Source organism: Rhineura floridana, chromosome 7 (assembly GCF_030035675.1).
Source record: "Rhineura floridana isolate rRhiFlo1 chromosome 7, rRhiFlo1.hap2, whole genome shotgun sequence".
NCBI lineage: Eukaryota > Metazoa > Chordata > Lepidosauria > Squamata > Rhineuridae > Rhineura > Rhineura floridana.
The window spans coordinates 97,725,570-97,984,645 of record NC_084486.1 but is presented as its reverse complement, the minus strand read 5'-3'; the positions used below and the strand labels follow the sequence as shown (position 1 = coordinate 97,984,645).

Here is a 259,076-nt window from a genome sequence, read left to right as displayed (position 1 = left end):
GAATGAGCAGATTCGTCAAAAAGAAAAAAAAAAGTAGATCAAGAAAAATAGTCCCAGTCTTATCTCTGGGCACATGCATTCCTATTGTGATTGCTGGTGTTGATTGAATGAGAGTCACAGTTACCAGTTTGCTATAATAATTACAGATGGCAACTTACTCCTCCTCACCCGGAACCCCTGCCATCCCATCACTTCATCATGAACTTTGTCTTCTTTCCTTTTGTATAATGTTGGCAGTGGCTATTATACACTTCCTCAGCCAGCAACTACACTACTCATTTATTTATTATTTGTTAGATTTATATCCCACCCTTTCTCCCAATAGGAGCCCAGGGTGGCATCCAGTGCCATCATCCAGTGCTCCCTACCCCCAGTTCGAAAATAACAAGACTCCATCTTCCTTGGTGATGATCAGTAAATGTCAGAAAGAATTGTGTCACATGGCTTGCGTTAGGAAAAGGCAAAACTGTCAATTTCAGTTTTTCTCAGTTTCTCATTTTTTCCAATCTTAAATTAAATTCTCCACATTTCTACAGTTTGGGCTTTTAAAAATTATTATTTAAAAGTCCTCATGAAAATTCACCAGCATTTTAGTATCAGTTTCACCTTTATGTGTTTGTATGCAATTTTGCCTGACAGATACACTTTTGCGAGAAATTTTCCCTATTATAATGTGTTTTAATCTGTTATTTTCTCTAATATGTGCATTTTTTATCCACATTTTCTCCCAATATACACATTTTGGCACACATTATTTGGTTGGAGAACTGCATCACAATTTTTGGAGCTAACGTAGATTTTGAAGGATAGCGATGTTTCTGTTTGTATATCATTTGGAAAGTGTGCATTAGGAAGGTTCACATTAAAATCCAAACTGAATTTCTACCCCATCCCTATACACATAGTACAGCATCCTGTGGAAATGTCAAAAGGAACCCAAGCAACCTTCTGCTTCCAGCATTCAAGTGGGTATAATCCCCATTGCTCTGAAAACAGGATGCCCTGCTGTTAACAACCTAATATGGGTTTTTAAGTGTCAGCAGCACTCACAGAGCAGATTTTTACTTTTAGGGTGAATAGGATAAAAGAAAGAAGGAAAGCAGAAAGCAGAAGCCCATGGGTTTTCTCCAAAATTTATCTCGGACATTCATTTAATCTCCAGTTCTCTTATTGCTGCTGCTACCTTGGTTTCAGACAATGAAACATGTGAAGTAGAGAAAGTGACCTATTGTGCAGACCAACTTCTCGTATTGGCTTTTGGGGGGGGAGAGGGAGTGGGGAATCCCCCCCCCGGTGACAATGGATGCAAATGCCAGCTTCAGAGGACGAATTACCCTCACGAGTGCAGCAGGGGAAGAAAGTGTTAAACTCCCCCCCAATCTGCTCTGGTTCTGATAATTATCAGTGCCCTCTCCCCAGCTAATGCTTTATTTTAAAACCTACACGTTAGATACAAAGACATATTAACCTCACATCTACTGTGGGCCTGGTGAGGAGAGAGTGAAAGCCATCAATTTCATAAGAGGTCTTCCTGAGCAGTCATGACATGGCTAGTTTGCACCCGCCACCTGCTGGCCAATGATTGATCATCGATTCTAGCAGAAAATTCACACTGAAGAAAATGAAAAGTTGGGTTACAATGCCAGGTCCTATGGGCCCCTCCAAACTGGTGCTTTATTGTGGATGTATTCTGCAACATGTTCTTAACATAATCATAGTGTATTCATGATGGATTTATTCTGTTTTATTAGTTATCGTGCAATGTTTTCCCCAATGCTACCACATTATTGCTGTCCGGAGGGGTTATAGTGCAACCAAAGCATGACAAAAATAAACCAGAACATTTGTGGAACAAAAAGGCCCAATCTGCACTATACATTTAAAGCAGCGTCATTCCTAGAATGGTTTAGCAATCAATTCCTCTTCCCAGGGAACTCTGGGACTTGTAGCTCTGTGAAGGGGATAGGGGTCTCCCAACAACTCTCAGCACCCTTCACAAACTACAGCTCCCAGGAGTCTTTGGGGGAAGCCATGACTGTTTACAGTGGTATGATACTACTTTAAATGTATAGTGCAGAAGGGCTACAGTTACAGCAAGAACTTATGGGATATGCCCTGATTGCAAATGAAGCATTATGACTGTCCCAAAATGTTTGCATGTGCAAACAGTATTGAACGCAGGATCACATGGGACCGCCCAGAAGTATAATGAGCAGAAATAATCATGGATCCACAATAAAAAGGATGTTGGGAGGGGCCGAACTTTCCTATCGAACTTTCAAATAATGTGGGTGGGTGGGTGGGTGAGGACACCCACTGACTGCATGTACCTGTCTGCACAAGTGTGCATATGTGCATGTGCAGATGTGAGGTGTTTTTTTTTAAAGCCTTTTGAATGTCACATAGAACCTTCCACTTTTATTGTGCTTCCCAGTGGCATGCAGTATGAACCCGCATGATAAAAAAGGGATGTATAGTGGTATTCCATACATTGTGCCCCCATGAGTAACAATTTTGTTTGTGAACAATTCCGGTACAATGCTGCCTCACAAACATAAGAGGCTGCAATGTGGATCTGACCTAGAGATGTGGAGGCCTAGACAAAAAGGGGGGTAAGGTGGTTTTTTTCTGAACTTTTCCTGGTTTTTCCCCCCAGGCCTTCACATCTCTAATCTGTCCTGACAAAATAAAATCACAGGGTCCAATCCACATTAAGTTTTTCCAGTACTGCCGTTCTTGCTTGCTCTTGAGACACATAACACATGCCCCAGCCTGCAGTAATTCCAGCACCCTTGCCCTTTTATTCTGTGATTTTTCAGAACATTTTTATGATGGCTTTTTTTTTTACTTATTGCATTGTTCTTTCACTAGAAAGTGTGGAATAACAATTGCTTGATGCAATGTGATATAATCTCCCTACAAAAAATACCAGGATGAATGCTCGTTAAACAGCTGATGTCGTGTAACCTCCCTGAAAACAAGTCAGGATGAATGTTCAGTAAAAATGTCATCTGGAAGTAGGGATGGGAGAGAAATTCAATTCACTTTGCATTTAAAGCTGAATCATCAAATCCGCACTTTCTGGAACAGTATGAGAACTGAAACAAAGCCATCCAAAATTTGGACTTATCCAAATTTTGCAATGCAGTTCTCCAACCAAAAACATGCATATATTAGGGGAAAGTGTGCATAAAAATGAATATTTTAGTGATAATAACATACAATAATGCATTACCTTAGGAGAAAATTGTTTGCAACGATTTGTATATTAGTCAAAACTGCACACAAAAATGTGTTTATTAGGAGAAGTTCGCACTAAAATGCTGAAGAATTTTTATGAGGATTTTTTTATTTAAAAATTTGCAGATTGCTACAGAAATGTGGATTATTGAATTTAAGATTGGAAAAATGAGAAACTGAGAAAGAACCTAAATTGACATATCCTTCTATTCCTCTCTGGAAGCAACTTTTAAGTGCTTCCAGACAGATGTTTATTGTGGGACTGGTTCTTCTCGTGCATGCAAGTCTTTTGCAGTGTCTACACAACACCATTGGCATCAAAATGCCAGCTCATACCCCCCAATCCAGATTTGCCTTTGGGGGGGTGAACCATTGCCAATTTCAGGTATCTTTCTCAATAGTATACTGTGATGCCCCTGTATTTATAATACTGCAAATATGGTAAGAGCAGGTTTCTTAGAATATATATGGTAAGTAGACTGAGAGGGGGGAGTACATGGACTGGAATGCTGGCGAATGTTGTATTATGATTGGCTGAGCGTTTGAGTGTCTGAAGGTATAAATGAGAGGATGACAGTTGAGAGAGGGGTTGATGAGGCAGTTGGTTGATGAGGGAGGTTGGAGTTGGTTTTGTGGGTTGGATTGGATTTAGACGGGTAGTGAGGCAGGTTATTGACGGCTAGAAACATAAAGAGTAATGCATCTGATGAAACCATACGCTTGTTAAACTATACCTTTAAGTAATCTTGTTATTCCTGTATATATAAATAAATATTTCTTGGTTTACCAGAACGCCTGGTCCTTGGCTGGGTTACACAGACAAGAAGGGTGGGCAGGGCATATACCAACGTGGGGAAACAGTATCAATGGTGGTAGCGGTGAAGAGATAGTGTAACATCATCAGGTATCCAGAGCAACCCAGGGCTGTAATCTTTATAGGCATAAAGATACAGGGGGGTTGTGGCCTGCAAGTGCACCCAGACACAAAGTAGCAATAAGCCAAGAGAAGACTAAGGCACAGTCTCAAGGCAATATTGTTTTACAGGAAGGTCTGGTGGTGCTGCCTAGCAGTGGGATCTTGAGAGATCTTTGCTAGAGCCGGTGAGAGAACCATTTTGAGAGCAGGACCCTGAGGTGGGACCGTGACAAGGCGGTAGCCACAAGCGGGATTCTAGCAGGTGGTGGCCTGAGGTGGGATCCTGACAGGTAGGAGCCTGATGTGAAATTATATACAATCCCCAAACTACTTCTCCACCTGAGGTGAGACGAGAGTGCTACAGTCAATTTACGTCTGAAAGGACTCTGTTGCAACAGTAGAAGTTTAAAAATATTATGAAAAATCAACACATGAGAGAATGGGATGACAATGGGGGAAACAAGAGAATGCAGTGATTTAGTATGAATTTATCTGACTTCTCAGGAATAAAAGAGTGAGTGAATGGTATCAATACTGAACACAAATCTGTTTTGGCCACTGTGAGGACAGGATACTGGACTAGATGGGCCACTGGCCTGATTGAACAGGCTCTTCTTATGTTCTGAAAACACGTTCTTAAAACTGTGGAAGTATCTGGTAGCCTCGAAATATATTGTAATAGGCATCATTGACTGAGAGGAATTTTTTTAAAAAAGGAATGTATAAAAAAATAAGTATCTTTATTTATTTTGACACAGGTTTTCAGCAGTTTCCATCAATACTATGGTGGCAATTAACACAAAACAAGGTCTGAGCATAATATGGCTAGGCAAATGCTTTCTGACATGCTTTGAAAGACATGGAGGAAGAAATACAGGTCATGCCACTCAAAAGTATTCTTTCTCTCTTGAAAATAATAGGGTACTTCTGAGTCTCCCAGACATATTCTTGTAACAGAAGGTACAAAACATAAGCCTGAAAACACAGCTCCCCTTTCCAGCCCTTCCCAATAGCATTCATCTTTCCCACCTTTATAGGAAAATACCACAATTCATGAAAAAGGAGCTGTATATTTGTCAAATGCTCTATATTTTCCTTAAGGAGTCACATTTTAAACTCATTAAATATCATTGTTAATAAGAATATATAAAAGTATTGTGTGAGTCTCTGGGTTCTAGCTGGGCAACTCTATATGTTCCTTTACTCCAGGGGTGGGGAACTCATGGCCCTCCAGATGTTGTTGGATGCCAACTCTAATCAGCCCCAGCCGGCATGGCCAATGTTCAGGAATGATGGAATGGCTGTAGGTTCCCCATTCCTGGAGTAAAGGAATGGGTTGGGGAAGAGAGTTAAAGAAGGCAGGTCCCTTTTCCAGACCCCTGAAGGGCCTCTGAGGTGGGCAAAACAGATCAGGGATATCTCCTTGGTGTTACTCTGCTTTGTATCTGACCAATTCTTGCCTTTTGCTTGAGAAGAAGTTACATATTTCTGGCACTGGACTGGGTCTAAATTTTAGAGTCTGAAGAATGCAACACTGATCCTTTCTCAACCTCTTTCCACTTGCCAACCATGCCATGATACGAACCTGTGCATTGATAATACAGTATGAACTAAAAAAGGTACTGCTCATCTGATTTGGCCTTCTAACTTGAGGGCCCTGTGTAAGTGAGGTAGAAGGTGGAGCTCCAAAATCAGGGGACTTGATACAACCAGAACCTGGGTGCAAAAACGTTCCATTCATGTCTCCTGTAGCTCTTTTTTCCCTAGAAAAAATGAAAGTGCTTTCTGCCTTGATGTCAGAGCTTGGAAGTAACTAGTTACAAGTAACGAATTACTTGTAATTTATTACTTTTTTGAGTAACGAGTGGGTAACTTCATTACATTTTGCTGGCAATAGAACGAGAAGTAACTTCATTACTTTTGAGGAGTAATTGTAATGTTTCCAGCATTACTTTTGCGCATTACTTGTGGAGGAGCAGGGGAAGTCTTCTGCTCCTCTGATTTGTGAATACAGTAGGGCCTCGCTTACCAGCGTTCCGTTTTCCGGCATTCCGCTGATGCTGTGGCTTTCAATTAGGGGAAATTCCCCATTTTAAGGCCGCTTTTGCGACATTTTGCAACATTTTAGCATCATTTTCACATGACGCGCCCCATTATCTTCATTGGGTCCGCTTAATGGTGATTTCTGCTTTACGGCGGCAGTCCGGAATGGAACCTGCCATATAAACGGGGCCCGCCTGTAAAAATCATGTGCTTCAAATTGGGCTTCTGTACAGCGTTGTTCTTTCTTCATGCTCTATGGGTGCTTAGGAGGCAACGAGGGAGGAGGTGGAGAGCGAGACAGGGTGGAGAAAACAATTGTTTTAAAATTGACAGGAGTGGAAAGAAAAAAGCTGGAGGCAATATATATATATACACATACAAAAATATGTGTGTTGGGATATCATCATTGCTGGGGGTGAGGGGAGGGGATATGAGATTCTGTTATGCCATTCTGTTAATCTTATGGATAAAAAAATTATTCTACTATCCTCTCTGTGTGTGTGCTTTTTTAATGTTGTTTTAGGCTACTCAGATGTGCAGCAGCCAAGGCCAGCACCTTGTAGGCAATTTTTTTAAAAAAAGTTACTAAAATGTAATTGTAGCAATTACTTTTGAGTAAACATAAAGTAATCAATTACTTTCAGAGCAACTGTAATTGTAACAATAATTACTACTTTTGGGGGGCCATGTAACTGTAACTTATTACTTTTTAAAAGTAATCTTCCAAGCTCTGCTCATGCCAGCAAGAGTGCTTGGGTTTCAGAAATAACAGGAACATGTCCTCTTTTAATATAAGAATCAAGGGTTTGGGGAGATATGAAGTATAAATAATTAATAAATAAACATGAGAGCATTACTAATTATTAAAGAAATCTGGTCAATAATTCCAGGTCGACTTCCTAACTCTGTGACACAGTAAGCATTCTCTTAGCGGCAGCAATTCCTGACAGTAGTTGACGAAGATTTCTATGGGGGGGAAATAAGTTGCTTCAGATGGTGCCTGAGTATGCTGGCTTTGGAGTTTCATAGAAATCTTCATCAGAGTTTGACTAAGACTCGTAAGTATGCATTCTGCCATTCAAAAGTATGCATACTGCCGAGCCAACTTAAACTGGTCCAATAAAAGATATAATGAAACTGTGTAACCTGAGACTTGATTGGCACCTGGTGGACTGGAGACAAATCCAATTATGCCTGCAGCCTCCTCCTTACTCCATCTTGGGATATGGTCTTGATGCAGGACCCCTATGGCTATAACACTGAGCGGTTATTTTGGTTATTTTGGGGGCTCCCCTCTCTCTTTCCCCTTCCTGCTGCTTTGAGTAACATCCTGCCTAAGAAGTCTGTTTCTTTTCTGTTACCTATTTCTTTTCACATAAGCCACAGACACATCCAAAAAAGCCATTGATGATCTGGAGAGCCGCAAGGACCATCTCAACTGTGCTGATGATTAAGAGGGCAGAGAAGAAATAGACATTCCAACTCACAACATTCTGTGGCTCGATGCAAACAGAGTTCCATACGGAAGGATCATACAAGTAATTCTGAGTCCTTAAAGAAACATATTTTGAATTAGAAAGTTGCAGGGAGGAGACACAAAAAGGAAAGATAGGGAAAGCTGTTCCAAAGGGAGATGTTCTTGTATGTTTTTCAAATATTATATAAAGATTACTGGATTGACTGAGTTATTGAGTATACTGTTTTTCTTTGAATGCTTTTACTCTTACTTACAGTATAATACTAAATCTGGCCTTCCCTAGTTGTATTCTCTCAAGGTCAGAGATACACAGAAGCCCTTACAATAATATCATTGTTGCACCAGCAGCAGCAGTAATTCACTGCAGTGGAAGACCTTTCTGCCTTAGGATTCCTTGTGCTCACAAGTGTTACTGCTTTGTTGACATCTCAGTTCCACTGATCTTCCACCACCATAGAGTTCCTCAGTAGGTGGTCCACAGGCCACACGGAGACTCCCTCATTCTTCCCAGTTGCCATGTGTGTTTGTGTTTTACTGAGTAAGACAAGTAACATTCCCTTCAGAAGTAGATCAAGCTAGGCTGACAATATAATTAAGCAGGTATAGTCTCCTGAGATGCATGGCCCATGTTTAATGGGAGAGTCAGTAATGGAGAGCTTGTTTGAAAATGTAAAATTGTTCTGTCTCTAGGAGCAACTATATTCAGGAGGCATTGGGCCCCCTCCAGATGTCCTTTTTATTGTGCACTCATGACGATTAGCGCTCACGATGGCATCAGAGTGGTTATACGTGATCCTGCTTTCGATACTGTTTGTGCCTGCAAAAGTTTCAGGTTGGACATACTGTTCGTTTCCAATCAGTGCCTGCCCAGTAGATTCCTGTGGAAATTTTCATACCACAAATGTTCTGGGATGGTTGTTGGGGTTTTTTTGTCTTGCTTTCATTGCACTATGGCATAAGAGTGCCATTCTGGGCAGCAACAATACAGTATCATTTGGGAAGCATCACAGAACTAATAAAGGGGAATTATATTCAGACAGTGCAGTATAAGTCCACTCTTAATGCACTATTATTGCATCAGTGATATGTTGCACAATACATCCGGCCCAAACAGAACAAAACTCCACTCTGGAGGGCCCATCATCAACTCATTGTTTGTAACTCATTTTTTTCTGCCATGACTGAGCTCATTGGAAGATAGTTCACTAAGCAAAACTAACCCAGTTCTCAGAACATGTTGTTCAACTTTTTTCTCTATAAGGTGGCCCATACCCCAAGTCTCCTTACTTGATATTTGAGGCCTGATTGTCTACTTTAAGGAATGGATAACCCCACTGCTTCATCTTAAACTCATTGTGGGTGGAAATATGGAGGCAGAGAGGTCCCTCTGTCAAGCCCACACCAGACAGAATAAAGCAAGCAGCTGATCCCAGCAATGCCAGTCCTGATAACACAATGGAGAGAAACATCTGTGGGCAAAAGAAGCATAAAGATTAATGGTGATTCCAGATTACCTGCTCATTATTGCCTTTGTCCTATTATTGCCTTTTTCCTGAGCATTTGTTTGCAGGAAGATTAGATTATGTTGGCTATTTAATAAGCATTCACTCACTCATTTCCTGGAATATCTTTGATATATGAGTTCAGCCTGGATATGGTGATGCTTGATTGGAGAGTCCTGCTATACAATGACAGGAGTTCAGGACATACTTTGAGTGTCTGGGGCAGAGCTTGGAAAAGTTACTTTTTTGAACTACAACTCCCATCAGCTCCAGCCAGCATGGCCACTGGATTGGGCTGATGGGAGTTGTAGTTCAAAAAAGTAACTTTTCCAAGCTCTGGTCTGGGGTCATCCTTAACCATGATCACATCCACACCATATATTTAAAGTACATTTACAGTTCTTTAACCATCATGGCTTCCAACAAAGAATCCTGGGAACTGTAGTTTGCCTCTCACAGAGCTACAATCCCCAACACTCTTAACAAACAACAGTTCCCAGGATTCTTTGAGGGAAGCCATGTCCTTTAAATGTATGGTGTGGATGTGACCAAAGAACAGAGTGCCATGTAAAGACTGCCTTTCCTCACTGATGATGTAACCACAACCCGCGTACACAATTAGAGAGAAGGCCAAAGGGTGTGACCCTTATGTAGGGATGGAATCCTCCTTTTTTACATTTTGTTTTTAAGTGTGGCCCCCTAGTGGTCATTAATGATTTGACACCTTTTTCCTGTAATATCTTTTCATTTTTCCAATCTCCTCCGATATATAGATCTTTATTCTGAACTCTGTAATTATTGCCAGTTTACATTTCTTTTCAAGTGCATTGCAGAATAGATTAAGGCACCACAATATCTGTCGGAACGCCTCTCCCGATATGAACCGGCCCGTACACTACGGTCTACTACGAAGGCCCTCCTCCGGGTTCCGACCCATAGGGAAGCCCGGAGGGTGGTGACAAGATCTAGGGCCTTCTCAGTGGTGGCCCCCGAACTATGGAATAGTCTCCCTGAGGAGGTGCACTTGGCGCCGACACTATCATCTTTTTGGCGCCAAGTTAAAACCTTTCTCTTCTCTGAGGCATTTTAATTCATTTTAATTTTAAACTATTATAATCTGATTTTAGACTGTACAGTTTTTTGTACAGTTTTTATATACTTTGTTATACTATATTGTGTTATTTCTTATTGTATTTTTAATGTTCACCACCCAGAGAGCTGTTGCTAGTCGGGCGGTGTATAAGCTTAATTAAATAAATAAAATAAAATAAAATAAAATAATCAAGTCAGTGTCTTCCCCCCTGCTGCTTACAATCAACACCTCATTCTCCCCTGCTGCTTTCTGTCTGTGAGTTACAATCAACACATCATTTACATCAGTGATAGGGAACATATCTGAAGAGCTCACACATAGAAAGTTGATCGATAAAAGTATCACTCATACTATTAATGATTTCAAAGCAAATTTAAAAAAATGAATCAGAAAAAAAGAAGAAGAATGAATAGGAAACCAGGCCCGGAGAGTTGCTACTTCAAAATTCTCTCCACAAAGATAGAGAATATTAGAAAAAATAAACAATCTGATGACAAATCCAATTATTGCAGAAATGGAGCTCATCAGTACCCTGATGCAGTTTCGATCCTGACACATTCCAAGAAATTAAGCAACCTCATCTAAACCATTTGCCTTTCAAGGAACCAGAAAAGAGGAGAGCTGAATGTACATCCACCTGTGGGGAGCTGGAGATTTGTGGTGCAGTAGTGGATAAAGTGTTAGTCCAAAAAGAATTGGGGGGGGGGATTCAATGCTGCAGCTCTGCTGGTGCAACAAACTTCCATGTGCACAATGGAACTTCCTTTTCTTCTCCTGTCCCCTTCAGCCTTCTGTGCACCTTCAAAATCAGCTCCAGAGCATTGGGGGAACATCTGGAACAGATTTTGGGGACACACTGCAGAAGGAAAGGAATGGAAGGTCCATTGTGCAAGTGGAACTAAGCACACAGAACATTCAATACAACCTCTGGATTCCAATTTCTCACTCAGCCGACTGGGTGACCTTGGGCCACTCATGCTTTCTCAGCCTAACCTACCATATAGGGTTGTTGTGAGAATAAAATGTATGCCACCTTTAGCTACTAATTAGCTACAAATGTGACTAATAACAATCTCTCATTGAGTGCATGTACACATAATTACTCGTCAGTCCCATGAGAGGAAACTGTTAGCACTGTGTCTTGAGATTCTATCACAAGCCATGGAGTAAACAAGAGCCATTTTCTGAAAATTATAGCATTATTCATAGACTGTTTCTTCTGTTTGGATCTCAAGCTGGTTTCTTTCCTTCTTTCCTTCTTGAGTGCTCCATCAACTGCCTGGTATATGAGTCTGCTATAGCACAGATTTGAAAATTCCTTAAAAATCTGTCTATTAAGCCCTGCCATTAAAATTGGAACCTTTTCATCAATGGAAGGAATGAGCCGCCACCACCTTACCTTTTGGCAAGTTCCAGAGCTGCAAGAGTTCTTCCCCTTCCAACCAACGGCTGTGATCTGAACTGCAGCAGGAATGACCTGTGGAAGATAGGAGTGATTCAGAATGAACAGCCTTCTCCAGTAGGGTTTTGAACCTTAATGAGAAACTACCTAATTTGCACTTCTCAAACCAATACACAAACCGAAACATAATTCTCCTTCAAAATTCGTACTTCTCCACATTTTGCAATGTAGTTCTCCTACCAACTAATGTTTACAAAAATGCATACGTCAAGGGGAAGTGTGCATAAAAATGCATATGTTCATGAAAATAACATACAAATAAGTATTATAAGGGATATTTGCTTGAAAACATGGATATTAGTCAAGACTGCATGCAAAAATGTATATCTTAGGAAAAACTTGCACAAAAATGCTGATGAATTTTCATGAGAAACTTTTTTCCCCTTCAGCTTTATTAGTTGTTCTGTGATGCTTCTTAAATGTTACCACATTATTGCTGTCTAGAGGTGCACTCTTGTGCTATAATGCAACAAAAGGAGGGGGGAAAGTGGGACAAAAAACCCCACTGTGGAACATTTGTGGTATGAAAAGTTGCAGGATTTTAGCAGAATATGCATCTGTTGCAAACAAAGCAGTATGATCACCCCTGAAACTTTCACAGGCACAAATGGTATAGAAAGCGCAATCATGTATAGTTGCCCTGATGACATCATGAACGCAAATAATGATGAATGATAAAAAGGATGTCTGGAGGGGCCCTTGGAGAAGGTAGGTGAACAGGCCACAACAGGAAAGAAGAACAACAGGACTAGAGAGCTCTGGAGATCAGCAATAGGTTCCCCACCAGAGTACAGGTGGCAGCAGGTGTCCAACAGCGCTGACTCCTTTAGTTGGCTCTATGTCTGTCCCTGCCAAAACCGCATGTCATTGATTGTTCAGCCGTATTGTTCACAACTCATGTGTTCAAGTGTGCACTCAGCAGGATGTTTTTTTATAGAGACAGAGATGTTTCCCCCTAATCCAGAGATAGCAAACGTGGTATGGTTGTTGGGACTCTATCTCCCATCAGGCTCAGGTAGTATGGCCAGTGATCAGGGATGATGGGAGTTGCAATCCAATATTTGGAGAGCACCATATTGGCTACCCCTGCCCTAATCCCTCCTCCAAAAAGGTACCGCCCCCCCAAACATGGGGTGCCAGCTTTCAATGCCCATTTTTAAACTGCTACAATTTAGCCATTCTTTCTGAGAATTTTGCTGAAATCTTGTCAGTTTATACCCCTCAGAAGATAAGATGTTCCATGCCAAACTTCCATTAGATTGGACAAATTGTCTTGATTGTATTATGAATGGAATTTTCAGACTTTACCATTCTATTTCTGATGTTCAGATGGAAGTGCTTTTGCTTATGTAGCTGAAACTGCACGAACCATGCACAAGAGGGAGATATCAGCAGACTTGGGAGAACATCATAGTTTGCATAAGTAAAAAAAACACTATAGAAAGACCTCAGCGGGGGAGGGGAGACCCCTGAACAGCCCAATGAGGACTAAGTGTGTTCAGTTGCTAGAGAATGCTGACTGGCCATTAGGGATGGAAGGATCTGCCAATTTTGGTTCTCTCAGTTCTCAGTTTTCCAATCTGAAATTCAGTTCTCCACATTTCTGCAGCATTTTTGCAATTTTTTAAAAAAGTCCTCATAAAAATTCTTCAGCATTTTAGTGTGAATTTCTCCTAATAAATATATTTTTGCATGCAGTTTTGACTAATGTACATATAATGCATTTTGTATGTTATTTTCACTCATGTATTCATTTCCCCCATATATTAATTTTCCCCTAATATATGCATTTTTGTAAAAATTGGTTGGTTGGCAAATGGCATTGCAAAATTTGGATAAGTCGAATTTTGAAAGATGGCTGTGTTTCGGTTCTCATATTATTTCAGAAAGGGCAAATTTGATAAATTCAGCTTTAAATGCAAACTGAATCAAATTTCTCCACCATCCCTACTGATCATTGGGGGCAGCAGAGGGAAGAAAGATGGAAAAACAGGTGAGAAGGAAAGTGGAATGGAGTATTATGGAGGAAAGCATGGATGGCAGGAATAGCGAACAGGAGCACTCCACAATGCAACATTTTGTTGCAGGCCCTGCTTGTAATGATAGAATGCTGAAAGAACAAACTACTCACCTTAACTATAGAGCCACTTCTGCAATTCTATAATAGTGTAAAATGCAGAATGTGCAGGAAGGAGCTTTAAACCCCACAGGAGGCCTAGTAATTGTAAAGCTTTAGGCATTGGGATCTAGGGCAGAATACTAATAATGTCGTTCTTATGAGACCATGTGCAGTGTAAAGGTGTGTTGTATTAGAAATGGAGTATCTTGCATTTTACTGTTACGTTCTTGTTACTTCACTGTTATGTTCTTCTTGTTCAAAGGACATCTATGTTTGCTATATCGGTTTCTCTTTCTTTACAAGAGCTTTATTCCTAGTTCAGTGTGATGTTGCAAACAGTTATTGTATGTTGTGTAGTGTGGCAAGACACACAATGATTAGAAGAAACTAACATTAACAAACACGAAATACAATGTCTCCTTGATCTATGGGTGGACCATTTCATCAAGCTGTCACTGTTCTTTAGGAGGGGAGGGGTTTAGCAAGCTCCAGCCACTCCAGCGTTGAGAAACATGCATTCCTCATGTAATCTCCCAAAGTTTGTAAACCATAAGCAGGATCTTTCTAAGACTATTAGAGACCCCAATACTTTTGAGTATTGGGGGGGGAGGTGAGTAGTATAAATCTCCTCCTTGTAGCAACAGCTGAGTAGTCTTGTTCTGTATCTCCCATCCCCACAAGACTTGATTGGTTATAAAAAGCACAAGACAAAAAGGGCTAACTGTTCCCTCCTACTCAAGTCCTTGACAAAGGTCCCATCTGCACTACACATTTAGAGCAGTATGATACCACTTTAAACAGTCATAGCTTCTCCAAAAGCATCCCAGGAACTGCAATTTGTTATGGGTGCTAAGATTGTTAGAAGACCCCCTATCCCCCTGACAGAATTACAATTCCCAGAGCAGTTTAACAAACAATCCCACTTTGCAGCAAACTGGGAATAATGGCTCTTTGAGGGGAACAGGGGCCTCCCAGCAACTCTCAGCACCCTTAACAAATACAGTCCCCAGGATTTCTTGGGGGAAACTATGACTTTTGAAGTGATATAATACTGCTCTAAACGTATAGTGCAGATGAGACAAAATATATGTCAGAGAAATATTCACTTACCAGCAGACCTCCTCCCCACACTCCTGGCACCAGCATAGCTTTCTTTGTGATGTGGCCCATCTTCAGATAATGCCATTCCCAGCTGGGAAAGAGTAGGAGAATGTTGGCAACAATGGAAAGCAGGCCCAGGGTCAAGAGGCATAGGCCTAGGATCCGAGAACAAGTCCCCACACACATTGCCGACGGAGAGCCCTTCAAAGAGGAAGAAGAAAGGGTCACAGTGTTCTGTCTCTAAATGGACAGTGTGGTTAATGTTAGAAAAAAAGCACCAATTTATTTCGAATGGGCTGTGCATGCCCCACTGGCACCAATAGGCCGTTCCTTTTCAGCACTGCGGGATCCAGACCATCCCCCGCCTCCTGCCAATATTTCTAGCCTGTCTTAAGGAGAAGCAACGTGAAGTACCAGGATGGGCAACTATGCCTCACCAAAAGAAGGAGAGCAAAGATTTGCATAAATGTAACATATGCTAATTTATAAAGAGAAATGCAAATTTAGAAATAATTACTATAATTTAAATAGAAATACAATAACTCTCACCACAGTGGGGAAGACCATGACCAGGTGAGCTGTGTGCCTGCCTGTTCAGTTTGCTGTCCAGGTGCCAACTGCTAATGGACAACTTCAAGGCTCCTGAACTCCCCCTTCCTCAGGTTCTTTATCGTGAAGCCACACTTGGATGGAGAGCTTCAAATAGAGGCCTGACCTCTGAGAAGCCTTCAACTAGAAGACTGTCCTCTATAAAGTAGGACATATGGCCACCCTACAAAGCCATCTGTTCGGGCTTCAGGTTACAAAGTGGCACCATTTTCCTTTCCCCAGTCTCCCTCTCTGTGTGTCATCATCAGATGATCATGATGTGATATTCTACTTTTAAAACAGTTTACAGCAGGAACAAGGGAAGAGGTGTGGAGAGGGCTTCTATGCTTTGCTACCCTGGGCTCCTTAGGAAGGAAGGGGCATTGGGCAGAATGAGGTGGCTGCCTCAGGCAGAAGCAGCTGTGAGGTGCTGAAAGACACAGCTGTGTGTGTTGCTGCCATATGACCTGCCCTGCACCCCTAAGCTAGCCTGCTGCCCTCAGGTATTCTGCGATGTTGTCACTGTTGAAGTAAGTTTCACCTGCCAGTCTGTCCATACCATGAGGAGCATCATGTTGTCCTTTGCCCAGCCTCCAAGAGGTCTTCTGTATCTTTAAAAGTTGTGCAGGGGGAGGGGAGAATTTCACCTTGTGGTTTTTCCCATTACAATGTTGCAAGAAAACCTGCACTTGGCTGAATTTTCTCTTCTCTTAAAGATACAGAATCATTCTCAGGCTCTGAGCCTGGCAATCCTACTCAGGCAGCAAAGTGTCTTGGGCTGGCTGAACCTCAATGCTCCAAGCTGTGTATGCACCATGCATTTAAAGCACATCCAGCCCCCCCCAAGAATCCTGGGAGCTGTAGTTCAGGGGTTCCCAACCTTTATGAGTATGGGACCCCCTTTGTAAGCTCAAAAAAGTTCATGACACCCCACACACACTAACTGTAATTTTAGTCTCTGTTAATTGAAAAAATTGTGTGTGGCACAGTCACATCTCCAAATATCCCTTTCCATTAAAAGCTCCTTGCAGTTGCTTTCTTTTCTTAATGCAAAGTCCCCCTCCCCCCCCACAGTCTGAAGATGTAGAGTCTTGTCTCCCAACACCAGTGCGTTACAGTGTTCGACTAAGATCCAGGATCAAATCCCCACCCAGCCATGAAGCCCACTGGGTGACCTTGGGCAAGATACAGTCTCTCAGCCTGACCAATCTCACAGGGTTGGTGTAAGGATAAAATGGAAAAGGAGGGAGAACCATGTGCACCACCTTCAGCAACCTGGAGGAAAGGTGGGATATAAAGGCAATAATATATAAATAAATAAATACATTTCAGCTGCAGTATGTGGACCCCAGCCTCAGTCAACCTGCTGAGCTTTTTTTTTTAAAAAAAAATAATAATTAAGAAGCAACAACATGGTAGCAATGTGGGAATGCTAGATTGTGAGGGCAAAAGGGTGGATAGATTGAGGAGGGGAGTTAGTGCTTTTAGGCCTTGGGATGATCACCAGAACTGATGACTTGGTTAACTTGCACTTGGGGAATGAGAGTGGAGCGGCAGGCAGATCAGCACATGAACATGCAGAAACACACCTGCCCCTCCTGCAAGCATCTGCAGGCATGCATGCATTTGGGCACATGGCAGGAGGGAAGACTTCAACTGCCGCAGCACCTTGGAGAGAGAGATGGGGGGGGCAGAGTGTAGATGGAAGAAAGGGGGGATGCTGGCACACATACTTAGCCTCAGAGATGGGGGGGGAGACCAAGTCCTGAGCTTCCTCACTGCTCCTTGGCTCTGTCGGGGCCAAAGGCAAGATCTGGTCAGCCTTGCAAGACTAATTTTTGAAAGGAGGTGGCAGTGAAGCAGGAACCAAAAAAGGCAAGAGGGAATGCAGCTTTCCCTTGTGGCCTTGCTTCTTTTTGTTTCATGAACAGTCCTCTCCTCTCATTCTGAATAAGGGCATCAGCAGCAGCGTAGGTGGGAGTCGGCAATAGTAATCCCCTCTTCTTCCTGGTAGCTCCACCCTCAGCCTCCTTTGGCATCTGCCAGTTGTTTTATAGGCAGATGCCTGCCCTCAGTGTGCCTGAAAGATGCTCTGCCATTTCAGCAAAAGTCTTCCCTTCTCGTTTGGAGCAAGAGGGAGGTGTAGTCTGCAGTGGCAGTGGGGAGCAGACAGCATCCAGGGATGAAGACTTTTTAAAAAATAATAATAAATAATTCATTTCTTTACTGTTTGCGGCCTCCTCTGGATTACTTTGTGGCACCCGGGCTGGGAATCAAGAGATCAGTCTGACACCTCAACACTAGAAACATGCAGTGTAATCAGTGACCACACACTCACAGCCACCAGAAAACATAAAGCCTCATCATGTAAAACTCCAAACACTGTTGTAAAGTTGTGCTGAGGATGCTGCAGAGCTGTTGAAGGGCAATGGACAGATTAGTCAGAGACTCAAGAACTCACAGATTACTGGAAGCTACACTGAAGGATTGTTAAATGCAGACCAGGAAGGTGTTCATAAGGTATCTTGACATCCCTCATTGGGGCAGAGGAGTTGAGTGGAAGAGTTGCAAATTCCTTAATGTAAAAATATCATTTCCTCTATTTCTAATGATTAGACTGTGAATGCTATTGCTTAAGTAGACAAAAATGACACCGCCCATGCATAAGAGGGAAGTTTTCAGAAGGACAAAAATATCTTTAGGGGGGGAAAGCCTAAACCTGGGGGGGGGCAGAGAATCCCCAAAACAGCTGAATGATGCCTGAATATACTGAGTGCCATGGAATGCCACCTGGCAGTTGGGGAGCAGTGGGGTGGGGAATGGAATAGAGTTTCCTCAGCAGGGGCATTTCACACCACAACATTTTCTTGCAGTTCTCACTTGTTTGCTTTTACCCAAGATGTGTCTGAGATGGCCAGGCTGACAACAGGGAGATGTAGAGAGTATTTCTGCAGTGTATCTTCTGGCCACCTCTAAAGAGACCCTGAGCTCATCCTGATTACTTTTTTATTGTATGTATATGCAGCATGAAGAGTGCATTTGAAGTAGATTTGTTCGGGATTGTCCACACATCACTCTACTTTATCAGTTGTTCTGTGGAGTTTCCCCAATGCTCCCATATTATTGCACTCACACTTTAACGCCACCCATCCCATTGTCTGTGTTTCCTTCTCCCAGCAGTAAGTTGCACTATAACATCGTGGGACCATAGTTTCATTTGCACTCCTTTAGTTTGTATGTTTAGGCTGTGATTACTGTGCTAAAGCATGCTTGCTTGTAGAAAAACCTACAGGAATGCCAGCATATGGTATCAACTGGAAGTATGTGGGTGTGGCATAACAATGCATTCCCCCCACCACACGCACAAAAGCGTAAGTTATTTGCATCATGCCACCATAGTTTTGTGTTTACACTTTTAAAGTTTTTATGTTCAGGCTGCAATTGCCGTGCTAAATCTTAGCTTGTTTCCATAAAAAACCTCACAGGAATGCTGGTAGCCACCACCAACAGGAAATATGTAGGAGCAGGTATATCATGAAGAAATTTTTATTATTATTATTAAATTTATATCCCGCCCTTCATCCCAGTAAATTTAATTTCAATTTATAGTCCTGAATCTATCTGTCTCAGCAGGGAAATGCAAAACACATCACTCCTTAATTCCAATTCCAATTTCCTATAGATGAGATTCATTGACTCCTTGTCACCCCAACAAACCCACTACTAGTTGGTCCTCAAAGAATTAATTCTTCACAGGTCTTTTACTTACCTTTGAGAAATAGAACGCTTTGATGCAGATCAAAGGAACTGGTGGCATGAGCTAGCACTAGGCTACAAAGGCACCGTTCCCACCAATGGCTGCTGACAATGTTGCAACAATCCACACAAGAGAAGCATCCCTAGAAAAGGCAGCAACCTTTGACAACTATTTATAATGTTCTGGCTACTGTGTGCCTCCACTTATTTTCTCCCTAGATGGTCAGGCCTGATGACCATCCGTTTTTTACACAACAATCACATGCCCCATCTCCCTATGTCGGCAACTCCGACAACTCAGTTTGAAAGGAAAAAATTGCCCATAGAGGGAAATGAGTAATTAAAGAAGAAAACTGTTTCTGTGAGGAAGTAGGCTTATGGACAGTCATTGTACATGGACCAAGCTTGGAACAGACCACATGCTTAAACAAAACAATTATAGAGGGGCAGTTGTGTCACTCTGATGCAACAAAAACAACAAAGGGTGCTTCCAGATGCGTGCTTATTGATGGGTGCTGCCCATGCATGCAAGTTTTTCATGGAGTCCACATGATGTCATCAGCATCAAAATACCAGCCTCCGCCCCCCCCATTAAATGCAGATTTACCCTTTTGGAGGGAAACTCAATACTTTTTTTTAATTGCTAACTCTGCATCTGCAATGTCTGAATAAACTGATTGCAATATTAAGTCCCCATCTGGAAGCACCTAGAGAGTCTGGTGGCATCTTAACTAAGGGCTGGTTCACATGGAGATTTAATGTGAGATGGGTGACACCTGTACCCCCATTTAATTTGCACAGTTTACATGACATTTCAGGCAAAGGGAAGGTGTGTTGCTGCTTTCCCCTTTAAATCCGAATCAAAGCAACCAGCTGACAACGTAATAAGTGAAGGAAAAACTGTCTCCACTTTGCAGCTCTCCTCCCATGTAGGCTCTTTCCTCCGATGTTTTGCATGACACTATCTGTCCGGAGGAACTTCTCTATGGTTATCGGTGATGGCTGTTCCCTCCTTGTCAATTGCACGCCCCCACACTCTCCCAGCTTCAGCAACTGACAAGGAACAATGAAACAAAAAAACCCTCTCCTTCTCCATTGGCAATACTCTGGAGGGAGTAAACATGTAAATTTGGAGGTGGGGCCACAAGGAAACAGTGATACTAAATGTGAATGGAAAACAGCAGATTGGAAGGTAGCATGAACGCTGCAACTGATGGGAAAAGCTTCATCTTCAATATGAATCTTAGCTCCCGTGTGAATCAGCCCTAAGAGTCTTCATTGGTTATTATTTATTTATTATATTTCTTATCCACTCTTTACCATAAGGTCCCAGGGTGCATTACAACAATAAAATATACTATTATAAATGATCAAATAAAATAGTTACAGCCATAAAATAAGAAAACTGTGAAAACAATCCCACATATAAAAACAATATAAACATCTAAAATCAATGGGTGGTATTCAATGCTAAATCTACTCTGAGTAGACCTGTTGACTTTAATATACATTATTAACAGGTTCATTAGTTTCAATAGATCTACTCTGAGTAGGACTTAGTTGATGATAATTCAATTCAACCTATAAAAATAATTAAAAATAGTTCCAATACAGATGCAGACTGGGATAAGATCTCCACTTAAAAGGCTTGTTGAAAGAGGAAGATCTTTAGCAGGTGCCAAAAAGATAACAGAGATGCCACCTATCTAATATGTAATGTGAGGGAATTCCAAAGAGTAGGGTCCAACACACTAAAGGCCCAATTCCTATATTGTACAGAATGGACCTCCTGATAAGATGGTATCTTCAAGAGGACCCACACTTCTGTAATATCCTCTCCAGGTAGATATATATCACCCCTTTGTTGGTTGAGATCCATAAAAATGTTCTTATTTTGGGATGTATTTGGACGTTTTATGGATCTCTGCCTGGAACTTTGAAAAACTGAGAACCATCAGACCATGCAGCCCTTGACTAGATGGACTAAAGGTCTGATTCAATATAATGCAGTTCCTTATAATCTTGAAACTCTAATGGCTCTTTTAACTCTGCCTACTGAAGGCTGCAGATGCAAGCATCTGGCTGTAGGCTCAGGTAAGAATTGAACTTTGAACTGGAGGAGTTTCTGTTATGTGGGCCAAAGGTCCATTTCAAGTAAAACAGTGAGCAATTGAAATTCTGTAACAGGGTCCAGTCTCCTGGGGGCAACATAAAGCCTGTTGGCTTTTAAACTCTTTAAAGGAACCGGGGGGGGGGAATGACCAGAAGCCACCACCACCATCGTGATAGTCACCCTTTTCCCCAAAAACAGTCCCCTCCTGAAACATTTTGGCTCCCAAAGCTGTGGCCCCTGTTTAGTCTTAGCAAAACTGGCCTTTGAGAAATAGAGGAAAACAAGCAAGTGTTTGTGCTAGTGTCATTCCCGTTATACTCCGGTGGTGGTGAAAGTTCCATTCCTGCTGCTATTGCTGCTGCATCTGTCAGCAGAGCCGCAGCTTTGAAACTGTTATAGAGCAGGGCTGGGGAACCTGTGACTCAGCAGATGTTGTTGGACTCCAATTCCCATCATTCCCAACCTGTGTGGACAGTGGTCAGAGACAAAGGAGGTTGCCCAGCATTCATTGCAGTGCTGCAGCTGCTGGTCTCTGCTGCCACCAAGTAAGTGCACCAGTGGACCACTGACACTACGCGGAACCCAACAGGTTTCACCTATCTGGCAGGGGAAAGCTCCACCAGTGCCCCAGCCAATGCTGCTGTCCTTCCCCCTACAATTCACAAGTGATATTGCAAGAATACACATGTGTTCTAGAAAGGAAGCCAGGGCAAGCAAAAAATTATGGCTCGATTCAGAACCCTCAAACTAAAGTACTCTCATAATTGCCAACCCAGTTCCAAATTAAGCTGGGAGGAGTTTGGCTGCCATTACATATGTCACCTCCACAGTCTACAGACAAATGTATATCTATGGTAGGCCACTGCAGTCTGTAAAGCTCAGCTTTAGATGTGTGTGGTTGGTGCGTGTTCCATGTAAAGATGTACTTGCTGAACTAAGCGCATGGAAAGCTTCCAAGTGGATGCACCCTAGATGTCAGGGAAGGCATCTATGGGAAAATCTCACAGGGAAAACATGACGAGCACAACTCAAGAAAAGGTAATGTGCTACTATAAGTGCACCATATTTTTCATTCCATCTGATTGTATCATTAAATAGGCTAACCGTTCTTGGAATAGACTGATCTAGTAAAGGCAGGTGGTTCCACTAAGAAAAAAAAATTCACACACTCTTACACATGCAACTCACTGCACTAGAACACAGTAGTTAGGGGAAGAGGACATTGTGGGCTTTGGCATCACTGGAGAAATGTTGCAACTCAGTCTTATGTTCTAGCTACGTCACATCAGCCAAGGCTGCCTGTTCTGATCAGCTGTTTCTTTGAAAGCAAGTCTGTTGTGTATCAGGTCCTAGTCTCCTTCCCAGGGGAAACTTGGTCTTTTATACGTTCACATGCCAGGCACTTCATATGATGCTGCACTCCTACGTAGTTCATGAGTGCTAACAACAAGCAACAAACCACATGCAGATGTATCATGAGCAGCTAGACTAATGCCACTTATAAAACCACCCTTGCAACTAGTAAGCCCGGCAGAGCTCAGAGCACTAGGGATGACAATGAATTTTCCTGAACTACCCCAGAGACATCAAAGCCACCAAGATACGTTTTATTTGTAGTGACCACTAGCCTAGTCTTATGTCTTACTTTACAGCCCACTACTTGAAGGGTTTTCCAGTCCACAACTAGTTTAAACACAAAGACCTTTAAGGAGGGAAAACCTTCTGGGGGCCAAATGCCAGTGGAGGGCATAGCCAGAGGCAATAGTAGATAGGGCCACAGGGGGAAATGAGCAGAGCAACCAATGTGACTCTTACCTTTTTACATTAAGCTACATTCCAGCCATGCCAATGTCAGAGGTTTTCAGGGGGCCCTTACCAGGGCCAGATTAAGGCCAACTGATGCCCTAAGCACAGCCCAACAATCAGGGCTGGTTCTAAAGGGCGGCCTTGTTGGGCATTGGCCTGAGGGCCCTGGAGCTACAGGAGCCCCTGAGGGGCCTTCCACGATCCGTGCCCCCCCACGCCCCCCACTTACCTGTCAACCGGCTTTTTAGCATTGCCCTTAATGAAGATGGCGGCCGCAGCTTCCCTAAGGTACTGAAGCTGCTGCCGCCATCTTAGTTGTTGGCAGAGATATGCGTGCGTAACATGCACGTGTGCTATCAACAAAGATGGCGGCAGAGGCTTCATTCCCCTTAGGGAAACCGCGGCCGCCATCTTCATTAAGGGCAATGGTAAAGACTAGACAGGTAAGGGGGCCATGGGGGCATGTGGGGGGGCCGCGCTCACACCCACCCACTGGGGGGCCAGGGCAAGCTGATGCCCATGGGCCCCCACATGCCTGGAGCTGGCCCTCTCAACAATGGTGCCCCTCTCGGCCCTTCCATTGCTTAACTGACAAGACATTAAGACTCAATAAGTGCTGAAGGTGAAATAAGAGATTGAAAATTCAGTTTTCTTCCAGGCCAGACCCCACAACTATATTAAATAAAAACGGGTTTTTTTATTTAACACTAAATATCAGTAACCAATATAAGCAAATTATTTACTTATAACAGAAAAAATACAAATTTTCAACACTGTTTTATGCATTTCTTAATAAAATTGTTATAAGGGAAAAAATGCAAATATAAAAATTTACTGGAAAAGATTTTTAATCACCCTCCCAAAGATTATAAGGCAAAATAAGATCTGATATTATCTCTACTGAAATTACATGATCTCGAGAGCATACTTTTCAATTTTGAAAATCCTCTTTCTACAGAAATCGATGTTGGTGGACAATTTTTAAAAAAGATATCCTAATGGAGAAATATCATTATTTGTACGAAACAAAACATCTTTTATTCCATTGGTTTCTAATTGAACACGTTTCATCTTGGGGTCTGAAAATACAGAAGCAAAAATTTAAAAAGCCACAAAAGAATATGGATCATATATATTTATAATTAGAAAAACACTGAAATTCATGCAGAAAAACATTGGTAAGACAGTCAAACATACTGAACTCTAGGTCTATGTCTGACACCTTCAAACTTTTAAACTTTAGTCACTCACCATACCAAAGAAAACATTTTTTTTTAACAATTCAGATTAATGTCGAACACGGCAGATAAGGAGAATTACAAAAATTTTGACTAAAGTAGAGTGTGGCAGTGAAAGAGTTGAGAGTTAAGGGCATGATAGCTAGGGGGAAAAACTCTGTGGTGCCCCCCTTCCCTTGGTGCCCTATTTTGCTTAATGGTTAAATCCAGTGCTGCCCCTTACACACCTCTCCATTCTCCATCTAGGCAATCATGAGACATGATCATAGATCAAGAACACATTCCAGCCAAGCAAAAGCACTTGAGGAGCGGGTAGAGCAGGGCTGATGAGAGGTGTGGCCCAAGGAGGTTCTGAGGACCAAACAGAGGGTCTGGAGAGCCACATTTAGTCCATGGGCCTGAGGTCCCCCCACTCCCAGCATAGGCATATTGTGCAAATCCATATCCTCTTTTTAGTGGTGGATTTTTTTTCCTGGGTGATGCATAAGTGGCCAACCTTTTAGGGCAGGTCCACACCATACACATATAGCATATCCAATCACATTTAAAGCACATGACTTCCCTTAAAGAACCATGGGAACTATAGTTTGTTAAGGGTGATAGGAATTTGTAGTTCTGTGAGGGGAAAACCACAATACCCGGGATTCTTGGAGGGAAATCATGTGCTTTAAATGTGTGTTGGATGTGCTTTAAATGTATGAAAGGGATCAGTGGCTAATGATCACACATGAAAAAGCTGAAGGGGGCATGGATGGAAAGCCACATACCAATTCAGTAATAGGTCAGTCACCGGGGCCAGCCTGACCATGCTGGACATTATGCTGGAGCTGACCATACTTGACATGAGAGAGGTGTATAAAATTATGCATCATGTGGAGAAAGTGGACAGACAAAAGTCATTCTCCTTTCTCATAACCAGAGGTGTACTTGTCCAGGGACACAGGGAGGATGTCTTAGACCCCTTACTTTTTTGGGAGCAGGGTCCCAGCAGGGTCCCTATGTACAAGCCAATCAGCATGAAAGGGGAATGCGTTAGCCACAGAGAAGAATCTTCTCACTTGGCTAACACATTGCTTCCTTGTCCTTTTATGCTGTTTGGAGCCAATCAGAATTAAAGGAGGTAAGTCAAGCATTGAGAAGACTCTTCTCAGTAGCTAACATACGTATTTTTCATGCTGATTGGTTCCTAGGGTAAGTGAGAAGTTAGAAGTGAGCTTCATGGCAAAGTACCTTGGTCTCGCAAATCCTAGTCCAGACTTGGCTTCATTTCAGAATTCTTAAGATCAAAACATTACTGGCAACATTTAGCTCTCAGAGAGACAGACAGAGAGAGAGAGAGATATTGAAGTGATGGGGAAGCCTATGAATTCAGTAGTTTTATTCTGGTTCTATAATTCTGTAATTGCAGAAGAGACGGTGAATCCTGGGGGCATGGCTGTGAGGGGGCATGGTGTGACTATCATGAAGGGATTTTGCACTTCTGAATTTGCCGCTACACTAATGCTCATAACACTAGAACTTGGGGAAATCCAATGAAGTTGAATGGTGGAAGATTTCAGGACAGACAAAAGAAAGTATTCACAGGGTGTATAGTTAAACTATGGAATTTGCTCCGACAAGAAGCAGCGATGGCCACTAACTTGGATGGCTTTAAAAGAGGATTAGGCAAATTCATGGAGGATAAGGCTGTCAATGGTTATTAGCCACAGTGGCTACGCTTTTCCTCCACTGTCAGTGGTGATATGCCTCTGAATACCAGTTGCTGGCAATCACAAATGGGTGGAGTGCTGTTGTGCTTAGGTCCTGCTTTTGAGCTCTCCATAGGTATCTGGTTGGCTACTGTGAGAACAAGATGCTGGATTAGATGGGTCATTGGCCTGATCCAGCACACTGTTCTTATGTTCTTGTGCAACAGGGTGAGGCAATATTATGGGAGGGAATAGATGAAGTTCAGAACTGGTATCTGAATGGTACAACCAGAATTGGTAAAGTCTTCGCCTAGCACAGTGGGAAAATTTGTACTCAGACAGGACAAGCCAAAGACATTTTGCTGCCTGAGGTAGAACTTCAAGTGGTCCCCCCTCCCGCACAAGTCAAGGAACATAGTACCAAAACTACAACAAAAATGAATACACTAACAATTTGTTGGCCTTGCATGACATTCAAAGTCGGCTGCCTCACTCTGCCTAATGGTAGAACCAGCCTGTTCCACTTCAGGCAGCAAAAAGTCTTTGGACAGCACTGTCAGTTACCAAAGCAAGATTATAGCAAAGCAAACCTGAACATACACCAAAAGGGGATAAAAACCTGATGTTGTTGCATCTTTAGAACCAGGACTAGTTCCATTGCCGTGCTTTATTCCTGGATTTGAACTTCTCTGGAAAATTGCTGCATCATCCTTGCAGAGGACATGTACCCATTGGCAAGCCTCTCTTTGGAGCTATCTAGATGAGGGATAGGGAACCTGTGGCCCTCTAGATGTTGCTGGACTAAAACACCCATAATTCTTGACAGTGACCGTGTTGGCTGGTGCTAACTGGAGTTGGAGTGTAAGAACATGTGGAGAGCCACAAGCTTCCCATCCCTGCTCTGGACACTCCCTTTCACCCTGGGAAATATAATTCATGTCCCTCTCTAAACATTATTTTAGCATTAGTGAGCAGCCACGTATTCCCCATCTCTATGCCCTAGGAGGGGGAGGAGCTAGCTTAGCAGTAGGGGAAGAGCCTTGCTCAGGGGAAATGCTTGTGTGAAAAACGTAACAGGGCATGTATTCAATCAGTGGAAGGGTGATCACAGTGGGAAATAGCTAAATCAATAAGAGAGAGGCATTTCAAACTAGCATTGGTGGGTGGGAGTAGAATTAGTGTGTGATGTCATGCACATAGTCCAATATTCTTGTTGGGGCTGTGTTATCTGGATGCATTTGTGATGTTGGCAAAGCCCAGCAGAGGGAAGATGAGTACCTACCCCAAAAAGCATTTTTAATTGGTGTCATGGCAGTTCATAGCATGTAGGGGCAGTGGGCTAAATGTGGCCCTCAAAGCTCTTTTGTCTTGGCCCCAGCAGCCCTAAACAAATTTCAATCAAGGTATGGTGAAAATGTGGCTTAGCAGTCTATTAAGAAGGTAATTTGAAACTGAAATGAAAGACCTAAATGGTTTAGGCTCTAAACATCTGAAAGACCACCTCCTACCCTCAGACCCTCTTGGGTTTTAAGATTAGCAGAGGGGACCTCTTGGTAGTTCCACCACTCGCGAATGTTTGTGGGTAGGAGCTCAGGAGAGGCCATTCTCTGTGGCAGCCCCTAAGCTTTGGAATTCCCTCATCACAGAAGTGTGTGTGGCACCTTCATTGGATAGCTCACTCATTGTAAAGACATTTACCTTAACCTTTGACAACAGAGATATGTTTTAATTAGGACCCACCCTATTCTTCTGATTAAAACAATATAAAAATCAGTTTAACTGATTTTAATATTGTACTTTTACACTGTTATAACCCACTCTGGAACTTTATGATGAAAAGCGGGTAAGAAATCTAATAATAATAATACTTTTGATACACACCATGCTTTAATATTACCCCTTTATTTGGGTTTAAATGCCTCCCCAGGCTCCTTTTGGAGGAAGGGCAGAATATACATTTAAACAAACAAGCAAACAAAGTATTGTTATTGTTAATGATGATGATGATGATGATATAGCCCTTGACTAATAGCTATTCTGAGGTTATTTGTAATCACAGCAGACAACCTGTGAATGGATTGAGGTGAACACATTTCCAGCATCTGGACCGCTAGGAATAGGTCTCTCCGCCAACATCCCCAATAAGATAGTGCTAACCCTTTCTTTCAACATATTTGTCCATCTAATAATTTAAGCACTCCTGTATTAGAAGTTCATTTGTATCACACGTGATAGTCTTGTGCAACTGAACTGCTGCCTGAAGAGAGAGTTCTTCTCATTCCCCTCCAGTTTGTCAGCTTTAAAAAGGAAATCTTGCAAGAGTTGCATAAGAACTGCCATCCGGCAGCCTTGAATCAGCATTTCTTGCATTTTTCATGTTGTTTCCCAGCATGGTGACTATTTAAAATCTCATTCAAAATGTACAGATTTACAGGGCTGTGGAAAATATGAGCAGGCAGCTTTTGGACCACAATGACTGAACAGTCTCCACTTCTGCACTGTATTGCTTTTTGAAACACAGCATTCTCACGCACATTTTGAAGCATAGCATGTTGAAGAAAAAAACCTTGCCCCTATTTAAAATGGGTACAATTTTGTTGCACAACACCTGTACAAATTTCCAGATATTTATAAGGCGGGTCTGGGAGATGTCATATGTGTCAAAGAGCATTTGACTCCAGTTCAGGACATTTATTCCTATTTCTGTGCAGAAGAGTCATAAATATAGTGCTGATATACAGTAACTACTTTCCTTGCTCTGATTATGCAGAATCATTACCACATGCTGCCGCCGATCATTCCCCTAGAACCAAGGGCCAAACCAGACCTGGCTTTAAACATTACTTTGCATTTAACATGCAGGTTTTAAAAAATGCAAACAGCATCCCTTTGAGTGAGGGGCTGATAATTATGACTGTAGCAGGCAAAGAGAATTTAACTTTTCTCCCCTGCTGTAAGCTGAATGAAAATCTGGAGATGGTATTTACATTTTGGGGTAAACTGACCATTGCAAATATCAACTCAGACCCTTGTGAGAGAAAACACTCCCCATGACAACAGCTGGCTCCAACAGAAATATGCAAAACCGAAATCAAACAAAAATACCACACACATTAATAAAACACACGACGGCTGCAATGGTGCTTAGAAACTAGAAAACATCTCATACTTTCCATGCAAAAAAAAAAGTTCACATGATTGCAGCATATTATTTTCTCACCTCAGATGTAAGAAGAGCTGGAGCATGCTCAGCTTGGCTCAGGCAAATATATCTGATAACATGTTATCTCTCTTTCCTGTGGCAGAGCTACATCACTGGTTGATCCAAGATACGAAGTTATAGGATTGTTGGAAATGGCAAGTGATGATATGCATCTTACAATCTTTTAGGTAGTTTCAGTCACACATACACAAGGAAATTCCATACATGGTATATAAACTGCTTGGGAACCCTTGGAATGGGAATATAATTCTTTGCTAGTGGTGTTATATCAAATAAGTACTTTCTGTTCCAGATGTGAAAGAACTCTTATCCATCACAGAGGTGAAATGAATACACACAAGCCCAGCTAGTCTGGTGGCATTGCATCCCACATTGTCAGGTGAGGAGAAAGCTGGATGAATCTTGGACAAGACATGAAATTTATGGTTTGGGGGTGCTTAGCACACTGTCCCCAGCATTCACAGTTTGAAATATTTATTGTGCTAAGGTAGTTATCCAGTAGAGTTTGGTTGCCCAGCTCACTCACCCAAGTCCATCAGTAATTGAAAGTAGTGGCCAGAAGCAGCACACTGATCCAGCAATGAGAACAGGTTGGTTTGGGTCCTGTGTTGGATTTGCATGGCAAGTGAAGAAAGGATGAGCTCTGGATTGGCTGGCATAGAGCCATATAATGCATATTTGACTTGTATAGTTTGTGGTGTGGCTTACTTGAGCAATCTGTTCTGATTGCATTTTGGGTTGTGTACATTGATTCACTGAATCCCTCCAACTAGTCACAATCTCAGGTTCCCCATCTGTTAAATGGATAAATGTTCTGTAGCATGTTTTAAATATTTAATTCCTTTACATCATGCTGCATAATATGTCTCCAGGGCCATAGTTTGGTGGTTCAGTATATGCTTTGCGTGCAGAAAGTTGAAGGTAGGGACAGAAAAGCCCCTTGTTTATAAATCTTTGAGAGCCATTGCCAATCAATATAGGCAATACTGAACTAGGACCAATGATCTAGGCATGTGATAAAGATGGCTTGATGTGTAATATATGCTCCCCAATTATATGCTTTGCATGTACTTTTGATTCTTGCTCTGCGTTTGTGACAATTATGATTGGATTCTATTGTACTGATTTGTGGTGGCCTGATACCAAGTGCAGATGGTATTGGCTTGGTGGTAGGGGACTTGTAACCACATGCAATATATGAAAATCTATGATGAACAGAGTTAATTATAGGCTCTGCTTCTAGAACTCACTAGGACCTATTTCAGACCTATCTCTGAGAACCAGAAATTTTTATTACAAGTTACCACCACCAGCAGAAGCTAATGTGCTTGGGGGTGAGGAGCTTGGACGCCCAAGAAGCAGCTGTTCCAGCCCCTTGAGGACTTTAAAAGACGTTTTATGGATCAAACTACAGAACCTAGCTCCTTCAGATTGTTTCTGACACGACATGAAGGGCTGTTTTGTTTGTTAATTGGTACCTCCTTTATGCCTTCTTATAGAATCCTCATCCCAAGCTACTGAAACAGTCAGACGAGGCTCTGCTCATATTTAACAGGAGCTCTGAGTGCCCCCTTCCTCTCAACCTACTACAAATGTATCTATTTCCCCACAACTTTTAACCTAGGTAACTACTGTTAACAACACTGGTGCTTCAGTCCATAAATTCTTCAGCAACAGGAACTATCACAATTGGTATGCCATCTGCTGTCAGAATGGTTGCCTTTCTAAATCCTTCATCTACCAATGAGCAATTTGTGCATTAGAAAAAGTACTCCATTAGCACAATGTAAAAAGAGATGCAAGGATGAGATTCATTCACGGAGGAACCATATGATGAAGAACCAGAAATGCTAGAATGTGAGATGGAAGCTGCTCTTATACTTGGAAGAAACAAATCACCAGGAACAGATGGCATACCAATGGAGTTGCTACAAGCTACTGAGACTCAGTCTGTCCAAAATTTGACAAAAATTTGTCAACAAATATGGAAAATAAAACAATGGCCCACAGACTAGAAGCGTTCCATATACATCCCAATTCCAAAGAAAGGGGATCCCAGGGAATGCAATAATTATCCAACTATTGCCTTAATATCCCATGCAAGTAAAGTAATGCTCAAGATTCTACAACAAAGGCTCTTACCATATATGGAGCAAGAAATGCCAGATGTCGAAGCTGGATTTAGAAAGGGAAGAGGTACCAGAGATCATATTGCAGACATACGTTGGAGAATGGAACAGACCAAGGAATTTCAGAAGGAAATCACCCTGTGCTTTATAGCTTACAGCAAAGCCTTTGATTGTGTAGATCATGAAAAACTATGGAATGCTTTAAAAGAAATGGGGGTGCCACAACATCTAATTGTTCTGATGTGCAACCTATACTCTGTACAAGAGTCTACTGTAATGACAGAATATGGAGAAACCGATTGGTTCCCAATCGGAAAGGGTGTAAGACAGGGGTGTATTTTATCACACGATTTATTTAATCTATATGCAGAACATATCATATGGAAAGCAGGACTGGACCAAGAGGAAGGTGTGAAAATTGGAAGGAGAAATATCAAATATTTAAGATATGCAGACAATACCATACTACTAGCAGAAACCAGTAATGATTTGAAACGAATGCTGATGAAAGTTAAAGAGGAAAGCACAAAAGCAGGACTACAGCTGAATGTCAAGAAGTCTAAAGTAATGACAACAGAAGATTTATTTAATGTTAAAATTGACAATGAGGACATTGAACTTGTCAAGGATTATCAATACCTTGGCACAGTCATTAACCAACATGGAGACAATAGTCAAGAAATCAGAAGAAGGCTAGGACTGGGGAGGATAGCTAGGAGAGAACTAGGAAAGGTCCTCAAATGCAAAGATGTATCAATGAACACAAAATGTGGTGTTGGAGAAGAGCTTTGCGGATACCATGGACTGCGAAAAAGACAAATAATTGGGTGTTAGAACAAATTAAACCAGAACTGTCACTAGAAGCTAAAATGATGAAACTGAGGTTATCATACATTGGACACATAATGAGAAGACATGATTCCCTAGAAAAGACAATAATGCTTGGAAAAACAGAAGGGAGTAGAAAAAGAGGAAGACCAAACAAGAGATGGATTGATTCCATAAAGGAAGCCACAGACCTGAACTTAGATCCCAACATGGTGGTTTATAACAAATGCTATTGGAGGTCGATGATTCATAGGGTGGCCATAAGTCGTAATCAAGCTGAAGGCACACAACACACACATACCACAAATTTTAATTTTTGATATAAAAGGCCTACTGGAAAGGAACTGGGTGGAGACAATAATCATATTGGAATAATTCTTTGATATCATGTACACCAATCAGGAATTGTTAAAAAAAGATGGGAAGGCATCTTTAAAAAGCAATGCTCAAGTGGACTCATCACCACTGTTTAATACAGTTCACAGAAGACCATGAGCAGATACCCTAGAGTTTAACTCTATTTGTGTCTACCTTTTAAACTGTAATCTGAGGCACCGTTCAATATTTACCCACTCCTGCTCAAAATCACTGTCTGCCACTTGTAGGCTATGAGGAAACAATATGCCACATCACAAACTTCTTTTACCAGCAGTTGGCAGGCAGACACATATAGTTAGGTCCGATCTTCACAATTTTGCCTCCATAGGAAACACATTTCTCCGCTTATGGCCCAGGAGACCTCACTCCTTTTAAAAAAACAACAGGCTAGGAATTAGTGAAAAGGTCTGCTTTATTTCCAGGATCAAAATATTACAATAGGAAGGGCATTTACACATATTTATAAAAATGCAGCAATTGTATATATAGTTCAGAGGTTGTCTTGAGTTTGGTCCTTCCCATCACAGCAAGCTGAAGTCTTCTCTTCTCCCCACCCATCTTAGAATTCTCATAATTACAAGGGAAATGGCTTCTACTGAAAATGTAGCAGATGAGGTTTATACAGCTCTAGCTATAAAGTTTTAAGATCACAATCCAACATTAAAAAGTCAACTTAATGTTTTGAAGGGTACCATAACCTTGATTATAACAGTATCCAAACCATATGCTCCCAGTTTAAATTGTTTGTAACTTAACACCTTAACTCCATCCCCAGAACCAATTTTTTGATTTCAGAATTCCTTTTGGAATTTGCCTTTCAATAGTATTCCTGTAACTATATTAGACCCTTAAAATTGAACCTTTGTTTTTAAGGTCATCTATACTTTTGAACATTTCTAGTTGCTATGCTTGCTACTAAAAAAACTAGCTTCATAATCGTTGTTTGCATGTGCTGCATCAGAGACCCCTCCCTAAAATCCAAGTTTCAGGAAGGACTTGACAGTTGGTCTAGGGGGATATCAAATGCTTCCAAACAGCCCTTTGTTCCATAGTCATAAGCCTCCATAGTAAAACCAAAGCAACTGGAATATGAATCTAGGGTCGGTATGACCTACAGCACAAAGTCTTGCAAAAATTGCAACATAGGAAAAGCTATCCTAGTTAACAAGAGGATGATCTTGATAAATCTGCAGGCACCTGAATGCAAGAAAAATTAGGCATGAATGCACACCACATCTTAAACAATTTGGGTTCATGTATCTTCTTGAACACTAGATGCTGAAATACAAATCCTGTAAAAGCACACTATTAAGAACAGCATGATTTGAAGTGTCAAATAGTAATCTTTTTATTTATATTTATATGCTACTTTTCTGCTTTCCAGGCACTTTTTACAGGAATATTGGTGTCAAGACCTTCTCACCCCAATACATTGCATAACTTAGAACAATCCTGTATCAAATGCCTATTAAGCTTCTGAACTGTTTTAAGGATGGGATAAAATTTAGTAGAAGGGACGAGGCTTATGTAAATGACAAAAAACCTATTTGTCAGAATAGTAGCTAGAAAAGGCATTTCAGACTGAATAACTTGCCTAAATAGCACTTCAGAAAATCAAGCCAAATAGTTTCTGTAAGTGACCTTCTTTCTGAATTCTCCACCCATTTGCAGTCTCCCAAAGAGTCTGATACATGGAATAAGCACAGCAGAGTTTGTTCAAATACTCTTTCGTTCTTATACTCCATTCTGGAGCACTGATCATTCAGAAGCCATGAACATAACGTATGTACTTTGGAAGATTCTGCATATGAAGCAAATTGCCAAAAAATCGCTATTTTAGTGACTAAGAGTGACTAATCAAAAGGATTAGTCAAGACCTAACCCATTTCAAAGCATTTTGTTAAACTCTTCTAAAAACAGTGGCTTAGCAGAAAGTGCTTTTGCTTGCTCAAGTCTGGATACCCAAATTTCCATCAATTCTTTACCTACTACAGGCCCCAATGTTGTGCCTCATTCTGTTCTGGAGGGTTCACTCAGTGCTCAGAAGCGTTTTGGGGGGGCTTAAGCAGGTAGGGTACATGAGCAAAAAACAGATGCCCTAACTTGCACAAGTACATCTGCTAAGGCAAAGTCACCACTGGATACAACCCAGTTTTGAATACAAATATTCTGTACTGCTAGTGAAAAGGGATGGTGGGAAATGCAGATAAGACTCCTCATATTTAGTGTACTTAGAATTAATGCAACAGTGCTCATTAAGCAGCAATAGGCTTGCACTAACCAATGCCTACAAAGATTAGCTGGGGGAGAAATAAGTTGTTGTAGACTATAGAACTGAGAAAAATTAATACAACCTGAACTTAAGAGGGTTGTATTCAACTAAGTCACACTCAGGAGTAGACCCAATGAAATCAATGGACAGTCAGTTAAGTCCACTGATTTCAATGGGGCTATTGTAAGTATGTCTTAGTCAGACACAACCCAGAGACTCTTTTAAAAAAATTAACAGTTAATAATGATGCTTCAAAATAGGTTATGTATTTTGTAGTTGCTATTCCTCACAGCCAAAGTAATAGTTCATTTTGTAGTCAGCCCTTCATAAGTGACCAATAGATTCAGTTCTTTTTCCCTAATTGGATTTTGCAATCTAACTAGAGTAGCAGTGTGCAAACAACTGCTCCTCAGAGTAACAAGCTCCGTAAAATATGGAGGGGGTTATGTGTGTGTGTATGTCTCAATTTCACAAACTGATAACTAATCAGAAAATTATTTGGCTTCATTTAGTTTAGTCTTAACAGGGAATGTTTGCCTTCATCCTTCAGGATGTTCCTTAGCTTATGTAAATCTAATGTTTGCTGGCTTCAGTTCCTAAAAAATAAGTTTCAGGGCTTTGTCAAAAGCTAGATTTCTTAACCAATACATTAGTTTGACTTCATCAGCATGCTTTAATTGTGAATTCACACATTGCCAGTTGTGTGGTTTTTAACCTAAGGTCAGTTATAGCCTTGGTGTTCAAACATCCATCACCTTCAATTTGTCATTAATTTCTGTAAAGGAAGAGAAGCAAGAGGTTAATTTTTTTCCACTCTACAATGTAGTAACAGGTATTTTTAATCCACAAGAACCATCTTATTAGGACCTTGTACATGTGGATATATCAAGTGTGTGGTGACAGTATAACCATCCCACACTGTGTTTGGGGTTCACAGCATACCTACCATAATTCACCAGTAACCTTGTAGACAATTAGAATAGTGGCAAGCAGCTGTCTGAATGGTAGAGTTTCAAAAACACCAATATTACTGCCTGAAATCATCTTTCTTTATGTTGTTAATGTGTTAGTTAAAGTAAAAATAGCACAAGAGAATAGCTTTTCTTAGAACCCAGTACCTATACGAATATACTGAAGCCCAGTGCTCACAGCATTCCAGTCAGGTTTGGTGAATCAAAACAGCTTTTAAGTTATGACAGAAGAGGTTTAATAAATTTTACATTCATAGTCAGTACCTTGCCATATTCCACTGTTGATAAAATCCTGATAGAAAATGAGAAATCAATCACCTATTCCCAGTTTTAATTGTGTCGAGGAAAGGAGAAGCCCTGCAGCTCTAGACCAAGCATGGAGGGTTAGGAGCACAATGGTTAGATTATACTAAATCTACTGACTACATCACTTTCCTTTCAAAGCAACTCATCCTATCTGTAATAAGAGGAACACATACAACTCAACTCCAAATCTGTTCTAATGTTGCTCATTCTGTGCCTTTCCTGGAACTGTTCTCAAAGGGCTATATGGGCAAAGGATCTACAGCTCTGTTTCCATTTTTTCCCCACATGTAAGCAAGACTTTTCACACAAGCATCTGCACATGTGCTAACTGCTTTAAAAGCCTCTGTGCCCGCCAATCCATGGCATGTCAGTTCTGTGCACTTACCACCACCATCCAGGATTCAGCTTTCAGCACAAGTTGGCACCCCAGGAAAATCCATGTTTGTCACTGCATGCTGAGAACAAAATCCTGCATATGGCAGTGGGAACAAAAACTGCCTCCATGCAGCCAACACATGCTCAGATGGTTGTCTAAAGAAACCCTTAATGTCTGGTCATGTGATCTGTTGAAAAATAAAATATATTAAAGAAAATATTTTTTTCTGAAGGGAAAGAGAAACATTTCTTGTTCTTGCTACTCAGTGTCCCCAGCATTCTGGACGTGCAGGTGGCCTTTCCAATTATGAACCAGCAAACATGCCTTCCTCCAGCATCAAAGCCAAGTAAATCTACCCTGTTGTTTCCACATGGTTCATTTGCTAAGAGCAGCACAAAGGAGGGAAGGAAAGAAGCCAGCAAATTGCTGTTTTGATTTCAGCTCTGTGATCTCATGGAGCCAATTGCACACTGGGGAATTAATTTTGTATGCAAAGATGACATTTGGGGGTGGGGGGTGGGAAGCAGGGAGAACTAATTCCTTTCCTGCACAAATACAGTCTCTTGAGGACAAAGACCAGCCTCCTGTAATGTGATGTCATAGTCCAGATGGGAAAGTTTCCTCCGGGGAAAGTTGGTGAGGAGTTCAAAACGTTCATTGGGGTATCCTTTTGACTGTACATGTTTGATGAGAGCCTGCAGAGAAAGGAGAAACCTGTATTTTAATAATGCAGCACCAAAATACCACAGGGTAGTATCCAATAAAGTTCTTTTAGCACGAGGACTTCTGGCAATGCAATGAAAACTTCACCTCTCTTACCTCATCCCACACACTCCCTAAATTTGTTCTGAAGGTTTCCCTAACTCTTTAGAGCAGGTTTGGGGAGGGTGAGGAGAGGGAAGGGAAGTTCCGATATGCAAATGGAAATCCTTGCACCAAGGGAAGTACTTCTTTCGATACCACCTGTAGTTTTTAATGTGATGGATGACAACTTATTACTGAAGGCTTAATACTTTTTAAAACTACCACTAGCTAAAGGTAGTATGAACAATTAACCTTCTACTACAAAGAGCTCAATTTGTATGGAGCAGAACATTTATAAGGTACAAAATCTAGATAAAAATTTGGGATACAGTGTTGGATAGAGACCTGGCAGAGGACTTGACTGTTAAGAAGTAATCAGAAGTACATATTTTGTACTGTAAGAAGTGCAAGTGAAAAAACAGATAAACAAAAGCATCAACATCTGAAACACCCACTAAGTCTGGAAAGAATGAACATTAAGACCAAAGAAGCAGTGGCACTGATTCTCTACACAGAATCTTCAATCACTTCTACTTACCAGAAGCTTAGCTTGTTCAGGCAGTGAAATTTGTTCCCTCTTCCCATCTGGATACCTTAACATTAGCTGTGCCTTTGGTCCTAAAAGATGAAAATTACAAGTTAAGCAGAATACATGAATTTAGGTTTAGCCATCAGACTACTAAGTAATTTAGTACATACCAATGTACACGTTTCAAAAAGTTTCAAGTTCATGTGAGGGCTCATAGCTGAGTGATAAGGTACTTACTTTGCATGGAGAAGTTCCCAGGTTCAATCCCTGGTACCTTCACTTAGCAGAGTTGGGAAAGGCCTCTGGCTGAAACTCTGGAGAGTCACTGCCAGTCAGAGTGGACAATACTGGTATATATGGACCAATGGTCTGGCTCAACATAAGGCAGCTTCATATTTTATCGTAATTCCTTCACCACCAGAAGCCCCATAATTGATGGATTGAGTGGGTTGAACAAAGGTCTATTCTCCTAATATCCTGCTAAATTGACTGCAATCTCATTTAAACAGACTATTGTTTGTCCTATTCCTAAAACATCTTCACTTGATCCATCTTCTTTGTTTAATTATCATCCCTTTTCTATGCCTCTTGAAGCGGCCATAACAAAATGAATTTTATTGCTGGTTTTTATTTTTAACTTTGCAAAAAGTCTTTCTTTTCCTTCAGTTTGTTTCACAGAACACCACTTTACAGCTTGTTTCTCATTTATACTATTTTGTTTCCAGATCTTCATCTCTCCCACCTTAAACCCTTCTCTCTTCAGAACTGTGCTTCTCTCAATTATCCACCACACACTTTAATCATGTCTCTTTTCCAGCTCTCTCCCTTTGGCATGTTAAAATTATGGCTTCATACTTTTAAAGGCCCTAAGTAGTCTGAATCTTCTGTTCTTACTATCTTTGAACTTCTACTACATTCAATTTTCTCACTTCCTCCTTTTGTTAGGCCTCCAATTTATTGCTATTCATCTCCATTAAAAATGCCAATATTCACCATGTTCTCTCACATTCTTCTTATAATAAGTTTTACACTTTTTTCCTTTGGCTTTTCCTCATGTGTTTTATTTTAATTTTGAAAGAGAAAGAAAAAGTGGTCTTAGAGTGGTGATTTACACTACTCTAAAGGGTGTTCCGTTGTTTAATATACACATTCTCCCCCACACCCAATTTTTATTTGTCTATCTAGATAAGGTTCCTGCTTTTTATAGTTTCTAATGAAGCAGTTATATCTTAAGACTCTGTACAAAACAACAGTGCTAATAAAAACAGCACTTTATCTCCAGTCTGCTTTCTGTAATATGCCTCTGGCTAAAGTAATTTTGTCGTTTGCAAAGATGCAATTGCAGATATATGGCACTAAATAACAGAAGTATATATGCTACTCCAACATCCCAATTCTGCAAATACTTGTCTACTTTTATGGTTCCATGAATTGATAAAAAGTTGGGAAGTCTTTACAGCTCTGGAATGTTGGAGGAGAATACATTGCATGGCAGTAAATCATGGTATGACATTGGCAAAGACTTAAAACAATATTTATGCCAGGGAAATATGATGTGACCAAGAGGAAAGGATAAACCTTTGTAGGCTCATGATATTGGAAGAGTATACATTGTGTGGTATCAAAGAATGGGCTGATACCTGCAAACACTTAGGTAACAGTTTTGTTTGAGTAAGTCTATGACTATGCAAGGAATGGAAAGAAACTCAGATAGTTAATGGTTGTAAATAGCTACATGTAATAAAATGAAAAAATAAACCTGGGGGGAGCAGCTTTCAACCCACAGGTATCTTAAATAGCTGGTTCACTTAGTAGCACTGATCTCTGAGAACACACCCCCTTTGACGAGTTAGTAATTCTCAATCTCAGTATGTGATTATTAACTTCAAGGAATAATTTAGATTTAGGAAGAAAAGTATAAGGTAATTACTTTTTAAAAAATTAGATAAACTAAAATACAGAATTTTTTAATGCTGCAGACTGAATGGCTAAGAATTATACACACCACATTCTTATGTGAGGATTCTTACGTGAGGAGCAAAAAAGTTATTGAAAAGGAGGAAAATTTGCCTCATGTTGAAATTCTGAACTGAAGTTGTTTTGGATACTTTCCCCCTTCATAGATACACATACTGAAGAGGAAATATACTGTCAATACCATCCAGAGACTAATGAGAACAGCTTCCAAGACAGACTTTGGTCAAACACATTTGGAGCTTAATGCTATTCCAATTTGAAAATTTTAATGACATTTTTATTTACTACAATGGACTAGTTTAGATTTTTTCCTTGAGATCTTACATGATTATGACACCCTGTTTTCCAATTTTATGGAACATATTGTGAGTTATATTAAATGTATCTTGCTTTTAATATTATTAATACAGACAGCCACCAACAGACCAACTTTGTTAAGGCCAACATCAGAGCTTTAGAAAAATTGCAAGATACATTTCACCACCACACTTACCATTCACATTAAGCTCCTTCACTGCAGCTTCTGGCTTAGGCCCAATCTCTTCTAGTACCCCAGAATCCATGCAAGACAGTCCTCGATGGTTTGTTACCATCTCTGGTTCAGTCCTTGCTGTGGGCTCAGGCTGGGGCCTTCTGCCTTCCTCTTTCCTACAGCCCAAGTCCTTGTGCGGAGACTTCCTAGACTTGGCTGGATTGTCTGGCTCATCATCATCAGAACCACAAACAGAAATAAATTCTTCACTTCCAGAGAAAAGCTCTGATTCAGACTCTTCATCTGATCTGTTGTCCTGCCTGACTTGGTGAGAGTCAAAATGGGTCTCCTGTAGGGATGCTCTGATGGCAGCTTCCAACTGGCTATCTTCACTTGCGTCAATGAGACTCTCCTAGTCAAAATGACCATAGAGCAAAAAAGAAAAAGATAAGTTACGTTACATATGTGTATTGTGAAGAGGAACAGAGAGAACAGAAAAGTAGGAAAATATTCCTCCTTTCTAATTATACTTTTACATATAAAGCAAAGTATTACCTATTTTTGGATGTTAATCTGGATCATGTCATTAGGATATGATATATTGCTTTTATAGTACTGACACAAACTGTATTCAATATACCTCTCTCGTCAGTCATGTAAAGATTATACTTACAGACCGAGAACGTTTCTGGGGAGGGCTGGTGGAATGTCCATCCAGTTGTCCATGCTCACCGAGGAACCCAGTCACTTGGTCCAAAAAAGAAGTTACATCTAGCTGATGCCACTCAACTAGCTTCTGCCCTGTTTAAAATAGTAATAAAAAATACTACAAAAACTGGATTTTCAAAATATCACCAAAGTAGCAGACAGAATAAAAAAAAAGAAAGAACCAATAACTTAGAGTAAACTTTTGCCCTGCAAGATGCTGGAAATGTTTAGTCACATGCATTATTTTAAGAGGACTCCTACCATACTTGCAAAACAGTTCTGCAAAGGCAACAAACAAGATCATTATAAACAAGTGGCTGGAAAGGAATAAAAACTAAACTCTCTCTTAAACCCAAGTATCAAATAGCCAACTGTCACATAATGGACTTACATGGATGGGCAAAGCAAGAGCGAACACTGAGAACTGCCCAGCTAGATCAGACCCAGGGTCCATTCTAAAAGGAGCTGGCCAGATGCTTCTGGGAAGCTCACACGCTAGACATGAAGGCAACATCATTCCCCTACTTAAACTGTATGGAAAGCTTTATCTTGCAGATCAGAAGCTGTTTGCAAAATAATAAGCTGCCAGCTAACAATCACTTCAAAAGGAAGCAGAGCTAAGGCTTAAGTATTAATTCTATTGTAGCCATGGGTGTTTTATCAGTGTTTGTTTCACCTCTTACCTGTCCTAGGGTCCAGGATAGAAACATAAGGAAAGTCTGCTAGTTTGTAGAACTGTATGTATCTTTGTCCTTCCTCACTGTCATGGTACACCTATGGAACAGTCAAGAATTTTGTTAAATGCTTAAAAATGGACTTTAGCATTTCACAATGCAAGTTCACTACTGATTTTAATTGTCTTTAAATGTTTCAACTACTTGCTTTTATTGATAGTTTAATATTTCTTGTAAACCACTTAGAGGTTTTGTTACAATCAAGAGGCATATAAATTTTGTTAAATAAAAAATAAACAAACAAACCCAACTTGAAGCCACTACATAGGTGAGGGTGCATAATCCTTCTACTCCCTCAAACGTAATTTAGATGAGATTATTCAAGTAAAAATAAATATCAAGCAAATATTGGCTCTGTTACTAATCTTTCAGTCATTCAGGAAAACAGTCTTCCCACCTGCCAGAAAATGAAGTGCTCTCGAATAATGTTTTTCACAGCCTCATTGCTCCAAACATCACGGTTGAGACACTGACAGGCAAAATCCTGCACATTCTGTATGTTAATCATGAGCCATTTGTTCTGCATCTGACCACACTCCTTGGCCTGAAGATAAACAAGAACAGTAAGAACGTTAAGCCAGCAATGAAAATCTTGCAAGAAATAACGCCAGCAATGACGGCTTCCTGTTATTGTGCCACGCTTCACTAAACCTCGTCACACTGGAAAGTATGCTCAGGAGTCAGAAAGGTAATCTGCAAATAAGCCTGACAAGCAGTGTGCAGAGTTATAGAATTCTGCCAGTCACCTTGATTTAAAAGACCACACTTTGGTAATCCCAAACTGATGAGTGTCAACATGCCGAGCACAAAAGAGTTGGGGAGAAATCTTTTTTTAAAAAAATCCAAAACTGAGAGTAGAAAATAAAACCTGAATAAAACATTATATAATGAAGACACTGAAGTGGGTTTTATTGATCTGACTGCAAGACAGACTAGCTGATTAAAGATTCAAAGTTATGGTGGATTAGCATTATTGATAAACTTGCAGTTTCTTGTTCCACTATTTTCTCTTCATATATGCTACATTATTATATTATGTAGAACCAAGAGCCACTTTCTGATGACAATTCAGATGAAAGTGGGGAAAGTGGGAGGGTTTGAAGTTGCAGGAAGAGATCTTACTGGTTTGAGTCACAAAGCTGGCATTGCCTGATTGGTTGGTTGCAAGTTAATGTAGGAGTTTGATCAAGAATGTAATTCTGATCGCTGAATTGTCATACCTGTTGAAAAAAAGAGTGCTATATCAAAAATTGGAATGCTTATATTTCCTGAATAAATAGGGAAAAAGTGGATGGACTTCCTTAAAGGAGATTTACTCGTGAGTTTGCACCAACTGAATTATTCACAAAAAGGAAACAATTCATGAGTATTCCTGCTGATTTTGCTTTTTGGAAAATAAGATTTCACTTTTTAAAAGGGAAGTATCTCATCTACTGACCACTGAATGATCAATAGAACAGAAGCAGCTGCATTCACCTACTTTGGAAAAAAACAATATTGAAAACAGCTAGCTCTTTACCAGAATCTTACATCAAAATAGCTTTCTCAAGTGAACCACTAGAACAGTGTTCTAGTAAAGACACTGGGCGGTATTCAACTAGTGCAAGGATGAGTGCTAGCACAAGAGGATTTCCCCCTACTCCTATGAGCCGTTCCTGAACCTGCTGTGGAGGGTGGGGGAAAACCCCAGAACAAATTTGGAGGGAGTGCAACAAAGTTCATTCCATTGCGCAAGGAGAAATCCTTGGGCTGACGGAACAATCTGCTTAGTGCTGTGCACTTTAATGTCAAAATACACACTTTTACATAAAAGATAATCTGAACATTCAGTTTAACTCTAGAAGGGAAGTCTTACAATAGCCCTAGCTCTCCAACAATTATTTCTCCTGGGAAGGAGTTAAAAGTAAAATGGTGTGGATTGTGGACCCACTCCCAATTCAAACTTACAGCTATGCTCTGCAATACTTTTGCAAGGCCCAGCAAAAAACATTGAAATCATTTATTTCAATCACAGAAAAAAGGAAATAACATGTGAAAAAGGTCTGGAATTTTAAAAGTTACTATGAAGTTTTTGAAGATGAACATTTGGTACTGTATGTTCAAAAATAGGTGTATATTAAATACTTTTTTCATATTTTGTGAAAAGTATTTTAACTATTTGATAGATGACCCATGTGATACACATAGCCTAAGGACTGAATCCAAAGTAACACAAGTGGAGTTCCACTTACACAATGGGACTTGCCCTTCCTTTTCTCCTCCCAGTATGTCTGGAGGGTCCCCAGATTGGGGGGGTAGGACACAGTGAGGTTTGAGGGGGGAGGAGAGGAAGAAGTCCTTTTGCATGAGTCGAAATCTGTTCTACTCGCATGCAGAAACTAGTGGATACAATCCTATGTTTTTTAGCTTTTGTTGGCAGACAGTAGGCATTCAAGGTTGATATATTCCATGCCTTTCTTGAAACAGAATTGGTGCTTACAGCTAAACAAAGATGGTCAGGACTGAGGATGCTAGAGGCCTACATTTTGCAAGTGCTGATCAGGCTACAGTGACACTGAGTTAAAATGCATGCTTGCAAGAAAGCAGTTGAACATTTGCTCTGTGGCTTGTATAAGTACTTTAAGAAAATTGCATCAGAATTAAGATCAGGACCCATGGGTCCAGACTGCAATCCAGCCAAGAAATGTCTGGAGTAAACTGACACCAGCACCTAAACAGTGAAGTGTGGACCTCTCCCTTCAATTGTTATTAAATATTATTATAATCTTATTGTTGCCACACACAGCAATTTTCAAAGCTAGCCAATCTCAGAAATTCACATGGTGCAAACTCAAAAACCTCTTTAAATGTGTAAACTTTGTGTTCAAATTGTATTCAACTTGTAAATTTGCCAATTCATGATTTCAGGGTAAATCATCTTGCTTATGTAACCTGCAGTGGACTGATATATGTCTTATGCCACAATAACAGATGCAAAACATCTGCTTCAATTTAGGCAAAGTGGCTGTAGCAAGTTATTCAAAGATCTTAAACGTTATAGGCTTTACTGAAAGTATTTACCAAAGAGAATGGATGCTTGACTTTCATTTTAAATGAATTTCTATATTTTGCTCTGCACTGCAACATCATTTGAATATTTTCAATTTTTTGTTTTTTCTACATACATGAAGCTAAGTTTATAGGTGTGAGACCCTTCAACAGAGAGAGAGAGAAACACAAATGTAATGAAAGAACGACTGCAGGCCTTAAAAAATAGTAATTAAGATGACGCAATTACAGAACTATACTGTATACCCATTTCAAGCCACACTTGTAGAAGAGATAAAACACTGGCTCCACATTTGTTCTGAAAACGTAGCTCAAAGAAAAGGGGGGAAAATAAAAGCACAGGGCTATACATCATATAGGAATTTATGGTGGGCTGAGGGGAGTTAGGGCAAGTTAAGGTGGCGTAAATCCCAAAAAAGGAGCGTTCCAGGGTACAGCAGTGGCGGGACCGAGGGGAGAGGGACTTGCACCATATTCTTCATCTGTTCAGCTCGGTCATGTGACCTCCAATCCTGGCATAAATTATGCCAGGAAAAAGGGTAGTCTAAATAAAAAAATAGCTCTGGTTTTTGCTCCTTTTATTTTCTTTCCACTGGGCTCTGCTGGCTGAACCAGCATTCTCCTCTCCCAAGAGCTCCTGAATGGAGTTAGGATCTGGTGTACTTTAAGCCAGCACTACAGCGGCTTCCTCAATGCAGGATTGCTCTGTAATTATGCTAATCTTTTCTATAAAGACCTCACACCTGGAGTCAAGGGTTGCTGATTAAGGTCTTAACTGTACAGAAAAGGCAAAGGGAAGTTACAACATATCAAGTTGTGGGGGGAAATGCCTTATCATCAATCATTTCTATAGCACTGCAGTGTACAGAATGCTTTTTAATTTATTTCAAATGTAACTGAACAACTATGTTATCAAGTAGGTTAGTCTGACTATTACTGACATTATCCAAAGCTACTCAGCTCATAAATGAGCAAGGATTTGAAGCTTTTTTCTCATGTGTGAATGCTAGCCATTGACCACACAGGCTGAAAATAAAAGACACTGGTTTCTTTTTGCTTTAACTGACATACTTCTACTCCTGTCTAGATCTGGAACAAGATGGAAGGAAAGCAACTCAAAATAATTCATGTGATAGAATCTATAAAATTCATAAGGATTTATCAATCCCAACAAAACAGCACCATCCATGCACTAGACTATCTTTGTATTCACAGTTTTAACATTTGCAGCTGGAGTTAGGATAACAATAGTGATCACAGGATTAAGTGTTAGGAATCTCCATCTGCTCCCCCCCCCCAAAGGAACACATGGATTCTTGACAATTTTCACAAATTGCAGCTGGGCAACCAGACTTTAGTTAAATACAACATCAGTGAAGTGAGAGTTAACTGATCTCCACTATCCAAGTCAGACTGCAACCTAGAAGCTCACAGGATCTTTATGGTAAATCTGTGAATCGACAGCATCCCAGGACTGATTCATACATTCCAATATGTGGAAAAACCAGCTCATGCCAGTGGTTTAGCTGCATGAGCAGTTTATGTAAAGAAGGAAATGCTTGTGTAAATGTGGCTCTTCTTATGCAACAAGAAAATTATTTGTCTAATCGCAGAGAGGGTGTGCATCTCATGCCAAGTTTCTTCTTCTAATATTTATCATAAACAAAATGATTAAACGTACTGCTTAGGATCAGCAAAACATTTTACTCTCAGTTGCCTAAAGTTATTTAACTGTTTAAAAGGTTCAGATTTAAACAGTGCTGTGAATACTATACTATGAAGCTCCAATACATAAGCTACAAGGAATTGATTGAAAAAATGTGCTTATATGAATTAAGAGTTTCTATGAAGTAGAAACCCCATTAGCAGCTTGTATTGCAAGTCTGCATAGTGATATACTCAGCCAGGGCTGGTTCTAAAGGGTGGCCAGGTGGGGCACTGGCCCGAGGGCCCCTGGAGCTACAGGGGGCCCTCCGCTCCCCTTCCACAATCTGCGGCAACAGCTGCGGATCGCAGGGCAGGAGCTTCCACCTGCCCTCCATTCCCTTGCCCCACCTACCTGTCTCCTGCCTTTTAGCATTGCCCTTAATGAAGATGGCGGCTGAGGTTTCCCTAAGGTGCTGAAGCCCCTGCCGCCATCTTGGTTGATGGCAGAGATGTGCGCGTGTAGCACACACGGGTGCTATCAACCAAGATGGCGGCGGAGGCTTCATCCCCTTAGGGAAACCGTGTCTGCCATCTTGGTTAATGGCAATGCTAAAAGACAGGAGACAGGTAGGTGGGGCGATGGAAATGGTGGGCAGGCGGAAGCTCCTGCCCTGTGATCTGCAGCTGTTGCCGTGGGATTGTGGAAGGGCCCCTGTAGCTCAAGGGGAAGCGGAGACAGGTAGGTGTGGCGCGCATGCACACACATGTGCACGTGCCGGGGCAAGCTGATGCCCAAGGGCCCCGGCATGCCTGGGGCCAGCCCTGTACTTAGCAAAGGAAAAAATGGACTCAGTCTTAAAAAACTGTAAAACAAGTAAAACAAGAAAGTATTTTAATGTAAAAGGCAATGCCAGATACAAAAAAGTGATGGAAAACCAATCAGATGCAGTTATATGAAGTCTGAAGAGGAGTGATTCTATTAAAGACACAGACAGTGGAGGCAAACGTTTACTCAGAGAACAAAGAGGGGACCTGACTTAGAATATGACTACCAAGTTAAGAAAAAGTGTGTTAGAAAAAACTGGGGGAGGGGGACAGACTCTGAACTTTTCTGACTAAAATGTATATTGAAAAATGCAGTTGTATGCACAAGACTGAACAAAAACAGGCCAGAAGCCAGCTACTCCACTGACCTAAGAGGAGCTTATACACAAATGGTACTCTACTTCTTGGTGAGTTTCAGGAGGACAAAGGAAGGACAAAGAGCATGACTAATGTTGACAGAGAAAATAATTTTTGAAATTGGTTAGAAAAGCAAGCCTGATGTTACACATAAAAATATAGATGTTGCACAGCTGTTAACGCTTGATGTGACAAACAGATTGATGTCCTTTCCCGACTACTACGGCTGCTTGCAACTAGAGATGTACATATTGCTTAATTATTGACATAATGTTGAATGCCACTTAAGAAAGGGGTGGGTGATAAAAAGATGGACAGAGGAACACAACCACAAAAGGGCACTTTTTAAAAAATGACTTTGCAAAATGTAGGAGTCATCTTCTCTGTCCACGAAATACAAATACATCTAGTTGCAATCAAATTTAAGCAAATTCTTTATAAACAACATATTGAATTATCATGCTACAAGTGTACACACACACAGGGCCCAAGCCACCACAAAGTATCTATACCAAAGCTTAGCAACCTACCGTTTCAAAACTTCCTTTGTGCATCAGATCAATTGGAGGCCTGAAGAGATCTGCAAGGGTGGTGAGTTTCTTGTCTATTGCTCCTCCATTCCTCAACTCTTGCTCCTGCCGAACTGTAGAGTCCCAGAAGAAACAAATGGGAGTTAAACAGCATTTTCACTCTAACATGCTCAGTCGCTTTCAGGAATTATATATATATTAATGAAGAGCTGTAGGGAACTTGAAAGCTTGCACACTATTTTATGACATTTTGGTTGGGCTAATAAGGGTACTGCCCTAATATGGACTTTGGCTCTTATGGGCCAACACAGCTATCTTTACTCTTTGCCTAAAATAACTTTTGATTTTCCTAAATATCTTCCCACTAGGTAGTGTCTCTTGATGACCTCTATGTACTTTTAAGCTTTGTTATTATTATTAGATTTACTATCAGCCCTTCACTACAAGGTCCCAGGGCTGGTCACACCAATGTAAAACAAAACATTAAAAACAGTTTAAGACAAATCATAACTTTAGAGCAAATGTCAAATAAATAAGAGTCTTACAGTGCAATTATATATATTTGTACTAAAAGGCAAGCCTCACTGGCCTTCTAGGCAAGTGTGTACAGGATTACTGCTTAAGTATTACAAAAATATAGCTTTTAGCCTACAGACAAATATACTCTTTTTTATTTCCCTCACTTTAGGGTTAGAATAGCATTGTTAAATTTCACATTAATGAAGAATTTTCAGTTTAAGGGTAACTTATTTTCAAAATAAGGTTATAAAATTGTAAATACACATGGACATGTGATTTCATGCACACCAGCCTTTTCCATGGATCATAATCATTCCTCCAATACTGAGAAGGCCCTGTTGTGGGCCGACAACCCTCAGCAGCAGCAACAGCTAAAGGGCCTCACCTACTGATTGCAAGGCTCAAGATGGCTGAGCTGGGGAATGTGATGTTTTAGGTACTTGGGTCCTAAGCCACTCAGGCTTTGTATGCTAGTCCCAACAGCTTGAATTGGGGGCAGTAGTGCACTGGCAGCCAATGCAGTGCTTTCAGGACCACTGAACAATCAGGCTGTCCCACTCGCCAACCTGACAGCCATGTCCTGAACTAGCTACAGTTTCCAGACAGTCTTCAAGGGCAGCCCTAAGTAGAGCACAGTGCAGTAGTTCAGATGGAAGGTCACTAGAGCATAGAATACCAAGGTCATTCTATCCTGGTTCACAGCTGGTGAGCCAGCCTAAGCTGGGCATAAGCACTCCAAACCACAGAAGCTACTTGGGACTCCAGTGACTGATTGGAATCCTGAAGTACTCCCAGACCTTCAGAGAAAGTGCAATCCCTCTCAGCACGTAACATCCGTTTAATTCCTAGACATGAAAATTGCCCACCCATAGCAACTTTGTCTTGTCAGGACTCAGCTTACTATACCCCCTGCAATCGAGCCCATTACTGCTTCCAGACACTGGTCCAATACCTTCACAGCCTTTCCTGAATCAGACAGAATGGAGAGAGAGAGAGCTGTGTGTCATCAGCATACTGATGGTACCATACTCCAAATTCCTGGATGGCAGCTCCCCACAGGTTCATATAGATGGTCAACAGCATAGGAGACAGAGTAGACTCCTATAAGACCCCACAGCACAAAAGCCACGGGGCTGAGCAACAATCCTCTAGTGTTATTTTCTGATAACAACCCTGCAAACAGGAGTGGAACCACTGTAATACAGTGGCATCATCTCCTAAACCTGAGTTGTTATACTGTGTAGGATGTAATTACTACAATCAATTTGCGGGTATTTTATCTCTAAAAATATTAAATAGGGCTTTCCTACTTTAATGGTTGTTGGAGTTTTCTCAGCTCTCTCCTAGGTACTATATTTTTGGATGTATCAAGAGTTAGGATTATGTAAGACAATTTAAATAAAATAACTGCAGTTTGAAGAGTTATACAGCCACAAGAGTGGCTGTACGCTATAGCCAGCATGATTTTTTTGCATTTCACCATGTTAAATTGAAAATACCCCCATCCCGTTCTGCTGCTTCCCAAAAGCTCATTTCAAAACAAAATTTTACAAAACTTATAGTCCTGAACTCAGAGATGCTTTCTTAACAACCCTGTAAGTTTTCATGATGATACACAAAACACTCAGAGAGAATTGTTAGTTTAAAGTCCAAAACAAGAGTAAAAAAATCCAGACCCTGTTGGACTTTTTTTTGTCAGTGGTCTCATAATTTGTGGTAATTAATTAAAAATCAGCCATGTTCACAGAGTACCTGTAATCCTATTACTGACCTTGCCCCATACTCTGACCTTCACATGTTACCAAATTCTTTCAAGCTACACAGCAAGTGGATTGGACTGTGAAAGACCAACCCACATTGTGATTGCATTTTGACAAATTTGTAGGGCAGTCCATTGCTGGGGGCAATCATCAGGAGATTTGGGCTGCAGTGTCACCAATATGCGGATGACACTCAGCTCTATCTCTCATTTAAATCTTCACCAGAGTTGGCTGTGGAGACCGTGTCCAAGTGCCTGGAGTCCGTGAGTGGATGGATGGGAAGGAATAGGCTGAAACTGAACCCCGACAAGACCGAGGTACTGCTCGTGGGGGACAAGAGAAGGTTGGGAACCATTGACCTGAAGTTCAATGGGGTGAGTTTACCCCTAAAGGACCAGGTCCGCAGCCTCAGGGTTGTACTTGATTCCAAGCTGTCCATGGAGGCTCAGATTTCAGCTGTGAGCCGGGCAGCTTGGTACCAACTACACCTTATACGTAGGCTGCAACCCTACCTTCCTGTTCATCAGCTTATTCAAAATGCGGCGGCTCGATTACTCACAAACAGTCGTCGCCGGGACCACATCACGCCAGTGTTGTCCGATCTACACTGGCTTCCAGTTGTTTTCCGGGCCCAATTCAAGGTGTTGGTTTTAACCTTTAAATCCCTACACGGTCTCAGCCCAGTTTATCTAAAGGAGCGCCTACAACGCCACCAATCATGCCGCCTGACAAGATCGGCCACACAAGGCCTTCTCTCAGTCCCGCCAACCAAAGCAGCTAGGTTGGTGGGCACTAGAGAGAAGGCCTTTTCAGTGGCGGCCCCCACCCTCTGGAACTCCCTCCCACAAGATCTTCGGCACATCTCTTCCCTGAATATGTTCCGCAAGGCCTTAAAGACCTGGCTTTTTCAGCAGGCTTTCGGGACTTCTGGGGAGGCTTAATATTCTTCTGTTTTAAATGCCTCCTATTATGTATTGTTTGCTCTTATAATTTATATATTTCACTGTATTTTTATATTGTATTCTCCCATATTTATTGTATGTACGTCGCCTAGAGTTGCCATTGGCCAGATAGGCGACACATAAATTAAATTTATTATTATTATTTATTATTATTATTATTATTATTATATCTCAGAGAGGAGTTCAGGTCTCCTGCTCCCCTGGTGCATTCACTATAGCTGCCCAATTTCCCTGCTTTTTAAAGTTTGACAGAAATATCTGTTGGCTATAGGTACGTTCTTAAACCACATGGTTGTATTTTTGGCCTTTTAGTGAATTTGCTTCTAAGTAGACTAAAGTAACATTAAAGCAAAGACCTGAATTAAGAGAATCCTGATAGCAGCAGTGTTAAACTCTGGGCAATACTCAAAACTAACTGAACCTTAAATGCCTGAACATGCAGCCTCCAAAGAAAAACAAAGTAATTTTATTTTGTCCAAAAGTTTGGAATTAATCTTTTGGCTGGGAAAGATTTTTTTTCTTTTATTTACATGCATACATGATAATCACTAACACAAGCTTTCTTATGACAATATACATTTTAGAATAGGAAAGGTTTAATTCTGGTACTAAAGCAGAAAAGTATTATGAGGCCTGGATCTTGTTTCACTTTGTATGAAGCAATGTGAAGCAGGAAAAGCCCATCCAAAAAGAGTATAACTGCAAGTCATGGAGAACTCAAGGGACAGGCAGTTGTTGGGATGGTGGTGGCTGTCACCCCTGGCAAAAGAATATGCAGCAACTGGATTTAGTAAGTCATGTTACAAATGAAAGTCAGTTGCTGCAATTAACTGGGTCTCAAATCTCAACCCTACTGCATCATATTTAATGACTGCAGCCAAATACTGAGCAATTTGGCTGGCTTCCTAGACTGCACATGCACCTTCCTGTGCTGATGCAGGGGGCTCTTTTTACTTTAAAATTACAAACCTCATGGAACTTTATGCTGTGCATATATGGCAAGAGTAGTCAGCAGTGTAATTATGGGGAAGGGGGTTGTGTGTGCCTACACAATGCAAGCCTTATCCAGTCCCATATAAATATGCAACTGATAGGTGAGGGTCCACAAAGCAGCCAATAGCATAAGCTCTAAAGGGTCGGCGTTGTAAACCTCATATATAGCAAATAAACAAAGAAAACAGCATGTTAAGATAATGATTTACTGATACCTACTTGTTTCTGTCTGGAAATCCCGAAAACCATCAAATATTGAACGAGCGGGTCTGCGTCTTTTTGGAGCTTAACAAGAACAGAATTTAAAACACAGATTAATCATTAGAAACCTTTTAATGTAACCAATATGTGGTAGAAAAAAGTGAAGCTTCAAAACAGATTTGAACGCAGAGGTGACTAGGTCACCTTAGACTATCAATAATGTATTATGCAAATTTGTTACACATGTGTACCCATCAGTACATGATTTCCATGTTCCCAGTCCTTAGATGCTTGTATATGTTGGTGTAAAATTATTTTAAGTTTATAGGCTGCTTTTCTGCCTGAAGGCTTTCAAAGCAAGTAAAAACAGGTAAAATAAAATACAAAGTACCACAGAAATAATAAAACCTAGGACAGCAAGATATATCAGCAAAATGCAACACAGCAATAGAAACCAAAACAAAGATCCAGGGAGTAAAAAAATCACTCAAGGCTGAAGGCACAACAGAGTAAAAAGTCTTACAGCTCAGTGAAAATACTGCAATATAGGGGCCACATGACCCTAAGTGCAGGGTCACATTCCCTTCTGGGTGCCTCATGACAGTAGAGGGTGGAGGCAGAGGTAAAACTGAATGGATGCGACTCTTGCCATGTTCAGTAGGCTACGTATCAGCCATATAAAAGTCAGAGGTTTCTACATACGCCTCTCCATTCAAACAAGGAAGAGGTATTATCACACTTCAAGGACACATTCGAGGGGGCCACGGAGCAGGGTCAGGAAGCTTGTGGCCTGTGGAAGGGTTGTAGCCCAGGGAAAGTCCCAAGGGCCATACAGAGAGGCATGAAGGGCTGCTTTCAGCCTCTGGACCTGAAGTTCCTCACCCCTGCTCTAGGCATATAGTGTTCCACAATCTGGTTGCTACCACTGAAAAGGCTCTGTTCCAAGTAACCCCCCAAATGCACCTATGATAATGGCAAGACATAGCATATGCTGCCTGACCTGCTCTCACTATACTTACTAGAGGAGGAATGCCCAGAAAAAACTAAAAGCATGGATTGTTTCCATTTTGGTAAGTTATTTTTTGTCCAACGCCTTTAAGCAAGTATGAGCACCTGCTATTCTGCAATGTAATTTCTCAATGTGGATGGAATCAGAAGTTAGGCTACACTTGAAATATTACAACTTTTAAAGTAGATTGCAATGCACAGCATACCTGTAACCAAATAAATGAATTTACAGCAACCATGAAATGTGTCAAAAGTGGCAGAAAACAGCTTTAAGCATATTCAGCCTAGTTCTAATAGCAATTTAATTGCCTAAGACACAGATTTCCAAACTGAAGAAACTGGGTGCGCGTGCATGCACGCACACAGAGCGACCAAGCCCACATCATGATCTGTTCTATTGGCTATAATATAACACTTATTTCAAACCTAATTTTAGTGGGGGGACACTACAGAAGGTCTCTGCAAGCACATGTGTGCCTGTGGGCGCTATGACAGTGACCTTTAGCCTAAGACGTTTCGTTAAATTATTTGTAACATTTAGTAATATTGACTGTCCCATCCAGTGAACAGCATACATTAGGCAGATGGTAAGCCTGAAAGAAAGTTCTACTTTTTAACTATTGTACTTAATTTCGCTACTTCAGATGCTTTATAAAGAAACACATCAAAACCTATATGTTTATTACGGTATAAGCTTTTGTGAACTATAGCACATCTGTTGTTACTTGCAGCAGACTAACATGGCTACCCTTCTGAAATGTAAACAATACATTATTACAAAAAAATTATTTAGGGCACTTACATTTCACCTTAAAATTGTGGTACATCTTATGTAACCCACTGTCAAGGGCTTGTTACCACCCCCAAGTCATTCTCTGCTGATTTCCTACAATTGAGTAAGCAACTCCACATATCTCTAGGGGCCATTCACCAGATCTCAAGTCGGCTTATTACTTCAATGACACTTTTCAGTTTGTAACTTACAATTGTCATATCTAGTTATCAAACCCAACTGATCTCTGGAAATTGCATTTCTCAATATATTCCAAAGCAGCAAGCTTTCCTTAAAACAGTCAGCTAGGATGTCCTCTTCACTATTCTCACCCTATTTTAAAAATAAAGCTAAAGTTACTATAATAATGAAAATCTATTTGAACAGAACCTTGGAAACTGTATTTAACCAGAAGCTGAACTATAATGGAATTACTATCTTGGACTTTAGTTCTAAAAACTCTCAACAGCAAAATATTCAGTTGTACACATTCTACAGCTACAATTGCCTAAGAACAAATTGTAACATTATAAATTGCTATTAACATGCAGCTCTTCAGAAAGAATATTTTATTATGGATATTTTATGAGAATATTTTATTACAAAAAAAATATTACAAATTACTGAGTAGGAGCATTGCCATTTTGTGTCAGTTCTCCATCCAGAAAATGAGAATAGTAATGGACATTACTGACTATTTGAAATATCATATTCCCTCGAGTGCCAATTAAGTATTAAAGTTCATTTTTTAAATGTTTAATTGGCAGTATTGGGAATATGACTGTAGTACTGCATAATCACATACTTCAACTATATAGAGGGCAATGGATATGAGCAACCTAAATCAGAAGGGATTCTGGTAAAGTTTTTCCTTACTACCACATTTGAAAGGGAAAACATTAAAATGAAGCTCACTTACCACCAAATAAAGGCTCAGGTTCTACCAGAATTTCCTGCTTTTGAGGAATAGGTGCTCTTACTTCATCTCTATAAAGATTAGAAACACATAACCTTGTGAACATGACAAGTATTGCATTGTATGCCAGCAATTGAGGAATAACTGCTCAATAACTCTTCACTAACTCCTACTCATAGTAGCACTCTGCTAATAGCACTGAGAAACATTCTGCCTTTTCTTATATAAAAATTCAAGATAATTCACAACAAGAATATGATAAAAACAAGAGATTGACAGTACATACATAGATAACACGGATAACCTGCCAGTTGCTTTTTCATCTTTTCCACACTAGTAAGAAACCCAGTGATCCAAATGGGCATGGGAACTAGAACTTTTTTTAAAAAAAAATTGAAACATTTTACTACTAGCCTAGTTTATACATGTAATTAATGAATCAGTGAGAAATGTTTCAAATGTTACTCAACCCTTTACTTCCCAAGTCAGGCAACAGCCTTTGATGAAACCACATTAATTTAAAACCAAGTAATTTGTTAAAGGCAAAATCTGGTTTAATTATCTTTAGATCCCATATCCAAGAATCTGCTAGTTACATGGGCATGACCAGTGTAAATGCTCAGAACTGTTACAAAGGGGGAGTACTAATGTCAGGAAGTTGCATTTGTAATCACACCTCTAGGAAAAGTGTAAAGACATTTTTTGTTGGGCCTAGACCTTAACTCCACCCCCTTTGTTTGGGAATATTAATATAGGAATAATATAGGAGATATCCTCTAATTTCTGTTATTTGCCTCTGTCTGGATAAGATTTATTTCTAAAAGAAAATAAGCTTTTTTTCTCTTGCCATACAATGACAAACATTTACCTCCATTTATTTATTTAGGATTTCATCCAACCTTAGTCCAAGCAGACCTATAAAATTAATGGACATGACTCTTAGGCCCATTAATTCCAGTGGATCTATTTCGAGTAGTAGCTGTATTTATTTATATGTATTAGTCACTCCATAAGACATGCTACTTAGGCGATGGGCAATACTTTAAATAAAAACAACTTTAAATTATAAAGTCACAAAGATGAAAAATCTCTACCAAGTTACAGGGGTGGGGGGAGTGATTAAAGGTGACACCAAATGTAGCACTCTATGAAGTGTCTCCTGCCTGCACATCTGCCTCTTTCTGACATGCACAAAATACTTCTTAAACCAAACGGTTAGGTTTCCAGAGCAATAGTAAAATGGAAGGAGTTTAGTAAGTGAAACCAAGAATGTCTATGGAAAAAATATCTTGATATCTGCCCTTTCTGTATTTCAAACCTAATTAGCCGTTCTTTGGATATTCACAAAGTTACATACTCTGTATGTGGTCGTAGGTTTGATACACTCGCAGAACTGGTGCTAGGCTCCTCTGCTATCCCTCCACCATCGAGGAACATAGTGACAGCCATTTCCAGATTATTGTTGCATGCTTCGAGCATATGCTTGCCCACACTTTCAGTAGCACCTGTGATACAATGAAAAAACAACACCAGTGCTCAGAGCTTCAAAATAAATTGAACAGATGAGATCACTTAAAAAGGCAAGTTTTTTGTTTTCTTAAAGTTAATAAAATGGTAGTTCAATACATTTGTATTTTGAAAACCCAATTGAAACAGGACCCCATAAATGAACCAGACAGAATCAGATTGCCCATTCCTCCTCTGTATGATACTGGCACTGTTGCATTCCTGCCCTGGCCAGGCCATATAACAGCACACATATATACAGATCTCCTCCCCCATATTCTCTGGGATTTAAAGAAAACTCAGGGGAGTTCTTTGTTGAACTGAGCTTCTGCCTACTCCAAAGCTGAACACAACATGAAATCTTGCCTTCTTCTAAAATCTCTGGCCCATGTGAAAGACTTAAGAGGGAGGAGTGGAAGGGTCCTATATTGTGCAGAACTCTTGAGCAGGTATAGGTAGCATGTGAGATTGTGTGGATTCACTCTCTTTGAAGCTCAGCATTGACTTGAAACCTCTGGCATGCACGGGGGTGGATCTCAAGTGAAGAGTCGGTAGCAACCACAAATAAATGCTTGACTACTAAACCATATTTTGTAGATTCCTGATTATGATTTCAGTTGCCTTTACTAATATACTATAGTAGTATCAAAACAAACAGGAAATCCTGTTTAAACATGCCCTCCCCACTTTCTTGACAAAATCCTGATAAAAGGCAGAAAAATCAGAAGTAACTGGGATGGAGAGTTTGACTTCACCCCCATGTACTCCAGATAATAAAAAGGGTGAATGAATATGGCGCCTCACATATGTAAGATGCCTCTTTACTGGGGTGAGAAGGGCTCTTAGATCTATATTAAAAGTATCCCACAACCATCAAAAGCTCAGCGCACCATTTCTGCCCTTTTCATGAACTTTATATATAAGTTAAAGTTAAACCCAACCCTAGAATGTTTTGCCCAGAAATAAGGCCTATTGATTTAACAGGAATGCAGCCATATTCTCTAGTTTGTCCTATCTCAAATTTAGGCATATCACAGACATGCATATCTGGTTTGGAGGTGCAAAACCATTTCAGCTCACACATCAATGGAAAACAGATATAATGCAGGATTTGTATTTATATCTACAGTCTTTCATGTTACACCTCAGTACTGCGGATCATATATGATGAATAACCATTTAAATGAGGCCAAATTAAGCTAATCAAGAATTCATCATTAGCCCTGAATCAAATAAAACCATATTTGTGTACTTTTTAAAATGGAACTCTCAATAACCACTAGATAATGGATAGGCATACGTATACATCTCAGTTGAGAACTCTTCTCAAGATAGGTTTTCCTTGACAGATTGAGAACAAATATTTTCTCAATAGATACGCACATATGTTTACCTTCTTGTAATCCTTGACATATGCTTCCTAATGCTGAAAGGAAGTTTGTTAAATAGTCTACTTGACCACTTTCCTTTCTTTACTAAATAAAGTGGCATGACTCCACTTTCTTCTCTTTACTAATTCTGCATCTTCATAAAGCATTCATTCAGATGCAGAATTTAAACGAATGCTGATAAAAGTTAAAGAGGAAAGCACAAAAGCAGGACTACAGGTGAACGTCAAAAAGACTAAAATAATGACAACAGAAGATTTATGTAACTTTACAGTTGACAATGAGGACACTGAACTTGTCAAGGATTATCAATACCTCGGCACAGTCATTAACCAAAATGGAGACAATAGTCCAGAAATTAGAAGAAGGCTAGGACGGGGAGGGCAGCTGTGACAGAACTAGAAAAGGTCCTCAAATGCAAAGATGTATCAATGAACACCAAAGTCAAGATCATTCAGACCATGGTATTCCCAATCTCTATGTATGGATGTGAAAGTTGGACAGTGAAAAAGGCGGATAAGAGAAGAATCAACTCATTTGAAATGTGGTGCTGGAGGAGAGCTTTGCGCATACCATGGACTGCAAAAAAGACAAATAATTGGGTGTTAGAACAAATTAAACCAGAACTAACACCAGAAGCTAAAATGCTGAAACTGAGGTTATCATACTTTGGACACATCATAAGACATGATTCACTAGAAAAGACAATAATGCAGGGAAAAACGGAAGGGAGTAGAAGAAGAGGAAGGCCAAACAAGAGATGGATTGATTCCATAAAGAAAGCCACAGACCTGAACTTACAAGATCTGAACAGGGTGGTTCATGACAGATGCTATTGGAGGTCGCTGATTCATAGGGTTGCCATAAGTCGTAATCGACTTGAAGGCACATAACAACAAAAGATGCAGAATTTAGAAATAGAATTGTTCTCTGTCCCAATACTTGATGTAGGCCTGCCAATTATTAACCAAAGTATGACATAAGGTAGCCTAACTGGTCAAAACGAATGCCAGTTTCAAGTCTTTATGAAGCTAGGAAAGCAGTAGCTCTTAAAAGTTTTTTTGTGTGGACCACTTGAAAATTGCTGGGAGTCTTGCTGGACCACTTAAATTTTTCTTCCAGTGCTGGCACCATTGAAACTAGGACTGGATTATGAAAATCACAAGTCCTAGACCAAGACCTTGTTAACCTGTTGGATAAATCTGATCCTAGTCAAAACAGCCATGATCACTGTTGACAGGGGACAGAGGAAAGAATCAATTGTAGGGTACTCCAAGTACAGATATTCTTGATTGTTGCAATCTTTTTGGCAGACCATCTGTGGTTTGGGCCCAGGGCTGGTCTAAAGGGCGGCCAGGTTGGGCACTGGCCCGAGGGCCTCTGGAGCTGCAGAGGGCCTCAGCGGAAGCATCCGCGGACCGCCATCCCCCCGCTATCCCTCCGCTTCACCTACCTTTCTGTTGTTTTTTGCAACATGCAGATTTGCCATCAGTCAAGAAGTTAGAGAAAGAAGTTAGAGAAAATACAGTCAACTATATTTTTGTATTCAACACACTTTTAGTGATATTAGTCCCCCCTGCCCCCCAAAAAGAGGCAAACAGAAAGTTCTGATTACACCAGCTGAGCCAGTGAAAGAAACTAACATACAATACCTTGCTGGGATAAAAGGAATACCCAATACTATTACAGTCACTTAGGAGTTCTAACACCACATTTCAAAGGTACATTGGCTTCCCTGGGGTAAAGTTACGTTGATGTTAAGGATTCAATAGCACAGAACAATTAAAGCAAGGTGATTAAACTTGGTGAAACACATTATTAAAACAAAAAACAATGATATGCCTCTTGCAACACCAATTTAAACTGTCCATTCAGTCTAACAAAGTTTTACAGTGCAATCCTATGCATATCTACTTAGAATCAGTCCTACTGTGTTTCATGAGACTTATTCTCTTATAAGTGTGCATAGCATTGTAGCCTTTATTAGTCAGTCAGTGCTAGAAAACAAAAAGTGGGGGGAACCCTTCATCACAAGTAAAGGCTTTCAAGTTGTGGGGATGGGAGATTAAGTGGCGAACTAGCAAAATTTTATAAAGTTATGAACAATATCGACAGTGTTAATAGAAGTTGTGCTCCCTCAAGATTAGCATTCAAAATCATTCAACAAAAGGATTGGTAATAAGTTCCGGACAGAAGGATTACTTCTTTGCACAGTACATAATTAAGGTTGCAATCCAATACACACTTACCACTGAACCCAATGGAGCTTACTTCTGAGTAGACATGTATTGGATTGCTGCCCAAGTTATGAAATTCCTTGCCAGAAGCCTGTCACTAAGCTTAGGCACAATTCTTGTGTCACCACTAGCTACCAAACAAATAAATAAATAAGTAAATCTCCATTGCCAGGGTCCATGTTGCATCAGTAACATTTGGTTGTCTTTGTTATGTGCGATGACCAATTCATGCAGTGACAAATTTTCTCCTCAGGTACCCAGATATAGGTACAGTTGGAACAATGTTTAGTAAATGTTTAGTGATAATGTATACCTCAGTAACATCTTCTTCCTCTCATGTCAGTACAGCCTATAACCAGAGTAATTGCTTTGTTGTCTAATTATCAAACTATTAAAATGGGGTTTTGCTTAACGTATTCCTTATGTCAATAATGACTCAACAGAGCAGTTAATTTGCATTACATAAAGCAAAAAGGGGGTTGGGGGGTTGGAGAGAGCTTTTATCTCACACAATTTGGAAATTAAATGGATGGCGTTTTCTAGTGACAGATTTCGTTCACCATTCCACCACAGACAACAATCAAGGCTCAACTCCTTCCTTAAAATGTCACACTGCGGTCTCTTTAACGCCCTCGTTTTCCCTGTCTCCGTGAAATGCGTACTCGATCCAAGTTGACTGCCCCCCCTTTCTCCACAAAGAAATTTCTCCTCAACTCCCCCTGTACATCACACCTCCCCTTACCAGGTGCAAAGCGCAGCCCCAGCCTCCATTCCCTCTATTTAGACTCCCTCTATGGCCCCTTATTTTCTGCACAAGTATCATCGCCCACCCGCTCGCCCGCCTTCTGCGGTCTTTCCTTTCGGTCTCCCGCCAACCCCCTCACACACATTGCGCTCCTCTCCTGCCCCAACTAACTCTTTTCTCCTCCCCAACCTTACATCCCTCCCCATAGCTGAAACGGCCTCAACCCTCCTAAGCTTATTCCGGGTTTTCGCGCGCCTCACCCGTGATGGCGGTGAATTGCTGGATTAACCCCTTCAACGCTGAGGCGGCAGCGGAGCCCCCGGACGCCGCCATCTTGCCGCCACTACCACCGAACAACACCCGCCACCTGCCGGCTTCAGTACGCAGGCGCAGAACCACCGCGCCCCAGTTCCCCTTGCTCACTTTCAATTTCAATATCAAGCTTTATTGAGAGCACAACGAAAAAAGGACAAGAGAAGAGGAAAAGAGGCGTGTCTGTATCTGTGTCTCTTGTCATCCATCCTCTCTAGGCATCACGACAAGCATCCGGGTTGCCGATCGACGCCCTCTAGCGGCCGGCAGATTACTTCCCCTAAACATGCGACAGGAGAAAGCCACTGGAGCATCCTGTCATAAGCAGGAAGTCGAGGAAGTGGCAGCGCACTTCTTCCTCAGCATTCAGGTAGGAAGAAGGCACTTTCACAGCAATTTACGCCTGTTCTAATTCTTGGCAGTACCTGCCGCTGGAAAAGAAACGGTGTACCAGCGGAGCCTTACTTCTCAGGGGTTGATCTTGGAAACACTACTCCAGTGCGCTGATAAAACCAGTACAGGATACTAACCGAAATGGGCTAATACCAACAGGTTCATGAAACGTAATACAACTGGCACAGCGACTGAAAGCAGTGGGAGCGAAAGGAAACGCCTCCGCGTGTGCACCTGTGATACGCTTCGGAGAGTCAGGTCTATTCTCTGCCTGTGGACCACACAAGAACAGCCGCTTTTAGCTGAGCTAAAAGATCTAGAATGGAAATAATTTTTTGTATGTAGTTTTCATACATTAACGATTCTAGCAACTGTAGTACAGCGGATCACTTGGGTAAGTTTAGACTGAACTTTTGTTCTTTCTGTTGATTTGGGCTCTGGACCTCTGCCCCAAAGTGGATCACTATTGCAATATTTACAGGTATTCTATAAGCCAGGAATAGCCAACATGGTGCCCTGGAGGTTATTAAACAACTCCATCATCCCTGACCATTGGCTGTCTTGGCTGGGACTGATGGGAATTGTTGTCCAACAACTTCTGGAGGGCACCATGGTGGTGACCCTGCTATAAGCAATAAGTGTTATCTCCCATATTGCAGATTGGGAGACTGAGGCTGAGAGAAGTGGTGGGGCTTGATGGAGCAGTGTAGCCAGCACTATACGCACAACCAGCAACCAGATGACTGGAGGGCTAATGTTCCTATCTTCAAAAAGGAGAAACCTGGGAACTACAGCCCTGTCAGTCTGTCATCAATCCCTGGGGAAATGCTGGAGATCATAAAACAGTCAGTCAGTAAGCACCTTGAAAACAATGCAGTAATTACTGGAAGCTGACATGGATATGTCAAGAACAAACCCTGCCAGACTAATCTTTGCTCATTTTTTTATTAGGTAACTTCCCTGGTAGACTGTGGGAATGCTGTGGACATAACATATCTTGACTTCAGCAAAGCTTTTGACAAAGTGCCCCATGATATTCCAATTAGCAAGCTAGTTAAATGGGCTAGATGGAACAACTATCTGGTAGATCCATAGCTGGCTACAGAATCATAGAATGCTTATCAATGGTTCCTTCTCAAACTGGGGGGAGGTAGTGAGCGGGTAATGAGCAGGGTACCACAGTGCTCGGTCCTGGGCCCAGTGCTCTTTAACATTTTTATTAATGACTTGGATGAGGTACAGGGAGTGCTTAACAAATCTGCAGATACAAAATTGGGAGATTGTCTTGCTACTACCCTGGAAGACAAACAAAATTCAAAATGATCTTGATAGGCTGCAGCACTAAAAATACCAGAATGAAATTTAACAGGGTTAAGTGCAAATTTGAACTCCTAGGAAAAAGAAACCAAATGCAGTTATAGGATGGGGGATATTTGGCTCAGCAATACCATATGCAATAAAGATCTTGGAACTGTTGATCACAAGCTGAATATGAGCCAACAGTGTGATGTTGCTGCAAAAAAGCAAACACTATTTTAGACTGCATTAACGGAAGTATAGTTTCCAAATTGCGTGAAGTACTAGTTCACCTCTATTCAGTACTAGTTAGGCCTCATCTTGAATAGTCCAGTGAGGATTGAGCATTCTTTTTTACTACAGAAAACTGATTGACTATTGAGGAAAAATTGAAAACTGGATGTGAAGGGGTATCAGATTGAGTATAATGAAACAAACTACATTTATGAAGATGGAGTATCATGGAAGAGGGCATGGTTGACTGCAACAGTGAGCAGGAGCACTCCACATTACTAATTCAAGGAGATAACAAGACAAATTCAAATGTTAAAAAATGGCAGGCAGGCTGTCATGAAAATCTCTCTGAAATGATGTGGAAATCTGTTTTTTATTGTATTTATTCCATTACAACTAAGATAAAATTATTTCAAAGTTATCTATAAATTGTAAACCCAGCTGAATACAGTGTCTTGCAAAAGTAATCAGACCCCTGGCCAATGCTCTCATATTACTGAATTACAAATGGTAATTTTGTTCTGTATATTTCCTTTTGAAACACTGAAACTCAAGATCAATTATATAAGGTGACATTGGTTTTATGCTGGGAAATGTTTGTAAGACACATAAAAACAAACATGTTGCTTACATAAGTATTCAACCCCTGTGCTATGGAAGCTCCCAGTGTACACAGATGAAAGAAATTGCCCTGTTGAAGACACAATTATCTGTGAACCATTAAAGTTGCTGTCACAGTGTCAGGATAAAACCCCCACTGTTGAAGGATCATTGGTCAGGCTGTGGATCTGAAGAAAAACGAAGACCAAAGAGCATTCTACAGAAGTGAGACATAATGAAATACACATGCATAGATTAGGAAAAGGGTACAAAATAATATCCAAATGTTTGGATATCCCACAGTGAGCACAGTTGGATCAATAATCAGGAAGTGGAAGCTGCATCACACCACCCAGGCACTGCCAAGAAAAGGCTGTCCCTCAAAACTCAGTGCTCGAACAAGACTTGTGAGAGAAGCCACAGAGAGGCCAACAATCACTTTGAAGGAGCTACAGAGTTCAGTGCACCAGTGCACCATATCAAGAGCTCTGCATAACACTGGCCTACATGGGAGGGTGGCAAGAAAGAAGCCGTTACTCAACAAGTATGATCTCAAAGAATGTCTGGAGTTTGCCAGAAAGCATGAGTGTCCCAGCTGCGATGTGGGAAAAGGTTTTGTGGTCAGATGAGACCAAGATAGAGCTTTTTGGCCAAAACTCAAAGCGCTATGTGTGGTGCAAACCTAACACTGCCCATGTCTCAAGACACACCATCCCTACAGTGAAGTATGGCGGTGGCAGCATCATGTTGTGGGGATGCTTCTCATCAGCCGGGACTAGGCTTCTCGTTAAAATTGAAGGAATAATGGATGGAGCCAAATACAGGGAAATACTGCAAGAGAACCTGCTTCAGTCTACTAAAAAACTGAAGCTTGGGAGGATTCCCTTTTCAGCAGGACAATGATCCCAAGCACAAGGCCAAAGCAACACTGGAGTGGCTCAAGAACAAAAAGGTGAATGTCCTACAGTGGCCCAAAGTCCTGATCTCAATCCCATTGAGAATCTGTGGTACTTTGAAAATTGCCGTCTGCAAGCAATGTCCAACCAACCTGAAGCGAATCTGCCAAGAAGAATGGGCCAAAATCCCTCCAACACTGTGCAAAGCTTACGTCCAAAAGACTTAAAGCTGTTATTACAGCTAAAGGTGGCTCTACTAAACATTAATGTGTGGGGGCTGAATACTTATGCAAGCAACATGTTTCAATTTTTTATGTTTCTTGCAAACATTTCCCAACAGAAAACCAATGTCACCTCACAATAATTGATCTTGAGTTTCAGTGTTTCAAAATAAAATATCATACAGAACAAAATTACAATGTATTTGTAATTTAGTAATATGAGAGCACTGGTCAGGGGTGTGATTATTTATTTATTTATTGCATTTGTATACCGCCCCATAGTCTAAGCTCTGTGGGCGGTTTACAACAATTAAAAACATTACAAACAAATATACTTTTGCAAGGCACTGTATGTTGACATTGCTCCAACTGTACGTGGTGGAGTTGCTGCACTATTCAGTCTGGAAGTGTTGGTGGAAGCAGGGCTGTGGAGTCAGAGTCGGAGTCATGGAGTCGGAAGCAATTTTGGGTGGAGTCGGAGTCAGTAGAAATGTACTGACTCCGACTTAAAAATAAAATCAATATTTTAATATTAATATTTTAATATTAATATATTAATATACATTTGCCATTTATGAAGGAGTCAGAGTCGGAGTCAGACAGTAGAAAAATTAATATACATTTGCCATTTATGAAGGAGTCAGAGTCGGACAGTAGAAAAATAGAGGAGTCGGACAGTAGAAAAATAGAGGAGTCGGAGTTGAAGGTTTGACATACCGACTCCACAGCCCTGGGTGGAAGTATGGAGATTGTCTCATTATTTACTCCCATATCTTAGACTGCTTTTGCACTTTCGGTGTGAGTTAAGTTCCAGCAAATTGACAGGAACTTCTGATTAATGTAATAATCACAGCAAATATTGCAAAAAAGTAGAAAACAAATTAGGAATCTTCCAAAGAATATCAGCTAGAAATTAGGAATCTTCCAAAGAATATCAGCTAGGAAAAAAACTGGAGTAGGTAATCTTTATCTGGTCAAATTGACTTGTGAAGTTCAGCAAAGATTCCATTTTTATCAGAGCTGGGGCTAATTTACTGATTGTAGGATGTTATCAAAATATTACTCAGGAGATGGTTATGAAATTCAAGAGACTGTTATGAAGTTTAGAATATCTAATGCAATACTCATTTACTATATATTGTAGAGATATAACGGCACCATGTTTTCCTGGGAAATGTATTAATTTCTGTAAAATTATGAATAATGAAAACAAAAAAAATGCATAGGCTCTGTCTTCTACGTGCGTCTACAGACATTATTTCAAGATGTATTTAATTTTCCTATAGAACTGCAGAAAGTCAATCAAGATAGGTTGATTCTCACATGAGACTGGAAAGCCATTTTAATGGATTATGTTCTAAACAAATGCACACTTATAATTCCAAGAAATAGAAAACACAATTTAGGTAGTCTTAATAATTCATGGCAAATATAGGGGAGGTGTGAAGGATGACATTTGGGAAGTTTACCATGTGTTCCCGCAATGAAAATATAATGTTTCAGGACACTTGAATCAAAAAGGGCAACAGTGTCAAAGTTATACTAATCCATCAAGTAGAGTGATGTCTTAGTCCAACTCAGTTACATATAATCTTCTCACAATTTCTTACTCCTGTTGTGGTAAGGAACTGGGAGGGGATAACTGGAAGCTACTTTGATTACACATTTGAACACTAAGTGAGCTATAATACATGGTGGTTTTAAGCCAACATCTCTCTACAGATTCAGAGCAACCTGTTACCATACATGTGTTAAAGAACTTAAATGAAACAAGTAAAAGCAAATAGGCATACAGCAGGCACTATTGATTCCCAATTAAGGAACAAATTAACGTTGAGAGCACTTGACCCCTGAACAAATAATGGTGTAACCCAGTTAGCTTTTCAACAATGTCCTTTCATTAACTGCAACCAATGTCACATAAGTACTGCTGGTCATCTAGCTTGCAGCAGACCTCTTAAACATCTGAAGAATTGTTTTTTGCTTGTTTGACAGCAATTCTGCATCCTTTAAGTCAGAGGTGTTGACACAATTCAAAACATTTCCTCCTCTTACAGCAGGAGAGTTTGTCTGGAGTTTCTTAGAGGGCTTCCAGTTCTCATTGTGGGAGCCTCTGTGTAGTTTTCGTTGACCTGTTTCAGTCTGGCTGTTTGAAGGCTTTGGGTTCTTTGAAAGTCTGGTATGTTTCCTTATAGCTGGAGATTCTTTTACTGACTGAGATGTTGTAGGGCGCAAATGGTACTCATCTGGAGAGCCTTTTTTGCGATTTAGGGTTTTCTGCTCTTTGTCCATTTCTTTCTGAAGCTTTAGAGCCAAACGTCTGTCCTCTTCTTCTTGCTTATATCTTTCATAAAACTGCTGCTCCAAACTTATCTGCTTTTGTATATCATTCATCTCTTCTTCATCAGTTTCTGAGAAAGTTCTTTTCCTTTTATCAGTCAAGCATGAATCCACTGCTGCTTCAGGGAGAGATTCTTGAGATTTTCTCTTTGAAATCTCTTTAGCAATTAGAGAACCATCGTGGTTTTTGTTTTCTCCTGGACTGCTTCCCATCATGTTTGCTAGGTCACAGGTGGCAATGCTGCTGTCTTGCTGGTTACCAGATGGCACCAAAATACGTTTTTCCTGAAGAGCGGTTATTTTTGCATGCTTTGTCAAGGGTGTATTTTTTGTAAAACTGTCATTTTTAAAGTCATAACCAGCTGCACCTCTGTTTGAGAAGGAACACTCTGTCTCATAGTCTTCCCTTTGTGTAACCCTTGATAGTTCATCTGCTACTTCATTTACCTGAGATCTTGAAAAACACAGACCAACAGGATTGGACTCAATTGTAGTGCATACATTTAAGTGAGGAATAGACTCTAATGAGGAATCCTTAGTATTTCTTGCCTGACTGATTGCCTGTAGAGACAGTGTGGGCACTTCATTTCCTCTTCCTTCTTCTGTTGATGTAAAGCTGTTTTTAGTGTTGCTGTTTTCCTGGAAGAAATAAAACAGAGTGCAAATTGTAGATGTCAAATTGGCATTCCTATAGGCAATATAGACTGTGAAAATGTATGGGACATTAACATTCAGATACACATTCCCAACAACTTAAAGATAAAAATGATAGTTTTGAAAGTTTTTCTAATCAGAGAAGATATCACATACATGAGAACACTAAACTCTTCCCTCCTTTACACTATATAGGAAACTAATTTGTATACATTACCTCTGAAAAGGAGTCAGTGCTTTCTTGCTCTACTTTTTTTAAGTGCAACTTTGGAGGCAAAGAATTAGAGGACTTTGGAGACAAATACCTTAAGAAAAAAAGGAACATAAGCATATTTTTACAGTCTGAGGAGAGCAAAGCCTTAAGGCAAAGCCAATATAATTTTTAACTCAAGTGCAATCCTAACCACGCTTACACAGAAGTTGTACCTGTTGAATTCCATGGGGCTTACTCCCAGGTAAGTAGGGTTAGGACTGCGGTTTTACATCTCTTACTTCTAAGAGCAGAGAGTGTACTAAAATGCTATAAAACTCAAGTTTCTTTTATCTTGAGCTACTGCAAAAGTTGCATACACAATAGAGAAAACGAGATATGAGGCTAGATGCAGACTAGTCACACTTAGGTGACACTAAAATATATGTGAGAGTTTAGTCATGGCTAAATTAAGTCCCAATGATATGAGTACACTACGCTCAACATCCAAGGCCCTCCTCCGAGGGAAGCTGACGAGGTGACACAGTGTTTGGAGTGACAAGGATTCCATTTGTGGTAGATTTCCATCCATCTCCTAACTATCACCGAGCAATCAGGAAGAGCTACCCATTGCTGGCAAACTCTGAACATCTTGCTAGAGCCATCAGCAGGCCTCCTAATTTGCCATCCTCCTAATTTGCGCAGACTGTTAGTGAGAGCTGTGCTTAAGCCACAGTTCCTGGGTCTCATCCTTGTCAGCTGTGTGTACCTCAGGGAGACAGCTACTTTTACAAGCACTAGGACAGGCAGGACATATTACATCAAACAGAACATCACCTGCAGGTCCTGCAATATAATTTATGTCATCGAATGCAAAAGACCAGGATGTCATATCCAATACGTAGGAAAAACCACAACTGACCTACGCACACACTTCAGAAACCACAAATCAGCAATCTTAACAAAAGAAGTGAAGCAACCAGTTGCAAAACATTTCAACACTGAGGGTCACAGCCTGTTGGACTTTTCTATAACAGCGATAGAGATGCCAACAGATCCAGCAGCATTGACTAAAAGGGAGAACTTTTGGATTTACTCTCTGGACACATTGGCACCACATGGCCTGAACCTGGAGGACAGTACCACCACTACTTAGCTTCTGCAAATGAAGCCCCTCTGAGCATTCCATCCTCAAAGCTCTATAACTGCCATCTTGGTAACAGCATTTATATGTTAGCAGCTGATGAAGGCGGAAGTTGAAATGTTTTGTTAATACAATAAAAACCTCTGTTTTGTTAATCTTTAAAAAATATTTAAAAGCAATTCCAACACAGACGCAGACTGGGATAAAGTCTCTACTTAAAAGATTTGTTGAAAGAGGAAGATCTCCAGTAGGCACTGAAAAGATAACAGAGATAGCTCCTGTCTAATATTTAAGGTGGTTCATGACAGATGCTATTGGAGGTCACTGATTCATAGGGTCGCCATAAGTCGTAATCGACTTGAAGGCACATAACAACAAAATATTTAAGGGGAGTGAATTCCAAAGGATGCCACAACACTAAAGGTCTTCTTCCTATGTTGTGCAGAATGGACCTCCTGATACGATGGTATCTGCAGGAGGCCCTCACCTGCAGAACGCAAAGATCAACTGGGTATATAAGGGGTAAGACAATCTTTCATAGATCATATCATAAAGCTTCTATCATCAAACTGGGAAACTCCCTCCACATAAGAGTATACAATGAATTATGAACCAACAAACCATGGGAACAAATGACTAGATCCAACTTACTTTTTAATGTCCTCAGAACTGCACAATTTGTTTTTTGATGTTTTGCAAGAATCAGAGGGGGATGGGCGAGGTGACAGACTGCTGCATATATGCTCCTCAGTAGAGCTATTCTTCAATGACAAAAAAGCACACAAATGAAAACCATGTTTTTATACAGCTATTGTAACTGCATTAATCCCTTTTTGGTAAAATTTAACACAATGCTAATGTACACAAATGATTTTTTATTTTTATTATTATTTATTAAGTTTATATCCCGCCCTTCTTCCCAGAAGGAGCCCAGAACGCTAAAACACTATAAAACATCATAAAAACAGACATTAAAACATATTAAAACATAATAAAAATATTAAAAACACATTAAAACATCTTTACAGCGTATTTTTTTAAAAAGCTTTAAAAACATCTTTAAAAAGCAGTTCCAACACAGATGCAGACTGGGATACAGTCTCTACTTAAAAAGGCTTGTTGAAAGAAGAAGGACTTCAGTAGGCACCAAAAAGATAACAGAGATGTCACCTGTCTAATATTTAAGGGGTGGGAATTCCAAAGCGTATAATTTAGCCCATTACAAACAAGTTCTGTAATATCCACACTGTTCCCAACAAAGGAAATATTAGGGCCCTTGTTGGTATTGTATACAGTTTTCCCTGAGCGCTTGAACAAAGTGCTATCAAAGTGACACCACCCACCAGATCTCCATAATAAGAAGCGGAAGAAAAGAGGAGAGATTGCGTGATAGACGAGGACTGTAAGTTCTTTTCCCTGCTCATATGTCTGATTCAAGAGTTCAAGGACAGAGCCTCTGAGGGGGCTCTGATGTAAAACACTAATGCAAGAAAGCACTGCTAATGAGACCAAGCTTAGGTGGGACTGTGTTTGGCCTAGGTTTTCATTGCCGCCGCCCCCCTGCAATCGCAAAAGAAAATGGATTTTGGCCTTTAACTGGTTTAACATAAGTGCCTATTTAGCTAGGAACACTTCTAGGTTTAAATTAGGGATTAATTCATAGCCATCATTCTGAACTAGAAGTAGGAATATTAAGAAAAAGTATTCACAAATTAAGCCCACTAATCATACATTTGTAACAGAACTGTGTTAATCTGCAGTAATTTCAGAAGTTAGAATTCTGCCAAGATTCATTTTTTAAATTTTAACACTGTTTTCAACTTCAGTTTGAACAAAATATACAAAGTAGGTAGACATTGTGAAACTCAGGGGAAATGCTATGTTGAGATAGTGAACTTCAAGAACAATTTTTAAATATGTTAAGAGTATTTGTCCCCTATTTTCATGTATATGAATATTAGGCAGGTGCCATCTCTGCTATCTTTTTGGCACCTTTTGAAGACTTTCCTCTTTCAAGTTGAGACCTATCCCAGTGTGCGTCTGTGTTAGAATTGCTTGTTAATATGTTTTTTTAAATAATGTTTTTAACCCTTTAAAATGTTTTTAAAGTTGTTTTGTTTTAATGTATTTTATGATGTTTTAAAGTGTTTTTAGCGCTTCTGTTTGCCGCTCTGGGCTCCTGCTGGGAGGGAGGACGGGATATAAATCAAATAATAAATAAATAAAAATAAATAAATGTACAAAGCTGATATGGGCTCTTTAGATAAATTATACTGAAATATTGGTAAGTACCCTCTTCAAATTTTAAGATTCAAAGTACCATTTAGGAAAATAAGCTGAGAATTTAATTGTACTGAGATGTCTACCATCAAGTTCAAGATACTACTTAAAATCTCATCTTGATCAAGTTTACCAGATTGAAATTTAGTTCCCGTGCTAACATTTCGTCTTGTAATAATTGTTCTTCCATCTGTTTTTTCCTTTCTTCTGCTAGCCTCTGCTCTTCTTCCTCTTCTGCCAACAGTCTTTGAATATACTCTTCACTTGCTTTGCTTTCTTCTTGTTCATGAGCCAGTCGTTCTGCTTCTACCTGAAGTAAGAGTTTATTATAATTTATTTCTAACTTTTTCTCAGTTTTCAGTTTACCGTATATTCCGGCGTATAAGACGACTTTTTAACCCAGGAAAATCTTCTCAAAAGTTGGGGGTCGTCTTATACGCCGGGTGCTGAAAAAGAGCGGGAAAATTAAGTCAAAAAATGGCAGACAATAACGAAGCGGCAATGGCAGGCGGGGGTAGAGCCGCTTGTGCTGCAGCCGCGGGGCCGATAAGCAAGGTCGCGGCGCAGAAAATCAATAAAGGAACGGCTAGGTAAAAAAGGCAAAAAACCCGCCGCCGCTAAGGAAGCAGGAGGAGGCAGCCGCAGCCACCGTATGCAGGGACCGTTGCGGCACGAAACTGTCAGACAGCGAGGCTCAAGGCAGTCCGAGATAAAAGCCGCAAAGGGAGAGAGAGAGCCGCAGCCGCAGACTCTCAATGAAATATTCCCGGGACGGGGGAGACTCAAACGGCCAGGAACGGGAGGGAAATAACGACGGGAGCTGCAGCCGCAAGCTCCCGCTGGGAATAGAGAGAACCGCAGCCGCGGTCCCTCTGATGGCCGTTGGATGAAAGGCTGGGAAAATCAACGGCCCGAGCAACAGGGAACCCCCCCCAAGGGAACTCCCCAGGAATGGAAAACACGATGTTAGATACAAGACAGAGGGAAGGGAACACTTGGTAAACACACAGTCACAAAACCTCCACACTCTGTCAAACAAATACAGCAACAAAAAACACAGAAAACTTAGCTAAGCTACGCTATAGGATCTCAATCTTGTTCGTACGAAGGCAAGAATGAACTGGAGAGTGGGAGGGGCCTGACGCCCCTAGTCTTGACTTCAAAGACATTCTTGCCTTCGCACGATAGGCTTTGTATACAACAACCAGCCAATCGCCGGTAAGGTACATCGCTTGCATGTCATAAGCAGGGGTAGACTTATACGGCGAGTATATCCCAAACTCTATATTTTAACTGGAAAAGTTGGGGGTCGTCTTATACGCCCAGTCGTCTTATACGCCGGAATATATGGTATTTTTTATGTAATTCACACACACACAACCTGGTGCCCTCCGAATGCTTGGTATGGTAACTCCCATCTCTGATCGTTGGCCATACTGACTGAGGCAGATGGGAGTTGTCATCCAAAATATCTGGAAGACACCAGGTTGGGGAATTGTGATGTAACGGATGCGTTTCTCAGGGAAGAGTCCATCCACATTTTGGCTTGGCTTAGTAACTAGCCGTTTTGTGGTTGCCACTAACTCTTGCTTTCCCTGAATTCAGGAAAGGTTTTTATTTTGACTGCAAGTTTTTGTAGATCTTTTTGGATACCGATTAGTGGACCCCACACAGCTTTCTAGATTTACCTTGGTTATCTCTGCTTCATACTCCTGCCTTAATTCTCCAGGTTTACTTAAACAGTGCACTGGCTGAGGTATGCATGCTATCCAGAAAAAAAAAGAAAAATGGGGAAGATATTGTTATTAAAGAACCAATTAAAGACTGCAGTATTCATATGAAGACGTATAAAGTTGCAATTTAAATATTTTAAGTCATATCCAATGCAGTTAATCATTTAAGTGCTATTCTCTCATCATTGAAATAGTTTCTGACTTCCCTGACACAGAAGGATTAAGTAAACCTCCAATATAAAGAAGAAAAAGGAGGTTACAAACTTTTTCAAGAGAAATTGCAATTGTTTGTTTCACCTTTTGCTGGGATTAGCACCCTTTAATTTGGCATTGCTAGTAATGGACAAATTCTTGGGCCAAGATCCAAAGAACTATGCCACTAGTTCTATGAACCCAAAAGGGCTTTAACAGCTACTGAGAGGGAATATTCAAAAGGAATTTATGATATGGCATAGAGACATAATGTTCAAAGGAAACAAAAAATTTAAATTCCACTGGGCAAGCTCCTTGTATAAACCTAAGCTTTGGCCCCGCTGTTTTCTAACCCACTCAGCAAAACAAAAGCGCTCAAACTTAAAAGAGTTCACTTTCAGCAATGGTTACTCTTCCATAAAGTACTGTATTACTTCAAACTTGCAAGTAAGTCAGAAAATGTTGGTACCCACAAATGTTTTACTATCCACCTGTTCACATTCAAGATTGACAGCACACCAAATGGCTTGAAAAACATCCCTCAACAAAGTAGTCCTCTTTGAGCTTTCAAATGTGTCCTTGTCTGGTCACCTAGATATTTTTACTTTCTACAGACCACAAAGTGGGTGGCTAGATACAAGCTTATTTCACTATTTTCCCCAAAATATTATTCCAACTTGTTAAACATTGATGACATAATTATACATGCCAGGCCATATGTGCCAATTTTACTCACTATCTTCTACATCCTGTCCACTAATTCTGTGTTGACATTCTTCTGGAAAATATTTCTGAATCTTCTCCCATAATTCCAAATTTATAAGAGTGTTCTTGCGGGCATTATATCGTGCCCAAGAAGAGACTCGCCGACGACAAAAAGGGCAGCACAGACTGGCCTTTTCCACTGTAAGCTGGAAACAGGAATTGCATAGAGTATGGTGGCATGGCAATGTGACTGGTTCCAGGAAAATTTCCATGCAAATATTACAGCGACAGTCAGATAAGGAGAGTGGAACCTCTGATTCCTTTGGCATGTTCAGTCCAGCATGGGAAGGTGTGACTAATGAAGCATCAGCATCTGAAACCATGACACAGCATCTGCTTAGAACCATCAAAAATGCAGTAAGTTTTCACTACTGAGTCAACTATTTGGTTCTCTTTGCCCTGTAAGCGTTCTCATCCTCCTCCTCTAATTTAACCTTTTCTCACACCGTTCCCATGGTATATGCATGTATGTTGCTTGCTGTGTAAGCTGTTTCGCTACTGTATAGATCAGCCCTATTAATTGTGAGCGAGCATCAACGGATTCAGTATTCATTACAGCTCACTCTTGCTTTTATTTTATATCTGTTTCCAACCTACAACTTGAAATTTCAGAGGCGTCAGGCTTGTGTGTTCCCCCCTCTCTTCCCAATTATGTGGAAGGAGGAGTTTTACCAAGTTTAGTTTTGCTGTTAAAGAATCTTAGCTTAATGTATGAACCAAGGATCCTAGTTTAGAACAAACTGTAGTCAGTGTCATAATAACCATGGATTATGAAGCTGGCTCATTAAACTAACAGTTGTTTGTTTTGAACTAGGATCCCTTGGTTTATACGTAATACTAAGCCAAGGTTCTTGAACATGCAAGCCCATTCATGTTTGTGGACACGTAGTATTGAACCATGGTTTAGGACTGGAGTGGGGAACCTCTGGCCTGTGGGACCAAACTTCACCTCCCAGGCCAATGGAGACTGCTTCTCCTCCCAGTGCTGCTTTTCGAACCTCTGTAACAGGAGGTTCAAAGAGCAGCATAGGACTGTTTGAAAGCTCTTTCCCCAACAGCCCCTTGTGGTTCTTTAAACCTCAGATTTGCTGAAGTTTAAGGAGCAGCATGGAGCTGCTTACAAAGGGCTTTCAAACAGCCCCATGCTGTGCTTTTTAAGTCCCAACAATCAAGGAGACAAAGCACATCACCTGATGTCATGCTCATCTGTTAAATTTGGCCTGCAAGGCCAATCCTGATGAGGACATGTCCTGTGGAGTCAAAATGAACCCCTGGTTCAGCATTACCAGACCAGAAGGTAGCCCAGCAAAAACAAACAAACAAACAAACAGTAAATAAATTGTGGATACCGTCTTGCAGTGGAAACTTACGTAGGCATGGTTCAGATTGGGATGTATAGCAGCAGTTTTTTTGAGGGGCCAGGGTAGTTTTAATTTATGTTGTATATAATTATATTACTAGTAAAGGAGAAGAAAGCTAGAGCACAAATTCGGAATTTATCAGTATGGTGTAGTGGTTAAGGCTTAGCCATGAGCTCACTGGGTGATCCTGGGCCAGTCAACACTAGTCCTACTCAGAACTTTGGTGTACAAAGCCCTATACAGCTTGGGACCAGGATACCTGAAAGACCGTCTTATCCCTTATATACCCAGCTGATCACTGCACTCTGCAGGTGAGGGCCTCCTGCAGATACCATCTTATCAGGAGGTCCATTTTGCACAACATAGGAAAGGGACTTTTAGTGTGGTGGCACCTGTCAGACCTCCACTCTTGCGCTAGCCCCGGCACGGATCTCTCACAATCCCACCACTAGGCGTCACTATCTGACACACTGGAAAGCAATGCTGCCTTTAACAGATTGTTATTAAGTGTCTAGGTAGACTTTCAGGCCACAACCCCCCCTGTATCTTTCTGTCTTTAAAGACTTCAGCCCTGGCTTGCCTTTGGATACGTGCTGCTGATACACTAATCATTCACTGCTGCTACCATAGATACTGGTTCCAGCTTTGGTTTTTGCTCTGCCCACCCTTCTCCTCTGTATGAACCCAGCCAAGGATCAGGCATGTTGTTAAACCCAAACAGATTTATTAAATAACACTGGGAATAAACAAGATTACTTTGAATTCAGTTGTCATGCGTGTGGTTACATATAAAATGATCTTCAACATATTATAGTTTATCTTACTTCATATACTTCAGTCTTAAACCTGCCTCACTACCTGTCTAAATACACATCCACCCCTCACTCTCTTCAACCCAAAACCAAAACCGAATCCCTGACCAACTGTCATTCTCCCATATATACACTCAACCACCCAGATGCTCAGCCAATCACAACACAGCATTCCTCAACATTCCATGTGTACTCCCCCCTCCCAAGTCACTCTAAAAAAGCACAAAAAAGGAGCATGTTAGCCAATAAGAAGAGTCCTTGTCCTTTTGTGCTGATTGGAGCCAGTCAGTGAAAGGGAGTGAGTCAGGCACTGAGAAGACTCTTCTCAGCAGCTAACACACAACCTCCTTGTTCATTCTGTTTTGATCCTAGGGACGTCTGTTTAGTGCAGTGCAAGCTTGCAAGATGACAGGAAAAGCAAGGGAGATGAGGGAAAGTGGAAAAAGGGGTATGGCTGTGAGGGTGTGTGGCATGACTGTCATGAAGGGACCCTGCACTTCTGAACTAGCCCCTACTATACTGTAATGAGCCTGTTACCAGCTCTCACGTTTTACTGATTCAAAGTGGCTGAAGTGGCCTAAAATACTGCTTCCTAACCCTAAAATACACAAGGAGAATGACCAAACAGAAACCTGCAACTTTTCCCCCCATGTGCCTCTGGAGCTCCTACTTTTAGTATTATAGATCACCACTTAATATTTACATGGCATAGACAAGTATTTTCATTACACTTTGGCATTACACTGTTTAAAAGTACTCAGTTTTTTAAAAGCAGCTTGCCAGTTTAGCCACTAACGTGGCTTTACAAAATAACATCCATAGGTACAGCATACTAGTGCTTGAACAACAGAATGTCAATTCAAAGTACTAATAATTTGTAAACAGAAAAAAGGGGGGGAGAAACAGTTCCCATAAACAGACGCAGGCTGCATCCAATACACACTTACCTGGACGTAAACCCCATTGAAAATGGAGCTTACTTCTGAGTAGACATGCATTGGATTGCGGCCCAACTCGTATCTAGGCAAACCAGGAAGAATCATCAGCCATATTCCATTTGCCTCTAATGCGAAACTCACCGACATTCGATCACATCGTTTTCTGGTTTAAGCTTGTTTTAATAAGATTTTTGCTAAAAGACTCTACAGATACGTGCGTGCAAACAAGAAGTTTAGGTCAAAAGTATTCTCAATTCCCATTCACGAACTTTTCACCCCAGGTGCGACTCCAACTGTTACTCGTTTCTTTTTCCCATTTTCTCCAAGCGAGAAAGGTTTTCGGTATCCCCCGTTAGGAACAAAGGCCAAGAAGCCACTCGACTTCTACATCACAAGCGAAAACAGGGCAGGCAACAGCTAGAGATGTGAAGACCCGGGGGAAAAACAAGATCCCCCTCGGTTGGTTTGTTTTCTCGGGCCTTTACATTTCTAGGTCAGACACTTAGGAAACATCCGTTTCAGGGGACAGACTGACAACAGAGAAATGGTGTAAATCAGTTCTACTCCATCGGACAAACTAAGGGACACCTGCCGTGGGCCTTCCAGAACTACTTACCGTTCCGTTACTTGAGCTCTCGTTGCTAGGCGCCAAATAGAGACCCCGGAAAAGGAAAACGCGCACAGGGCCAACGGTGACCTCTCGCGGGGCTTCCAAGGTGCCGCCTCGCGCGCAAGCCCAACGGCTTGTTTTCAACTCCTATAGGGATTTCTATGCCGCCCCTTCACGCACGAGCGAGAACAGACTACAGCCAATCACACAACGGCGTAGAGGACTTCCCTGCCTCCTTCTACTTCTGTGGTCCTGCAGCATTTTAGGACCCCTGAAGGGTCAAGCCTTAGATCCTTATGATTTTTACACAGCCTTCCAAAATGACTGTCGAACACATATCTGTCTCACAGACTTAAATAACATTCACGGATCCCATATTTCAAAGTGCCGCGATGGCAGAAAAGCATGGATCTAACACGGCTCTTTAGTATGCTTAATGTAAATTAAATATTTTTTAAAAATTCCATTAGCTGAACACATGGTGATGGTAGAACAGGGAAAGAAGAAACATGAGGGAAATTGTTATTAATAACTTCCAACTTGAAATTATAAAAATGATAATTCTGTACAAAGTTTGGAACAGAGAAATGAAAGCCTATTTTCTCCACAATCAGCTCATGAAAAGAAAGATGTATTTGATCAAGAACCTATTGATGCAGCAGTTGGACAACAGCATTGTGCAAAAGTGGCTGGTGGACATGCTTAGTCGCCTAAAGCAAACTGTTTCCATTAGCCATACCTGGATGGGAATGGGTTGATTCTGCCAATCAGTTGTGAAGTCTTTTTGAAGCTGAATTTTAAAAAAAACATTCAAGCTGACCCCACCAGGTTTTACAGTAAAACGGGGTGGGGTCTGCCTCGCTTCATGTGCCCCCATTTTCAGAAGAGAGGTGGAGACGCACTGGAACTAGCAGAACAGTGTGTTTCTACCCATAGACTAGGGAGATCAGAGTTCATATCCCCACTTGGGCATGAAGCTCACTGGGTGACCTTGGGTCATTCACTATCACTTAGTCTAACCTACATCACAGAGTTACTGTGAGGATAAACAGAGGAGAGGGAAATCACGATACCTTGAAGAAAACATGGGATATAAATGTAATAATAAAATAAAAGGATTGGGACCAGGTTATCTGAAAGAGCGCCTTCTCTGATGTATACTTACATAGATCTTGATCCTTGTTGAAGGCATACTGTGGGTGCCTTTGCCAATTGAAATGAGGGAGGTAACCTCCAGTGAGAGGGTCTTTTCAGTAGTGGTACCTAGTTGTGGAACAGCTGTCTCAGGGAGGGTTGCCTGGTGCCATCTTTGTGGTCTTTTCGGCATGAGATGAAGACTTTTCTGTTCACCCAGACCTTTTAAACAATTATGTAGTCTGACTAAAGATATAAAGGCTAGGGAAAAATTGGGGGAAGGGGAACACCATTTTTTGTATTCTTTTAAAAAAGCAGGGGGACATTTCTCTCCCCCCCCCATTATTCCTGGTTTCCCCCCCCAGGCCTTCAAAAGTGTGTTGGACTACGACCTGGGAGACCAGGGTTCGAATCCCCCCACAGCCATGAAACTCACTGGGTGACCTTGGGCCAGTCACTGCCTCTCAGCCTCAGGGGAAGGCAATGGTAAACCCCCTCTGAATACCACTTACCATGAAAACCCTATTCATAGGGTCGCCATAAATCAGAATTGACATGAAGGCAGTCAATTTCCAATTTCAAATCTCTAAATCTGGCCTCAGTTTTAACATCACAATCTAGGATGTGTTTCATGGCTTACCCCCCTCCCAGTTTTATGCTCCAAATAATGCTGAAGTAGTTTGTGGAGAGACCACACACACTGAAAATGGCAATAAGTGTTGCAGCCCTGTCATTAGACATGAATGTGAACAATATTTTCCTTAAACTATTAATCACTTTACTGAGTAGTTTCTTTGTGATTACAGCAGTTTTCATCAGGAGCAAACAGTACATCTTAGAAATAGAGTGTGCTCTTTTGATCATTTTTTTAAGGAAGGGGCCAAAGAGGTGATAGTGACTTAGACTCAATAGTAACATAGAGCAGAAGCTGATAACGTGCAGCTGCATACCTAATGGTAAAACAAAGCTTAAGAAATGTGAGGATACATATAATGAACAAAAGTGAGGCTAATCATAGGCACAATAGATGGCTTAGCACACTTGAGGTTGCACATAAAGGGTGCATTAAAAGAATTGCCTGAGGAGGGCTTCCTCCACATAACCCCCCTTTTTTTTACCTTGGTAAGATTAATGAGAGCTGAGAAACAAATGGGAACAAATACTCCCTAACATATGCAGGAGGACCCAGTAATTTGATACAACACACTGGCACCAATTAGAGTTACTAGGTCTCCGGTTTTTGGGGGGGCCCTCTGGCTCTCCGGCTAGCACCCCTTAATCTCCGGACTCTCAGCTTCAATTAAAAAAAAAAGTTTCTAGGTGGTCTGGTTCCCGAGATATACTGTTTAATCTATTTGATACGACGCTGAAGTTGGTTCCTAGTTTCCAGTTCCTTATTTGCTTGAAAGTTCAACACACTAAAAAAGAAGAGTTGACAACTACAGCAACTTCAAACCAAATTTAACATGTCTCTGAACCCCAAAATATATGTTGGGTTATCCTGTATGATATATCACTGTCATCGGGGGACTCTCCCCATCAAGAATAACAATACATTTATGCAATCAAAATAATCAGGCTTCTGATATTATCATAAATACATAATGACGTCATAAAATCATAAAAAAATAAGTAACTGGGGGTGCCCACCCCAAACTCTGCTCTGGGACAGGACAAATCATATACCCCAGGAAAGGGGAGGGTGTCCTCTACGAGATGCCACTGCATCCCGCCTGGCCCAGAGCTTCTGCTGGGCGCAGGGCACAGAGTGAGGCATCTATGCAATATCAAAGCAGACCAAAACATACAGGAAAAAATAAGTAACTGGGGGTGCCCACCCCAAAATCTGCTCTGGGACAGGACAAATCATATACCCCAGGAAAGGGGAGAGTGTCCTCTATGAGATGCCAGTGCATCCTGTCAGCCCAGAGCTTCTGCTGGGCACCGGGCACGCACGGGTGCATCAATGCAAAATCAAAATGGACAAAAACACATAGAAAAAAATAAGTAACTGGGGGTACCCACCCCGAAATCTGCTCTGGAACAGCACAAATCATATACCCCAGGAAAGGGGAGGGTGTCCTCTATGAGATGCCACTGCATCCCACCTGGCCTAGAGCTTCTGCTGGGCGCAGGGCACAGAAGAGGGCATCTATACAAAATCAAAGCAGAAAAAGACATACAGGAAAAATAAGTAATTGGGGGTGCCCACCCCAAAATCTGCTCTGGGACAGGACAAATCATATACCCCAGGAAAGGGGAGGGTGTCCTCTACGAGATGCCACTGCATCCCACCTGGCCCAGAGCTTCTGCTGGGCACAGGGCATGGAGGAGGGCATCTATGCAATATCAAAGCAGACCAAAACATACAGGAAAAAATAAGTAACTGGGGGTGCCCACCCCAAAATCTGCTCTGGGACAGGACAAATCATACACCCCATGAAAGGGGACGGTGTCCTCTATGAGATGCCACTGTGTCCCGCCTGGCCCAGAGCTTTTGCTGGGCACAGGGGAAGGATGAGGGCATCTATGCAGACAGAAAGGGTAGAGAATCTTCTTACTCTTACTCATTTCTCAGACCTCTGTCTGAAGTTAAGGGTCAAATCTGTAAAGAAATTTGGAGCAGCCACATTAAATGATAAGGGCAGGGCATTCCAGGCAGGGGGTTGCCAACCCTGCTTGGATATGGATGTCTTTGCAGAGGATCCCTAGTCAAGGTTTACCAACAGCACAATCCAAACTATATCTACTCAGAAGTAAGTCTTGTTGAGTTCTATGGGAGCTTAGTCCCTTAGTACGTGTGTTTAGAATTGCAGACTTTGGGGGCATCCATCTTTACTCCCAAATGCTCCCATCTAACATCTTCACAATACTAGGCTCCTTACTTCCTTGAGTGACCTTCTGGTGACTGGCCTGGCCTGAAGGCACTTAAACACTTCTTGCCGAAAGCAAGTAGGCTAGATTAAATGTTCCCTACCTAGGCTCCATCTTTTAGCTAAGATGTCTAGCTTAATTTCCAGTCAGATTTTTTTTAATTGTACGCTCCAAGCAACTGTGATTGTTGCTGAATGTATCATGCTTAATGACATCACTCGGGCCCACCCCTAAAATCTCAGGTTTTGGGATGCTTCTGACCTGGCAACCCTATCACCAATACATATTCACCAATAGGCAAAAAAACCCCTTGCAATTTAAGAACATACCTATAGCCAACAGATATTTCTATCAAACTTTAAAAAGCAGGGAAATTGGGCAGTTCTAGTGAATGCACCAAGGGTGCAAGAGACCTGTCCTCCTCTCTGAGATTTTGTACTGCCCCACAAATTTGTAAAAATACAATCACAATTTGGGTTGGTCTTTCACAGTCCAATCTACTTCCTGTGTAGCTTGGAAGAATTTGGTAACGTGCCTCTGAGTATATGGTGAGTGGTGGCAACACCTGCCATCTCCAAGATGAAGAATTACATTTTGTATGTTTGTTGGTGTTCTTCTTACTTTGCTTCTTTCCTGTGTTACTACTGTTTCTGCAGAGGATCTAACCTAGAAAATTATATTTCATTATTCATCCTAGAAATCTGTGTCAAATTTATTATTAATTTCAAAGCCTTTTTATTGGTTAATGTCATATGATGGTGAAGACAGCCATTTGTGTGTCAAACTGGAGGTTGACTTATACTTCTATTTTGGGTGCATTAACATTTGAATCTGAAACTATAGTTTGATGTGAAATCTGATTAGAATACGTTGCTACGTAAGCAATGAATCTAGCTATTGGAAAAAACAAGCTTGGCCTGCCCACGATGCATGTTTTCAACCTGCTATCCTTAAACCACTCCACTTAAGGAAGGGTGGGCATGGTCAACTAAAAACATTGAGCACACCTAGAATTTTGCTAGAATATATTTTAACTCCACTGTTTTATCTTGGGCAAACTGAGACACTACTCATGTTCATTGGAAACTATTCTGTAGAATAGTCAGTGCCATTATTCCGCAATTGTTCTTGGAGTTTTTTTTAGTGTTGCAAAGTGTTGCTGTACTTCACATATTCACAGAAACAGAAGCAAAAGAAAATGATTTACTATAGGAAACTTCTAAAATTGCAAAGTAAATCAAAGTGACTTTCTGAACTTTATCAACTGTCTTAATTTGTTGCTTCCTCCCTGCCAAAGCAAGATCAGCAAAGAACATGCCTTGTTTCTGTTATTTTGGCTGATTACAGGCGTTGCCACCACTCACAATATGCTCAGAGGCACGTTACCAAATTCTTCCAAGCTACACAGCAAGTGGATTGGACTGTGAAAGACCAACAAAAATTGTGTTTCCATTTTGACAAATTTGTAGGGCAGTCCAATATCTCAGAGAGGTCAGGTCTCCTGCTCCCCTGGTGAATTCACTATAGCTGTCCAATTTCCCTGCTTTTTAAAGTCTGATAGAAATAGCTGTGGGCTATAGGTACGTTCTTAAACTGCAAGGTTTTTTTTGCATATGAGTGAATTTCTCTGCTTTTTAATCCGGGAGGTAAGAAATAGGATCCTGTCCAAGTTTGCTGAAAATGGATTGATCATTTGCATGCTTATTGATAGGATTTACTCCACTGCAATCATGCTTAGGATAGGTGAAACTGACCACAGGGGATGGGGAGAGGAGAAGGAGGAAGGGCAGGGGTAGGGGAAGAAGGACAGAGGAGAGGAGGCAGGAGGGGGAGGAGGGAAGGTTTGATCATTTGCATGCTTATTGAATTCAGTGGGATTTACTCCCATGCAATCATGCTTAGCAAATATAAAACTGACCATGGGGGTGGGGGGAGAGGAGAGGGGGGGAGGGCTGGAGTACACAGGGGAGGAGGAAGGAAGATGGGAGGGGAGGAGGAAAGGAGAGGGGAGGAGGAAAGGAGAGGAGAGGAGGAAAGGAGAGGAGAGGAAGGAGGGGAAAGGCAGGTCTGATCATTTGCATGCTTATTGAGTTCAGTGGGATTTACTCCTGTGCAATCATGGTTAGGAATAGTAAAACTGGTGGCAGAAGGAGGAGGAGGGAGGGCATTGGAAGGGGAGGGGAAGGGGAGTGAAGTAAAAGGGAGGGAAGGGGCATAAGGAAGGTGATGGGAAGGAGGAGGGGGAAGGGCAGGTTTGATCATTTGCATGGTTTTTTTAGTTCAGTGGGATTTACGCCTGTGCAATCATGCTTATGATGAAACTGACCTGGAGGAGGGCAGAGAGGGGAGATTGGGTGGGTGGATAGGTGGACAGGCACTGGGCAGAGGGGAAGCCCCTTTCCTTTCCAAAAGGAAAACATTGTGAACAGTATCATTCTTTTTCAGCATTTCCCCCACCTTTTTATTCTATAGAAGGCACATGTATTCTCCCACCTAAATTTAAACCAAAGCTGTCACTGACCACATCTACACCAGACCTTTATTTCATTTTAGACAGCCATGGCTTCTCCCAAAGAATCCTGGGAAGTGTAATTAGTGAAGAGTGCTGACAGTTGCTCCGAGAGGCCCTGTTCCACTCACAGAGCTTCAATCAGAGTGTCTGACTGTTAAACCACTCTGGCCAATGGAGCTCTGTAAGAGAATAGGAGTTTCCTCTCAGCCTCTTCACAAACTACACTTCCCAGGATTCTCTGGAGGAAGCCATGACTATCTCATGTGAAATCAAAGTCTGGCATGGGTGTGGCCCCAATTGGGCAAGCCCAGCAGCTGTGTGTCTGGCTTTTAGAACACTGACAGTGGATTCTGACTGAGCATGCCTGACCTTCTCATTGAGTTCAAGTCAAAATTTCTTTAATTAAAAATCAGGCAGGCATTTTTTTAACTTTTAAACTACAGAAGATGAAGGTCAGAGTATGGGGCAAGGTGAGTAAAAGGATTACAGGTACTCTGTGAACATGGCTGAGTTTTAATGAATTTCCACAGATCATGAGGACAGAAAAAAGTCCAAAAGGGGTCTGGTTTCTCTCTCACTCTTTTTACACTTTGAACTCTCGATTCTCTCTGACTGTTTTGTGTATCATCATGAAAATTGAGAGGGTTGTTAAGCAAGCATTTCTGAGTTCAGGAGTGTAAGAATCCTGGGAAGTGTAGTTAGTGAAGGGTGCTGACAGTTGCTAGGAGACACCCTGTTCCACTCACAGAGCTTCAATCAGACCGGCTGACTGTTAAACCACACTGGCCACTGGAGCTCTGTCAGGGGAATAGGAATCTCCTCTCAGCACCCTTCACAAACTATACTTCCCAGGATTCTGTGAGGGAAGGCATGACTGTCTAAATTGAAATCAAGGTCTGGTGTGGGTGTGGCCACCTGATTTGCCAAGCCAAACAGCTGTGAGTCTGGCTTTTAGAACAGACAGTTGGTTCTTACTGAGCATGCCGGGGTTATCATTGACTTCAATGTTAAATTTCTTTAATTAAAAATCAGATAGGCATTTTTAAAACTTTTAAACTGCAGAAGATGAAGGTCAGAGTATGGGGCAAGGTCAGTATTGGGATTATAGGTACTCTGAACATGGCTGATTTTTATTTAATTTCAACAAATTATGACACTGACAGAAAAAGTCTAACACGGGTCTGTTTTTCTCTCTCTTACACTTTGAACTCTCAATTCTTTCTGACTGTTTTGGGTATCACCATGTAAACTTAGAAGGTTGTTAAACAATGCGAAAAATCCATGCTGACTACAACTACACTCTCATGGCTGTATAATGTTCGTGATATTTGTAAGTATGCCTGCCACTCAAGAATTGGGCCTGTGTTTCATGTGGGAAACCACAAAACTAGGGGCTAGAGATTATAATTGCTGTATATTCAACTATTGTAGCAATTGGGTGATGGATTTAAAAGGTATTATGGGCAAAATGGGAGGTATTATTCTCTTCCCTAGCAATAGTCATGCTTTAAGTTTCAAAAGCTTCACATCAGATCTTCCTATCTCTACAACAGCTCTGTAAGGAAGGCCAGTACAATGCTACTTTCCCCAGTTACAGATGGGGTGAAGACTGAGAGGAAGTCTTGTATAAAGCCACCAAGTAAAGACTTTCCAGTTATAAGTAGTTTTGTAGACAATTTGTTTCTGAAGGGAAGTTATTCTTCCATTTTCTTTGCAAACACCTTCAGGTTTTTCTGTTTTGCACAACATGAATAGCAGAAAGCAGGCTGCGCTGAAGGAGCTGGTTCTTCACCACTTTGTTTATGAGAGAGCTGATGTCATTGGTGTACTCTTGCCTTTGATTAGCAGGATAGTAACAGGCCTCATAGCTATGTGTAATGAAAAATGCACAGAAGACTTTAACATCTCCTTCTTGCAGTCCCAATTTCTTCAGCACTGATTCCCACGCCAATGTAATTCTTTGGTTTCTGTCTTTCCGCCTAAGAATAGATGACAGAGTAGGAAGGGCTCTTGCCAGATCTGGTAGTATTTCTATCACTTGGGAACGTAAGCAGCAAATAGTTTCACAGATGTAGCTGTAGAAAAGATTTACTTCCACCGAAGTGAATCTGCAAAAAGATATGGAAGTATAATCACTTCTCAAATGATGACTACAAACCACTTTTGTTAACACAAAGGTGTAGAAACGATTGCTAACCACTTCCTGTAATATAGTTTTCAGGCAATCATTACAGCTAAGATAATATTATCGACCTTTTTATAGAGGTCTTTGCACTTGATTTATCTTTCTCACCTGTCTTCTAGCAGTGATGCCCACATTTCATCCTGGTCCATTTGATGCTCCATTGCTGTATTCCGAAACACAAACTTCTCTGATAATTTCTGAATGCTGGAATCTAGCAATGTAAATTGAGCCTCTATTGTTTGCAGTTTGTTTTCCACTCTGTTAAGATTTAAAAGCTAGAACATGTTATTAAAAGCCAGGACAAGTTAGAGTCCTGAGACTCTTATATCCACTTGTATAGCATATCCTAAAAAGACATCATATCTATAAGAGAATTGTAATTACTTGATGAATTTAATAGGCATGTGGCTTTGGATATGTGTTTTAGCTTCTATGTCTGTGCTGTATGTGCCTTGTATCTGGTGTACCACTTCTCTTTATAAGCCTTACCCTCTTTTAATCTTGTATTTTAGATAGCAGAACTAGAAAAGGGAAATGTAACAAAAAGCTTCGACAGCTGAAGAAACACTTTGTTGACACATATAACAGTGCGCAACTTTTTCAAAAATGTGGGAGTAAAGGCCAGTTCTATATATATTTACCTTGGAGTATGGATGGAAGGATATGTTAATTTCAGTTCTCCCAGATTCTAATTTTTCCAATCTTAAATTCATTTCTGCATCAATTTGCAGTGTTTTTTTAAATCCTCATGAAAAGTTATTAGCATTTTAGTGCAAATTTCTCATAAGAAACACTTTTTGTATGCAATTTTGATTAATGTCCACATTTTTCAATCAATTTTCCCTAAAACAATGCATTTTATGTTATTTTCACTACTATATAATTTTTTTATGCAGTTTCCCCTAATGTATGTATTTTTGTAAACATTGTTTGACTGGAGAATTGCATTGCAAAATTTGGATAAGTGTGAATTTCAAAGGATGGCTGTGTTTCAGTTCTTACATTGTTTTGGAAAGTGTGAATTTGGTAGATTTGCCTTTAAATGCAAACAGAAGCAAATTTATCCCCCCCACCGTATTGGGAGTAACCCTATTGAATAGAGTGGAAGATATGTCCAAGTAATTTGTTTTCTATCACTCTCAGGAAGTATTGTTCCTTTTTAAAGGTAACTTGAAGTTACATGTTGAGCTTTGCCAAGTAACATAGGCTGCAGTCCTAACCCCATTTACTTGGGAGCAGCCCCACTGAATTAAATAGGATATGTCTGAGTAGGTATGCTTGGAATTGCACTGTCAACCAGTTAATACCACATTGTTGTTATTTTGTATATTTTTGATTTATCAGTTCATTTTGTTCATAATGAACAATTATACTAGCAATGTTAGGTTTTGTTTTTTAAATATATCTGCTGTCCTATATAAATGGAGACCTGGTTTAACATGTTTGGCTTATATTTAATAAACAAAACCCAAAATGGCATGTTAAATTGACATATTATACATAACTTGATATAACAAATAGAGGTATACAAAATATTTTGTTTTTTCAGTATGAATGACTGCTCATTGGAATAGTTCACAAAAGTCTAGAATATACCAGACATGCTGGTCACAATTCAACACTAAGCAAGTCCATTTAATCCCATTGGGTTATATGTATCCAAAGAACAGTGTTATAGAGGTAGATTCTGTAGCAATTCTTATGACTTCACTTGTGCAGGAGCTTCCACTGGTGGAAGAACATCATTAGATTTTGTTTCACTCTTCTTGGCCAATGCTCTAGTGAAAGGTGTATTCCATGCGCACAATATGCATTTTGCATCTGGAACCATGCTTAATTCTGTGGATTGTGGCTGCTGTCAGTTCAGCAGAACTGAACTTAAGACATAGCAAGATACAGATGTCAAAGTATATTAAATATGCAATACTATGCACATTACCCAGGAGCAAATCATGCTGGAGGGCACTTAATTCCAAGCAAATATGTACAAATATGTACAGCAGCAAATTGCGAAAAAAATTTATTCACTCCCTTTTATATACAGAATTTAATGTAGAACTACAGGGGAATAAAGGACACACTCTTCAATCTCCAATGATCAATTGTTTCATAGGTATCTTAACATTAGAAGATCCCTTTTAAACAGATTTATTGTTTTCTGCATATCTACTGTTTTGAGTCATGTACCCAGACTCTTTTAGAACTAGGCTTTTATTTGTTGTTTCGGGTACAACAAATAAAAATAAAAATTCACATGGTAGTGCAATAGGCGTATACCAGAGATGTGGGTCCAAAGCTTACAAAAGCCTATGCACAAAACAGAGAGCATACCAGTATGCTCTTCCAACTGAATTTGATCATACAGCCAGGACATGTTTGAGACTTGATCACAGACTAATCACTTTTCTCTCAGCATTCACCTTCCACTTGTAATATGGAAACAATTCCCTAATGTTGCTTCTTAGCAAAAATGAGACATGCATATTGTAACACATTGTGCATATAGAATCTTCAGTCCTCAGTACATTTGTCTAAAAGTTAGCCCATGGACATTTATGTCCAAATACATGTGCAAAGGATCATAGCCAAAAAATGTGGCTATAAAAAATAATTGCATACCTGGTGGGTATTTTTAAAGAGTAAAGAAAAAAATAAACACCATAAACTCTGCAACCCAAGTGGTTAATATTTTCTTTTGTATAATTTCTATAGAAACAAAATAAGGCATAACAGCAGGAAGGTTCAACAGCTAAGGCTTAGACAGTAGAGATTTTCCATCATAATCCCTCAGACATTTTATGTCACTACTACCTTTCAAAATAATTTATTATGTATCACTTTTCATTTATTCTAAACTGGAGATTTGTTGTCAGGCAAAAAACAGGACATCAATATTCTAGATAAATATCTAACTTAACAAGGCATTCAACTCTCAAGATGATTTTTGCTCTTTCCCACAACCCGTCCCTAACAAAGCAAATGTTTCCCCTTTGTAACCTGTTTAATGTCTTGTTCAGAGCACACAGAGATATAGCCTGTCTGGCCATCTTCAGGGAGAGAAAAGGGTATGTTTAAATGCTGGCTAGCTTCTTTTTTGCAGCAGCCGTATACACAGGAGATCCAACTTGTACTAAAGGTCAATTTTCACTTATATCTTTTTATAGCCAGGACATCCAAGTTTAGCTTATTAACACATGCCCACAAGCACAGATGAGCTGTGACAGTTTCTCCTGCTCACATGAGGATATATGAATTACTTTCATGCAAAATACACTAACATCTTAAAATGTTAATGTTCCATTATGTATATTTAAACTCATATTAGGTCACTCTGTGCGATGTATAGTAGCTTACTGCTTCAACCTTTCTGTATTAAAATATTAATGTTACCAAGTATGTTAAATACATCTCTACTTATTTAAACAGTTTAGTATTAAGTTTGCACTTGGGTCCCAAAACTCATCCCTAACAATATACACAGGTCTCATGAGATAACAGTGTACATGCATGAAGAAACTGCCATGCCCCACTAGAAATATATATAAGCAACAAGTGGAAAAGGAACACATCTATTTTAAAGAGACAAAAACTAGCTATTTATAGATGCATGCATTCTTTGAATATATATAATTTGCCCTCTGCTCCCAATAGCAGAATACTTCTGTATTCTAGTATCAGAACCAGATGATAAAATATGTCCCAAGAAACAGGTACGTAACCTAGAAGACTTTCATTCAGATGGCAGGCAGAGCAGGATTTTTATGTAAAGGCTTCTAAACTGTGCAGCAATTTGCTCAGAATGTATTTTTCTGTAACAGATTTGTTTACTTCCGCATTTGTTTAGGATGACCTTGATTCCATCTTTGTAAATGTTTTAACTATAAATTCATTTAAAGCAGGACATATTTAAAATAATACAAGGAACTGGAATCTTACTCATTGGGACATTTATTATATCCATTGAGAATGTCATCTAAACAAGATAAAAAACCTTCAACATAAATGAAACTTAGTGGAAATAAGTGCACTTTATTTACACATTACTTTAAACGATTGACAGTTCAGGGACATATAAAAATAGTTTTGAGACTTCACTTCTCTTGACTAAGTGTAAAACTTTTACAAAACAATTATTTAGTAGCAATTGTGCATCCTTTCTCTGAATGTAGATCAGTTTATAAATCCTGAAATAAATAATATTTTGGGTACTGGTAGTGTTTGCTATATATTTCAATGGCTCAGTTCAGCCAATCCCTCAAACCACTGTTTGGAGGTTTAGAAATGAATTGCAGGCCTGTGTGCTCCCTCTTCCCTTCTAGCACACAGCTTCATTTTCTGTCTGCCATTCCAGATTTGCTATAAAGTCCATATCAGCAAACTATGGTGAGCTCTTGAATGCCAAACTTGAAATGTATGGCATTCAATTATAGTTAGCAGTCACCCTCTGAAGTAATTGGCTGATATGGATATCATGCTCAATGTCTACTACCATTTTAAGATACCAGTACAATTGCATATCTATGACTTTTGCTTTTGTCAAAGTATCAGACTTGACACTTTTGTTTATAGTTTTAATTATCCAAAACTTTCTACATTACAGAAAATGACCAGATACATGATGAAACTCTTTTTAAATGTTTGTCACCTTTGTAATACATGGCTAAGATCTCACAAAAGCCTGATCAATTGGTTAAATTATTCTTCAGAAATATTAAACGATCAAGAAGAAACCCAGGATTTTGCAGAGCAATCCAAACCCAAGATCCACCAGGATGTGTGGAGTTTGGAATAGGTGGATCTCTGGCTGAACATGAGCAAGTCCCTCATCCCAGCTCAGCCAGAGTCCTCCATCTGAGCTCAGCCAAGTTAAACCCCCCCAAAATGATGAGGCAGGGTGGGGCTGGGGGAAAACTTACCCCTATTTCCAAACTGCATTCAGCTGAGTCACATGACCTAACAACCCAGCAGAAATTACTTGGCAAAAAGGATGGTATAAGTCAAACTCTGTTTTAAAGCCTTGTTTTGCCTCTGCCAGGCTTGGGATGGTCAGCAATAGCCCCACTGCTAAGCAGAGTTTGGAACAAGGGTAACTTATGTTGGCCCAAGTTACACCAGTTTCCTACTGTCCGGATTGCTCTGACCGAGTATGCTGTTACTGTCCCTTGTGACATGCAGTTGTATGTCGGTATCTAGCATGCATTCTGCTCTTAGCAACAAAAGGATATGAGTGGGCCAAAAATACCTATGCTGAGAAATACTTCCCTGATAGAAGGAAAGTTGCTTTTATTGACATAAAGCTTAGCATATTGAATTTTTCTTTTAAAAGGTTACATTTTCTTTAAAAAGCTTACAATTTACTACAGTGTGGCGGTAATTTTTAAGGAGTTGTGTTTTAACAGCAGCAAAATATTAATGTAAAAAAACAGCCAGAAATCTACATGTGGGCACACTAATAACATTTGAAGATAGCAGCATGTAGCAATAGGCTGAGAAAATGAGGAACATTGACTTATGAATTAATATGCTTTGCAGAAGAAGGCTAGATTTTGCTGCACCATTTTTAAGACTCCAGGTTTCTTTGAACTCATTTTTTTTGTTTCTGAACCAAGATAGAAGGAAATACACCATGGACAAATTCAGGAGTCCTGATACATAAATTGCACATTAAAGCTCAAATCCAACTCTGTAGATGTAGTCCAATCAACTTCAGGGTGCATTGAGGGGTCTGGAATATCAAAATTAATTAAAAGCACAAATATTTTGAAAGTCTTCTGGTGCCAGTGAAACCTACCAGAGCATATACTAAGGTGCCATTTCTATTTTTTCCTCATGTTGAAAGTTAGAGATCTATCTATTCACACACACACTCACAACTGAGTTCTATTGCACACTCATCTGTGAGATACCTGGTTTATCATAAGATATCCCATTACTGATACAATGAATATCAATTGTCAAAATATTTTAAGCAATTTATAGAACAGCTGCAGTCGATTTAAAATACATTGGAGGAAATAACGTTGGTGTATCAGAAAAAACATTTAGGAGCAATATTACCAAGAAAGCAATTTCCATTATGCTGAAAGCTGGAATGAAAGAGTTCTGGCAGCCACCTCCAAGGAACATTCAACTAGGAGAGCATCTATATGCCTTGCAGCAACAGAATCTCCTTGAATTGGACCAATTTCCCCAAGCTGCTGTTAGTGGAACTGGGTTTTGTGAGACCTCCTGGGCTACCAACTGACCAGTTTTGCGTTATGATGGAGAGATGGCAAAGCAACCCCTACCATTAGGTGACAGCATTTCAATTGCACCAAGCAATAATACTCCTTGGGCTGTAAAGGGGAACAATCAAGCTGTTAAGACCCTTGCAAATGCTGCTTGAAAATTACCCAAATGGGCAGCAAAGCTAAGGTACAGACGGCTTTCCTTTTCCAGATCAGTATCCGGCCTCCTTCCTGGGTCACCAGTAAATATTTCGTAAGACTTGTTTTCAACTGTATCTTTATTTAACATTTTTCAATAAAGTTGGTTCTTGTGGTGGCTAAACAAAGGCCCACTATATTGCTAGTTATGCTAAGGTATGTCTAAGGTTCAGCAATAGGATAGATTGATATACTGCTACTCTGATCAGCAACCAGTACTCTTCTAGAGCTTTTAATCTCTGCATATGAAATCCAGTTCACCTTCTCTCCATGTTCAATGGTTAGTTTTGGTAAAATGGGCACATGCTCATTTGTAAGCTCTGTGTTCATTTTGTCAGCTTTCTTGGTGGTGTTGGGCATCCTAGCTCTCCTTCTGTGAATGGATTTGACTGGACTCCTCAGTTTTCCCACTTCATTGCTGACATCCCACAACAACACTTTGCCATCGTTTCCTCCTGTAATGAGCCGATAGGCTTCTGGTAGAAAGAAAACTTGTGATACTGCTAAGGAGTGGCCCTTAAACAGTACCTCCTGCTCAAACTTGGCACCTGTTACTCGGAAGATTCTGATTTTTCCATCCTCAGCTCCGCAGCCAAAGACATTGCCACAAGTAGAAACAGACAGGGAATGGGCCAGTGGAGGGTTAAAAAGCTGACCAGTGGCATGCTCATCCGATTCCTCCTCTTGCAAGTCCACGATCCACAATGGTCGAGCTTTCTGCAAGTTCCACATCATAACCTTCAAATAGAACAATTCAGAATTATTTAATAGCATGCGGCATATACTAACACACTAAAAGGGTATAAAGTTTGTGTTCCTATCTGCACAAAGTTTTAATTTCCTTTATGTTGTCCTATTCCCAGAGTCAGAAACTGAGGCAGCTGTCACCAAGTGATGCTCTCCTGTGCCTAGCAATCAAGTGGAAAAAACTCAATTGATTACAGTGTCTATATATGATACATAACAGCTCTCATTTCACCATTAAGCTTTGAGAAGTTTTAAATAAATTACATAAAGTATTTAGAGTGATTTTACTGCATTTGCTTATCATATCCATCTACCAAGCTGAACAAAATATCTTGTTCCTTAAAAACAGAGGTTCTCAAAATATAGCACAGTGATCTTATCTGAACTTTGAAAGCTTTGTTAGTATTCCTGAGACAACACCCAGATCTGTATGTTGTATTTTTACAATGACCAGTAATTAAAAGTTGAGCAAACAATTATTTCTTTCTTAAACCAGAAGCCTCATTGTAGAAACTAAGCATTAGCTCTGTATATCATAATTCAATTTTCACAAGGTTTAATGGTGCTTTTACTATAGAGGACTCTTAACATAAAATTGGCTTCCTAAAATAACCAACTTAAGCTGCAGTGCTAACCCACTTACCTCTGAGTAAGTCCCACTGGATTCAATAGGGTTTACTTTTGAACAGACATGCTTAGGATTGCACTGTAAGCTGCTTCTATGATTCAGGACTCTGGCTCATCAAACAACAGATTTCAGATCTGGACACAGCGAATGTATGCCACAGGCTCACATGCTTCCTCCTTTCCTCTACTGTGGATTCCTCACGCCTTTCCCTACCATGTGATAACCATAGTTGAGCACAGCATCCGAATTTCTGACAAACTATGTGTTAGCTTTACCAGGTGTGCCTGTAAACATGGTGTGCCATCTTGCTTCAAATGATGCTTTGGAGGGGATTCCTGTAACTTCTAATTACAGTTTTCCCAATCTGGACATCATAGATACTGCAACACATACCTAGTCTCTGATCTAGAGATTGAAAATATGGTATCTGACTTAAGCCAGTATAACCATATATTATTACATTTTTCCTTCGTGACATACATAATCTATAGGTTTAATAATTACACTGAATTTAAGAAATTTCTCACAACTGAAGTGGATATTAAGTAGATATTAAGACTGTAAGTCTAGATGTCTCTAAAAAGAGTAGTGCCACGAAGACTAAATCTAGCATAAAAGCCATATCCCCGATAATAAAAGCCCTGCTCACTAATCACAGAGGAATTTGAGCTATAGTTACTCAGCCAAACAAAGGTGGAAACACTTTGCATGCTCTCAAAAGGTACATCAAGAAATCAGGCATAACTTAAGCCAGTTGAAGGTACACCAGAATCCAACTCTCTTCAGGAGACCTTGGGAGGGGAGAATGCTGGCTCAGCTGGCAGAGCCCCGTGGAAAGAAAATAAAAGCAGCAAAAAACAGAGCTATTGTTTGTTTTTACTTTGACCACCCTTTTTCCCGGCTTAATTTCTTCTGGGACTGGAGGTCACATGACCACGCTGAATAGATGTAGGATACAGTGTAAGTTCCCTTCCCCTCGGTCCCACCCCATCATACCCTTTTTTGGGGACTTATGCTGGTTCAATTTACGCTGGTGTCAGCTGAGCTAGGAGGGATGGAGTTTTGCAGGCTGAGCCTGTATGAGGGACTTACACCAGTGAAGCCTGGCTGAGCCAGGACCTAGCTGGCTCAGCCAGAGATCCACCATATCCTAACTCCCCAGTTTGGCGTAAATACCTATAATATGGTACCCTTAATAAGTCCTACTTTAAACTACTTCAGCATTTGTTTTCGCTATTTAATCAATACTGGGACTCTTATTTTTACAGCTTTATTAAGCATGTGGGAAAAAATTAAAAATAAATTATGTATATCAACTTCCCCAATTTCTTCAGTATTACTTCACCCCCAGTTTAATAAAAATAGACTTATAGAACAATTTACAAACTGGCAAAAGCAAGGCTTGACAAATTTAAAAAATGGGTGAGTAATAATCAGGTGAAATCCTTTCAGCAGATTAGAGGATATTTAAGAGATACACAACTTACAGTATTTTGAGTATTTGGATGGACTGGGTGTGGGCCAAGAGCAGAGCTTGGAAAAGTTACTTTTTTAAACTACAACTCCCATCAGCCCCAGCCAGCATGGCCACTGGATTGGGCTGATGGGAGCTGTAGTTCAAAAAAGTAACTTTTCCAAGCTCTGCAAGAGTTTTTATGTCCAGGAAGTGGAAAGATGGCCTGTTCTGGATGGAGTTGCTCTTTCCTTGAAGGAGCAGGTCTGCAGCCTTGATCCTACACTGTCACTGGAGGTTTCAGGTGGCCTCAATGGCTAGGATTGCCTCTTTCCAGCTCTGGCTAGTTTGCCAACTTTGGCCCCTTTTGAACAGAGATGACTTGGCCACAGTGCTCCATGCTCTGATAACTTCCAGACTGGATTATTTATGTGGGGCTGCCCTTGAAGATGACTTGGAAACTCTAACTGGTCCAAAATGCAGCAACCAGATCACTGGCTAGGGTTCTTTTTAGAACTCATATAACCCATTTTAAAACAGCTGCATTGGTTGCCATTTCGTTTCTGGGCCCAGTTCAAGGTTCTCACATTAGTGTTTAAAGCCCTAAATGACTTAGGTCCCAAATATCTGAAAGACCGCCTCCTACCCTACAGACCCTCTCTGGTGTTGAGATCAGCAGAGGGGCCCCTTTTGGTAGTTTGCTGTTCTAAAAAAGGTAAAGGTGTCCTCGCACTTGTAGTGCAAGTCGTTTCCGACTCTTAGGGTGACGTCTTGCGACGTTTACTAGGCAGACTGTATATATGGGGTGGGATTTCCAGTTCCTTCCCCGGCCTTTCTTTACCCCCCAGCGTATGCTGGGTACTCATTTTACCGACCACGGATGGATGGAAGGCTGAGTGGACCTCGACCCCTTTTACCGGAGATTCGACTTCCTCCTTCCATTGGAATCGAACTCCGGCCGTGAGCAGAGCTTCGGCTGCGTTACTGCCGCTTACCACTCTGCGCCACGGAGGATCTAGATTGCTGTTCTAGGGGTGGTTTTAATTTTTCTGCTTATGTTTTTTATGGAATGTATTTGTATTTTATTGTACGTCGCCCAGAGTGGCAGGATAACCCCTGCCAGATGGGCATCTAACAAATTTAATAAATAAATAAAATAAATTCAGAAGTTCAAGGGAGGCAGCCCCTACACTATGGAACTCTCTCCCCTCCAAGGTGTATCTGGCAACTTCATTGTACAACTTTCAGGAAATACCTGAGATGTATATTTTTAGGACCCGCCCTTTTTTCTGTGATGTTTGGGTTGTTTTTAACTTTTTTTAATTATGTGTTTTTAAATTGTTGTAACCCGCCCTGGGACCTTTGGGTGAAGGGCAGGTAATAAATTCTTATGATGATGATAATAATAATTTCCAAATTAGAGACTTTAAATAATTGGTTAAGAAATAACTGAGGCCCATTAAATGAGAAAAATTTATACTGTATTAACAAACAGCTGCTAAGATTTATCAAATTAAGATGCATTTGAGAGTCAACAGTTCAGTGGATTATGTTGTGAAATGGGAACAAATTTTGGAACACGTATCACCAATGAAAACTGGAATTATATTTGGAAAAATATGAATATACTGCCTCACTTACTTGAATAGATAATTGAATCAAATTATGGGCAATGTGGTATTTGACATCCTGCTATCCATGATACAGAGAAAACTAACTGTTGGAAGTGTGGAACATCTAGAGCAAACTTTTTTCATTGTTGGTGGGAATATTCTGAAGCAAAAACAGGATTGACAACCAATTATAGCAAATATATGGCATTTCTTGCAGTATCCAAAATGATCCAATATTTCTATTCACTTATTTAGAAATATGTTGTACCTAAAGAACAAGAGAATCTGTTATTTCTGATGGTATTAACAGCAAAGATTCTGGATGCAAAATATTGAGGGGAACGGAATCCCACATGTTAGAGAACGGTATACAAAACTGTAGGAAATGGCCACTTTAAGTAAAACTACTTGGATTATATGGGTTAAAAATGGGAAGAATAAGACAAACAAATTTGAACACGATTGGCAAAAGTTTAAAGAATTATAGAATATTAAAGAAATTAACTATAACACTTTTATAATTTTATGAGAAAATATGGTTTCATTCAAATTGGCCCTATTTAGTTTTAGTAATTATCAGCGACCCAAATCATCACCAAATTGTTTGGTTTGTTGTTTTTCATAATTATTATTTTGTATAAAGGGGATTGTTATTGTCAAAAATGTAATCTGTTATTTTGTTAGAAGTTGTACTAGAAACATGAAAAGAAATATGAAATGTTTTCATTATGTACTGGTATAACAAGGTGTATGAAAATGTGAACTCAGCATTAGGAGTACTGTGAAATGTTAGCTGAAATAACCTGGCAGTGTATAAGGACATATTTTTATTCATTCATTCATTCATTCACTTAATGCACTCTTTATTTTTTTATATACTGTTATTATGCTGTTTATATTTATGCTGTAACTATTTATAGTCAAATGAACCAACAAGAAAAAAATAGATATTGGGGCTCCCAGGAAGCTCTTTCCAAGAGCTTTTCCTTTTTATCTTGTTTGCTTGTTTTACCTTAGTTGTTACTTATATTACCTTTTAAAAGGAAATGCCTTATTTCCTGATCAATAAATATATAGGAGGATTTCTTAGTCTAACGACACATGATGATTATAGACAAATTAACATAGGAGAAAAAAGAAACATGTATCAAATATCTTTGCACACATTTTTTGCTAGTATGTGATATACAGGAAATGTTCATTTGTTGCTGATCACCTTCATATCCAGACCACACGAAAGAAGGCTTTGAGGTCTTTGCGGACGAAACACGGCAGATGCACAAATATTTGAATGTCGTCTGAGGCAGCGGCTTAACTTCTTTCTTTCTAAATCAATTATCTTTATTACTCCAGAATCATCCGCAGAAGCTAAGAAACTATCAGTTTCATTTACTGAAAGATAATTGATCTCTTCATCATTTACATGGAAACATTCAATTGGCTCTTTCAGACACCTGGTATCCAGAATGCTAACAGTCTCCCCATGGGAAGCATATAATCTTCTGGAACAGGTAGGAGAAAACACAACACTAGTAACATCATCTGCTTTGTTGAGTTGTGCATGTTCCAATGGACTCCCTTCCTCACTCCAGATGGTAAGCTCTCCTCCTTCAGCTCCTGAAGCCAATAGACCATCTTTGCTCACGTTCAAACACAATATTGATGAAGAGTGTCCACTGGCCCACTTCACAGCCATAGTATTTCAAGAGAGACTGAAAAACACAAACACTGAGTAGTAAGGCAAACACTGTTCCTGATATAGCTGTAGGGAAATTGAATTAATGGGTGGATGTATTGTGTTCCATTTGAGATACTAGTGTCCTAAAGGTACAGTATGCATCAATTTGGCAGAATGTATGTTTTGATGCCACCCTTGAAACCATAAGGATTTATACAATTCATAATCCCAGAACCAAGGCAACTTTAAGTATCAATCTGATTTTGTTTTAATGAAACAAAGATTACTGTATATGGGTCTGAAGGCACATAAGGCCAGCTCCCTTTCAGGTGTGGTCAGTGCCTGGATGGGAGACCGCCTGGGAACCATATGTAAGCCGCCTTGGGTTTCTATCATGAAAAGAAAGGCGGGGTATAAATGTAATAAAGAAATAAATACTTCTCTGCTCCACAGTTATTTGGTTTATAGCAGCAGTTGCCAACATAGCATCTGAAGGACTACATTATTTATTTACTGTATATAAATATCCTACCTATCTTCCCAAAAGAGCCCAGGGCAGCAAACACATATTTATTTATTTATTAAATTTATATACCGCCCCATAGCCGAAGCTCTCTGGGCGGTTCACAACAGACAATCAATATACAATTAAAACCATATGTTAAACAACTTAAAATGAGTTCATTATACCAAAAAATCAAAACATAATTAAACATAAAATAACTAAAAACCAAGTACACAGTACTAAGTGTTAAAATTGAATTAGTTAAAATTATTAGGATGTGACGATGTCAAGATGTCAGAAGTGCTACAATGTTAAATATTAAAAATATTAAAAAATTAACTATTAAAATACACATCTACCACAAAACAGTTAAAAACAAAACATAACACACTTTCTTTAAAAAATTACAGTTAAAAACATCATTTCATCCAGTGATCTCAGGATTGCCAGGGACAGTATCCTTTAGCTACCAAATGTCTGGGGGGAAAAGGAATGTTTTCAAATTCCTCCTGAAAGTCAGTAATGGTGGAAACAGACACACCTCACCAGAGAGGACATTCCACAAATAGGGAGTCACCACTGAAAAGGATCAACACCAACCAGGCAGACCCCAGTGACACATGATCCCATCAGGCTTCCCCAATTAGCAGCTACATTCTGCACTAACAGCAGCCTCCAGACAGCCCCATACACAGCACATTACAGTAGTCCACACAGGAAGTTACCAGAGCATGGATAACTGATGCCAGGCTACCTGATCCAGGAACGGCCGTAGCTAGCAAATGAGCCTTAGCTGGCCATAAACACTCCTAGCCACAGAAGCTACTTGGGATTCTAGTGACAAGTTAAATCCAAGAGTACTTCCAGACTATGGGCCTGTTGCTTGAAGGGAAGTGTAGCCCCTCCTAGAACAGATTATACACCTAATTCTTGGACAGTGGAGCCACCTGCCCATAGCACTTATCAGGATTAAACCTCAGTTTATGGGCCCCCATCCAGTATTACTGCTTCCAGACAACTGTCCAATACCTTCACAGCCTCTCCTGATTCCAATGGAATAGAAAGCTAGAGCTGCCTGTCATTAGCATACTGATGACAACATGCTCTAAATAAGTAAATAATCCTAATAAATGACATGCCTACTTAGAAGTAAGAGTTCAATGGGACTTGTTTCCAGGTAAGTAAATATAGGATTACTACAGTAGGGGCCCCCTTTACAGCGCTTCGCTTTACAGCGTTCCGCAGTGGTTGTAAATTGTAGAAAGGCCCCACTTTACAGCGCTTGTTCCGCTTTTATGCGAATGTGAATGGTTTCCATGCTCTTGCCATTCCCAAGAACTCTGTCTCTCATCAAGACAATGGATTAGGCACATACATACCCTCCCAGTTGTTCTTGGCTCTCACAAAGAAATCAACCCAATCAGCAATCAAACATACCAGGAGGTAATGCCCTTACCCAAGAGGCTAGAGAAACCTGAATGGCAGAATAGGGATGGGGAAGGATAAATCACAGACAGTAAATTACTTGTATGCCAATTTGGAAAGCAAAGCTAAGTGTTACTTTTATTTGAAGAAGGGTGTTTACTAGGGAATCCCACTTAACTCCCTGGAACCAACTTCTTCATTAGTATCCTTAGAAACATACAACACAGATTACAACACTAGCATTAACCGTCACTCACTAGAAAAGACCATAATGCTGGGGAAAACAGAGGGGAGTAGAAAAAGAGGAAGGCCAAACAAGAGATGGATTGATTCCATAAAGGAAGCCACAGACCTAAACTTACAAGATCTGAACAGGGTGGTTCATGACAGATGCTCTTGGAGGTCACTGATTCATAGGGTCGCCATAAGTCATAATCGACTTGAAGGCAGTCAAGGCACATAACAACATTAACCCGTCACAGGTTGTCAGTGGAGGGGAGAGACAGACCAGGCCAGTGTGGATAAGCAAAGATGGACAAATCACCTTCAAACAATATTCAGTGCTTAGGGAAGCACTTGGTGAAGGATGGAAGAACGGAAAGAAAAAGCATGAAAACAAAAGGTTCCTCGGGAATAAGAAAACAGCACCTAAAACACAAAACAGGGAGATAGCTGAACCTTCCTCATAGGAGCAGACAATTCAGAAACATGCCTACAGTCCAATCCTAAATGTTTGTACGCGACCTTAAAACAACTTAACCTCAACTAAATATACAAGACAACAGCCTCAAGCTAAGCCACTTCCCTACTCTACTATAGGGAAGACCAAAGAAAACTTGAGTTACCTCATACAGAATCATCCAGCCTCTCCATACAACAATATTCTCTTCCGGCCAAGAAAAATTACGTCACCCTATTAGCCCTCCCTTTTTTAAATTTAACAGGTGAGGCTCTTGCGCATGTATCTAGAGAAGCCCTCTTGACAGCTCCGCCCTCATCCAACATGGCTGGCTCACCTTCAGGGCCTAGCTCCCGACGATTACAAAATATTGAATGAAATCTCTATCGCCTGAGAGACACACGGCGGGAAACCTAGATTATTCTTGCCGTTGTTCCAGCCGCAAACGTAAGGCGACAGGCAGCACTTCCCGATGCCTCTTAGGCTGAGCCCTCCGCAGGCTAAAGCTCTCATTTCCGCCCACACTTGCCGGCAACGGGTGGGGAGGACGTTGAGCGTATGCTGCACCGCCTTTCTTCCTTTCTAGCTGAGGGCGCGAGCCGGATCGGCTCTTTGGTTGGCTAGTGGGCTCGCGGCCTCGTACCGCCTTTGCCTGGGCCGGGGCGGTCGGTTTGGAAGGCGCGTGAACGCGTGGGGTAGGGCGCAAGGGTCGGTGGTCGTCTGAGGCTATGGCGGCGGCTGCTGGTGGCGGAGCGTCTAACTCGGCGGCCGCCGCCGCTGCTACTGCTGCGGGGGGCTGGCGGCTTCCCGGGCGGGTGTTAGAATTCGTCTTCTCCTACCTGGATCTGCGGGAGTTGCGGAGCTGCGCGCTGGTGTGTAAGCTGTGGTACCGCGTCCTGCACGGCGATGAGAACAGCGAGGTGTGGCGAAGCCTGGCTGCTCGCAGTCTCGCCGAGGAGACGCTGCGCACCGACATCCTCTGCAACGTGCCCACCTACAAGGGCAAGGTCAGGCTGGCCTGGAGGGCGGGCGGGCGACACTCCTTTTCGGGCGCGAGAAAATCGAGAAGGAAAAGGCAGCATCCTTCCCCCCACCCCAAAAAAATACCGCTTTCCGTCGGGTCCCATAGAGAACTATCTCTATTCCCTGCTCAATTTATGAAACTAGATAGAGGTGTCGTGGCTCTAAGCTCCTTAGGAGGAGTCGTGCTTTGTGAACGTCTTTTCTCTTAAATTCAGATGCGTGGGAGATAAGATTGTTCATTAGTGTGTGAGAGAGGGAGGCACTAATGTACATGCTCAAAGGCACTGCCTGCTTTAGTAGTCTGTTTCAAGGCAGAACTCTGGTACTGAAAACTGATTGTAGACATTTCATAGCTCCGATGAAATGCAACCTGCACCTCTTTGTTCCTGATGCACACGCATATGAGTAGTGTCGCAACACTCCTTGAACACACGTTGTGTGGGTGTAGTGGCTCTTCCCAGCTGCTGTCTTATGGCCTAGATGCCTTATATGGTAGAAACAATGATATTAAGCTCAGGAAGGTATATAATACTTCTAAATAAGTCACCATCTTGGGAGCTAGACTGAGGTGTAACCTTGGGTCTGATCTTCCTGCTTGCTGTGTTTCTAAAAGATATTAGCAGGTCTGTCTTCTCCAATGTTAAGTCAGGTGCCAATACTTGCTGCCCTGGGCTCCTGCTGGGAGGAAGGGTAGGATATAAATCAAATAAATAAAATATTAGCCCAGTTTCGCAGATGGTGAGATCTGAGATTGTGAAATTATTGCACTTTCTTTTTTTTGTGGCATTGTTTCACAGAAATGGGCTAATCATAGAATGAAACACAGCTTTGGGTTTTCCATGTGTCATTAAGAGCAGTTGATGTAGAGTTGTGGTGCTGATGAAATTCTAGTTATTGTCTTTTCAGAGTTACCCTGCCAGCTTGCAAATACAACTCCATGTGATGTTTAAAACATGTTTTTTAAAAATGCTTCTGTTAAACTGTTCATGCCAATATCTATCTACATGTTGCAACACCACATTGGCTTTTGTCGCTAGTGAGAAGCATCTGTTGTAGCTCTGCTGCTTTTTGTTGTAGTAGCCCTGTTTCCTATCTTACCCTCTTGCCCCGAGCTCTTTGTGGTTCATATCTTTTTTCCGTATCTGCCTCATACCTGGAGTCTTTCAGCATTAAGTCTTAGCTATTATTACAAGGGAGTTTGTTTTTTTTAAAAAAAGCTTTGCTGAAGTAGATTGGGAAGTGAGCAGAGGCAGAGTGTTATAGTATTGAAAAAACAATTAATTGGAGAACTTTTTATTTGAGTGAATGTAAGTGCTTGCATAATTTACAGTCATGCATAGTTTGGCAATCTTACTCCATCATTCTTTTCTCTCTCTTTTTTAAAAAAATATTTTTTAGGTACGTGCCTTTCAGCATGCTTTCAGCACCAATGATTGTTCTAGGAATGTCTACATTAAGAAGAATGGATTTACTTTGCATCGGAATCCCATTGCTCAGAGTACAGATGGAGCAAGGACCAAGATTGGTTTCAGTGAAGGCCGTCATGCTTGGGAAGTCTGGTGGGAAGGTCCTCTTGGCACAGTGGCAGTTATTGGAATTGCTACAAAGCGAGCTCCCATGCAGTGTCAGGGTTATGTGGCACTCCTGGGCAGTGATGATCAGAGCTGGGGCTGGAATTTGGTGGACAATAACTTATTACATAATGGAGAGGTCAATGGCAGCTTTCCCCAGTGCAACAATGCCCCAAAATATCAAGTGAGTGAAATTTGGAGTGTACTCAAGGCTCTATTGGATCTGTGAAGAGCTATATCTTCCAGAATGTTGCAGGGTTTTAAGCACAATTCTCTGCATGTGTACTTGGAAATTAGTCCCACTGTATTCAGTGGGGCTTACTCCCTGATAAGGGTACAGCCCTGATCCCATTTACCTGGGAGTAAGCCCCATCAAATTCAGTACAACTTACTTCTGAGTAAACACTGTTAGGATTGCACTGTAAGTGTGCTTAGGATTGAAGAATGTTTGGGGTTAAGCCAGTGTAGTCATTTGGAGCCCCTTGACTGAATTTTAGTTTTACTATTACTCAGCAAAAGACTTCTTCAAAGGGCTTTACTTAAAAAGTCTTAAAGTATATTAATTTTGTGTATATTTTTTGTCCATGAGTTCTTTCGTCTTAACATCCATTGATCATCTCTTTGTCTTTCCTTTTTCTTTTCACTTGTTTTCAATCTTTCCTGTTTTTGTTTACAGATAGGTGAGAGAATTCGTGTCATTCTGGATATGGAAGACAAGACATTGGCTTTTGAGCGAGGCTATGAGTTTCTAGGAATTGCATTCAGAGGATTGCCAAAGACATGTCTGTATCCAGCAGTGTCTGCTGTCTATGGCAACACTGAGGTGACGTTAGTTTATCTGGGAAAACCTTTAGATGGATGACATTTGTTTTTAACTGGGACATAAACATCAAGTTGACAATATGGTGAAACTTGCATGTTGGTTAATAGGGAAGCATGAGCAAAATGTGTGGATGTGTGTCCAAGAAACATCCAGGAAAACCAAAATTTGTGATCTAAAAGACCAGCTGTACTGAAGGGAGTTTTACCTTTTCTTTTTCTGCCGGACCAGAAAAATCCTCAGGGGATTACAGTTGGTTGAATGAGCAGTTAACCACATGCATGTTACATAAGATTTCACTGCAATGGCAGCAAAATGGAATCCTGTATATACTTAAGGGACTGTTTCATATAAGTGATTGAGGAAAATTACCTGAGACTTGTGAGTAGTATGTTTTGTGAAAAAGACTCATTTTTAAAATTATTTGTTTCCTTTCTGCCTTTGATCCAGTGTGTTTTACCAAAGGTAACTGAAACTGGTTGGATTTTATTTAATATATTTTAAACGTATGAGAAGCTTGATTTCCGGACTGCAATTCTCCAGAACTAAACATTGTGCAGTTACACTGAAGTGTGTTTTAACGGTTTGTACAGAACACTTTAAAAATTAGAACAAAACAAAGGGTTGCTTTGGCTCTCTCTGGGATGTAATTTCTTAATTGGAAAAAGACCACTACATATCAGTTGTTGGTGACTGTCTAGGAGATGGACAACATACATACAAGTGCACTTCTTTTGTTTTGTTGTACCGCATCTCTTGTGGCAAAATACGCTATGGATGCTTATTGTAAGATGGTTGAGATTTGATAGCTGAAAATTGTGTGTGTAAGGATAAAGTCAATTTTTAATGTGAGTGTTTTGTTTTACTGAAAATGTGACTATGTTGCAAATGAGGATGGGGAATCTGTGGCTCTCCAAATGTTGCTGGATTACCCATCATTGTTGGCCATACTGGTTGGGGATGATGGGAGTTGTAGTACAGCAACATCCACAGAACTACAGGTTCCCCATCCCTCCAAATAATCATAAGTCTTTAGATCCACCTTCTAAAGTAAGACTTAAAATTAATCTTGCAAACTATGAGCCATCCACCAAATACTGCTGCTCTTCACTTATTTTAATCAGAATTATATGGTGGATGTGGGGTAGCCATGCTTGGATTGTTCCCTTTATTGGCTGCTGGACCCCAGACCTTCATTTTGGCCTGTTACCAAATATACTGCCATCTTTTTGATATAGATATTAGATTGCAAGTATTGCTTATTAAACTAAATATTTTGAAAATTAGGTTTCCAAAGTACTACCCAAATATGTGTTAAAAATTTCTAGAACAATATTTTAAAATATTTATACCTTTAGCTTAAATAAATGGAACTTCAAAACAGGAATCAAATTTCTGACACAATTATGGAGTCTGTCCTTTACTTATGTTAAAGGCTGAGAAGCTTTTTTGCAAAGCAACTGCCTTTCCCTATTCTCTGGCAACCATACCTTGCAGAGCTTATATGTCTTAACCTTGTAAGTCCACAGAGTGGCTCTTGGTACTAAAGTGTTATTTTTTTTCTACTTTATACATCTATTTATTTAATGCTGAGTGATTAAACACTTGCAGTGCAGTCCTGTGAATGTTTCCTCAGAAGTAAATCTCACTATGTTCAATGGGCTTACTCCTAGGTAAGTATATGTAGGATTGCAGCCTTTGGGAGGAAAGGAGGTGTTGTTTACATTCTTTACTACACTATCAGAATTATGCAGTGTTGCAGGCAACTGATAGTTCCTTGCGTGTGCAAAAGAGAACAATTCTTTTAGGTATTTTTATTTTTGTTTAAGCCAGGGAAAGCTGCTAAACGCTTGGTCTGTATTTTTTAGAAATAGGCTGGAGAGTGCATTCTTGCTGCACAAAAGATTTTAAACTGTAGTTCTTCAGCCAATATATTTTGGTAGTACCACTGATCCTCAATACATTAGACATGCTGTGACCTTCCCAGCATAGCCCTATTGCTATGGACTTAGCCATCATGTTACCTGCCATACCATCTTGGCACATTAACACATCTCATTTTAATCTTGTTTCCAAAGTTGCTTCCTTGTGGTAAGAGAAGAAGGAAGACATAGTTGATTATTGGTTTTGGACTGTGAATTGCCCTTCAGCTTAGTATTCTTTGGTTGATGGCATAGAATTGTGCTGGCGAATAGCATCAGACTAGGCAGAGTGAGTCTCCTTTCACAGACTGCTGAAAATGAGGGATGAAAAGAGGGGAGTGACCCTACTGGGAGAGTGTGTGTTGCATGTTCTCAACTGTGGGATTTTTTAATCTTCTTTTCAGTTTCCTTCCATGTTCAGATTCCACAAAACTACATTTGAAGGCTGCATGTGTGAATCAATGTTTCTAAAATATTTGTTCTATGTGTAGCATGTCACTCAACAAGTTCATTCCTGGTCTGTTTCTAAAACAAATTCAAAACTAAGCAAATGAATGCCTTTCAGCACATGGTACTAAGAAGAAGTGAATGAATCTGGAAAGTTGTATAACTTCCAGGGGGAAAAGTTGACTCTGTACTATGCTATAAATCACTACAACAAGATTCTATGACATGAGCTAAAATAAAAGGAAAGAAGCTGTTGTTAGAATAAAATAGTCTCGCTGTGCATTCTAGGATGGATTATCCTCTGCATTTATTTATGGACTTCAAGTAGAGAGAGCTGGGCCTAAGAACTGTGCCAGGGATGTTTTGCTAGGTTTTACTTCCATTTATATAGGGTGTCTTGCTTTTCCCCCCCATACATGTGGCGCAGCATTCTGCTTTTGCCAATTGGTCAATAATTCCTTGAGGCACAGGGGACAAATTTATATATGTAAACCTCTTATAACTTATTACCTGAAGACCAACTGCAAGCTGTACAAAATACTGAAATAAATTGTTAAAAGATAAAAATACTGCTTTGTAGTCTTGTGTTTTATAGTTGAGTGTGTGAATGGAGTGGATCTGTCCTAGTGGTTCTAGGTTATTTTCTGTTTGCACAGAGTGCAAAGCATGTTTACAATATTCCTATGAATGATTGATACCAAATAGTGAACTTTATCTGTAGATAATGTACCATTTGATTTGCACACAAGATTAGCAGGCAAGGGTTGGGCTGCAAAAAATGACATTACTGCCTTGTGTCTCCTTCAGATAAGATTCCTTTTTAGATTGCTGTCATTCTGAATTGGTTACACATGCAATGTCTATTTACTGCCATAGTCTGTCATAGAACTAAGCCTGAGGACCACTCCGCATACAACTCAAGCTCATAGTTTATCCACACTGTGAAAAATGGGACCGAACCCCAGACTCGCATATCCTCCATCATTCATATAACTTGTAATGACAGGGGTGATGGCCCTGATTTTCATTACAGTTTTATGGGGGAGGGGGTGACAGGGCAGGATTCTTGAGGCTAAGGCTTGTTCTTGTCACTGTTCTTGTGCTTTCACTGCATGAAAGGTCTATGTGTCTGCTGTGTTACACTCTGAGCTACTTTTGAGTTATATAAAGCGCAATACTAAAGAAATATTATTTATTTATTTTATTGCCCAGCCTTCACCAGCAGATTCCAGGGCTGGTTACAATAATTTTAAATACAGTATTAAAAACAGTTAAAACAAACAAGTCACGGGAATGATAACAAAGTGGTTGTAAATTAGCACTAGGATTTGTAGGTCCCTCCCAAGGCCAGTCCTAAAAGTTGCATGGCTTTGAAAGAAAATGTATCCATAGCATTTTTGACCATTTTTCTTTTTCCTTTTCCCTTACCCTGCCCCCCTCTTGGTACTATATTTTTATTTATTAAATTTATATCCCACCCTTCCGCAAAAACACTAAAAACTCTTAAAAGATTTTAAAAACATTAAAACAAAACATCTTTAAGAAACATCTTTTAAAAAAGAAACTGCTTGTAAAAATCTTCAAAAGCAACTCCAACACACACAGACTGTGATAAGTCTCTACTTAAAAGGCTTGCTAAAAGAGGAAAGCCTTCAGTAGGCACTGAAAAGAAAATACAGATGGTGCCTATGTAATATTTAAGGGGAGGCAATTCAAAGGTGGTGTAGATACTACAACTCTAAAGGTCTGCTTCCTATGTTGTGCGTAACTGACCTAATAAGATGGTGTCTGCAGGAGTCTGTCACCTGCGAGCGCAGTGATCACCTGGGTATACAAGGAGTAAGACGATCTTTCAGGTGGGAGTCTATAGCATTTGGAATTCTAGTTTTACTCCATTGCAGAAAGCTGGTGAGGAGTGGATGAGGGAACTGATGGCTCAGGAGGCACAGGCTAAATAGTCTGCTGTATTGGAGCATTTAAGGCTTCGATCCTATGTATATTTAACTTAGACATGGCACTCAGTGGGACTTAAAATAACCATACATAGGACTGAACTGCAAGGAAACTAGGACCTCTGGGCAAGAAGTTAACAACCCCATGTTTCATTCTATCCAATACTTACAAATGATACTACCTACATTTGGGATTCTCATCATGCTGACAACTGGAAGCATATATGTTTAACATATCTAACCCTTGTCTTCCCACCAAAACGATGCCTAAAGCAGTTCACACTTGAGCAGATAGGACAACTGAGAAACTGGTAAAATAAGTTGTGTAGCCTCTTTGGTATAGAGCTTGGAAGGATATTTGTCATATCAAGCCCCCATCAGTAAGCTGTGCTTAGTGTCTGTAAATTCTGTGACAGAAATTGTGGCGGTAGTTTTCTGGTGGGTTGTTTTTTTTTTTTTTAAGGCTTGTAACAAAATATACACTTCACATAAGTATGACATCTCAGAATCATTGGGAGTTTTTCTAAAGTTTATGAGGAGTGTTTAACTGGATCTCAGCCTGATCTTGGGGTTGGGGCAGAAAATGAAGACAAAGCTTACTTAGTCAGGGCTATTTCACATACAATACAGAGATAAATTATGGTTTTCCCACAGAGTACACTTAGTGGAGGGCCGCTGTAAATTGCAGCTCTCTAACAAGTGCCCCTGTGTTATACAGCCACAAGAATGGCTGTATACAATAGTCGGCATGGATTTTTCACATTCTGCAATGTTAAATTGAAAATACCCCCCATGCCATTCTGATCCTTCTCATAACAAAAACATGCCATTCTGATCCTTCCTTCAAAACAAAACCTTGCAAAACTTATAGTCCTGAACTCAGAAACGCTTGCTTAACAACCCTCTAATTTTCAAGGTGATACACAAAACAGTCAGAAAGAATCGAGAGTTCAAAGTGTAAAAAGAGAGAGAAAAAACAGGCCCCATTTGGACTGTTTTCTGTCAAGTTCTCATAATCTGTTTAAATTAATTAAAACTCAGCCATGTTCGCAGAGTACCTGTAATCCTATTACTCACCTTGCCCCATACTCTGGCCTTCAGCTTCTGTAGTTTAAAAGTTAAAAAAATACCTGCCTGATTTTTAATTAATTTAAGAAATTTTGGCTTGAACTCAATGATAAAGTTGGGCATGCTAAGAACCCACTGTCAGTGTTCTAAAAGCCAGACTCACAGCTGCTGGGCTTGCCTAATCAGGGGGCCACACCCATGCCAGACTTTGATTTCATGTGAGATAGTTATGGCTTCCCCCAGAGAATCCTGGGAAGTGTAGTTTGTGAAGGGGCTGAGAGGAGACTCCTATTGCCTTACAGAGCTCCAGTGGCCAGAGTGGTTTAACAGTCAGCCGGTCTGATTGAAGCTCTGTGAGTGGAACAGGGCCTCTCGTAGCAACTGTCAGCACCCTTCACTAACTACACTTCCCAGAATTCTTCGGGAGAAGCCATGACTGTCTAAAGTGAAATAAAGTGCTGGTGTGGATGTGGCCAGTGACAGCTTTGGTTTGGAAAAGAAAGGGGCTTCTCCTCTGCCCAGTGCTCACCCATCCAATCTCCTCCCCTTCCTTCCTGCCCTCCTCCTCCATGCCCCTCCCCCAGGTCAGTTTCACCTATCCTAAGCATGATTGCACAGGAGTAAATCCCACTGAACTCAAAAAGCATGCAAATGATCAAACCTGTCCTCCTCCTCTCCTCCCCCTCCTATCCCCTCCCTCTTGCCCCTTCCCTCTCCCTTCCTTCACCCCCCTTCCCCTCCCCATCCCCTTCCAATCCCCTCCTTCCCCCTCCCCCCTCCTCCTTCCCCAGTGGCACATGTTACCAAATTCTTCCAAGCTACACAGGAAGTGGATTGGACTGTGAAAGACCAACCCAAATTGTATTTTCATCATGACAAATTTGTAGGGCAGTACACTATCTCAGAGAGGAGGTCAGGTCTCCTGCTCCCCTGGTGCATTCACTAGAGCTGCCCAATTTCCCTGCTTTTTAAAGTTTGATAGAAATAGCTGTTGGTTTTAGGTACGTTCTTAAACTGCAAGGTTTTTTGCCTGTTAGTGAATTATACATACATCATCTGCATTCAAATTTTATATTTTTAAGTGCATATATAAACCATCTTGAGAGTATATCTTAAAAATACAACATGTGAAGTGGCCTTCAGATGAGACTGCTGATGCTTCAAGAGGCCACACATGAACTGCAACTGTTACTCTTGTAAAAATGTCCTGATGAAGGTACACGCTTGGAACAAAAACAAACTGCTATTCTTAATATTTACTAAATGAGCGGCTTTGGGACACATGCTTTGGGGGGGATAGTGAGACGAAGAAGTCCTGATGGAAATATCTGAGACTACAACTGATCAAGTATCATACTGGCATATGCTGCCATTGCACATATGCAACAGGGGCAGAATCCCTGTTGAAAGGAAGTGCTTGGGGTACTTTCAGCACAAGCTCTGCTGTGTGTTGCAATTTTAAGGGCGCAGGTCAGTTACATGACTGCAGTTGCTGGACTCCTTCCCCTTTTATGTACATGAGTGGCTGGTATGTCTTTACAGAAGTGGGCCAGGAAGATAGCTTCAAGTGGATTTTTGCCCTTATGCCAAGGTTTTTTTATTATTATTCCTGATGGTTCCCTAATGTCTGTCTATAAAGAAAGGAACATTAAATTCCTAGTATAATATATTTAACTATTGTGAATTAAGGTTCCTTTTTCAAAAAAAACCCCTAAAATTACAAGCAGGTGAGAAATGGTGAAAAAGCATCACGCTTGCATTCTAGCATAGATATTTATTTATTATTAAATTTATTAGTCGCCCATCTGGCTGGTTGTCCAGCCACTCTGGGCGATGTACAATTAAAACGTACAAATACATTAAACATTAAAAATCTGAAGCAATAATAGTAAAACCTGATGTGATGAGAAGCAGTTTCTGTAGCACAAAGGCTTACTTCTGTATAAATGCACATAGGATTGGAGCCCTAGCAAGGCAGGTAAGTGGGCATGCTGCCATCCAGAAGAGCATGGGAAGCAGGCCTCATGAAAAGAATTAGGATTGATGTGTGATTAACCATTAGATTTCGGTAGGGATAGTGTGTCCATCTTCCTCTGGGTTTTGTCCATTACTAATGAACTGGGTTAGCTCAAAGCATTCTGGCTCATCTAGTGGATGTGAATGACTGTGAAAGTCCATTTAATTTGCTTTTTATCATGTAGAATATCTATGCTAGCAAACAAGTGGGAAATGATAAAGGATTAAACATTGTAGAGTGCCACCTCAGCACCTGTCACCTGAGGGGCTCTGTACAGACCCGAGAGAGAAAATTGTGGTTTTTCCCATTACAGGGTTGCAAGAACACCTGCACTTGGCTGACTTTCTCTTCTCCTAAAGATACAGGATCAGTCTGAGGCCTGAACCTGGCAACCATTATTGCCAGTGACCATGAAGAGCCATTGGATCTGGACATTGCTATCCGATTATTGGAGGTCCACACAAATCAGCTGCCTGGGTTTCTGGTCAACTCTGAAATCATCCCCTAATCTCTGCCAGGGCCACAGAAGCAGAAGAAATAGTGAGGCAGGTAGGCACTTCAGAACCACTGCCATAGTGCTTGGCTAGCTGCAAATGAGGTTACTCAGAAGGAGAGGAAAGCACATGAAAGCACCTGTCTGGATCAGAGTGTGGCTAAAAGCTTAGAAGGTGTGGAGCCTCTAGCTCCCACATACGCTTCCAGTCTGAGCTGCTGCGTTGCTGATGCAATAACTCATTTCCAAGCTCCCACATTCCTGACTTGGGGATACAGACGCAAAGGGAGAAACACTTTAAATTGGGAAAAGTTGAGAGCTGTGAGTTGGCTGAAGCATCTTTGTGTACACAGGCTCTTTGTGAACCTGATGCAGGACTAGCGACTGTGGTGTCTGCTTGCAGGACCCTATTTGCTTCCAGCATGCTGTATCAGTATATTTGTAAATAAAACAAATATTGCAAAGATAATATATGTCTCCAGTGATCTCTCCTTTGTAATCTGCTCCTGGAGCTTTCGAAATGGTAAAAGTGACTAATAATGTAGATAGAAGCTGAGTGTTAACAAACAATAAGCTATCCTTTTCCAAAGAGTCAATGTTAGTTTTTATGCTATTCTTTTACACTGTGTTGCTTTTAATGTTTTTGTTTTAAATTGCAGTTCTTTGTAAACTGCTTTGGTAACTCAGATAAGGATGATGGATGTAAACCCCTGGAAGAAATATAAAAAGTAATTTAATGTGTGTGCTTCTGCCAGATAAATGTGCTGGCAACATTGTGTCAAAATAAATATTAATCACCTGGGTGTATTTCTGATATGAATATTCAGAAGAAGAAATAAAACAATCCTAATTTCCTAACAGTAGGGGACAGCAGTTTGCCTCAGAAAGACTAAACAAAATATAGTACAGGACAGAGTAACAAAATATCAGATGTAAGCCAGCATAATGTGGTATATTTTGTTAGCACATTTTTAATACATATGAGTTACATTTTTCAAAAACAAAAGATGCTGTGGATTTCAAAGTAAAAATGTCACATGCCATATGTGTCTGTCTATGGTTGATGTTAGAATGCACACTGATTAAGGGCTCCAGTATGATTGACTTAATGTGCCAGAGAGAGAGTTGAGTGAAATTTGAAGCTACCTTGTGGTGCTTGCTGCCTGCTATGGCTTCACCCCTTCTTTTAGTAAATGAAATCCATTGTATTTTGCTCCAGGTGGTGGGTATCTCCCAGATTGGCAGTGTCTCCCAACAGTGGCAATGTTATGTTTACTGGGATCGGGATAGGATGTAGGGGAGCTCTGGGTTGCTAGTGGTGCCCTGTAGGTATGTGCACACTTGTGGGACATCAGCATTGTCAACCTGCCCCTCCCATGACTTCTGCACTGTCATATTTCCCTGTGCCAATCTCATCCCAGACAATGCAGCACCACTGCTGTTGATCTGCCACCTCACCCCCTGCCACACAAACTGCTTTTTATTCTATTAACACCTCCTGTTTGGACGCCTGCAGCAAGAAAGGCAAAAATCTCAAAGCAGGGAGATGGTAACTAAGCGGACAGTGCAGCATTAATTCACTTTGCCTGTACATAACACAGAGTGCTCTTCAATGCACCTTCATTTGTTTCCCACACGTTGGACAGTATAGCCAAAGCAAGGTTGTAGAACTGAAAGCCTGCAGGTCAGACTCATCTGGAAATGAAGGTGGGAGCTCATTGATCATTGTCAGCCTCTCCTGGCATCTGAGCCTGCTGGACCCATTACATCTGGAGCAACAACGGGTGATTTCGCCAAGGCTGCCATAACCTGAAGATGGTGAACATACAGCTGAAGTTCCAGGCCAGCACCAGCGAGGCAGACCTGCAAAGCTGCCCTTTGCTTGTGCTGGGCCAGCTGCAGAATTTCCACCTCTTGCCTTGGGGCCCAGCTGCGGGGCAAGCTGCAGCCCCGGGTCACCGAGGAGCCCCTGACCTTGCTGCTGCCCGTTTGGGCAGGGCTCCAGGCCTGGCGGCTCCCTTGGACTGCCTCCAGTTGTCTCAGGCCATGTCTTCCCTGTGGAGGCTGCCATGGGCTTCAGCCGCTGCCCCTGCTGCCACCCTTGGCCACCGGCTCTGCACCGCCGACTTCCAGCAGTGGGTTCCTAGGGCTCTAGGCCTTGTGGCTCTCTCAGACTGCCTCCAGTCACCTCAGGCAGCGTCTTCCTCATGGAGGCCGCCACGGGCTTCAGCAGCCGCCCCTCCTGCCACCCTCGGCCACCGGCTTACCCCCGCCAGCTTCCAGCACCACCCCTACCCCACTGCTGCCCGGCGCCGAATCCTCGGCCAAGGCTGAGCCCGAAAGCAAGTCCTTGCCTGAACTCATGGCTGAGAAGGACAGCCTGGACCCTTCCTCCGCCCACGTCATGAAGCTGCTGCAAGCAGCACTAAGATTTCAACAGCACTGTCAGAAGACTCCCGGTAATTCATGCTGATTCCAACGAAATGTGCCAGCAACTCCTAACAACTTCAATGACTCTGTCCTATCCGTTTCTGATGTTATTCATGGCATAGGTGACCGTTCACTGTTTCTCAAGTTCCATTTGTGGGAATAGGTGACAATGCATACATCCAATCCAGTCCAGCAACATCTGCAGGGGTATAAATTGTAATTGCTGTTTGTTTTTTTTAAAAAATATTTGTTATTTAATTTTTGTAAATTGTATTGCCTTCATTGATGTATTTTTATGCTTGTGCCTATTTTTTTGTAAGCCGCCTTGAGGGCCTTTGACCAAAAGGCGGGGTAGAAATAAATTTAATAATAATAATAATAATAATAATAATAATAATTGCTGTTGTTTTTAAGGGTGTATTTTAAACTGTTGTACACTGCCCTGGGACCTGAGGGTGAAGGGTAGGTAATAAATTAAATTATTATTAATAATAATAATCTGCATGGGATTGTCCCTAAATCCAGTTTGGAAATTACAGTTAGTATAGAATGTTGTGGCAAGAATAGTGACTGGGCAGTCATAAGGGATCATGCAACACTGATCCTGAAAAATCTTTATTGGCTACCTATTTGTTTCTGGGCTAAATGTAAGGTGCTGATGTTGACTTCTAAAGTCCTAAGCAGCTTGGGACCCAGGTATCAAGAAAAGCCTCTTCCTTTATCAGCTGCTTGGGTCCTTAGACCTGTTCTGCCACCAGGGGGAAGTCAGTAGGGTGGTGCCCTGATTGTGGAATGCCCTTTCCCTAGAAATAGCATTGCTGATATTTCGGCACCAGATTAAAAACTGTTTCCTCCCAATCAGCCCCAAATATAAAATAGCACTATATGACAAACTGCACTAGCTGACTTTCAGACTGGAAAATATGTTCTAATTCCAGAATACTTCATTTCGAGAGAGACTCGTTAAAGGTTTCTCTACACAAACCATTATGAGGGAAAATAAAACCAGAATTAAGAAAAAAAATAATGGCAAAATGGCTAAAAATACAGGAAGAATATAAAAGGGTATTAAGCCCAAATGTTTCACCATTAAAATCAGCATTAGATAATAGAGAAGTAGAAATGGAGGATTTAAGATCACATTTTTTTTAGATAAAAGGATCTAATAACACTGAAGAGGGCCTTCTCAGAGATAGCATCTGCCCTCTGGAATGCCCCTCCCTCAGATAATTTGTTTGTAGTTTGGTTTTTCCCCTTTGTAAAATGCTTAAGGGGTTTTTGTTAAGCAGTATTTAAAAAAATAGAAAAATCATGATAACATGATTGAACATTCAACAATTTAAAATAGTTGAAATCAAGAAAATCCCCCCATATAGCATATAAGCCGTATGACAGCAAACAGAATAAATAGAAAATACCCAAGTAATGACTGGAAATGTCAACAAAAAGAAAAGGAACTACTATCACATATGGTGGGAAGGCCATTTTTACATTAAATAAATAAATGGGTGGGCCTGGGAGGAGGGGGGGAGATCAAAAAGTGCAGGCCAAGCAAGATAATTGGCCTTTTGGGGCAAAGCCTAAGACAAGTGGGCCAGAAGCAGTGCCTCAAAAGGCCTCAGCACTTCCAAACCCTTGTTGGAGCAAGTTGCTGACTAGGAGCTTTCCATGGTGCTGGGATGGTTAGTCTGTCTTGGGCCATGGAACCAGAACAGAGCATCGAGCTTCAATCCTGAATGTCACTCCCTTTGTTTTCTCCTTAGCCCAATGAAACTAGTATTGATATTTTATATGTGAAGTCTACATATGGCTGTTAATATTCTGAGTAGGTACCTTAAGCGATTTGTAGTGTGTTGAAGGTGAGGATATTTGCCTAAAAATGAAAACAAATTAGTTTGCAAAAAAATAGAAAATGCAAAACTGTTGTAGCAATTACCTTGCTTGTGATGACATTCTTATATGAATATCCTTGCTATGGCCCTTAGTTTCCAATAGTGTGGTTACATGGTAACATTAAATCATGGTTCAGCATGTGAATAAACTGTGGGCTTGCGCTCTCCCTCCTCTTGTTGCATATTGTGATCCCCTCTCGCCCTAGGGTGGTATTCAACAAAATATATCCACTAGCACAGGGATTTCCACAGGTATAGCATCGCCTCCCCTCCCTCTCCTCTCCCTGTGTGCCCTCACACCCTTCCCAAATCTCCAGAAAGTGGGGAGAAACCGCAGAACAGATTTGAGAGGGCACTGGGAGTGTGAGGAAAGGAGAAGGAGAGGAACTTCCTTCATGCAGCCAAAAATCCTTGCGTTAGTGGATCAATTTAATTCAATACTGCCCCAAGTTTTTAAAAACTTCCCTTACCTCTCCTCCCCCTGCACCCTCCCACCTATTCTGGGTCCCCCCCCAACCCTCTGGAGCAGATGGGTGGGCACCGAGAGGGAGAGCAAGTTCCATTGCACAAACAGAAGTCCTTGCGTGAACAGGGCGACTTAGTTGAATACAAACCATTGTTAACTACTGTATATGAAACAGCCGTTGTTTGCCTTTGGCCTACAAATCAGGATTGTAATTTAGGATTTTATTCACTAATGCTACCAAATTCTTCCAAGCTTCACAGGAAGTGGATAGAACTGTGAAAAACCAACCCAAATTGTGTTTGCATTCAAATTTGTAGGGCAGTACGATATCTCACAGAGGAGCTCAGGTCTCCTGCTCCCCTGGTGCATTCACTATAGCTGCCCAATTTTCCTGCTTTTTAAAGTTTGATAGAAATAACTGTTGGCTATAGGTCTTAAACCGCAAGGTTTTTTTTGTGTATTAGTGAATTTCTCTGTTTTTTAATCCAGGAGGTAAGAAATGGGATCCTGTGCAAGTATGCTGAGAATGGATTGATCATTTGCATGCTTATTGAGTTCAGTGGGATTTACTCCCCTGCAATCATGCTTAGGATAGGTGAAACTGACCACAGGGGGTGGGGAGGGGAGGAGGTGGGGGGGAGAAGGCAGGAGGGGGAGGGCAAGTTTGATTATTTGTATGTTTATTGAGTTCAGTGGGATTTTCTCCCATGCAATCATGCTTAGGATAGGTAAAACTGACCATGGGGAGGGAGGCCTGGGGCAGGTTGGGGAGGAGGAAGAAGGAAGAGGGGAGGAGAGGAAGGAGGAGGAAGGAGGAGGAAGGGGGAGGAGATGGGAAGGAGGAGAAAGGCAGGTCTGATCATTTGCATGCTTATTGAGTTCAGTGGGATTTACTCCTATGCAATCATAGCTAGGATGGGTAAAACTGAACATGGGGGAGCGGAAAGAGGAGGGGGGAAGGAGGTAATTGGAAGGGAATGGGGGAGGGGAAAGATGGGTAAAGGAAGGGGGAGGAAAGGAGTAAGAGAGAAGGGGTGGGAGGGAGGGAGGGAGGGAGGGAGGGGAGGGCAGTTTGATCATTTGCATGCTTTTTGAGTTCAGTGGGATTTACACCTGTGCAATCATGCTTAGGATAGGTAAAACTGACCTGGGGGAGGAGCAGGGTGGGGAGGGGGAGAGAGGAAGGGGAGGGGAGGTGATTGGATGGGTGGGCACTGGGCAGAGGGACAGCTCCTTTCCTTTCCAAAAGGAAAACATTGTGAACAGTATCATTCTTTTCCAGGTTTTTTATTCTACAACAGGCACATGTAGTCTCCCACCCAAATTTAAACCAAAGCTGACACTGGCCACATCCACACCAGCACTTTATTTCACTTTAGACAGTCATGGCTTCTCCCGAAGAATCTTGGGAAGTGTAGTTAGTGAAGGGTGTTGAGAGTTGCTTCAAGATGCCCTGTTCCCCTCACAGAGCTTCAATCAGAGCAGCTGACTGTTAAACCACTCTGGCCACTGGAGCTCTGGAGGATTTGGGGAAAACCCAGAATAGACTGGGGGGCATGGAGCAGAGCATGGAAAAGTCACTCAATAGCTCTGTCAGGGGAATAGAAGTCTGCTCCCAGCCCCCTTCACAAACTACACTTCCCGGGATCCTTTGGGGGAAGCCATGACTGTCTAAAGTGAAATAAAGGTCTGGTATGGATGTGGATCCCTGATTAGGCAAGTCCAGCAGCTGTGAGTTTGGCTTTTAGAACACTGACAGTGGGTTCTTACTGAGCATGCCTGTGTTTTTCATTGAGTTCAATGCTAAATTTCTTAAATTAATTAAAAATCAGGCATTTTTTAAACTTTTAAACTGCAGAAGATGAAGGCCAGCATATGGGGCAAGGTCAGTAATAGGATTACAGGTACTCTGTGAACATGGCTGAGTTTTAATTAATTTCAACAAATCATGAGAACTCTGACAGAAAAAAGTCCAAAAGGGATCTGATGTTTTTCTCTCTCTTTACACTTTGAACTCTCGATTCTCTCCAATAATTTTTTGTATTACCATGAAAATGTAGGGGGTTGTTAAGCAAGCGCTTCTGAGTTCAGGACTATACATTTTGTAAGGTTTTATTTTGAAATGAGCTTATGGGAAGCATCAGAATGACATGGGGGTATTTTCAATATAACATTGTGGAATGCAAAATCCATGCTGACTATAGTACACAGTCACTCTCATAGCTGCATAATCCCAGTCAGCAAGTTTGATCTGCAGTACAAGTGCAAACATAACAGCAAACTATAGTTTGCCTACAAATTAGGTGGGGGTGGAAATACATTGTGCAAAGGGAGTAGGAAGCATGTGAGCTGAAGGTTCACCGCAGGCCTCTGGTAAGCAGTTCATGCCCTTGTTACAGTATGCTTCATGTTAGGGTTGCCAGGTTCAGGGTCTGAGACTGATCCTGTATCTTTAGGAGAAGAGAAAGTCAGCCAAGTGCAGGTGTTCTTGCAACTATGTAATGGGAAAAACCACAAGGTGGAATTCTTCCTTCCCTCTCCACAACTTTTAAAGATACAGAAGACCTCCTGGTTGCCAGGCCTGGCCTCCGAGAGGTCTTCTATATCTTTAAAAGTTGTGGAGGGGGAAGGGAGAATTCCACCTTGTGGTTTTTCCCATTACAGTGTTGTAAGAACACCTGTACTTGGCTGACTTTCTCTTCTCCCAAAGATACAGGATCAGTCTCTGGCCCTGAACCTGGCAACCCTAGTCAAGAAGGCTAAAGCTGAGAATGAGCTGAGGTTAGCGAGGGATGCTAAAAGCAACAAAAAAAGCTTTCTTCAGGTATGTCCATAGTAAAAGACAGAGAAAAGAAATGGTGGCACAGCTACTCAATGAGGATGGCAAAATGATAACAGATGACAAAGAAAAGTCAGAAGTGCTCAATTCCTACTTTGGCTCAGTCTTCTCCCAAAAAAGGACCTGTGACTATTCCAGGAAACATGAAGTAGAAGGGGCAGGATTGGAGCTTGAGATTGATAGACAAATGGTCAAGGAATACCTAATCACTTTGAACGAGTTCAAATCTCCAGGGCCCGATAAACTGCATCCTAGAGTATTGAAGGAACTGGCTGAAGAACTCTCAGAACCGCTCTCTATTATCTTTGCAAAATCATGGAGGACTAGTGAGGTGCCAGATGACTGGAGGAGAGATAATGTTGTCCCTATCTTCAAAAAAGGCAAAAAGGAGGAACCGGGGAACTACAGACCAGTCAGCCTAACATCAATCCCTGGAGAAACTCTGGAGCAGATTATAAAGCAGTCAATCTGTAATCACCTTGAAAACTATGCAGTGATTACTAGGAGCCAACATAGATTTATCAAGAACAAATCCCGCCAAACTAATCTTATCTCATTTTTTGACCTGGTAACCTCCCTTGTAGACTGTGGGAATGCTATGGACATAATATACCTCGACTTTAGCAAAGCTTTTGACAAAGTGCCCCATGATATTCTGATTAGCAAGCTAGCTAAATGTGGGCTGGATGGAACAACTGTCAGGTGGATCCATAGCTGGCTCCAGAATCGTACTCAAAGAGTGCTTATCAATGGTTCCTTCTCAAACTGGGCAGAAGTAACAAGTGGGGTACCACAGGACTTGGTCCTGGGCCCAGTGCTCTTCAACATTTTTATTAACGACTTGGATGAGAAGGTACAGAGCATGCTTATCAAATTTGCAGATGATACAAAGTTGGGGGGCATAGCTAATACCGTGGAAGATAGAAACAAAATTCAAAGGAACTTATTGGGCTGAAAACAACAAATGAAATTCAACAGGGATAAATGCAAAGTTCTACACTTAGGGGAAAAAAACCAAATGCACAGTTATAAGATGGGGGATACTTGGCTCAGCAGTATGACATGTGAGAAGGATCTTGGAATTGTTGTTGATCACAAGCTGAATATGAGCCAACAGTGTGATGTGGCTGCAAAAAAGGCAAATGCTATATTAGGCTGCATTAACAGAAGTATAGTTTCCAAATCACGTGAAGTATTAGTTCCCCTCTATTCAGCACTGGTTAGGCCTCATCTTGAATACTGCATCCAGTTCTGGTCTCCACACTTCAAGAAGGATGCAGACAAACTGGAACAGGTTCAGAGGAGGGCAACAAGGATGATCAGGGGACTGGAAACCAAGCCCTATGAGGAGAAACGGAAAGAACTGGGCATGTTTAGCTTGGAGAAGAGAAGACAGGGGAGATATGATAGCACTCTTCAAGTACATGAAAGGTTGTCACATAGAGGAGGGCCGGGATCTCTTCTCCATCGTCCCAGAGTGCAGAAAACGAAATAATGGGCTCAAGTTGCAGGAAGCCATATTTCGATGGGACATCAGGAAAAACTTCCTGTTAGCCATATGACAATGGAATCAATTACCTAGAGAGGTAGTGGGCTTTCCGACACTGGAGGCATTCAAGAGGCAGCTGGACAGCCATCTGTCAGGAATGCTTTGATTTGGATTCCTGCATTGCGCAGGGGGTTGGACTTGATAGCCTTATAGGCCCCTTCCAACTCTACTATTCTATGATTCTAAGTTCCTAGAACCACGACCAAACTCTTGTTCATCCATTATTCCCAACCAACATTGGTAGGAAACAGCTTCCAGCAGGGTAGTCATGTTAGTCTGTGGCAGCAAAAGCAGCAAAGAAGCCAGTTGCACGTTAAAGACTAAAACATGTATTATGGCATAAAATTTCATGGACTAGTCTACTTGTCCATATTAATGAGTCTACTCATAGAGTCTGATGAGAAGTTGAGGCTAGTCCCCAAGTTTTTAAGCCAGAATAAATTTGCTAGTTAAGGTCTCTTAGTTTTTTTTCTATATTTATTTATTTAATTTATTTAATTAAGCTTATATACCGCCCGACTAGCAACAAAGCAGCAGTCGCCCAAGGTTTAGCTAATGGCTTCAAGAATTTCCTTCTTCTCATTTCCCTTCTTCTCATCTCCTTCTCATTTTCAAGTGACTTGCACATGATCAAGCTTTCTGTGTGCAACTGCTGAGCTCTGGGTGGGGGTTGCTGGGTGAAGCAAGTTGCAACTGCTCTGTGATCCATGTGACTGCAGCTTCCGTTACTTAGTTCCTTCCACAGGTTCTAAAATAATCTGATGTTAAGTGAGGGCAAGCAGCTAATTTTATTATTTGTAGAGATATGGAGAGATAGGAGGACTGGGGCCGGTGCAGAATGAGCCTCTCAGAGCCGAGCGTATTGCTCCCAACGGTGAGTAATAACAACTCCAAGACTGGCCTCCATTCTTTGCCTTAAGACATGTGGGGGGGGGCAATGATAACCAAAGGGAATCTCTCAGCAGCAGCTGTTTCATTCTGAACACCTACAATCTTCATTTTATGGCATGGCTGAGTTCACTGAGAATGTGTATCACTTCCATGTGGTGTGGTTCTTGAAGTACCTGATGGAGGGTGCTGTAACAGAGAGTTGTCCCTGAAGGAAATCTAGAGGAGAGACAAGGCAGAAGTGGTGGTTGTGGACAGCTGGAAAATGCAACATATTCTCTGAGGGATAGATGTTCAGCATCTTTGAAGAGTTAGAGGGAGTTGAGTGTGTTAAGAACCAAACTGAGAAGGCTGGGCAGAAGGTGGGTGAAGTTTCAAATGCTGACCTATGATGGCAAGAAAAAGAGAGAACAATTAGGGCAGGAAGTTGGGGTCGATAAGCCTGGTAGGCACTGGCACAGAGAAAAGGTGGCTGGAGGTGGAGGAGCCCCTGACTCCTGCTTTGCTCAGGAGCCGATCCACCGAAACACCTCTTGTTAATTAAAAAAAGACTACGAGTTCCCTCTCTCCCAACTATTAAACTGTATCATAAATAAATATTATGGGACAATAAAACCAGCCTGATCCAACGGTACTGTTCTTCCTCTTACAACATTTTCAGGACTGGGGCAATTTTGATTGGAGAAATGGTATGGTAAGGAGAAAAGGGTTAACCCCTCCTCCCCCAGCACCACTGCTCTGATCAACTTAGCAGCCATGCACAGCTGCATTTCAGTAAAATCAAGTATGCCAGATCCAATGGAGGGTTTCTAGTGTCACATGGAGTTTGGCCCTCCACTTCAGCTTGGAGGCAAGATCATTTGCAGAGAGTAAAGAGTTAATGATGTATGTTCCACTTATGCCTTTGGTAAACACGTTTTGCAAAATGTGCTTGACCAGAGGTGATAGCTGCCTCAATAATACAGATATGTATACAGCGCATCAGATCCAGCTTCAGATTTGGGGAGGATTTGGGCAGGCTGCCCTTGTGGGTCTCCAACATTGACTGCCTGCTCTGCACCTGCCACTGTGCCCCTCCCCCAATTGTGGTGGTGCTGCAGCAGCAATCAACCACTCCCTTCTTAGTTATGGGCTTCCTTGGTGGTGGTGGTGGCAGTACATGGTCCTCAACAAATAACCCAATACATCAGGAGCTGATGCCATGCCCACATAAAATTGGGAAGGGAAGGCTCTCTCAAATCACCTTTAACTTTCTTAAAATAAATGTCAATTAATGTCTCCAGCCTCAAGTTGTTTTTAGCAAGGGATGTCAATCTTCTTGGACTCATTGTCACATTTGTAAACAGCGGTAGGCACCATGCACACACAACTGTGCACACACTGCAGCCATGTGCACTCATACTTTTCCTGCCAGCAATTAGGCTTTAAAAAAGTAGTCTTCTTTCAAACCTAATCTCAGTGGGGAGAGGAGTGGGGAATGGGGCTTCTTGGGTGCCAGGGAAGGCCTTTTTGGGCACATGTGTGTCATGGGTGCCCTGTTGGCAATCCATGGTTTATAGAGTTGGGCCTTTACAGTCACTCCTAATCAAAGCAAACAGAAAATCAGATTAAGACTGACCAAACTGCTGTGAAGTGTGCTTGTACACCAAAAGTTCAGAAGTGGGAAAATCATGTGTGTTGCACCAAGAATATATTAAGTTAAATCCTGGGATATGAAATGTTGATGAGCATGCAGTACACATTTGGCTTAAATTACCTGCAAGAGGCCTTGGAATTTATGGTTTCTAGTAAGTGTCTGGTTCATTCTGTAATGTAAAATACAATAAACAAGGGGAAGGCAGAGCAGGTCCTCTTAAACAATAAGGGCAACTGGTTGGCCACCTTGAGAATAAGATGCTGGACTAGATGAACCATTGGACTGATCCAGCAGGCTCTTCTTATGTTCTTAATATTTTCCTGCTTTGTGTCACTTTGCAGGAGTCCTTTTGTTGAGATGGCGCTAATAGCTGTCAGTATCTCCCTGTGGATAGCTTTCCTAGATACAGGATGGGGAAGTAAACCTACAACTGATCACCATCTTTGCAAACTGGTGAGTCTTCTTGAAACTCTAAGTGCCTTCTCTCTTTTCTTTTCTAAGACTGACAAAAAAGAAAAATAAATTCATTGTGAGGTATTGACTGAAATAGCAGTGGCTGCAGAAGTATTTTGATCCCATTCCAGTATTTGATGCATGTGTAAGCAGCTCCAACGATCCATAAATTATAATGGATTGTATCTAACAAAGTCATCCCTTTTTAGCACAAGGATGTCTGCCTACACAATGGGGCTTGCTTTCCCTCCATGCCCCCCAATCTATTCTGGGTTTCCCCCCAATCCTCCAGAGCATGGGGGTGCATGGGGGGTACACAGGGAGATCAGAGGGATAGGAAGTCCCATTGTGCAGGCTAACCATTGGATACAACCCAAGCTTATCCTAATAGCCTAGGGTGTTCAGTCATTCTGTCTTCTTCTTTTAGGGACAATCTTGAAAAATACCAATTTTCCTATGAACCTGAAGTCTAACAGTACTTCTTTGGGCAGAAGGTGTGTGTGTTTGGGAGATTTCATATAATCTAGTCGTTTTCAAGCTACGTATGACTGCCACCAGAAAATGGGTTCTCACTGATCCACGCTGGGCTATCATCCCAATTATGTGGGAAGAGACGCTCCTCCTTATGGAGATGTGTGCCTGTGGAGGATCATATATGTGTTGTAATGGCAGTGCTGAATTTGTGGCAGTGCTTGAATTATTGAGGGCAAAGAAGGGCCCCCCTAAACGAAATCCACAACTGCAACCCATTGATTCCCATCAGTTTTAGCCTCATCATGCCCCCCTTCCCACATAGCTTTCTAAAAGTAGTATCTAATGGGCCAAACATGCCCATCCTAGTAGCTGGATGCAATGTATATGGCTGCATACAAGGTTCTCTGCATGCTTTGCACTGAAACAGGTGATTTATGCTGGGATGATGGGCCCAGAAGATAAGAGTTTTGAACAGGGGTAAGCTCTAGCTTGGCCTGCCAGTTTTTCCAATTTGGCCTCCAAGGGCATTTCCCCCAAACTAAGTCCACCCACCCATCACTGGTGATGTCAGCTGATGGGTGGGACCTTCTTGGAAAACCTGCCCTGCCCTGAGCCCTCAAACTCCAAAAAGAATTAGCGTGGGTCAGGCTTTCCAAAAAACATGAGTCTGCTTGCTTTTGGTGCACATGCAGTGAAAACAAGCAGACCCTTTTTTTTTTAATCACGGCAAGACACAACAGTCCCTATCAGAATGAATGTCTGCTTAAAGACATTGGCTCTTACAGGGACTGCTGAATTGCACAGCAATGAAGAAACATGCACTTGTTTTGCAGCGCTCTTTGAAGTGGTGTCCCCCCCTTAAAGATCATAGGAGTGATCTTTGAAGGGGGGGAACTGCTTCATAGAGCACTTGCTTTAAGACAGTCTTCTCACTCTCATGCTCATATGATAGCATGGAGACTGTCTTAAAGCATGTTTTGAAGCAGCCTCTCTCCTTTAAAGATTGCCACTTCAAAGAGCGACAGCTTTAAGATAGTCCCCACACTCCTGTGCGGAGACTGTCTTAAAGCAAGCACTCTTTGAAGCAGTCTTCCCCCCCTTAAAGGGGGGAAGAAGATTGCTTCAGACAGTACTGCAACACAAGCGCCTTTCTTCATCACTGGGTGATGGAGCAGCCCTGTCAGAGCCCATGTCTGCAACCCACCTGTCAATCATGTGACATCATTGTAATGTCATGTGATTGACAGGTACATTGCCCCACCCACCTGTCAACGTTGGCCATGGGGTGGGGCTAGATAAGGATCTGGTCCCCAAAACCAAAAAGGTTCCTTTCACCTGATTTAGAAGGTTACCACAATTTGTGGTTAAAAAAATCTAAGAAACACTGAAGTAATCAAGTAATTTGTGGAGGCATTGACTTGAAAATCATCAAGCCTCTGCCAGTCAGTGTAGATGATAGCGAGCTAAATGGATCAGTGGTCTGACATGGTATAAGGCAAATTCCCCTATCCATGTAGGAAGTGGTCCCAATTTATCTGTAAAAATGATGTAATGCTATTCTGTTGTGTTTACCAACCAAAATAACAGTAACTTTGTTTCCTCTTTCAGTTCCAAGGAAGTCAGTCAAGTTTATTTTTTTTTAAATTATTGGTTATCACAAATCGAGGTCATTCTCTTGAGCATGGGACTACACATTCTTACAGGTCAAGGCATAACCCATAACATGCGCGCGTAGATAGGAGTTGTCTGCATCTTGAACAATTCTATAAACCTATGGTGCTTCTGTCTATATTAATGGTATGTCATCACAAGAAACTGCAATCTGCTGTATGAATCCACATCTGATTTCCTCTGCTTCAGTTGCAAAGAGAAAGTGTTGCTGGGTTGCAAATTTACCATAATCTGGTAAGCACATGACCACTTTTTCCATGCCATTCAAACTCAAGTAGTCACCCGAATGAGAGAGAAAAATCTAATTCTTGGCTGGCCAGTGTTTGCAATAAAGGAGGCAATGGACAATATTCTCTTTGGTAGTTTGTCCACAGGCAGAAAAATGCAGATATCTGTATTGCTTTCTGCTGTTCTTGATGGGAGATATTGTTTGAAACAATGCCTTGTTGCTTTATAATGTGGTCATCCCGATCATCCCTATAAATATTTCTAAAGAATCACCAGACAGGACTGTTGTGTATTCAACAATTCTGCACAGATGAAGAAAAATAAATGCTTCTGGCTACAGAACCTGAGAATCTCAGCTTTCATTTCTAAAGAGAGAGTTTCTAGCCCTTGCAGCAGTTAAGGCAGAGTTGAGAAGTGGGTAATGTCTGGTGATGAAAACTCAGAACCTGGAAGTGTGGTTGAACAAGATTTTCCATGGTCAGGGGGCAGGCTTAAGTGCTCCCACGTACATCCAAGCTCCTTCCTTAACTATGTTAAATGTGCCAGTTTGTATGATTAATATAAGTTTGAAGAATCAGTTCTTTATGCAGAATTTGAGTTACCTTGATAAAGAATTTCTATGTTGTTGTTTTTAAGTGCAGGGTACCTATGGCTCTGGAAATCCTGCACGTTTGCCACGGAAAAACATTTACTGTCACATTGCTCTGTCCATTAGCCTATCTTTGCCCAGTATTGCCTATTCTGATTGACAGGAGCCAGGCCTGTAGCCAGGGGGAGGAATGGTGAAGACCCCTCCCCCCGCGAGCTGTGCTTCACCACCACCCCAGGATTTTTGGGGGAATTTTTTTTCTTAATTTCTGACATGACAGACAATGACAACCTCCATTTGGAGCATGACAGCTTCATTTTAAGAACAGGAACAATTTAAGAATAGGACCCTCTGAAAAATTCAGTAAATAAGGCAGGGTGAGTGCACAACAAAAGCCTCATCTGGAAGAGCTCCCAAAGTCTACTCACTGATGTTTTCCCCTGACTGAGGGTGGCTCAGTCCTATAGGTCACCCTATAATTAAAGTGATTCTGAAAAAATACTGTGTATAGTAACTCAACCCTTGAAGAGTTAAATATCAGAACTTTGCATTACATGATGGAGTTAAACTCCACCCCTTGGACTTTGCTCTGATTTTCAGTTTCAGTTGTGTTCTCTACCTAGCCAGCAATAAAGAAACATGTTTGTTTGCCTGCAGTAAGAAGTAAGCATTTTATTCTGCAATTATTATGAGTACAGCAGGATTTGGGGGTTATTGCTAAAGGGTGAAATAAAGAGATAACTTACAGTGATCTGAAAAGAATGGCTAACCTTTATTCTTGTAAAGCACTCACTATACTCGAGTCACAATCATAATGGCTATTTTTCTTCTTTTTCTTGAGTACTTGATGACAAAGGATGAAAACAACCCTAGAGAAGTAGAAATATTGCGTGTATACTACTGTTACCTAGCTATCTGTGTGGCAACCTAGCTGTAACTCAGGCCTAATTTCTGATTTCTCAATATGTGCAGCTCATCATGAGACCTTTTCAGGGTTTGTGGACAGAAAAATCAACTCAGCAACCTGTAAAAAAACCCAAAACCAATTGCTTTCCATAATTAGTTTCCAATTGCTTAGTTAGGCCTTCATGTAGCAGCCAGTTAAAAAGCTTCCCCTTGATTTTCCAACAGGAAGGAAAATCTAAAGGTCAAGACTGGAAGAAGAGAATCTTGAGGAGAATTTAACAAACTCCCTAAAGTATTTTCCCTTCCCTAAACTTGTAGTGTGGACAAACTTGTTTTTCAGGTGGAATCTAAAACAGGTACCTAATGCAGCATCAAAGCCAAGCTCAGAAGCTCATTTTCATTACCAAAGTAGTTCCGTTCATGAAGAATCAGAACACAGGGACAGACCACAGGTGAAAGAGGACTGTAGGCATAGGCAAATTAAAGCTTTTCAGTCTGGTATTCCTGGGGATCTCTCAAAAAAGGGAGAGACAGTTCAACCGATTAAGAACATAAGAGCCAGCTGGATCAGGCCAGTGGCCCATCTAGTCCAACATCCTGTTCTCACAGTGGCCAACCAGATGCCCATGGAAAGCCCACAAGCAGGACCTGTGCAAGAGCACTCTCCCCTCCTGCACAGCCATCATGACTAGTAGCCATTGATAGCTTTATTCTCCATCAATTTGTCTAATCCTCTTTTAAAGCCATCTAAGTTAAACTTGGATGATGTTTATGAAAGATTCATGTAAGTTAACACACACTCTGGATGGAGGAGGAGTGAGGGGGAAGGTCACTGTCTTTCCCTTCCCCTGGCCCAGCCCTCACTTCCTCTCCACCAATGTGTGTGGGGATTGGCTAATGCTATGCGCCTCTCTCCCACAAATGCCCCACCTAGAAATGTGGCTGCCCCACCTATCAAGGAAGGCTGGCTACAGGGCTGGCAGGAGCCCTCCAAGATCTCGGGCCAAGGTCTCTCCCAGGTACCCATGATCCTTAACAGGAGATGCCAGGGAGTGGACCTGGGGCCATCTGCATGCAAAGCATCTGCTGTGCAGTTACTAGAAATTCAACCTAGAATCAATCAACAGGGCTCAAGTTAAGCACTTTGCTCACAGTGCTCCATCCCATTTGAACTGCAGTATGGCTTTAGCAGCTGGCCCCACCTCTTTCTGCCCTACCACACATCTGTTTGTTTTGTTGCTGCAGGAAAAGAGAACTGCAGACTGCCAAGGAAGGAGGCTGAGCTCCATCCTAGAAGACTTGCCACTTGGAACACAGGAACTCTTCCTGGATGCCAATGTTATACAGACTCTAAAGAATGCGTCTTTGGTACAATATCAAGTCCTGCGGAGCCTCAGCCTCTGTGAGAATGGGTTAGAGCTCATTGAGCCTGAGGCTTTCCTTGGCACCAGGAGTCTCAGTATTCTGTCTCTGGCCGACAATGCTCTCTCCATGAATTATTCTGTAACAGCAGTTGCTCTATGGACTTTACCTGCCCTGAGGAAACTGGACCTATCTGGAAATCAGCTCACTGAGGCTATGATGGCCACCCTGATCCAGCATTTGCCCTCTCTAGAATCTTTGTCCTTAGCCAGGAACGCCATCATGAGACTGGACAACTCTCACTTTAAAAATTTGACCATGCTGCAGCACCTAGATTTGCAGCAAAACTACATATTTGAGATTGAGACTGGTGCCTTTGAAAGTTTGCGAGGGCTGCAGCAGCTTAATCTGGCCTACAACTACATTCCTTGCATTGTGGAGTTTGACCTGACCCAACTCCGGATGTTAAATGTCAGCAACAATCACATTGAGTGGTTCTTGTCTGCAGAGAATGATGCTGTCTATGAACTAGAAACACTAGATCTTTCCCACAACCAGCTCCTCTTCTTCCCACTGTTGCCCATGCAAAATAAACTGCAAACTCTGCTGCTGATGCACAACAAAATGAATTTCTATGGCAACATTTTCAATGATTCAGAGAGCTTGGTGCAGCTGCTATTACTGGATGGCAATATCATCAACATCACCACCCTTGACCTCTGGGCAGAAACCTACCATAGCAACCTCTCTTCTCTGCGTTTTTTGGACATGAGCTGGAACCAGCTTTGGTACCTTCCAGAGAGGTTTTTTGAAGGTACAGCTTCCCTTTCTCATCTGAACCTCAGCCACAACTGCTTAAAGACATTGCAGATACAGGAGAGGGAACTGCTAAGCACTCTCATTGACTTGGATCTTGGCTACAACCAACTTTTGGATCTACGGATGATCTTGGGCCCCAGAGACAGCTTAGCCAACCTCCAAAGGTTTAATCTAAGCACCAACAGACTGCATGGCTTGCCAGCTAAAATCTTTACTCACACAACAAAGATCACTACACTTGACCTCAGTAGAAACCCTATAGAGATTTGTGCCCCACATGGCAATGGAAGTTCCAATTGTGTAGACATCAGTAATGCTGGCTCCATAAGGAATCTTTTCCTGGCTGGTTGTAACCTAGAGATGCTGGACAGCCACATCTTTAAGGGGACCTCCATAGCACACTTAGACCTTTCTAACAATCCTGGGGTGCTGCTTAATGGCTTGGAACCTCTGCAAGATGTTGCACAATCACTGCAGGTGCTCTCTCTCAGGAACACTGGCCTCTCTGCTGCCGGGATGAAGATGGACTTTTCTGCTTTTCAGAAACTGGTCAACCTAGATCTGTCTGAAAACTCTCTGGCCAGCTTCCCTGAATCTTTAACAGGCCTGGGACTACACATTCTGGATCTTAGGAGAAACTGCCTCCATGCCCTACCTCAGCATGCTATGCAAAAGCAACTTGGAAAGAGCTTGCATGAGATTTACCTGAGCCAGAATCCCTATGACTGCTGTAAACTGGGATGGTGGGATACCCTGCAAAACCTTGGCACTGTATACATTGCAGACAGAAGTCAAGTCACATGCAACTTCTCTTCCAGGTTCATCAGTGCAGCAAATCTGCCCGAATCAATCCTCCAGAAGTGCAGGTGGTTGACAGCAGATGTGACTTTGCTGTATCTGGTGCTTGCTCTTCCTACCTGTTTGGCCCTGCTGGTTGCCTTTGTCATTATCTTCCTGACTTTCAGACAACAAATTCTTCAAATGTTGAAGAGCAAGTACAGAACGTCCAGCCCGTATTGACTTTGGGATGGTGGGAAGAAGCCAGCCATTGTGATGCTCCAGAATGGGCATACTGTAGGTAGGATTAGAAAGCTGAAAAATCCTCTTGGGTGTTGCAGCTTCAGCAATCCAAAGTGTATGGCAATGCCTTATAATGAGCTGCCAAACTTGTGTAACAAAATGTCCTTGTATGTAGTTGGCAGAGATGGTACAGCACACAGTTCTGTGCAGAGGCAGAAATAAGATAATACTGTTTAATGTTCACAATAGGAAGGGAAAGGCTTTTACAAACACAAGGGACATGTATAAGAAAGAGTGATGCTGGGATCAACCATGATGTTTAAATAAATACAGCTCCCACAAAGGTGTAATTTTTGGGGCAAGCACTAACTAGCTTTTCTTGTAGGAGGGGCTATTTTTTTTATTTCTGAGCTTTGTCGACACACCAATTGAAAGACTAACAGGGCAGACCTAATGTTGGAGGGGATGCTGTGGGACCTGGGTTTTCCATTTCTCACATTCCACGGCCATGTCAGCTGTTGTGGCTAATGCATGGCTTCCCAACATGGGAAGGAGGAGGAAGAGTCATTTATAAAATTAGAAACAGTACAGTGTGAGAAAATCGCCACAACAGTGCAGATGTGAACAGTGTGTGCCAGACTGCAAGAGTTGATTACCAATCTGGCATAACTCACCATTGTCAAACTGACCATCAAATCTTGCACTAGATTAGAGGGGAGGTGGCAACCAGCGCATCATGTTGCCTCCATGTTCTGAAATGGCTATTTGATCGTTAGCCAGAATTTTTAAGGTTATACACAAAAAAACACACAATGGGAGCATAGAGTAAAAATGCTAAGTCTTTCCTCACCCAACCATGCTGTATATTCCACAGCTTTTAAGCAGTATTCATTCAGAATGACGCCAATGCCAGAAGTGAACCACAAAACACAGTGAGGTATGGTTGGGGAAATGCTCCTCTCCCCTGCACGCTTCTGATTGTGTAAAGAGCCACCTCAATTTGTATGTGAGTGAGGCAAACCACACTTAAGGCAGATAAAAAATCAGAGTGGCTACAATAACATTGGCAATGGCAAAATACAACTGTTCACAATGAAACTCTATTTTAATTTTTTAAAAACAGATTCCTAAATCTTTCTGCCCCTTGTTGTAAAGGGGAAAAAATAAATGAAAATGTGTGGTCTGCAGAGGTATTAGAAACCAAGAAATTTGAATTGAGAACCTTGCAAGCAACACCACTACCAATTATATCACAGAAGGGTTTCTCACCCACTAACAGACTTTCTCCTTTAACACTCCCTTATTGTCCAATTCTGCATGGATATACTGTACATTCTTTTTGCAGTGATTGATTAGTAAAGGTGGAGCAATCTCGAGTTGTTGGAGAAGGCCACAGCACTAGAATAAAATTTTCCTTTATTGCAGGGATAGGGAACTTGTGGTCCTCCAGATATTGTTGGACTACAACAACACACCTCCTCCCTGACCCGTGCTGGCTGGGGTTGATGGGAGTTGGACTCCAGCAACATCTGGTGAGCCACAGGTCCCCCTCCCCTTTATTGTGCCTGATTATATATCTTAAAAAAAACATATGGCCAGACACAAATGTTGCAGGTGCCCTGAGCTCTTACCTATTTATTGGCTGTTCTTTGTTGCAGGCCTATGTGTTTTTCATTTGTATGCATATGAGAAATGTACGAACAGTTCAGCTGAATACTCCATGCTTTCTGAAGTGGTGTGTAAATTGTAATCTTTTGTAAGCTGCCCCGATGAAAATCTTTTGTTTTTGTTTTTTTTCAATTAATTTTTATTCAAATTTTCAAAATCAAGACAATACAAAAAGAAAAACACAAATTAAAATTAATACAATAAAAAGAAACAAACAAACAAAAAAACTATTGACTTCCGATTTGTCGTAGTTCAGCTATAGGTCTATAATATATAACAAACCTGTCTCTTGATAAATTATAAAATCACCTTCCTCCAGCAGTTATCTTAGTTGGTATCAAATCTCATTAACATCATATCATTTTATTCTTCTACAAAAAGTCAAAGAGAAGTTTCCAATCCTTGAGATATATGTCCATCAATTTGTTTCTAGATAGACATGTCAATTAATCCAACTCTTCAAGTCTATTAAATCCAGTAATTTCAAATTGCTCTTCTTCCTTTATCCGTGTTGATTCCATCTTCCATCTTCCATCTTTACGCACCCAATAATCTTGCTGTCATAGTCATATAATAAGAGTCTGATAGGGATTTCCTTCATCACAAATATTTTCTTGCCATCATTTCCGAACGTATCACTGAAGTATTGTTGCAGAACCGCATCTCTGTTCCTCTTTTTTACAGAATGCACTAGCACATCTCTTGAAGGGTTTTTCATTGTCACAAAACAGGAATTAATTCTGTAAACTTTCTCCATTTCAAGTTCCATCAAATCCTTCCAGTCCATGAATTTTTTCGAACCGATGATATCTTTATCTCCAATCTCTTCACCAATTCCTTCAGGGACAGCGCTGAATTCCAAACAGTAATATTTGTCTCCAGGATCCATCACAGCCAGGAAATCCAAATCTTTTCCCAAGACCATATTTAATCCAATCTCCAGGGCTTGAACCTTCCCTTTAATTTTTCTTTCATCCTTTTTTAATTTTCCAAATTTATCTTTGTTCTCCTTTCTCATAGAATCCTGAATTTCTTTCAGCTCCTGTCTCATTTCGCCAAATTCACTTATCACTTGTCTGTTATGTCTGAGTTCTTGTTTTGTTAGCTTAATCTCATTCATTATTTTCTGAAACATATCTAAAGAGAAAGTCCCTTCTTGTACATCCATGATCTCAACCACCTTCTTGATTGTCATTCTTAAAACCAAAAAAACCACAATCCCTTCAATTTCCAATGTCCCAAGCAAAGAACAGTTTATTTCTTTATCCAGTTTCAAAGGAGTTAATCTTTCAAGCCAGCTGACGTCACCCTCTAGACAAGACGAACTGCCTTATCTCTTGTATGTCCAAAAGTGCCAAAACAACTTTAATTCACAGCATCCAAATAATTAGTAGCAGGAAGAATGAGCAGACTCGTCAAAAAAAAAAAAGTAAACCGGAAAAATAGTCCCAGACATATATTACTCAAAAATCTTATAAATCAAAAAAAGTTTTCTCTTTAAATTAGAAACCCCTCAGCCGTTTGTAATCTTTATAATGCTGAATTCCATGCCAGCTTTTTGCAATAAAAATAAAGATAAACTATTTCTATTTTCTTCCCCTTAGCTCCGTGAATAAAAGAGAAAGCTATGACTCACCCAGGGTTTCTTAATTGCTGGTTCTTTGACAAATCTCTTTAGCTGTATTGATAACAAAATAATGAGAAAAGACAGGAGAATGCTTGCCTGTTAATCCGTTTTTCTTTGAAGAAAAAAAATGGCTCACTTAATCAGTTGAGCTGGTTGGAAATCCTAGCTCCGTCCGAGCTGCTGGAAGACCTTCTTTCACAGAATTCCAGCCTCCAACAAACACAACAAAGCTCTGTGGAAAATCTCTACGTTTCTTCCTTATCCGGAAGAAATTTTCCCCAGTCAAAAAGCCCTTCTGATTGGTTTTAAAACTGAAAAAGTTTCCACCAAGACGGGAGCCCGTGCCAGAGGCAGCACAGGCGGAGCGATCCTCCTGGGAAGTCCCGATGAAAATCTTTTGGATCTCAGGAGACAGATCAAGTGTACTTGAATGAAGTGGATGCTAGCACCTGGAGGCGATGAAAAAGGAGGTGAGCTTCAAGTGGGTCCTATGGCAAAAGTTTTATTCAAGTAAATAACTATCATCAAAAGCACATGCTTGTCATGAGCAATGGGATAGAATTCTTTGTCTTGCGTAGCAAGCTCTTTGGAGCTTTCCCTAGAGGGAGCAGGGCTAGCCCAAGACATTTTGCTGCCCCACCTCCAGCCCCCTGCATAATAATCAATGCAGAAAGTCCCACAAGTTCCTTTCCGCCTCCTTGGCCATACAGATACAACAATAATGAAATTTAAAAAAAGTGCTGCCCTTTCATGGCACCCAAAATCACCTGCATAGAGTGGCTGCTGCCTTCTGCGTAATAGTAGGGCCGCTCCTAAGAAGGTGTTTTTTCTGTATGACTTCTTGGCTGAGGAGCTCTTGGGTTATAGAGTGAGGTCTTCTCCTTCGCACTTGATAGTTTTTGCCAGCTTTTCCCTAGATTGATGGGGTTTTAAGAAGGGCTCCCCAACCTTGCTGGGACCATGGGCACATTTGCAAATGGGAGAAACTGTTGTGAGCGCCACATGCACACACACCACAACCAGGGGTGTAGTCCTCCAGGGTCTTGGGGGGTCTTAGACCCCTTACCTTTTGGGGAGCAGGGTTCCAATGTCTCCAGTGTCCTATGAACTAATCAGCATGAAAGGGGAGTGTGTTAGCCACTGAGAAGAGTCTTCTAACATGTTTTCTTGTCCTTTCCTGTGGAGCCAATCACAGTGAAAGGAGGTGAGTCCAGCAGCTAATGCTCTCCTCTTTCATGCTGGTTGGCTCCTAAGGACATCTGCTGTTGTGGGAGAAAGCATTAACAAGGATCTCATTCTCAACCCAGGAGCAAAAAAGGTGCTTGTGTGTGGCTGTGACTCTTATGAACAGACCCTACACTTCTGAATTTGCCACTTCACTACTGACTACAACCAAGCATGCACTTGAACCTATTCTCTCAGGGTGTTGGCTACTATAGAATGTTTCTTTCAAGCTTAATTTCAGAAGGGAAAGGGGACTCTGTGGGTGCCATGGAAGCTTCTGTGGGCACATGTTGGCCCATGGCACTGCATTGGCGAGACCTGCTTTAAAGTGTATTTGCCATTCTTACATTAAAGATTCCAGAATGAATGCAACACACTGAATTGCAATGAGAGCATAGCTGAGAGAGCAAATGACAGTTCTGTTCATTTGGTAAGGCCAACAGCATAGGATAGTCCTATTTGAGAAATGCCAGTTATCATGTAGAGATCATCAGTCAGCGTTTCATATCAGTTATCACATCTATCTGCCAAGTCTGGCTATTTCTACTGGACCTAAATTCTGGTGGAAGGGAACTCTGAGGTTAGAAACTAATTTATAAAGTTTAGAATGTGACCTGTGAGAGGGGATTAATTTAAGGACAGGAGTGAGTTATACCGGATTTCTACATTGGAGTTTTCCCACAAGGATTTAATGCCAGTGGTAAAAAACATCTCATTGAGGTGGGTGCTACAGGGCACGAGCAATACTACTGTACCATAGAAAACTGCCATTACCCTAGTAAGCAGACCCGTTTTGGTATGTATGTGAATCAGCGCTGGCTGCTTGAGGCCTCCTTGTGGTAGAGGTTTACAGGCAGGAAAACCACATGCTGCAGAAACCTCAGGCTATGTTCTGATGCATGATCACACTGCAGATGTGTGGGTGCATCTTGGTCGCCTTTTAGTTCTGAAATGTAAGGTCAGGTTTCAGTTAGCAATAAATAATACGCAGTTCAAATAAAAGAGATCAGGGCAGTTTTTGATGTTTGGGATTCACCTGGTCTTCTGGGAATCATGAGGTAGTGCAACCTAAATATTATGTCCTGTTCCAGCAAAATGCATAGAGCTGTCTGCTTCATGTGCCTGATTAAGAAGATTGTTTCCTATGAAAAGTCATGTAGAATTATCCCAGTCTCCAAGGTAGAGCTGCAGAAAAATTTGCTTGGGGGACCAAGCCAAGTCCCTGAGCTCGGGTTTAGCAACCCCTGTTCTAAGGATGTGGCACTATTTATTTATTTTATTTATACCCCTTCCTTCCTTCCAGCAGGAGCCCAGGACAGCAAACAGAAACACTAAAAACACTTTAAAACATCATAAAAAGACCTTAAAATATATTAAAACAAAACAACATTAAAAACATTAAAAAAAACTTTAAAAACATCTTTTTTAAAAAAGGGTTAACGACATATTAAAAGACATTAAAAGTAATTCTAACACAGATGCAGACTGGGATAGGTCTCAACTTAAAAGGCTTGTTGGAAGAGGAAAGTCTTCAAAAGGTGCCGAAAAGATAGCAGAGATGGCGCCTGCCTAATATTTAAGAGGAGGGAATTCCACAGGGTAGGTGCCGCTACACTAAAGGTCCGTTTCCTATATTGTACAGAACGAACCTCCTGATAAGATGGTATCTGCAGGAGACCCTCACCTGCACAGCGCAGTGATCGGCTGGGTATATAAGGGGTAAGACGGTCTTTCAGGTATCCTGGTCCCAAGCTGTAAAGGGCTTTGTGCACTATTAGAGCTGTAACATTTAACTAATGAATTGGTTAGATTCCTCAAAACTTTTAATAAAGTAAAAAGGTGCTGAACAAGGATATTGATGGTAATGGCATCTGTCCTCCCAAATATTTTCATTGTTGCTGTCTCTAAACTGGTTAGGGTGGTACAAAGTGCCCTGTTTTTTCCAGTGTGCTCAATAATTGCTTTTAATGCGATTGGGAGATGCCAGAAATGACTGTGCTTCCTTTCCATTATTAGGTAGAAGTGTTAACTTCCTCTATTGTATGAGCAGTGAAGATTGGTTCTCTTTTTGTTAGAGGAAAAATGTCTTCAGTTCAGGATGTGGTTAACAGCATGGGCACTGGGTATTGCCCGACAGAAAATCAGTAGGTGGCTAGGGAGAAAAGGGAATGAACTTTGCATTTTATCTGATCAAACTACCAATGTAGAAGCCACACCAGTTACAAGGAAAGCTGAAATAAATTCTGTGAAGGCAGGAGCTGAAACATTTGGAGGAATACACTGTAGGTCGTTTTCTGTGGCGCCCATGCGCCCTGCTTGTGACTCATTGTGGTCTGAACTGCAAAACCTGATCTGTATGGGGGGTAGTAAGTGGGATAGTCCTGGGTTTTGGCAAGGAGTTGGACTAGACGGGCTAGCCTTGGGCCCTTTTGAATGTTTTGATCCTAGAGGTCAGCTCACTGCAAAGGATAGCTTGCATGTGCGAATGAGGCATCACAAATTAACCACCACAGAGCATTTTTTAACCTTGGACACAATGCTTTTCAGTGGAGTCTTCCCACATGTTTGATTGCAAGTCAATGATTGAGAAATGAAATTGTGTGTGTGCGCAAGCTGTCTTTATGTTACTACCTGTGGCCCTCCAGATATTGTTGAACTCCTAACAGCCAGCATGACCAGTGGTCAGGGATGATGGGAGTAGTAGTCAGCCAACAACTGGAGAGCCACAAGTTCCCCATCCCTGGATTAGGTCTTATTTCTCATATCATGAGCTCAGGAATAGTTTGCTTAGTAGCTTTTTGGTTTAGCGCAGCAGATGGGAAAGTGGGCCATTGAAGAGATGCTAAAAGATTTTCCTATTGAGGTTATGTAGGAGGTCACATGACCTGTTCTGAGAGGAAGCTGGGCAGCAGGACAAGGAACACCAATACTGAACACTCATACTTGCAATAAATTTAGTTATATTTGGCTGAGAACTGCTGACACTTGGGATCTGTGCATGGCCGGCATGTCTAAGCGACTGTAGTGTGGTCTGTGTGGTCTGCAGAATTGGTTTCTAACAATGAGTATAAATAAAGGGTTTTCCTGATCATATCCATACTATAAATTTAATGCACATTGCTTCCCCCACAGAGTCCTGGCAACTGTAGTTTTAGAGGGTGCTTGGAACTGTAGCTCTGTGAGGGGTAAACTACAATTCCCAGGATTCTTTGGCGGAAGGCATGTGCTTTAAACGTAGTTTGGATATAATCTCTGTCTCACACGGAGCAGTTCTTGCCAAGGGGGTGGGGTGGGTACTTGTACTCACAATTATGTGCAACATGGTCAGGAACCTGGTGTATGTATAGCTGTGCTCATAGGGTTATGTTTGGCAGGTATAACTTCTGCTCTTTGAAACAGATGGTTTTATTTATTTTTGTAAAAAGCCTCCCTGCTAAACATGTAAGATCCCCTGGGTAAGAGGCCTGCAAACCTACGAGGAAGAATGATATGCAGCAATGACCACAATCATTGTGGCTTATTGGTGTGAATGTCTCTGTGCTTGCACTTCCTGCCCAGCTTTAGTTTGTGGTGGAAACAAGAATGGAGAGCTCTTACCATAGAGCTGAGGAGTGGGGGTGGAGGGCTTGCATACTAACTCCTAGCCTTTGAGGTACAGACCATACATAACAATCTTAGCATGACTATATTACTGCCCCATGCTTCCTGCAGTCCTCTTGATCAGAGGTGGGGAACATGATCTGACCTGTGGGCCAGATCCTTCTCTCCACCACCACATTTTATTATTTATTTATTTATTTCATTTATATCCCACCTTTCCTCCAAGGAGCTGAAGGAGGCAAATGAACATGGCTCACCCCTTCCAATTTTATCCTCACAACAATCCTGTGTGGTAGGTTAGGCTGAGAGACAGTGACTGGCGCAAAGCCACACACTAAGCTTCATGGCCGAGTGAGGATTTGAACCTTGGTTGCCCAGATTCCAGTCCGATGCTCTAACCACTACACCATACTTTCCCTCAAGTGCTGACAAAACTCATCCTCTAAAAGTTTTTTAGCATAAATCTATATGTGCCTGGCCTGCCCACCTGTTAATCACTTGACATCACAATGGCATCAGGTGAGCTGTTTTTGCTTTGTGCCATGTGCAGAAGCCCCGTTGATCAACTGTGGCTTGTAAAGTGCCACGCACAGCACTACACAAACCCTGATAATCAACTGATCATTGGGGCTTCTGTGCACAGTGCTATACACAAGTCTAGATCTAGAGACTAGGTTTTCAACGTGTACCCACAATGTGAGCCACATCGATGCATTGCCCTTTGTGTAGCAGCAATATTCAGCCAGCTAAGCTTACCCTTTTGCATTTGGCTAACCTCTGAGGGCTACCTCCAACTGCTTTCACCTCAAAGCTTCTCTCTATTCTCTTTCAGTGGCTTTCCCCTTCTGCCGCGTTCTAGCGCTGCAGTCTTTTGCTGTCACAGGCTGGTTTACTATTGTTTTATGTGGTACATTTCTAGAATCTTTTGCGAGGAGGAGGGGCATGGAGCAGACTTTTGGACTGCCTCAAGGAAAATATTACACCTTTTAAAATGTGGGTTTAAAACACTCTTCAAGAATGTGTCCAAACTGGCAAATCCCCAATCAAATCCAACCTTTTCACAAAGACTGGATTAACTGATCCTAAATTACTAATAGCAGCCTGTGCTCAGCCTAGTTCTTTCTATCACCACACTTTGGCCCCATCTGATTCTGCATTATGCATTTAGCAGTATCATAGTCAAGGATTCTCGCAAGGAATCCTGGGCAGCTTGTGCGCTTCCCATAGGCAGACATTTGGTTGGCCTTTGTGAGAACAGGATGCTGGATTAGATAGGCCATTGGCCTGATCCAGCATGTCCTCTTTATATTCTTATGAACTATGGATTTTTTAATGGTGCTGTGAGTTATTAGGAGACCCGTATTCTCCTCACAGAGCTACAGTTCCCAGAGTGGTGGTGGGTGCCAGAGGCTGGTGCTAGAGGTCAGCCACATTGGGCCCTGGCTGAGGGGCCCTGAAGGGCCCCTCCTTAGGGTAGTTGGGTAGCAGTAGCAATGCATGCGCATAGCACGCATGCATGCCATCAACCAAGATGGCAGCAAAGGCATCAGGCCCTGAGGGAAACCTCAGCTGCCATCTCGGTTCATGGCAGACTTGTGTCCACAGCACAACAGACCCTGGCATGCCTGGCACCACCCTGGCAACCAGCATTTACTTTGAGAGGTAGGTGCAGCATGTTGTAGGCGGCAGTCATGAGCCTCCACGGCAGTGGGGGGGTGTGCCTCGGAACTCCCTCCCGCGATCCGCACCATGGATCGTGGAAGCTACTGCTACCCACCCACACTAAGGAGGGGCCCTTCAGGGAGAGGTAGGTGGGATGGGCGTGCGTGTGGGCAGGCATGTGTCGGGGCCCAGGGCATGCCTGGTGCCAGCCCTGGGTTTAGCAGACAGTCTGTCTTCCCAGGGAACTCTGGGAAATGTCAGTTCTGTGAGGAGAATAGGGGTCTCCTAAATACTCTCAGCATCCTTATTCCTTAACAACTGTTCCCAGAATTCTTTGGGGGGAAGCCATGACTATTTAAAGTAGTATGATACTGCTTTAAATATACACTGCAATGGGGCGTTTCAGTGATGAGGATTCCACAAAAGCCTTTGGTACATCGGTACCAAACAACATCCAATTCCTAAAATTTATTTTTATGCAGCTTATGCCCATGTCCCAAGTAGGGTTGGCAGGTCTCTGTTTTTTGCCTGGAGACTCCACATTTTGGGGGTCCTGTCTGGGTCTTTAGGTGAGTCACCCCAATCTCCTGACTCAGCTTTCATTTTTTTAAAAAAGTAAGTCTCTAGGTGGTCTGATTCAAGAGATATACACAAAAAACCCCTGCAACTTCTGGTTCAAGAGATATTCACACACACACCTGCAACTTCTGTTAAATGAGCTTGTAGCCGGCTGCTCCAACCCCACCCTTTCAGGTTTGTAGCCAATAAATGAAGTCAGGGTTGTGATTGTCAAGGGATTTGTTAACCTACAGGCAATAGCAAGAACCCATTGCAAGGCCAGAAGACTGTTTTCTCTTCCTGCTTGTCTGAAAATCTCATACACTGAGTAAGTTTACAGCTTTCAGCAATAGTAAAAGTCCCTTTCTCTCTGTGTGCAGGAGATGTAGAAAAAAAAACACAGCAGGATCTTGGTAGGCAATTGTTTACTGTAAACAATTTCAATTATGATTATAATAAAAGTGTACATGCAGGGTTTTTTAAATTAGTTGCAAAATAGCATATTATACATTTTATCTTTCAAATAATTTTTGAACAGAAATTTAAAAGAAGTATACACGCAGCTTATGATGCTATTACAATGTGTTATACTTTTCTAATTATGAAACAAGTTTTAATTTTCCTGGCCTGTTGAAGAGGACACTTTATTTGTTTAATTCACAGCCTGTTTTCAAAACCTTCCCAATATGAAGCTCTAATCCTATACTCACATTTTGGGAATAAAGCTGCAATGCTAATCTCACATACTGGGAGTTAACCCCAATGAATTCAATAGGACTTACTTTTGAGTAGGCATGGTTAGGATTGTGCTGTAACTCAATGGGACTTTTGAATTAACATAGCAAAGGATTGTGTACATTTTGTAAATCTTTCTCTCTCCTCCAATCCTATTTTTAAAGCAATTAGGTAGGGCTTGCCTAGGTGTCATTGGTTTTATTTTGTAGGAAACTAATACTGATTTTATTCTTTTTAAAATGTTCTGCAGTGGCCAACTGGTTTTGACAATAAACAATTATATGGGGTGTATGTATTTTTACATCTCCAGTGTATGGAGTCTTTCCAACAACCTTGTGAGGTAGGGTTACCAAATGAAACCAAGGCAGCTCACAACCAGAAATAAATCAATTTAAAATCCAATTACTATAAAACAAGTATAAACAGTTGCAAAACAGCTTAAAGTGGCCTGATTCTGAATTTTGAGTTGGATGAGTGAAGTTCCTTATCACTTGAGGTTGCAGTCATGTGCGCTTCCCTATTTGAGTAAGCTCCATTGAATACATTGGGACTTGCTTCTGAGTAAACATGCATAGGATTGCACTATAAATATCTTTACAGGTTGTATAAATAATAAACATATTTGACGGTCATACTTATATACATATTTCTTCATACTATGACCTGTTGAGTAACTGATTTTACACTATGACTGTACATTATTATTTCCTATAGATTTTGTGTGCCCTTCTTCCTTGGGGTGGTCATGGTCCCCTCTGTTGTTTTCACTCTGAGGAGCAGATTAGACTGAGAGATGGTGAGTAGCCCATGGTCACCCAGTAAACCTTGTAGCTCATTTCCATTTAAAAAAATAATTAAAATGATTTACATGCAGGCAAAGTTTATTAAGTAGATCCACACAATACATTTAAAGCACATCCAACTCACATTTAAAGCACAGGACTTTCCCCAAAGAATCCTGGGAAGTGTAGTTTCTTCATCACAGCTATGGTTCGCACCACCCTTAACAAACTACAGTTCCCATGATTCTTTGGGATTCATGTCCTTCAAATGTGTGTTGAATGTGTTTTAAATGAATGGTATGGGTCTGCCCTAGGTATGCTGTGCATTCATTAATGAATTGAAAATAACAATTTTAAAAGATACTTGTTTAAACAAGGGAAGGGCTGTAGCTCAATGGTAGAGCACCTGGTTTGCATGCAAAGGTCCAAAATCCAATCTCTGGAGACTATTGCCTGGAATCCTGGAGAGCCAATGCTACTCCATGTCATCAGTACTGAGCTAAATAGTACCAAATGGCCTATGTTGGTATAAGGCAGATCCCTTTATTCCTGAAAGAGGAAAGGGCCACGGTGACTCCAAAATGTATTTATGTATTTTATCTACATCATTTATATACCACTTTAGTGTAAAAAAATCTCAAAGCAGTCTATAGAAGGAATTAAAACAATAAAATGATTGGCAAAAACAGTTAAAGGCATGTATTTAAAAACATTCAATATAATTTATCAATTTCATTTCTCAAACCTCTCTCTGCAATGAAGGGTCAAATCTGTAAAGAAGTTTGGATTAGCCACGTTAAAAGGCAGGCAGGACATTCCAGGCAGGGGGTTGCCAACCCTGTTTGGATATGGACATATTTGCAGAGGATCCCTAGTCAAGCCTTACTAACAGCACAATCCAAACCATATCTACTCAGAAGTAAGTTCTGCTGAATTCTATGGGGCTTAGTCCCTTAATAAGTGTGTTTAGAATTGCAGCTGTCAGGGGCATCCATCTTTACTCCTGAGTGCTCCCATCTAACATCTCCACAGCACTAGGCTCACTTCCTGCAATGGTTTTCTGGTGACTGGCCTGGCCTGAGGGCACTTAAACTCTTCTTGTCAGCAGCAAGTAGACTAGATTAAATGTTCCCTATCCAGGCTCCCTAAGCAGGTGAGAAGGAATGATCCCATCACTTCATCTGGACCTTCTTTTAACAAAGATTTCTATCTTAATTTCCAATCAGATATTTTTGTTTGTTTGAATGGTATGCTCCCAGCAACTATGGTTGATGCTTAATGTATCATACTTAATGACATCACTAGGGCCCTCCCCTGTGGCATCACTAGGGCCCACTCCTGAAATCTCAGCATTTGGAATGCTTCTGACCTGGTAACCCTAGTCCCAACCCTACCTGCATCCCTTTCCTAGGCCCCATAGCTGGTCTTATCCCAGGATGCCTTATCTTGGCCACTTGCTTCCTTAATCCCTCCTTCCTCTCCCCTCTGTCAACTCTACCCTCTCATATCACATTTCTGCTTCATTGCCACTCTCTTTTCTTGCTATCTAGGAATGGAGGCTAATATTTGTGTTATATAATAAACTACCTAATTCCCACTTCTTGAACTGATACGTGAACACAGCTATCTTAAGAAATACACACATCTCCAGATTCTGTGGTGCAGTTCTCCATCCAAACGATATGTACAAAAATGCATCTACTAGGGGGAAATATGCATAAAAGCCCATATATTAGTGAAAAATAACCTTTGTTATGTGCCTTCAAGTCAATTACGACTTATGGCGGCCCTATGAATCAGCGACCGAGGGAAACCTGCTTGCACAAATGTGCACTTTCGTCCAAACTGCATAAAATAATGTGTTTATTAGGGTACGTTGGCATTAAAGTGCTGATGAATTTAATTTTTTTTAAAAAAGAAATCACAAATTGCTGCAGAAATGTGGAGAACTGAATTTAAGGCTGGAAAAATGAGAAATTTAGAGAATGTAAGTTTAATCCATTCTTAGTCTGAGCTAAGGAATTTGTGCCGGAAACATTTTTGAGTAATCTATGGGTGCTTCCAGATGGCAGTTTATTGAAGAATTGGTGTTGTTCACGCATGCAAGTTGTTGGGGGTTTTTTTGCATCATCATCAAAACTCCAGCCAGTACATTTTTACATTCAATCTGGATTTCCCCTTACTGTGGAAAATCCAACAGGTAAAAATAACCCATTATGCATCTATAATCATTGCTGCTGTGGAAGCTCATTAGCACATTTTTGTATGGGATGACATTTTGGGGGGCAGCCTGTCATTGCCCCCCCACTTCCATTTGCTCCTCACCTGAGCACAACATCATTTCATTTCTGGTAGCACATGGCATGAGTATTTCTGACAACTGCTGCCTACTGAAGGCATGCCCCAAATTTAAACAACCTGGTTTGGAGGAACTATCTCCACACAGTACATGCAAGCAATTACTTTGAACACTGTAATTGCAATACATATATCAGGCTTTTAAAATAATAATACAGAGATCTTACACAACCCATAGTCAGGTAAATATCATTCTTGCACAAGACCTTGGTGTTAATTAAAAAAAGAGAGAGAAGGGGAGGAAATATATATTAACCTCCCCCCCCCAAAAAAAGCACAAACCTCCACTTTGGTAACTTTTGGCTGGCAACTTTTGCTCTTGCTGGGAATTTTTTTTTTAGAAGATGCAGGTGCACAGGTAGAGAAATATCTACACAGATGTCCACAACAGCAGTGGTAAATGTGAAACTGAGGGAAGGGACCGCCCCCCCTCCTGATACCTTCTGTCGAGCTGTGCCCGCTGGTGTGGACGACAACTGATGGAATATCCATAACTGAAAAAATGGAAGTGTGCAGAAGCTAACATGCCAAACACAGAAAAATCAGATCTGAATGATGTATTTGCTACATTCTCAGATGTTTTCTTGTTGGTAGTTAAAGTAAGAGATGTGACATCTAGTGTTTGGACCTGGAAATATATTTTTAATGTTATATGATTCCTGCAAAGTGCAGAAACTTGCCACAATGTGACTAGTCACTAATAAAACATTGCCCTCTGGAGACCACATTTTAGATAGGTTTTTAATTAATATTTTACATGTACATGTATTATTGCTTGGGGGACATTTTTGAATTTGCATATGTATCAATATATATTGATAAACTGTAGTCTGCATGTATTCTCTGGGTCCAGCTCCCTTCCCACCCTTGGTTCCCAAACTGTGTTGAAGACTTCTGTGTGCATCTGTGGTTCTACAAGGATGATTAAGGTTTCTAACTATAACAGAGAATATTGGAAGGTAAGATGACTGTGCATGTGTGTTTCTCTCTTTTCACATAAAATATCTTTGGGCAAGGCAGGGATGGGGAACATTTGATCTTGCAGATGTTATTCAACTACAATTCCCACCATCCCTGGCCATTGGCCATGCTTGCCTAGGGCTGATGGGAGTTGTAGTTCAGAAACATCTGGAGGGCCAAAGGTTCCCCACTCCAGCCATAGAGCATTACACAGCGGGCACTGGGTAGCCCTGTGATATGCATGTAAGAGAGTTGTTGGTGGAAGGCAGCACAGCTTTCTGCCAGCACAGGGAGCTACTGGGAAGAACACCTCTGGAGAAGGGGTCCACACATTTTGAAAGCAACCGGGATTTGGCACTGGTGTCTCCAGGATGCTCTCACATGCTGGGCAATGGAAGTGTGGCATATTGAGGCTGCTCCTTCACTATCAAAAGGATTCCAAGGAAAGATTGAATTGGGCTCCAAGTAGTTTTCCATAGAGTTCTCATACCAAGGATATGTTCTGTGGTGCAACTGGATTTCTGGAGAAAGTGGGAACTGGACTTAAAGACTGAACACATTCCTCCTACAAATTTTCTGTTTCCCACTTGTCCACATTATTTAGGAAATGTGTACATACGTTGGAGCATAAGACAACTAGTTAACTCCGCTGTCTCCTCCTGTGGAGAGTAACATTCTTGGAGATGCAAGTCAGCCTGTTAACAGATCCTTAAACAATGAATCAACATATATGAGTCTAATCTAGAAGGATCTTATCTTGCTAGAAACGCAGTTAAGATGCAGCTTGTTTACACGGCAAGAAAATCTGCATCTGGTCCAAAATGGAGATCCTTTAAATTTGGACCGTTTACTTGACGTTTTAACAAAAGTGCATGCATTGTGCTGCTTTTGCTTTTAACACAGGGTTTAATCGATGCGGTTAAAAACAGGATTTACCTTGAAAAACCGCATCCACTTCAGTGCATGTAAACGTTTCTCTTCTTCTTTCTTTTTGGATCCTCCCCGACGCCACCCCCTTGCTCTGTCCTCTTCGTCGGTTCGTTTCCGGTTGCTTAATAGAAAACTTCCTCAACCGCTCTTGCTGCTTCCTGCACAATATATTCCATCTCAGAACACCAGGGGGCAACCTCAATCCAGTTTTTCCCGAGAAAGGACGGGGTGGCGGGTAGAACTGGACCCCAGGGAGGCTGATTTGGAGAATGATGCTTGTGTTGGTATGGAGCAGGCAGAGGGGTGCTTGAAGAAAAGGGGCACCAACGCGACTGCAAATACTTCAATCTGATCAGTCGCGTATTTCATTTTGAAGCGGCTGGCTGCTTATGCCTCGTGAAACTCTTCATTAACCCCCTTAGCGCCAATTACAGCATCTCTCTTCATGCTCGCAAAACCCACCCGTCTGCTTACTGAAAAGTAAGATTTCCAGGGACTGCAGGCAGAGATCATGATCCATGCATGTTTACTTGGAAGCCAGTCCCACACTGATCAGTGTGCTGTGCAGAGCAATCCAATGGACTTTGAAGTAAATGTGGATAGGATTGCAGCCATGTAGGAGAATACACTCACAGAGGGAATTCACTCATCTACAAGCCCCGAAAGATGGAAGCATCTTTCTGAGAAAGAAACCTCTGTTAAAAGATATGGGGCTGGAAAGAACTGAGGCTTTTATGAGAGAATGTGATGTAACATTTCTCTCATAAATGTAGAGCTTTGACTGAACAAATGTGAGTTTGTGCCTTTATTTTGACCTTCTCACACTTTCCTGGTGTTTGTGAAACAGGAAAGCTGTTCTCTGTACTTTGTATGGATGTTCGCTTAAAATGTGTGTGGCTCGGTATCCAAAAATTGGAACCATGGAACAACAACCCTGCAAGGCGGGCCGGTGCCCATACAAATGATTTAGCTGGTGTTGGTGTAAGGGTGGAATTAGTTCACCGAACTGATCCAATTCTGGCACTGGACTGGACTGGACTGGGTGGCACGGCTAGCGTGACAGCTGCAATCCCTGGGAGACACCCCCCATGAAAAGGGAGTGTGTTTGCCACTGAGAAGAGTCTTCTAGGTGACCGACTGACCACACAACAGTCCAAATGTGAATGGGGGAAAACTTACCAGGTGCCAAACACAACATGGTGAATTTGAAGCACAACAAAACAGCCACTGTCAGGATTAAAACACAAAGCACCAAACCAGTCAGTGCTGCAAGGTGCAATTCTGTGTCCATGGGGTCAACAGTTCTTATCTTTGCAAATTTAACATGCAGACCAACAAAGGCTGTCTGTTGCGGCAGAAAATGACATGGACACCAAAACATCAATTTTGGAGAACGATGAACCATCCTTCGCCGGAGTCAGCCATGGGTACTCAATATTTCTAGTGTTCCCCTTTTTCTACTTGATGAGCTTTTTCCCTGACAGCATGTTTCTTCTTCCATGGCGCTGAAACTCCCAAACCCCCATAAGTCGCAGAGGGTTCCCCAAGTGTGACCAGACGACCAGGAGGGAGGGGTGCAGCTAAAGGCCCCCTCTTTTTGTTTGCTTTTGGGTTTTTTTTAATCCCCTTTTTCTACTTGATGAGCTTTTCCCCTGACAGCATGTTTCTTCTTCCATGGCGCTGCAAACCCCAAACCCCCAAAAGTCACAGAGGGACCCCCAAGCATGCCCGGGCAACCAGCAGGGAGGGGTGCTGCTAAAGGCCCCCTCTTTTTGTTTGTGGTTGGTTTTTTTATCCCCTTTTTCTACTTGATGAGCTTTTTCCCTGACAGCATGTTTCTTCTTCCATGGCGCTGCAAACCCCAACCCCCCGTAAGTGGCAGGGGGTCCCCAAAGCATGCCTAGGCGACCAGCAGGGAGGGGTGCAGCTAAAGGCCCCCTCTTTTTGTTTGTGGTTGGTTTTTTTTCCTGTTTCCTGTTTGCTGTTTGGTTTTTTCAAAGTAGGACACCCAAGCAGCCATGGAATGAGGGTGGAGGGAGAAGCCTGCAATGCTGCAATGGGTTTTTTGCCTGGATGACACTAAACTAAGAGCAGAAAAGAGGAGAATAGCACCCCCCAGTGTCCACAGACTTTACCTGCAGGAGACAGGGAAACACTGCCCCTTCAGTTAACATTTTAAATAGGGGGGCGAGGCAAGAAAAAAACCAAATGTAGTTAATGCGAGCGCATGTGAACACACACACACACAAAAAAATCCGCAGCGAGGACAGACGCATATGAACCGTCCAAATCAATCCTGCTGCAAAAAGAAGCATTTAAAATGTGGATCCAGGGCCCCATGTAGGGTTACTTCCAAATGGCCTGTTTATTGAGTATTCATACTCATTTGTTTGCCCAAAGTTTGCAGAGAGGTTAGACAACATTGGCTGTTTATTTTGTTTGTGGGAAAGCTATACAAAGTTGTATCAAGCAGTTGTTATCCCACACTTTCCAGTGGATTTTCGCATCACTTTCCTTAGCACAAAAAGTCTGTTTTTTGGGGAAAGTGCATTTGCTGCACAAAAGCACCCAATCATCTTAATTGCTCAACCTGAATTTGTCAGTATGTGACTGATTCCTACCCAAAAATAGAGACAGTCTGGAAGTGCCCTTGGGCACCAGATCTTTTTAGTTCTGCACTGATAAAGTTCTCTACAGACATTTCCAACTGAATTATAGACATAGCCTAATGGAAAAGTTCTGAAGTTTTCTTTCTCGAAGTAATACCATAATGATTCAGTTTTAAATAATGTCCTCAAAGTAAATTCCACTGCAGTCTTTCAAAGTAAATGTATTTTGGCTGAGGGAGTTAGAATCACTATAACAGCACTAGGCAGTCAAGAGGGTTACACTACTGTAATAGACCTAGACCTTTTCACCACAGTCAAAGTATGTCCCAGTTCCATATTAATTTTTGTAGGATATGATGGCAAGCCCCAATCCTGTGATGATAATCCTGTGATATTCTCTCCACCTGCAATAGATCACCAGCAGAAAACAGGTACATGGAATGACAGCCTTCCTGCAGCAGGATAGGTGCACTGTCATTTCCACATCTTAAATATATGGAATTTGTCAAACTCTCTTACAGTTCTAGCCAATGGTGCCCACCTAAGGACAATAAAGGAGAGAACTGCAAGCAATGGGGAAATGCCCTAAGTTTTTTGTCAGTTTCACATTGTTTTAGTAAGACTCCCAGCTGTGGTGAAACTGACAAGAAGGAACTAATACACATCTATTACACTTTTCAGTAATCCACCTGAAGGGCCCTTAGAAAAATGTACTGCCTAACACACTCTCTAGGCAGAAGCAAGAACCTCTTTTTGGCAGACTATTGCTGTCATGATTTCATATATTTGTCATTTCAATTTTCTTCAGCTCACATTATCAGATATCATTTAAAACTGTCAATATTAACTCTTCCAGCTTTTCAAAATTACTTTATTGGTTAGCTGTTTCTTTAGGTGTGAACATATAACCATGGAAACAGTAAAGCATATAATAGGTATGTAGTATTGCAATAAAGCATCAATATCAGCAGCACATACAAAACTAACTGAAATTGAGCAGTCCTAAGATGGTGTGTATGTGAGATTCTATGGCAGAGGAACCATCAGTTCCCTCATTCCATCAGGGTAGAAGGAGGGAACAATTATTCCCCGTTTTCCCCCTTTTGCTTTTTAAAAATATTTCCTCCCATTGACATAAATGGGAAGGAAAATCACTGTGCCAGCTCTATGGCTGGTGTGATTTTTATGACCTTTTCGGGGGAGCATGTCAGAGAAATGAGGGGTCTTTAGATCCTATAGATCCAAGCCCTCCCCCGATCCATCCCAACATGCCCCTTTTAACCCCAACTGCCACAGAAACACTGCTGGTGGTACATATATGCTGGCGCAGCTTTGTTCTGGTATAGTGGGGGCTCTTCCAGCAGTATCAGTGCCATGCTACTAGAGAAGTCCCTCTTCGCTGGCAGAGTGGCACTTAGTGCTGCCTCCAATGGCCTCTCCTTAACTTGATTTCAAAGGGTTGGATTCAGCTAAGTCCTGCTCAGAGTATACCTCTTGGAATTAATGAATCTATGTTATTAATGTCTATTCAAAGGGTCTACTTTAAGTAGGACTAGCACTGAGTACCAGCCTAAACTGTCAGTCATCGTGCCCAAGCATCCCATGTTAACAAAATCCTAAGAGCATTCTTTTTAATACAACATGGCATATTTAAACATCAAAGTTTTCATTATAATGTTGATTCCCCCCAAATATCATATACTGTAGTGAGTTTTCTGGTGCAATTTTTTTTTAAAAGGCAAATGAAAGTCAGGAAGTTCACCTGAAAAACTTTGGCATTCTAGATAATTAAGAAACAACATTGTGAAATAATAAAGAAGACATAAATTACTTACCTAGTTAAGGATTTTAAAAAATTAATACTGCATGTTAAAGTGTTGAGGTAGACCCACTATTTTATTTACAAAGATGTGTGCCAGTGCAGAGAAAAAGCAGGCAGTCTGTAAATAAATCTTTGAGTCTAACTGAATCTTTTTCATTGAGTGTCTCAGAACACTTTTATCACCTATTTACATGCTAAGAAAAGAGAAATGCTTATGTCTTGATCTAATTTGACAGTACAAAACATGGCAGCTGACTGGCAAGATTAGTCAAGTTTTGTTGCTAAAATATGAAGGGGTACGCTTCATGCAACAGTCATTGCCAGTTTGATGAGATCCCTGAAACTAGAGCCTGATTATAAATCAAAACTCATCATCCGATTCTGCATCCCACTCACAGGCTTCAGGCTCTTCATCTTGAGGGAACTCTACCTCAACATTGTAGACAAAATCAGGGTCATCTTTCTTTTTCCTGTTCTTTTCAAACAGCTCGTCCATGATTCTTTTCCTTTTGGCTAACTCCTTGTCATCTAATTTGTTCAAGTCCTCCTCTGGGTCAATTGTTTCTTCCTGCTGAATTTGCTCCAGACTCTGAGTCAAACTTTGTCCCCCCAAGTGACATCTCAGCAAACTGTGTAACTTTTGTAGCTGTTCCATTGAGACCCCTTCCAAATAAGTCTTGTGCCGAGGATTATTCTTGAGCTGTTCTGCTGCCCTGCTGCAGTCTGCACCAAAGAAGGAAAAAATGAACTCAGGTAACAAAGACATATGATTTTTGTTTGTTTGTTGTAAATCTGCATTTTAAAATGTTTTTTCCTAAAGCCAATCAGAATATATGATATCTCCAAATGCACAACAAATAGGGAGAAGAAACCCTGCATGAAACAGATTAAAAAGTTATTTCTACATGCACCATCACAGACAACAAAGACAACAGAAGGATAGCTGGCTCAACACAAGACTACTATAATCAATTCCACCCATCAACAAACTGGTTTTAAGGTTTATATATTTTTGTTTGTCTTCATTTAGTTGTGCTATATTGTGGAATTCAACTCAATAAAGATAGCAATATATTAGAAAAAGAGAGCTTACAATAAGTCTATCAGATGCAAAAGTAACCCAGCTTCACAACTGAAATTGTATTATGTATATGGATATTGTTCATGTATTTTGTTACATACATTTTACATGGTTCCTATTGTACTTATTGTATTTATAAGTATGTACTCTATTGTAAACCACATTGAGATCGTTCAGATAGTAAATGGTCTATAAATAGAAATAATTAAAAAATGAAAATTACAGATGTGTGTGTAAGTGAACTGAATGCTGGCTCGGCCATCAGTCTTGCTCCTAGTTGTGCTTCAAGGAGGGCAGGGATGGGAAGCCCTTTTCAGACTAAGGGCCACATTCCCATCGGGGCAACCTCCCAGAGGCCAAATGTCAGTGGTAGGTGCAGCCAGAGGCAAAAGTGGGCATGGTAACAAATGTGAATTTTGCCTTTGTATAGTATTTATTTATTAATTAAATCTATATCCCGCCCTTCCTCCCATTAGGAGCCCAGGGCAGCACTACTAGGGTAGTTTCTACACAACTCACTCCACCCCTTTATCCTTCACCCACGGAAACGAGTCATTATCAATATTCAACCACACATTCTAGCCAGCCAAATACACTACAGGAGGGGATGAAGCACAACTGGTGAGGGGTATAGGCTAGGCAGGGGTGGCCACTCCGTGGCTCTCCAGATGCTGCTGAACTACAGCTCCCATCAGTCTCAACCAACACAGCTCATGGTCAGGGATGATGGGAGCTGTAGTCCAGCAGCATCTGGAGAGGCACGGAGTGGCCACCCCTGGTAGGGAGAGTCCTGAGGGCCAGACAGAGAGGCCTGGAGAGGTAAATTTGACACCTGGGTCTGAGTTCCCCCACCCTTGAGGTAGAGCATTCACCTTTAAAAAACCTACTCCTAAACATTCATACATATTTATCTGTTCATTCACCACATTAGTTTTTTTTTAAGATCTTTTTTCTTAATACATGTCATCTATGGATGGAAAAGTTGAATTCTGCTATAAAGCACAACAAAGTATAGGAACTGAAAGGCTGAAGCACATAGCTATCATTTACAGTGTGTTTTGGTAGTATTCCCACCTATGCGTAAGGAATTCTTCCCCGGTTTCTGTAAATGGAGTGGTCCACCATCCACAATGTTGATCTGGTTGATCTGAATTTGTGATAGGTTCACAAAATAAACATGCTATACCTGAGAACTTGGAGAAATTCCGGATAGGCATGATGCGCTTACGTATATTATTCTTGAGCTGATCTTCATAGATTAAAATAATAGATGGAGGGTGTAATCGGATGCCACACTTCTTTGCAACATAAGACATCCTAGGTCCTGCTGTAGGCTCAGTCAGAAGGTACCACATTGATTTGTACCCTGTGCATAACTTGAGTTTTATTTTTAAAAAGTTTAGACAGCAATGTTTAAAGGGCCCAAGGTTTTAAACAGCTTATTAAATTACCTATTCAGTTTTTTTATTTGTTAAAAAAAAGCCACTGAACTGCCAGTGGGTTTGCTAAGGCATGCTTAATTGGTACGCTGAATTGCTGAGAATCATAAATGACTGAAAGCAGTTTAGCACCACATTTTTCAGCAGGCCTAAACAATTGAAAATACAAATATTGTGCCGTTTGGTGGTTGCGAATTGCTTCCGATGAACTGCAAAGCTCGTGTTTTACCACCTAGGAGAGGATTTGGATTAATCTCTCATTCATTCGTGAGACTTCTTGGCTTTTAAAAACAGTTTGTTTCCACAGGCCGGCAAGGGTGACAGAACTGGCTGCTCGCTCTGTCGGTCTCAAGCACAATGATCTCTCGTTCCCGCATTCGATCGTTTTCCTGCCTCCTGGATCTGCACTTTTGCTCTAGGGAGAAACAAAGCCCCGGCTTGTATGCGGATGTTTACCCACCACGGCTGTAATAGGGTCATTTCTCCTACTATCTCCCTTCTTCTACTATCTCTCCATCAGCTGTGCGGCGGACACTCCTCTGGCTCCTTTTATCACCATAACAACAGCTCGGCACAGGCTTCACATCAGGCCCTTCGACTTTGTTATCTAAAGAGATGCCTGTAATGGGCGAATTTGCAATGGCTCTGCGGCGTTTTCTTTGCTCACCTTTATTCGTTTCATTTACTCATTCCTTACTCTTTGGGTTTGTCAGAAAGGCGGAGACAGAGACACCGACGAGGAGGAGGTGGTTCCAACTATGCTTTCCAGACAGGCGCAATGATGACACTCCCTGCAGGGGCCTAGGGCCCGTGCGGACGAAGCGGCGCGTGCATGAAGTAAGGAGGGTTGTAGAGCTGTCTTGGACTTAAGATATCGCGTTCTTATGGCGTGACAAGAGTTGATCAAGCGTCTTCCCCCGCACCCCTTCCTTCAGCGAGGGGGGGCGTAGAGACAAGAGACCGAAGGAATACTCTCGACTGGGGTGGATGGTTGATGGAAGTGGTTTTCAAGGGCAGGGATGGGGAATCCGTGGCCTTTCAGATGTTGTTGGACGCCCAACTTCACAGCATAGTCAGGGATGATGGGAATTGTATTCTAGCAATATCAGGAGGGTCACAGGTTCTCCGCCCCTCTAGACTAAAAGAGAAGGTTGACTCTCAGTATTAGGTTATACCTGTTAGATTTCCTTTAGTCCTCCTGTTCTGGAAATCTCTGCTTGAGAATGATGTGCTCACCGTCACTAGTTTTCAGATTAATTCCCATCTTCATTTGTGCTCAAAATACTTGAGAGAAAAAGTGTTCCATGGAAGGTTGGATGATCCCGTGTGTGTAAAATAATATAGGGGAAATAAGTGGGATAATAATATAGGGGAAATAAGGGGAAATGAGGATGTGGCTGGGCATCTGTCTGTTATAAACAATACACAATAATTGTTTAACTACTGCAATGTAGTTTACAGTCAGGCTAGATATGTTTTATTATTTTTATTTATTATTTGATTTATATCCCGCTCTTTCTCCCAGCAGGAGCCCAAATAAAATATGCCCAAATATAAAAATAAAATAAAAAGCCCAAATAGGTTAAATACTTAAATCTAACTTTCCAGATCTGGTTGTAGTTGTTTTGATAATTATGTTAAGAAAGACTGCCTCCTTCCCTACACACCCATTTGGGTGTTATGATCAGCAGAGGGAGCCCTTTTGGTAGTTACACCACCCTTGGAACCTCTCTGTGGTGGCCCCCTAAGTTGTGGAACTTGCCACTGAGGTGTGTCTGGCAACTTCATTGTACAGTTTTAGGTGAATGCTGAAGATTTATCTCTTTACTCTAGCCTTTGACACCTGAGATGTTTTAGGAGCTACCCTCTTTTGTGGTTTTAGGTTGTTTTTAATTGTTTTTAATGCTGTATTTTAAAATTATTGTAACCTGCCCTGGGACCTTTGGTTAAGGGCAGGTAATAATGATAATGATAATAATAATAATAATAATTCACATGGCTTGAAAGAGCGATGTGATCTTTAGTTACAGAGATATTTTGTCATAGATAGGGAGGTTCAGAGACATATAAGTAAGGATAAAATGGATTTAAACATGTCATTCAGATGACTAATTGTAGGGCTGATATGGACATAACAGTGTACATTTTATATTCCTTTTGAAATTGTGATCCTTTTCCATGTCATAATGTACCTCTATGGATCTTTGAAAGTGCCAACTCCACTGTTTGTTTGATCCCCCTATCATGGAAGCTTTGTGTAATCACTCCATTATTGAAAAGTCCCTCATTATCTCAGTCTTCCTGTGTAACCTGAGACATAACCAGATTCATAGTTAGAACCAAAGGATACTGACATAATCCTGGGAAGGGCTAGGCTATCATACTTTGGACACATAATGAGAAGACATGATTCACTAGAAAAGACAATAATGCGGGGGGAAACAGAAGAGAGTAGAAAAAGAGGAAGACCAAACAAGAGATGGATTGATTCCAGAGCTTGGAAAAGTTACTTTTTTGAACTACAACTCCCATCAGCCCAATCCAGTGGCCATGTTGGCTGTGGCTGATGGGAGATGTAGTTCAAAAAAGTAACTTTTCCAAGCCCTGATCCACATACTTGAACTTACAAGATCTGAAGAGCGTGGTTTATAACAGATGCTACTGGAGGTGGCTGATTCATAGGATCGCCATAAGTTATAATTGACTTGAAGACATGTAACAACAACATGGGGATTTTCATTTAAAGGCTTACCTTATATTGAATTAATCTTTACTGTTACTGGCACACAATATTATCTCAAATATTCCATACTATCTAGCAAAAACTTATTCCTTAATGTGATTAATTTTTTCTTGCAGTGTTATAGTCTGAGATGTCTCAGCAGAAAAAGAACGTGCTTCCTTGGATGGGTGTCCACTCATTTTGGATCATGTTTTGTGTGTGCATACCAGAATGCATGTGTAAGTTGAAATTTATTTTGTTTTCCTGAAACAAGTTGGTGAGCAAATGTTGTACATTAATCTAGTTCCTCAGATTTAAGGTGTGTCATAGGATGTTTAACTGTCATTTATAGATAGTGTTACACTTTGATTTAATTATTTATGCAAACACACAGCACTGTATTGTTGACTATATTCTAGCACATTCAAAAAGCTTATTTGTTTGTCCTTTTCCTTGATGGGAAACAACCCACTGAGTCCATAGGAGCATCTCAGGACTGTTGTGAGTAGTTAGATTTTCTCCATAGATGGCAAGATTAAAGTAGCCTAGATTAGAAAATGTGTTTCAGACATGGATATCCATTCCTAGCCTTTCCTGCTAGAGTGTCTTCCTATACCTTGAGAAAGGGAAATGAGCAGCAGTGGATCCATGCTTTACTTCCCTATCCAGGGAAACACAATGTTGATTTCTGACTGTTGCTAGCATCTTTCCTTCTCTCTGGCACATAGAAAAACTGTCAGAAATACAGAGCGTTTTGGCTGCTGAAAGGCTCAGTGTTCTGTGATGGTGGGCTCATTGAAACGCAGTCAGCAAGCAGAGATTCTTTGTTTTTCCTTTGCTGTAAACTGGAAATGGGTGAGGTGGACAGGTTAACATGTCTGCAACTGGATAAAAAGGCAATCAATCAGTAACAAATTGCAAGACTGGATTAAAAGTCTGTTGCCTGCCTTGGCTTCAAGAGAGAATGATCTTTACATTGACCACAGTTAACTCATTTCCTCTCTTCTGTAATAGCCATTCATCACATTTTTTTGGTGATGAACAGAGGAATTTTCAAACTTTAAATTAGTTGAAATGGGCTTTAATATTGCTTAAAATATGTTGAAATGATGAAAACAAAAAAAGATTTTGCATGTTATTTATCTTTTTATAGATGCACAGAAAACATGTCCTGAGGTCAGGCAACAGTTTTTGAACGATGGCTTTCACAGGTGGGTTTATGACAGATATTGGACAGTGCTTCTGGTATTAGTCTATTAATAAGACCTGGATCTTTCAAACCTTTGCATCTGCTTAATGATGGCAGCATGAATGTTGTCAAGTGAACTGTTATGTTAAACTAAATGGCTAGTGGCACGTATATGGATGCTAGTGGATTTTGATACTCTATTGAATAATTGTTAATATAAGTTGCAGTCTATCTTCAGTTATATGGATTCATAGACAACTCAGAGTAACACCTAGTTGTGTTGGAGTTTAGTCCCATTAGAGTAAACTTGATTGGGACATCTCCTCAGCTTCAGCTCTCCATTAATACAAATATTATAAGTTCTATGGTTCCCCCCCTGAGATTCAATGAGGTTTATTCTGTATTATGATGATGATGATATTTATTCATTGCCATATATCAGAAAACGGTCCTTTGGCAACTTACAGCAGAAATATAAAACAAGTACAAAACACACAGTTATAATTAAAATACCAACAAAACTAAAAATATATAAAGGTGTATAAAACACAGTTATAATTAAAACACATAAAACTAAAAGTGATCCTGTGTTAAATCTCTCTAGAACATTTTTCTCCTCTCCCCCAACCTCAAGTAAGTGGGATCTTGAAATCTGAGAAAAACATTGCAGATTAAATGTAAATATATAACAGTCTTTAAAAGTAATTTGCACACAAGTGATATTGGTATGTTTTGAATGCATTCTGTTGAAAGTGTTTTTTGTTTGTTTTCTTAAATGTTAGAAACCTTCTGATTAAGATTAATCTCAGTACAGCTGATGAAAGCATAGGAAGCTGCATTGTAGCAATCAAGGTACACTTTCCAAAAGGACTATATGTGGATCCATATGAACTGACATCTTTAAAAAAGCACAATCTCACTGAGGTATGACTTTTGTGGGCAAGGAAAGCTAAGTTGGGGTGGTATACAAAATAGGTCGATATCCACAAAGTTAGGCTTTACATGGCATACAGGTGCCTGTCCCTTCTTGGAAGCAAAGAGTTGTCTAACTGCTCTATCTGTGGCGGAACTATCCTCTACATATCTACTTATGTTAGCCCCACTGAATTCAGTGGAACTTACTCCCAGGCAAATGTGTGAAGGACTGCAGCCTAAATAACCTAAATTGGAGTGCTTGTATTAAAACTGGATTAACTAGTTGCACTTAATCATTTATGTATTTAATCTGTATTTCTTCCTTGGAGATAATTTCTTTTAAAAGTTTCGATATTTGAAGGTGAAGGAGCCCTAATTTTTGGTATATCTAACACACTGCAGATTTAAGTTTCTTGGGAGTTTCCATTGCCAATGCCAGTGTTAGTGAAAATGGCTTACAATAACAGTTTCTTCAAATGTGGAAAACATTGCCTCCCCAGTTTGGTTCCTTGCTACTGGATGAAAGGAAAGAAAGTATGTTGGTTAACAGGGGTTAAATCCCTAATTTACAAAACTGGACTGTGTTTGGAAGACTCCCCAACCCAAGATCAATAGCTTTTACTGGTATAGTATGCTGTATAGATAGCACAGGTTTTAAGGGTTTATTTGTCCTGTCCCTTACTATAGAAAAAAATCTCCATTAATGTAGAAGTTATTGTGTTCTGTGCTGGGATCCAAAATACCAAGTTCCAGGTACTCAAGGGGCTTACCCTTGTTATTGTTGGGTTTTTTCCTCTATCAGCTGCTTTTGAAAATGAAGGGACTTTCAAAAGCAGCTTATTATGTGGCACAGAGCAGGCGTTGCCAATGTGGTGCCTTCTATATGTTGTTGGACTTCAGCTCCCAGCAGCCCCAGCATGGGAGTTGTAGTCCAATATATTGAGGGTATCATGTTGGCTACCTCTGGCACAGAGGCTTGATGTTCAAAGAGTAAAAAAAATCATACTGGCCGTACATAGCTCTTTCGATCCTTGTGACTGTTACCTGTGATGTACTTTTAAACATGAACACAGAAAAGTAGCAAGTAGACAATTGATTAAAAAACCACTGGAGGCATGAAATTTCATCACATCAGAAATTTTGGGAATTGTCCAAAATAGTACTATTATTATTATTTATTAGATTTATTAGTCACTTGTTACCCAAAGGTCTCCAAGCAACTTGCAACATTGTTAAAATCAAAAGTAAATATACCACACCATAAAAACAAAATAAAAAACCAACAACCACCCCATACAGCCATAGAAAGCTTTGGCAGCACACTAATACAAATAATGTCATCTCAGTCTGTCAAATGTATGGGGGGAAAAGAGCTTTGGGGTTGCATAAATATGTGTAGCAGCCCCATTCCTCCCCCCCCCAGGAGTTACAGTATATTGTTCATTACTAATTTGTTGAACTTCCATTTGACTTTGCAGATACCTCTGTCAGTTTTGGTTACATTGTTAAGTTGTTGTTACAAACGTTGCTTTACAATCTTGCCTTATTAAGAGACAAGTACAGAAATATGACACTGGAACCAGCCTGGAGGCTTCTTTGCAAGATAGCTATAGTACTACTGTCTATAATAGGATTATACTCTGAAATAATGCCTTGCTTTTAATTACGTCATTATATTTTTTTTACAGGCATTGGTGATTGCAGATAATGTGGATTTGGAAGCTCCTGAGTACTTAGCAGCTGACATTTCTGTCCTTGTTTACATGAGACCTGACCCTGAATGCTTTTCCTGTTTTAGAGCATTATTACCTCTGCACTGTCGATATCACCGGCCAGCAGAGAATGATGGCGAAATCTCTACTGTACTGAAGAGTCCAGAACTATTAATCCATTGCCGAAAATGTAAGAGAAACTGACTGACTTCTTCTGGGAATGAGAAGGGAGAGAAATTTTTAAAAGGGCAATATAGAATCAGGGAGGCACACAAGTATGGGGTGGGAGCCAGGATGGTGTAGTGTTTAAAGTGTTAGATTGGGAGACCAGGGTTCAAATTCCTGCTTGGAATGAAGCCCACTGGGTGACCTTGGGCCATTCACTACCTCTCAGCCTAATCTACCTCACAGGGTTGTTGTGAAGATAAAATGGGGAGAAGGAAAAGCATATATGTCACATTGAGTTCCTTGGATGAAAATATGGGATATAAATGTAATAAATAAATGAATTAATTAACAAACATTTTTATTGACCCAGGCTTTCGGCCCTTAATTTGGTACATTTGTGGATTCTTCTTTTATTCCTTTTTTTAGTTAGGTGGATTGAATTGGATCTGGCCTTTTGCATGTATTATGAAAGAGCATTTTAGGTTCTTATTCTATTCTTGTTTTTATCCTTGGTTTTAATGTTTGTTTTTACATTTTAAGTTGCTTTTGTGAACATAAATACAATAAATCAACACCATTAAAACTTTGGGGATACAAACATATTAGGGAGATATGTAAAAATATATACAGAATTGAGGGAAGTAGTGCTTAAAAACTATGAATAATCTATTTCCTGAAAACTAAGTTTATGTTGTTGTTTTTCTTTTAGCTCTCCTATCACTGGAATGTTTGAAAGAAACTGAAATAGAAGCTCCATGTTCCCAGAAGGATATGCATATGTGCCATTGGGATAGTATGAAGTTCGAAACTGTATGTTCATATTCCTTTTATCTCCATTTTTCTAGAAATAGATCTGTCTAACAACTTGGATCTGTCTGTTTTATATTTTAGCACTTAGCCCTAGTACATTGACTCCAGTGGGATTTTAGTGGCCTAAATGTTCATAGGATTGTAGACCCAGTTTCCAGATGGAAAGCCTGGTTGGTTGGAAATGCAACTGTTCAACATTCTCATTCCATTGCTTTAATGATCTAAAGCTCCAATCCCTCCCGAGTCTTGTGGGAGTAACCCACTGAACTTTTTGAAACTTGCTTCTGAGTATTTTATTTATTTATTTAACAAAATTTGTATACTACTTGATTGACATAGAAACTCTAAGTGGTTTATATAAAAAAGTTAAAGTTATTAATAAAAGACAGTGAAAAACATATCTAAATTGAAAATATAATTAAAATCAACAGTAAACTAAAAAGACATGTTTCAATATCAGCTTCTACATATCTGGATAGCCTTGTCTAAACAAAAATGTTTTGAGCAGGTGCTGAAAAGAGTATGGCAAAGGCCCCTGCCTGATGTCAATAGACGGGGAGTTCCAAAGTGTAGGTGGTGTCACACTAAAATATTAATTTCTTACAAGTATGTAATGAGTATTACATAGCACTTGTAACAGTAACAGTTCCGCATGAGTGGGTACATATGGGGTAAGTGGTCCTGCAGTAAATTGGTCCCAAAATAGTCATGAATACAACTGTACAGGTGGTTGGTGGAAGGACTTTTTGAGATGGAAAATGCTGAAAGAGACAGACTAAAATATTTGGGAAAGAAGTAGCCTGACCAGCTCATGAGTAGCCTGACCAGTAATCAGCCAGGATAGGTTGCAGGTGGATAACTATTCCTGATGGAGGAAAGAGGCAGACGCTTCCTTTTGAGGAAGGATAAAGAAACTGGAGAGGAGTTGTAGACTGGGTTACCTGTTCTCCTTGTGATGTGAACTTCTCTGGTCTGATGGGAAGATCAAGAAAGGAGTGCAGAACAAAGCAAGGAGCAGCTGCCTCAGTATCTGAAGTTTGTGGGGCTACCAGACCGCAATATATATTTAATTAAAAAATATTCACTAGGCAAAAAAACCTTGCTGATTAAGAATGTACCTATACCCAACAAATATTTCTGTCAAACTTTTAAAGGCAGGGAAATTGGGCAGGTATAGTGAATGCACCAGGGGAGTAGGAGACCTGACCTCCTCTCTGAGATACTGTACTGGACACTGGAGCTCTGTCAGGGTAATAGGAGTCTCCTAATAACTCTTAGCACCCTTCATAAACTACACTTCCCAGGATACTTCGGGGAAAGCTATGACTGTCTAAAGTGAAATAAATGTCTGGTGTGAGTGTGGCCACCTGATTATCCAAGCCAAGCAACTGTGAGTCTGGGTTTTAGAATACTGACAGTTGGTTCTTACTGAGCATGCCTGTGCTTATCATTGACTGCAATATTAAATTTCTTAAATTAATTAAAAATCAGTCAGGTATTTTTTTTAACTTTTAAACTTCAGAAGATGAAGGTCAGAGTATAGGGCAAGGTCAGTAATAGGATTACAGGTATTCTGTGAACATGGCTGATTTTAATAAATTTTAATAAATTATGAGACCACTGACAGAAAACAGTACCACGGGGTCTGGATTTTTCCCTTGTTTTACAATTTGAATTCACAAACTTCTCTGAGTGTTTTATGTATTGCTATGAAAACTTAGAGAGTTGTTAAGCCAGCATTTCTGAGTTCAGGACTATAGGTTTTGTAAGGTTTTGTTTTGAAATGAGCTTATGGGAAGCAGCAGAATGGCATGGGGGTATTTTCAATTTTACATTGTGGAATGTGAAAAATCCATGCTGGCTATAGTATACAGCCACTCTCAAGGCTGTGTAATTGAAAAGAAATGAACAAAATTAAATTATATATATAGAATATGCATTTTGAACAAAAGAGGTCTTTTCTGACTTACAGTTTGCAACTTTCTTTTGTAGGTAAACAAAGAATTGAAACTGCAGATCCCAGTTGGGCTCAAATATCATCTTACATTGGTATGCACAGTGACTCTTGCCACCACAATATTGTGTTCCAGTCTTATCCTTTCAGCTATATACAAGCATGGTTGCTTCTCCTTTATTCAGAGCTCATGGTGAAACTAAGCAAGATTTTATATTGAATCATCATGGAAAAACTGTCTAAATACACTAGACAAATCAGAGATGGGAACAGAAGAACAGGCTTATGGCTGGCCCAGCATTACAGACTGGGAGTAAGCCAAGTGCTTCTTGTTTGATTGTGCAGGTGTCATATCCTTGGCTGTATTGCTTTTGGTCTATTTTCTAAAAAAAAACCCCAATTTTATTCATGATTTCTGAATAGGCTGACCTAGTATCAGATAAATATCTGTCTGCAAAATTGTCAAAATTTGATTCTGTGATAGTGAAAGCTGCCTACTTACCAACAATTCTAATATCACCAGTGATGGGGGAGAGATTTTTAATAATGTGATTCTTATTTTATGGATCTTCAATAACAGAAATGAGTCAAACAGACAAAAGTGAATTCTAAGTGGCAATAATGCTTTGGAAGGAAGCTTTTAAAGTATTAAGTTTGGAAATCATAAAATGTCAATGTACTGCCTTAAGTCAATTCCAACTTACGGCGACCCTATGAATAGGGTTTTCATAGTAAGTGGTATTCAGAGGGGGTTTACCATTGCCTTCCTCTGAGAGTGAGAGGCAGTGACTGGCCCAAGGTCACCCAGTGAGCTTCATGGCTGTGTGGGGATTTGAACCCTGGTCTCCCTGGTCATAGTCCAACACCTTAACCATTACACCACACTGGCTCTCTTGGAAACCATAAACTGGATAAATATGATGCTCAGAAGGGATAATAGGACAGGTGGAATTATTCCAGGTTCAGAGAAGACACTGGATGTAAATAGTGTTGAAAATAAAAGGAAATACAGGGGGAAAATTGCTTCATTAATAGAAAAACTGAGCAGGCCCAAAGGTTCTTAACTTTTCTATTCTCAATTAGCCTCACATATCCTTAGGGGGCAGCAAGTGCTTGCTAGCATGCAAAATATTATTATAGGTTCAAGGGAAAGATGTGCCATCTCCCATATCTGTAGAGAGTATTTATGAATTCATGGATGGAATAAAAGAAAAGACCTTTTTTCAAATTCTATTTCTGTAGTGTATAACTCCAGTTTACTGCCTGCAGTTGTATCATTTGCTCGTTTCTCACCTGTACTGGTCTCCTTGTCTCTGAATTATTGAGAATTCTCTTTATGTCTCCACCAAAACCATGTAAAAGACTGGTTTTGTGGCATCTTTCACTATTGGCTGATGAGATGCTGTAACACTGGTCTTTTGTCCTCCCTGTACAAAGTGCTGAATGATGATAGCTGAGGCAATACTTCAGCTACTACCTCAGGTTCCCTGTGAAGATTGCCCTGCATCTGTTTGGGGGAAGGGAGCCAATAAAGAAAAATTGCAGTTGGGTTCTTTTTGTTTCTCTGTTATCCACATTTGAGCAGCTGTGGCACGTTATAAGAGGTCAGCTGCGTGAGCCTCTGTTGTTTTACTTATCCTTGGTTTCTTTTGGTTTAATGTCAGTTTGAAAGAGTCAGGATCAATTTCTGCAGTAGCTGGAAGATGGGCATAAAGCTGTTTGCTGAGGCTCCCATTCAGTTCTTGTGCAACCCTCTCCTTCATCCCCACAAACATCATAGTAGTACTGAAGTGATAACAATAAAATGACTGCTTGGAAGCTATGCTGGCTTGATGGTTAATTTTCAGTCAGCTTGATGTCAGATCTTATTTCTGTTATTGTCAGTCCAAGATAAGACCAGCTGAAGCTCAGACTTCATAGGAATCTTGTATTGCAAGGAGGCTGCTCTTTTTAGAGAAAGGAATATGACATTTCCTGTGTTACTTTAATTTATAAAAACATGCATATTTTTGAGTGAGCTTTTATTTGAAAAAATATGAATTGATGTTTTCGTTTTAAGACTTCCACAAAATAAGGGTCTGAGGAAATAGACTAGACAAACATAAGATGCAGCTGCATAGCTCCATTGGCAACATAAGCTGGTGCTTGGAGATAGAAATGCTGAATGAGCAAATGAGCTATCTGCTTATTGTTCTTTCTAGCTGATCATGCAAGATAGAGCTTCTCCCATGGGAAATTTTTGTACCCTCCCTCAGATATTTTTCCTATGCCAGTCTGGATTGTGTTTATATAAGCAAACAGATGCTGCACCATTGTGTCAATATGAGTTCTGTTCTTATTACATGTTGTATAGTCAACGGGCCTTATCACTAGGGAGGGGTATATGTGCACACTGCTTTTCTTTATTCATAGAGGATGATTCACTGTTCTTTGGGTTTGACTTGCAGAAATCAGTACATCTGTGATATAGATGCAAAGCACACCTAATGTGGAATGAGCCAGTTTTTTAGGCCTTTATTTTTCCCAGCCTGACTTTATCAGTATTGACATAAGTACGGCTAAGTGTTAGGTCACCATGAACAATGTGTTCACTTTAACATATAACATTGTAAAAGTTTTGAATGAAACTGTCTAAATCAACTTCAGACTGGCTTTTTATCCAGAACTGAAGCTGCCTGGGTTGCTTCACGGGTGGCTATCTGAAAGAATATTTTTTTCTATGGTCATACCCTCAACTATGGAACTCCCTTCCAAAAGAGGTTGATCTGGCACTGCCTTGACTTTCTTTCAGGTGCCAGGGGAATTCTGTCCTATCAACCTGGGTTTTTAGTGCTTCATTTTGTTTTTCAGTCTGGTTAGAGTCAATCACTTGGTAAGTGGTTTTGCTTGGCAGTTTGGTGGCTGGAATTGTTTTAACTGGTGTGTGCCTGATTTTGTCTGGAATCTAACAGTATGTTTATATGGTTTCATGCTTTTTGTGTATCTGGTTAATGCCTTTTTGTTCAGCACACATGAATGACTTTAATGACAAAGTAGTACACACATTTTATATAAAAATTGTGATATTGAGAAGTGTACGTTTTGGGAGATAAGTCTATCTTTGGTGCTACAGCATGTGTATAGGGAAGGGGGCATGAAAATGCTTGAACGTTTGATTGCAGTCTGTGATAAAAAGCAAGCTCATGATCTAAACTGGAGGGTTAGGGGGATAGAAGCAGGCAAGAACTGTTATGTCCAGGCTTGTGTGTTCAGATTCCAAATCACCTTTGAGACATCAGCTCAAGACCTTTTCATTTGTCCAAGCCTTCAGAGAATAGCAAACATGACAGTATTGCTATAACTATTGATGGTTTTATTTTTTTGATTATTGTTTCTTAAATTATTATTATTTTTATTATTTATTATTTAGTTGCATTTCTAAACCGCCCTATAGCTAGCAGCTCCCAGGGCGGTGTACAACATGATAAAACCATAGTTTTTAAAACTTTGTTCTTAATGGTATGTCTGTAGATGTTGTTAGTTGCCCTAGGCTCTGTGTGAGAAAGGGTCAGATACTAGAATTATTATTGTTATACAGCTGACTCCTATCTACTTGGCCAAAATGAACAGTGTTTTTTTTAATAAAATTTTTATTAAAGTTTTACTGTAATAAAATAATCCTGTAGACCCCTCAAACTACAGGGATGACCATACAACATTAACATCAAACATAAACGGAGTACATTTTGCCAAATCAAGTATATCTTCAATTACAACTTGCTTATTTCCTCAGTCAATGCTTTGTCTTAGTGAAGAGGACAAAAGAAAAAAAGGGAGGAAAGGGGGGGGAGAGGGTAAAGTATTTCTATAAATATAAAGAGAGAGAGAGAAAGAGGGGAGTATATTCAAATATACAAACAAGAGCATCATACAGGAACATCCCTAAGACAATGAACATAACCTCTCCATAAGGAAATATACTTTACTGGAGGGCATACAACATTTGTATAAACATTTATGTAGATCAAAAAAGGAAACCAGATTGCATCAAAATTCTTTTGTGGATTGTCCATGTGCTACCCTACTATGATATGTAAGACCCTCTGAAAGTGCTATCTCCCAAATCTTCGACATCCAATTATCAATTGACAGATCTACACCCCTCTTTCATTTGGCCGATACACCCCTCTTTCATTTGGCCGATATTTCCAATCTAGCTGCTGTTATTAGAAATCCCACCAGTTCCTTATGTACCACTGTAGGATTTTGACCAGATTCCAGCGTTAACAATCCCATTGCCGGATCAGGTTTCCGTGGTTGACTGACAATCATAGAAATAATTTCAAATACTGTTTTCCAGAATTTTTGCATGGGACCACAGTCCCACCACATAGGTTTGTATGATCCTATAGCATCACAACCTCTCCAACATTTAGGGGAGTGTAGCTTATTTATATGATATAATCTGAGGGGAGCCCAGTGCCATCTGAATATGAGTATTCTGGCTGAGATTGTTTTGAGTGGAGGTCTGGTCCGAACTTTTTCCCAAATATGCTCTTGAATGATAATGCCCAAATCTCTCTCCCAAGTCTTTTTTAACCCATTTGAGTTACCCATAGATTTACTAACCAGCCACTTGTATAGCATTGACGCTGCCCCCTTCAAATCTGAATCTTCCTTGAAACATAGATGTTCAAATATAGTGAGAGAATGCTGTCCCTCCCCTCGGGCCACTAAGCATTTTATAAATCAGGTGATCCGTGCTATTTGGAACCAGTTGGGTTTCACATTTCTGAGCTTAACACGCATAGAGGCTTCTGAAATGGGCTTGCCTTGAGTGATGAAATCTCGAACATAGTGAAGATCATCCCATGTACTGAGCATATTTATCTCTGTCAAAACAGTATGGGTGGTCCAATATTGGTATAAGAGGGGATGTTTAGGAGCCAATACATTTACCCATCTCTTCCATACTATTAAGGCTGATTTCCAAAATGGGTTAGATGTCTTATAAACCTCATGCCATAACAAAGAGAGAAATGGGATTGCACCAACCGAAGGTCTTGCTGGAGTGGCTTCTAATTGAACCCAAGGAACTTCCTTAGATCTTCTGACAATGTGAATCATTTGCTTCAACTGGAAAGCTTCATAGTAATATCTTAAGTTAGGACACCCAAGACCCCCTGCCTCTCTCATTATATATAATATCGATTTGCTGACCCTACACCGTTTTCCTTTACTGATAAATTTTTCTAGTTTTCTGCCAACAAACCAACCAATATTTATGAATAATAATAGGTAGAACTTGAAAGAGATATAAAAATTTAGGGAGAATGGTCATTTTAACCACTGCTATACGGCCAAGCCATGACAGATTTATCTTGCTCCATTGATTAAGTTCCACTTTGACTTCTTTAAAGAGAATATCAAAGTTTGTCTTGCGGAGTTGTTGGAAGTTTTTAAATATCATAACCCCCAAATAACGAAACCCTCCGTAACATTAAGTAAGGCCCGTCTGGGAAATCAATTTGGTTTGATATTCTGAAGACACATTTATGCACATAACTGTAGACTTGGGTATATTAACCTCCAGACCAGCAACTAATCGAAAGGCTTACATCTCTGTCAAAAGCGGAGCTGCCATTTGTACTGGATCCCCAAGTAACACAAGCATATCATCCATAAATAAATTTAATTTATGATTGACTCCCTGAGTGCGCATACCATTAATATCTTGATGAGCTCTAATTGTTAACTAACGCCTCTACTGCTAGTGCAAATAATGGTGATAGGGGACACCCCTGCCTAGTTCCTCTGTGGAGCTGGACATCTTGTGAATCAAACCCATTTATGTGGATAGAAGCTGTGGATGTAGAGTACCATTGGAGGATTAAATGCAAAAATTTATTCCCAAATTTCATTGACTCTAGTAGTTTATGTATAACCATTCAAGATGATCAAAAGCTTTAAAGACATCTAAGGAGATCAAAGCCATCTCATTGCCCTCATTTTGAGCTTTGTACATTACATATAATGCTCTCTTTATAGAATCAGCTATATTCCGGCAGGGTATAAATCCAGTTTGATCTGGGGATATATATTCCGCTATAAAAGAATCCGTTCTATTTACCATGATGGCTGAGAGTAGCGTCGCATCCTGGTTAATAAGAGAAATTGGTCGGTAAGAGTCAAACCAGAGAAGGAGCTTTCCCTGGCTTTAAAATTACAGCAATCCTCTTTTGTTTCCGTGAAGGGGGAATTTCTCCTCCTTCCAGAATGTCATTGAATAGACAAGTGAGCCATGGGCTTAACTCGGTTTTAAAGGCTTTATAAAAATCGCCTGAGAAGCCATCTCTCCCTGGAGCCCTACCATTCTTAAGTTTCTTAATGCCCTCAGTGACCTCCCCTTCAGAGATTGGGCTGTCTAGCATTTGTCTATGGCTGGCTGACAAAGGTTTTAGGTTAGCCCCTTGTAAATACTCTTTTAATGTGCTCATTCTCAGGGTAATCTGACATATATAACGAGGTGTAGAACCGAGCAAATGATTAGCTGATATTATGGGTATCATAGGCCATCCCTTGTTATGTTTTTATACCTGCTATGAAATTATGAGACCTCTGTTTTTTAATGCACTAGCCAAAAGCCTGGAGCTTTTATTTCCAAATTCATAATTCCTTTGCGAACTAACCATAGCAGAGTAAATATGTTCCATTTCAAAAATGTTTAATTAACTTCTCTTTCCCTGTAACAGTTTATAGACATCAGGATTGCCTGTTGTCTTGTGGTCTTTTTCTAACCTGCCAATTTCAGCCAAGAGGGTAGCTGACTGTGGTGCCCAATCTTTCTTAATTCTGCTAGTTTCTCCTACGCATTGGCCCCTAACCACAGCTTTCATGGCTTCCCATATTGTGCTAATTGGCATCCCCGGGGTAACATTCTCCTTAAAGTAATTTTTAATACCTTCCTTGATATTGTTAGAGGCCAATGCATCCATTATTAACATAGTATTAAATTTCCATGAAAATTTATGGGGAGAACAACCTTGCAAAGTGAACTCCAAAGTGACTGGAGTATGATCAGACACTGTGATAGTTCCAATCCCTGCATTTATTACTTGGCCCCACAGCACTTTGGAGATTAACATCCAGGAATAGCTACAATACCTGGAAGAGTAAGTGTAATATCTAGTTAGAGGATTCAGCCTCCTCCACACATCAATTAGGTCATAAGTATCCACAAGGGGTAACAATGATTTCTGTGGTTGAAACTGACCTGCTTCTGTCTAGATGATCTTCACAGGATGTATTAAAATCACCCGCTGCTATTATGGGACCACTTGCAAACTCAGATAATAGTTTTAAAGTAGAGTCAAGAAACTCTGCCTAGTGTTTAGGGAATGTATTGATGTTAATGACAATTTTTCTCCATATATCGATCTCTTTGCAAAGACATAACATCCAAAGGGGTCCAATATGGTGTCTTCTAAAATATATGGGCAAGATTTCGCTAAAAGGATAGCTACACCTCGAGATTTTGATGTGCCCTAAGAGCACAGTTGCTCTCCAATCCAACCAGCAGCGGCCAGATTGGTAACAGGGACCAGACGTTCCGAACATATGAAACCGATTCTGGCTCGCTTGCACTGGCTGCCTTTATGTTTCCGAGCTCAATTCAAGGTGCTGGTTTTGACCTATAAAGCCTTACACGGCTTGGGACCACAATACCGGATGGAATGCCTCTCCCGATACGAACCCACCCGTACACTACGTTCAAGATCAAACGCCCTCCTCTGGGTGCCTACTCCAAGGGAAGCTCGGAGAATGGCAACAAGGGAGAAGGCCTTCTCAGTGGTGGCCCCCAAATTATGGAATGATTTTTTTGACGAGGTGCGCCTGGCGCCAACACTGTTATCTTTTCGGTGCCAGGTCAAGACTTTCCTCTTCTCCCAGGCATTTTAGCATGTGTTTTATATTGTTTTAAATTTTTTAATTGTTTAAATTTTTTTTTAAAAAGATGTATTTTAAATTGTATTTGTTTTTAGTTACTGTAAACCGCCCAGAGAGCTTCACCTATGGGGCGGTATACAAGTATAATAAATAAATAAACCACCCTTCAGAATATGATGACATGACATGATGATTTACACTGGTGAGTTTCCTGCAGCATAATAATATCTGGATGATTTTTTTAAAATCAATTGTTCAACTCTTGTTCATTTGCGTGCCGATCCTAGACCTTTCACGTTCAATGAAAATACTAATAGGGAACTCAATTGCTGAACATGGAATGATTGGAGAGGATCTGCTGAGACTATTCTATGTTCACTCATCACAGGCATTCTTATGAGAGGTTATTAAGCTGTACTCCGAACAGATAAATAAAAATTGATCACAACTTGAAAACACAACCATAAACCAAATGTTTCCTGTGTGGAAACACCCATCTTCGCAACAGGTGCCCAGGGGCAGTACTGAGAAGTGCTCTATGCCGTGCGGAATAGTGGAGGACAGCGAGAACCCAATTATCTCCCTTGGACTCTCTCCCACCATGGGATTATAGCTTTGCAAATTACCATGAACCTCAATGGATTCAACTTCCAATTAGAAAATTGGCAGAGACTATTTTGGTGTTTAAAGACAAATCTAGTCAATATCTTGGTCAGGGAGGGGTACATTCTTCTGTTTCACCTCTTCTTTCTCTGTTGTTGCCATTCTTCTTTCCCCTCCGTGCCCAATGAGTCATGTTCCAGAACGTCAATATGCAGATCTTTTAGAATTTTTAACATTTGAGCCTCTTCTGACGCTACCATGACTTTGCCTTTATGTTCTACATGCAGTTTGAAGGTAAATCCCCATTTGTATGACAAACTCGCATCTCTTACCGCTCTGGTGAATGGACGAAATGCCCGTCTTCGCTTAAGCATTTCCGGACAAATATCCTGATATATTTCTACTATAGAATCTCCATACTTAAGTTCCCTTAGATTTTGCAATGCTGTATATATCTGGTCCTTCACTTGATATCTCTCAAACCTCACCACTATGTCACAGGGAATGCCTCCTTTGCGCTGTCTAGGACCCACTCCCCTGTGCTCTCTTTCAGTGTCGTTCTCCATGATGGCAAATCCTAACTGCAGTGAATTAATCCAGACCACTAAGAAGGAGGGCATGTCTCCCCTCTTCTCTTTTTCAGGGACCCCCCTCAAATACTTTTTCTATGCTCTCGGTTCTCCCCTTTCTCCTGCCAGAGCTCCAAGTCTAGCACAGACTTGTATACACGCTTTTATACATTTTTTCTCCCCACCATTTTTTAAACTCAAGTTCATGGCTGCATTTGCTGTTTTTGCTATATCAGTTAATTGAGAAGAGACAGTGTCTATTTTTTCTTCCAGCGGTTGAAGAGCGGACCCCCAATCTGCTGCTAAAGCTTCTCTCATTTTTAAGATACAGTCATCTGCATTGGTGCCCGCTGATGGTGTGCCTGTCAATTCCCCACTCTTAGGAGTTTTCAGGCCTCCTCTCGCCATTTTGATAGCTTCATTGTCACTGTCTCCTTGCTCCAGTATTATTGTTGTTGTTGTTATGTGCCTTCAAGTTGATGATGACTTATGATGACCCTATGAATCAGTGACCTCCAAGAGCATCTGTCATGAATCACCCTGTTCAGATCTTGTAAGTTCAGGTCTGTGGCTTCCTTTATGGAATCAATCCACCTCTTGTTTGGCCTTCCTCTTTTTCTACTCCCTTGTTTTCCCCAGCATTATTGTCTTTTCTAGTGAATCATGTCTTCTCATGATGTGTCCAAAGTATGATAACCTCAGTTTCATCATTTTAGCTTCTAATGATAGTTCTGGTTTAATTTGTTCTAACACCCAATTATTTGTCTTTTTTGCAGTCCATGGTATGCGCAAAGCTCTCCTCCAACACCATATTTCAAATGAGTTGATTTTTCTCTTATCCACTTTTTTCACTGTCCAACTTTCACATCCATACATAGAGATTGGGAATACCATGGTCTGAATGATCTTGACTTTGGTGTTCAGTGATACATCTTTGCATTTGAGGACCTTTTCTAGTTCTCTCCTAGCTATCCTCACCAGTCCTAGCCTTCTTCTGATTTCTTAACTATTGTCTCCATTTTGGTTAATGACTGTGCCAAGGTAATGATAATCCTTGACAAGTTCAATGTCCTCATTGTCAACTGTAAAGTTACATAAATCTTCTGTTGTCATTATTTTAGTCTTTTTGACGTTCAGTTGCAGTCCTGCTTTTGTGCTTTCCTCTTGTAACTTTCATCAGCATTCGTTTCAAATCTTTACTGGTTTTTGCTAGTAGTATGGTATCATCTGCATATCTTAAATGATTAATATTTCTCCCTCCAGTTTTCATACCTCCGTCACACCTCTCATGACTAATGCTTTTTCAGGCCAGTACCATTGTGAAGGTGCCTTCAAGCATACCCACTACATTCCATATGCCATTGTTCCTGATCAGTCAGGCTGACCAGGAACACCTGGAGATACTTGGACAAGTTCCCTGAGTTAAGTTTGCCTCAACTTAGGGTATTTGGGAATGTATGAGCACCCCAGTTCTATTACTTTGCCATAGGGGTTCTTATACTTTCTCAGAAATCCCATTTCCTTATGTATAAAATACATAGCTCAAGAGAGGGGATTATATTTAAATACACTGAGCTTCATTTTAAAACCACACAGACTCAGGAAAAGACTGGGTGACTCTGGCTAACTAGTATCTTTCAGCCTCAGAGATATAGAGGAGGCAGGCCACCCCAGAGTACCGTTGTCTTAATGAAAACACGCATATAGAGTTGTAAATATAATATAACACACTGGGTTATTTTAAAATCATTGTAAAATCTCACTATTTCTCTTCATTAAAACTTCTAATACATGCTTCATAATTTTTCCCCAAGATGGCATTTACCCAAGGATCAAATATTAGCAATTTCTCCCTGTTACATCAATCACAGCTTTTTCTCACAGGTTAGCTCCTTGATTCCAAACAATAGGGTAATCAATATCTGTCAGTCATGCACTGGCCGATTTGGCAAGAACACAAGAGTTCAAACTAAGTTCACTTTGCCTGCTTCTTCTAGGCCTACACACAGGTCTGCTTCTAATATCTGGTTTTCTGGAGTCCCATGGGATGATCTTATGGTCCCTAAAAAGGCCAGTGGGCCGTTTACTTAGTTCTTTATGATTCTAAAACATCTAATATCTATGATTATATATGTGTGGATATATCAAATTCCCCATTATAGTTAAGCTATTTTCCGAAGGATCGCTTAGCTTCGGGATTTTTGCACGTTCCCAAAAGGAGTCCCGTTGCATTACCTGCTGCTTTCTGCCGATTTATGTGCCACTTGTAGAGAAAAAATATGAATCTGTAATGCTTTTAGTCCCATGGGATCAGGAGACTCTGTATTATACCACCATTCTGATTGCAGGCAAGCCACCCAAAATGAACAGTGTTAAGAGTCAGTGAAAGCACGCAGCAGGGATGGTGTCATCTATGTCAACACCAGAGGGAGCCTACTGAGTGTATGTGTTGACTTTAATGAAGTTGCCCCTTCCTCAGCAGCTGCCCTGGAGTTGTGTCAACAGAGAGAGCCTAAGAGGAAAGCTGAGCAGAGAAAAATAGATTTTAAGTGCTGTTCTTAACAAATCTGCTGATGAGCTGCTTCCTCCCCTTTCCCTAGTAATAGTTTTACTGAACTTTACAAAACAATTTTTCAAACAACTTATTATGGAATAATCGTTTATACAGGTTCACTGAAATACCAATGACATCTCTATCAGAAATGCTTTAAAAACAAGCAAACAAACATTAAAACTCTTCATTGACCAAGTTGTACTAACATTATATTAAATGTTCTACAATGCTTACTAAATATTGTAACATTCATCAATGTACTAAATTCAAAATAATGGATAAAAGCTCGTAGTAAAAATCAGTACACAGTTAAAAACGCCACACACACTCTGAAATAAATTGGAGAAGCTTTTTATTAAGAGACACTCCCTCCACGTTCTTATCGAAATAACTCAGAAATACTAAGATCCCTAAATAAATGGAAAGTACCTTTCTCTCTCTCTCTCTCTCCCCCCCCTCCCTTTTCTTTTAATGCCAGAGCTTCTACAGATGCCTTATGGGCGACGTAGTGCACCGCTGCACACCAATGCATGATGGGAATTGTGGTCTCAGCGCCTTTCTTCCCTCCCCCCTCTCCTACCCACCTTTCGCGCCGCGGTCCGCACCAGGAGCCGCTTGGCAGACTCCGCCCCTTCCTCTCCCGGGCTGTGGCCACGCGCGGCGGTTCCGCTTACTCCTCTGGCCGCCCGGTGGGCCCTCCCCGCCATTGTAGGAGGCCGCGCCCTGTCCTCCAGTCCTCTCAAGCGACCTGGTCGCCGGCGGCGAGAACCTCGGCTGGGGTCCGAGGAGTCTAAGCGGCCTGCAGGCTGCCGGAGCTCTTTTCACGAGGTGGGTCGGAGCGGAGACCAAAGCGCGGAGGGGAGCCTGGCGCTTCCTACTCAGAGGAGGAAGAGAGACTGAGCTCCGCAGGCCCAGAGGCTCTCCCCGTAGTCGCGCTCTTGGAGGAAGTATTGGAGAGGGGGGAGGGAAGGCAAAGGTCCGGGTGTTCCGGCTTGTTGCTCCGTTGCGGGCCGGTGGGTGAGAAGACTGGGGCGCGGAAGCGCAGTTCTCCAGGTGGCAGACGACAGCGGTTGCCTGCCCTTTCTCCAAAGTGAAGTCTTGGGGTAAAGTGACAAGGTATAAGCTGGTCTCCTTTCGCGTTTTAAAAGGGACTTGGTAGGCGGACGTTTCCTAATGACAAAGATGCTCGGTAACGGAACTTCTTCATTTCTTTCTTTCTCTTCTCCCCCCCCCCGGAGACAAACAAACAAACAAACCCTCGTGGTCTTTGGCATTTCCCTCATAGGGGCGTTGGGGGGGTTCTTTGGGCCCTCGCTCTGTGCCTTGTGTGGTTAAGAGCAACGCTTCCTTCTCCCTCCCTTCTCGTCCGTCTCGGAGTGCAGGTGACGCACAGGACTGTTGCTGCTTGTGGGTGGGTGAGTTAGTGGTGGCTGCAAGAGATAGCTGTCGTTGCCTCAAATTGCTCACCTGCCCGCTAGGTCTGGGAGGTGCAGCGGTAAAGGTTGAAGCTGTCAAGCTACCCAGAGGGCACTTTCTGGTGAGCGGACGGGGAGCTGCGCAGCTGCAGGCCCAGGAAGGAGAGCTGGGGCCAGTTCGGCTGCCCTGAGAGAACGCCTGAAGAATCTGAGAAGGCAGTGGCGCTTTCTCTCGCATATTCTCCTTTCTGGGTGGCAGAGTCGGAGAATAGGGCCTTGTAACCTTGTCCGGTGAGAGAGCCTTGGCTACTGGCCTTGCCTGTTCACTTTTCCATCTTTACTCTCTAGAAGACAGCACAGCCCTGCAAGTGTGCAGTTGGCTGCTTGTATGTGGAGCAGCTGTCTCACCACCCTTGGTTTACAACTGTGATCTCTCAGATGTAAGGTGGTGAGGATCGGGCCCAGGAAGTCCAATCATTTCTACTATGCCTATGCTATCCAGACAGAAAGAGAGAGAGAGAGTCAGTGAGAAATAACACAAGCAAGCAATGTTTATGGCTGCTTCTGAATCCAGATAGCCTCTCCGGGCTCAATTTTCCTTATTACTCTGCCCAAAAAAAGGCAGCTAACAAGAAAATAGAGCCTTCCAGAGAGAAACATTGCTCAAATCTCCCTGCTGTACTGAGAAGGGGTGGGGAGAGTACTAGATCCACTACCTCTTGCTCTCTATCTCTGGACATACCAGCATGATATGGAGGGTTGGGCAAGTGATGGTTGCAGTCCCTGTCATTGCAGAGCCCAGAGGAAGAGTGCAGGCAAGTGAGTGAGAGGAAGGGATGGCTGTGCCTTTCATGTTGTGTTGCCTCTGCCCATTGCATGCTTGCACTCTTCCTTTGGGACACATGGAGAGACATACCACCCAATGGAAGGAAGAGGGTGAGTTAGTAGGCCAAGATGACAGATTCCCCCCAGTATTGCTCAATATCATGCTCCCCAGAGAAAAAGCATTTGGATTTTGTCATCTCTGCCATCTCTTGGTGGCATGTTGCTGATCCCCCCCCCCAAAAAAAAAAAACTTCTCTAATTCTTACTTTGGGTTTTGAACAGCCTAGTGGTATGGTTTGCGGGGGAGAGGATTTTTTAAAATTCACTGCCTCTTTCTAGCTTAATGGCTGTAAAGACATTGCTTTGAACTCTTACAAAGGGGATTAGATAGCTCCACTCTTGTTCTCGACAGGGGCAACCAGTTGTGGCTACGGTGGTCTCACACTGGTACACAAGAAGTGCAGCAGATTTTCTCCCCATTGTAGTTGATCTTCTCTCCAATATAGTTAACACCTTTTAAAGTTAGAAGTGAATTAATTCAGGATATAGGTTTAATATTACTGTAGCAGGGTGAATTCTCATATTAGAAGCAAAAAGTGTGTTTTAGTTGTACAATCCATATTATGTTTTTAAATTCAGAAAAGGTGGTTAAATCCTGTTCTAGTCTGGGTGTATGATGTGGTATACAGGTTACTTCCTAGGAAATATCCCATGTAGATTGAACACAATACTTGAAGCTGTTTTACTTTAATCTGTAGTTGCAAGCTGGGTTTTTTTGTACTTTATGCCTGTGTGAGGCTTCAGGAAGAGGTAGAAAGCTATCCAATTTCTGCTGATTGTATTTCAACTAGTCTTTCAAGATGCCTTTATTTATCATTATGTTGTTGTGATCAGTTTTATCATTAGGCTTGGTATTTCAAATATGGGCTTGGACACAATCTAGTCTGCCCCTGTACATGTGCACACCTGTGCCGTTTGTAGGGAGTTGAGAGGTGCTCACAGTTCAGGGATCCACTTCTGTGGGTGAAAGGGATGGCTGTAGGAAAGGACTGAATGGAAGAATCCTTAGAATGCAGAATCTGAAATAGAATTCCAGTGGTAAGACCTAATAGCTGAGAGACAGCAGCATTTTTCTCATGGCTACAATATTTAAAATGTGACCATGTTGATTTAAAATATATTTTCCTGTGAAACAGCCTAGAATGCCTCAATAGCCATTTTCACAAAATGCCTGCACTGTACTTGCAAGGTAATCTAGAAGAATTGAAAGTCTTTTAACGTATAAAGCACTGTGAATTAAATGGTTCATGTTAGAAATGCATTTTTTTTTACTAGATACCTCGTTTCTGAAAACCAGTTTATTTATTTATTTATTAATTATTTGATTTATATCCCGCCCTTCCTCCCAGGAGGAGCCCATGGCGGCAAACAAAAGCACTAAAAACCATTTAAACATCATAAATATAGACTTTAAAATACATTAAAACCATCTTTAAAAACATTTTTTAAAAATGGTTGCAAGACTATTTTTTTAAAAAGGTTAAAAACATTGGTTTTTTAAAAAAAGTTTTAAAAACATAAAAGCAATTCCAACACAGAAGCATACTGGGATAAGGTCTCAGTTTTAAAAGGCTTGTTGAAAGGGGATGGTCTTCAATAGGTGCCAGAAAGATAACAGGTGGCATCTGTCTATATTTAAGGGGAGGGAATTCCACAGGGTAGGTGCCACCACACTAAAGGTCCATTTCCTGTGTTGTGCGGAACGGACCTCCTGATAAGATGGTATCTGCAGGAGGCCCTCACCTGCAGAGCGCAGTGATCGACTGGGTATATAAGAGATAAGACGGTCTTTCAGGTGTCCTGGTCCCAAGCTGTATGGAGCTTTGTACACCAAAACTAGAACCTTGAACTTGGCCCGGTAGCAAATGGACGCTATTGCATTATTTACATAGGCAGCCAAGTAGGACAAGAAATTAGTTAATGAAAGGATATTTGGCAGGGCCACAAGCAACTTCTGAATATATGTGAACCTTCTGTAAAATACAAATATTATATTTTTGACCACCTGTAGCTCTATGGGAATATATTCTTTTATTATAAACAAGGTGCTGTGCATTTGATTATATATGGGTTATGGATTTCATTCCATCCAACTTTGTATTTCATGCAAAAAATGGCAAACTTTGCAAAGCAAGTGTCTAGAATTGTTAATGCTAGCCATATAAAGGTTTGAAAAAATAATTCCAGCATCATAGGTGCTACTAGCACCTTTCTGAGTGCCTAGGCCAATCGGAGCATGACATTTTTCAAGCCTCATTTTACTACTAGTGATTTGTTGAGTGGTGTATAGTAGTGGCTTTCAAACTTTCTCCATTTTCATGTCAACCCTTGTATGCCATGAGACCTTTGGACAATTTACTTTATACATTTTATTATGTTTCTTAAACTCAAAATGCTTTACCTAAGGTTAGTTGTGTTTGAAATCTGAAATATACAAAAAGCTTAAATAATAACAATTCATATGCAATTAAATTCCATACCTTACTAGTACCACCTATATTGGAAATACATGAGCATTGTAATTCTTCGGTAATACCCTTGGAGAGAGACAGTTCCTGACCTTCCTCAGAAACTTGTTCAAGAGCGTTGAGGTAACTGCAGTGAAAACCTTGCTCCTAGCTGCTACTGATCTTGCTTTCTGCAATAGATTACAGAACAGGGTTTTTATCTAATGACTACAGATGATGTGAGATCCATACAGAGAGGCAGTTTTTGAGGTATGTTGGATTGAGGTTGTATAATGGACTTCAGGGATGAGCACCAGCACATTGAATTGGTGTGCAGTTACCATAAAAATAATTCTGTATATTCATTCCTCCCTGTACATCAGGAGGTGAACCATGATATTCTGAACCCAAGCATAATCTGTATCTTCTGAGTCTTCTCCAAGAGTAGCTCCCTGGCAAAATAATTACAGAAGTCAATCTTTGAAGATGCAAAAGCATAACTAAATAGGACAAGATGCCCCTGCTTTATAAAAGGGTGGAGCTCAACAAATGTAGGTGATAAAAGGCATTCCTGGCCACTGTCATTACATGCTTAGCTGGAAGCAAGGTAGGATCCAAGAGCACCCTCAGGCTTTGAATTGGCTTCAATGGGATGAATACCTTTATCTCTAAAACAGGTATAACCACTCCCTTGTGCACTGGGATTACTTTCTAGCATCATTTCTCTCTTGTGTAGATCCAGTTTCAGTTTGATTCTTTTGCTTGTTTACAGCTTGTAGAGACTGGTTTAGGACTGGTTTAGGACTAAGAAGTCTCCTTCTGGACACGTAATTAATGACGCATGTATTTGGCAAACTGATAACAACTCCATCATCCAAAGTCATGGATGGGCTTTTTCTGTGGCTTCCTATTGATGTTAAGCATCATCTGGCTAAGCCGAAGCCTTGTGGAAAATTGCAAATCAGTTCTCATGGTGCTGACTTAACTTCAGTGATTGCATTATGATAGAAAAGAATGAAAACATTGGAGCAGCAGCCTAGAAACTCCCAATTAGATGCCAAAGCCATTCTAAAAAGATTTGTATGATATATTATGCCAAAAGCTGCTAAGAGGTCCAACAGAGGTCTAACAGAGAGAGATTCTCTCTAATTACTTCCAGATCATCCATAAAGCTACCGATATCTTCTCAGTCCCTTCATACTCTATGGCATGTTCTAGTGCTTGATCACCTCACATGGTGGAGAGCGATAAGGCTGTCTTACTGTCATGCATGAACTGGAAGTACGCTCTGGAATACACCTGCTGCTGCTCAGTGACTGCATTGTGATGAGAAATTCATATTGGTGAGTAAGCATTTGTTCAGAAAAAAATGTCCCTTCCTAGGGAGGCACGAATGGCCCCCTCCTTGCCATCCTTCCATCGGCAAGTAAAGACTTTTTTATTCAGACAGGCTTTTGGGATAGAAGGTGTTTAGGATTGGGCTTTACAAGGCTTGTTTTATTGTTTTATATTATTATTTGTATTATTTTAAATTATTTTTAGATTTTTAAATGCCTTGTACGGTTTTAAGGTTGTGCATAGTTTAATTGTATTTTAATTGTATGTTTTTCTATGTTTTTAACTACATGTAGTTCTATTTGTAAGCCGCCCTGAGTTCCAGTTTGGAAAAAGGGCGGGGTAAAAATAAAGTTTCAGTCAATCAATCAATCATTGATTTTATTCTGAGGACATCAGGTTTTCCTGTTATACAGCTTGAAAATCCTTAATTTATGGATAAAACTTTTAAATAATTCTTTAGCTCTGCCACTGTTCAGTATGTCTCCTGTTATAAGTCAGAAATCCTTTTTTGTTTTAGATGTCAAGGCCTTTGATATTTTGATACTTCCACATTTTTGTCTATTTTAGTACTACTGTCTATGTTGTATTAATATTTTACTCCATTTTATATTATGTTAGATTATTTTACAACCTGCTTATGCTCCTTAAAAGTATGACTGGTATTTATTTATTTTATTTAAGAAATACATATTCCAAATAAAATAAATACATATCCTGCCCTTCCTTTTAAGGAGCTCAGAGCATGGCATTGCCAGTGTTCCTTTAACTCATCAGGCCTAGATGTGCTTGATTTCAGAGATGGAATTGGTTTATGAACAGGGCAAAAAGTGTAACCTAGAACCCACTTTTGTGTTTAAAACTTTAAAAACTATGTGTCTGATTTGTGTAGAAAGGAAAGGTGAACCACATTTTTCTTTTTGCAGGCAAAATGTGCTCTGCTGCTGTTATGCTCTGATTTACTTTGAAGGGATAGTGAAATAACAAATTCTTTCATATCCCTGCTACTGAATTGTTCATGTGAACACAACCAGGCCATAGTCACTAGGGTTTGCTCTGTTATAGGGAAAGAGGCTACTTCCTCTAATCAGCAGGATGGAGAACTCTGGAAGATCATGACACCACTTCATTTAACATAATGCTTTGTATGGGTTTAAAGGAGGGAAGGCTGTTCTGCGCAAAAAGAGTGATATCCAGTGTTGTGCCAATGGATGCAAGGGGATTTCACTTTCCTCTTCTCCCCCACTTGCCCCCCAATCTGCTCTAGAGGGTTCCCCAACTCTTCAGATTAGATTTTAGCAGGGTGGAAGGGCACAGGGGAGGAAGGAAAAATTCAGTTTGTGCAATTGGAAGTCTGTTGTGCAAGCAGGCCACCACAGTTGGATATCACCCAAAGTGTGTGAATAGCACAGGTATAAGGCATACTCTCCTGAATAACCCTTGTGGCTTTACTTACTGTTGCTTGTGTTCATTTCCATATTGATTTTGTTTTATGTCTTTTGTGGCCTACAGCATCATACCTGCTTATTTTTATCATTACCTTGTTGATCAAGGAAAAAGATGGGTTGGTTATCAAACACTGATTATTTAAGTTGTTGGTTTCTAAACTTTGAGACTGGAATGTCTCTACTCAAGGCCCATCTCTTTGCACCATCACCTGATTGAGGTGGTGGTGGGGGGAGGACTTCTTGTCACTGCTGTAAAGGCTTCTGATTTGTTGTCACTCTGTGCATTATTTTGCTGTGTTGGCCTTAGTGTCAAGTTGCCTTAATTGTTTTGCTAGTGATTTAGAGATGGAAATAATCTAACTCTGAGTTCTTATGCAGCTTAACAGCATGCCTGTAAGTTGTGTTTGGGAGACATAATGAAGGAAGTTGCTAAGACAGTTTGGAACAGATCAAATGAACTGTCCCTATATCTCAATGTGGTTAGGTTGACAATATTGGTGGGGCATTGTCATATAATGTTGATATTATATTTATTATTTAATTTGTTAGTCTCCTGACACAGGATTGTCTCTAAGCAACTGACAATCAAGTTTAAAACATACAAAATGGTTAAAAACTGTGTCCAGCAAAACTTAACAAATCATTACATAATTATCAGCTACCCAGAGTGACACTAACATATAGCCTTGACACAGCTGGATCATATTCCATCAAATGCCTGGAAGATCCTTATTTTAAGTGATTATTTCCTAGTGTTGGACATTTAACTGACTGAATGATATTTAGTCTTACATTCTGGTCCTCAAGATACCATTGAAACATCCGAAGCTCGCTGTAACGACATTGCAGGGCACTTCCAAAATACAATCGCATGCATCCGTAGGGACCTAGACTCTGATGTTATGACAGATGAATCCATTGAAGTGTCCAGAACACGGTCTTGTCTTTCGTTATTGGATGAGTTTCAGTTGGTGCAGCTTGAGGAAGTGGACAAGGTGCTTGGAATGGTGCGGGCTACCACGTCTGCTCTAGATCCTTGTCCATCTTGGCTGGTCAAGGCTAGCAGGACTGGTACCACTGGCTGGGCCAAGGAAGTGATAAATGCCTCCTTGAGTGAGGGAGTAGTCCCTAGCAGCCTCAAGGAGGCAGTAGTGAGACCTCTTTTGAAGAAACCTTCCTTGGACCCAGATAACTTGAACAATTATAGACCGGTGGCGAATGTCCCCTTTTTGGGCAAGGTTCTGGAGCGGGTGGTTGCTGGTCAGCTCCAGGTGCTCTTGGATGAGACCGATTATCTGGATCCGTTTCAATCCGGTTTTAGGCCTGGTTTTGGCACTGAAACAGCCTTGGTCGCCCTGTACGATGACCTCTGTCGGGAGAGGGACAGAGGGAGTGTGACTCTGTTGATTCTCCTTGATCTCTCAGCGGCGTTTGATACCATCGACCATGGTATCCTTCTGGGGAGACTCGCGGAGTTGGGAGTTGGAGGCACTGCTTGGCAGTGGTTCCGCTCCTACTTGGCGGATCGTCGCCAGAAGGTAGTACTTGGGAAACACTGCTCGACACCTTGGACTCTCCATTGTGGAGTCCCTCAAGGGTCGGTTTTGTCCCCCATGCTTTTTAACATCTACATGCAGCCTCTGGGTGCCGTCATCAGGAGTTTTGGAGTGCGTTGCCACCAGTACGCTGATGACACGCAGCTCTATTTCTCCTTTTCATATTCTGCAGGTGAGTCTGTGGATGTGCTGAATCATTGCCTGACCGCGATAATGGACTGGATGAGAGCTAATAAACTGAGACTCAATCCAGAAAAGACCAAGACACTGTTGGTGAGTGCCTTCCCTGCTCAGATGGTGGATGTTTACCCTGTTCTAGATGGGGTTACACTCCCCTTGAAGGAACAGGTTCGTAGTCTGGGGGTTCTTTTCAATCCTTCCTTGTCTCTTGAGGCGCAAGTGGCCTCGGTGGCAAGGAATGCGTTCTACCACCTTCGGTTGGTAGCCCAACTACGCCCCTATCTGGACAGGGATGACCTCGCCCCAGTTGTTCATGCTCTGGTAACTTCTAGGCTGGATTACTGTAATGCGCTGTACGTAGGGCTGCCCTTGAAGACAGTTCGGAAGCTTCAGCTAGTGCAAAACGCAGCAGCCAGACTGCTGACGAGGACCAGCCGGTCAGCACATATAACACCTGTTCTGGCCCGTTTGCACTGGCTACCTATTTGTTTTCGAGCCAGATTCAAGGTGCTGGTTTTGACCTATAAAGCCTTACACGGCGTGGGACCGCAATATCTTGTGGAACGCCTCTCCCGCTATGAACCTACCCGGTCACTTCGCTCAGCATCTAAGGCCCTCCTCCGGGTACCAACCCATCGAGAACCCCGGAGGACAGTTACTCGATCTAGGACCTTTTCTGTAGTGGCCCCCGAATTGTGGAACAGCCTCCCCGAAGAAGCACGCCTGGTGCCTACGCTCCTATCTTTCCGGCGCCAGGTTAAGACCTGGCTATGCTCCCAGGCATTTTAAGCGTTTATGTTATAATTTTAATTTTTTTCTTTTCTTTTGTTCCTGCTTGTGTTCATTGTTTGTAGGCTGATTTTATTGTGATTTTGTATTTTAACCTTTTGTACACCACCCAGAGAGCCACTCGTTATGGGCAGTTTATAAATGAAACAAACAAACAAATAAATAAATAAATAAATTTGGTTAATTGACTGGTCAAATAAAGAAGTGCTTATTATATGAGAGTAACAAAGAAGAGAATAACGGGTTTCAGGTTGTAAGTTTGCTACAACAACAAAGTAGCATTAACTATTTAATATATAATTGTTTGGGTTTTTGTTCATTTGTTATGTGTATATCCTCCAAGGAGATGAAGTTGGCATACAGATTTGCTTTCTCTCTCCATTTTATCCTCACAACAGCTGTATGGGAGACAGTGACAGGCCCAAGGTCAGCCAACCAGCTTCATGACTGGGTTGGGATTTGAACCCTGGTCTTCCAGGTCCTCATCCAACACTCTGATCACTACACCACACTGGCCTTTATTGTTAACTTTATCCACCCTACCCTCTTCTCTCCCCTGCCCCTTTCAAGGTGCTCACTGTGGTATACATTTCTTTCTCTCCTCTGCACCCATTTAATCCTTGCAACAATTCTGAGGTAGGTTAGACTGAGTGCGTGTGACCAGTCCCATGTTACCTAATTAACTTCATGGCTGAAGGAGGATTTATACCTGGATCTCCTTTGCTTTGTTGCTAGGTTTGCCCTAACTGCTGCATGGATCTTGCTAACAAATTCCTTCATAATGAATCTTTTTAAAAAGAAAAGTAAGCTACCATCTACTTTGTGACATTCTTGGAATATTTAACAATACTTGACCACAATCAAATAACGACCATATTTGTGAGTTGACTGGCACCGTAACCCTTTATGTGAAATTAAATAGGTCATAATAATTTAATCATCCATAGGTAATTCACAAGCACTGCTTCAAGAATGATTGCTACTGTCTGCTTCAGACGAAGCCACAGTGGCAAGAAGAAACCTGAAACCAGGAAAATCATTTCACAACTACCTACAATAGATTTCCTCCTGAAACAGCTATTATTAAGAAGTCAGCATAGATAATTTATTCCCTTACTTTTGCACTTTTAACTCTTTAGCTTTTGTAGTGACATCTGTGTGGCTTACTTTTACTTAAATATATTTGTAAAAACCTATGTTGGTGCCATTCTGCTATAGAAGTGGTAGGATTTTTTTAAAAAAGGAAGGATCAGCCTTGTGCCATCCAACCATTGTTAGAGTACATTCTCTCCAGCATGCCTCCACTTTTTTCTCTTGTGCACCATTCTGTTACTTCACCAGGGCCAGTCTTGCAGAGCTAGGCAGCTGGGTGTGTGTGTGACAGTTGCTGGGGGGTGTAAGAGAACAGAGCTGTGTGTCACCAGGCATACCAGGTGTGCCCTGCACCCCTTAAGCTAGCTTGCTGCCCTCAGTGTTTGGAGGGTGCCTACCTGTCTTCAGTGCTCACGTAAGATTCAACTACCAGTCCAGTTGAGTTCAGTATATGGGATTTGTGGGGGGAGGTCCATTTTGGCCTTCAGTTCAGGTAGCAAAATTTATTGGGCTGGCCCTCTGCTCCACTCTGATAATTACATTTTAAAGCACTTCTGAACGTTGGCGTGAAGTTTGTGTCGACTTACCTGGCTGATACTTAACATATATTGAGGTGGGGGAGGGGGATGGCAGTAGCAGCAAAAAAAATAATAAAAATGCAAAAATGGTGTATTTATTTAACAAAATCTGTATAGCGCTTGATTGTAATAAATCTCAGAATGGTTAACAAAAAGAAAGAAAGTTGTTTTGCTATATGTGTATATTGCTCCATCTCAGGGCCCTTGGGCATGTAATATGTTAAGTGTGCTGTCTATGGAGCATGATGTCATAGAGGTCAGGCAGGCTCTTAGGTGTGTGTGGCCCAGCCTGTCTGCTGCTTTGTAGGTCATTCTCAGCAGTTTGAGTTGAGCCTGGAATAGAGTGAAGTTTCCAAAACACGATCAAGGACAACCCTTCATAAATGTCTAGGCTTCATATTCTAGACAAAGGCATGAATAATGGTTGCTTGGTCTGCATCTGAGAGGGAAGGCTTTGATCTTCTCAACAAGTGGAGTGTCTTACAAGTAGAGCTAGTACTACTGAGTTCAGCAATCTCAATTGACCCCATTGCTGAGGCAAAGGCTCAGTCAGATTGTTGAGCAAGTAGTATTAGAAACAGTCCAGATACTTACTTAAGGGGTTGGTTGGCCCTTTAAGTAGTTTAATGATAACTGGCTTTTCATTTTAGGTCCTCATAATTAAATTCTGTTTACAGGTGTTGAGTTTTGATCTTATTTATTTAACAAGATTTATATACTGCTTAATCAACAAAAACCTCTCAGTGGTTTATATAAAACATTTAATGAAAAGTAAGCATTATGTTAACTTAACAAGATGGTCATGCTTGTGGCTTATTTGGTCTGCAGGAAGATCCTAGCAGTATGAATATGATGATTTGGTCAGTCTGAATTTGCAGTAGACATGTTGTGTAAAACAAATAACTTAAGAATGCTGTGCACTTTTGTAGGGAACATGAAGTTCTGAAATTAAGTAGCTGCTCACCAGATCCGGAGGGAAAGTAAAGTTTATGTCACTAAGTTCCAAGGGTAGTATGAGGAACAAATGATCCTCTGCCATAAGGAGGACATGCTCCTTTATTTGACTGTAATATTGTTTATTTATTTATTTATATACCGCCTCATACCTTGCTACTGATATTTGAGAGCTTTACCTAAATAATTTCATAAAGAATGTTCTGGCTTTTTGGTAGCTGTAAAGTGGGGAGAAGTCACTTCCCTTTTCCATTGCTCTTTGCTCTCTGGGATTATTTCTTGCTATGTAATAGTAGTGCTTCCCTTTGTCTGATGTAGTTGTATATCAAAACACCAGTCTTGTGTTACTGTATACAGGTTAAGTAGTAATTATCTAGTGTCTGGAGCCATTGTAACTAGCTCATATTTATCTTTGGGGCTTTAAATATAGTTTCTTTTAAGACATGAGCAAGAAAATCTCTACAGTTAAATCTCTAGAGTTAAGGAGTAATTTTATGAAGATGAAAAACCTATTCAGAAAAGCATAAATGAGATAGCTCCTAAGCTAAATAAACCACCATTTACTACTTGGAAATATTGGTATAGAATTTTGTTACATTTGATATGATTGTGGAGGAGTGTTTAAACTTCTTCTGTGTATATTATTTAAAAAATTGAAGGTTTAAGTTACAAGTGCTTGTATAATAGCGGATGGTATATTTTGCAAGATGACTAGTTTCTGTGGGTTCTGCATAGCATCAACTTCATAGTTGGTGACGTGTGTAATAACAAAGGTCTGCATTCAACACTCCAGCTCCATTGGCACAATGGACTTCGGTGCTTGGAACAGAGCTTCCCCCCCTTTCCTTTCCCCTCCAGCCCCCCGCACCCTCAAAATCAGCTCCAGAGGGTTGGGGGACATCCAAAGCAGATTTGGGGGGGTATGTGGGGAAGGAGAGGAAATGGAAGGTCCCCATTGTACCAGCAGTACACACACAGACCAAAATAAGCCAAATAAAGAGTTGTTATAGTAACTCTTCTCATGGAAGTTTGAAAGTTATCTGGAATCAACAGTAAAGCTAAAATACATGTTTGCAATCATGTTTCTTTCCCATTCACCCTTTACATTTTTAGGTGTACGCTTGATGTTTTATGTGTACATCAAAAACCTATCCTTCGTAGAATAGATTTGGTGCATCCACAAGAAACCAAACCTAAGCTTCCTTAAGTAGCATGTCTTTAAATTCCAGAGAGGTAGTTAAGTCTGTTGTAGCAAAAAATCTTGTAGCACCTTAAAAGCTAACAAGCTTATTATATCATGAACTTTGGTGATATATTGTTGGCAGAGGTATGTATATGTGTGTACATATGAGTCAAAGAGAAGAAAATGTAAATAGTAGGTGACAGTACCTGACAACAATGCCTTACTACTATCAACATTAGAGAAACGGTGTCTAGACAAAAGAATAAGTAGATTCAAATCTGACAAATCATCAGTTCATGATTATATCATGGCAATATTGTCAGTGGGAGAACATTTCACTCCCAGGAAGCTCAATATGTTGACCTACAGATTGCCATTCTTTAACAGGCTGTAGGAGTCTCAGCACCAGCACCATTTGGATCTAAATGTTTCTTTCATGAGTATTTGGTACCTGATTGTCTTTTTCAACTTCTAGGCTGTTGGAAACGTGTAACTTTGTATTTGTTTACCTTTTGGTGAAAATATTTATTTGTTGGAAGTCCTCCATCATAGATTTTCAGTGCAATCTTATGCACATCTACTCAAAAATAGGCCACATTGAGTTCAATGAACTTACACCCAAGTAAGTATAGAATTGCAGCCAAAGGGTTGTATCCAAATAAAGTTATATTTGGAGTAGACCCATTGAAATTAATGGACTGGGTAAGGGAAATTGGGGGTAATTAATTACTACCAAGCAGGTGACATTAGCCTACAAGGACCATGTTGTATGTCTAATATAAGTTCTGTAATAAAAAGTTTACCTGGAGTAGTTTAATATATATACATGTCAAGATGTACAACAAGCTTAAATGAAGGTGCCCTTTGAAGATACAGTGCAATAAAAAGTTACTACTATCAATACAGATTGTTTTCTGTTACAGTAACACAAAGTCAAAATGGCTTTTAAAAACTAAGTAAGTTCAAGGCCCTTTGATAATGGGATAGATTTAGTTCTTAAAATGTACACTAATCTCAGCAGAGCACTAGCAACCTCAGTTGCCTGCAGTTCTTACTGTTAGAAGAAAAGCTCAAGTAGTCTCAACTTGAAAGGCAAACTTACATCTTTTGGATTTGTATCCAGACAAGATGAGGGTGTATGCAAGCCAGCGAGACATCGGTGATCGCCTAATACACAACCATGGTTAGATTTAACCAAAGTTTGCAAGCCTGCTTGAAACTCTGTTTGCAAACTAATAATGGCTTGCATTAATCTTGATGGAAAAGGCTTTAGGAAAGAGAAGAACGATGGTACTGTATAGTTTTCTTGGGAGGGCATTGCAAGTATAAGGGGCAGAAGGGGAATCTGGACTTTTCAGTGATTCCTGCAAAAGAGTTCTTCGTTGCTGCTTTTGCATTACATTTTGTTGGCTTGGGATGCAATCCTGTGTGTTGTTGTTATGTGCCTTCAAGTCAGTTACGACTTATGGCGACCATATGAATCAGTGACCTCCAAGAGCATCTGTCGTGAACCACCCTGTTCAGATCTTGTAAGTTCAGGTCTGTGGCTTCCTTTATGGAATCAATCCATCTCTTCCTTGGCCTTCCTCTTTTTCTACTCCCTTCTGTTTTCCCCAGCATTATTGTCTTTTCTAGTGAATCATGTCTTCTTCTTATGTGTCCAAAGTATGATAACCTCAGTTTCATCATTTTAGCTTCTAGTGACAGTTCTGGTTTAATTTGTTCTAACACCCAATTATTTGTCTTTTTTGCAGTCCATGGTATGCACAAAGCTCTCCTCCAACACTGCATTTCAAATGAGTTGATTTTTCTCTTATCTGCTTTTTTCACTGTCCAACTTTCCCATCCATACATAGAGATCAGGAATATTTATTATTTGATTTATATCCCACCCTTCCTCCTAGCAGGAGCCCATACCGTGGTCTGAATGATCCAGACTTTTGTGTTCAGTGATACATCTTTGCATTTGAGGACCATTTCTAGTTCTCTCATAGCTACCCTCCCCAGTCCTAGCTTCTTTCTGATTTTTTGACTGTCTCCATTTTGGAGACAAGGTATTGATAATCCTTGACAAGTTCAGTGTCCTCATTGTCAACTTTAAAGTTTCATAAATCTTCTGTTGTGATTACTTTAGTCTTCTCAACGTTCAGCTGCAGTCCTGCTTTTGTGCTTTCCTCTTTAACTTTCATCAGCATTCATTTCAAATCATTACTGGTTTCTGCTAATAGTATGGTTTTGTCTGTGTATATTAAATTATTGATTTTCTCCCTCCAGTTTTCACACCTCCTTCATCTTGGTGCAATCCCGCTTTCCATATGATATGTTCTCCATATAGATTAAACAAATAGGGTGATAAAATACACCCCGTCTCACACCCTTTCCGATTCCATATTCTGTCCTTACAGTAGCTTCTTGTCCAGAGTATAGGTTGTGCATCAGGACAATCAGATGCTGTGGCACCCCCATTTCTTCTAAAGCATTCCATAGTTTTTCATGATCCACGCAATCAAAGGCTTTGCTGCCATCTATAAAGCAGAGGGTGATTTTCTTCTGAAATTGCTTGGTCCCTTCCATTATCCAGTGTATGTTTGCAATATGATCTCTGTACCTCTTCCCTTTCTAAATCCAGCTTGGACTTCTGGCATTTCTCGCTCCATATATGGTAAGAGCCTTTGTTGTAGAATCTTGAGCATTACTTTACTTGCATGGGATATTAAGGCAATAGTTCGATAGTTACTGCATTATATTGAACGCTTCCAGTCTGTGGGCCATTGTTTAGTTTTCCATATCTGTTAAAAAAATTGTCAAAATTTGGACAGATTCAGTCTCAGTAGCTTGTACCAACTACTGGTATGCCATCTGTTCCTGGTGATTTGTTTCTTTCAAGTATTTTAAGAGCAGCTTTCACCTCATATTCTAAAATTTCTGGTTCTTCATCATACGGATCCTCCATGAATGAATCTGTCATCCTTGCATCTCTTTTATAGAGTTCTTCAGTGTGTTGCTTCCATCTTCCTTTTATTTCATCTTGGTCAGTCAGTGTATTCCCCTATTTTTTATTTATTTATATATATATACTTTTTATTAAATTTACAAATCTTTAACACAGCATCAATAATCAAAATACAATCCATATATAAAAAATAGAACTTACTAAACTATCTTATATTTACTATATCCCCTAAACTGTATCCCTCTGCCTAAACTGTATCCCTCCCCCTTCCCAAGCAATGGTATATTCTATATGCACTTACTTTATTATAATATTGATATGTTAACAAAACTAGAAAATAAATAGATATATGGAACCTTATCTAAATTAAAGTATTTTATGGTTTAGGCATTCCAGCTGGCCACATATTCTATTGATGGGGTCCATCTGTGTATTGTTTGGCTCACATACATTATGAAAGGCTACAAAGAGTCTACAAAGGTTTCTTTCTTCAACTCTCTCCTTGCTATTCTGAGCTTAGATGTTAATTTTTCCATAAGAGATATATGCCATACTTTCTGCGACCAATATTTTATTGAAGCACCCTTTAGGTCTTTCCAGTGCTTGGCAGTTGTAAGATGTGATGCCATAAGTAGATGGCCTATCAAGTTCTTACACTGTACGTTCTTATTGCAATCAATCAATAAATTTAAAATAGCAAGTTGTGGTGTTTGAGTGATGTCTTGATTGGTTATTTGATTAATTTCTTTGAAAGTAGCATTCCAAAAGGTTTTAACTTTTTCACGTGTTCACCATATGCGGTGGTATGTACCAGTTGAACCACATCCTCCAACATTTAGGGGAGAGGGTGTGGTTCACCCTTGATAGGTATACTGGAATAGCATACCAACAATGGGCAATTGTTAACATTACCTCCCGAACCTGATGGGAGGAAGTGGGTATCAAACAGTTATTCTATAATTGTTCCCAGGCTCTCTCATCCAGTTCCGTCAACCAATCTCCTTCCCATTGATGTTTGAGCCCTGTTAGCTGTTCTGACCCCATATCTAAAAGTAGGTTATATAGTCTAGAGATAATTCCCTTTTCTCCGTTTTGTGCTGCCAAAATTATATTTTTGAAAGATGATAGGTTTGATATTGCTTGTGCTTTGATTTTTGGGCAGGAAAGAAAATCATGAATTTGTCTCCAAAAAAGCAATTGACATCCTGATTGGCCCACTATTTGTTTAAAGTTTCTTTCTCTTATTAAAGCTTTATTTGGGTAAATATCTCTTAAATGAAATAATCCTTGTTCTTGCCACTGTTGCCATTGTAATTATCTATTTTTATTGAAAAAGTCCTGGTGAGGACTTCCCAGGAGGATCCCTCCGCCTGTGCAGCCTCTGAGACGGCTCCCGTCTTGGATGAAACTTTTTCAGTTTTAAATCCAGTCAGAAGGGTCTTTTTTGACTGGGGATAATTTCTTCCGGATAAGGAAGAAACGTGAGATTTCCCACACAGCTTTGTTGTGATTGTTGGAGACTGGAATTCGTCAGAATTGTCTGTGAAAGAAGGTCTTCCAGCAGCTCGGACGGAGCGAGGATTTCTAGCTAGCTCAGCTGAAAAAGTGACCTTTTTTTTTTAAAAAAGAAAAACGGTTTAACAGGCAAGCATCCTCCTGTCTACGCTTATTACTTTCTTATCTACACAGCTAAAGAGATTTATCAAAGAATCAGCAATTAAGAAAACCTGGGTGAGCCAAAACTTTTCTTCTTTTTTACTCACGGAACTAAGGGGGAAGAAAATAAAAATAGCCTATCTTTTTTTATTGCAAAAAAGCTGACATGGAAAATAGCATTATAAAGATTACAACGGATGAGGGTTTTCTTTTTGACTTATAAGACTTTGGTGTAATATATGTCTGGGACTATTTTTTCTGATCTACTTTTTTTTTTTTTGACGAATCTGCTCATTTTTTCTGCTACTAGTTTTTTGGACGCTGTGAACTAAAGCTGTTTTTGCACTTCTGGGCATATAAGAGATAAGGGCTGTCTAGAGTGTGACGCCAGTTGGTTTGAAAGATTAACTCCTTTGTAACTGGATAAAGAAATAAACTGTTCTTTGCTTGGGACATTGAAAATTGAAGGAGGCTTTAAGAATGACAATTAAGAAGATCATGGATGTACAAGAAGGGACTTTATGTTTAGACATGTTTCAGAAAATAATGAATGGGATTAATTCAATAAAACAAGAACTGAGAAATAATAGTCAAGCATGGAGAATTGAATTTGACGAAATGAGACAGGAGCTGAAAGAAATTCAGGATTCTATGAGAAAGGAGAATAAAGATGGATCTGGAAAACCAAAAAAGGATGAAAGAGAAATTAAAGGCAAGGTTCAAACTATGGAGATTGGATTAAATATGGATATGGAAAAAGATTTGGATTTCCTGGCTGTGATGGATTCTGGAGACAAATATTACGGTTTGGAACTCAGCGCTGTCACTGAAGGAATTGAAGAGATTGGAGATAAAGATATTATCGGTTCAAAAAAATTCCTGGACTGGAAGGATTTGATGGAACTTGAAATGGAGAAAGCTAACAGAATTAATCCCTGTGTTGTGTCAATGGAAAAATCTTCAAGAGATGTGCTAGTGTATCATATAAAAAAGAGGAACGGAGATGCGGCTTTGCAACAATACTTCAGTGATATGTTCGGAACTGATGGCAAGAAAATATCTGTGAAAAAGGAAATTCCTATCAGACTCTTATTATATGACTATGACAGCAAGATTATTGGGCGCATAAAGATGGAAGATGGAAGATGGAACCAATACGGATAATGGAAGAAGAGCGATTTGAAATTACTGGACTTAGTAGACTTGATGAGTTCGATTAATTGACATGTTTATCTAGAAAAAAAATTGATGGACATATATCTCAAGGATTGGAAACTTCTCTTTGACTTTTTGTGGAAGAATAAAATGATATGATGTTAATGAGATTTGTAACCAATTAAGATAACCGCTGGAGGAAGGTGATTTTATAATCTATAAGATACAGGCTTGTTATATATTATAGACTTATAGCTGAACTACGACAAATCGGAAGTCAATTTTTTTATATATTTTTTTCTTTTTATTGTATTAGTTATGGATTTGTGTTTTTTCTTTTTGTATTGTTTTGGTTTTGAAAATTTGAATAAAAATTAATTGAAAAAAAGAAAAGAAAAAGTCCTGGTGAAAAAATAAAGGGACTAAAGGAGAAGGTTTAGGTACGAATCGTAGTGACCATTGTCGCCAAATCCTGAGCAAAGCAGTTGTAAATGGGTTTTTGCTGACTTGCATTGTTGTTTTATTTGCTTTTAGTCTAAGCCATGTTCCCAGCAGAATGCCTTGTATTTCAGTGTTTTCTAATTGAGTCCATTTTTTTTATTTGTCACCTATTATCAGTTGTAGTAGGTGGTATAACTGGTTGGCATCATAATAAAATTTTATGTGTGGGACTCCCCATTCCCCTGTATTGGATTTATGAAATAATATATTTTTTTAATCCTAGGAGATTTTTTTCTCAAAAATAAAATCTTACTTCCTTTTGCCAAATTTTAAGTTGTTTTTCAGCTACATATACTGGGAGTGCATGAAAAAGAAATGTTACCTGTTTGCTAGTAGCTGTGAGCCTCTGCTACCAAACTCATAAAACCTTTATTTGGCGTATAGAGGGTTAACCGTGGTTTTATTAACTTCCAGTACGTCTAATTCTTTACGTTTTATTTCTGTTGGTTTATAAATCTGATGGGAACCTGTTTTCCCATATTTTTGTACTCAATCTTTTATCTCCTTGTCTAGTTTATTAATTTGCAAATTATTTCTATTTTTAATTTCATTTAGTTCTTTTATACAAATTCCCCTGAGTACAGCTTTCATGGCCTCCCACTGAGTTCTGATTGGCATTCCCGGGGTATTATTTTCTTTGAAATAATTATTTAAAGCTTTTTGGATCATGTCTCTACTTGACTGTGTGGTGAGTACTATAGGGTTCAATTTTCAATCAAAGCGTTTTTTTTATTGAATTGTGTATTTTCTATAGTTATTGAGACTGGAGCATGATCTGTGATTCTTATTGCTCCTATTTCTTTATTAATTAAAGATGGGAAAAGATCTGTTGTGATGAGGATACTGTCCAACCTGGAATGGGATTTAGTGGTCATTGGGAAAAACGTAAAGCTATAGTCTCTTGGGTGTAATTCAGTCCAGGTATCTTTTAAATTAAATTTCTTGAGAACAGTAGCAAATTGTTGTTTATCCTGAGAAGGTGGGGACTGTTTCCTCTGCTTTTTACCAGTGTTATTCTTCCTCTTTTTTTCAAAGGATGTCATGCCTCTAAGACTAATGTTGAAATCACCCTCTATTATCAATTGTCCTTTTTGAAAAGTTTTAAGTTTTTTTAAGAGGGTGGTTGAGAATTTGTCCTTTATTGGGAGCATAGATTATGCCAATTGTAAAGTAATCAGTACCATTAAGCAGACCTTTTATGAAGAGGAAACGCCCCCCCCCCGGTTTGGGTCTTTCCATATCTTTTCTGCTACAAAAGGGAAATTTGTATTGCTTTCCAAAATATCTATGATTAAATAAAGACTCTCTATTTTTAATTTTGTGTGTCTCTTATAGAAAAGTTATTACAGGATACATTTTCCTAACATATGATGTTATCCTTTTTCTTTTTATTGCTTTACCTAAATCTTTAACATTCAAAGTCACTATTTTTAAACCATTTCTTTCTCCCATAAATACATTTTACCTGTTAACAGATTATAAGTACCTAAACTAAAATGTGGTATATTCTCATTCCCTTTTGATATTACCATTGCCTTTTCCCCACTTCCATCCTAACATTTTTTACCATTAACTTAATATATAACTACCTATTAACTAATTAAAACAATATAGGGTCTATCCAGTGCAGTCCTGCAAACCTGCTGGAACTGCTCCCACACCCATCATTGTGGGATACTGGCCTATGTCCTGTGTGTTATCAGCACACTATCTCCAGGGGAAACCGCCAAATTATATATTACAAATTAACTTGAAGAAAAAATAATAATCTTGCTACCTTCCACCCTTCCCCATGGAGATTTCTCCCTAAAACATAGGAAGTGGCAATCAAAAAGGGACAACGCCCCTGCAAATAATTTCCCTTCATTTAACCAGGTATTAGGTATGCATATATCTTCACATTTCCCTATATCTATAGGGACATATACATTCACACTCACCTTTTTACCTATATTTAATACTACCACTGAAATTGCTAATAGTTCTTAAAGTGCTCATGTTTTATCATCTTGCCACTTGAAATGTATCTGTGAAGTAGACCACGACACCTGAATCTCACAACGCGCCTGATGCCTCTCATTTACTCCCCCCCTCCTCCCCTGTGATGAGTCTTTTGCGAAATTGCTTTCCTGGTTGTTTTCTTTGCCATTCTCCCTTCTTATTTTGATTCCTTACTTCTTCTTCCCCATCTTCAGGTATTAAGTCTGAGTCCTTAAGTCCTTCTATGTTGCATAATTGTAGTATGGACATTGCTTCCTTTATTGTGTTTGTGGTTAATATTTGTCTGTTCTGTGGAACAATCAGATGAAAGGGGAAGCCCCACCTGTAGCGAATACCTGCTGTTTGTAACCAGCTTGTGATAGGGCAGAATTCCCTGTGTTTTTTCAAGGTTTTGGGGCTTAAATCTTGGAGGACCATTATTGACTTTCGTTCAAAAATTAAGTTGTTCATCTTTTTTATTTTTGCCAGAAGTTCTTCTTTTTTCCCATATCGTGAAAAACAAACTATGATGTCCCTCGGTGGAGCAGAGTCCTTAGGTTTTGTAGTTAGTGCACAATGAGCTCTATCAAAGTCTTCAGCTGTTATTTTTAGGTCAGGTATAATTGAAGCAAGCCATCCTGCTATAAAGGACGTCATTGAGGGTGAATGTTCTTCCGCATTTTCTTTAATTCCACGAAATCTCAGGTTTGATCTACGGCAGTGATTTTCCAATTCTGTCAACTTGTTTTTGAGAATTTTATTTTCATGTTTCAGGAATAGTATGTCCTCTGAGTTCATCAACCCCATGTCCATAGCTTCTGAGGCTGGGGCAGCAATTTCCCCCAGCCAAGAGTTCAGTGTTTCTAATTTGTCATCTATGGGTCTTATTGCGGCCATCCAGCTTCCTTCTCGTTTTTTTCCAATATTCCTAATTGTGAGGCCAGTTCTTCCTTGAAATTAGAAGTGTTTTGTCCCATATTGCCATGAGACGTTTGTGCCAATTTAGGATGGCCTAGTGCCATGCTGTCTATTAGAGGCCTTTTGTTTGAGGTAGGACAATCCAGTTCAATTGGGCGAAAATAGCCTTCTAATGCTCCTTCTTTGGTCTTAATATAGGAACATATTCCCTACTAGCCAAGCGGATCAATATTTGCAAGTTTCAGTGGCTAAATGCTGCGAAAAGGGTTTTTCCCCCTACAGGGAGAAGAGGTTCTGAGAGATTAAGCAGCCATCTTGTGGTTTACCTAGCCATGCCCCCCCCTCCAGTGTGTTCTGCTGTTGATTATTCAACATCCCTACTCTTGATTTAAATTTCCCTTTAATTTCTCTAATCTTTTGGAATAGGGCTCTTGTTCTGCCTTTTGTATTATAATAGTTCTCTTTGTCAAACATACTAGTCGCTGTATTGTTGCATTTAGGGTTCTGACCGTGTTTCTATCTCCTTTTGCTTTTGCTTTCCTTCTCTCTTTAACTATTTTAAGAGTTTCTTCAGTCATCCACTGAGGTCTTTCTCTCTTTAGAACTAGAGGTATTGTCTTTTTGCATTCTTCCCTGATAATGTCTCTGACTTCACTCCATAGTTCTTCTAGTTCTCTGTCAACTGAGTTTAAAGCCTCAAACCTGTTCCTTATTTGATCCTTATATTCTTTTGGGACGTTATTTAAATTGCATTGGCATTATGATTGCTTTGTTGTTCTTCTTTAGCTTTACTCTGATTTTCAATACGACCAGTTCATGATCTGTACCGCAGTTTGCTCCTAGTCTTGTTTTTGCAGAAAGTATGGAACTTCTCCATCTTCTGCTACCAATTATATAATCAATTTGATTCCTATATTGACCATTTGGTTGCATTAAACTCACTGGTAGCTACTTGTGAGCAGTCTCCAATAGGATTGGACTATTACTCTATAAGTGTCAACTTAGCTGATAAGAACATAAGAACATAAGAAGAGCCTGCTGGATCAGGCCAGTGGCCCATCTAGTCCAGCATCCTGTTCTCACAGTGGCCAACCAGGTGCCTGGGGGAAGCCCGCAAGCAGGACCCGAGTGCAAGAACACTCTCCCCTCCTGAGGCTTCCGGCAACTGGTTTTCAGAAGCATGCTGCCTCTGACTAGGGTGGCACAGCACATATTTATATTTATTTATTACAAGAAAATAATAAGATATTTATTACAAGAAAAAATGTAAGTTACAGTAGGGCCCCACTCATACGGCAGGTTAGGTTCCAGACCCCCACTGAAAAGCGGATCAGCTGTAGCGCAGTGGTCTGGAACTTAACCTGCTGATCGTGCCGGCACAATCAGATCGAGTGCGGGAGTCTGATTGCACCAGAAGAAGAGGAGATCAGCTGTAGAGAGCTACAGCTGATCTTCCCCTCCTCCGGTGAGATCAGCTGGAGAGCGGGGAGCTCCAGCCCCCCCTCCAGCTGATCACCCCGCTGGTGCCATATTAGTGGAATGCCAAAAAGCGGGGTGCCGAGAAGCGGGGCCCTACTGTACTGAAAAATACCTTGGGTAAAGCAGTAGCTGTGTCTTGTCTGATAGAGGCACAAAAATCTGCTTCTGAATGCGATAAGTCTGTTCTTCGTTAGATGGAAATTGCTGGGTGTGGCCAGGCACAAATGATGTTAGCATTTTCTAAATTTTCCTAAATCAGTTTTCTATGTTTTGTTTATTACTTGATTAATATCCCTCCCTTCCTCCCAGCAGGAGCCCAGGGCGGCTAACAAAAGCACTAAAAACACTTTAAAACATCATAAAAATTTATTTGCCCAGTTGGCCAAGTAAAATTAGTTTTCACACTTCGTTAATATTTCTATATATTGACAGCTTCTTTTCTGTGATCAGAAATTAATATACGAAAACAACCAAGTTAGTGAATTTGAAGTCAGAATTTTAAAAATGGATGTGATAAATTGTTTTTGTTAGAACCAAGCTTTTCAAGGGTTCTTTATCTAAACAGCCCATTGATTTGTTTTTTTAATATTATTGTAGAATTTTAAAATGTTTCTGGTTCAGCTATTATATGCTTTGATGTCATAGAAATTGTGTTTTGATTAATTTGTTTGGGTTGTTTTGGTTGACCCATCTTTCCTGAAAACGTCACCTATTTTTAGGCTGCGTGGTGCACCACACAAATAGTGCAATATCAACCAGGTATTCTGTTGCTGGTGTACAAGAGAATTGAGATGTTGTGGTTGGCGTCTATATGCTTAATCAGTGTTGCCATACTTGTGCAGAAATGTAACTCTGGTACTCTTTTGAAATGGCTTACAGTAACTCACTTCCTGTTTTTAACATGACTATAAAGTGCATAAGAGGATTTCCTCTTACACCATGAACAACCTTAGTAAAGACATCTTGAGTAGTGTATTAATAAAGCAAGGGTTCATATCTGTCAAAAGTGAAGGCAAATGTTCTAAGCCTTTCTAGTTTTAACAAAGACAGACTGGTTGGCCATATGCCTTCATATGGTGCAAACAGTTCAAAGGGAAACACTTTTTCCATGTTGCCTTGTTTTACGCAGTTTTTTTTTAAATAGTACTCTTAAAGATCCCAGAGCAGGACCAGCTAGGAAGCAGAAGTTGACAGAAGTTACAATTTCTCCCACTCTGTCATTAACCAGCAAAACTGGAACTTTGAGAGAGATTACTTAAGGGTCTGTAGTTCCTTACTGGAAAGTTCAGAGTTTAGCTCTTCACCCTGCCCCTCATAATGCACACAACTTCAAGTGAAGAAGTCATGGATGCACTCTGAATGTATAGCTGGGCAAGCGTCTTTAGAGGAGATTCACCTTACATTTTAAAAATGCATTGATTTAATTAAAGAGTATAATTATACAGCCACAAGAGTGGCTGTATACTATTGTCAGCATGGATTTTTTGCATTCTGCAATGTTAAATTGAAAATACTCCCCATGCCATTCTGCTGCTTCCCATAAGCTCATTTCAGAACAAAACCTTACAAAACTTATAGTCCTGAACTCAGAAACGCTTGCTTAACAGCCCTCTTAATTTTCATGGCGATACACAAAACAGTCAGAGAGAATTGACAGTTCAAAGTGTAAAAAGACGAGAAAAAAACCACTACCCCTTTTGGACTTCTTTCTGTCAGAGTTCTCATAATCTGTTGAAATTCATTAAAAATCAACCATGTTCACAGAGTACCTGGAATCCTATGACTGACCTTTCCCCATACTCTGACCATCATTTTCTGTAGTTTAAAAGTTAAAAAAATGCCTAGCTGATTTTTAATTTTTAAGAAATTTTACCGTGAACTCAATGATCATGTCAGGCATGCTCAGTAAGAACCAACTATCAGTGTTCTAAAAGCCAGACTCACAGCTGCTTGGCTTGCCTAATCAGGGAGCCACACCCACACCAGACTTTGATTTCACGTGAGACAGTCATGGCTTCCCCCAGAGAATCCTGGGAAGTGTAGTTTGTGAAATGGGTTGAGAGGCGACTCCTATTCCCCTGACAGAGCACCAGTGGCCAGAGTGGTTTAACAGTCAGCTGGTCTGATTGAAGGTCTTTGAGGGGAACAGGGTGTCTCCTAGCAACTCTCAGCACCCTTCACTAACTACATCTCCCAGGATTCTTTGGGAGAAGTAATGACTGTTTAAAGTTAAATAAAGTTCTGGTGTGGATGTGGCCAGGGACAACTTTGGTTTAAATTTGGGTGGGAGGCTACATGTGCCTGCTGTAGAATAAAAAGGTGGGGGAAACCCTGAAAAAGAATCATAGAATCATAGAGTTGGAAGGGGCCTTGTAGGCCATCGAGTCCAACCCCCTGCTCACAGCAGGAAATCCACAGCTAGAGCATCTCCCGCAGATAGCTGTCCAGCCTCTGCTTGAAGACATCCAGCGAAGGGGATCCCACCGCCTCCCTAGGCAGTCGGTTCCATTGCTGAACTGCCCCTACTGTCAAGAAGTTCCTTCTAATGTCCAATCTGAATCTACGCTCCTGCAACTTAAAACCATTAGACTTAGTCCTACCCTCTGGGGCAGCAGAGAACAAATCTGTACCCTCCTCTATGTGACAGCCCTTCAGGTACTTAAAGAGTGCAATCATGTCACCCCTCAGCCTTCTCTTCACCAGACTGAACATGTCAAGTTCCTTCAACCTTTCCTCATAAGACTTGTTCTCCATACCAGCTATCATCCTCGTCGCCCTCTTCTGAACCCGCTCTAACTTGTCTATATCTTTCTTAAAATGAGGTGCCCAGAACTGAATGCAGTATTCCAGGTGAGGCCTGACTAATGCAGAATGTAATGGGACTATTACTTCCCTTGACCTGGAAACTATAGCTCTGTTTATGCATCCCAAAACCGCGTTTGCCTTTTTGCCGCAGCATCACACTGCTGGGTCATGTTCAACTTGCGATCCACTACAATTCCAAGGTCCTTCTCACATGCACTACTGCTAAGCCAGGTATTTCCCATCCTGTACCCGTGCATTTTGTTTTTCTGGCCTAAATGCAGAATCCTGCATTTGTCTTTATTGAATGTCATTTTATTAATTTCAGCCCAATTTTCTAGTCTATCCAGGTCCCTTTGGGTTTTATTCCTGTCTTCCATTGTGTTAGCTATCCCTCCCAGTTTTGTATCATCCGCAAACTTCATAAGGCTTCCCTCCACCCCATCATCTAAGTCGATAAAAATGTTGAAGAGTATCGGCCCCAGGACAGAACCCTGTGGCACTCCATTCGAAACCTCCTTCCAGTCCGAAGCAGAACCACCGACGACCACTCTTTGAGTACGGTTTTCCAACCAGTTGTGAATCCACCTGACAGTATTTCCATCTAGTCCGCATTTGACCAGTTTGCTAATCAAAAGGTCGTGGGGGACTTTGTCAAACGCTTTGCTGAAATCTAGATAGATGACATCTATAGCATTTCCACCATCTACTAAGCTAGTGACCCGATCAAAAAAAGAGATGAGATTAGTTTGACAGGATTTTTTCTTGACAAACCCATGCTGGCTCCTACTAATCACAGCATTGTCATCTAGATAGTTGCCAATGGACTCTTTTATTATCCGTTCTAATATCTTTCCCGGTATTGAAGTCAGAATGATACTGTTCACAATGTTTTCCTTTTGGAAAGGACTCCCCCTCTCCTCCCTACCCTCGTCCTCCCTGCCCCTCCCCCAAGTCAGTTTCACCTATCCTAAGCATGATTGCACAGGAGTAAATTCCACTTAACTCAATAAGTATGCAATGATCAAATCTGCCCTCCCTTCTTCCCCCTCTCCTTTCTTCCTCCCTTCTTCCTTTCCTCCCCTCTTCTTTCTCCTCCCCTGCCCACTCCAGGCTTCCCTCCCCATGGTCAGTTTTACCTATCCTAAGCATGATTGCACGGGAGTAAATCCTACTGAACTCAATAAACATGCAAATGATCAAATCTACCCTTCTCCTGCCTGCTCCCTTCCCCCTCCTCCCCTTCCCATCCCCTGTGGTCAGTTTCACCTATTCTAAGCATGATTGCAGGGAAGTAAATCCCACTGAACTCAATAATCATGCAAATGATCAATCAATTCTCATCAAACTTGCACAGGATCCCATTTCTTACCTCTCGGACTAAAAAGTAGGGAAATTCACTAATGGGCAAAAAACCTTGCAGTTTAAGAATGTACGTATAGCCAACAGATATTTCTATCAAACTTTAAAAAGCAGGGAAATTGGGCAGCTATAGTGAATGTACCAGGGGACCAGGCACATGTTACCAAATTTTTCCAAGCTACACAGGAAGTGGATTGGACTGTGAAAGACCAACCCAAATGGTGTTTGCATTTTGACAAATTTGTAGGGCAGTACAATATCTCAGGGAGGAGGTCAGGTCTCCTGCTCCCCTGGTGCCTATTGAATTCCTTCTAATGCTATGTCAAGTCTTCCTGTGCCTGTACTTACGTAGCCAAAGCTGTAGTACCCATGCATGCGAGATGGACTCAGTAAATTCAGTGTAACCCTGATTTTTGAGCACCTGAAAACCTTAGGGGGGAAAATCTAAAAGGAGGTGAAGCTCAAAACAGCCACAGAAGAACTGAATGGCATGAAATATTGTGAGACTGAGAGGGAAGAAATGGCAACTTGGTGGGAGAGGAAAAGGAATGGAGTGGAGTGGCTGGAAGGGAAGGAAGACACACAGGTATGAAAAAAGTAGGAAGAACCATCTCATTGTCTGGAAATGTAACTTTTCTGGTTGAGAACAACAGACTATTTTAAAATGTCCTCAGGCACTTAGCCTATTGACTTCAGTGGAGAAATCACAAGATTTAAATGTAGCTGGGATTGGTCACATGTGTGCCGAACCCTGCAAAACTCCTAAAATGGAAAAAAAAGAAGGGGGGACGAACAGGCCAATGAGAACTGAGCGAGTTTGCCTATCCCTGGCCTAGAGCACTGGTATAAAGCTAACAGTGAAGTTTAAATGTTTGTGGTGTAGCAGCTCATCCTTTTTGGTGAGTATGTAAGGGGTGGTTCAGAGCAGACAGGAAGTAGTCTGTTCTCACAATGCTTGGCTCCAGAAAGGACTCTACTGACAGTGGCTAATGTGTTGAGTGTGGCAGTGGCATATGCTGAATTCTGAAACCAAGGTTTTTTCCTGCTCCACTTGGTATGAAAAAGCCAAATTTAGCTTTTAAGAACACTCTGGAATGTGTTTATATGTTCTATCCACAGATAAGTTTGTTGTCAATGTTTATTCTTACTCTATCAAGTATGCATTATTTGAGTTTTATGTCAAAAATTGTTTCATATAGGTTGAAATTGTATAGATTTTATGGAATTTGTTTTCAAATTGTAACTTGCATTACACTTCAGCATTTGAAGCTCTTGGCTATGGTTTTCTTGTCACTTTTCTCATGCGTTGTTCTTGAAGAAGAAAAACTTAACAACAGTGACTGATAACTTTATTCAAAGTAGGCAATATCTGGCTTGTCTAGTTGTAAATGGGTTCTCCAAAAATGAAGTTAGAATGGAGGCATAATTCTAGATTAACATGCTTGGTTTTAGGGTATACCATGGGCTCATGCAGTCCCATTTCTTCTCAGTGAATCCCCAGTGCACTGTTTTTCACTGTCTGTTAGTTCTGGGAAGTGAATTATACAGCCATGAGAGTGGCTGTATACTATAGCCATTTTGGATTTTTCACATTCTGCAATGTTAAACTGAAAATAACCCCCCATGCCATTCTGCTGCTTCTCATAAGCTCATTTCAAAACAAAACCTTACAAAACTTATCGTCCTGAACTCAGAAATGTTTGCTTAACAGCCCTCTAAATTTTCATGGCAATACACAAAACAGTCAGAGAGAATAGAGAGTTCAGTGTCTAAAAAGAGAGAGAGAAACCCCAGAGCCCTTTTGGACTTTTTTCTGTCAGAGTTCTCATAATCTGTTGAAATTCATTAAAAATCAACCATGTTCACAGAGTACCTGGAATCCTGTTACTGACATTGCCCCTTACTCTGACCTTCATCTTCTGCTGTTTAAAAGTTTAAAAAATGCCTGGCTGATTTTTAATTAATTTAATAAATTTTGCATTGAACTGAATGATAGTGTTGGGCATGCTCAGTAAGAACCAACTGTCGGTGTTCTAAAAGCCAGACTTGCAGCTGCTTGCCTAATCAGGGGGCCACACCCACACCAGACTTTGATTTCATGTGAGACAGTCAGGGCTTCACCCCAAAGAATCCTGGGAAGTATAGTTAGTGAAGGGTGCTGAGAGGCGTCTCCTATTCCCCTGACAGAGCACCAGTGGCCAGAGTGGTTTAACAGTCATCTACTGTGATTGAAGGTCTTTGAGGGGAACAGGGTGTCTCCTAGCAACTCTCAGCACCCTTCACTAACTACACTTCCCAGGTCTGCTCCCCTGGTGCATTCACTATAGCTGCCCAATATCCCTGCTTTTTAAAGTTTGATAGAAATATGTTTGGGCTATAGGTACATTCTTAAACTGCAAGTTTTTTTGCCTGTTAGTGAATAATTACTTGTAAATTGCAGGACTGTTGCTATTATCTGTAACCCCTAGCTTGCAGTGTGACTCTTTAGCATGAAACATATGCCTGGAAGCTCTGGATGGTGCATGATTTTGAACATTAAATTTTAATCCAGACAATCTGGAATGATCCTTATTCATCAGTCTATCTATTTATTACAGTCCGTAGACCAGAAATAAAATGCAAAAAAGAAATACAGAAATCAAATACAAAAATAAATGCAGCAGACATATAAAATACTCTACAATTTCAATAAAACAGTCAAACATTAAAATGTATAAGACAGTAGCATATAAAACTACAGTAATCTTGGGTTAGTCCTCTAAAGTAGACCTTACAGTTTCAGGTGGTAAGTTGTTTCTTGTTCTCACTGCTATTGACAGAAATTTAGCCATTGTCAATGACAGTGTTTTATCTTCCATTGATGTTTTATCTTCCATTAAGTAGTTCACATAACATTGATCTGACCTTCCTGGTAAATTGGTCAGTAATTAACCAATCGTATTCTGCTAAACCCCAGCATAAAATTAAAATACAGAAGGACATATTCAATAGATTCTACCTCCTGATTATTACAGGAGCATACCCTGAAGAAAAGAGGGATGCCAACATACCTCCACATAGCATTTGAGATGGAAAAACATTAAATCTAGTCAGAGTAAAAACTCTGCAATATTTAGCTACATGAACGTTCTCAAAGTAGGCAGCTAAATGAAAAGGATCTACATAAGAGATACCCAGGGAGCAAGGTGAGCAGGTTGTACATGAATGAGCCAAGAGATCTTGAAAGACAATATCCCAGCGTCTGTTTTATCAGCCCAGTACTCATAGCCCAGTTGAAGGAGGAAAGAGGGTGACAGTCTGATACAAGCAGGTTTTTGGGCAACACGTTTTGTCCAGAGACTACAGTAAGTATCCCCAGGTAAATGTACTAGCAGCCCTGATACCATTTTAAAGATACAAATCTTAATCCAGAGCTTTGGGGCTGCCTATCAAGCTCTTTTCTCAAGTGGAAGTCTTGTTTCCAGTAAGACTACTGCACTGGGAACACATCTTAGCATCTGAAGAAATGTTTGTAAGAATTGGACCTTAACAGATTAATTCGGACCGTTCTTCCCTAATCCAGGTAGCAGCTCCATAAAGCAGTTGGGAAATTAAAGACCTTAATAGCTGCAGGGATATACTGACCCCCTTTGGTGTAAAAATAGTGTAGTACAGCAGACATTGACTTGAGCTTTCTGGGAGGCAAAAAGTTTCCCTCAATTTCCCATAATTGATTGATTTTTAAACAATTTTGCCTACAGTAGATTAGGAATTTAAACGCTTTAACCCAGGTCTAGAATGAGAAAGAATAACTGCATCATCAGTGTAGGAAAGTTTGTATTTTACTCTATCTCCAAGTTTTGGTACATGCCTGTCTGGGTCATTCAAGATGTTTTCAAGATTGTTTAAAAATAGGTTGAACAAAACAAGAGCAAGAGTACAACCTTGCCTAACTGCCCTGGTTATAGGTATGTATTTAGTAAGCTGCCCCGATAACCATATCTTATCTGGAAAAGCCTATTGCTGTATAAAGCCTTAATAAGGCAAAAAAGTCTTTTATCAACAAGAATATTATCCAGCTGCCATAACTTGACCCTAGGAATAGAGTCAGAAGCTGCCTTTAAATCCATGAAGGCAGTAATTAATTTCACTTGCAAGAGTCTTTTATATTTCTCAGCACTAGGGGAAAGCACGTGACAGTGATCAAGGATTGAGTGAATCTCTCTAAATGCTGCTTGAGACTGACTGAGTACACTATCAGATTCAAAAAAGGAAGTCAATCTATTACATAAGAACCTACCTTATAACTTCTCCACAATTGATAGCAGGCTGATAGGTCTGTAGTTTCCTAGTTCATTGGCTTTACCCTTTTTAAAAATAGGCACTACTATTCCTCTCTTCAGGTAGCAGGGATCCTATCTGAGCTGTTTATTGTTGTAAAAAGGGCAGCCATCAATTGTACCCACCAAAGTTGGTTTCTTTTATAAGCTCTGCAGGGATATAAACAATTCCTGGGGCTTTCCCACTGAACGATGCTTTTTGGATCTTCATGTATCCTTAAAGGAGAAGGTTTTCCTGTGCTTAGTGGGGTAACAATTCTCCCATTCAAACATATACAGAGTCTGGCAGTCTTGTTTGATTTTTAAGCAAGTGGCTGCAGTATTTATGTATTTAAAATTTAACCCCACCTAGACTCGAAGTTGACTTAATCTGCTAAAATTAACAACGTTTTAAAAATAGTTGAACTATTTTAAAAGCAACAGCCATCACCAAACAAGAATAGCAGATAAAAGTAACTTTTTTTAAAAAGCCAGCAGATAATAGTTGAACTGGTTGGGCTGCAGGCCTGCCAGAACAGTAAAATTTTCACTTGATGTTTGAACATCATTAGAAATGGGCCAGTTGGATCTTCTGGTGCTACAGTGGAAAAGGCGCTCTCCCATATTCCTACCAACAGCAGCTCTGATGGCAACAATCCATGGAGCAGGGCCTCATCCGATGACCTGAGTGATTTGGCAGGACCATGCAGGAGGTGATAGTTCCTTAAGGATCTTGATCTTATGCTATGTAGGGCTTTATAGTTAATAACCAACCTTTCTAATTGGCTTAGAAATGGTTTAGGAGATTATGAAGTTGGTACAATAACAGAGTTGCATACTTCCAAACCCCCATGTCTAGTCAAACCTTTTCCTGCTGGGTTTTGCACTAGCTGAGGTTTCCAAACATATTCCAAAGCAACCTCATGTAGTGATTCAACCTTAATGTAACTAAAGCATGTGGAATTGTAGCAAGACCTGACATCTCTAGGAATGTATGTATTTTATTGATTTAAATCATTTTTAAGTACCGTATATTCCGGCGCATAAGACGACCCCCAACTTTTCCAGTTAAAATATAGAGTTTGGGATATACTCGCCGTATAAGACTACCCCTGCTTATGACATGCAGGTACTTAGCAGGAAAACTGTCACTTATAAACTTATAAATATTAATATTTGGATTGTCCAGTTGTTTTGTTTTTGTGCCTAGGAATTACCACCAAAAACTGGGGAAAGATGTGAGAAATCTTTTTTTTAAAAGCAACATTAAATGCCTAGACTCTAGTTTCCAACACTATGGAGTATTTATTGATTGATTAAGAGAATTTATATCCTGCCCTTTTGCTGTTAAAAACAGAGCTCAGCACAGCTTACAAATATAGTAAAAACAATAAAAATACACAATCAGAGAAAAACAAGCCAAAATGTTAGGAAAAGGAGTCTTTCACACCACATGCTCAGTTCTAAATACTGTTGCAGCAAGTTTTACAAGTTCCTCCAGTATTCCACTGGTGCAGGCACTCAGACATTCAAAGTACTGTATGTTTCTTAGGTTTTATAAAAGCAGAGCTTCGCTTAACTCAAAATTTCTTCTCCCTTTAATAACCACATCTACACAGGTTCCATCTCCATACTCAAAATGAAACTGAGCCTGGAAGTGTACAACAACCCCACACATACCTTGCTAATTCGATTATCAATGCCAGGATGTCTGTCTTATCGACTACTCTCCTGCTCCCCCCCCCCCCCACACACACACCGGGCATCATGAAAGACCCAGTCCTGGGCTCAGAAAGAAAATAAATATCTGGTCCTCTTCAAAGTATTGATAAGCCTCTTGTTTTAATTGAAATAATAATTATAAATTCTTGTTCTTATCACTAATGGGAGTTAATTATCTTGCATATGCTGCTGTTGCTTCTACAGCTGTAACGGAGTGAGGTTAAAGATAAGTGAAATGCAAATAGGAAAAAAAAATACAGAAGGCAGTAACACTTTCCTAAATGTAATACCATACCAACCACAACAAGATTCCTATAAGGCAAAAAACTAAGCATCTCACAACCAGTCAGGATTCCTAACCAAAAACCAAAAATATGATAAATGAAGAAATATTTATATAAGCATAACTATCAAATATATTTATTATTTACACAAACTGTAAAGATATTTATAGTGCAATCCTAAATTTATTTATTCAGAAGCAAGTCCCAGCGTATTCAATGGGGCTTACTCAAACAGGGACAGAAATGCAACCTCAAGTGATAAGCAACTTCATTCACACAACCCAAAATTCCGAATCATGCCACTTTACACTGTTTTGCAACTGTTTATACTTGTTTTTATGGTTATTGGATTTTAAATGGCTTTATTTCTTGTTGTGAGCTGCCTTGGTTTCCAACCCTACCTCACAGGGGTGTTGGAAAGACTCCATACACACACGCACACACTGAAGATGTATAAATACATACAGCCCATATAATAGTTTATTGTCAAACCAATTGGTCATTGCAGAAAAATCAGTATTAGTTTTTTAAAAATCAGTATTAGTTTCCTACAGAATAAAAACTGCAATACCTAAGTAAGCCCTTCCTACTTGCTTTAAAATAGGACTGGGGGGGGGGGCAGAAAGAGAACACAAACACAATTCTTTTTTACATTCACTCCAAAGTCCCATTGATTTTCAGCACATTCATAATCATGTCTACTCAAAAGTAATTCCTACTGAATTCAATAGGATTTACTCTGGACATATGGGATTAGCACTGTTTTTACCCCCAAAAGCAACTATTGGGAAGGTTTTCAAAACACTGCCCAGGATCTGACTCCTACACACAACAGGGGGAAAAACTGAAATGTACATACCTACCCAATTTATGAGATTTTCAGATAAACAGGAGGGGAAACCACCATTTTCTGGCCTCGCAATTGCAGACACTGCCACCAAACAAACACTTCACTGATTGGCTGAAATCCTGAACGGGCGGGGTTAAAGCTACGAAGTGCTATACAGTAGTTTAAAAAAAGATTTAACTGGGGGGGGTGCCTGACGTTTTTATATATATCTCAAAAACCGCACCACCTAGAAACTTAATTTTTTTTTTAAATGAAAGCTGAGAATCCGGGCCACCTAAGGGGCTAGCCGGGCGCCGGGTGGCATGCTTAGAATCCGGGTAAAACCCGGCTATCCAGGCAATATGGCAACCCTAATAAGACGACACCCGGCGTATAAGACGACCCCCGACTTTGGAGAAGATTTTCCAGGGTTAAAAAGTCGTCTTATACGCCGGAATATACGGTACATAAGAAGAACCATGCTAGCAAAGGCCCATCTAGTCCAGCATCTTGCGAGACCGCCTTACCCCATATGTGCTGACCTGAACACTTCACTCTGCAAAACAGGCATTGCTACAGGTGCCACATAATACTTGTTCTGCATTTGTAAGAAATCTTTCTTTTAGTGTGCAGCACCTACTCTTTGGAAGTCCTGCCTGTTGACATGAGGCAGGCACCTTTACTGTATTCCTTTCAGCTCCTGCTTAAAACTTGTCTATTTAGGCAAGCCTTTCCAGACACTAATCCTTTTTGTTAGTATGTGTTTTAATTGTTTTAAATATGTTTTTAATTACTTGTTTTCAACTGTTTTATTGATCATTTTAATGTTTTGTGTAAACCACTTAGAGGCCTTTACATTCAGGTATATAAATTTTGTTAAACACAATAAATCCTGTACTCACAGTGGCCAAATGCCAATGGGAAGCCAATTTTCATCCCACATTTTAATCCCACCCTTCAGCACAAAAAAAAGAGCAGTTTACAAATATAAGTGAAAGTTAGTCCTTGTCATCAGGCTTGTAGTCTAAAAGACACAAAGGGAAAAGGGATTGAGGGGAAGGAGGAAAAAACAGAACTCAAGACATTATTTTTAGTTACAGGGCTCTTGTAATGATCAGCAGAAATGCAAAGTTAGTTGATGAAACACCATAAGTTGGGCAAAGGCAGCCCTGGGCAGAGCAGCCGCTGCACCCTTCAGAAGCAAAGCTTCATTCGGGAGCACCCCAAACACAAACTGCACAACTAATTTTTCAAGGGGTGTGTACAACCATCTGAAGACGCTGAACGTGGCATGGGACTGTAAGCAGTCCTTTCATGATGACCTTGCTAGTCCTTGGATCTGTTGTTTAGAGCAGCAGTAATCAGTGTAAGAGAGTCGGTGTGGTGTAATGGTTAAGGTGTTGGACTGGGAGACTGAGATTTGAATCCCCACACAGCCATGAAGCTCACTGGGTGACCATGGGCCAGTCACTGCCTCTCAGCCTCATGAAAACCCTATTCATAGGGTCGCCAAAAGTCGGAATCGACTTGAAGGCAATACATTTACATTTTAATCAGTGTAAGGATGAGACTAGTTATCATGGAATTTGTGTTTTTTTAGGTGTGTCTAAACATGGAGGGGGGAAGCAACTGGGGAGGGACTGATGTGGAGCTGAGAAAATAATTTCCAAGTAAGGCTTTGAACTTGACTATAACATTTAAACCATTTTAAGTGCACTTAATTGATTTCCCTCCTAATCAATATTTCATTTCAGCTTCCTTTGGCTATTTGGAAAGCCTGTTGAGATATTTATAGAACACTTAATTTTAACATACTGTAAACCCCCCCCCCCGAACATGTTAAATCAGATCCTATTTTCAGTGTTTTTCTGGAAAACCTGTATTGCTTGTGGTAGGCAAGCAATCTTTCAGGGAAAATGGAAATTTTACTCACCGTGAATTTCTATTTGTAGATAGTGCTGGAGGACATTCCTCAGTAGGGATGACTCCTCCTACTGGTCGTGACAGGCAGGGTCTCTAAGCTTCTTTGTAGCCTCTCCTGTGGGAGGAGTCGTCCCTCTCTCCAGACCGAACTGACAGAGCCAGGAGCCCTCCTCAGGCCCCATATCCACATCTTCCCAGATGTCCCTAGAGTGGAAGCCTATACCAGGAGAAGCTGAAGAAATGCGACAGACCAACACGGAACCAACGTGCTGGAAGACAGGTCACACATGAAGGGAAACACACAATACTAAACAACGTGTGCAAATGTAAGGCGCTGGCAGAAGCCCTAAGTCCCCGCACTCCCCCCTCCACTCCAGAAGGTGAAGCAGAGGAATAAGAGGTGGGTGGAATGTCCTCCATCACTATCTACAAATAGAAATTCACGGTGAGTAAAATTTCCATTTTTGCTAGATAGTGCTGGAGGACATTCCTCAGTAGGGATATGACAGAGCAGTGTACCAGGACTGTGGGTGGGATTCCTCTAGCTAGAAGGCAACACCTTCTGGAGCACCTTCCTGCCAAATGCAGCATCGGCTGATGAGAATGAGTCTATTTTATAGTGTCTGATAAAAGTGTGTGGGGAAGCCCATGTAGCCGCCCTACAGACATCCATTATGGGGAATCCTCCCTTAAACGCTGCTGAAGCCGCTGCCCCCCTATTTGAGTGTGCCGTGGTACCCAATGGAGGTTCCTTACCCAGAGCTTCATATGCACGTGCTATAGCCGCTCTGAGCCAGCGTGAGATAGAGTAGGTTGTCACCTTACACCCCTTTGATTTCCCAGAGAAGGCCACAAAAAGGGCCTCAGACCTCCTGAATTCTAAGGTACGATCCAAGTAGAAATGAAGGGCCCTCCTCACATCGAGTGAGTGCCACCTACGTTCCTGGGTACAGGAGGGAGCAGGGCAGAATGAAGGGAGAACCACTTCCTGCGACCTATGGAAAACGGAATTGATTTTAGGCAGAAATGCCGGGTCTGGGCGGAGGACTACCTTGTTCTGGTGAAACACGCACACTTGAGGGTCCGAGGATAATGCCCCCAACTCGGAAACTCTACGTGCCGATGTGATGGAAACCAGAAAAACCGTTTTAAGCGTCAAGAGGTTCAGGGGGCAGGTAGCCATCGGTTCAAATGGCGGTCCCGTCAGCGCCATCAGTACCCAGGTAAGGTTCCAGTTTGGAAACCTGTGAATCATTGGTGGGGAAACCAGCGTCACCCCTCTTAAAAAGCGTTTAAGGAATGGGTTGGAGGAAAGCGCCCCCCCCCCGGCTTAACAAAATGCTACTAAGAGCTGCAGCTTGTCTCTTGATTGTGGCTGCGCTCAAACCCTTATCTAGGCCCGACTGGAGGAACCCAAGGGGACCCCTGACGTCTCGAGACCAAGGTTCCACTGTATTTGCAGAGCACCAGGACAGGAAAACCTTCCACGTGGACGAATAAACCCGGTTCGTGGACTGTCTACGCGAGGCCAGTAGCGTGTCAAGCACTTTCCCCTTAAAGCCCTTATCGCTCAACCACAACCGCTCAGCCTCCAAGCTGTTAACCGGAACAGTTCTGGTCGAGGATGGCAGACTGGTCCCTGAGTCAGAAGATCCGTTTGAGAGGGTACCTGCCAGGGTGTCTCGACTGACATGTTCAGCAGGTCTGGAAACCATGGACGTCGAGGCCAATAGGGCGTCACTATAATAATTTCCGCCCTCAATGCCCGAACCCGCTGGATCGTGCGTTGTATCAGCCCAAACGGAGGAAAAGCGTAAAGGAGGCCTTGAGGCCACAGTGTGACTAGAGCGTTTGTGCCCTGAGCCTGGTGACACGGATGTCTTGTGAAGAACCTGTCCAGGTGTGTGTTTGCGGGTGTGGCAAAGAGATCCACCACTGGTTCTCCCCACCTGCGCACCACCTGTTGGAAAACTTCCGGGTTCAGTTGCCATTCTGCCTCCTTGATAGCTGTCCTGCTGAGCCAGTCGGCTACAAAGTTGTTTGTGCCCGCCAGGTGCTCGGCCTTCAGGGAGACAAGATGCCTCTCCGCCCCGAGCATTAGGCCCTTCGATCTCGGGCTCCCTTGTCTGTTGACATAAGATTTCGCCGATGAGTTGTCGGTGCGTATGAGGAGATGCTTCCTCCTGATCTCTGGGGCGAAGGCTTGTAGACCCAATCTGATGGCCCGCAACTCCAGTATATTTATATTGAGCTCCGCCTCCATTGCAGACCATGTCCCCTGGGCTACATTGTGGTCCAGGTGAGCCCCCCATCCGTATAAGCTCGCATCTGAGGTCATGATTAAGCGTGGGGGTTCTTCCAGGCTGACTCCATGGGCCAACCTCTGAGGTTCCAGCCACCACCGGAGCTCTGTCCGTACTGTTGGAGGCACGGAGACCGAGCGTCTGTGTCGTAGGAGAATTGCCTCCTGGTAGGGCATAAGGGTCTGTTGTAATGTTCTTGAGTGGAATTGGGCCCACTGAATTAGGTCGTATGCCGACACCATGGACCCCAAGAGCTGAGCTAGCCTCATCAGGTCCGATGCTGGTGCAGCAACTGCTTCCTGAAGCAACAGCTGAAGTCTCAAGGCCCTTTCGTCGGTGAGCCTCATGCGGAAAAGTTGCATGTCCAGGATCACCCCCAAGTGCGGAATAGTTTGGGATGGGGTCAGCATGCTCTTTTCCAAGTTCACTATGAAGCCCAGCCATTGGAGCCATGATACAGTGAGATGGGTTCCTGTGTGTGACTGGTCCCAGGATGGCGCTCTCACCAAGATGTCGTCCAAATAGGGATGCACGCATATCCCCATTGTTCTGAGGTGTACCACCAGGACCTTGGTGAAAACTCTTGGTGCTGAGGATAGGCCGAACGGTAAGGCCCTGTACTGGAAGTGTCTGTTGTCGTATGAAAACCGGAGAAAGCGCCTGTGTTGTCTGCAAATTGGAATGTGTAGATACGCCTCGGAGAGGTCCACAGAGGTCAGCCAATCCCCTTTTCTTAGGGCTGCAGTTATGGAGTGAAGGGTTTCCATTTTGAAGTGTTTTTTGGCTACCCACCTGTTGATCCATTTGAGATCCAAAATAGCCCTCGTGTCGCCATTCTTTTTGTCGACTAAGAAAAAAATTGAATAAACCCCTGACTTCCTCTCTGAGGGAACTACTGGCTCTATTGCCCGGATGTTCAGCAGATGCTGAATAGCTTCCAGATGGCGCAGGTGCTTCTCCGGCCTTCGAGACCTTGGGGTGGGTCAAAATTTGTCGTGTGGAATGCAAAGGAACTCTATGGCATATCCCATGGACACCGTGTCCAGCACCCATTTGTCTGAAGTGATGCCTCTCCAGCGGGGGGCGAACACTAGAAGCCTGGCTCCCACTCCGCGAGAGGCCGCTGGGGACCACCAGTCAGGAGGAGGAGCCCTTTTGGACCCCTTTCTGGTTCCTCCCTGAGGAGAATGGGGCGCCTCCCGGTTTAATGGAGGAAACGTGTCCACCCCCTTTGTCTTGTCTGCCCCAGCGAAACCTGTTGGAAGGCTGACTGTGCAATCTAGAGGGCTGTTTTGAGGAACGAAAAAACTGGTTCTGCCTGCCCTTCCGTTCCTCTCTTCTGGCCATAGGGAGTGCTTTCTTCTTGTCCCTAGCTTCTACCAGGTGGGCCTCGAGAGGCTCCCCGAATAGCTTAGAACCTGAGAAAGGTAGGGCAGTGAGGCGGGTCTGTGACCCTGAGTCCACAGCCCACTGTCTGAGCCAAATGTTACGCCTTGCCACAGTGGAGGCAGCCATAGAGCGCGCTGTAGACTGTAGGGCATCCATGGATGCGTTGGCTGACAGGGCCGAGGCGTATGCCATTTTCTTTAACCCATCCTTCACAAATTTTGGAACATCGTCCCGTGCCCCTAACTCTTCGGCCCACATAAAAACCGCTCTAGAGAAAACTGAGGAAGTGGCTGCGGCCCTGAATCCGACTGCATCCGCCTCAAAGCTCCTGCAAAGAGCCCCTTCGACTCGCTTGTCGCACTGGTCCTTAGGCCCCCCCTCCCCTTCTGTAGGGATCACTGCAGAGCTAGCAAGGGCAGCAATAGGTGGGTCCACTGTGGGAAAACGCAGTCTTGCCATGATCCTGTTGGCAAAGACGTAATGTTCCTTTGCCCACTTGGCAGATGGCTTTGGTTTGCATGGGGATGACCATTCAGCATCCCACACGTCATCAAACGCCTGGGGAAAGGGAACTGAAACCTGCTTAGTGTCCATATAGGGGAAAGCCTTCTTTGCACCTGCTGAGGCTGACTGAATGGGTGCATCGCCTCCCTCCTCAGCCTCTGGCAGTTGTAGCACTCTGCGGGCCTTGGAAAGGAGCGGCTGAAAAACCTCTGGAGCAAAGAGTCTGGGTTGCATCTGGGTGACTTCTATTTCCTCACCCGAAAGCTCCCCCTCTTCCCTATCCTGCTCAAGTAGTTCTTCAGAAGCTGATAGTACCACCTGTGGCACAGGAGCCTGCCTGGGCAACTGTGCCTGTGCCTGCCGATCCCGAACCATTGAGGATGAAGGACCTGCATGAGTCTGTGGGGAGGAACGCCTTACTACCCCCCCAACGCGCTATGACCCGGGTGCTCCTTGTCACCCCTGGGTGCAGCCTTAGCTGGCTCACTGTGTAAAATGTAGGAGGGTGAGGGTGAGCTCCCCCGCCTCATGTCTTGATTAGAAAGGGAAGAGGACCTGGAGTGGCTGTCTCTTAAAGGTGAGCTGCCATGCCTGTCCTCCCTGCTGTAACCTGTGGAGGAGGATAAGTGCCTCCGCTTTCCCCTGTGGGAGCGCTTCCTGGAATGTTTGCGCTTCTTACTTTTACGTGCGTGTGAGATAGAGCCACTGACTTCAGAAGCAATGAGCTCTTTAACCCAGGTCATAAATTTGGGAAACTGCGAGTGGGGGGGAAAAACATCCATACCTTCATCTAGGAGATTCATCCCCCCGCTGTCTATGCTCTGGGACGGAGAGAAGACTGATTGCTGTGAGTCCTCTAGGTCCCTTGCCTCTCCCACGTGGCGGAGCTCTTGGCGGGAAGGCAGAGAGGAGGCGGGTGAGGCCATAATATGGCGGCCTTGACTCCGACGCTGAGAGAAAAGCGCGGGAATCACTTTACAGGCGAGCCGCGTTAGCGGGCGCCGCTCAACCCCCTGCTGGGACGTTCTCCTGCAATGAGGCAAGCCTTTGGCGAAGGGGGGGAGCCAGGAGCCGCGATCCCGCTGAACGTGAGGGTTGCAGAAACGCTGTTCCGCGGAGTGAGGCGACAGACCCCCGTCTGTGCGGCTGCTGCTCTGCTGGTACGCTGCAGCTAGCCGCGCTCCGTATTTCTTCAGTCTCCTTTCCGACGCCTGTGAACCCAGCCGGGTTCAGTCGAGCCTCACAAACCCGAGCCCCCACGGAGTGAAGGTAGGGGAGGGGAAGGAAACAGGCAGGAAATAGAAGAAACGTAAGGAGAGGAGAAGATTAGCATAAGAAAAATACTAAGAGCTGGAAGCAGAAAACGAAAGAAAGAAGCTCTAAAGAGAAGAGAGATTAACTCCAGACCTTCACTGACCGCAGGCAGGGCCGGTCTGGAGAGAGGGACGACTCCTCCCACAGGAGAGGCTACTAAGAAGCTTAGAGACCCTGCCTGTCACGACCAGTAGGAGGAGTCATCCCTACTGAGGAATGTCCTCCAGCACTATCTAGCAAATATAATGTGTTACTGATTTCCTCATGGATGAACCCCACATAAGCTTCCAAGGAACCCCAGAGTTCACTAGAACGGGAGAGGCATTGGTATATGTTCCCATGCAGTACCTGCAGTGATTTAGCCTGTGGAAAATTTAAATTCAATCCCTGGCATCTCTGCTTGAAGGACATAGACCAGTTTAAGTGGACAGCAATGGATTACATAGTCTGATGATACGACTAAGAATAAGATAGCTTCATCAGTTCATAAGAGTTTGAAAACTATGGCACCAGAGGACTCCCATATCTTGCTTAAGCCATTGAATTCCTATGTCCAAGAAAATTCAAAGTGGATTTGGAAGCCCCTTCTTGCAGATCAGAAATTATGAGAGAAACCAAAGCAAAGCAGCTTCAATAAGGCTTAACATTTTGCATTTTTTATATATGTTGTACAGCCCTTGCCCTTTCTTAGATAGGGAAGACCTTGCAATACTGATGTGAACTTTTGTAACCGCAAGACTTGACTACTATATAATGACTTTTATGTGGTGGTGCCAGGGCTGTGGAGTCGGAGTCAGGAGCAATTTTGGGTGGAGTCAGAGTTGGTAGAAATGTACCGACTCCGACTCCTTCATAAATGGCAAATGTATATTAGCTAGTAACAACACATTTACTGTAGTAAAATGGTAGCACAAGGCATTTCATCACCACCACGTGAATCCAGAGCTTGGAAAAGTTAACTTTTTTGAACTACAACTCCCACAAGCCCAATCCCTGGGGCTGATGGGAGTTGTAGTTTAAAAAAGTTAACTTTTCCAAGCTCTGGATTCACGTGGTGGTGATGAAATCCCTTGTGCTACCATTTTACTACAGTAAATTTGTTGTTACTAGCTAATATACATTTGCCATTTATGAAGGAGTCGGAGTCGGACAGTAGAAAAATGGTCGGAGTCGGAGTCAAAGGTTTGGCATACCGACTCCACACCCCTGGGTGGTGCCTTGAAGACCACTTGGAAGCTCCAGCTATTGCAAAATCCTGCTGTACAATTTATAACAGATTGTGGAATGTACGGACATATTTACCCACTATTATCTCAATTGCACTGGCTGCTGGTATGCTTCTCAGCTCAATTCAAGGTGCTGTTGCTTAGTCCATTACTGCCTGAGTCCCACATGTCTTTGAGATGTCCATGTATTAGACCCTGTGCAAGCTTTTGTTATCCCTGGAATGTTGAAGCTGTGGCCCTACAGATGTTATTGAATGACAGCTTCCTGACAATGGGCTGTTATGGCTGGGACTCTTGAGAGTTTTTGAGAACACCTGGAGGGCTATAGGGTCATCATGCCATGGGTTATCCAGTCAGGCTCTGCTTTATGTTCCATAAATGGATGAAGTGAGAACTGTTTAGAATCAGGCCTTTATGTTAATTGCCCCAAGGCTGTGAAATGAACTTTAGTCTGTTGGATATTTTCCAACTCTTTTCTTTGTTTTTGTTGTAATTTATTGTATTTGACTTTTAAATGTGTAAGCTGCCTTTAGCTATGCAAAGGAAGCTAAGAAACATATAATTAAAAAGTGAAGCCCATCTTTGATTTGAATCTCAATTTGAATTTTATTATTATTATTTATTGCAATCTCTATATTTAGAGGTCACAGTAAGCCCAATCCAATACTTAAAAACTCTAATTATTCATTTAAATTAAATGCAATCCGGAATAAAAACGTTTTAACCAGGCGGTGAAATGACAAAAGCGAAGAGGCAGAACGTATGTCCACAGGTAACGAGTTCCAGAGTCTAGGAGCAACAGCTGAGAATGCTCTATCTCTAGTCCCTGAAAGACGAACTAGTGAAACTGGTGGAATTGTAAGAAGAAAATCATTAGCGGATCTCAAGGGACGGGGGGTTTCGTAAACAGACAATCGATCGGACAGATAGACAGGGCCCAAGCCATGAAGGGCTTTAAAGGACATCACCAGCACCTTGAATTGGGTCTGGAAGCAAATCGGCAACCAATTAAGTTGCTGTAACGGGAGTCGTGTGAACACGAAAACTAGCCCCGGTCAACAACCTAGCTGTAGCACGTTGAACCAATTTTAGCTTCCAAACAGTCTAAAGGGGCAGCCCAACGTAGAGTGCGTTGCAGTAGTCCATCTGGGATGTAACCAGGGCGTGTGCCACCTTAGTCAATTCAGGCGTCTCCAGAAACGGACACAGCTGGCGGACCAGGCTTAGCTGGGCGAAGGCGCTTCTGGAGACCGCTGAGACCTGGGCTTCCAGATTCAAGGCAGAGTCCAGGAGCACCCCCAAGCTGCGAACCTGAGTCTTCAGGGGGAGTGTAACCCCATCCAACATAGGTAAATTCCCCACTGCCAGATTAGTCCCACGATTGACGTAGAGCATTTCTGTCTTATCTGGATTTAATTTCAACTTGTTTGCCTTCATCCAATCCATCACTGCAGACAGACATTGGTTCAGGGGAAGGACGGCTTCCTTGGCATCAGGCGGGAAGGAGAAATAAAGCTGAGTGTCATCAGCATATTGGTGATAACGAACTCCATATCCCCGGATGACATCACCCAGCGGCTTTACATAGATATTAAATAACAGTGGAGATAGGACAGAACCCTGTGGAACCCCACAGGTCAAAGGCCAAGGGGGTGAACAAGAATCTCCTAGTCTTACTCTCTGGAACCGGTCCTCCAGGAAGGAGCGAAGCCAGCACAAAACAGTACCCTCCAGTCCTAATCTGGATAGACGGTCCAGAAGGATACCATGGTTGATGGTATCAAAGGATGCAGAAAGATCCAAGAGAACCAACAGGGACACACTCCCCCTGTCTAGTTCTCTCCGAAGGTCATCAACCAAGGCGACCAAAGCCGTTTCAGTCCCGTGGCCAGGCCTGAAACCAGATTGGAATGGATCAAGGTAGTCCGTTTCGATTAGAAACCGTTGGAGTTGAGTAGCCACCACACGCTCCACTATTTTACCCAGAAATGGCAGATTGGAGACTGGCCGATAATTGTTCAAACATAAAGGGTCTAGGGAGGGTTTTTTCAATAAAGGACTTACACATGCCTCTTTAAGGCAACTTGGGAAGAAGCCCTGTTGCAAGGAGGCATTAACTATTCCGCAGACCCAAGTAGCCAAAGTCCCTCTCGCTTGTTTTACAAGCCACGATGGACAAGGGTCAAGTGGGCAAGTGGTAGGTCTCATCTCTCCTAGTAATTTCTCTATATCTGCATATTGAACAAGTTGAAAGGAATCCATCTTAATAGGACAGACAGAAGCCCGAGGTACATCCTTAGAGACTGCATCAAAATTGGCCTCCAAGTCGGAACGGATCTGATCGACCTTGTTCGCAAAGTAAGAAGCAAATTCTTGACAACGAGATGGAGATGCGTCCATATTCGTATCCAGATGATCAGGACTGAGCAGGCCCTTTCTTCCCTATATAGATTTAGGGATGGTTTATAAGCAACATCTGGCCTAGTTGACTTAGTCTGGCTGTCAAGAGTCTACTATACTTAAATTTTTGGGGTACCTAACTGGTGAGAAGAGATTTTGCACTCCATTAGGAACTGCATAGTCAAATTCAGAATCCCAATTCCTTGTAAATTCCCCTCTTTGTGGGGGAGAAGCAGAAGCTGGGACTTCCCCAGTGCCAGTTGGGCCACAACTTACTTGTGCAAATCCCTGATATATTGGCTCTACGTGCTGATTTGAAGTCCTTGGTCCTGGTTGTGTTCTGCTGCCTTTCTTCCCCTTGGTTAGTACTGGGTGTGATCTACAGCGAGGAAACATTTCTCTTGCTTTGGCCAGGCCAGTGCCAGCCCCTAAAATGCTTTGGGAAGTGCAGTGGCCACACCAAATGCCATGTTGGCATCTTTCAGCTAGCTGGTGTTTCTCCCAGCACAACATGACAAGGATGTAGCGTCTTCTGCAGTACAGAGGTCTTCTGGAACATCTTGTTTTGTATTTTGAGGATGCCTGCTGGATTGCTTTGTGGGGTGGGAGCTGGACCATTCCTGATCAAGGTGCCTTGAAGTAACAGTGAGATGGCTGAGAGAGAATCCAGCTGCTGAGCCGCTTGGCTACAGGAGGATCAGGCTCTCAATGCTAAAGAATTTGGTCGTCCCTGATGTAACTTCCACAGCCTACCTCCACAGTCAGAGACAGTATGCTTCTGAATACCAGTTGCTGGAAACCACAGGAGGGGATCTTGGATCATGCTTGTGGGCTTCCTATAGCCATCTGGTTGGCCACTGTGAGAACAGGATGCCGGATAGATGGCCCACTGGTCTGATCCAGCAGGCTGTTATGTTCTTAAATTAGCATACCCTAGTGGGTGGCTGGCTGGCTGTTTCTGCACAAAACTGTACAATTTTAACTGGGCAAATATCCCTCTGATGGTGCTTACTGTAAACTCTAGAATGTTTTTATCCTTTGTTGTTAAGTGCCTTCAAGTCGATTACAACTTATAGCGACCCTATGAATCAGCGACCTCCAATAGCATCTGTTGTGAACCACCCTGTTCAGATCTTGTAAGTTCAGGTCCGCAGCTTCCTTTATGGAATCAAGTTTTTATCCTATGGCTTATTAAAATGTATGGTTATGTGGGCTTAAGTTTTTTAATTATTTGTTTCTTTCCAAGTTCTCTGAATTGTACTTTCTGTAGAGCTGCAATTTCGAAAGAATTAATTTAGTTTGGTTAATTTTTTAAAAATTATTAGAGTTGCTGTCAAGTAACCAAGAAACAGATTTTTTTAAAAAAATGCAAATACTTATAGAAGCTGCAAATAACAAGCATAATCTTAAGAAGCATTCCCCTTCCTTTCATGTAGGAAATAATGCCTCTTCTAAGATGCCTGCTGTACTACTTGTGCATACATCTTCAAAAAATGGAAGAAAGTATGTCTCTTGCTTTTAGTAAAATGTATACAATTAAATCAGTTTAGATTTCTTTATAATCAGATGACAGTTCTAACTTTCTGATTTTGGGGGTAATTAACAATTAATGGAAGCTGCAAGGTGTATCATTTTAAAACTACTGAAGAGACACTTGAAAGGAAAGGAAACAAAGGAGTTTTTAACTATAAATCCTTTGCTAAAGAGCTGTTATGAGTTTGCATTTTTTTAAAAAGGAAGATGCTCACCAGGTCTCATCATTCAGTAAATCCTCACCAGGGTCAATAGCAAAGGAATGCCTTTTCTACCCTGAGCCAAAGTGCCTTTAAATACCTCAGAACTTCATATCCAGTAACCTTTGATCTTGGTTCTTTGCAGGTTAAGGAGAGATGGGAGGAGGGTTACTAAAGTGCAGAGCCTGGAGGGCTAAACTGCTGCTTTGTCACTGAAGAGACTGAGGCTACAGTCCTGTTTACACCCCTCCACTGAACCCAGTGGCACTTTATTCTAAGTAGAACCGCACATAATTCTGTCTTGGTTCTATTAGACAGTGAATAAACAAATTCTATGTTACGACATGCTTGTAGCAGTGAAGCTTCCAAAGTAGACGACTTCAGGAGTAGTTGTTGCATGAAACAGTCAGTGAACGAAACAGTTTACAGTCCAGCTTCTGTGGAAAGAAGTGAAGGTAGGTTGCCCCCATGTGCAGCTTTAGACCCAATCTATAGAGCAACATGCCCAAAGAAAAGATGGGGAAAGGAGGCAATGTCCTGAAAAGCAGGAATCTGAGCAAATATGGGGTTGCAGAACTGTGTGGCTGACTAGAAGGACCAAGGAGACAGTAGGACTGGGGCAAAACTATGCATAGTGCCTAAAGACGAGGGATGAAGCATGAGTCTCAAGTAGGGTGGATTGATTAACAGATTGATTTAAATCAGGGTGGTTTCAATTGTGATTTTATTTTATTTCTTACCTGCCCTGCACCTCAAGGTCCCAGAGTGGGTTACAACAACAAAATATACAATTATAAAACAAATAAAAAAGTTGTAACCATAAAACAAGTATAAAAACAATTCCATATATAAAAAGAATACCACCATTTAAACAAGTCCACTTATAAAAACAATTTGAATACAGATGCAGACTGGGATAAGATGTCCACTTAAAAGGCTTCTTGATAGAAGGTCTTCAATAGGTGCTGGAAAAGTAACAGAGGTAGTGGCTGTTGAGCGCCTAATGGGAAGGAATTCCAAAGGGAAGGCACCGCCACACTAAAGGCCTAATTCCTGCATCCTAGAGAATGGACCTCCTGATAAGGTGATACCTGCAGGAGGTCCTCTCCTGCAGAACACAGTGGTCAATTGGCTATATAAGGGGTGGATAATCTTTTAGGCATCCTGGGCCCATGGTGCATAGGGCTTTGTACATTAGTACCAGCATTGCCTCAGTGAGCAGCTGCACTCCTGCATCTTGTACTAGCTGCAGCCCCACAGAGCACATTGCAGTAACTCAGTCTGGAAGCTACCAGTGTATGGATGACAGTGGTCAAGCTGTCCTGGTCCCGAAATGGCCACAGTTGTTTTACCAGCCAAAGCTGATTAACTCCCAGCCACTGAGCCTCTATCAACAGAGATGGATCCAGAAGCACCTTCAAGCTATGAACCTGCTTCTTCAGAGGGAGTATAATCCTGTCCAAAGCAAGCAATTGACTAATTATCCAGACATAGGATTTACATCAACAAGAAAAAAGGCTGTAGAAAGAATGTCTTTAAAATATTCCCATATGGGTTTTTTCTTAAAACCAGCACCATGACAGTTTATGAAGTTAAAGATGGTAATAAAGGAATCTGCACGACAATATTGTCTTTCCAGCATTGCTTCTTCCTTGGTCCAGCCCTACTGTCACAAAAATAAAGTAGCAAATAAAAATGAAATGCCCTTGACTGATAGGTAGAAGTAAGGTCTAATAGTTAGTGGTAGACAAGAACAGTTTATATCATCAGGCGAAGACGCAATGCCTGTGTTTAGTAGAATGTAAAATCTGCATTTTGAAAGTGATCAAATTGTTTCTTCATTTATATAGAAAATCTCCTTTAACTCATTGGTCTGGTTCATGTTTCACATTAAACTATAGTTAAAATAAACTATGATTTAATGTGAGTACGCTTCTGAAATAATGGGCGCTTAGCTTAACTCCCATCGCTGTTGTGCTGCCAAGAAATGTCATTTGGATCCAGGCTCATGCTTTGTTTCTCTCCAAATGAGAGCAGAAGTCAGGGTTTGTTCTTTGCTTATTGCTCATGGTTAGTTTGAGGGAAAATAAATTAGATAATATAACAAACCAGATCATAGCTGTACATGGGAGGAGCAAAGCACCTGCAATTTTAGCAGATTACAATATTGCACACTTGTTCACATTAAACCATAGTTTAAAAACTAGGTTTTAATGTGACATGTGAAGGAGTTCAGTGTATCTGGTAGCAGGTATTGATTCATTTTAGAGAGTAACTGCAATGTTAACATGTTTATATTAGCCTAGTTATTATTTGAGAGACATTTACAATTTTAAAAACAGTCAAAATCTGACTTGTATTAAATCTGATTCTAAATCTATCCCCCTCCCTCAAAAAACCATTTTTTTTACCCACACCATAGGCAAGGGGTAGTTGTAGGGCATAGGGTTGCTACATCAAGACTCTGAAAGGAGAAATCTGCCAGTTTGGGGCATCTGCTATTAGTGCTAGAGTAGTGAATTTCATACATTCATTTGAATTAATCCAGTAACTCTTTGGCTGCAGGATTTACCTTTCTAATAAAAATTGCTTGTTTGATCAGTAATTATTTGACTCTCTGTGATTTCATGTAGACAGTTTAACAAAGTAATGAATCCCAAGAAAGTAAGGCAGAATTTTTATTTTAAACATTTTAAAATAATGTTAAAAATGCTGGAGGTAGTTTCCAAATTACCTATCACCTTCATCTGAGGGTGTTTGAAACAAGCATATTAATAAGTCACTTTTGCATTCAGCCTGTTTATTTAGCAGTGCTGAATGTTTTTAAAGCTAAGGAGCAGGAAGATTTAACAGGAGCTATGTTAATTGGATGACAAGGCACCTATCCTTGTTGGGAGAGATCATGTTACAACCACCCAAAAAAAGCACTGAAAAATATCAGCAAGCAAATAGACTTAATTTGCAAGCCATTTCCTAGTTTCTGTCTCCAGTTCCATTTGTTTCACAGGATCTACTGTCTTATTCCCTTTTTTGCTATATCATGAACAAAGTAGTGTGTTTCTGCTCCCTGCTGTCCTGCAGAATTATGGTAGCATTGCAGATGTAACATTGGACAGTGAGAAATACCTGTATTGCCAGGGAATTTAGTGCCCAAATTCCATTTATGTCAGTAGTGTCCTTGGGGAGGGTACAGACCATGCTATAAAATTCAGATTTGGTTCAGACCCTGATTCAGCACTTTAGGAAAACAGCCCAATTGAGACTGAAGTGCTTCAGGGACTGCCCAATTTAGTTCCAGTCTGAATTCAGAAAAGCAAAGCTTTGTGTCTCCCCCATTTGCTATCCTAGTAGCCCCTCCTGATTGAATAAAGACTGCCAAATTACAAATAAATAGGTCTAGAGAGCATGCGGCATGTGTATGTTGTGCTATGGACGTTTAAAGTTGATTTGTTTTGTGGGGGAGGAAGAACAAAGGGAATTTTCTTCCTTCCTTGTGGCTTTGTGGGCAGTGATTTTAGTATGAAAATGACATGCATTATTAAAGTGCCCTTAGGAAAGTTACCTGTAAAATTTCAGAAAGGTAGGTGGGAAGGCTAGTGAGTTAAGATGAATGAAAAAAACAACAGCCGAGGCTTATGTTTTGCTCAGTTGGCACCAAAAGTCAAATTTAAGTGCAAACCAGATTTGACAGGGGTGGATGTGTTGGGCATGTGACAGGCAGAAGGATTTGAATATCCAGTATTTTCCAAGCAAGCAGTACTAGCATAATTAACAAAGATCAAGGTAATACATTGCTTCAGTGTCCCTCCCACAAAGCACTGTGACTGGAGAATCCTGATAAAATAAATCCTTCTGTTTAGAAGCTAGATCTGTCAGTAATTGAGCTCTCTGTCTCCCTGTCCCGCTTCCTGGTGTTTTTCTTATATGCAAACTTGGGTAGAAATTTTTCAATTTTTACAGATGCATTATCTGCAATGTTTTTTTTCAATGTCTGTCTCCAAAGTGCCCAATGCTGCTTCAGATGTCCTTACTTTGGTTTGGAATGTCTCCGGGAGATCTCACTTGGGTTCAGACAAATCTTGAATATGTCTGCAGCAGCATGCTTTGGTTTGGAATTCACCTAAACCTAATGCACATCCCTAATAAGATCTCTTCCCCTTTAGAGAATATTAACAATGTGTGTGAGAGACTGGGAATTAGAGTATACAAGGTATAATCTACTTTTGTTATCTCTATTGACTCACTTTTTTTTTTGTTCGATTGCAGTGTGTTGTCTAGCTATTAGGTATCATGTCTGACAACGGAGAACTCGAAGATAAGCCACCAGCTCCACCTGTTCGGATGAGCAGCACTATTTTCAGTTCAGGAGGGAAAGATCCATTATGTGCGAATCATAGCTTGAAACCCCTGCCCTCTGTTCCAGAAGAGAAAAAGCCCAGGAACAAAATCATCTCTATATTTAGCACTGAAAAAGGTAAGATGCTGCATTCTGTGGATTGAAGATATTTCTTCCCTTTGCAGCTTCATTGTGTCATATGTATTCTTCTAGTTGGCAAACACTTGACTTACAGAACAGTGCAGCATGGATCTCATTTCAGTACTTGTGTTCATTCAAAGTGTACACGTTTATCCAAGGATTTCACTAAAAATCAGTGACATTTTATGGCAATGGCTTAATCCTTGTAAGTAATCTGGGAGCGGGAGGATTCCCTTCTCCCCCGGTTCACTAGCTTCATCCCCCTAACTGAATAACTCTTTCTTCCCTGTTCCAAGAACATTGGGAGATAGAAGATAGGCAGGAGCCAAGAGGAGAGGCTGCCATAAGAAAATGTTGATTTGTTGCAGTGGTGGGTGTTCTTTGTTGTCTCCCAAACTTAAAATATGAAGTCGCGGTGAAAGGACCTCTGCCTGTGTAGTAAAAGCGCTGGTGCTGGCTGATGGCTGCTCTTACAGTAGAGTAGGGGTGGGGAAATTTTTCCACCCAATTCCATGGCCCATTGTGGCAGGTGGGTGGCACCGCCCTGTCAGTTGTCTGTCAGTTGAGACATTTTCCTGTTCCCATGCAATTTGAAATCAAACCACATGGGCAAAGGCGCCAAGGATCAGGTGACCAGCACTGCCTGGAAACCCCACTTTCAGCAAGGAGCTCGTCTTTACCTCCTCACATCTGATCTCATGTATGATGTTGGGTGTATTTACTGTGATAACTGCAGTAGATGTGGAATACAGCTGATCTATTAGAAACTTACTTCCAGATTGCATTTTAGTAAGCATTCATTTAAGAAAAGGCCATTTAATATGATCAAAGGCCTTGAATATGTCTAAAGACACAAGAGCCGTTTTACCTCCAATAACGTTAACTCGGTAGACAATATTTATAACCCTCCTGATGGAGTCAGCAATATTTCTCTGGGGGATAAACCCCATTTGATCAGTAGAGATATAGTTCCCTATCAACTTGTTCAACGTCTTAATCATTGCAGCTGAGAGCACTTTTACATCACCATGAATTAATGCTATAGGATGGTCGGATTCCACTATAGTAGGGTCTCTTTCCATTAGGGATTACCACCAGCTTAGAGTGTTTCTATGAATTGGGAATATAGTAAACTGGGGTGTGAGTTCCGTGCAAAACACTTTGTAGAAAACACTCATAAAGCCATCAGGGCCTGGAGACTTCCCATTTTTAATGACCTTGCCTACCTCCTCTTCTGAGATAGGATTGTTTAATTAGTTTCTGTGTTCCTCTGATAGCCCAGCCATGTTTACGCTCTCAAGATAAGCATCAATGGAGCATATTAAAGGACCATCAGAGGAATAAAGGGAAGTATAAAAGTTGGCAAATGCAGCTCCTGTTGACTGAGCATCATGACAAAGAGAACCCAATTTGGATTTAATCCCCCAAATCAATGCATAAACAAGAAGTCTGGAAGATTTGTCTCCAAATTCATAGTATTTACTATGAAGATGAGCCATTGCCCTGTGTATTTTTTCAGTATATAGTGTGATGTAGTGGTTAAGGTGTTGGACTATGACCTGGGAGACCAGGGTTCGAATCTCCACATAGCCATGAAGCTCACTGGGTGACCTTGGGCCAGTCACTGCCCCTCAGCCTCATGAAAACCCTATTCATAGGGTTGCCAAAAGTCGGAATGGACTTGAAGGCAGTACGTTTACATTTATAGTAATTGTAACTCTTGTCTTTTTCATTTGAAGTTACGATATATTTTATGTGAGCCTGTTCTCTTGAAATCCCTATCCAATTCATGCATACTGGCTAAGTTTTCTGTGGAGGCTCACTCACGTTCTTTTTTTAATGCAGTATCTGCGCTGATACAATGCTCTCTGGCGACCACTTTCATTGTTTCCCAGAGTGTGTGGTTCCCTACTTGGGGTAGAATTTTTCCTTAATGTAAAGCTCAATTACCTGTTTCAGATTTTTCTTAATTATCTTATTAGTGAGCAACTCAGAGTTGAATGGTCAAGTGGTAAGGTCTAGGTGAGGAGTCTCCCATACATAAATCCACTGATATTGCAGCATGATCCAAAATTGTTACAGTACCAATGTGTGCCCCTGTCACAAAAGGCCATAATTGCTTTGTGAAAAAAATGAAATTTAATCAAAGGGACTGGAACCTAAGGGAATAGAACATGAAACCTTTGCAGTCAGGATGCCTTTCTCTCCAAGTGTCGCCCAACCCATGTTCTGCCAAAAGTGCACTTATTAATTTGCCCTGTGGTGATGATGTTGCTCTTTCCACTCCTGTCAAGTAGCTTATTCAAACATAATTAATATCACCTCCCAGTATCACAGTGCCGCTGCCATGCTCTGCCATTGTGTTCAGTGTTGTTCTGAGGAATTCATATTGGCCTGTGTTTGGTGTGTGAATGAATTGAATTGGACTGCCTTCAAGTCGATCCCGACTTATGGCGACCCTACGAATAGGGTTTTCATGGTAAGTGGTATTCAGAGGGGGTTTACCATTGCCTTCCTCTGAGGCTGAGAGGCAGTGGCTGGCCCAAGGTCACCCAGTGAGCTTCATGGCTGTATGGGGATTCGAACCCTGGTCTCTCAGGTTGTAGTTTGACACCTTAACCACTACACCACACTGGCTCTCTTGGTGTGTAGACAGAAGCAATAATAATCCGACGTGGGCCCATAGCACCTATTACAAATAGATACCTTCCTGCAGGGTCTACAGTCATATTGTCCACCACTAGAGGGCACTTCTTCTCAAGTAGTATAGCTACCCCTCTTGCCTTGAAGGATCCCTGGACATAAAATTGGTCACCTACCCAGGAGCTTTTGAGAAGCTTATTTTTGGGGTTTTTCCTTTGATGGGTCTCCTGAAGCAATATAAGGTCTGAATGTTCTCTTTTCGACAGTCTCAATTTGCTATCTTTTAATAGTGCTACCCAAACCTTTAACATTCAGTGAAACAACTCAAAGGTCTGTTAATATCGTAGGCTTAGCCATCAGAAATACCCTATTTGGGAAAATAGATAAAACTTGTCCTGAATGCCTCCCAAGTCTGCTGTGTTCTTTTTCTTGTACCAGACATGTAACATGGAAAAAAAAACAAGACTAAAAACAAATAAGTTAACATTAAATCCCAGCAGTAAATCCACCTGCCCCCCCATAGGTCTCCAAACTTCCCCCCTCCCCCACATGTCAGCAAACCTCCCTCCACTCCCTACTTACCTTATGATCTTGCTGCTGCACTCTTGCTAGGCCAATAGGCCCCCCACCCCTCTCGTCATAGTCTGCCACCACCTCCTTGCTGTGCCATCGCTGCTAAGGTTTGCCTCTCCTAACCCTTCTTGTCGGTAAGCATCACGCTACCTGTGAGCACTTCAGCACAGGCACATGCCTGTGCAGAAGCATTCACAGGTAGCATGACACTTACAAAAATCTAATATAGTAAGATGCTTGAGCCTCACTTATCACTCTTGACCATATCTTAAGTGTTAGAGTACTTTGGAACAACACAGAGACCTGAATCTAGCTACGTATGTATAAGGCAAAGTGCTTACTAAAAAAAAAAGTACATCTTTTTAGTTAAAGCTTGGACTATGTCATTATCTCATTATCCAGAAGCAAAACCACACCTTATACCAGCTTAGACTATTTTCTGCTTTAACACTGCTTAGAAATGCCAACAATTAAGTGGTATATCAGTGCTTTCAATAAACACATTAAATAAACTGGAGGCAGCTTTCTATGTGTTGGGCAGAGGTCCTCACCATCAACTCAACTATGGTCAAATCTTTCCACTACAGATGTCAGAGATTAAACCTAGGACCTTCTGCACCTGAAGCAGGTGCTCTTGCACTGAGCTGTGGTTCCTCACACGGGATGGAATGTTGGGGCTATGGGTGTTCTGTGGCCCCTTGGGGTTCCAGAATCAGCTTTGAGGAAACTTCTAGTAGTGGCCAGGAATTTGTTGCAAGCTGAATTTACTAGGTATATAAAATGCTTGGGACTCATTGATTCACTCACAAGGGTCGTTGGGGTCTCCAAATGTTGGGAGCCTGGAGGCACATTTGGAAATCTAAGAAACTGTTGTAAGCACCACAAAATACCCATTTCACAGAAGAAAAAGTGGTGTTACACAGACTCTTCTTCTCAAAACAGGCCAAACACCTACCATCACCCCCCAAATAAAACACACAAGAAAAGCAGGCAACCTCCTGCAAACAAACAACCCCTCAATTAAAATAAGAATTGAGAGGGGGAGGGGCACTTAGTGAATGCTGAGAGTGTCTAAGGATGCCAGGTTACTATTCCATATAACTTGGCTGAAATTTGATACACCCTGCTTATTAGCTAGGACATATTTGTGCACCTAACAGTTCTGTGTGAATAATGTTTGCTTTTAAATATTGTTGAGTTTAAAAAAGGTTATATGGCTGTTTCCGTAGGCTGAAAATTCTGTTGTTCTTGTAGGGAGCAAGAAAAAGGAAAAAGAAAGGCCTGAAATTTCTCCCCCATCAGACTTTGAACATACAATTCATGTTGGGTTTGATGCTGTTACTGGAGAATTCACTGTAAGTACACCAGACTTTGCTCTGTTCAGTATGTGCTGGCTTATTGCCGATATGAAAGAATACTTTCAAGTCCTTCTTACCTTTCTTGTTACAAGTGTTCCTTGGAGACCTCCATGTATTAATCACTAAAAATGTCCTTGATAGATACTTCTGTTACCCCAGTAGCATAGCTGTAGAAAACTAAAACTTAAAATAGATATTGTGTTGCAAAATACTGTTTCTCAGTGTACCAACAGACTGGTCATCTTTATGAAATTGTTGATTATTGTGATTTGATTTGTTGCATTCTTGTAGGAGCTTGATACAGTGATTTCATCCTGATCCATATGAATTATCTAAGTTCATGGATTTTATATTTTAGATGTAAAAAATAATAATTTTGTCTTCTGTTCTTAGGGAATGCCGGAGCAGTGGGCTCGGCTGCTACAGACGTCAAATATCACTAAGTTAGAACAGAAGAAGAACCCTCAGGCTGTACTAGATGTGCTGAAGTTCTATGATTCTAAAGACACAGCAAAACAGAAATATTTGAGTTTTTCTGCTACAGGTGTGTCTTTAGTATTCTTTGGGCAAATTCATGGGGCACCTCTGATTGCTCTTGATAAGTATTAAAGAATTGGCCCCTAAATGAAGAAAGCAATATGTAATGAAACTCTTCAAGAAAGAGTATTTTTGGAAAATGTCAGTGTGGAGCAACAGCTTTCAATAGACCTAGCTCTCGGTTCTAATGATGGACAAGATCCATCATTATCCCTTTATTTTAAATAGTTGGAAGGAGTTTATTCAGACTACATTATAAAAGGATAAACCATATCCAGTCTTTACCTTAAAGTTTTTGAGTCTCAGACCCCTTTTCCTGTTCCCTAGAAAGTTAAACTGAGTTACACACAATTGATTCCTGAAAGATGGAAGCTTTGTAACCTCTGTTTTAGCGTACTATGCCCACAAATGTACTGTGAACCTACCTCAAATATGAACATGTAAATTAAAAACCAGGCCTATAGTGCCAAAGTGAGGTGAATATTTGTCTTGTCTTTAATTTGTGGTTTGAGTTTACATTGGTTAAGGGTCAGTAACTTTGGGTTACCTGCACACTATAAAACTTTGTTTTCTCTCATCAACCCCTTTATTTAGATGTAGCAATTATATGTATTTTGATAATGACTTCCTGTTTGTGTGTAGATAAAATACTTCAAAAGGTTTGTGTTTGTTAAATAACCTTCAAATGTCTTTTTTATAGAAAAGGATGGATTCCCCTCAGGATCACCAGCAGTAAGTGTGCTTATTACATTCCTTGCATCTCTCAAAAGTGTTCAAACTGCTCTGTTGCCATTCTGGATGTAACCTAATTCTAGTTAGCTACAGTAGCTTTTAGCCTCTGCTTTCAAATGTTGTCTTCTTTGAAGTGTGAGTCACCAGAGAAACACTTCAACTGATTTTTCAAAAAATTAAAACCCCAAAAGATGGGTTTCTTTCTCAGTCCACTTCTAGTGTTAATGATGTCACTGCTCATTTGGTGCTCAAAGGTTCCTGTTGTGTCAAAATCAAAGCTCCATAAATTCACTCTGCTTCTTGCCAGAAGCAGGAGCTTGTCCTGTGTCTAGTGTGTGTCCAGCTAAAGCCCTGTTTTGGGGAGGGGTGTAACTTCTTCTTTCCTTCCTCACTTCACGGACAGAGAAATGATTTCTCTCTTATGAGTTGGGCTTTTGCAGACAGTGCTAGCAGCGCTTTGCTGCCGTGTCCTGCAAAAGCCCAGTTGGAAAGGGGAGAGGCTTTACTGTCTTTCCTCCACAGAAACTTGGGAGGGGAGGGGAGGAGCAAGGGGAGGGATCTTTCTTGCCTTGTCCCTCTTTTTTTGCAGAAGGAAGTAGCAATGAGGAGCTGCTTGTACCTTTTGCTTAAGCTCAGCAGTAGAGCAATTCTCCTCATTCTCTGAATTTTCTGCCCATGGCTCAGAAAAGGAGGTGATCAGTTACAGCTACAGCTAATAAGCCAAACCTGAATTTGTGGGTCTCTGACAAAAACTCTTGATTCTGCAGTGAGCAAAGTAATACCAGCAGTGGTTATTAAATCTTCAAAATGACTCATTGTAATATAAAACTACAGTATTTTATTTTGTGGGACTTACCTATTTTGTTGAATTTATACTGTTCTGTTCCATGTGTACTTATAATTGTTTTATCTGTTTTTATAATTGTATATTGTATATAACCCGCAGTGGGACCTTACGGTGTAGGGTGCATAAGAGGTCGTAGTAGTAGTAAATATATATATACACACACTTAGAACCAGCTCTCAGTTGTTCACTCAAACCAAGAATGAGGAACAACATTAAAACACAATAAAACAATGTTTCATTTAAATACAATTTAAAGTAAAAACATAACTACATCAGCCTGATATCAGTGTTGCTACTACTTGCACCTAAGATGGGAAGCCATTCTAGAGATGAGAACATCATCTCACAAGTAACCACGTATTGTGGCACTGTGAGAAAGGCATCCTCCAATGATCAAGTCCAGGCAGGTGCAAAGGGAGCAGGCAGTCCTTCAGGTATCTGGGTCCCAAACTGTCTAGAGCTTTATGCATCAAAACAAGTGCCTTCAGTCTTGCTCAGAAGTGTATTGACAGCCAGTGTGGAGCTTTCAACACCAGTGTTGTATGTTGACGGTGAGCTGCCCCCACAAGCAGTCTCGCTGCAGCATTCTACACTAACTACAGCTTCCGAACCAGACCCAAAGATAGTCCCACATAGAGTGAATTGCAGTCATTAAACCATGCAATTACCAGTGCATGAACTATAGTAGCAGGCTATCCCTTGTCCAGGAACTGTCAAAGCTGGTGAGCCACTGAAGCTGCTGAAAGGCACTCTTTTCCATGGAAACCACTTGGGCTACCATCAGCATAGATGATTCAAAGAGTACCCTCATACTACAAACCTGTTTCTTAAGGGAGAGTGTAACTCCATCAAGAACAGGCTGTCTCCTCCATTTCTGGAAAGTCTCAGGAACTGGGACCTACATTCATAGAGCCCAGCATGATAGGTCCACATTACCCAATCTGTGCAACTGATTTTATCAAGTATAGATTGTAAGTTTTCAGCCAGTGCCTAAATGCAGCGTGCAGACCTCATTGAAGCACACAATCCAGCAAGTGAACAATGTATCTGGATCAGGCCACTGCAGTTATTACAAATGTCATTATCAGGGTATCAATATTCAATGTGATTGCCACATGATATTCTGAAGTACTATACTGAGTGAGCAAATGGCGGTCCTAGGGGGCTACATGCTCCCATTGGCTTAGAATCATAGAATAGTAGAGTTGGAAGGGGCCTATAAGGCCATGGAGTCCAGCTCTCTACTCAAAACCCTCTGCAAGCAGTCAGTTCAGACCCCTGGCAAGAGTGACCTGTCTCTGTACCAACAGCATGTTGGGCCATGAAGAAAAGAGAAAGAAGGGGATCACTTTGGCCCCACCTACCACTGGCATATAGCCCACAATGGATTACCCTGTTAGAACGCAGCCCTCAAAAAACAACAACCATGTACTATCCTGTTCTAATGTTTTACATAATTTTTTATAGTGAACTTCCTAAACGTTCCACAGTGGGGCTCAATTATTTTACTTTTTTCTTTAAAAACTACAACGTATAGCCCAATACAAAAGGGTCAGAGCCTTCTGCAGCACCTGAAGAGGAAGATGATGATGAAGTGGCACCACCAGTTATTGCCCCACGACCAGATCATACAAAATCGGTGAGTGTTTTTATTTCACCAAATAGTTTGTCCTGTACTACACTGTCCTTTAACATACAGTCTGCAAGTGCAGTGGTTTAAGAACATGAGCTGGGAGTCTCCAGTTCAAATCTCACTTGAGCCCGAACACACTTTGTGATTTTAAGCAAATCCCTAGCCTTCAGCCTCAGTTCCAATCCATAGCATGGGAGTAGTATTGACCTACCTGATGCATGTGAAGTTCTTTAAGTATAGGGAGGAAATGCTATATAAATATTTAGTAGTAGTAACAGTAATAAGTGAGACCTTAAACAAAATATTGCAGTGCATCCTTCCTCCTAACGGTAGTACTCCTGTTGAGGCTGCCAGTAAGCCAGCCCTTTCTTCCCAAGCAGGGCATTCTACCCTCTCTCCTTTCTTCTTCCTTTTCCAGTTATCAACCCTCCACTGAGCTATTGGGGGGTGGGGTCCCCTTGGTTTAAATGTTTTTTGGGAGGGGGCACTTTGAAACTTTGGGGTTTCACTGAGCATGCTGATATCTTCCTCTTGTTTTGTCATTAGACCCCTTTGGCACCATTTCTGTCACTACTCACTTCTTGAGTTTGCTATTAGAGGAAGTGTTTGGTTTTTGCTTTCTCACAGCATCGCTTGGGTACAGAGGGCAGAACTTAGCTTGAATAATTGTTTCTGAATTTGCAAAGAATGATTAACTAGTTATTCTATAGTAAAAATATACAAGGGAATATTACTGTACTTTGTGAAATTGTGTAGAAAGCTATTCTTTACCCTCCTTGTCTGGAGAACTATAGATACCCATATCAGCCAATAGAATATAGTAATTCTGGAGCAATATTGACTAAAAGGATAGCCATAAATCTTTCACCAGAGATAAGTATTTGTGGCAGTTTAAATCTGAAAAGAGGCTGGTTGTAGGCACATGATGGAATTACAACCATGACCATATTTCCTTACAGATTTACACACGGTCAGTAATAGATCCCATCCCAGCACCTTCTGGTGACTCAGGTGACAGTGCTACTAAATCAGCTGACAAGCAGAAAAAGAAAACTAAGATGTCAGATGAAGAGATCATGGAAAAGCTACGTAAGTTGGCATTTTAAATTACCTCTTTATGCATGTTATAGACATGATCAGCCCAAAGACATTTGTACTATTCATTGTAAGTCAACCATCGCCCCTTAAGAACATAAGAGCCTGCTGAATCAGGTCTTTGTCCCACCTAGTCTAGCATTCAAGTCAACCATTGCCTGCAGGACGCCCCCAAGCAGGACCTGAGTGCAAAGAGCACTCTTCTGTGGTTTCCAGCAACTGGTATTGAGAAGCATACTGCCTCCGACTATGGAGACAGAGCATAGCCATCATGGCTAGTATCCGTTGATAGCCTTATCCTCCATGAATTTGTCTAATCCTCTTTTAAAGCCATCTAAGTTGGCTGCCATCACTGCCTCATGGGAAAACCCATATGTTGTACGTCGCCCAGAGTGGCTGGATAACCAGCCAGATGGGCGACTAATAAATGTAATAAATAAATAAATATATCAAGAACATGATGTCATTATAATGTCCAATGATCGACAGGTGGATTGTACCACTCACTTGTCAAAATCCCATATGCAGAGGTTCCCAAGCTGGCTGTCAGGTGCTGGCTGTTTGGGAAGCACCAAGCATAGGGCTAGCAAAGAGCTTTGTACAGTGGTTCCCATCCAACAGCCAGCTACCCCTGCCCAAAGCACTTTTGCAAGAATGGTGCAGCTTACAGACTTTGGCTCTCCCACCCATCTCACTGTGCAGCTGATGGGTGGGAGAGCCAAAGCCTGCTTTCCCTTGGTAACGTGCAATCCAAATGCAGTTTGAAAATGGAAATGGACTGCCTTCCCGTCGATCCTGACTTACGGCTACCCTATGAATAGGGTTTTCATGGTACGTGGTATTCAGAGGGCGTTTACCATTGCCTCCCTCTGAGGCTAGTCCTCCCCAGCTGGCTAAGGCCTGTTCAGCTTGCCACAGCTGCACAAGCCAGCCCCTTCCTTGTCTGCAACTGCCAGCTGGGCGGCAACTGGGCTGCTTGGAACTATGCAGCTTGCCCACGGCTGCACAGGTGGCAGGGCATGTAACTCCTGAGCCACTCACTGTGGGGGTGATCTTTAGCTGGCCCTTTACACCCAGGAGACACAAGCGGGGATTTGAACTCACAAACTCTGGACTCCCAGCCAGGCTCTCCTCCCCACTGTGCTATACCAGCTGTTAAATGCACTTTAATAATAATAATAATAAAAATAATAAAATTTTATTTCTAGGCCGCCTATCTGGCCGAATTAACGGCCACTTTAAGGCTCCTAATTGTGCATTCACACCCATGGCCCTACCTGCCTCACAACTGACATCACATATGGCTTCAGGTGTATGCAGGTGGGCATAGTTGAGGGGAAACGGCCTTGCAGGCCAAATTTGAATTCCTGGTGGGCCAGGTTTAACTTGTAGGCTGGAGGTCTCCCACTCCTGGTAAAGGATATTGTGTGGTCCAAGAGGTAGCAGGTCAAGGGAGAGGTGATGGAAATCCTGCCTCCCTCCTTTAATTGAACAGAAGAACAATGTAGGATGCAAATCAATGTTGGCTGTTGTATGGGTTGAAATGGTATGTATTGTTTTCAACGAAAGCCAATGGTGCATCTTACTTGGTTTATAATATTGCATATGGAATCTTCTTTTTAGGAACTATTGTGAGCATAGGAGATCCCAAGAAAAAATATACCAGATATGAAAAAATAGGACAGGGGTGAGTATTTATAAATACGCCCTTTATGTACTGACTGTGAAATGTGTTAGTGGAAATACCATTTTCTGTGTTCTGTTTGGCATTTGGTTGCTATTCACAAAACCACAAATGCCAACAATAGATTAGTATAAGCAGTAAGTTCCAGAGGCAAACTTCCAACTGGAGTGGAAATCCTTTGCTATTTACCCTTTATTTTATGGACTAAGTCAAGACATTTTGAAGAACTCCAGTAAACTTGCCATTTTTTCCTGCCTAACTTTTGGATGCATTCATTTTCTTAATGTGATACTGTGGCAGAGGAGCATAGAATGGATTTATCCTGGGCATCATCTATTTATGCTGATATCCGGTATCCAGATAATTCTATGAAATGCTCTGTAAAATGAAAGATTTTGCTTTTTCCAGGATTTTATTTTATAGGCATTGATCCTATCTTATTGAGTTTTTAATCTGCAGTTTAATCTATTTTTCTGGAAAAAAGTACTGCATTTACCTGTTCATGACATGCATATTAAATATCTGAATGTTAATCTAATTGTGTATTTTCTTTTCACAGGGCTTCAGGTACAGTTTTCATTGCCATAGATGTGGCAACAGGACAGGAGGTAAGAGCAAACTTTGAATGTTTAGTTCATTGTGGTAGAATTGAATATTTGGGTTTTTTAAAACAACAACAGCACAATACGACTTATCTCCCAATAGTAAATTCCTCATGGTTGTGTGCAGAAGTAATCGCTTTGTACTGGAGAATCGTATGATAAAAGTTAGGATGTCTTGTGAGAATCAGATACAGGGAATTGGTTCTAAATCAGCCTTCCTTAACCTGGCGGCTTCTAGATGTTTTCAACTAATATCTTCCCTGAATGCTGGCTGGGGCTGATGGAAAGTTCTGGTCCAAAACATCTAGAGACTACCAGGTTGGGGAGGACTACTCTAAGTTGTAGATTACAAAAGCAATTTCAGTTCAGTTATTTAAACTCTCCTTGTTTTGTTCACTGAAAGTTTCTTCAGATTTGTTTAAGCATTACATTATAATAATTTATAAATCGTTATGCTCCATCATATGTGATTTTGATGTTTGTGTGAGAGCTGTCACCTTCCCACATTTATTTCAAATATATGTTAGTGCTTTTTGCAATACAGCGTTAACTGTCACTCCCTAAATTAGGCAAATGATATATCTGTTTGCAAACATGAATTATGCCTAATTGTGGTGCTGGTAGGACAGATAGGAGAGAGTCTGATTGCATGGGGAGGAGCTTGGAGGGAAAGTATCCTTTAGCATTGGTGGTTTTCTAAATCCAATGTGCCTCATCCCTGAGATCCTTGGGTGGCAAGGGGGCTTGCCCATTGACTCCCCTCTTCAGATCCTTTTGGCAAATTGGACTTTTATTGCCAAGGAAAGGGAAGCAAAGGTATTTAGGAAAGTTTCCTCTTCTTTCTACCCCACATCTATCTTTATTGATTTTGCAATAAATTAAAATATATATTCCACTTCCTGTACATTATATAATACCACTCATAGTACAGAATAATTTATATCTTATTTAATAAAAGCTTACCAAATGAGAAAATAGAGTCAAGGGTTATTCATACACATTATTACACTGATTAATAGCCATCTTCCTATGTAATACTACATGCAGCACCCAGCCTGGTTTTACCTTAAACATGGTTATCCCTAGTATCAAAACAATGTAAATCCACCCCTCCAGTAAATAATGTTTTGATCCTTATTATAAATTCTGTTTTTAATTAGACTGTTTTCCTTATCCCCGTACTTTGTCCCACATGTGATGTGATATCTGTCATATAGGGGTTCATTTGTTTTGCAAAATCCCCACTGTCTTGAGTTCTTCCCTTTTCTTAAAATGATTGCATGCTATCTAAAGCACAGTTAATCTGCTGCTTACTGCATCATTTTTTTTTAGCCATGTTGCCCTGCAACTATTTTAGACTTATTTGAAGAACACTTTGGTACATTCCTTGGTCTGACCTCTTTTACTATTGGTGTAGTCAGTTCCTATGCCAACAACCTGTTCTCCCCTGCCCCCACTCCAGAATTGTATGACCAAGAACTGTAAGACAATAAAATCCCCACTGTTGATCCTCCCTCCAAACTCCATCTCCCCCACTCCATCTGCCACTTTTCTCACAATACCCTCCTACCCCTACTCCACCAAGAATGGTGTCATGCCAGCATCCTTGTTCCTTCTCCTTGCTGTCTGTTCATTTGCCTCTCTCTAGTATATAAACAGTGGCAAGAGTAGAAGAAGGAACAGCAACCTCCATTTACCTTGCTTTCTCATTCTGGGTAGTGGTGCAGATTGAGCATGGGAGTGGGGGGCAAATGGGCAGTGGTGACAGTATCAAGGAAGGGGGCCACTCAGGGCATCTTGCCTTAGGGTGTTCCAAAATAAGGAACTGCCACCCTAAATCACACTGTTACTTTTCTCTCTCCTGTAGCATTACAGTGCAATCTGTGGGGAATTCCTCTGTTTTGTGCCCTGCTAATTTGTGAATAGTAAGAGCTGAAATAATGACTGTTAAAATGTGACAAACTTCCCTAAGTTCTTGAATCTAAATGTCAGTCAAAGTTCATATGCTCAAATAGTGCAGAATCCATTATTTGGTGAGAAATATGTATGTCCTCTGAATGTTTGATGTATTTTTTCAGATTCAAGACCGTAACAGCTAATTTCACTGCTAGGCTGATTCACTTCCTTCCAAATATTGTACTTCCAATTTACACCATCAAAACTTTGTTATCAAGCTTAGCCTCGTAGCCTTGCTGCTGTTTATTCATTCTTCTGGGCACAGGATAATCCAATTAAGCTACCTTATGTTCACCTCTGCACATTCTTGGCTCTTGCAATTTCAGGCCTTGATGTTGGACATTGCTTTTCCTACCAAGGTTTCCTGCCAACTTGCAAACAACTTTCTGTTCATAATGGCACAAATATGCTGCCTTGCTTAGCTTACAAGAACAATTGATTCCCCTTGTCTGGGAGTATTAACAATTGACACTGTACTAAGCTGCAACTTTTTTCCAAGAGTGACTCTGTTCACCTTTCCTATATTTAGTTCTGTTCTCTGCTTTGGCTGATCTTTGCTAATGCTTTATTCATCTGCCTGTAAGTGTTATGTCAGTCATGTGGATTGGTTGATCTGTCAACTGCAACCAAATGGTTATCTCAGGAAAAGGAATATAAGGAAACTATCATTTGCCTTGCTGTTGTAACTTTAGAACATATTAAGTCATAGCAAATTACAATTGTCTGTCTTTTAATATCAGCTTCTGTTGATTCCTTGTTCACCCTTTCAGGTTGCTATTAAACAAATAAATCTTCAGAAACAACCCAAGAAGGAGTTAATTATAAATGAAATTCTGGTAATGAAAGAACTGAAGAACCCAAACATAGTCAACTTTCTAGACAGGTAACTAAACACATGATACAGTAGCTAGAGAGGGAAGTTTGAACATGAAAACCCAGGTTCAAAGCCTTACTCAGTCTTGAAGCTCAAAGCCTTGGGCAAATCAATCTTTTTTCCAATCTCTTGAAAATGTCACGAGACCAGGATGCTTCTCTGAGCATTTTGGAGGAAGGGTAGAATGAATATGTAATAAATAGTTAACTACCCTCTCTCCTAAGAGGTAGAATGCAATATTTAAATTTCTGATATTCCTATAATACAGCGTGAAATCACTCCTTATTTCCTGTTCCATTTGTTGTCATAAATTAAGCTACCAGTTCAATTTCTTGGGAAGTCCGGATAATTAAGGCATTTTATTAGTAGTTTTGTGGAATTACCAGACCTATATTTTGGAGACAAAAGAACTCTCTGATACCAGATTGATATTTCTGGAAACATACACACAAACGTTCCTGTTGCAGAAATTGCTTGCTTTTAGGAAAAATGAAGGCATTTGGTCCATCTACTTACCCAAATCTACATTCTCCTACCTTTCCAACTATTGTATCTATTTTGTTTTGCACTGTTTTAATCTTAGTATTTAATTTCTGATTTGGACTGTGTATATTTCCACTCTGGGACCTTTGAGCAAAGGGCAGATGATAAGTACTTTTTAAAAATTCTGTTATCTTCTGTGTTGTAAATCACCTTCAGACTGTGTAGTATAAAGTGATACATAAAGTTCTAACAATAATAATAATAATGGCTTGTATACAACACAGTGCTAAGTCATTTGTTCTGTTAGCTTAAGGATTTACACTTGTACAATGGAACACACACACCCTCTGCATTCCCTAGATTTGTTCTAAGCTTCCCCCCAACCCTCCAGAGCAGATTTGGGGAGGGTGGGGGATGAGGGCGGAGTTTGGCTGCATATGCATAAATCCTTGCACTAATAGAACAAATGCATTGGGTACTACCCATTGCCTCAATGATGTGTTAAGTTTTGACTATGTCAAATTCTACCTTCAGTTACCTAGTGGGAGACGAGCTGTTTGTTGTAATGGAGTATCTGGCTGGAGGGTCTCTAACAGATGTAGTTACAGAGACTTGCATGGATGAGGCGCAGATTGCCGCTGTCTGCAGAGAGGTGAGTGATTAACTTAAGGATGGGAAAATACAACTTTCCCTGTGACGTTTGTTTTAATTGCATTTACATTATTGAAGCAGGATTATTGATTCTGGGACTAGGACCTGTAGCCCAGCATTTGGAGGTGAACCTTGGGAAGGATCAGGGCCCATGGAAACTTTGATACCTTTTGAGATTCAAATCACAACATTTTAAAATTACACCCCCAAATTTTGTGAAGTTTTGATAGGTACAGACTGATTTTCCAGGTTAAATACTTAACAAATCTTTAGCACATGTCCTGAATTATGAATAACTTCTGGATCTAAAAACTATGGAAGTATGTCTGTGAGGAAGAGTATGGCTTGTTGCTGCATCAGTCTGTGCAGGCCAGATTTACCCCACAGCTGTCTACCCATATTGTGGGCAGTTCTGAAGTCTCAGTGCCTATAACACTTGTTGAATGTGCAGAAGCTACTTGATTACAAATACTGTTAGGAATGAAATAGTTGTAAGAACACAATGAAACATGTAGGTTGCAGGCCAAAATTTTCCTGAATCTTTAATCCAACTATGAGCTGTTTGAAAAAAAATGCATGGCATACTAATTGTCTGAATTTAAACATTTTAAATTGAGCTCTGAAAACTAAAACAACGTCTCTTGCTTGAGCAAAAACGTAGATGGGCTGACACTTTTTAGTTTGTCATCAATTTTCATAGTTTGAGCCTATTACTTTTGTAAAACAATCTTGTTAAAAGCATGTCAGATGATAGATGAATATTTTTTGTATGGGAGAAATGTAAAATACCCTAAACCACTTCTTAATTTATCTACCAGTTTGGGAACAAGTACAGATTTCAGGCTTATTGTACTGCAGAGTAAGCAACATGGTGTCCTCCAGATATTATGTTCTACAACTCCCGTCAATCTCGGGTAAGGGACATTTGTAGTCCACGATATCTGGAGCGCATCATATTGCCTACCTCTGTTTTCCAGATTGAGTGTACGCTACCTAGCTCTCACTGTATGTGGTCTATACACTTCAGACTGCAAGAGGGCTTATGTGATGAAATGCTGCTTCACAGAAAGATTCATACAGGTAGAAAACTAGAATGTTTGGGGGGAAAGAGCTACTGACCAAGGGATAGGGATTCTGCTGGATGGGTTAGCACTCTCCATAAAAAGAGGTTAGTAGTTGGTGGAGTCAGGGGGTGCCATATTATTTTATAGAACATTAGAAAGTCAGATATATTTTTCTATACTTTGAACATGCTTCCTTCTGAAGTAATCAATATGAAAGACGTGTGATTAAAATACAATGGATTGAACCTAATGTCAATGTTTATTAATAGCTTTTGTTTATAAATGTGTTTTTAGCTGGAAGCTCTCATGACATATGGAGATTTATATTGTATATTGTGTTCATATTAGGTGTATTAAAACTATTAATACTGTGTTAATATGCATAAAAATCTTCTAATTGGTACCTGAGTAAAATCATTTGAGGTTACTAAACCACCTCTAGACAATGTGAATTTTGAATATGTTTAGACAATATTCCTTCCATTGTCTCAATGCAGTGTTTGCAGGCATTGGAATTCCTCCATGCCAATCAGGTGATCCACAGAGATATTAAAAGTGACAACGTGCTGTTGGGAATGGATGGATCAGTTAAGCTGAGTAAGTGCATGGCAGTTGCTTTGAATATATGACTAAACAGTTGGGTTTTTTATTTTTCTTATTTCTGTCATCATCGTTATGCATGTTAGTTTTATGATAAATTGCACCAAGTTGGATTTTAGTGCAAAATCTGCAGTGACAAATAAAATTGAGGATTCAGCAAGCTTTCTCACTACAGTTGATTTGCATTCAGGGTATATCGTTGAGAAGACAGGATGAATATATTATTTGGAAGCCACATAAATGGTTAAGTAGGTTAAACTAAGCCAGCTTCATAACCCATGGTTTGAAATTGGCTCACTTTGAAACTGACTGTGATCTTTAGTTTTTATGACCCACAAGTGAAGTCCTCCTGGTGGCATTGGAGGGAGGAGTGGGTAAGCCTATTCTTGTCCATGCCATATATCACTAAACTATTGTTTACCTAAATGTAAAGCAGCTCATAATTACAGTCTGCATGTAACACATTTCCAGTAAGTTTGTATTTTTAAACCAGCAGATGGCAGTCTTGATTAGACTAACCTTGAAATTGTTCAGTTAGCCAGACTCCTTAGTAGCATTCTTCTCTTCCCTTCCACCCCCTCCAGTTTAAAATTGGATTTGGTGCAGATGTTAAGGCAGAAGTGTGGAATACTAAATGAAGCAATTTCTGCCTTCAGTAATCAGCACAGTAATGTTTATTCTTGCACTGATACCATGGATTAGTAAAAGAAATAGTCTGCATTGTAAGCTTTATAAACTTGGTCACTTAACATCACATTTCATTTTTTGAAACAATTTTGGCATAGAAGTTTAAAACTTAGTTGAGGGATGCATAAAAATGATACCCTTTTTCATATGCCCCATGTATTTCATGGTGTCTCTTGAGTTGAGCTCTGAATTCCTTGCCAGCATAATGTTGCAGCAGCAGAAAGAATACGTCTGTCTGGACTGGATGTGCAGTAGAATGAGGTGGGAATAAGATGTTAAAGTTCTGAGGTGGTAGAATGAGCTATGCCATTTTACATTGCAGGTACCTTTGTGAGTGCCCCCTATATGAAAGACTCTGCAAGTACAAAACTAGTACACATGGTCTGGGCTACAACTATTCTGTTTTTCTGCTATTGTGTGTTTTAACGTTTTAAGGATGTTTTATTTTTACATAGGGGAGTATTTAAAAACTGGAATCTACCATCCAGTTTAAAGTGGTAACATTCTATCTTACCACCTCATTTTGCTACATGTGTGTCAATAAGATGGAGGAATGAACTTTAGACTGCAGGCAGTGGATTTCAGTTGTGACTGCTCCTCCAGGTTAAAAAAAAAAAGCTTTCGGGAGTATGTATTGAGAGAGCATAGTGTGAGCACTAAAATGTTTGCAGCTTTTTCTGGAAGCATAAGGCTACCAATCATGATACCAAACATGTAGGACTTACTAATAAACTTTACAATAATTAGACTTCTTCTTTTTTTGTAGCTGATTTCGGTTTCTGTGCACAGATTACTCCAGAGCAGAGCAAACGTAGTACTATGGTTGGAACACCATACTGGATGGCTCCTGAAGTGGTCACACGGAAGGCCTATGGCCCTAAAGTGGATATCTGGTCTCTGGGTATCATGGCTATTGAAATGGTTGAAGGCGAGCCCCCATATCTCAATGAAAACCCTTTGAGGGTAAGGTATTGCTGTTTTGAGCCAACAGTTGTGCCTCTGTGTGCCCTGACAGCAGCAAGTCAGAAAGAGAAAAGATTGTGTATTTCCTTTTGTCAGTGGAAATTTGTTTTCATATTAGAACATGTTTCCATATTAGAACACCTATTAGTAGCTAAAACCTTAAACACTTTCAATTTGGTAGTCAAGTAATCAATCTAATATATATTATTATATAATATATTATTAAATATAATATAATAATGAAATGCAACTTCAGAAATCTTCTGACTATATTTTATAATTTTATAATTGCTTCATTAGATATAGATTGATTGATTAGATATGTTTTTCATCAAAAAGAAGTCCATTGCACAGAACTTATTTTGGTAATGGGGTTAGATCCAGATTTAGGCATACTTGGACTAACAGTGCAATGCTAGCCATGCCTACCGAGAAGTAAGTTTTATTGAATTCCGTGGGGCTTTCTCCCAGGTAATTCGTGATAGGATTGCAACCTAAGTATTCATGGAAATCAAACATGACCAACAAGTCCCATTAACTTCATTGCCCAGGGGTTTTTTGTAAAATCTCAGAGCTGTTGATAATTATGTAGCTTAGTGAAATATTGTATTACAATCTGCCATTGGATTGCTAGTAAGGAAAGGCTTAGCAACCTGCAATGCCATTGTTACCAGGCTGGCTCTTCTATATTCCCATCTAGCTATTTTATATTGTATCTTCCTAAAGGTATGGTTCTTAGGAGAAAATTGTCTGTGAAGTTTAAAATGGAGTCATAATTTTAAGCCACCAGACAAAGTATGGTTTTAGGCCTCCATCTAGTGAAGCTATATGGCAGGGGTAAGGAACTTGTGGCCCTCCGGATGTTGTTAGACTACAACTCCCATAATCCCTGACCACAGCTAGCTGGGGCTGATGAAAGTTGAGAATCCAACAGTATTTGGAGGGCCACAGATTCCCTACCCCTCCTTTACAAGGTAGAATCTTCTACATAGCTGAAAGTTTCATTCAGGTTTCAACCTTAGTTTCATGCACTGCTAAAGAGACAAGCTGCTTATTGGTTAAAAGACAGTACAAATGTTTAAATGAATATATTTAGAAACAACTACCTGTATGTGTGGTGCTTCCTGCTCATATGTATATTGCTTTGAATTGTGACTTTACAAGGCAGAATTCACGAGGTTTCAGCATAGTGCAAAACTTAATAGGTAGTGGATGTTACTCCTACTGTTAATTCTGTTTCCCTAGGAAAGGACTTGAATAGATAACAGTGGTAATGTATATATTTTGGCTGTCCTGTTAGAGAATGTCAAGTATCAAGCTTGGCAAGACATCTGCCTGTGATCCTGAAGAGATTCTATTTATGCGAGTTGACATTACTGGATTAGACAAGCTGATTTGACTATGTACAAAATAGCTCCTATAATCCTAGTAGTATATCTTTAGTGAAGTTGATATGATAGGTTTTCATGAAGAGTTGGAATGGCATCTGCTGATGATTCACCACATGTTGGGACAGAGGCTTGTCTAGATCAGTGGTTTCCAAAGGTCCTGCCCTCAGGAGATGCTTTCTATGTCAGCCTGTGGAACAGCCCTCCATAGAGGAGACTGCATCCTACCACAGACTTATTCATGTGTGATGTTAGGTAGACTTGTTGGGCCTTGTTGCTTTGTGTGAACTGAGAAAAAACCCTAGAATGCACCTGAAAGTTCCTTGTAACAGTGCATTGCAAGGGATTGATTAGGTCTTTGTTTACCTGTAGATTGGTGATACTTTATTAGTATGGTTTATAATGTTCTACTTTTGTAAGCTTTCTTTGGAGACGTGATCAAAAGATGCTAAAAATATTCTAAATAAATAAAATTAGTGATTGGACACATGCAGTCGTTGGGTATCTGCCAGCCATGATTTTTCATTGGGGAAATCTTGGATAAGCTTCCAATTCTTGTTTCCCTGGACATAACAGAAAACCACACATTTTGAATGATCCCTTGGGTCTTTCCAGTTATATGATTCTAACTTAGGTGCATGTACTGTACAACAGAATGCAAACCACAATTTTGTTTGTTATAGCTTTGAGCTTTTTTCTTTTTCTTGCAGGCATTATATTTAATAGCAACAAATGGCACCCCAGAGTTGCAGAACCCAGAGAAATTGTCCCCAATATTTCGTGATTTTCTAAATAGTTGTTTGGAAATGGATGTAGAGAAAAGAGGGTCAGCCAAAGAACTGTTACAGGTAAAGACATGGGGATCTTGTAAATGGCATCAGTTGTAGACAGTGCTTTCTAGTGACAAGTCAAGTTACTGTACAGAAAGACTGATATAATCAATGAATTCTGAACAACAAAAAAGTTAAGAGAATATATTTGCACATTTAAATTTTTTATTTGTTAACAGATTTATATGGCCACTCATTAATGCATGTTCCTTGGACACCTTTTTTAAAAAAAGTAAAGCATTATTTAAAAAAATTATATTTAAACATTTTTTTTAAAAAAAACAGCAAAAGACACAAAAATTCATCCTTAAAATCCTTTCTTGCAGAAAGGCAGAAAACACATTCTGTTTGCAGCTCAGTTTGCAGAATAAAACGCAGCTTACACAATGAGATCAAAAATGTTTTAACACAGGTTATTTAAAAGGCCTGTGTGAATATGTTCACCTTGCACCAAAAACATCTTAAAGATGGTGCCAAGGTGAGCATCTCTGAGGCGGCTGTGGGAAGACTCTTGGCAAGAGATGTTTAAATTGATATGCTCAGCCTTTCCCTTGAATTGTTGAAGAGCTGAGTACAGTTTCCATGCTGTTCTCCTATATTCCATTATGCATACTTTCCTGGAGGCAGAGGGAGACTCATGCTCCACTAAGCTTTGTGGCAAATTGGTGGTGTCAGACTTTTGTCCTCCCCATCCAACATGCTTTACTTGTCACAGAGCCCATTACGCTCAGGGCAAAAAACTATGACGATGGAAGGCAGGATGTCATCTCTCCCTGCTGCTGGCTTAGTCTAGAATGGAGCCCTCTTTCCCTGTTTTAACTGCCATCCAAGACTGTGGCATGGTTAATATGTAACGGCCAAACTATGTTTTGGGCATTGGGACTGTGTCTAAAAGTCATGCACTGCCCCTCACTTTTCTCCTCATGCATTTTGATTCCCTCCCTGCTTCCCTGTTACTGTTTGACTTAAAATGATGATGCTTTAGTTTCCTTTGAACTGTTTTTCTATTAAAAGTTGTTCCTTTTCTTTCCTGTTAGCATCCTTTCCTGAAACTGGCCAAACCTTTGTCAAGCTTGACGCCGTTGATCCTAGCAGCCAAAGAAGCAATGAAGAGTAACCGTTAGCGTTGCTGCTGTGGCCTTCATGATTTTTGTTTTTTGTTTTTAAATTTTTTCATAATATATAAATTGTTGCTCTTGTTGGGGAGGTTGACATTCTGCAGAAGGGAAAGAAAATCTCTCGCCTGGAAGACACAAGAGAAGAAAAAAAAGGTGGTGGTGTTAGTGAACTCTTCTGGAAGAAGAACTGAATCACTGGCCTGTTCCCCACTTTTGCAGGCAACTCAAAAATGTATTTTACTATGCCTGGGAGTTGTTGTTTTTTATGACTTTGCTGTACCAGATCCCACTCAGTGTGCTCTGTTGGGCACTTTCAATACTTGAACGACAGATTCAAGCTTGTAGAGGGAGGCATTACTTTTTGATCTGCTGACCTTTTATACCCTGTTCCCTTCCCTCTGTCAGTCAGTCATTCAAAATATTGTGGTCTCTGAATTGTTAAATGACAGATATGGTAGAAATGTGAAAGTTCCTCTTGTTCCCTTATCTCTATAATATACAATTTAGCTATAACTATATTGTAGCATTAACCACCCAGCTACCTAGGAAGGATAATTTTTCAGTGGCTGTTCTTAAAAGCAGAAGAACATGGGCAGAGGGGAAAGAAGAAGGTTCAGCAAAGTTTGATATGGAATTTTTGTGGTATGGACTTCTTAACATAAAGGAAAGATGCCTCTGAATTTTGGAGATTGAATACATGTGGGGAAAAGGAAGGAAGTGTTGCTTTTCTTTTCTTTGTTAATGCTTACACCATCCTCTGGGCTTGGGGAGAGAACCCCATCCCTATGAATTGTCTTCCATTCCTCCCTTGCCTGTGTAGGCTTGTTGGTAATATTTTAAAGGAATGTCTTGAAAGTGTGTTGTTTTATAGCAAAGTTCTGTATCCATGTTCTGACTTGGGCTTTGGGCTTTATGCTGGTGCCTTCTGAATTTTTAAATTACTCTTCTTTGTCTTAAATACCTTTTGTATATGTTGTACATTTTCCCTCCAAAAACAACTTTGGAGTTGTCAGAATTAAGTATTAGAGCTCTCTTCCTCTTTATAAATAAATAAATAAATATATCTGCATCATTTCTACTAACAAAAGACCCAGCAGATTTGCAAAAATAGAAGATCCAAGATGTTTTGTATAACTCAGCCACCTGAATCTTCCGAAGGCCAAAAGTGCTATTCTGCGGAGACAAAAATTGGAGATAGCAAAATAGCTGATTCAATATTATTTGAATTGGCTTGTGAATAGCTGGAGAAACTTGCCATCTCATGGTGATCCTTTCTCTTGAAAGACTTACCAACTATGGCTGAAGACAAACACAAGATAAAGTGCCTCCTTAATGAAAAAAAGTAATTGGAGCCGTAGAGGAACTGAAGGTCTGGTTCAGGTTGCCAAGTACACCACGGAGACTCTTCACTCACATCAGCCTTATAAAATCACTGTGTTTATGTGCAGCTTCTCTTGATGGAGAATTCCTAAGTGATGTGCCAAACAGTAACATAAGAGACTCATTAATCTGGTGCTATAGCTTTGTCGCATTCCTATATGGTAGTATTGGAAGAACATTTTAAAATCCTAAGAGGTAATCTATCATGCCTTTTCTGATGGTCAGGGGAAAACCTCTTTCTTACTTGTAAACAATATTAATATGTGTTGGTATAAGAACATCACTTATGCTGGGTTTTTATTAACAGTTTGCAAAATTTCAGGTTCTGAGCTATTTCATCGCAGAGGGCTCCATTCCTTCAGATCCTGGAGCTTCTTGCATTCTGCTGTGTACCAACAAATGCCTTAATGCAGCTGAGAGCAGTGCCATACCCCAGCATGTAGTCATATATCATGTGAGAAGTATTCATTTGAAAACTGTGTAACAAAGCAGCCCAGTTTATTTTCAGAGCATTTTGAATGTCTTTTGGTTTAGTCCAAGAAGTGTGGTATCCTGTCTGAGTGGTATTTTAGGAGGTAGTGGTCTTCCTCTGGCCATAACTTGCAATTCAATTACTATAAAAGATAGAATAGCCATGCCCTTAAGTTTGATATATGTGAATCAAACCAAGAAATTTAAAAAAGCTCTACAGTTAACTTTACTCTTCTTACCATTGGGTCTTTGTCTGTTGCTGGCAATGGAATTTGTGGAACCCATGACTCCTGTGAGATAGGTGTATGTTGGTGTTTTATGGTAGCAATTAAAGGTAACATTTCAGAACAGCATGTACTGGCTTTTAATTTCATTAAAATTATTTAAAATGAGCAGTTGACTGCATCTTTGTGAGGGTTCTCAAACCCTTCTTTAAAAGTTGCTTACAATTAGGATTAGCTCAGTATTTGTTGAAGCACAACCCATAGCATCTCTGGTGCCATCGTGATCTTGAGTACTACCACAATATGTCCATTTGGGTGCTCTTAAGTATAACTTGCAGCTTTGTGCTATGGCAGTTCGTTTATCTAATTTCCTTGTCCCATGTTGCTAGAAAGGAATTAGGAATAGAAGTAGAAGTGAACTGAAATGGGAACTCTTCACGCAACAGAGAAACCATCAGGAAGTTTGAGATATAATTGTTTATTATGCAGTGATGCATGCAGTTTGTATGGTATATGGACTGAAAATATATTACAACTGTCTGAAAAGCTTGGTTTAGAAGTGGAAAAGTGGCAGTCTTCCCCTTGAGGTCTGGTTTGATCTTCAGGATTATGTCTGCTGAGCACAGGAGGGAGAACACTTAGCAGAAAATCGCAAAGGTTCTTAACTCCTAACTGATCTTCCTGTTAAAGATGCCTTAAACCAATTTTTCAGGCACTAATGTGACTAAATATTGGCTGTATTTCATCAAAATATGAGCCCTCCGGTAGTTGGGTGAATCTTTTTTTTGAGTGTTGGGCATGTTTGCAATGGCACACCATGATTGAACCTGAAAGGAGGAGAGAAGGGTATCTCATTCCATGAAAGCAGGCTTCCCTGGAATGATGAGCTCCCAGATTTTTCCCCTGCCCCACCCCCAAAGTTGAAATGAACATGACTACTTACCATAAATAAGTTGAGCATTTGTTGATTTGAATGGAGACATTAACCACTTGAGAATATATCTGATGAACATAAGTGGGCACTGTATATGTTCTTTAGAGCAGTTTGGAATAAAGTAACTTTGCTGTTAAAAGTTACAGAATTTCTTTTGTCTTCATAGCTGGAATTAAGTATATCTTCTTGAAACGATTTCTTTCTTTGTTCCCTTTCTCTCACTTTGTCAGATGGAAATGGAAGTAGTGCAAGCTTTTAATTTTTTTTACTGTCTTCAAATGTTGTTGCCTTTTGTTTAATTTAATCCCATTCTGTTATTTAATTGTTACTGCAATATTAACTACTGTATTTGACTATGTTTAATGACTTCGTTCTTTCAGGGCTAGAAATAAACATTTCTAAATTGCTTGATGAGTCTTATTTCACACACACCCTAATTATTGAGTTAATAATAGAGACAGAATACTTTTTGTTTAGAAGTTTATGGTGTAATGGTTCATTTGGAACAGACTTGCAACTTAATTATCATTTATCTTCAAAGCTTCTCTGACAGCCAGAGACCAGCTGTGACATCATCATGCTATTGAACAATGTTTTCAAGGCAATTCTGTATCTTGATTATAAGTTCTTGGTTAGAAAAAAGCATGTTGTTGCCTTGTTTTTAATACAGCTAAGGTTGCTGACATCCACCCCTGAAAGCAGTGGTTGAAATAATATCTAATACTTACTTTAATTTTATATTTTCCTCAGTAGTGGAATGGCAAATTCGGAAGTGTAGGGTCCCTTCATGATAGTCACAGCCGTGCCCCCTTCTCCCCTTTTTTGCTGCTGTGTTGAGAATGAAATGCTTGTTAATGGTATCCTTCTGGGGAGGCTCGCGGAGTTGGGAGTTGGGGGCACTGCTTGGCAGTGGCTCTGCTCCTACTTAGCGGATCGTCGCCAGAAGGTAGTGCTTGGGGAACATTGCTCGACACCCTGGACTCTCCATTGTGGAGTCCCTCAAGGGTCGGTTTTGTCCCCCATGCTTTTCAACATCTACATGCAGCCTCTGGGTGCGGTCATCAGGAGTTTTGGAGTGCGTTGCCATCAGTACGCTGATGACACGCAGCTCTACTTCTCCTTTTCACCTTCCACAGGTGAGACTGTTGATGTGCTGAACCGTTGCCTGACCGCGATAATGGACTGGATGAGAGCTAATAAACTGAAACTCAATCCAGACAAGACTGAGACACTGTTGGTGAGCTCTTTCCCTGCTCAGATGGTGGATGCTTATCCTGTTCTAGATGGGGTTACACTCCCCTTGAAGGAACAGGTTTGTAGTTTGGGGGTCCTTTTTGACCCTTCCTTGTCGCTCGAGGCTCAAGTGGCCTCGGTGGCACGGAATGCGTTTTACCACCTGCGCTTAGTAGCCCAACTACGCCCCTATCTGGACAGTGATGATCTCGCCTCAGTTGTTCACGCTCTGGTAACTTCTAGACTGGATTACTGTAACGCGCTCTACGTAGGGCTGCCCTTGAAGACTGTTCGGAAACTTCAGCTAGTGTAAAATGCGGCAGCCAGGCTGTTGACGAGGACCAATCGGTCTGCGCATATAACACCTGTCCTGGCTCGCTTGCACTGGCTACCTATTTGTTTCCGAGCTAGATTCAAGGTGCTGGTGTTGACCTATAAAGCCTTACACGGTGTGGGACCGCAGTACCTTGTGGAACGCCTCTCCCGCTATGAACCTACCCGTTCACTTCGTTCAGTATCTAAGGCCCTCCTCCGGGTACCAACTCACCAGGATGCCCGGAGGACTGTTACTAGATCTAGGGCCTTTTCTGTGGTGGCCCCCGAATTATGGAACAGCTTACTGGAGGAAATACGCCTGGCGCCTACGGTTCTTTCTTTTAGGCGCCAGGTTAAGACCTGGCTATACTCCCAGGCATTTTAATGTTTAATGCTTTATGTTTAATGTTTTTAGTTTAATGTGTTCCTTTGTTACTGATTTTATTCTATATTGTATTTTAATCTCGTTTTGTACACCGCCCAGAGAGCTATTAGCTATGGGCGGTCTAGAAATGAAAATAAATAAATAAATAATGCCTTCTTCTACATCAACAGAAGTCCCTAGGAGCCAATAAGCATGAAAGGAGAGAGTGTTAGCTACTGAAAAGAGTGTTCTCAGTGGATGACTCGCCTCCTTTCACTCTGATTGGCTCTATTCAGCAGGAATGACAAGGAAGCATGTTGGAAGACTCTTCTCAGTGGCTAACACACTCCCCTTTCATGCTGATTGGCTCATAAGGTACTGGAGACATAGGGACCCTGCTTCCAAAACAGTAAGGGGTCTAAGACCCTGAGACATCAGATGACTGCACCCTTGCTTTTTCTACTCCATTCAACCCAGTGTTTAGGCTTTGCTCTGTGAATGGTTCTGGAGCTGACCAAAACCACCTTCTTGAAGGGTGCTGTGCCAGTATGACATCTCAGTAATGCCCAGTTCTCTCATGCCACAATTAACTTTTCCCTACAGAAAGTTATGTGTCTTTCACAGGCTATTCTTCATCAGAAGGTCTGATCATGCCCACCACCATAGGGATTGTGTACTAATAACTGCACATTGTCTTAATTTGGAAGTCTGGGAGCCAATTCTTAAAAAACATTTATAGGTGTCCACCTATGTGTGAATGGCACAAAGAAATGCTCTTTAGCAACTATAACTAGTTGCAGTTCCTGTTGCCAAACGTTGATTTTTCCTCTACATAATGTGTGAGATGCACGTTGATTCTCAAACTGGTCTCTTATCTTGGCTTCAGATGAGGCCACAGAATATTCTTCTGGCTGCAATTGTTGCCAGAGCACAGCCCTGTCTTATCTTGCATCTTATGCAAGTTGATGGAGCAACCTGCTATCTGTCTAAAAAGCCTCTAATGAATGCATTCTTTCAGCCAGTGGTTTGGGAAACTAGATATTTTGGAAATGTGCTTCCTTGTACAATGTTTCATACATGAACCCAGTATGAGGACTTACAAAGAGCCAATCATATATCTACTCATGGATACTACCAGTTTTGTTAAGAATCGGGTGTGTCCATTAAATCTAAGATACTGCGTGGGGCCAGCACAAGGTGTTGGAAAAGAAATGCACCAGTTACCCCACAGCTTCACTTTTGCCCTCTTTCTGAATTTACTCTAGATGGTGCCCCAACCTAACACCAATTACATGACGCACAAGTATGTATTAGAGATGGTTGTGTAAAGTAGCATAGAGGCTCCTACAGTTTCATGGTTTGCGGCTATTTGCCATCCAAATCCTGAGTAGGCTATTATTACTATTATTAATTTATTTCCTGCCTTCACTCTGGAGTCCCAGAGCAGGTTATAACAGGTTAATATAAAAAACAATTTAAAACAAAACCACAAAAATAGGGGGGATCCTAAAAATATACATCTCCACCTTCCTCCAGCTTGAGCTCTCTAGTTTTGTAATTCAAAGAGCAGCACAAACCAGCAACTCCAAACAGCAGCTGGTAAAGGTGCTCCCCTATGGTCCAGAGTAAAAGACTGGATCCTGTGGAGCCAGGGTTTGCAACTCCAATGGAACACTTCATAGAGCGGATTTTGATAGTATAGCCAGTTACAGCTCGCCCCTTGAAGTATGTATGAGGTGACAAGCTGCTGTGCTATGGTTGTTCAATCAACCATTTATACCATCCATTGCTTTATAGTGGCTTTTACCACATTGGTGACTCTGATGTGTATATTTGAAAAAGCATGTGCGACAGCCTCCTTCAGATTCTGTACTTCAAAATGTAGCTGGGGAAAATGCATGGGTGTGTGCTCACCATGTACAACATACGGAATAATAGCACGCTGGGAGGAATGGCAGTTTTC

At 41.1% G+C, this 259,076-nt stretch overlaps 11 protein-coding genes across 30 annotated transcripts; 4 read left to right on the top strand and 7 right to left on the bottom strand.

Annotated features, from left to right (window-relative positions):
- Positions 1–4,900: 4,900 nt before the first annotated feature.
- TM4SF19 (transmembrane 4 L six family member 19) lies at positions 4,901–19,430 on the bottom strand. The gene is made up of 5 exons (XM_061634423.1): positions 19,311–19,430; positions 14,963–15,154; positions 11,671–11,748; positions 8,964–9,145; positions 4,901–7,750 (listed from the first exon to the last, which is right to left on the bottom strand). Exons 1-5 carry the CDS (start codon positions 19,356–19,358, stop codon positions 7,561–7,563), a joined length of 690 nt encoding a protein of 229 aa, XP_061490407.1. The 5' UTR covers positions 19,359–19,430; the 3' UTR covers positions 4,901–7,560.
- Positions 19,431–33,110: 13,680 nt separating this feature from the next.
- UBXN7 (UBX domain protein 7) lies at positions 33,111–61,832 on the bottom strand. Of its 5 annotated transcripts, XR_009764054.1 has the most exons (12): positions 61,687–61,832; positions 56,745–56,892; positions 55,391–55,458; positions 52,710–52,775; positions 48,257–48,369; positions 42,247–42,393; positions 41,799–41,889; positions 41,081–41,208; positions 40,429–40,819; positions 37,968–38,047; positions 36,635–37,320; positions 33,111–35,747 (listed from the first exon to the last, which is right to left on the bottom strand). XR_009764054.1 is itself a non-coding variant. In XM_061636632.1 (11 exons), exons 1-11 carry the CDS (start codon positions 61,778–61,780, stop codon positions 37,159–37,161), a joined length of 1,488 nt encoding a protein of 495 aa, XP_061492616.1. In that variant the 5' UTR covers positions 61,781–61,832; the 3' UTR covers positions 36,156–37,158. The 5 variants fall into 5 exon arrangements, 4 of the variants coding, with proteins under 4 accessions (XP_061492616.1, XP_061492617.1, XP_061492619.1 ...); XM_061636632.1 differs by lacking the exon at positions 33,111–35,747 and having other exon boundaries at positions 36,156–37,320; XM_061636633.1 differs by lacking the exon at positions 33,111–35,747 and having other exon boundaries at positions 36,156–37,320; positions 61,524–61,779.
- Positions 61,833–66,527: 4,695 nt separating this feature from the next.
- Positions 66,528–78,380, bottom strand: RNF168 (ring finger protein 168). Of its 3 annotated transcripts, none has more exons than XM_061636630.1 (7): positions 78,241–78,380; positions 74,485–74,826; positions 73,512–73,588; positions 71,985–72,133; positions 70,195–70,299; positions 68,427–68,514; positions 66,528–68,194 (listed from the first exon to the last, which is right to left on the bottom strand). In XM_061636630.1, the coding sequence occupies exons 2-7, from the start codon at positions 74,780–74,782 to the stop codon at positions 67,154–67,156; spliced, it is 1,758 nt and encodes a 585-aa protein (XP_061492614.1). In that variant the 5' UTR covers positions 74,783–74,826; positions 78,241–78,380; the 3' UTR covers positions 66,528–67,153. The 3 variants fall into 3 exon arrangements, with proteins under 3 accessions (XP_061492614.1, XP_061492612.1, XP_061492613.1); XM_061636628.1 differs by having other exon boundaries at positions 70,195–70,304; positions 71,957–72,133; positions 78,241–78,379; XM_061636629.1 differs by lacking the exon at positions 78,241–78,380 and adding an exon at positions 77,766–78,194 and having other exon boundaries at positions 70,195–70,304; positions 71,957–72,133.
- Positions 78,381–83,803: 5,423 nt separating this feature from the next.
- SMCO1 (single-pass membrane protein with coiled-coil domains 1) lies at positions 83,804–92,093 on the bottom strand. The gene is made up of 3 exons (XM_061636627.1): positions 89,937–92,093; positions 87,048–87,197; positions 83,804–86,862 (listed from the first exon to the last, which is right to left on the bottom strand). The coding sequence occupies exons 1-3, from the start codon at positions 89,984–89,986 to the stop codon at positions 86,478–86,480; spliced, it is 585 nt and encodes a 194-aa protein (XP_061492611.1). The 5' UTR covers positions 89,987–92,093; the 3' UTR covers positions 83,804–86,477.
- A 91-nt stretch (positions 92,094–92,184) lies between these two features.
- WDR53 (WD repeat domain 53) lies at positions 92,185–103,018 on the bottom strand. Of its 6 annotated transcripts, XM_061636621.1 has the most exons (4): positions 102,259–102,353; positions 101,368–101,462; positions 99,022–99,517; positions 92,185–94,102 (listed from the first exon to the last, which is right to left on the bottom strand). In XM_061636621.1, the coding sequence occupies exons 3-4, from the start codon at positions 99,499–99,501 to the stop codon at positions 93,527–93,529; spliced, it is 1,056 nt and encodes a 351-aa protein (XP_061492605.1). In that variant the 5' UTR covers positions 99,502–99,517; positions 101,368–101,462; positions 102,259–102,353; the 3' UTR covers positions 92,185–93,526. The 6 variants fall into 6 exon arrangements, with proteins under 6 accessions (XP_061492605.1, XP_061492607.1, XP_061492606.1 ...); XM_061636623.1 differs by lacking the exons at positions 101,368–101,462; positions 102,259–102,353 and adding an exon at positions 102,932–103,018; XM_061636622.1 differs by lacking the exons at positions 101,368–101,462; positions 102,259–102,353 and adding an exon at positions 102,430–102,738.
- Positions 102,375–108,414, top strand: FBXO45 (F-box protein 45). The gene is made up of 3 exons (XM_061636626.1): positions 102,375–103,099; positions 104,514–104,870; positions 105,363–108,414. The coding sequence occupies exons 1-3, from the start codon at positions 102,821–102,823 to the stop codon at positions 105,546–105,548; spliced, it is 822 nt and encodes a 273-aa protein (XP_061492610.1). The 5' UTR covers positions 102,375–102,820; the 3' UTR covers positions 105,549–108,414.
- Positions 108,415–123,325: 14,911 nt separating this feature from the next.
- Positions 123,326–134,467, top strand: NRROS (negative regulator of reactive oxygen species). The gene is made up of 3 exons (XM_061636615.1): positions 123,326–123,455; positions 125,447–125,558; positions 130,672–134,467. The coding sequence occupies exons 2-3, from the start codon at positions 125,463–125,465 to the stop codon at positions 132,625–132,627; spliced, it is 2,052 nt and encodes a 683-aa protein (XP_061492599.1). The 5' UTR covers positions 123,326–123,455; positions 125,447–125,462; the 3' UTR covers positions 132,628–134,467.
- Positions 134,418–148,839, bottom strand: LOC133389277 (uncharacterized). 3 transcript variants are annotated; one of them, XM_061636616.1, is made up of 3 exons: positions 148,738–148,839; positions 137,921–138,092; positions 134,418–136,371 (listed from the first exon to the last, which is right to left on the bottom strand). In XM_061636616.1, the coding sequence occupies exon 3, from the start codon at positions 135,488–135,490 to the stop codon at positions 134,798–134,800; it is 693 nt and encodes a 230-aa protein (XP_061492600.1). In that variant the 5' UTR covers positions 135,491–136,371; positions 137,921–138,092; positions 148,738–148,839; the 3' UTR covers positions 134,418–134,797. The 3 variants fall into 3 exon arrangements, with proteins under 3 accessions (XP_061492600.1, XP_061492603.1, XP_061492602.1); XM_061636619.1 differs by lacking the exon at positions 137,921–138,092 and having other exon boundaries at positions 134,418–136,410; XM_061636618.1 differs by lacking the exon at positions 137,921–138,092.
- A 2,782-nt stretch (positions 148,840–151,621) lies between these two features.
- CEP19 (centrosomal protein 19) lies at positions 151,622–156,343 on the bottom strand. Its single transcript, XM_061636614.1, has 2 exons — positions 155,430–156,343; positions 151,622–153,885 (listed from the first exon to the last, which is right to left on the bottom strand). Exons 1-2 carry the CDS (start codon positions 155,596–155,598, stop codon positions 153,524–153,526), a joined length of 531 nt encoding a protein of 176 aa, XP_061492598.1. The 5' UTR covers positions 155,599–156,343; the 3' UTR covers positions 151,622–153,523.
- A 9-nt stretch (positions 156,344–156,352) lies between these two features.
- Positions 156,353–166,701, top strand: PIGX (phosphatidylinositol glycan anchor biosynthesis class X). 5 transcript variants are annotated; one of them, XM_061636610.1, is made up of 7 exons: positions 156,353–156,519; positions 158,542–158,643; positions 159,558–159,615; positions 160,376–160,517; positions 162,197–162,410; positions 163,098–163,198; positions 165,191–166,701. In XM_061636610.1, exons 2-7 carry the CDS (start codon positions 158,556–158,558, stop codon positions 165,347–165,349), a joined length of 762 nt encoding a protein of 253 aa, XP_061492594.1. In that variant the 5' UTR covers positions 156,353–156,519; positions 158,542–158,555; the 3' UTR covers positions 165,350–166,701. The 5 variants fall into 5 exon arrangements, with proteins under 5 accessions (XP_061492594.1, XP_061492597.1, XP_061492595.1 ...); XM_061636613.1 differs by lacking the exon at positions 156,353–156,519 and adding an exon at positions 156,529–156,665; XM_061636611.1 differs by lacking the exon at positions 156,353–156,519 and adding an exon at positions 156,529–156,993.
- A 10,685-nt stretch (positions 166,702–177,386) lies between these two features.
- PAK2 (p21 (RAC1) activated kinase 2) lies at positions 177,387–255,607 on the top strand. Of its 3 annotated transcripts, none has more exons than XM_061636605.1 (15): positions 177,387–177,632; positions 229,664–229,871; positions 234,345–234,445; positions 234,842–234,992; positions 235,686–235,717; positions 238,102–238,203; positions 239,157–239,286; positions 240,916–240,979; positions 241,536–241,584; positions 244,305–244,417; positions 245,426–245,543; positions 247,104–247,203; positions 248,660–248,856; positions 250,955–251,092; positions 252,112–255,607. In XM_061636605.1, the coding sequence occupies exons 2-15, from the start codon at positions 229,688–229,690 to the stop codon at positions 252,196–252,198; spliced, it is 1,566 nt and encodes a 521-aa protein (XP_061492589.1). In that variant the 5' UTR covers positions 177,387–177,632; positions 229,664–229,687; the 3' UTR covers positions 252,199–255,607. The 3 variants fall into 3 exon arrangements, with proteins under 3 accessions (XP_061492589.1, XP_061492590.1, XP_061492591.1); XM_061636606.1 differs by lacking the exon at positions 177,387–177,632 and adding an exon at positions 177,725–177,920; XM_061636607.1 differs by lacking the exon at positions 177,387–177,632 and adding an exon at positions 225,769–225,852.
- Positions 255,608–259,076: the final 3,469 nt, after the last annotated feature.

What these genes read in the sequence shown, in the direction of transcription:
- TM4SF19 (XM_061634423.1), bottom strand. Translation starts at nt 19,358, where the DNA reads ATGCCACCAGTTCCTTTGATCTGCATCAAAGCGTTCTATTTCTCAAAG. An exon ending in TGTGGGGAGGAGGTCTGCTG is followed by an intron (nt 11,749 to 14,962) that starts GTAAGTGAATAT and finishes TATCTTCCACAG; the next exon opens with GTCATTCCTGCTGCAGTTCA. An exon ending in AATCAGGCCTCAAATATCAA is followed by an intron (nt 7,751 to 8,963) that starts GTAAGGAGACTT and finishes TGTTTCTTTAAG; the next exon opens with GACTCAGAATTACTTGTATG.
- UBXN7 (XM_061636632.1), bottom strand. Translation starts at nt 61,780, where the DNA reads ATGACAAGAGACACAGATACAGACACGCCTCTTTTCCTCTTCTCTTGT. An exon ending in GAAGGAGCTTAATGTGAATG is followed by an intron (nt 38,048 to 40,428) that starts GTAAGTGTGGTG and finishes TTCATCTTTTAG; the next exon opens with GACCAAAGGCACAGCTAATG. An exon ending in CTGAACAAGCTAAGCTTCTG is followed by an intron (nt 37,321 to 37,967) that starts GTAAGTAGAAGT and finishes CTTTCTCTGCAG; the next exon opens with GCTCTCATCAAACATGTACA.
- RNF168 (XM_061636628.1), bottom strand. Translation starts at nt 74,782, where the DNA reads ATGCCAAAGGAATCAGAGGTTCCACTCTCCTTATCTGACTGTCGCTGT. An exon ending in TGGACAGGATGTAGAAGATA is followed by an intron (nt 73,589 to 74,484) that starts GTGAGTAAAATT and finishes TTTTCTGGATAG; the next exon opens with CATGCATACCTCAGCCAGTG. An exon ending in ATGAAGCAGAGATAACCAAG is followed by an intron (nt 72,134 to 73,511) that starts GTAAATCTAGAA and finishes CTCTTACTTCAG; the next exon opens with GTAGAAGCAGAACGACTGGC.
- SMCO1 (XM_061636627.1), bottom strand. Translation starts at nt 89,986, where the DNA reads ATGGCCAGACAGGCTATATCTCTGTGTGCTCTGAACAAGACATTAAAC. An exon ending in CTGAACAAGACATTAAACAG is followed by an intron (nt 87,198 to 89,936) that starts GTTACAAAGGGG and finishes AAATCTTAACAG; the next exon opens with AGTGGAAAACAAACTGCAAA. An exon ending in GCATCACTGCTAGAAGACAG is followed by an intron (nt 86,863 to 87,047) that starts GTGAGAAAGATA and finishes ATCTTTTTGCAG; the next exon opens with ATTCACTTCGGTGGAAGTAA.
- WDR53 (XM_061636623.1), bottom strand. Translation starts at nt 99,501, where the DNA reads ATGGCTGTGAAGTGGGCCAGTGGACACTCTTCATCAATATTGTGTTTG. An exon ending in CGTGTGGTCTGGATATGAAG is followed by an intron (nt 94,103 to 99,021) that starts GTGATCAGCAAC and finishes TTCTATTTGAAG; the next exon opens with GTTATGATGTGGAACTTGCA.
- FBXO45 (XM_061636626.1), top strand. Translation starts at nt 102,821, where the DNA reads ATGGCGGCGGCTGCTGGTGGCGGAGCGTCTAACTCGGCGGCCGCCGCC. An exon ending in TGCCCACCTACAAGGGCAAG is followed by an intron (nt 103,100 to 104,513) that starts GTCAGGCTGGCC and finishes AATATTTTTTAG; the next exon opens with GTACGTGCCTTTCAGCATGC. An exon ending in ACAATGCCCCAAAATATCAA is followed by an intron (nt 104,871 to 105,362) that starts GTGAGTGAAATT and finishes TTTTGTTTACAG; the next exon opens with ATAGGTGAGAGAATTCGTGT.
- NRROS (XM_061636615.1), top strand. Translation starts at nt 125,463, where the DNA reads ATGGCGCTAATAGCTGTCAGTATCTCCCTGTGGATAGCTTTCCTAGAT. An exon ending in ATCACCATCTTTGCAAACTG is followed by an intron (nt 125,559 to 130,671) that starts GTGAGTCTTCTT and finishes TTGTTGCTGCAG; the next exon opens with GAAAAGAGAACTGCAGACTG.
- LOC133389277 (XM_061636616.1), bottom strand. Translation starts at nt 135,490, where the DNA reads ATGACAATCAAGAAGGTGGTTGAGATCATGGATGTACAAGAAGGGACT.
- CEP19 (XM_061636614.1), bottom strand. Translation starts at nt 155,598, where the DNA reads ATGTGGTACCTTCTGACTGAGCCTACAGCAGGACCTAGGATGTCTTAT. An exon ending in GAATTTCTCCAAGTTCTCAG is followed by an intron (nt 153,886 to 155,429) that starts GTATAGCATGTT and finishes TCTTTGGTGCAG; the next exon opens with ACTGCAGCAGGGCAGCAGAA.
- PIGX (XM_061636610.1), top strand. Translation starts at nt 158,556, where the DNA reads ATGTCTCAGCAGAAAAAGAACGTGCTTCCTTGGATGGGTGTCCACTCA. An exon ending in GTGCATACCAGAATGCATGT is followed by an intron (nt 158,644 to 159,557) that starts GTAAGTTGAAAT and finishes ATCTTTTTATAG; the next exon opens with ATGCACAGAAAACATGTCCT. An exon ending in ATTAATCCATTGCCGAAAAT is followed by an intron (nt 162,411 to 163,097) that starts GTAAGAGAAACT and finishes TTTTTCTTTTAG; the next exon opens with CTCTCCTATCACTGGAATGT.
- PAK2 (XM_061636605.1), top strand. Translation starts at nt 229,688, where the DNA reads ATGTCTGACAACGGAGAACTCGAAGATAAGCCACCAGCTCCACCTGTT. An exon ending in CTGTTACTGGAGAATTCACT is followed by an intron (nt 234,446 to 234,841) that starts GTAAGTACACCA and finishes TTCTGTTCTTAG; the next exon opens with GGAATGCCGGAGCAGTGGGC. An exon ending in CAGCCAAAGAACTGTTACAG is followed by an intron (nt 251,093 to 252,111) that starts GTAAAGACATGG and finishes CTTTCCTGTTAG; the next exon opens with CATCCTTTCCTGAAACTGGC.